Source organism: Salmo salar, chromosome 28 (assembly GCF_965601325.2).
Source record: "Salmo salar chromosome 28, fSalSal1, whole genome shotgun sequence".
In the NCBI taxonomy this organism is placed as follows: domain Eukaryota; kingdom Metazoa; phylum Chordata; class Actinopteri; order Salmoniformes; family Salmonidae; genus Salmo; species Salmo salar.
Window position 1 is genome coordinate 5,779,024 of NC_138318.1, and position 288,358 is coordinate 6,067,381.

General features: G+C 42.3%; 2 protein-coding genes, 1 non-coding gene and 2 pseudogenes across 3 annotated transcripts; all 5 read left to right on the top strand.

Moving 5' to 3' along the window:
* The first annotated feature begins 19,381 nt into the window (after positions 1-19,381).
* On the top strand, positions 19,382-124,858 carry LOC106589217 (ras-related protein Rab-26). The gene is made up of 9 exons (XM_014178937.3): positions 19,382-19,913; positions 30,688-30,798; positions 63,627-63,668; positions 73,847-73,913; positions 91,796-91,848; positions 123,619-123,684; positions 123,963-124,019; positions 124,447-124,523; positions 124,701-124,858. Exons 1-9 carry the CDS (start codon positions 19,728-19,730, stop codon positions 124,801-124,803), a joined length of 762 nt encoding a protein of 253 aa, XP_014034412.1. The 5' UTR covers positions 19,382-19,727; the 3' UTR covers positions 124,804-124,858.
* Positions 60,910-60,985, top strand: trnas-uga (transfer RNA serine (anticodon UGA)). The gene has a single exon. It is a non-coding gene; the product is annotated as a tRNA-Ser (tRNA).
* A 2,993-nt stretch (positions 124,859-127,851) lies between the features above and the next one.
* Positions 127,852-131,035, top strand: LOC145865465 (uncharacterized; annotated as a pseudogene).
* A 4,372-nt stretch (positions 131,036-135,407) lies between these two features.
* Positions 135,408-138,609, top strand: LOC106589182 (toll-like receptor 13; annotated as a pseudogene).
* A 9,873-nt stretch (positions 138,610-148,482) lies between these two features.
* LOC106589219 (toll-like receptor 12) lies at positions 148,483-151,739 on the top strand. The gene has a single exon (XM_014178938.1). It carries the CDS (start codon positions 148,704-148,706, stop codon positions 151,527-151,529), a length of 2,826 nt encoding a protein of 941 aa, XP_014034413.1. The 5' UTR covers positions 148,483-148,703; the 3' UTR covers positions 151,530-151,739.
* Positions 151,740-288,358: the final 136,619 nt, after the last annotated feature.

Sequence of the window (288,358 nt, forward strand, 5' to 3'; positions counted from 1 at the left end):
GCAATCAATGGGAGGTGAACAGCGCCTGGTGCTGAAAATATAGCTAACTTGTTATGCAAGTGTTGCACAGCAACAGATGGAGAAAACATACACCAGTCGAGCAAATCATTTCAACAATAATCTTCATTTTAATTTCACTTTACAAACAACAAGAGGGCTTAATTGGAGTCTATTTCTTCGGAGCCTAGACCTATATAAAAGAACTTAACTGGCTGAGGTAGGCTATGAGGCTTAACAGCCTGATAGAAGTAGGATTTTTTTAATTAGGCCTACTTACAATTGCAACTGGTCAAAAATGCATCCTACATAAAAGAATAATTTAAAGAAAAAAAGTCTGCACGCTCGAACTAAAACAATGTAACTAATAATTAAAAGCGCACATTTGTAAAACACAAACTAAAAGTAATTGGAAAGGTCGATACAAATTATGTGTGACACAATAAAGAATGTAAACAAGATGCTGTGTTTTTATTTACAGTAGTGATGGACAACTGGACGCACTTTGAAAACAGGTTTTCAAACACTTGTTTTTCACAACTGCAGGTGTAGCCTATCATGCAAATGTTTCATATTAGCAGGACAATAGACTTGTTATAACCCGGCTACTGTTGTGAAAATCCCTCAACTTGCAATGTATTCGATGCTTAAGTACTCTAAAGTGTTACATTTCTAACTCAAAACAGCAGTACAGTATTTCTTCAGCAACATATTTATGCTTTCGTTAATAAAATAAAATAGCGAGAAAATACATTCAAATGCAGATGTTTATATAAACTACATTTTAGTCGCACTTCCACCCAGCTCCACGACCACAGGGAAAACCTTGCTGAGATGATCAATGCATTTGTTGCATTGTTGTATCGTCAGTTTCTCTATCCAAAACATCTTGATGGCCTTGACCAGTTCATCTTCGCTTGTCGGCTTGGCAGAGTTACGGATTAATGTTTTCAGTTGATGCCAAACAAGTTTGATCGGGTTTAAATCAGGAGACCTACATGTATGTTTAGATATACCGAAAAAGTATGTTTAGATATACCGATATGCCTACCAAAGGTGTTGTAGGTCTTTTATTTATTTATTTTTATTTAACCTTTATTTTGCTACATAAAGGTCTACTTACTCTGCTGGCATCTTGACCCAGTTTATGCCCTCATTTGCAATGCAAAACCGAGCGGCAGTTCTGATAATTAAAAATATATATATATATTATATATATAACATTTCTTACCGAGCCTTTCCATAAGTCCACGCAAGTTTCGTCAACTGTCTTCTGACTGCAATTAGAGCGATGTTGATGTCGTGCCGTGATGCCAGCAGATTACAGATTGCCTTTGCCAATCACTCATCATCTTCATGAATATAAGCAAGATAATGAATTAAGGTTTCTCCAGAAATAAATAATTCTAAATAACAAACTGGCTTTATTTACAAATAAGTGAGAATGTCTCACCCTAATGTTCAAGAATTGCCTTTTTCTCGCTCACTCTAGGTTAAATGAAAACAATCTCCAAAATATTGTTACTTTTTAAACAAAGAAATTATTATTATTATTAATTCATTTAGAATTATAAAAAAGCCCCAGTGATATTCTCAGATATTCTCACAGATCCTAACGGAAAATGCCCCTTAGATATTAATTTAGTCGTCCAATTCTCTAAATGTAATTATTAGCGGAGAGTCAAGTCCTTGAAAAAAAATGTTTTATTAGATATTGTAGTGCCTACCATAGGCGAAATGAGTCTCACTAGTGTTGAGTAATGTGCTGTTAAAAATGGTGTAGGTCTTATTTATTTAAAGAGCATATTGAAGTTAGATGCAAAAGTACACAACTATTTTATCACCGTTTCGTGCTGCTCTGAGGCAAGCATGGGGGACTGGTCTCGATAAATCAATGATATTTTCATTTTCACTTAATCTCCATTTGGGTGTTGGTTAGACAAGAATGATAAAATTAGGGTGCATTAGTGTAACCATTATTAAACTAGGCAAATCAGTTAAGAACAAATTCTTATTTACAAGGACAGCCTACTCCTTCCTTGTGCCCTGCAGTGAATCTTCAGCATCTGATCCCGTTAGCGGGATCAAAATCCAGCGAAAAATCATATCGCCAATTAGCATTAAAAAAATATCATAATTTAAAAAAATATATATATATATATATATTTTTTTTTTATAGATACACCTCTCCTGAATCGACCCACGTCGTCCGATTTCAAAAAGGTTTTACAGGAAAAGCAAATCATTAGATTATATTAGATGTGTCCATCGTAAAAAGCAGCTTCATAGCCATTTTCCGACCAACCACTTGCATCACATATTATCAATAAACAGCTAAATGCAGCACTAACCTTTTACAAACTTCATCAGATGGCACCCCTAGGACATCATGTTATACAATGCATGCATTCTTTTGTTCAATAAAGGTCATATTTATATATAAAAACAGCATTTTACATCTCTGTCTGACGTTGACTACCTAATTTCCCCTCAAAAGCGTCCCGGTAAACAATGCTACATTTCAATAAATTGCTATACTATAACGATTTTTTAAATGTATATTGTCAATCTAACATTTATAGATGAATATCTCTTGAGAACACCCGTCATACCAGATTTTAAATTAACTTTACTGGGTAATCACACTTTGCGATAAAAGGAGATGCGATACTCAGAAAATGAGCTAATATACAGAGCTCGGCGCCATCTTGGAAGCAATAGAATGTACCATCTCATCTTGTATAATATTGTCAATAATCGCCTACCTTTAGTTGTCTTCATCAGAAAGCATCCCAGGTCCACAACAGATGTATTTTCGGTCAAAAAGTCCATACTTCACGTTCCATTAGCCTGATGTTGGTAGCGCGTCCTATGGCTCTCTCCAAGCGCAGCTCTGAAGTTCATAACAAAAGCAATCCTCGCGCATGTAGGTTCGTTCAAACATGTCAAACGTTGTATAAAATAAATCTTCAGGGCCTCTAACACCAAGAGAGCCAATAAGATTCGAGGGGGATGATGTCATGGCCTTTAAAACCGTTTCCAAAGGTGGGGGCAGACATGGCCGCCGGCGTCATAATGGTGATGGCCCATCCCCTGTGACCAATTTCAAACTCGTGTCATTCACTGAGTTTTGACTCTATAAGGCTCAAACCACTGTGAAAGGACTGGCGACATCTAGTGGAAGCAATAGGAAGTGCTCACTGAACCATGGTTAACGGTGTGATTAATAAGGAAAGATGAGAAGTCAAGTCCACAATTCAGAATTCCACTTCTTGTTTCAATCGGTCTCGGGGTTTTGACTGCCATTTGAGTTCTGTTATACTCACAGACACCATTCAAACAGTTTTAGAAACTTTAGAGTGTTTTCTATCCATATATAATAAGTATATGCATGCCCTATCTTCTGAGTTTGATTAGTAGGCCGTTGAAAATGGGAACGATTTTTTTTCAAAATGCGCTGTGGCGACCCCTATCCTAGGGTATCCTCAAGAGGCTAAATAGCCCAGTACTGTACTGCCGACCGTCACGTTGTACAGTGCCATATTTTCCATTCCATCCTTATGGAAACCCAGAGGGTTTTTCATTTTTCTTGGAATAGAAAAAACATAATATTAATCAAATTAATTAAGCCAGTACCAGTCAAAAGTTTGGACACACCTACTCATTCCAGGTTTTTTCATTATTTGTACTTTTTTCTACATTGTAGAATAATAGTGAAGACATCACAACTATGAAATAACACCGATCTCCCGTGTGCCCCTTAGGCACTTTCCCATGTTTACTACAGTATGTATTGTAGACTGCACAGTAGCCTAATAAACAAATAAACACATTTTGTTAATAAAATAATGATATAAAATACTCTTTCAAAATGCAGATGTTGATTTATTTATGGATCCATATCAAATTACTAAGGGAATAAATATCACTTATTTACAGAAATATTGGAACAAAGTTGTCTAATGAAGGCAAACAATTTAGAATCCTCCAATCCTGTAGCCTACTCCCGACCGTCACGTTGTACCTAACGGAAACCCTGAAGATTTCATTTTTAGTTTATCTCTGAATAGAAACACCATAATATTAATCAAATTAATTAAGCCAAACTTCCTAAAATAAATCCCATATACTATGTTATTACAAAAAAGGTTTTAAATTCTCTGGTAATGCAAATACGGAATACTATCAAATGATTCTCAAAGATGCCCTCTAGTGGTCAAACTAGCAATAACTTGCAGTAACAGAAAAAATGTCTGACAATTAAATTACGTGCCACAGAATGCTGCGGCAGCACACAAGGTGTGCCGCAGTATGACACAACTTTTAAAGGAGGAACCACTGTTGCCAATTTTTACATTGCAGCTGGCCCATCTAGGGGAAATCACTCAGTTCTACTTCCAGGGCAAGATTCATGACAATAAACATCAACCTGCATTTGTCACAAGGTGCCATTTGGGCAATCAATTGTAGCCTGTGGAAAAGCTGGTAGTGATAAGTTATACAACATGACTCAGATCTCACTGCCATCCAATCACGATGCATCACCATGCAGTCATTGGCGTGACACCAGGTAAATCCATGCAAATATATAGGTAATTCGCTGTTATCTGTGATGTTCTGTACTTTCGTCAGCAAAAACAAACACCTTAACACTCATATGTATGCTATGGTAATAGCCTTTCTTTCGTTTGCCTCTTTCTATTCCTCTGTCATTGCTCATATTTGAGTATCGATATGGAGGCAAATAGCTTTTTCCTTGAGCTGGATGTACTCATGTTGTAACCTCTGTGACCCCTGCGGTTGTGCAGTCCCTGGAATGTCAATCTGTGTTCCTCTTTGGCTCATCCCAGTTCTGTGGTTGAGGCTGGAAGGATGTGGTGGGTTACATAGCCCCTCTCTTCAGGCCCCAAAATGAGGAGTGATGTTACTGACTCCCCACTCCCCTCTCTGTCATCTCTAGAGATGTTCTGGAGAGTACTGTATCTAACCACACAGTGCCATTCTGTGGTGTGTGTTTGTGTGTGTGTGTGTGTGTGTGTGTGTGTGTGTGTGTGTGTGTGTGTGTGTGTGGGGGGGGGGGGGTATCATTCTGATTCTCTTTCTCCCTCCCTCCCTCCAAACTCAGCCGGTGCCAAACTCCATGTCGTACTATATTCACCAATCTCCATGGTGGTTCCATCGCTTTGAGGTTCTCATCGTCCTTCTCTTCACCTTCCTGGGGCGACGTATGGTCAACGGAACTCTGCAGATAGTGTTCCAGGTGAGTTGACAGTAAAACTGATTTCAGTTTTGTTTTTCCCTATCGTGGTTGAGACTAGGATTTTGAAAGGGTAACTTATCCTAGATCTGTGCCCAAGAATGTCTACCTCGAGTGGCTCTGACATCACATTGCCACCTAGTGGATCCATTGGGGCTCTACAGTGGTTTTATGGAAACTGCAGTCTTCAGTTTAATAAATCAGTAATCAGTTAAATACAGGAAATCAGGACTTTCCCTGCTGCTATGAACTAATTTATTACAAAGCAGATAATCCTCATCAATCATCATGCTATTTTTCTGCCAGTACCTTTTTGGAGGAATCTTATCACTCCTGCTTGTCCTTTCTCCCCATCTACCCTGTGTCTCCTCCTCGACCCTCTGTCTCACCTCATCTACCCTCTCTTCTAGGTGACTCTGGTAGTAAGTGGGAACCTAAGCCTTCTCATCTGGCTGACCATAGTTCCCAGTCTGTTTTGACGATGGATCTCTGGGGTTCCTGTTCTCGTCTGTCCGAGGGGCCAAGCAAGCTGTACCGGACCTCCAGGCTGAGGAGGCTGCAGGACAGACCCCCAAACCCACCAGAGGTACCTCCTCAACAGCCATGACATCTCCTAAATGAGCCTAACCTCTTACTCATCAGTGGTAGAGCCCACACCGTAGAAATATAATTCTCTTCTATTTATCTAATTCCCTCACAACCCATACCTCTGCCTCAGCCCAGACACATCTTTGCAAATAAAGAAATTGATACAGACAGGGTTAAGGTATTGTGGGGATTATCCTGGAATTCTGGGTATTTATTTTCAGACAGTAAGGATAGCAGGGCTGCTGTAACACTGTCTGGGTGTTTTATGATTGGGTCTAATGATGACAGTCAGAGAGAGGGAGAGGAGATATTAGAACAGCCTTCCACCTGGCTCCACTGAGTTGGCCTGACTGATGTCTCTACCAGCCGTGCTGTGTGTGTCTGCGTGCGTGCATGTTTGAATGTGTATGGACTCACCCTCCCCACATGCCTGGCTAAGATGTGTGTTTGAGTTTACAACCCCTAAGAGTGGGCAATGAGTGGGTCCACATGGGCACCCTACCCCTCTCCACCCGCTCCACTCCCGAGCCTCTCCACTCCCCATCTCCAACACCCACACCTGGGTTTATGCACATCTGGAGCAGGCTAGCAGGCTATTGGGCCTTGACAGATGGTAGACACTCAGCACCAGACATTACCAATGTGCCTGACAGTTGGCCCAGAAACATAAAGGAAGAAGTTAACGATTTGGACATGATGGGAGGAGTATGCATTAGTGCTGGGACAGCTGAGGAGAGGGAGGAGGGAATGGAATGAAAGAGTGAGAGAGAGACAGCTTTAGATGTCGTGGAAGAGAGCGTTGAGTGTACTTGTACAGGTAACTGCCAAAAGAAAGGAAACACCAACATAAAGTGTCTTAAAATGGCATTGGGCCACCATGAGCCACCAGAACAGCTTCAGTGGCATGCTGTACATTCTACAAGTGTCTGGATCTCTATTGGAGGGATGGGACATCATTAATCCACATTTATACATGACCCTAACACTTCAGCTCCACCATAACATTGAGTAGCTTTGCCATCAGGGTCACGTCAATGTGACGTTACACAGGGTTTGTTTTGCGAGCGGAGAGCTGCACAGGGGAGGAGCATATTTTAATTATATTTTCTCCAAATGTACTGGTCCATATTCATCGATTATGCATAAGTACAATAGCTTTGGTCCAGTTTTTCACAAGTACTCATTCAATTGTTGCTAGCGGTTGTACTAAATGATCCTCAAATGACACAAGTTGCTTTTGTTTACGTTGTGAACATAGTCAAAGCCAGCTACCTAGAGTTTCGGCTAGCTAGTAGCTTCTTGACTTCATACATCTTAGTACAATAACCAGTGGTGTATAGTTGAGGCCATATGCAACCAAAATCAACTTGAATTCAATTCACAAGATAGAATGAACGTGTGCGTCAGTCATCGAGAATTGAACCTCTGCGATTCTTGAGCTTGGATCTTGCCATTGGACGTGATGCAACACAAGCACAACACGAGCAGTATAGCAGCTTTCATTGATTTCAAAGGAAGCATTTCCTCAATGGCTGATAGCTGATTGCAATACTTTGTATCCCTCATTTACTCAAGTGTTTCCTTTATTTTGGCAGTTACCTGTATATATATTTTTTACATCAAAGTGCAGTGAATGCCCATGTTGTGTATAAAAGCAGGAATAGGTTCCAGCTAATTGGTCTCCCAAGACTCCAATGGCTTTAGTTTTATGTTGGGTAACATGTCATTTAAGTGGTCCAAACATTCTGTACTACAGCCACTGGGGCTGTTTTTTAATCCATTTTTAGGCATAAAAGTACATTTTTTAAGTCAAACAACAGGTATGGTTCTGATGGATGGTTTTAACATGGATGGGTTGACGGGTTGCCATCTCAATCCGAGACAGGTAATGGGGATTTGAGCTGTCTACTCCTCCAGTTGTCTGTGACTAAATGCCCCATGACCTCATAGGCTAAGCCCCTCTCTCTGGCTACTGCCAAAGGGATCTTGTGTTCCTAGACACACACACACACATACACACACACACACACAAACACACACACACACACACACACACACACACACACACACACACACACACACACACACACACACACACACACACACACACACACACATAAACTTAGCAAAAAAATAAACGTCCTCTCACTGTCAACTGCGTTTATTTTCAGCAAAATTAACATGTGTAAATATTTGTATGAACATAACAAGATTCAACAACTGAGACATAAACTGAACAAGTTCCACAGACATGTGACTAACAGAAATTGAATAATGTGTCCCTGAACAAAGTGAAAATCAAAGTAACAGTCAGTATCTGGTGTGGCCACCAGCTGCATTAAGTACTGCAGTGCATCTCCTCCTCATGGACTGCACCAGATTTGCCAGTTCTTGTTGTGAGTTGTTACCCCACTCTTCCACCAAGACACCTGCAAGTTCCCGGACATTTCTGGTGGGAAAATGCCCTCACCCTCCGATCCAACAGGTCCCAGACGTGCTCAATGGGATTGAGATCCGGGCTCTTCGCTGGCCATGGCAGAGCACTGACATTCCTGTCTTGCAGGAAATCCTGCACAGAACGAGCAGTATGGCTGCTGGTATTGTCATGCTGGAGGGTCATGTCAGGATGAGCCTGCAGGAAGGGTACCACATGAGGGAGGAGGACGTCTTCCCTGTAATGCACAGCGTTGAGATTGCCTGCAATGACAACAAGTTCAGTCTGATGATGCTGTGACACACCACCCCAGACCATGACGGACCCTCCACCTCCAAATCGATCCCGCTCCAGAGTACAGTCCTCGGTGTAACGCTCATTCCGACCTTCACCCCTGGTGAGACAAAACTGCAACTCGTCAGTGAAGAGCACTTTTTGCCAGTCCTGTCTGGTCCAGCAACGGTGGGTGTGTGCCCATAGGCGACGTTGTTGCCGGTGATGTCTGGTGAGGACCTGCCTTACAACAGGCCAACAAGCTCTCAGTCCAGCCTCTCTCAGCCTATTGCGGACAGTCTGAGCACTGATGAAGGGATTGTGCATTCCTGGTGTAACTCGGGCAGTTGTTGTTGCCATCCTGTACCTGTTCCGCAGGTGTGATGTTCGGATGTACCGATCCTGTGCAGGTGTTGTTACACGTGGTCTGCCACTGCGAGGACGATCAGCTGTCCGTCCTGTCTCCCTGTAGCGCTGTCTTAGGCGTCTCACAGTACGGACATTGCAATTTATTGCCCTGGCCACATTTGCAGTCTTCATGCCTCATTGCAGCATGCCTAAGGCACGTTCACCAAGATGAGCAGGGACCCTTCTTTTGGTGTTTTTCAGAGTCAGTAGAAAGGCCTCTTTAGTGTCCTAAGTTTTCATAACTGTGACCTTAATTGCCTGCCGTCTGTAAGATGTTAGTGTCTTAACGACCGTTCCACAGGTTCATTAACTTCTATGGGCTAGGCGGGACACGAGCGTCCCACCTGCGGGACACAGCCAGTGAAATATCAGGGCGGAAAATTCAAAAACAACAAAATGTCATAATTCAACTTTCTCAAACAAACAACTATTATACACCATTTTAAAGATAAACTTCTCGTTAATCTAACCATATTGTCCGATTTCAAAAAGGCTTTACAGCGAAAGCAAAACATTAGATTATGTTAGGAGTGTACATGGACAAAAATAATCACACAGCCATTTTCCAAGCAGGACATGTGTCAATAAAACCCAAAACACAGCTAAATGAAGCACTAACCTTTGACGATCTTCATCAGATGACACTCCTAGGACATTACGTTACACAATACATGTATGTTCTGTTCGATAAAGTTCATATTTATATCCAAAAACAGCATTTTACATTGGCGCGTGATGTTCAGAAAATGTATTCCCACCAAAACGCCACATCAATTTACAAAAATATTCATCATAAACGTTGACAAAATATATAACAATTATTTTAAGAATTATAGATAGACTACCTCTGGATGCAACCGCTGTGTCAGATTTTAAAATAGCTTTACAGAGAAAGCACATTTTTCAATATTCTAAGTACATAGCTCAGCCATCACGGTGAGCTATTCAGACACCCGCCAAGTTCGGGGCAAGCTAAACTTAGAATTAGTATTAGAAATATGCTCTTACCTTTGCTGATCTTCATCAGAATGCACTCCCAGGACTGCTACTTCCACAAGAAATGTTGTTTTTGTTCGAAATAATCCAGATTTATGTACAAAGCAAGCGTCCCACCTAGCCCAGGGAAGTTAAAATCAATCTTTATGGTATTTTTAACGTAAAATTGCGATAATATTCCAACCGGACAATAGCATATTCATTCAAGAAGAAAAAGAAGGAGGGGCGCGCTCGCGGGACCGAGCATATACAATCCCTTTGTTGCCAGGCAGACCACTCAGTAACTGAGCTCCTATACTCTGCCCAGTGACAGGAAAATGCTCAAACCACTTTCTGAAGGCTTTAGACAGCCAATGGAAGCCTTAGGAAGTGCAACGTCACCCCACAGACACTGGAGCTTCGATAGAGAATCAAAAGAAGAACTACAATTCTCAGACTTTTCACTTGGATTTTTCTCAGGTTTTTGTCTGCCATATTTACATTTAAGTAGATGCTCTTATCCAGAGTGACTTACAGTAGTGAATGCATACATTTTATACATTTCTTTTTTCATACTGGTCCCCCATGGGAATTGTACCCACAACCCTGGTGTTGCAAACACCATGCTCTACCAACTGAGCCACACGGGACTATGAGTTCTGTAATACTCACAGACACCATTCAAACAGTTTTAGAAACGTCAGAGTGTTTTCTATCCAAATCTACTAATAATATGCATATTCTAGTTTCTGGGCCAGAGTAGTAACCTGTTTAAATTGGGTACGTTTTTCATCCGGCTGTGAAAATACTGCCCCCTAGCCCAGACAGGTTAATTGTTTATGGTTCATTGAACACGCATGGGAAACAGTGTTTAAACCTTTTACAATGAAGATCTGTGAAGTTATTTGGATTTTTACGAACTATCTTTGAAGACAGGGTCCTGAAAAAAGTTTCCGTAAATGAGCACACACACACGCACACACACAATCACAGACAGACTCACACAACAAACACACTTCTTACTTTTACTATCTCCTCATATCTAGGGCTGGGAATTGCCAGGGACCTCATGATACAATATCATGGTACTTAGGTGCCGATACAATATTCATTGCGATTCTTACAATTGTATATGTATTTCTATTCGATACTGTGATTTTGTGTTTCGATGTTCCAAGTATATTGCTCCCCATATGTCTTCTGCAGAGGGACAAGAGAGAGCCATGAGAAAACAACTAGTTTTTATCAGCCATGGAAATAAAATAGTTGAAAACATATTGGCTCCCTATTTAAAAAGATGGTGTCACGCCCTGACCTGAGAGAGACGGTTTATTTCTCTATGTGGTTAGGTCAGGGTGTGGGGTGGGCATCCTATGGTTTATATTTCTATGTTTTGGCCAGGTATGGTTTCCAATCAGAGGCAGCTGCCTATCGTTGTCGCTGATTGGGAACCATACTTAGGCAGCCCTTTCCCTCCTTGTGTTGTGGGATCTTATTTTTGTACTGCTTGGTAAGCCTGCAAGACGTGCGGTCGTTTACTGTTGTTTATTATTTTATTTAAGTGTTCTGATTGAAATAAATTATCAAGATGAACACTTACCATGCTGCACCTTGGTCTACTCCTTTAGACGATCGTTACAGATGGAGAACAAGCTATTAAGGAAAAATACTGGAGTTTTGGTGCAGGTACGGCCAACTAACGCAAAAAAAATTGCGATATTGACAAAACGATCCCATATGATATATCGTCAAAAATAATTTCCCTATATGTAACTCTATCAATTGCCCCCCCTCATATGTCCTTTTAGGTATGCTCACCCGCATTGTCAACAACCTACTTCATCCTCCTCTTCCTTTCTCTCAACACTTTCCATTTCTTCTCGAGATGACCCTATATCACAAATTCTGTTCTAGAATTGTTCTCTGCAATTTTCACCCTCTTTGACCCTCCTCTTTTTTTCTCCCTCCCTCTGTGTGCAGTATCACTAAGGAGCGGACTGAAGTGATTCTGCAAAGTACTTTGAGCACGGACCAGAAGGACCCAGAGGCTGTGTGGAAGGACTACCGGCCCTGCTTTATCTTCCCCTACCACTACGGGCTCCACTGGCGCATGTGGCCCGCCACCTTCCAGGTGCAGTCAGTCTGGCACTTGGCAGACCTTTGGACTACACAGCTCTAACTTGACATGCAAGAATCAGGAATTTATTTGATTTTATTTACTGTTAGTTGGTTTTGTGCATGCCTTGGATTTGTTTCCCCATCCCTGTCCAAAATTCCACCACCCCACAAACAATTATCACAATGGCGAATGTCCATAAAAATGACAGAATTCAGATACAGTATGATGTCATTGTTCTAGCACTGAGTTTGTCAACTACGGCACGCAACATGGTTGAATTTGCCAATAAATCAGCACGATCTACCTTTTAGGTTTTTCAAACGGCTGGCGCCTTGCAGCTAAAATTGGAACCATGACGTATACTGTGCTAATGACCATACACAAAAAAATTGTAACGGGGAACAATGTACAATGCGCTGAACTTAGCAAAACAAGAAATGTTTGGTGGGGCCAGGGTGGTGCATGGGGGCCAGGGCCGGAAAATACTTATAGCCAATAGACAGTAGTCTCCCTCTAATTTGACTTCAGCCCATTCATGTACTGTATTTCCCTTATAAAATATGATTGAGTGCCTCATTGGCTAACTCTGATTCCCCATTGTCTCAGTCTGGACCCAGACCTACCTGCCCTAATTTATTTCCTCTGTCAGCAGCCCACACAATTCTCAATTTCCGCTGTTAAACCTGCTTTCTACTAGCAGTTATCTCATGTGAAGTTCTTCCCAGAGACTTGATCATGTGGCACCCTGTTTTTAATGTTCCCTTCTCAAGGCATAGGGTTTCCTGCTGGTTTACCTCCAATCCTAGAACCAAGAAAATCCCAGTCAGACATTTTGGCAAGAGGGGGAAGGTTGATGTCACACATTGGCGCAATATTCGCATAATAGTTTGGTGGAGTAGACTGCTTTGGATTGAGATATTTGTTTGAAGTAACAGTTGATCTTTCACTCACCTTTTCCACCCCTTTTCTCAAAATGTTCCTCCCTCTCTCTCTCTCAACCAGACCTATGAGCAGAGTCAGTGGGTGATCCACATAGAAGGCAGACTGTTGGCCAACGACACATCTATTCTCTCCCTGATGGAACACAACCCCTTCCAGGGCAGAGACAGTCCCAGTTACACTAACACCGGCAGTGGAGGGGAGAACCTCTGCCGTTATCCACAACAGAGTTGTCCATGATAAAGAGAAGAGGGTGAAAAGCAGTTTGATACGACGCGTGTGTTTCTGTAGTATGCACATTTCATAAAAAAATGGCCAGCTGTTGCCGTTGGCGACAGCTGCGTTGAAGGCCTAACTGATCTAACTGATCTCAGCTGTGTGCGTGAGTGAGTGTGTGTGTGTGTGTGACTGTTATACATTTTTTTCTGAATGCTTAAACACTAACAGGGATTCTTGAAGCACTTTCTCTGAAACCATTAACACTTGTAGCCAACGCATTTACCAAGGGTGCTAAACTGAATGCATGTGCTCTGCTTTACACTCAGTTTGCAATTTAATAACACACTTCTAGCAAAACTGTAAACATTGGTCTCTACATTGCTACACTATTTCGCCAATTGCCTTTCCACATTGACACGTGAAAACACTTTTGGATGAGTTCACGTACAAATCAGAGCTTGAGCACTATAAATAGGCCACAGGTAAACATTTGGTTTGGACAACATTGGAGGCCAATAAGACGGGGGTGAAGGAGAGGACGGGGAAGAGGAAGAGGAAGGGGAGTCAGGAACACAATAACTGATGAAATCAGAGTGACTGTGGTTGACCATGTTGTCAACCATGGGATGAGCATGAGGAAGGCTGGGCAATGGGTTCAACCAAATCTGAGCCGCTATAGTGTTGCAGGTATCATCCGGATATTTCGAAATGAGAACCGCTAAGTAACTATAAGTGCTGTAGTCTTACTGGTACAGTAATATGTACTGTACTTTCATAATGAGAAGGATCTATCACTAAAACCATTCAAATGTTTTTACAGAACTGCAAGAAAACCAGTATCTAGTGGAAGAGATCAACTGTTCACCCCAGAGCAGGAGACCCACATTGTAAATATAGTCAATGCACATAACTGCATCAGACTCCGAGAACTGCAGGACCACATAATGGTAGATAACACCATATTCCAAAACGTCAACAGAGTGAGTCTCTCTGCACTGTCTCGTCTACTGAAACGCAATAGAATTAGGACGAAGCAGCTGTACAGAGTCCCTTTCGAAAGAAACTCAGACCGTGTAAAACAACTGAGATATGAATACTGGATCTGGAAGTATATGGTGCTACATCATATTGACTGATCCCTGTCTTTTCGTACTGTGCAACATTGTTTTGTCTTGTCTCTTTCAGAGAGTCATGGAGCTAGAAGCAGATGCAGTGCATCATGAGCTAATATATGTGGACGAGGCAGGTTTCAACCTTGCAAAAACAAGGGGCCATGGCAGAAATATCATTGGACACCGTGCTATCATCAACGTCCCGGGGCAACGTGGTGGCAACATAACAATGTGTGCGACTATTAGTCAAAACGGCGTCCTTCACCATCATGCAATCCTAGCCCCATACAACACTGCACACATTATCACATTTCTGGACAACCGCCACAACAGACTAATCCCTAATGACCAGGGGCCAGAGCAGCCCAGGTACGTTATCATCTGGGACAATGTTAGTTTCCACCGGGCTGCTGTGGTCTGCAATTGGTTCACAGGTCACCCACTTTTCATTGCACTCAATCTCCCCCCATACTCTCCGTTCTTGAATCCTATTGAATAATTATTCTCTGCATGGCATTGGAAGGTGTATGATCGCCAGCCCCACCATCGCATACCCCTTCTACAGGCAATGGAGGAGGCTTGTGGAGACATCGATCAGGGGTCATGCCAGGGTTGGATACGGCACTCCAGGCGATACTTTCCACGCTGCCTAGCTCAAGAAAACATTGCATGTGATGTGGGTGAAGTCTTATGGCCAGACCCACAAAGAAGGCGAGATGTAGCCTAATTTTTTTCTGTTCTTTTTTTTCTCGCACAAATGTTTTTGTTTTCTTCTACTGCGCTTTTGTTTGAAGAGTGTTAGAACATTTTGAGATGTTTTTATTTTTTACTTTTCCCCCTTATTTGTATTGATAGTGTGTTATGTTCGGAATACACATCCATACTTTACACATTTGGATACTTTACTGCAAATTGCTATGCCCTGCACACATAAAAAGCAAAAGCCACAAGTGTTTTTCATTTATACTATCAGTGCGTAGTTGGTGCTTCGAGTGCTTATTCAAATGATGGTTTGTGTACTGTATTGATGCAGAAACACCATTTTTTAAGAGTTTGAAGAGTTTTCCAAGAATTTTTTGCTTTTGCAAGAGATGTATAATGTTTTGCTAGTTTGGTGTAAGGTTTTGTGGTTAGTGTGTAGAGCTTTGCAAAAATAGGCTATAGTTTCAAAGATAGTGCCTAAGCAATCAGAAAGAACTGTAATAAATGCAAGCCTCACATTCTCTTTGCAGAAACTCAAATGCCTTGTCCTCTAGCCCCCTCTAGTGGAAGGTTTCCTCTAGATATAAAACGTGTCCTTGTATTCTCTCTACCAGTTACACTAACCATTCTGGTCCCACCTTTTATCCGGCTCCCTGCTTCCCCAGGTGGGTCTGAGGAGAACACAAGTTCAGCCCTCCTGGCAATGAAATGTATCGGAGCATTCTTCCCCGCTGTGGACCTGGCCACTCTCGGGAGTTACTTTAAGTCCCGGAACTGGCCCCATCCTGACCTTTGACCTACTGTATGACTAATCACACTGACGTATTCAATGAGCGATGGGTGCATGAGACACTGAGGTATTGCTCCTTGCTTATAATTCTGGATCAAATACACTATGAAAACAAATATGTTGACACCCTGTAAAAATTAAATTTAATTGTATTTATCTGTTTTGCTTGTCTCCAGCATGTAATGTTGCCATCTACTGTATGCAATAAAGAATGATCAATCCTTCCCATGAATAGCGATATGTCACTGTGCCAAAGATGTTTCGTTACAATAGGAGAGTTGAGGGGATGACACACTGTCTATTTGGGCTCACATAGCAAGACAGTCCGACTGCACCACCATTGTGTGTCTTTTGATAATAAAAGGTACATTTTAGGACAAAAATAGACATTCCATGTATTATTGCCATTCCTTTTATACGCCTAGCGAATTGTCCATCACCTAACCTAGTGGTTTAAATCATCCAACGTGAGATGTCCTTCCCATTAAATAATCTTACTAGAGTGACATTGCAGTGTTGTACTACATACAAATTCCCCTAATTGTTGTGTGTCTTTGTGTTACAGGGATCTGATAGGATCCAATGCATAAAAAGGGAGAGCTAATCAGTGGAAGAGGTGTATCTTTCTTCTTGCAGTTGTGTGTGTGAACCGCTTACAGAGTAGTGATAGCAGTAACGGATGAGAACCCTGAGGGGACAGTGCTCCCTCCTGTCCTTGCATCCCACAATGCACATTTCTCCCAGCATGGCCAATTTTAATTGTGTTCAACTCATCACAAATACCTGAGCCACCTGCACTGCTTGATGAGATACACTATATATGATGGAAAACAGAATTGATGCCTACCTACAGTCAATTTATCTGATTAAATCTGCTGATTTTGCTACTTGTAGGTCAAAACAACATTTGGTGGCAGCGGCAGGATGTGACTGCACCTGTGTGCCAGAAGATGCACTGACCATTTATGACCACTTCTGTGATAAGTTACCACTTTGAACAATTTGATAAGTCGCCACTGTGAAAAATGCCCTTGTTTTTCTACGTAGTTGTGGAGGTGAGTGAGTGTGTTGTCTGTCTGTACAGGTAGAAGTGAGCCATCCAGATGGATGTAACGCTACATTGATGTGTGAAGGTCCAGACTGTGAGCATCTGCTGCCTCTAATGAGGACTAATAGCCATGCCAGCGGGACCGGACAGCCTCATGTCCCTCACAGTCCAAATAAGAAACACAAGGAAGTTACAAAACATTTTATACTGTCTCAGCATAAGACTATATTAGAACATGATTGTGCCAATGGGCAATTTTCATATAAGAAGAGATTCAAATACAATTCTAATTGTCACATGCTTGGTAAATACAACAGGTGTAGACTAACAGTGAAATGCTTACTTAACGGCCCTTCCCAACAATGCATAAACCAATAGAAAATTATTAGAATAATAGAAAAAAAAACATTTGTAACACAAGGAATAAACACATTCACAATGAGCAATGATAGCTTGGCTATATACATGGGGTACCAGTGCTGAGTCGATGTGCAGGGGTACAAAGTAATTGAGGTAGATATGTACATATAGGTAGGGGTAAAGTGACTAGGCAACAGGATAGATAATAGACAGTAGCAGCAGCATATATGGTGAGTGTGGAGGTGTTTAAGGTGTGTGTGTGTGTGGTGGTATGTGTGCCTGTGTGTACATGTTATGAGTGTGTGCGTGTATGTGTGTGTGTTTGTTTGTGTTGGAGTGTCAGTATAAGTATGTGTGTGTGTGTGTGTGTGTTTGTTTGTGTTGGAGTGTCAGTATAAGTATGTGTGTGTGTGCATAGAGTCCTGTGTGTGTGTGTGTTTGTTTGTGTTGGAGTGTCAGTATAAGTATGTGTGTGTGTGCGTGTGTGCGTGTGTGTGTTTGTTTGTGTTGGAGTGTCAGTATAAGTATGTGTGAGTGTGTGCATAGAGTCCTGTGTGTGTGTGTGTGTGTGTGTTTGTTTGTGTTGGAGTCAGTATAAGTATGTGTGAGTGTGTGCATAGAGTCCTGTGTCTGTGTGTGTGTGTGTGTGTGTGTGCGTGTGTTTGTGTTGGAGTGTCAGTATAAGTATGTGTGAGTGTGTGTGTGTGTGTGTGTGTGTGTGTGTGTGTGTGTGTGTGTGTGTGTGTGTGTGTGTGTGTTGGAGTGTCAGTATAAGTATGTGTGAGTGTGTGCATAGAGTCAAAAATAATTAGTGCACATGGACTCACTAGTCACATACAAATGAATAGGACAGGTGAATAGCCTATATGAAAACTAACAATGTTGTGACCATGATCCCATAATGTTTCACAGGCATTATGCTATTCATATGATGTTGACATGTTGACATAACCATAGTAGCCTTTGTTATGGTAGATTGTGTCCCATCTTACCCAAACCCCCCAGGACAAGCAATGCCTTTCTACCTGTATTATTGGAATAGAACCTTAAGCTATAGCAGGTTTAAATTAAAAGATGACTGTGGAATAAATTCTTATCTGTCGGTCTATGTGAATCACTCATGAAGTGGATAGGCCACTTGCGGTTATATAAAGGACTTGATATTCATCACTAGGGTTTAACGGTAAGGACAGAACATTACACTCTAAATGTAATGTCCACTTGAAATAAAGGGGGCCTAATGAATCATCTTTGACTTTACTGTAAGTGGCGTGGGTTGTGTGCGATTAACTACTTCATTTCGAACAAGTCTGACACAGTAAAGTGTGCGTTCAAGTAGGCAACTGGCTGGGAAATGCAACCATCCAGTTTTCCTTCACCTTTACATAACTGTCTATAGAAGATGTAGATATACACTTAGTATTCAAAACATTAAGAACACCTGCACTTGCCATGACATAGACTGACTAAGTGAATCCAGGTGAAAGCTATGATCCCTTATTGATGTCACTTGTTAAATCCATTTCAATCAGTGTAGATGAACAGGATGAGACAGGTTAAAGAAGGATTTTTAAGCCTTGAGACAATTGATTGTGTATGTGTGCCACTGAGAGAGTGAATTGACAAAACAAAATAATCAAGTGCCTTTGAACAGGGTAAGTGCCAGGCGCACTAGTTTGTGTCAAGAACTGCAACACTGCTGGGGTTTTTCCACGCTCAACAGTTTCCCAGTGTGTGGTCGAGAATGGTCCGACACCCAAAGGACATCCAGCCAACGTGACCTAACTATGGGAAGCATTGGAGTAAACATGCGCCAGCATCCCTGTGGAAGCTTTGAACACCTTGTAGTTGTAGATGCCGATGCCATATGCCCAGACGAATTGAGGCTGTTCTGAGGGCAAAATGGTGGGGTGCAACACAATATTCGGAAGGTATTCCCAATGTTTGATATGCTCAGTGTTTGTGGTCACCAAACATGTGCATTTTTGCATATGTGAATACTTTTTGCATCACTGACTACTGTACACCACAAAAACAACCAACTGTACCTTAAACGCACAAACGCTCCCACCAGTAGTAGCGATGCTTCCCTGCTCTGCAAGATGCGCGCACTAAACACCATATTGTGCTTACCTTCCGTTATTGGTGTGAACCGTGCGCCATATAGGGGAGGGTAGAGAGAGCGAGCGAGCGAGAGAGAGCTGTCAAGTCTGTTTAGATTTCTGCATAAGCACTGTTTGAACTGGCAGGAGATTTATTCACCAATGGTAATTGCGCTCAACGGACAAGGAAAGCTATACACTCGCATGTGCACTTATCATTTAAAACGACGCGGAAATGTCTACAGTCATGATTTTTACGCACTGGTGAAACGTATTTTTTTTTCATATCATAGATCATTCAAAAGAACAAAGGATATTATCAGATCAGTGAACACCACATTTATAGCCTAGTTATTGCACAAATAAGTATATACAACAGGCGGGAATTCCGTTAAAAGTGAAACATGTCCAGGAAAAAGACGGTGAAAGGCAAGGGGAGCTCAAAAACCCCGACTGCATTTCCGAACAAGAGCAAAGACAGCGGGAAAAGTGGTAAAGGGATCGGAGCCGGGGCTCCATCCAACGGATTGGTCTATCCGAGCCGCCCCTCACTCAGCAACAGTAGGGAGTTTTATGATATCACTTTTAAGGTAAGACTTTTTACGCACACATATTGTCAATATTCTCCAATCTCCAGTTGGCCATATCAGACACTCAAATAGGCTACTTCAATGTTGATGTGCCACTAAGGGAATAGTGACAGACAGTGTGACTCGAGCCTTTTGGCGTCCCTAAGCGATATTTGGTTCTGTCCAGTGTAGATAGCTAGGCCTTTAACGATGAAAGACACATGAGATACATTTATTTCATTATTTTATTTTATTATTTCCATCATTGACCGGCTGGTGTTTCAGCCCTAAATCTTTGATAGCAAATATTTTGTTTTAACATCCCACAAACCAGCTTGTAAAAAATAAAATTAAAGAAAATTAAACACATCAACACGGTTAAAAAGTGGCATGATGTAATTTGGGGTTCCATTCTGATGCACGCTCCAAAACATATATAAAAGCGCGGCATCGCAGATTGTCTTCATGGTGTTGAATTCGGAAGTTTACATATACTTAGGTTGGATTCATTAATTAAAACTTGTTTTTCAACCACTCCACAAATGTCTTGATAACAAACTATAGTATTGGCAAGTCGGTTAGGACATCTACTTTGTGCATGACACAAGTAATGTTTCCAACAATTGTTTACTGACAGATTATTTCACTTATAATTCACTGTATCACAATTCCAGTGGGTCAGAAGTTTACATACACTAAATTGACTGTACCTTTAAACAGCTTGGAAAATTCCAGAAAATAATGTCATGGCTTTAGAAGCTTCTGATAGGCTAACTGACATCATTTCAGTAAATCGGAGGTGTACCTGTGGATGTATTTCAAGGCCTACCTTCAAACTCAGTTCCTCTTTGCTTGACGTCATGGGAAAATCAAAAGAAATCAACCAATACTTCAGAAAAAAATGTGTAGACCTCCACAAGTCTGGTTAATCCTTGGGAGCAATTTCCAAATGCCTGAATGTACCACGTTAATCTGTACAAACAATAGTACGCAAGTATAAACACTATTGGACCACACAGCCGTCATACCGCTCAGGAAGGAGACGAGATGAACATACTTTGGTGCGAAAAGTGCAAATCAATTCCAGAAAACAGCAAAGGACCTTGTGAAGATGCTGGAGGAAACAGGTACAAAAGTATCTATATCCACAGTAAAATGAGTCCTATATCGACATAACCTGAAAGGCCGCTCAGAAAGGAAGAAGCCACTGCTCCAAACCGCCATAAAAAGCCAGACTACGGTTTGCAACTGCACATGGGGACAAAAATTGAACTGTTTGGCCATAATGACCATCGTTATGTTTGGAGGAAAAAGGGAGAGGCTTGCAAGCCGAAGAACACCATCTCAACCGTGAAGCATGAGGGTGGCAACATCATGTTGTGGGGGTGCTTTGCTGCAGGAGGGACTGGTGCACTTAACAAAATAGATGGCATCATGAGGTAGGAAAATTATGTGGATATATTGAAGCAACATCTCAAGACATCAGTCAGGAAGTTAAAGCTTGGTCGCAATGGGTCTTCCAAATGGACAATGACCCCAAGCATACTTCCAAAGTTGTTGCAAAATGGCTTAAGGACAACAAAGTCAAGGTATTGGAGTGTGCCATCACAAAGCCCTGACCTCAAACCTGTAGAAAATTTGTGGGCAGAACTGAAAAAGCGTGTGCGAGCAAGGAGGCCTACAACCTGACTCAGTTACACCAGCTCTGTCAGGAGGAATGGGCCAAAATTCACCCAACTTATTGTGGGAAGCTTGTGGACGGCTACCCGAAACGTTTGACCCAAGTTCAACAATTTAAAGGCAATGCTACCAAATAGTAATTGAGTGTATGTACATTTCTGACCCACTGGGAATGTGATGAAAGAAATAAAAGCTGAAATAAATCATTCTCTCAACTATTATTCTGACATTTCACATTCTTAAAATAAAGTGGTGATCCTAACTGACATAAGACAGGGAATTTCTACTAGGATTAAATGTAAAACTGAGTTTAAATGTATTTGGCTAATGTGTATGTAGGCAGCAGGTAGCCTAGTGGTTAGAGCATTGGGCCAGTAACTGAAAGGTTGCTAGTTCAAATCCCTGAGCTGACAAGGTAAAAATCTGTTGTTATGCTCCTGAACTAGGCAGTTAACCCACTATTTTTAGGCTGTCATTGTAAATAAGAATTTGTTTTTAACTGACTTGGCTAGTTAAAATGTAAATGTAAACTTCTGACTTCAACTGTAAATCCATCAGACATGGACAACTGCATCAACTTGTTTGACAAACTGCTACAGAAGGCTGAACAGGCTCCTTGATAAGGAGGCTGCCTGGCCCAAGAGAGCCCTGCTGATACCGTGGGGCTGTCTTGGAGAAGAAGAGGAGTAAGAGGAAGAAGAGCTCAGGACCTGTGGATTTCAGCTCTGAGTCCACTGCCGCCTGCACTGGACCCAGCATGTCTTCAGAGACCTCTAGGCCTGACTCCAGAGATCTGGCAGATGATTAAGGACCTGCTGGACTCCCTCCCAAGGTCCATGGGAAAAAGCTCACTCCAGAGACCCTCCTAAAGATTGAGACCCCTACAGGCAAATGACCTGCCAGTGAAAAAAACAGAGATCTATTAACACTTTTCATCAAGACTGAAGTTTTATTAAACTATATTTATTTATTTAAATTGTGTCTCTCAATCATATATATATATATATATATATATATATATATATATATATATATATATATATATATATATATATATATATATAGTATTCAGACCCCTTGACTTTTTCCACATTTTGTTATGTTACAGCCTGAACCTAAAACGGACTTAATAAAAAACATTGATCAGCAATCTACACACAATACCCCATAACGACAAAGCGAAGACAGGTGTTAAGAAATTTGTGTTTGCAAATTTATGAAAAATTTAAAACAGAAATACCTTATTTACATAAGTATTCAGACCCTTTGCATGACACTTGAAATTGAGGTCAAGTGCATCCTGTTTCCTTTCATCATCTGTGAGATGTTTCTACAACTTGGAGTCCACCTGTGGTAAATTCAATTGATTGGACATAATTTGGAAAGGCACACACCTGTCTATATAAGGTCCCACTGTTCACGTTGCATTTCAGAGCAAAAACCAAGTCATGAGGTCAAAGGGATTGTCCGTAGAGCTCCGAGACAGGATTGTGTCGAGGCACAGATCTGGGAAAGGGCACCAAATCATTTCTGCAGCATTGAAGGTCCCCAAGAACACAGTGGCCTCCATCATTCTTAAATGGAAGAAGTTTGGAACAATGAAGACTCTTCCTAGAGCTGGCCGCCCGGCAAACTGAGCAATCGGGGGAGAAGGGTCTTGGTCCGATGGTCACTCTGACAGAGCTCCAGAGTTCCTCTGTGGAGATGGGAGAACCTTCCAGAAGGACACACCTCTGCAGCACTCCACCAATCAGGCCTTTATGGTAGAGTGGTCAGACGGAAGCCACTCCTCAGTAAAAGGCACATAACAGCCCGCTTGTAGTTTGTCAAAAGGCACCTAAAGACTCTCAGACCATGAGAAACAAAATTCTCTGGTCTGATGAAACCAAGATTAAACTCTTTGGCCTGAATGCCAAGTGTCATGTCTGGAGGAAACGTGGCACTGGACTTGAACTCGATCAAACATCTCTGGAGAGACTTGAAAATAGCTGTGCAGCAACTCTCCCCATCCAACCTGATAGAGCTTGAGAGGATCTGCAGAGAAGAATGGGAGAAACTCCCAAAATACAGGTGTGCCAAGCTTGCCGCGTCATACCCAAGAAGACTAGAGGCTGTAATCTCTGCCAAAGGTGCTTCAACAAAGTACTGTGTAAAGGGTCTGAATACTTATGTAAATGTAATATTTCAGATAGTTTTATTTTTGATAAATTAGCAAACATTTTATTTTATTTATTTATTTCACCTTTATTTAACCAGGTAGGCAAGTTGAGTACAAGTTCTCATTTACAATTGCGACCTGGCCAAGATAAAGCATAGTTCGACGCATACAACAACACAGAGTTACACATGGAGTAAAACAAACATACAGTCAATAATACAGTAGAAAAATAAGTCTATATACAATGTGAGCAAATGAGGTGAGATAAGGGAGGTAAAGGCAAAAAAGGCCATGGTGGCAAAGTAAATACAATATAGCAAGTAAAACACTGGAATGGTAGATTTGTAGTGGAAGAAAGTGCAAAGTAGAAATAGAAATAATGGGGTGTAAAGGAGCAAAATAAATAAATACAGTAGGGGAAGCGGTAGTTGTTGGGGCTAAATTATAGATGGGCTATGTACAGGTGCAGTGATCTGTGAGCTGCTCTGACAGCTGGTGCTTAAAGCTAGTGAGGGAGATAAGTATTTCCAGTTTCAGAGATTTTTGAAGTTCGTTCCAGTCATTGGCAGCAGAGAACTGGAAGAAAAGGCTGCCAAAGGAGAAATTGGCTTTGGGGGTGACCAGTGAGATATACCTGCTAGAGCACGTGCTACAGGTGGGTGCTGCTATGGTGACCAGTGAACGGAGAAAAGGGGGGACTTTACCTAGCAGGGTCTTGTAGATGACCTGGAGCCAGTGGGTTTGGCGACGAGTATGAAGCGAGGGCCAGCCAACGAGAGCGTACAGGTTGCAGTGGTGGATAGTATATGGGGCTTTGGTGACAAAACGGATGACACTGTGATAGACTGCATCCAATATATTGAGTAGGGTAATGGAGGCTATTTTGTAAATGACATCACCGAAGTCGAGGATCGGTAGGATGGTGAGTTTTACGAGGGAATGTTTGGCAGCATGAGTGAAGGATACTTTGTTGCGAAATAGGAAGCCAATTCTATATTTAACTTTGGATTGGAGATGTTTGATGTGAGTCTGGAAGGAAAGCTTACAGTCTAACCAGACCTACAGTGAGGGAAAAAAGTATTTGATCCCCTGCTGATTTTGTACGTTTGCCCACTGACAAAGAAATGATCAGTCTATAATTTTAATGGTAGATTTATTTGAACAGTGAGAGACAGAATAACAACAAAAAATCCAGAAAAACGCATGTCAAAAATGTTATAAAATTATTTGCTTTTTAATGAGGGAAATAAGTATTTGAACCCTCTGCAAAACATGACTTAGTACTTGGTGGAAAAACCCTTGTTGGCAATCACAGAGGTCAGACGTTTCTTGTAGTTGGCCACCAGGTTTGCACACATCTCAGGAGGGATTGTGTCCCACTCCTCTTTGCAGATCTTCATTAAATCATTAAGGTTTCGAGGCTGACGTTTGGCAACTCGAACCTTCAGCTCCCTCCACAGATTTTCTATGGGATTAAGGTCTGGAGACTGGCTAGGCCACTCCAGGACCTTAATGTGCTTCTTCTTGAGCCACTCCTTTGTTGCCTTGGCCGTGTGTTTTGGGTCATTGTCATGCTGGAATACCCATCCACGACCCATTTTCAATGCCCTGGCTGAGGGAAGGAGGTTCTCACCCAAGATTTGACGATACATGGCCCCGTCCATCGTCCCTTTGATGCGGTGAAGTTGTCCTGTCCCCTTAGCAGAAAAACACCCCCAAAGCATAATGTTTCCACCTCCATGTTTGACGGTGGGGATGGTGTTCTTGGGGTCATAGGCAGCATTCCTCCTCCTCCAAACACGGTGAGTTGAGTTGATGCCAAAGAGCTCCATTTTTGTCTCATCTGACCACAACACTTTCACCCAGTTGTCCTCTGAATCATTCAGATGTTCATTGGCAAACTTCAGACGGGCATGTATATGTGCTTTCTTGAGCAGGGAGACCTTGCGGGCGCTGCAGGATTTCAGTCCTTCACGGCGTAGTGTGTTACCAATTGTTTTCTTGGTGACTATGATCCCAGCTGCCTTGAGATCATTGACAAGATCCTCCCATGTAGTTCTGGGCTGATTCCTCACCTTTCTCATGATCATTGCAACTCCACGAGGTGAGATCTTGCATGGAGCCCCAGGCCGAGGGAGATTGACAGTTCTTTTGTGTTTCTTCTATTTGCAAATTATCGCACCAACTGTTGTCACCTTCTCACCAAGCTGCTTGGCGATGGTCTTGTAGCCCATTCCAGCCTTGTGTAGGTCTACAATCGTGTCCCTGACATCCTTGGAGAGCTCTTTGGTCTTGGCCATGGTGGAGAGTTTGGAATCTGATTGATTGCTTCTGTGGACAGGTGTCTTTTATACATGTAACAAACTGAGATTAGGAACACTCCCTTTAAGAGTGTGCTCCTAATCTCAGTTTGTTGCCTGTATAAAAAACACCTGGGAGCCAGAAATCTTTCTGATTGAGAGGGGGTGAAATACTTATTTCCCTCATTAAAATGTTAATCAATTTATAACATCTTTGACATGCTTTTTTCTGGATTTTTTGTTGTTATTCTGTCTCTCACTGTTCAAATAAACCTACCATTAAAATTATAGACTGATCATTTCTTTGTCAGTGGGCAAACGTACAAAATCAGCAGGGGATCAAATACTTTTTTCCCACACTGTAGGTGTCACATAATTCGTCGTGGTGTTGCAGGGAAGACCAAAATGCAGCGGGTATATGGATACTCATTCTTTTAATGAAAAATGTGAAGCATCCACAGACCAAAAAAAACAAAACAATAAACAGTACTCACACCTCACAACAGTGTAGCAGGCTCAATAACGCAGTGCTCACAAACAATCTCCCACAAAAGACAAACACACCCTCATATATGGGACTCTCAATCAAAGGCAAATAGACAACACCTGCCTTCAATTGAGAGTCCCAACCCCAATGAACCCAAACATAGAAACAGACACACTAGACTCAACATAGAATACATGAAAATCAAACAGTGCCCAAAAACCCCGGAATACCTAAATCAACTACCCTACACCAAACACACCACCCCTAACCACATAAAACAAATACCCTCTGCCACGTCCTGACCAAACTACAATACCAATTAACCTACAATACCAGTGCAGAGTAGTGATGCTGGACGGGCGGGCAGGTGCAGGCAGCGATCGGTTGAAGAGCATTAGTTTTAATTGTATTTAAGAGCTGTTGGAGGCCACGGAAGGAGAGTTGTATGGCATTGAAGCTCGTCTGGAGGGTTGTTAACACAGTGTCCAAAGAAGGGCTAGAAGTATACAGAATGGTGTCGTCTGCGTAGAGGTGGATCAGAGACTCACCAGCAGCAAAAGCAGCAGCATTTCTTAAAACCTGTTTATTTATTCATACACACACATACATACACATATATATACATATACATATACATATACACAGTTGAAGTCAGAAGTTTACATACACGTTAGCCAAATACATTTAAACTCAGTTTTTCACAATTCCTGACATTTATTCCTAGTAAAGATTCCGTCTTAGGTCAGTTAGGATCACCACTTTATTTTAAGAATGTGAAATGTCAGAATAATAGTTGAGAGAAGGATTTATTTCAGCTTTTATTTCTTTCATCACATTCCAGTGGGTCAGAAGTTTACATACACTCAAATAGTATTTGGTAGCATTGCCTTTAAATTGTTTAACTTGGGTCAAACATTTCAGGTAGCCTTCCACAAGCTTCCCACAATAAGTTGGGTAAATTCTGGCCCATTCCTCCTGACAGAGCTGGTGTAACTGAGTCAGGTTGTAGGCCTCCTTGCTCGCACACACTTTTTCAGTTCTGCCCACAAATTTTCTACAGGATTGAGGTCAGGGCTTTATGATGGCCACTCCAATACCTTGACTTTGTTGTCCTTAAGCCATTTTGCAACAACTTTGGAAGTATGCTTGGGGTCATTGTCCATTTGGAAGACCCATTGCGACCAAGCTTTAACTTCCTGACTGATGTCTTGAGATGTTGCTTCAATATATCCACATAATTTTCCTACCTCATGATGCCATCTATTTTGTGAAGTGCACCAGTCCCTCCTGCAGCAAAGCACCCCCACAACATGATGTTGCACCCCCATGCTTCACGGTTGGGATGGTGTTCTTCAGCTTGCAAGCGTCCCCCTTTTTCCTCCAAACATAACAATGGTCATTATGGCCAAACAGTTCAATTTTTGTTTCATCAGGCCAGAGGACATTTCTCCAAAAAGTACGATTTTTGTCCCCATGTGCAGTTGCAAACTGTAGTCTGGCTTTTTTATGGCGGTTTTGGAAAAGTGGCTTCTTCCTTTCTGAGCGGCCTTTCAGGTTATTTCGATATAAGACTCGTTTTACTGTGGATATAGATACTTTTGTACCTGTTTCCTCCAGCATCTTCACATGGTCCTTTGTTGTTGTTCTGAGATTGATTGCACTTTTCGCACCAAAGTATGTTCATCTCTAGGAGACAGAACGCTTCTCCTTTCTGAGTGGTATGACGGCTGTGTCGTCCCATGGTGTTTATACTTGCGTACTATTGTTTGTACAGATTAACGTGGTACCTTCAGGCATTTGGAAATTACTCCCAAGAATGAACCAGACTTGTGGAGGTCTACAATCTTTTCTGAGGTCTTGGCTGATTTCTTTTGATTTTCCCATGATGTCAAGCAAAGAGGCACTGAGTTTGAAGGTAGGCCTTGAAATACATCCACAGGTACACCTCCAATTGACTCAAATTATGTATAGCCTATCAGAAGCTTCTAAAGCCATGACACCATTTTCTGGAATTTTCCAAGCTGTTTAAAGGCACAGTCAACTTAGTGTATGTAAACTTCTGACCCACTTGAATTATGATACAGTGAATTATAAGTGAAATAATCTGTCTGTAAACAATTGTTGGAAAGATTACTTGTGTCATGCACAAAGTAGATGTCCTAACTGACTTGCCAAAACTATAGTTTGTTATCAAATAATTTGTGGTTGAAAAATGAGTTTTAATGACTCCAACCTAAGTGTATTTAAACTTCTGACTTCAACTGTATATACAGTTGTTATGGTGTTATTTGAATATAAAAGCAAACATTCTGACCAGCATCAATATCATCAAAAGGTTAAAGTAAATCACAACATTTTAGGACCAAGGCACATGACATTTGCCTAATGATTGATATGGATGTTTGGTTACATTACACTGCATTATGAACCGACACTAACGACTGTATTGTCAACTCCTGGGCCACAGCTGTGTCAACAAGGATATGGGAGACAAGCGTGTGCCACTGCCAAAGCAGCACTCAAACATGCACAATGGGACAAGAACAAACACTGACATGCTACGCAGGGCACCACACCACAGTACAGTACATAAGGGATTCTGAGCCAGTCATCGGAAAGTGTGTACGACTCATCACTCATTTATTCATTCAGATGACTGTAGTAGCTGAACGTGAGTGTTGCCTAGTTGTATCATGCCTGCGTTGTGCTCATGCCATCTGGTTGTGTGTGTGTGTGTGTGTGTGTGTGTGTGGGGGGGTGTATGTGGAAAAGTGTCATTTCCAACGATGCATAGGATCTAGTGTGCATATCCAGGTCAAACCTTTATTTCTTATTATAAACTGGGTAGTTCGAGCAATGAATGCCAATTGGCTGACAGCCATGATATATCAGTATGCCATGGGTATACGGTCTGATATATTATTTTTACTGCTCTAATTACGTTGGTAACCAGTTTTTAATTGCAATAAGGTACCTCTGGGATTTGTGGTATTTGACCAATATACTATGGCTAAGGGCTGTGTACAGGCACACCGCTTTGCGTTGTGCATAAGAACAGCCCTTAGCCGTGGTATATTGGCCATATACCACACCTCCTTGGGCCTTATTGCTTAAACCTAAACTTACTCTATGTCTAAAATCAATTCTCAAGTCAAGTTCTATGGCTAACCTCCACAGCTAAACTGCCCTGCGATACTACAATGACCAACTTGAGAACACTGGAAAATTAGCCTATTATTGCCCCATGCCCCCTCTGTTCCGGTGCCCCCTGTTCTTCCCATCTCTTTCCCAGATCGCTCCCAAAGGATGTAGTCTTCAGTCTTTCTCTTTGATGTGAGAGTGAGTGCTTCGCTCAGATGCCAGCTTGTTTACTCTGTAGCTGTGTATTTTTATGTGAACTGAACTCCTGTGTTTTTGAAGATGTGAATTCATTTGTCCCTCCGAGCTGTTTGAGCACAGTCTGAGCTACACTTCCCACGCATATGCAAACAAGCAGGCAGGCGCACGCACGCACGCACGCACGCACGCACGCACACACACACACACACACACACACACACACACACACACACACACACACACACACACACACACACACACACACACACACACACACACACACCTCTGAGTCGCCCCTTTATCGTTGATCCACCTATTCTGGTCTCCCCTGGCCTTGACTTACGGTTTAGTAGAGTGAGTTGGCCACATTAAGTCTGAGGCACACCGTGTTACACTTAGTTATTCGTGTCGGAGATGGAGGTCTGAAGGCAGGTTAGGTGATTTCTCAGGCAGACACAGACTCATTACCCAGACTTATTACCCAGACTTAGATGAATCACCTCACTGTGTGTAGTAGGGCTACATTGTGTAGTGATCATTGACCTTCACTGCTGAGCGCAATACCATTGGGATTCAGAGGAGATGGAGCTGTATCTGCCGTTTTTTTCGGTCTGTCTTTCTTTTGTTCTCTTTGTGTCTTTGTCTCTCTCTCTGTCTGTCTCTCTCTTTCGTTGTCTCTCTGTCTCTGTCTGTCTCTATCTCTCTCTCGCTCACTCGCTCTCTCGCTCTCTCTCACTCTGGGTGTACAGGCTGTGTATAAGCCCGACAATGTGGATAATCTTCCAAGGGACCATGAGAACATAAAATAAAGTAATTTATGTCTCTCTATAGGTGATGCTGGTGGGAGACTCAGGTGTAGGGAAGACTTGCCTGCTGGTTCGCTTCAAGGATGGAGCTTTCCTGGCCGGTAGCTTTATTTCGACTGTGGGTATTGACTTCAGGGTGAGTAGACACCACAGTCACACTCGCACACGCACACATGCACACACCACACCACACATACACATTATTGATTATTTGAAGAATGTGGATATGTCCATTAAGAAATCTTGCAGGAACCAAGTAAAGTGGAAAGACTTCAAATTAATAAAATGATATTTTGGAATTGAAAAGTGGGTTTGCCTTTTTTAAGATTTCACGAGATCCAATAGAATTTCAGATATTGATTCAAGGTTTCAATATTCTTTAAGTTCAGCCCTCCATTGTCATACGTATTAAAGATATATTTCCTTTTGACCTTTTCTGGTTTACCATTCCATTTAAACTAAAATATCCTGGCTTGAAACTGCTTAAAGATGGAAGTGACAGGAAGAGATCGATCAACTGAGAGACAATTAAGGTGTTTATCATTGTCACTCTGCCAAATGAAGACAAAGTTTTACCTTTCCACGGCGATAGTGTTTTATCAATATTGGCTAGATTCAAATCAAAGTTCTCCTTTACAAGATCCTTCATTATTTCTAGAATGTGGATGCCGAGCATGTCCACTGGGAAGAAGATGTTAGTCAAGTTCTGATAACGGGGTTAGTGGTTCCTCAAAAGAAAAAAATCAACTAAAATATTGTACTTGCTCCTGTAATGTCTGGCTGGGTGATAATACATTAAGACCTTCAAAGGAATGCAGTTTGATGACACTTTTCTTATGATGATTCCTTTGGTTCAACTTAAGAAAGAATTCTTGTACACTTTTCCCATTTTCCCATCCAAGCTGCCTTTGATCTGTAAATAATACCATTAATCCTTTCTGCATAAAGGCTCTCAAGCTCATGTTGTCTACTCGGAGGGTCTACTACTGCATGTACATTTGTTTATTCAAGTCCTTTATCTTTCATTTAATACATTTTCCCTCCTAAAATTTCTTTTTTTCCCATGATGAGCACTTGGGGCTGTAACTACATGTGAGGACACCGAGATCCAGACCTCGGTAATGTTTAATAATAAAAAGTCTTCCCTGTGGCTCAGTTGGTAGAGCATGGTGTGTGCAACGCCAGGGTTGTGGGTTCGATTCCCACGGGGGGCCAGTACAAAAAAAAAGAAAAAAAAAAGAAATGAAATGTATGTATTCAATACTGTAAGTCGCTCTGGATATGAGCGTCTGCCAAATGACTAAAATTTAAATGTAAAAAAATAAAACATGAATAGATTTTGTACACAATAAAGAAACTAAATTATGGGTCAACATCTACATATTGCTCCCAGCGTTGATCAAAGATCAGAATGCTTAATATTCTTGATCTGACAGAGCTCCAATCGCACCTGCCTCTTTGCGAATGAGTGGAATTATGAACAGTGGTTTGTTCATTATGTTCACCTGCGTCCTCAGGATTTTTAGCAGCACATTCACCACTCTCTCAAACAGCTAACTCCGCCCTCTCGCGGCACGTGAAACAAACTACCCCAGCTCGGAGTCGACACAAAGTAGGCAACTAGAGACGATGCTGACAGTGTGTTTGCGAGATGCCGGACAAAAGGCAAATTTAAAACTGCCCCGCGACTCCTGCCATGTCTACAGACATCCCCCACACAAACAAAAACCGACTCTCGAAGAATGAGTGCACAATTGGTAAATAGTCGCTTATAGATATATCAGTCAGTCAGGTGGTTTGCTGCCGGCGAGACTTCTATTGCAGTAACATTGAAGGGCTCTGGCTAGTATTACTTAGCCAGCTAGAAGGATGAAGTAAGAAGCTAACGTTAAAAGGGATAGGCGTCCTGCTAGCGGAGGGCACGCAATTCAAATAAATAATCATACAAATTATGGATATTAAGCATTTAGGTACATATAAGTGTCTTATATCAGCTGAAAGCTTAAATTCTTGTTAATCGAACTGCATTGTCCAATTTACAGTAGCTATTACAGCGAAATCATGCCATGCGATTGTTTGAGGACGGCGCCCCACATCAAAATATTTTTCCACTGGCACAGGTTTTATAAATTCACAAATAACGATTAAATATTCACTTACTTTTTGAAAATCTTCCTCTGATTTGTCATCCAAAGGGTCCCAGCTATAACATGTAGTGTCGTTTTCTTAGATAAAATCCTTCTTTATATCCCAAAAAGTCAGTTTAGTTGGCGCGAGTAATCCACTCGTTCAACAAGGAGAGAGGAATCCAAAAATCTACCCCTAAACTTTGTTTCAACAAATCAAAATACATTTCTATTTACTACGCAAACTATAATATTTCTTATGGAAAGAAGTATGTTCAATAGGAAAGTGATTTTAGCAGGTGCGTACTGTCTTCATTGCGCACGCAAATACGAATTTCCAAGACTGTGTCCCTGTACTAAAACTTATTCGTTTTTGAAGTTACAAACCTGAAACCTTGAACATAGACTGCTGACACCCTGTGGAAGCCATAGGAATTGCATCCAGGGAGCTAATTTAAAATATGACCTTTAACTTGCCTTTCTAAAAGTATGGTCTCTTTAAAAAAATAAGATTCTGGTGGGTTTTTCTTTGGATTTTCTCCTACCATATCTATTGTGTTATATTCTCCTACATTATTTTAACATTTCTACAAACTTCAAAGTGTTTCCTTTCCAATGGTACCAATTATATACATATCCTGGCTTCAAGGCCTGAGCAACAGGCAGTTTACTTTGGGCACATCATTCAGGCGGAAATGGGTGGATCGGGTGGATCGATTATCTTGGCAAAGGAGAAATGCTCACTAACAGGGATGTAAACAAATTTGTGCACAAAACTTGAGAGAAATAAGCTTTTTGTGCATATGGAAAATATCTGCAATATTTTATTTCAGCTCATGAAACATGGGACCAACACTTTGCATGTTGCGTTTATATTTTTGTTCAGTATAGCTAAGACATCCTACCATACTAAAGCCCACTCGTACAGAAGCAGCACGGAACTGAACCTGTTTAAAGCCCGGACAGTTCAGTTCAGTTCAGTACTTACTACAAGTGGAAAAGAGGTCAAAGTGAGACAGAAGCACAAAGGATCAGTGGTGGAAAAGGTAGTCAAATATCATACTTGAGTAAAAGTAAAGATAATAGAAAATGACTCAAAGTGAAAGTCACCCAGTAAAATACTATTTGTTTTTAAATATACTTTAGTATCAAAAGTAAATATAATTGCAAAAATATACTTAAGTATACAAAAGTAAAAGTAAAAGTATAAATCATTTAAAATTCCATATATTAAGTAAACCAGACACCACAATTATCTTGTTTTCATTTTATTTATGGATAGCCAGGGGCATACCCCAACACAGACACTAATTTACAAACATAGCATTTGTGTTTACTGGGTCCGCCAGATCAGAGTCAGTAGGGACGACCAGGGATGTTCTCTTGACAAGCGTGTGAATTGGACCATTTTCCTGTCAAAATGTAATGAGTACTTTTGTGTGTCAAGGAAAATGTATGGAGGAAAAAGTACATTATTTTCGTTAGGAATGTAGTGAAGTAAAAGTAGTCAAAAAGATAAATAGTAAAGTACAGATACCCCAAAAGTATTTTTACTTAAGTTCTTTACACCACTGCAAATAATACACACACAGGGACAGAGAGAACAAAAACACTCAATCTCCTGCTATTCTCCTCAATATATCTGTAAATTAACATTCTCTCCTCCTCTTCCTCCTTCATTTGTTTGGCTTCTTGATGAAACATAATGAGTGAATGACTCACAGACAGTTTCAAGTGTGGATGCCCATGATAACACTCATACACTATATTTATTCTGTGTTTGCGCAGAGAGCACACTGATGCCATTAGGATATGAGGAAGGTGGCATGGGCGGCTGGTTGATTTGATTTATCTTTCCCTTCATTGGCAGAGGGAGTGCTGGGTTTATTTTTCATAACATTCGTTGTCGGTATGTCTCAGGAGTGTGCTTACTCATGTGTGGGAGCTATTAAACTGGAGTTTACCATTCAGTTTCCTTCCTTCTCCTCTGAAGGAAGGAGAGGTAGAGGGAGAGATCGATGTGTGTTTGTGTTGAGGGCTGAAATGTGTTTCAAACACTATGTTAGAGAGTGAAGAGAAAGAGGGAATGGGAGAAAGAGGGTGAGATAATGAAAGATTGGCATTAAAACGATTGCTAAAAGTGCTAAAAGGCAAAACAATGCACTTTATTAGGAGGTAGAGAGGGAGAGAGAGAGAGAGAGAGAGAGGCCAATGTAGCTCTAATGTGGGGTTTGGAGTGGCCCTCTTTCAGCTGCCCGTTCTGAGCAGATGGCTTCTCTCTCTCTCTCTCTCTCTCTCTCTCTCTCTCTCTCTCTCTCTCTCCTCTCCTCTCCTCTCTCCCAGCCCCCTAGCCTCTAGTGCTGTAATTCCCAGCAGCCCAGCAGCAGCAGCAGCAGTACACCAGCTAATCATTAAAGGAGCGGTGTGGTCAGTGAGGAGGCCAGTGGAGCCACAACACCTCTTCTGTGTGTTGTGTAGCGTGACAGGACTCACTGACCAGTGACCACACAGGGACATGGGTAATTGCAATGTGGCAATCTGAGGTGATGTGTGCACAATTAGACCAAGCTCTTAACTTGCTCTGCTTGGAGGAGAGGTGGAGATGGAGATGCGAAAAGGAATTGCTAATTTTGTTCTTTTCTCTGAAGAATAGGGTGCTGTTGAATCATTGAAGTCTCAATAAATATGAAATCACACTCCTAATGATACTGTAGAACTGAAAGATTTATTCAAAGATGCATTTAATGATTTATTCATGGTTTTAACATTAAACTCTCCTAGCCTGGAGGTTGGAATGATACATGGAGAGGTTTTTTTCAGGAAAAATGTGACTTTTATTGAGGCTATTACAGTTCCTCAAACATGTCCTGTCAGCAAAGACTTCAACATATAGGCTGTTATCTAAAGAAAAGGATGGTGGTTATTGGCAGTTCAAGGCTGTTGTTTATTTTGTGTTGCTATTTTCTAACGAAGCCTGTGCTATAATTAAGCAATAAGGCATGAGGAGGTAACGCGGAGTGCCTGGACACAGTCATTAGCCGTGGTATAGTGGTCATATATAAACAGACCTCCCTCCATCTTCTGCCAGCTTGCTACCTATGGCCCTGCTAGCTGTCTGAATCTCACTTGGACATTTATGATCACTCGGCTAAGCATGCCTCTCCTTAATGTCAATATGCCTTTTCCATTGCTGTTCTGGTTAGTGTTTATTAGCTTATTTCACTGTAGAGCCTCAAACCCTGCTCATTATACCTTATCCAACCTTTCAGTTCCACCACCCACACTTGCTATGACATCTTCTGGTTTCAATGATGTTTCTAGAGACAATATCTCTCTCATCATCACTCAATGCCTAGGTTTACCTCCACTCTACTCACATCCTACCATACCTTTGTCTGTACATTATACCTTGAAGCTATTTTATCTCCCCCAGAAACCTGCTCTTTTTACTCTCTATTCCAGACATCATAATCTACCAATTCTCATAGCTTTTAGCCGTACCCTTATCCTACTCCCCCTCTGTTCCTCTGGTGATATTGAGGTGAATCCAGGCCCTGCAGTGCCTAGCTCCACTCCTATTCCCAGGCGCTCTCTTTTGATGACTTTTTTAACCGTAATAGCCTTGGTTTCATGCATGTTAACATTAGAAGCCTCCTCCCTAAGTTTGTTTTATTCACTGCTTTAGCACACTCTGCCAACCCGGATGTCCTAGCCGTGTCTGAATCCTGCCTTAGGAAGTCCACCAAAAATTCTGAAATCTTCATCCCTAACTACAACATTTTCAGACAAGATAGAACGGCCAAAGCGGGCGGTGTTGCAATCTACTGCAGAGATAGCCTGCAGAGTTCTGTCCTACTATCCAGGTCTGTACCCAAACAATGTGAACTTCTACTTTTAAAAATCCATCTCCCTAAAAACAAGTCTCTCACCGTTGCCGCCTGCTATAGACCACCCTCTGCCCCCAGCTATGCTCTGGACACCATATGTGAACTGATTGCCCCCCATCCATCTTCAGAGCTCATGCTGCTAGGTGACCTAAACTGGGACATGCTTAACACCCCAGCCATCCTACAATCTTAGCTTGATGCCCTCAATCTCACACAAATTATCAATGAACCTACCAGGTACCACCCCAAAGCCGTAAACACCCTCATAGATATCATCCTAACCAACTTTCCCTCTAAATACACCTCTGCTGTTTTCAACCAAGATCTCAGTGATCACTGCCTCATTGCCTGCATCCGTAATGGGTCAGCGGTCAAACGACCTCCACTCATCACTGTCAAACGCTCCCTGAAACATTTCAGTGAGCAAGCCTTTCTAATCGACCTGGCCCGGGTATCCTGGAAGGATATTGACCTCATCCCATCAGTAGAGGATGCCTGGTTATTTTTTTAAACTGCCTTCCTCACCATCTTAAATAAGCATGCCCCATTCAAGAAATTTAGAACCAGGAACAGATATAGCTCTTGGTTCTCTCCAGACCTGACTGCCCTTAACCAACACAAAAACATCCTGTGGCGTTCTGCATTAGCATCGAATAGCCCCCGTGATACGCAACTTTTCAGGGAAGTTAGAAACCAATATACACAGGCAGTTAGAAAAGCCAAGGCTAGCTTTTTCAAGCAGAAATTTGCTTCCTGCAACACAAACTCAAAAAAGTTCTGGGACACTGTAAAGTCCATGGAGAATAAGAACACCTCCTCCCAGCTGCCCACTGCACTGAGGATAGGAAACTCTGTCACCTCTGATAAATCCACTATAATTGAGATTTTCAATAAGCATTTTTCTACGGCTGGCCATGCTTTCCACCTGTTTACCCATACTGTGGTCAACAGCACTGCACCCCCCACAGCTACTCGCCCAAGCCTTCCCCATTTCTCCTTCTCCCAAATCCAGTCAGCTGATGTTCTGAAAGAGCTGCAAAATCTGGACCTCTACAAATCAGCCGGGCTAGACAATCTGGACCCTTTCTTTCTAAAATTATCTGCCGAAATTATTGCAACCCCTATTACTAGCCTGTTCAACCTCTCTTTTGTGTCGTCTGAGATTCCAAAAGATTGGAAAGCAGCTGCTGTCATCCCCCTCTTCAAAGGAGGGGACACTCTTGACCCAAACTGCTACATACCTATATCTATCCTACCCTGCCTTTCTAAGGTCTTCGAAAGCCAAGTCAACAAACAGATTACCGACCATTTCGAATCCCGCCGCACCTTCTCCGCTATGCAATCTGGTTTCAGAGCTGGTCATGGGTGCACCTCAGCCACGCTCAAGGTCCTAAACAATATCGTAACCGCCATCGATAAGAAACAATACTGTGCTGCCGTATTCATTGACCTGGCCAAGGCTTTCGACTCTGTCAATCACCACATCCTCATCGGCAGACTCAATAGCCATGGTTTCTCAAATGATTGCCTCGCCTGGTTCACCAAGTACTTCTCTGATCGAGCTCAATGTGTCAAATTGGATGGCCTGTTGTCCGGGCCTCTGGTAGTCTCTATGGGGGTGCCACAGGGTTCAATTCTCGGGCCAACTCTTTTCTCTGTATACATCAATGATGTCGCTCTTGCTGCTAGTGAGTCTCTGATCCACCTCTACGCAGACGACACCATTCTGTATACTTCTGGCCCTTCTTTGGACACTGTGTTAAAAACCCTCCAGACGAGCTTCAATGCCATACAACTCTCCTTCCGTGGCCTCCAACTGCTCTTAAATACAAGTAAAACTAAATGCATGCTCTTCAACCGATCGCTGACTGCACCTGCCCGCCCGTACTCTGGACGGTTCTGACTTAGAATATGTGGACAACTACAAATACCTAGGTGTCTGGTTAGACTGTAAACTCTTCTTCCAGACTCACATCAAACATCTCCAATCCAAAGTTAAATATAGAGTTGGCTTCCTATTTCGCAACAAAGCATCCTTCACTCATGCTGCCAAACATACCCTTGTAAAACTGACCATACTACCGATCCTCGACTTCGGCGATGTCATTTACAAAATAGCCTCCAATACCCTACTCAATAAACTGGATGCAGTCTATCACAGTGTCATCCGTTTTGTCACCAAAGCCCCATATACTACCCACCACTGCGACCTGTACACTCTCGTTGGCTGGCCCTCGCTTCATACTCGTCGCCAAACCCACTGGCTCCAGGTCATCTACAAGACCCTGCTAGGTAAAGTCCCCCCTTATCTCCGCTCACTGGTCACCATAGCAGCACCCACCTGTAGCACGCGCTCCAGCAGGTATATCTCTCTGGTCACCCCCAAAGCCAATTTCTCCTTTGGCCGTCTCTCCTTCCAGTTCTCTGCTGCCAATGACTGGAACGAACTACAAAAATCTCTGAAACTGGAAACACTTATCTCCCTCACTAGCTTTAAGCACCAGCTGTCAGAGCAGCTCACAGATCACTGCACCTGTACATATCCCATCTATAATTTAACCCATACAACTACCTCTTCCCCTACTGTATTTTTTTATTTTTTTTTTTTGTACCTTTGCACACAGGTCAGTGCCTTTCAACAACAGCTCAGCCGTGTAGTGGTAGGCCACACAAGCTCACAGAATGGGACTGCCGAGTGCTGAAGCACCTAGTGTGTAAAAAAACGTCTGTCCTCGTTTGCAACACCCACTACAGAGTTCCAAACTGCCTCTGAAAGCAACATTAGCACAATAACTGTTCGTCGGGAGCTTCATGAAATGGGTTTCAAGGGACGAGCAGCCGCACACAAACCTAAGATCACCATACGCAATGCCAAGCTTTGGCTGGAGTGGTGTAAAGCTCACTGCCATTGGGCTCCTGAGTGGCGCAGTGGTCTAAGGCACTGCATCTCAGTGCTAGAGGCTTCACTACAGACCCTGGTTCGATTCCAGGCTGTATCACAACCGGCTGTGATTGGGAGTCCCATAGGGCGGCACACAATTGACCCAGCGTCGTCCAGGTTAGGGTTTGGCCGGAGTAGGCCGTCATTGTAAATAAGAATTTGTTCTTAACTGACTTGCCTAGTTAAATAAATAAAGGTCAAATAAAAATGTAAAATTAAAATTGGACTCTGGAGCAGTGGAAACGCATTTTCTGCATTGATGAATCACGCTTCACAATCTGGCAGTCCGACGGATGAATCTGGGTTTGGCGGATGCAAGGAGAACGCTACCTGCCCGAATGTATAGTGGCAACTGTAAAGTTTGGTGGAGGAGGAATAATTGTCTGGGGCTGTTTTTCATGGTTCGGGCTAGGCACCTTATTTCCAGTGAAGGGAATTCTTAATGCTACAGTATACAATGACATTCTAGATGATTCTGTGCTTCCAACTGTCGTTCTGCCCCTGAACAAGGCAGTTAACCCACGGTTCCTAGGCCGTCACTGAAAATAAGAATTTGTTCTTAACTGACTTGCCTAGTTAAATAAAGGTTAAATAAAATATGTAGTGAATGTCTATGTCTGGTCATCACAAAAACATATGCAAATGATCTGTAACCAATTCTCTAAAACGTGCCTAAAGGTGGAGATTTAATCTCACTCTCTTAAAAAATGTTGATTTCTGTAATCAATTCAGGTCTGATTTACATGAATTTATCCTCCTCAACAAAGAGTCTGTGAATTCTAATAGATTCCTGTGGGATGCCATTAAAAGGTTCATTAGAAACAATCAGTGGCGACCTGTCATTCAGGGAAGGTGGGGCAGAGCCCCATATTTCGCCTGTTTTGCATGTTATTATGGCATTAATACGTGTCACATATCAGTTTGCAAACAATGTAAAACTATTTTTTTTAAATCATTGAGTTAATAAAGCCACATACGAACATGGTCTTTTTTTGTTTTCTTGAGTAAGGCAACTCCAAAATGCAGGTGTTTAAGCCTAGCTCAGTGCTTTCTGTGGTGGTGGGGCAGCCAGCGGAAAATACAGAGTCTAGGGGTTGGTAATGTTCTCTAGTTGCGTCGTGATTGGCTAGGTGTTCTGTCACTCATGGGGACACTACAGCATCGCCAAATCTAAGGGTAGAGCTAAAAAATTCAAGCCCCTTGGGTGCTGCCATAGAGTTACATTAGAAGTGCCAATCCAAGAAGGCTCAAGGTCATTGGCCACAGATAACATTACCTCAAATCACATTATATCTACAGTAGCTTTGATTGGACTGATCATGTCAACATCATACTTTCAAAATCTTAGCTAGCAAGCTAGCAGTCATCATCATGAATCAAGCCGACAATCTATTGGCAAATGCTTTTTAGTCCTTGTCGTAAGAAGAGAAATAATGAATAGAAATTATAGATAAAATGTATCGGTTCTCATCGGCCATTGGACATAAACATTACACAACAAGTTGGAAATCGCAAATTCAACAATGAGTGGTTTGGAATGAATTACTGGCTAACTGCAAGCATGACAAAGCAATCACTAGCCTGCTATTCAGTGGAGTGGCTGTGTGGTTCCAAGTCTGGCTTTAAGGGTCTCTTTTCCAAGCTTAAAATGATAAAACTTCAACATTGGCCATGGTGTCAAAAAACTGTTAACAGGAACTGGGAAATCTGACTTCAGTGAGTTCAAGACAACTGGGAACTCGGGAAAAAACTAACTCCGATTGGGAAAATACGTTTTGGAAGTCGGAATTGTAAGTCAGGAACTCGGGCCTCTTTCTAGAGCTACGACCTGAAGATCACTGACGTCATCATGATTTTATCTTGTTTTTTTCCGAGTTCCCATTTGTCTTGAAAGCACCATAAATCCAGAGAATGCTAGACTTTGATGATAAAGTTTGATGACAAAATTTGGCCACGAAGGACAGCCGCGCCACCTTCCTGTTCAAGTGAGCATAGCACAACAAGGTGAGTCCAGAAATGTCTTGTATTCTGCTGCCTAAATGATGTAATATGCCAGAGAGATATGTATACTATAGCTAAGAAAGTAATACTTAGTGAATGTTGTGTAGTAAGCTGTTAGCAGCCCATGTGCCTCACCCTAATAATTTGGTCTATTTTCCCCTCTTAATTTTGCCTACTGTTCTGACTTGGTGGTGCACATGTAGCCTATAGCCTGTTTTAGAGAAATGTAATCATCGAATATTGTAGGAGCTTTCATTGTCTGCTTATATGCCCCCTTTACTTATCCTACGGTTCTGACTTGGTGTACTGGGAGAACACTGTAAGAACGGCCCATGTTCTGAGTTATGTCGCTGAACAAATAGGTATATTGACTACGTCCTAGCCCGCTAATGAATTTCTTAATTGACATTTCGGATTGCATCTTATCCGCTTGTCATCCCCTTATTCCATAATTTGTACATCACAATTGTCAGTAGACACCACATTTGTTTAAGCAAGTTGTAAGGTCTGTCATCAGGAATGGACCAAAATGCGGCGGAGTTAGGGTTCGTCATATTTAATCAAACGAACACTTTACAACTACACAAAACAAGGGAAAAACTGACAGCCAACACAGTCCTGTCAGGTGCAACCACAATGACAAGAACAGTTTTGCAGGCTAACAAACGCAGTGCAAAAACAACTACCCACAACCACAAAGAAAAACACACACTACTATATAGGACTCCCAATCAAAGGCAACTCAACACACCTGCCTTCAATTGGGAGTCCAACAACCCACGTAACTAACACATGACACAAAACTCTGCCACGTCCTGACCAAAACTAATACAATTACGCCCTCTGCTGGTCAGGACGTGACACAAGTCAGCCACACTACCGGTCAAAAGTTTTAGAAGACCTACTCATTCAATGGTTTTTATTTATTTTTACTATTTTCTACATTGTAGAATAATAGTGAAGACATCAAAACTATGAAATAACACATATGGAATCATGTAGAAGCCAAAAAAGTGTTAACAAATTATATTTTACATTTGAGATTCTTTAGTCAGTCTTGCAGTCTTGATGACAGCTTTGCACACTCTTGGCATTCTCTCAACCAGCTTCATGAGGTAGTCACCTGGAATGCATTTTAATTAACAGGTGTGCCTTCTTAAAAGATAATTTGTGGAATATCTTTCCTTCTTAATGTGTTTGAGCCAATCAGTTGTGTTGTGACAAGGTAGGGGTAGTATACAGAAGAGGGGTATGAGGTGGTAGGGGTGGTATACAGCCCTATTTGGTAATAGACCAAGTCCATATTATGGCAAGAACAGCTCAAATAAGCAAAGTGAAATGAAAATCCATCATTACTTTAAGACATGAAGGTCAGTTAATACGGAAAAAGTTTTTTCAGGTGCAGTCGCAAAAACCATCAAGCGCTATGATGAAGCTGACTCTCATGAGGACCACCACAGGAATGGAAGACCCAGAGTTACCTCTGCTGCAGAGGATAAGTTCATTAGAGTTACCAGCCTCAGAAATTGCAGGCCAAATAAATGCTTCACAGAGTTCAAGTAACAGACACATCTCAACATCAACTGTTCAGAGGAGACTATGTGAATCAGGCCTTCGTGGTCGAATTGCTGCAAAGAAACCACAACTAAAGGACACCTGTAAGAAGAAGAGACTTGCTTGGGCCAAGAAACACGAGCAATGGACATTTGACCGGTGGAAATTTGTCCTTTGGTCTGGAGTCCAAATGAGAAAGTTTTGGTTCCAACCGCCGTGTCTTTGTGAGACGCGGTGTGGGTGAGCGGATGATCTCCGCATGTGTATTTCCCACCGAAAAGCATGAAGGAGGTGTTATGGTATGGGGGTGCTTTGCTGGTGACACTGTTTGTGATTTTTTTTTAATTCAAGGCACACTTAACTAGCATGGCTACCACAGCATTCTGCAGTAATAAGCCATCCCATCTGGTTTGGGCTTAGTGGGACACCACCAGGCTGTGTAAGGACTATTTGACCAAGAAGGAGAGTGATGGAGTACTGTATCAGATGACCTGGCCTTCACAATCCCCCGACCTCAACCAAATTGAGACGGTTTGACCAAGAAGCAGAGCGATGGGGGTGCTGCATCAGATGACCTGGCCTCCACAATCACCAGACCTCAACCCAATTGAGATGGTTGGGATGAGTTGGACAGCAGAGTGAAAGAAAAGCAGCCACAAGTGCTCAGCATATGTGGGAACTTCTTCAAGACTGTTGGAAAAGCATTCCACGTGAAGCTCGTTTAAACATTTCAACAAAAAGTTATACCGTTCTGAAGTACAAAATACCTCAGGCAGCATGAGACCCTTTTTTGAGAGCTTGAATCTACTGCAAATCTCCTCCTATGATGCACAGGTGACCTATAACCTATAACACTCAATGAACTGCATGGTGATGCATTGGAAGATATGAACCGAGGTAAATCCCCTGGATGGGATGGCATCCCACGGGAATTCTATTTCTCTGTTACATAAAAAAGGTAAAGACTTGAACTCTCTGTTCAAGTCATTGACCTCTCAACCTCATTAACAGTGACATGAAATTGCCAAGGTTCTAGCCAAACATCTTGAAAACATTTTACCCAAACTAGTTCATCCTGATCAAACAGGTTTAGTCAAACATAGATTGGCTTCAGACAATCGGAGACGTCTCCTACATATCATACACATTACACCCATGTTGACACCAATGCTTCCCACAGTTGTGTCAAGTTGGCTGGATGACCTTTGGGTGGTGGAGCATTCTTGATACACACAGGAAACTGTTGAGCGTGAAAAACCCAACAGCGTTGCCGTTCTTGACACACTCAAACTGGTGCTCCTGGCACCTACTAGCATAAACCGTTCAAAGGCACATACATATTTTGTCTTGCCCATTCATCCTCTGAATGGCACACATACACAATCCATGTCTCAATTTTCTCAAGGCTTAAAAAGTATTCTTTAACCTGTCTCCTCTCCTTCATCTACACTGATTGAAATGGATTTAACAAGTGACATGAATAAGGAATCATAACTTTCACCAGGATTTACCTGGTCAGTCTTTGTCATGGAAAGATGGTAATGTTTTGTACACTCAGCGCAGTTGTCCTTGGCACTTGGTTTTTGCTTGGTTTTTCCTTGGTCAATATCTTCCTTTGAATCTAACATGAGACCAAATGTCCCTAGTTCATGTTGCATATGCCCTTTTTTCTTGACACGGTATTGAATTGTTCCTTCCCTGGTGGTGCAGCCTGTCAGCTTAGCCTTGTGTTAATGCTAACGCCAAACCAGTGTGGCCTTTTCCCTTATCGGCCAGACAAACAGAGAGTACACAATTAAAGATCCAGGAACAGAGGAGTGACCGTCCGTCCAGGGCTTATAGTCAGTCTTATCTTTATTAGACCTCTGCTACGGCAGTCTGTCTGTCTGTCCGTCCGTCCGCCCGTCCACCCGCCTAACTGCCTGTCCGTCCGTCCGCCCGCCTGCCTGCCTGCCTAACTGCCTGCCTGCCTGTCTGTCTGAGTTACCTCAGTGTGAAGACGGACGGACTGTTCATTCTGCAGATGCATTGTTCTGTAGCCTGGTCTCAGATCTGTGTGTGTTGTCTTGCCAACTCTTTTGAGAGAGTTGAGAGCTGTAAACAACATAATTGCAGACACATAGCTACAGACTAGACTTGATTATGCATTCTCAAACAAAGGCTACTCATTTTCTACACACGGAGGGTTTGTCAATGTTCATTTCACATAAAAATAGGTGAGTTGTTCTCAAGCTTCACACATGTGGGGGAGCTTTGGAAGCCTGAGATGTGTGAGTAAAACACACTCCCAGATCACAATAGGGAAAACGCCAGAACCTGCAGATTATCAAGACCAAGGTTTCACTATGTTTGCGTAAGCATTCATTACTATTCAACTTTCCCCCTTTCCATATTTATTATTCTTCTGATCTGCTCTGCTCCTGTTTAAAGGTGTGCTAATGTATTCCTGTAGCACACCCAGAACCGAGTTTGGGAAACCCTGCTACAGAACCACTTTGCCTGTACTTTACAGGTGATACTAAGTTAATTCTATACAGGAATAGTTTAACAAACCCTGTTATATAGGACTATAGGACAGGCCTGGGAGTGGTGACTCAATGGGCTGTGATGACACACACACCTGAAGCAGCGGAGACTGTTGTTATGGCTGCGTTACCTTGACAATGGCTCTACTTGTCCTAGCTGTTATGTGCTGTATGCACGTTAGGTGTACTACCATAGAAATAGAATCCATTGAATTATATTTCTATGTGTACTACACCTTGTTGCTTGGCTAGCTGGCTGGTCCTTCTGTGTGGTGAGATGCCAATTGTTATCTGTGATTGGAGCTACATTCGCCTGCATAAGAAACCTTTTCTTTTCCTCGTGTTTCTCCCAAGATGCTTGCAGCTTATGTTTCGGTGCAGCAGCTTGTGCTCTGTCAGAGCAAGGGAGAGATAACGATCGTTAAATCCAATTCCAATCCAAATCTCTTAAAATACCAGGTAAATACCAGACTGAAAGAGGGCTGTCATTTTAAGCCTTACCAATCTCTGTTAGGCAGGATGAGCCATCCTAAAGGGAATAATAGTTTAGAGGAGACATCTGGATGAGGAGCCTGGCGTTTAAAGCTTAGATCTGTGGGGTGAGGTGCGTCGCCCTTCCCTAGGGTCCAGGAATGCTCCGGCCGGGGTCTTTGTGGGGTGGTTAGTATGCAGGTTGGCACGATAGAAAGACATCGCCACCTGGCACATGCTCTGTTCAAAGGAAAGCTTTCGAAAAGCACATCAGGTCACAAGCCACTTCTCGCCATAAGGCAGGTGATGTGTCTCTGGGAGTACAATGTCCCCGGGGGAGGATGGTTGAACCGGAAGAGGATGGTCGAACCGGAGGAGGAAGGACATGTTTAAGACGTTTGTTTACCCATTTTGTTGCCAAAACAACAAAACTTTGTTTTAGAAGTTTATATACTTGTCATAATTGGCGTCAACAAGGCCAGTCAGTGAGTCCCAGTGACTCAAAGTGATCAGCCTAGCGTGTGGGTGAGGCAACATGACAGTTAAGAGTGTGTCAAGCCCTCTGAGTCACATGAAAATGTGACTCAGACACAGCCTGCCTGGCACAGCCTGGCATCAGGTCCCGGACACTTCCGGGAGAAGTGGCATTTCTATACCCCCATGTTGTTGCCCTGAAGTCATACAGCGTGTGTATGTTTGCCACCTCCTGCCACCGATGTGTCACACATTCAACGGTCTCAAACAAGCCCCCTTGCCACCTGAGGATGCCGCTAGGAGCGTTTGGTCACCAGCAGGTTGCCATAAGCACTAAAAACAACAACATACCCACTGAGCCTGTCTGTTTGTCTCGCCCCCAGTTACACAGATACACACACACACTCCCCTCTTATCTGACAGGACACTTTGTTTATGAACCCCCTCCATCTCCCATCTCTGTTTGTAGAGTCAGGTGAGTGTGTTGTCCTGGGTGGATATGATAAGCTGAGGCTAAACACTGGCCGTGTCCGAATATCCATACTTGTGTCCTAAATATTAGGCCATTTGAGTATGCGAAAATATGTTTTATAGTATGTGAATTTTCTCAAATCTAGTATGCTTTAAATGCCAGGATGTTATACTCATTTTTGTTATACATCTAGTAGAATTCGATGCGCACTTTCCCACAATGCATTGGAAGAGGTGGGATGTGAGTGATAGGCCCTAGTTCTCTTCAAGTAGCCAAACAACAAAACAAGGCTACTTATTTGGGAAGTTTTTAAAATTTATTTTTACCCAAAGTGGATTTCTGTTTTCTCATTGAAAAGTGTTTCTTGTTCACTTGGCCTTCGTCAGAGCTTTTAAGCTAAACACTAAGCCATCTTTTGATTTCTGAATGTGTCTGTCCCGGGGACTGGGATGTGGCTGCGTTATTGATGTCATGTTAATCAGGCCTTTTGATTTGAAGATATGGATTTATTTTTTATTTTTGTAGGCTAGGCTACCTATTTCATGATTTCATTTATGGATCAAGCCTTAGCAGTCAATCTTATCTCATTCCCAATGATCAGTGCTTTAGTTTATTATGTTGCTGTCCAGCTGTCACGTCCTGACCAGTATAAGGGGTCATTTGTCATTGTAGTATGGTCAGGGCGTGGCAGGGGGTGTTGTTTCTGTGTGTTTTGGGGTTGGTTTATTTCATGGGGATTTGTTCTAGTTTTCATTTTCTATGTTCATTTTCTATGTGTGGCCGAGTATGGTTTCCAATCAGAGGCAGGTGTCTTTCGTTGTCTCTGATTGGAAGCCATACTTAGGCAGCCCGTTTTTTCCTGTGGGTTGTGGGTGGTTGTTTTTCGTATAGTCTATGTTACCTCACGGAACTGTCGTTTGTTTATTTTGTTTAAGTGTTCTCTTTAAATAAAATAAAGAAGATGAGCACTCAACACGCTGCGCCTTGGTCTGTCCCTTTCGACGCTTGTGACACCAGCGGTTCTGAATTTGTTACGCAACCGACTGTCCACGTTTTTCTATCCATAGCATTTTGATTTGAATATTTGAAAAGTTTTGGTGTGTGTGCTAGGCAATTTTCAAAAATGTATATATGTTACAGCACTTTGGTTACACTAATAATTATGTTGAAATGGAACCAAATGATCTGTTCTTTTTTAAATAGGATAGATGGGCTATATGGTCTACTACGGTATAGGTCCAATGTGATAGTCTGCCTATAACCAGCCTGAGTAGGCCTATAACTCCATTCCTATTCTATTCAGAGTTTAGAGAAATTCATCGAATTGGAAATGAGCTATTATCAGTCTGTTGAATGTGGAAAAATCCACCAGCACTCGGCTCCACCCCCACCTACTATTTACCAAACAGTACGTGCTAAATAGTATGTCACGATGCTGAGTACATAGTATGCAGTTTAAGTATGTAGTACGCTGGTATGGGTATTCGGACACGGTCCACTGTGAATGCACATGAGGCTTCATTAGGCCTTTATTACCAATGAAGAGGGCTCAGGGGTAGGGACTGGCTGCCTCAGACAGGTGTACGAACTGCATGGAGGAAGAAGGTGTAAGAACTGTCCAAGAGTTGCTAAATCGGTCTGAATATCTGGTCTGAAATTCATGTTCATCTGAATGCGGCTAGGTCGAAATGACGAGGACAGCTCAGGCTGCCGTGGCCTGTGATGATTAGTTGATATTATAACGTGATCATGGCTGATTAATCGTGCCTTGGAGGAGGGGAGAGAGAGGGGTCGCTGCATCTTTTTCTCTGTGAGAGGAGCAGGCACTATGCAGCCAGCTCGTTAATCGATCGCCTAACAAATCTTACCTGCCAACTTCACCCCGATGAAATTGAGTAGAGCAAGTGTCACTGATCTACTACAGCACATGTAAGGTTCTCACTCACTCACTCACTCACTCACTCACTCACTCACTCACTCACTCACTCACTCACTCACTCACTCACTCACTCACTCACTCACTCACTCACTCACTCACTCACTCACTCACTCACCTCACTCACACACCACACACACACACACACACACACACACACACACACACACACACACACCACACACACACACACACACACACACACACACACACACACACACACACACACACTCCTTTTTTTCACACTTCTGATCTACTTTGGAAAAACTGAAAATCAGCGATTCTGTCTCGGACTAGACTAATACCATGGTAAAAGTCACGTCAATCAATGTTAGTGGTAATTGACACCAAAATCCAGCAAGCTGAATAGCCTACAGGACAGATGAGCCTCTTCTGTGTTTCCTAATCTGGAATTACATTTCTAACTGTAAACAGCTTGGATGGAGCTGTCTCTTGTGTTACTATAACTGTAGCGATGTCTGTTTTAGGAAGCCTTTTGCCTTTTGGTAGGCCATCATTGTAAATAAGATTTTTTTTTTTTTAACTGACTTGTCTAGTTAAATAAAGGTTAAATAAAATAAAATAAATAAATACAATCTGGATGATGGACTGTAAAGTCATTGAAATGGTTCATCTGGTAACTAAACCACCATTTTATTACGTTTCAATATTCCGATGCCTTTTTCTCTCTCCCTTCAATATTTGTATTCTCCCCCATCACTTTCACCTTTTCTTTTATGTGTCCTTTATTTATACAGGTTGTCTCCATGACAGAAAATCTATTCAGCAAGAGAGACCAGTTCTTCCAATCTCTTTCATTTTGATGAAGGTCCAAAGGGACAGTGACCCTTCTTGGTCATAAACAGTAATAGGTCTGCATATAATCACTGAGCCAGTGACCACTATCATCACCATGGTGACCTCAGAGGTCACCCCAGCACAGCCCCACTGACCTTTAACCTCTGACTTTTTGTCACTTCCTGGTTTTATTATCCTGTGAGGTTCGGCCTTAGGCCCCACTCTGATTAATGCATGAAGCAGGTGAAGAGGAAGAATGAGGGAAAGGATTTTCTGCTCTGGAGGGGCCCATCCATTACAGTATATAGGAGACTGGGGGAGCTATTGATCGGTGGTGGAATACTGTAATGTTATAGTAATATTTTCAAGGTTTTGTACTGGACAATGGTTATTATGGGGAGTCTATCTTCTTGTGATTATGGATGGTAATCTTGTGATGGCATGGATGCAGGTAGAACATGTTGCATTTTTTGAATGTGTGTAATTGTGTCTGCACATTTGTAGTACTCCCTCACATCCATTCCTTCTCTCCTCTCATTCCCTCCTCTCCTTCTCTTCTCGACTTATTCTCTCCAGTGCAGTCCACTTCCAGATGGCTTTTGTTGCTGGCCTGTTGGCCCTCCTTGTCCTGGGCTAACCTGGGCCTGGTCTGGTTCATCATGATCCTGTTGTTATGCTCCGCAGCACACAGTAGTACTTGGTGATTGTGCTTGAGTTTGATTTAGGATGTTGCTCTCTAGTCAGAGGTTAAATATGTGTTTATGCATTCTGCTAAGGTTTGTTAATGGAGCATGCAGCATCTGGGGCTGAGCGGCACTAAGAGAGAACGTCAGTCCTGCTGCCATGCTCCTTCATTTAACTCACCACTACGGCGAAAGCCGTCAGAGGCCAACTGCCGCTACTGCATCCAGCTAGCACATATACAGCGAGACAGAGAGAGCAATAGAAAGAAAGAGAGAAAGGGCAGGAGCAGATTAAAAGACAGAAGAGACAAATGGAGCATCACAGATAAAAGGGGCGGTCAGACCAGTGTGAAGCGAGCGAAGAAGAAGAGAGGCACAGAGGGAGACAAAGCCAGGATAAGTCGGGTCTTTACTGGACTCAGGGCTTATGGACCGTGTCCATAGTGGTGCAGGATGCATAGGAGAGATTTCAGATAGATATACTGTGCAGTTGCTGCATGGTGGATTAAACTTTATAGAATACAAATTGTGTTTGTGTGTATACTGTAGATGAGATGTCAGGAATGTCCTCAATATTTTACAACTTAATTTTCTCTCCCAGCTCAGCAACATTGAGTGCTAATACAATCAGCCCTGTCTGGCCAGTAGTAATTACCCAAAGTGTTCGTTATTTAATTATGTCTGGCTAATGCCTGCTTGAAGGCAATCTAGGTGATTTATGCAAATGACTGCACCCTATAATAGAGTTTTACAGTGTTGTAATTTCAGTGTCAGAACATTAGAGTTTTACTTGAACCTCACAGCATGGGGGTTGCTTCCATGGAAAAAGAATACTTAGAATTGGAAAAGCACCTTAGATCACAGCAATTTAACTACACCCTCATGGTTACACTAAATATTGTCTGCCGTCCACCCATCACAGACCCATTGACTTGAATAGGGATGTCCGTTCTACTGATTCTATTTCTATGGTTTCATATCTGTTGTTCTCCTTTGCACACCCTTTATTTTTCTTTATCTAAGGCAACCAGCTGCAATAGGAGTATGAGTTTGCACAAAAAAACTCTTTAAGAAAGTACATTACGTACTGTACTGTATATCATAAGGCCTTTCTTTGAGGGCCTAGTTGCACCCTAACACAGTGGTCTGAAACTACTGGTTTACAGGCCACATCAAGCCTGCAAGTCACATTATGCTGGCTTGCAAATTGATGTGTAATTATTTTTGGACTGCCAGGGCAGTGATGTAGTCGATTAAGGCAGCCCCCCCGCACCGCTCTGATTCAGAGGGGTTGGGTTAAATGTGGAAGACATATTTCGGTTGAATGCATTCAGTTGTGCAAATGACTGGGTAACCCATTTCCCTTTTCCCAACCACCTGCAATAGGATTGTGAGTTTGCTCAACATTTTGGTATATAGCTGGACCAACATACAGTGTTGCCTTCCAAAGTCAAACATGAATTTGTAATTCGACTCAACACATTTTTATCATTCAGCTCACTGTGAGCAAAGTTTGTTAAATGAACAAACATTCACACATTAGCAACATTTCTTGTCCTTCTGAAGTCTACCCAACTCACAGAATAACGCTGATTATGCTACAGTGGAAATGCTGGTATTCATCTATACCTCACATCATCCAAATCTGTAAGTATTCAATTGGTGAGGAGTTCTGGCAAAAGGTACTCCTCGGGGGTTCGTACATATTCATAGGAGTGTTGGTCTGGAGTGTGTATGGAGTTTGATTGACAGCTTGCTCTATGTAGCTGGCCTCATGATGAATATTAATTAGGACCCACCTGGCACTGTGTTGAGGGTTTGGTAGTTTATGCCAGTGCTTTGATGTTGGTTTTATGTATGTATGTATGTATGTATGTATGTATGTATGTATGTATGTATGTATGTATGTATGTATGTATGTATGTATGTATGTATGTAGTGTGTGTGTGTGTGTGTGTGTGTGTGTGTGTGTGTGTGTGTGTGTGTGTGTGTGTGTGTGTGTGTGTGTGTGTGTGTGTGTGTTTGCGTGTTTGCGTGTAATGATCAATTCACAGGCATCAATAAACACCCATAGTCCAAAAAAACTATAAAATCCCATCAGATTTTGGAGCCTATCCTGTAGGATTGTATCCTATAGGATAAGGATACAATCCTATGGGATACAATCATATAAGAGTCCATTGGGACTGGTTCCAAAATCTGATGGGATTTTCTTTTGGGTTCTAACATTGTAACGTTTTAGCATTTGTGGCACAAACCCACAAAGTCATGGGTCCAATATTTACATTTTTCCGGCATCATGTCCAAATCTTCCAGAAGTATCTAAAATTGATTGTAAAAGCTCAACGAATACACTTATAGATGTTTTGAACATTATATGCGAAAAATGGTAATATCGGTCCCATGACTTAAATGGGTTTTGTGCCACAAATACTAAAACGTTAGCATGTGAAAACAGTGCCAGGCAAATTAAACCAAAGCATGGATTGCAGTCATACCTTGTCCATAGACTGCTTACAGAGTAAGGAAACCAATATGTAATTTTGTAATTTGGTTGAACTATCCCTTTAATGGTGTTGTATTGTACTGGACCAAATGACACAAATTTAATGGGTTAATAAAAGAATAACGCTCTAAAAATCCTACAAAACCAACAGTGCATTCGAAATGTATTCAGACCTCCCTTGATAAGGTATTTCAGTTTTTTATTTTTAATAAATGTGCCAAAAATTTAAAAAAAAACTGTTTATGCTTTGTCATAATGGGGTATTGTGTGTAGATTGATGATGGAAAAAATGTATTTAATCAATTTTGAATCAGGCTGTAACTTAACAAAATGTGGAAAAAGTCAAGGGGTCTTCTGAATGCACTGTATAGGCTCCAATATGATTACTTTTGAAAAACGTAGTCCAAAAGGATTCCAATAGGATTCTGATACATTTTACACCAAATCCTATAGGGTTGCGAGAATCCTATAGGATCCAATAGGATTACTTTTGATATAAGGTAAAAAGTAGCCCAATAGCATTCCGATTGGATTCTGATAGAGGTGAAAAAAAATCCTATAGGATTCTATTGGAAAAATCACTAATCCTATCAGATGTTTTGACTAGGGACAACAGGTGCTCTCACACACTACTGAGGAATGCAGAGGCATCCGACTGTCAGGATACACATGCATTGTGGGATGCTGCCAGGGACAGAAGTCTCACTGAATTTGAGACAAATAACAGCGCAACAATCTCCATCACTAATACTAATGACAGATTGGAGAGAGAAAAAGAGGAGCGCGATAGAATGAGAGTGAGAGAATAAGAGATGAGAGAGAGAATGGCAGAGAGAGAGAGAACGAGAGAGAGAAAGAGAGAGAGAGCAAGAAAGAGTGGGAACGACACAGCGCGATAAGATTAAAGAAGATAGGTCCTGGCCTCCACATTACATCAAAATGAGAAAGAATGAGAAAGAGAGAGAGCGAGAGAGAGAGAGCGAGATCAAGGAGAGAGAATGCATGAGGAACGAGAGGAGTCTTGGTTCAGGTTTAATAATAAGAGCTTCTTCCTCCTCACAAGGAAGGAAAGAAATTGGTCTTCCACTTCTTAGAAGCTGTTCCTTAATTTCCTTCAGTTTGTGAGGGATGCCACCTGGTTTCATAATGTCACCAGGCTGATAAATATGCATTGGGTGGAAGAGGATGAATATGTAACAGGGTTGGGGTAGGGAGAGGTCCCCCTATCTGTGTCTCATCTGCCTAGAAGGCCATGTGTAACTAGGCTGGGTGTGACAGGTAGATTTTAGACCACACATGCTCATGTATACACGCACACACACACACACACACACACACACACACACACACACACACACGCACACGCACACACACGCGCGCGCCCACCCACCCACATTAAAAACACACATGCCACACACACACACACATTATTTTCTATCCCGCTGTGGTCTAGAATGACTATTGATTATCTGTGAATATACAGCGTGCTGTACGGCTTTATTAATATGGGACCCATGTTCAGTCCAGTGTGTGTGAGTCACCAGTATGACACACGCCTTCCCACTCACCCACTCTGTCTAAAGCCCTCTGTTACCCTCGGATGGTCTGAGTCCACGGCGCGGTCATTGTTCATCAGGCTTCAAGTCAGTGGCCCTCACAGGCAGCATTGCTAGGACTACTCTAATCTAGGGTAGTCATGTGCAATAACCAATATTATTGTGATACGTCGATATAAAGCGTGTAATATGAACTACACCGTCACGAGTGGCGTTTTCTGTCACGTCCTCCACGAACCAAACTTAAAAAGCGACTGGCTGTTACTGAAGAGGTCACTGCTACCTTCCGTGCTCTCCACAGCGTCAACAGAGAGGCAGCGTTAGTGCAGTCGTCATTCTGGTCTAGCTTCTTTGAAGCTTATAAAAAATATGTGCATTTCATTTCACTCGCAGATAGTGCGGAGCTTGATCTCCTGGGCGTGCCTATTTCGTGTCATCCCTTGGAAAAATACTGGAGCTTATGTTAATAGTTTTCTATTTATACGGGGCAAATGCACGTTGCATATGGCAAGTCTACTGCGTCAATGCACCCTGTTCCATGCAATATGTATGAAATGCATTGGCAATGAGGAGTGGTAGTTTTGGCAGGCTTTATGTATCTAATTGCGTGTGTTTGTAATGGCAAGAAGAGGGAGTGTGTAATGGCAAGAGAGGGAGTGTGTTTGTAATGGCAAGAAGAGGGAGTGTGATTGTTGTTTGACTTTAGAATGTTATGCTGACATAGCTATCTGCTGGCTCTGCTGGTCTCTCTCTCTCTCTCTCTCTCTCTCTCTCTTCCCCCTCTCTCTTTTCCCCCTCTCTCCCCTGGCTCTGGTTCGAATGATGCTTCGGTATAGTTCTCTCCTCTCTCTGCTCGGCCAGGCTTTAGTTTTTTGACAGAGGCTGCAAAGGAAGAAAAAAAAAAACGTTTATTTTTAACAGGAGCAACAACAACAAAAAGCCAAGACAGCAACAGGCCGACAACAAGCAAGACAACAACACCTCACACCTCAACATGTAGCAGCATCTTGCACCGACACCTTGTGAGCAGAAAGTCACAACCTTGTCTTGACTTTTCCCATCTTTTTGGTTCGGCTTGTCCTTAGAAAAGAAACTACTCTACAGTATATTTTACAGTTTGGACTTTCATTCAGACAGTTCTTGTTAGTTGACCAGACGTTACTCCTCTTCCGTGTTCTTCAACACTGTACTTGACCACAGAAGGACCACACAGAAGGGACCCAAGGTCACCCAGGAGGACTTATGTTCTAGCTAGTACACCGTTCTGACATAACCTCATCATAGTGTGCTGTATATTCTCCATCCGCTTTATTGTGTTTGCCCATCCCTGTCTCTCATCCCTTCCATCTCTCTCTTCTTCCCTCCATCACACTCCTCTCCTCACTCATGGTGCAGAAAACACAAGTTCTAATTGGTGGTGGCAACCCTGCTGTTGTTGGGTCCGGTATGCCATTGGCCAGCTCTCAGACTGCCTCTCTATATCTCGCTTTTTCCTACTTCTTCACTCCTCCGTCAAGGTCCTAACCGCATTGGATTCCAGAAGAATCCAGTCAGCTTTCTTTTCGCCGATGCACTCACTTTGTTTCCATGTTGTCAGTCGCACAAACAAAACAAAATTAGTAATAGCATTTCTCTGTCTCACGTTGTTTCTAATTGATTTACAGTTAACCTTCAAACTGCAAATTGACAGACTGGCTAATAATCATTCACAGCTAGCGTCAGCTAATACTCCAAAGAGTGTCATTAGCAGTAATACAGTCATATCCACATAGAGACAGTTTAACAGCAGAGCAGTAACATCAACACCAGGCCACTGAGGTGTAACTGTCTGTCTATCTGTCTTTCTGTCTGCTACACTCTAAACCATAAAGGTGCAAGTTGGGACCAAATAAGGTTCTCAAGAGTGATGCCATAGGACAGGAATCATCAACTAGATTCAGCCGCGGGCTGATTGTTTCTTTAGTGGATGGTCAGGGTGCCGGAACAATAATGACAAATCATTTGTAGACTGCAAATTGACCGCAAGAATCCCAAACAGACAGAATATTTTACTAAAAGTAATCATTTTCAAACCTTGCTTACATTTGTATATGAACACATCTCTCTATTATGTGTGGGAATACTTGGGAACAGATTTCCCAAATTAAAATAACTTTGAGCGGATTTCCTGGTGTTTTTAAAGTCTTTTATGTAAACCCCCACCATAGGGGAACCATTGTAGGGACACTGAAGAAACATAAATGACCTGCAAATCACATGATCTAACATTTAGAATTTTTTATTCACGCACATTCAGAATGACTGCCAGGGTTGCGAAGATTAAGATATGTGACTACCTTAAATATCTAAAGTGGAACAACCATTTCAGCAATGGGTGCAATAAGTCCAAGTAACAGATTGGAATAGTTTAGAAAAATGTATGTTATTTTAACTGAACAAAAATATGAACGCAACATGTAAAGTGTTGGTCCTGTGCTGAAAGAAAATATCAGAGAAATCTTCCATACGTACAGTGAGGGAAAAAAGTATTTGATCCCCCTGCTGATTTTGTACGTTTGCCCACTGACAAAGAAATGATCAGTCTATAATTTTAATGGTAGGTTTATTTGAACAGTGAGAGACAGAATAACAACAAAAAAATCCTGAAAAACGCATGTCAAAAATTTTATAAATTGATTTGCATTTTAATGAGGGAAATAAGTAGTTGACCCCCTCTCAATCAGAAAGATTTCTGGCTCCCAGGTGTCTTTCATACAGGTAATGAGCTGAGATTAGGAGCACACTCTTAAAGGGAGTGCTCCTAATCTCAGCTTGTTACCTGTATAAAAGACACCTGTCCACAGAAGCAATCAATCAATCAGATTCCAAACTCTCCACCATGGCCAAGACCAAAGAGCTCTCCAAGGATGTCAGGGACAAGATTGTAGACCTACACAAGGCTGGAATGGGCTACAAGACCATTGCCAAGCAGCTTGGTGAGAAGGTGACAACAGTTGGTGCGATTATTCGCAAATGGAAGAAACACAAAAGAACTGTCAATCTCCCTTGGCCTGGGTCTCCATGCAAGGTCTCACCTCGTGGAGTTGCAATGATCATGAGAACGTTGAGGAATCAGCCCAGAACTACACGGGAGGATCTTGTCAATGATCTCAAGGCAGCTGGGACCATAGTCACCAAGAAAACAATTGGTAACACACTACGCCGTGAAGTACTGAAATCCTGCAGCGCCCGCAAGGTCCCCCTGCTCAAGAAAGCACATATCCATGCCCGTCTGAAGTTTGCCAATGAACATCTGAATGATTCAGAGAACAACTGGGTGAAAGTGTTGTGGTCAGATGAGACCAAAATGGAGCTCTTTGGCATCAACTCAACTCGCCGTGTTTGGAGGAGGAGGAATGCTGCCTATGACCCCAAGAACACCATCCCCACCGTCAAACATGGAGGTGGAAACATTATGCTTTGGGGGTGTTTTTCTGCTAAGGGGACAAGACAACTTCACCGCATCAAAGGGACGATGGACGGGGCCATGTACCATCAAATCTTGGGTGAGAACCTCCTTCCCTCAGCCAGGGCATTGAGCTGAAGGTTTGGGGAGCTGAAGGTTTGAGTTGCCAAACGTCAGCCTCGAAACCTTAACCTCTATGGGCTAGGTGGGACGCAAGCGTCCCACCCGTGGTGCACTCCATCAACAGCAGGTGCATTTCAAGAGCGGCAAATTTGAATCCAAATAAATGTCAAAATTCAAATTTTTCAAACATACAACTATTTTACACCCTTTGAAAGATAAACATCTCCTTAATCTAACCACGTTTTACGATTTCAAAAAGGTTTTACGGCGAAAGCATAAATTTAGAGTATGTTAGGACAGTACATTTACAAGAGTTGTGTGTAATGTTTTGTCAATTCAAAGACAGGGTCACCAAAACCATAAAACCAGCTAAAATGATGCACTAACCTTTTACAATCTCCATCAGATGACACTCCTAGGACATTATGTTAGACAATGCATGCATTTTTAGTTCTATCAAGTTCATATTTATATCCAAAAACAGCATTTTACTATGGCATTGATGTTGAGGAAATCGTTTCCCTCCAATAACCGGCAGTCAAGTCAGCACCACAAATTAAATAATTAAAATTAGAAAACATTGGTAAAATATTATATTGTCATTTAAAGAATTATAGATTTACATCTCTTGAACGCAATCAACTTGCCAGATTTAAAAATAACCTTACTGGGAAATCACACTTTGCAATAATCTGAGCACTGCGCCCAGAAAAATACGCGTTGCGATACAGACCAGCCGTCATGTTGGGGAGATCTAAAATCGAAAATACTATGTAAATAATCCATTACCTTTGATTCTCTTCATCAGATGTCACTTCCAGGTATCACAGGTCCATAACGAATGTAGTTTGGTTCAAAAAAGCTCATCATTTATGTCCAAAAATCTCCGTCTTGTTAGCACATGATCTAAGCCCGCCGGACTTCACTTCATGAACGAGGGGAAAAAATATATTTACGTTCGTTCAAACATGTCAAACGTTGTATAGCATAAATCATTAGGGCCTTTTTTAACCAGAACATGAATAATATTCAAGGTGGACGAATGCATTCTCTTTTTTAACGTATTGGAACGAGGGTACCCAACATGAACTCGCGCGCCAGGTGTCTAATGGGCCATCATCTTCCATGGCTCTTGTTCGGTCAGATCTCCCTCCAGAAGACTCAAAACACTTTGTAAAGGCTGGTGACATCTAGTGGAAGCAATAGGAAGTGCCAAAATATTCCTCAGCCCCTGTGTTTTTCAATGGCATAGGTTTAAATGTAATACAACACATCAGGTATCCACTTCTTGTCAGAAAATGTCTCAGGGTTTTGCCTGCCAAATGAGTTCTGTTATACTCACAGACACCATTCAAACAGTTTTAGAAAATGTAGGGTGTTTTCTATCCATATATAATAAGTATATGCATATTCTAGTTACTGGGTAGGATTAGTAACCAGATTAAATCAGGTAAATTTTTTTATCCAGCCGTGCAAATACTGCCCCCTAGCCCCAACAGGTTAATGACTTGGAGAAGATCTGCAAAGAGGAGTGGGACAAAATCCCTCCTGAGATGTTGCAAACCTGGTGGCCAACTACAAGAAACGTCTGACCTCTGTAATTGCCAACAAGGGTTTTGCCACCAAGTAGTAAGTCATGTTTTGCAGAGGGGTCAAATACTTATTTCCCTCATAAAAATGCAAATCATTTTATAACATTTTTGACATGTGTTTTTCTGGATTTTTGTTGTTGTTATTCTGTCTCTCACTGTTCAAATAAACCTACCATTAAAATTATAGACTGATCATTTATTTGTCAGTGGGCAAATGTACAAAATCAGCAGGGGATCAAATACTTTTTCCCTCACTGTACAAAAAGTTTCTTTCTCTAAAATGTTGTCCACAAATTTGTTTACATCCCTGTTAGTGAGCATTTCTCCTTTACCAAGATAATCCATCCACCTAATAGGTGTGGCATATCAAGAAGCTGATTAAAGAGCATGATCATTATACAGGTGCACCTTGTGCTGGGGACAATAAAAGTCCACTCTAAAATATGCAGTTTTGTCACACAATACAATGACACAGATGTCTCAAGTTTTGAGGGAGCATGCAATTGGCATGCTGACTGCAGGAATGTGCACCAGAGCTTTTGCCAGAGAGTGAAAAGTTAATTTCTCTACCATAAGCCACCTCCAACTTCGTTTTAGAGAATTTGGCAGTACATCCAACCAGCTTCACAAACGCAGACCACGTGTAACCAAGCCAGCCTAGGACCTCCAAATCTGGCTTCTTCAGCTGCGGAATGGTCTGAGACCAGCCACCCGGACAGCTGATGAAACTGTGGGTTTTCGCAACCGAAGAATTCCTGCACAAATTGTCAGAAACCATCTCAGGGAAGCTCATCAGCTTGCTCGTCGTCCTCACCAGGGTCTTGACATGACTGGAGGTCCAGCATCGTAATTGACTTAAGTGGGCAAATGCTCACCTTTGATGGCAACAGGCATGCTGGAGAAGTGTGCTCTTCACGGTTGAATCCCGGTTTGAACTGTACTGGTCAGATGGCAGACAGCATGTATGGTGTCGTGTGGTTATGTGGATTGCTGATGTCAGAGTGCACCATGGTGGCGGTGGGGTTATGGTATGGGCAGGCATAAGCTATGGACAACAAACACAATTGCATTTTATCGATGGTAATTTGAATGCACAGAGATACTGTGGCAAGATGCCCATTGTCGTGCCATATACCTGCTGCCATTACTTCATGTTTGGTCCCGTGTGGCTTAGTTGGTAGAGCATGGTGTTTGAAATGCCAGGGTTGTGGGTTCGATTCCCACAGGGGACCAGTACAGAGAAAAAATGTATGAAATGTATGCATTTCCTTCTGTAAGTCGCTCTGGATAAGAGCATCTGCTAAATGACTTAAATGTATGTTTCAGCATGATAATGTACAGCCCCATGTTGCAAGTATGTATACAATTCCTGGAAGCTGAAAATGTCCCAGTTCTTCCATGGCCTGCATACTTACCAGACATGTCACCCATTGAGCATGTTTGGGATGCTCTGGATCAATGTGTGCGACAGCGTGTTCGAAATCCAGCAACTTCACCCAGCCATTGAAGAGGCCTGGGACAACATTCCACAGGCCACTATAAACAGCCTGTTCAACTCTATCTGTAGATGTGTTGTGCTCCATGAGGCAAATAGTGGCCACACCAGATAATGACTTGTTTTCTGATCCATCCCAAAAAATGTTTAAGTATCTGTGACAAACAGATGCATATCTGTATTTCCCGTCATGTGAAATCTATAGATTAGGGCCTATTGAATTTATTTCAATTGAATGATTTCCTTATATGACCTGGAACTCAGTTGCGTGTTGCATTTATATTTTTGTTCAGTGTATATTTGAGTAGCATAAGATTAATTAATAGTTGGTGCAACGTTAGACAGTCTTGTGTTCCAACTTTGTTTTAGTAGCATGACTCGTTCCTGTTCACACCGATTTGAAGAGCGGAATACAGTCATTGAAGGAATGAATCTGAGCCTAACGCTTATCACCTGTGGAATGCGGGGCTTCCAGCGAGGCACGGATTTCATTGGCCTTATGTAGGGTGATTGTAGATCCTTCAACTGTCGCGAGAGTGCAACTCCCCATAGTATGTTGTACCGAAGTTGACTAACTGAAAGGGAACCTTTATTTTTCTCCAGTGTATTGGACACTGTAACCTGCCCCATGCAGGGCTAACCAAGTTCTAAAGTCACAATGTGTTTGATAGTCTGGTAGCCTTGACTGTGACCATCAATGCCCTTGCATGCATATTACGTGTGTGCGTGCCCTTGCATGCATATGCTTGCAATTTACATTTGAGTCATTTAGCAGACACTCTTATCCAGAGCGACTTACAGGAGCAATTAGGGTTAAGTGCCTTGCTCAAGGGCATATCAACAGATTTTTCACCTAGTCAGCTCGGGGATTCAAACCTTTCGGTTACTGGGCCAACCTCTTAACCGCTAGGCTACCTGATGCATGCTGATGTATGTGCGTTTTAGCAGCTGTCTTGGCTGAAACGGCTTAGCCATGGGTGAGAGCTAAGTTGATGAAACACTGTAACAACCAGGCAGCAATGAGATGTAATTACCCAGCCAGTACAGTTATACACTACTGATAGCAGCAATCACAGTCAACCTAGTGGGGACACGCCTTACAAATCCTGAACATGTAAATCACGCTACATCAAGTGTACAGATTCTTCACTTCATAATGTATTGTCTCCAAGCAACCATCTTCATACTGTGCTATAACTTCTTATGGGCAGGTGGGACGGTAGCGTCCCACCTGGCCAACATCCGTTGAAATCGCAGAGCGCGAAATTCAAAAAGACCAAATTCAAATATTGAACATTCTTGAAAATATATGTGTTATACATCAAAATAAAGCTTAACTTCTTGTTAATCCAGCCGCTGTGTCAGATTTTAAAATGGCTTTACGGCGAAAGCAAACCATGCGATTATCTGAGGACAGCGCCCCGCATACAAACACATGAAAATCATATTTCAACCAGGCAGGTGCGCCACAAAAGTCAGAAATAGCGATATAATTCATGCCTTACCTTTGAAGATCTTCTTCTGTTGGCACTCCAAAATGTCCCAGAAACATCACAAATGGTCCTTTTGTTCGATAATGTCCTTCTTTATGTCCCAAAAATGTCAATTTATTTGGCGCGTTTGATTCAGAAATACACCGGTTTCAAATCGCCCAACATGCCTACAAAGTATCTAATAAGTTACCTGTAAACTTGGTCCAAACATTTCAAACAACGTTCCTAATCCAACCTCAGGTACCCTAAAACGTAAATAATCGATAAAATTTAAGACGGAATACACTGTTTCTAATACCGGATTAAAAACAACGTGACGCACGCTCCAGTTCACGCGCATCAAAACAGTAGTCCACCTGGAGTGACACTTACAATGAACAGCCCTACTTCTTCATTTCTCAAAAGAAAAACATCGAACAATTTCTAAAGACTGTTGACATGTACTGGAAGCCATAGGAACTGCAACCAGGTTCCTAATAAAAAGGGTATCCCATAAAAAAACGATTGGAAAATTCTATGACCTCAATTTATTTTGCCCTGGATGGTTTGTCCTCGGGGTTTCGGCTGCCATATCAGTTCTGTTATACTCACAGACATTATTTTAACAGTTGTAGAAACTTTAGAGTGTTTTCTATCCATATCTACCAATTATATGCATATCCTAGCTTCTGGGCTTGAGTAACAGGCAGTTTACTTTGGGCACGCTTTTCACCCGGGGGTGAAAATACTGCCCCCTACCCAAGAGAGGATAAGAACATCACTTTTGTTAAACAATAATTAAAATGTCTTCCATCTTTGTCATGTTTTGCCAATAGCACCACCTAAAAATCCAAAGACATTATTTTCTGTTTGAAAACAAATTATTTTTCTGTCCTTTGTCTTTCAGAATAAAGTGTTGAACATTGATGCGCTGAAGGTCAAGCTGCAGGTAAGACAAATTGCTTTTGGGATTTTATAGCTTTTTTATTGATTTTAATTTTAATGTAATTATTGAATAGTGTGTGTGTCTTTCTCTGTGTCTTTCTGGTTGTTTGTGTGTGTGTGTGTGTGTGTGTGTGTGTGTGTGTGTGTGTGTGTGTGTGTGTGTGCATACGTGCATACGTACATGCATGCGTTTGCCTGTCTGTCCGCACTGTAACGGAAAACTATAGTTTATATGGTAATTTTGGTTATTATCAACAGTAAGATACTCTGAAATGTTTTACTGTAAATTCTGGTACATTTTGGGAAACTGTTGAGGGTGGGGAAAGAAGAATTGCTGTATTTTGAATGGTACTGTAAATCAACCCCACAGAATACAGTACCATACTGTATCTTTGGAGCGCCAAAAACATTAAAAAATGTTTTACCTTTATTTAACTAGGCAAGTCAGTTAAGAACAAATTCTTATTTACAATGACGGCCTAGGAACAGTGGGTTAACTGCCTTGTTCAGGGGCAGAACGGCAGATTTTAAAATGTAAAATGTGTAGGGGTCAGATTGGAGTAACAGCAACTCTTAAACTTTAAATGGTTGAGCATTTAGCCTTGTCCTTTTGGTCTGTTTTACCCTGTAGTTGCTGCCAGTTTGGAAGCCTTTGTAGAATTCTTAGATGTTCTATGTTTGAGCTGCTTTTGAAGCAAAAGTCCAATTGAAAACATTACTGGCATTGTTGAATTCAATTTTCATAATAGCAAGCTAAGACTGATGGTTTGGTTAGCTAAACTAGCAAGTCTGTTTGTTTGGTTACCAAGGCAACTACCCAGTCAACACGGTGGGTTCGGGCCAATTCCGTTTGAGACTCGGGGGACTCGGCATCGACTCGGACTCGGAGGGGCTTCATACGGGCCGAGCTCTTCCCGAGTCTGGCATAATCATATTACTCTGGGTTCCGGCTAATGGTACTCGGGCCGTGTCCACTTCAACATATCTGTCCCGATTAACTTTTTCAGAAGCAGGGCCATATGAGGTTTTTATTCGTCAGGTGAAGAAGAAGAAAAAAAAACGAATTAATGTAGTAATTTCACCTAGAATTTGCTCGGTCACTTACAAGCTACATTTCGGCACATTAGGCTATTAGATGGAGAAGCACCCTAGAGAATCTATGCTTTAAATTAATGATTTTTTAAAAATCTCTACTCACACTAATTCTATTAATTTCAGTCCTTCGGCCAATCCTGGCATAATATAATGGCATTAGCGATTTTTAGGCATATGCTGTTGGCCACGTTAATTATAGGACGATTTGGGATACATGATCCACGACAGACAGCACATCTCAGTGTCATAGGCTATAGCCTATTTTTCTATGGTAGGCCTCTCTGTCAACGTCGATACATCCTGACAAAATATAACATATGTGTCGCCTAATGTAATTTTCTGGACCTTGTAAACTGTCGAGAATAAACCCATAACTGATCCAAATGGTTGTATAATCTGGGTTTTATTTGTCGGCATGAAACACAAAAGGATGTTGAGCGATTATACAAATTAGCCTACATAACTGCATTTTACAGCCTAGACAATATTTGTGTACTAACAATAAGACATTCATCATTGCACTGTGTTGTTGTAGCCTAGGAGGTAGATTAATTTTATTTTCTAATAATGTAGGCCTAATGATATCAATAGTGTAGCGTGCCAGGTGACCACGGAGCACAGCCTATATCTTCCATTTGATATAGGCCTATCTCTTCCATTTGATATAGGCCTATATCTTCCATTTGATAATCTGCTACTTAGGCTGAAGGAGTGATGCAGCCTACAACCATGCATGTTGAATTATTGCAATAGCCTATTCAACTGTTACAAATGTAATCTATATCCTATTAAAATAGCTAAATAAATAACGACCATGACAGTCAATGGAAAAAATAATGGCGCTCGAAATGTCATGATTGTGGGTTCAATTCAGGGGGTCACGAACTGAAAATGAATGCATGCATACTGTCGCTTTGGATAAAAGCGTCTGCTTAATGACACATTTATTATTTTTGCACACCTCATATTTGTGAGACATTGAACATTTTCCTGCATGGAACTTTTGACTGTATCTATGGTCTGTCTACGCATTCTGAGAAGACAGAAGAACATAACACAGCGTATCTAAAATGGGTAAGTTATGAATTTTATCATCAACTATGTTACTTTGTCATAGTGTTTCTGTCATAGTGTTTCATGACACATTTTGCTAAACCTGAACATAGACGAAGTTTAATTAAAGACCTCACATCACCAAGTCAACAATAGGCTACTATTTCCTGTCTTTTTTTAAATTTATTTTTTTACAAATCTCTGATTGGAATTTTCAACATAGTATATAGCAGCATACATGTATCGTCAATTGCCAATATCAATGCTTCCTGAAGTAACCTTAATAGGGAGCTAGCATTACCTCTAAAGGAACCAAAAACACACGATTCCTCAGTGGTGGCCTCTGCTGCTCGAGCTGTCTGCCTGACTTTCCAACGGTTGTTGTGAGAGTCAGTTAGTTGGTTAGCAGTCGAGGCCAGCCGGAGAAGATACCAGAAAAAATAGGTCATTGTAGCTATTTTATTTGTAGTACTGTATTGCGTCGCAGTCTCTAAATAGTTTGTGACATTGTAGCTAGCTTAATTTCTGGACTGGTCATGGTTGTTGTCAAAATTTCTCCATTAAAGTCAGCTAACGTTAATGTTAGCTAGCTATCTTAGCTAACTGTTAGAGCAGAGGTAGCTAGCTAAGTCAATATGTTTAGGGTCTAGCCTATGTGATATTAGGTAGCTAGCTAATAGCTAATTGAGGTAGCTAGTGATTTTGTTTGTAAAACATTGGTAGTCTAGCTAAGACTAGGCAAGAAAGCACCCAGCTAACATAGCTAGTTAGCTAAGAGTCACAGTTAGCTACGCTAGCTAGCTAACATTTGTTAGCTAGCTAGCTATGTCCAGTGAGTCACAAATTTCTAGCTTAGTGGTCGAACGCGGAACATTAACAGTTGACAGTCAATAGGTCAATCAGCTGCTGTCTTCTTTCATTGGAAAGCAAATCTATAAAAAAGAAGAAAATAAACTATAAGTAAAATGGAAAACAACATTCTATAGGTTGAATGATTTGTTTCCAGCTGACCCCATTCCTCACTTGAACCCCATGCGCCAAATACTCAAAATGTGAATCTGAAGGCTGACACCCTGAGCCTGAGCTGGTGTGGCTGGACAGTAAAGGAGTCAATCTCAAATGTGAAAACTGTTCAAAGGTGTGTAGACTTTCACTAGGCACTGTATACCCATTGATTCTTCAAGAAAAGAAGTTATACATTCATAGTTGAACTTTTCTTCCCTATCAGAACCAAACACAGGCCTGTTTAACCTCATAAGGATTGTATCCTTTTTTTCAATTTTCGCCTAAAATTACACCAAATCTAACTTCCTGTAGCTCAGGCCCTGAAGCAAGGATATGCATATTCTTGATAACATTTGAAAGGAAACACTTTGACGTTTGTGGAAATGTGAAGTTAACGTAGGAGAATATAACACATTAGATCTGGTCAAATGTAATACAAACCAAAAAACATTGTTCCATCATCTTTGAAATGCAAGAGAAAGGCCATAATGTTGCTGCGGGTGAATACCTGATCCACCTCTATGCAGACAACACCATTCTGTATACATCTGGCCGTTCTTTGGACACTGTGTTAACTAACCTCCAAACGAGCTTCAATGCCATACAACACTCCTTCCGTGGCCTCCAACTGCTCTTAAATGCTAGTAAAACCAAATGCATGCTTTTCAACTGTTCGCTGCCCGCACCCGCCTGCCCGACTAGCATCACTACTCTGGACGGTTCTGACTTAGAATATGTGGACAACTACAAATACCTAGGTGTCTGGCTAGACTGTAAACTCTCCTTCCAGACTTATATTAAAGATCTCCAATCCAAAATCGGCTGGAATCAGCTTCCTATTTTGCAACAAAGCCTCCTTTACTCACGCCGCCAAACATACCCTCGTAAAACTGACTATCCTACTGATCCTCGACTTCGGCGATGTCATTTACAAAATAGCTTCCAATACTCTACTCAGCAAACTGGATGCAGTCTATCACAGTGCCATCTGTTTTGTCACCAAAGCCCCTTATACCACCCACCACTGCGACCTGTACGCTCTAGTCGGCTGGCCCTCGCTACATATTCGTCGCCAGACCCACTGGCTCCAGGTCATCTATACGTCTATGCTAGGTAAAGCTCCGCCTTATCTCAGCTTACTGGTCACGATAACAACACCCACCCACAGCATGCGCTCCAGCAGGTATATCTCACTGGTCATCCCCAAAGCCAATACCTCCTTTGGCTGCCTTTCCTTCCAGTTCTTTGCTGCAAATGACTGGAACGAATTGCAAAAATCATTGAAGCTGGAGACTTATATTTCCCTCACTAACTTTAAACATCAGCTATCTGAGCAGCTAACCAATCGCTGCAGCTGTACATAGCCCATCTGTAAACAGCCCACCCAATCTACCTACCTCATCCCCATACTGTTTTTATTTACTTTTCTGCTCTTTTGCACACCAGTATTTCTACTTGCACATCTTTGTCTGCTCATCTATCACTCCAGTGTTAATTTGCTAAATTGTAGTTACTCCGCTACTATGGCCTATTTATTGCCTTACCTCCTCACGACATTGCACACACTGTATATAGACTTTCTTTTTTTTCTATTGTGTTATTGACTGTACGCTTGTTTATTCCATGTGTAACTCTGTGTTGTTTGTGTTGCACTGCTTTGCTTTATCTTGGCCAGGTCGCAGTTGTAAATGAGAATTTGTTCTCAACTAGCCTACCTGGTTAACCTCTACAGGATTGGTGGGACGGTTGAGCTAACATAGGCTAATGCAATTAGCATGAGGTTGTAAGTAAAAATAACATTTCCCAGGACATTTCCCATAGACATATCTGATATTGACAGAAGCTTACATTCTTGTTAATCTGACTGCACTGTCCAATTTACAGTAGCTATTACAGTGAAATAATACCATGCTATTGTTTGAGGAGAGTGCACAGTTATGAACTTGAAAAGTTATTAATAAACCAATAAGGCACATTTGGGCAGTCTTGATACAACATTTTGAACAGAAATGCGATGGTTCATCTGAAATGTTGCACATACACTGCTGCCATCTAGGGGCCAACATCTAAATTGCGCCTGGGCTGGAATAATACATTATGGCCTTTCTCTTGCATTTCAAAGATGATGGTACAAAAAAATACAAAAAAACGCATGTTTTTTTCTTTGTATTATCTTTTAACAGATCTAATGTTTTACATTTTCCTACATTCATTTCACATTTCCACAAACTTCAAAGTGTTTCCTTTCAAATGATATCAAGAATATGCATATTCTTGCTCCAGGTCCTGAGCAGTTAGATTTGGGTATGTCATTTTAGGTGAAAATTGAAAAAAAATGGTCCGATCCCTTAAAACAAACACGCTATAGCCTCAAAACATTTTTAAAACTATAATTTTTATATAATGGATGGCCAGTCCTTGCATCCATAGCTCCTATATGTTTTTGGTCATCCGGGATCTTTGGGCCGTCCCGTCCCGTCCCGTCCCTAACCCAAAACCCTAACCTTAACCATTACTCTAACCTTACACATAACCAAATCCCTTACCTAACCTTACCTTAAATGGGGTAGGGACATCCAAAGGATGCTGAATAGCAAGGACCATATGTTTATCATTGTAGAGCTGTATCCATTAATACTGGGCAGGGGACACAAGTTAAGAGAGACTGGTGTGAGAGACAGGCAGTGGCCTGACCATAGAATTAGGAATTAGAATACTATTATGACATAGATCACAGAAAATAGTTATTTTCCGAGGGAAATTGATCCGAGATCTTTACGGCCCGTGGCCCGCCAATTGCCCATCCCTGACCTAGAGTCCTGAAATTGTGTGCATTGGTCCCTCTTCTCACAAGGAGCAAATTTGCCTCAAGGACCCACAAGGTCTGTCAATATGGATTTTCCGCCATTTTGAATTTTTGAAAAGCCCTTAAATTACATCTCCTCCGGAAGCACAGGGCCGATTTGGATGAAAGTTGATATTTGGCATCTATGGACTAAGGTCTTTCAACGCAATATTTTCCAGACGAGTATGTCGAACAACTGACCTACCAACATTTATGTGAGTGTGGTCTGGCACATAAATGCATATAAATCAGACACGGATATTTGTATTGTAACCAATCTTGGCACACGTTCCAAACCCTGTCAAGACGCAACATATGCAAGCACATTCAGATAGACCACATGGTGGTCACTACAACAGGCACATATTTATATCTATTGATCTATTTGACTCAGTGTTGAAATTGAAAACCTCTGTGGTTATTGTGTTTATGTGCTTCCCATTTGAGGTCTGGATTGTGAATCCTAGGATTTTCTTGTGGTGTCAAAATTTGACTAATTGTTGTAACTATTTATTTTGCTCTTTTTTTCATTATTCAAATGTGCTGTTGGGAGAAACACTTTCTCTTCCAAGGCTACAGATGGAGAGATGGAGAAATTCGTCAGGAGTTGGCTGCAGCTTGCAAAGGAGAGGATCGAACACAGCAAGGAAAGGGTGGATAGACCCAGAGAGACATAGACACATTTACATACACTCATACATAAACGTTGTAAGTGATAAACACTGATGCTTTGTACATTATCTGGAAATAATGGACGACTTGGTTCTGCCCGAGTTTATTAGTTCCGGTTCATTTGCAGAGCGGACGCGTTTATCCCACTTATATACCACGGTTGCCAAAGAAAACAAGCACTGGTAAAAAATGACATGTTTTCAAGTAAATTCATACTATTTCATCCTTCCACTAATCCTGGTTGTTAGTTCTATCGGTTAGGTTGCTAGAGAAGCGGACTTGTTGTTCATTCTATTTGTTTGATTGCTGTGCAGGCAGGCAATGTTCTTATCCCTTGCTTGCTAGCTAGCCAACTATGGCTAACACAGTCGCGTCAACGCTGCAGATAGAATAACATCAAAGTACCTGCATTTGCATTTGTTTAAGCTGTTTTCTAGTGACATTTATTTGGATATATCCATGATACTGTACATACGTAGTGCCTGTTGAGGGATGACACCCACACAAAGTAAATTTCATCTATTTAAATAAAGTTTTAAAATCAGAAAATGTCATATTTTTTTCATGTTTATGTTGTTCGTAGTTTGGTTGATAGCTGCAATATTACTAGCGACATTTAATATCATATTACTACCTACATTTAATATAAATATATTTTTAGTGGTGGTGGGGGGTGTGGAATCGAGCGGATCTTGCCCTAAAATAGCAGCTTTGGTTTAGTTCGGGCTGACAGATCTGGGCCGAATGACTTGGGCCTGGTCTGCACCGTCATTCATTTCGGACTCGGGCCGGATTCGGCTGCCAGACCCCGGCCAGCAGTTTTTGATTTGTTATGCCGGAATCAGGCCAGGTTTGGGCCAGACGTTTGTGCTACCTGGGTACTGTCCTATCTAGTAAACTTGTTAGCTACTTCAGTGGATGTTGAACACATTTCTACCTGCAAATGAACACATTTCTAGCCAAGGTATAAAAGCGATAATCAACTCGGGGCTCTATGTGTTCTCTGGAAAAGAATGCAACTCTGTGGAAGGTGAGTTCCACTCCGCTAGCACGTCGTGGAACACATCTCCCACATTGTTCATTGTTTTCCTGAGAACGCATAGCCTCTTGTTGATTATCCCTTACCTGTTTGTCAGCCAAAGATTGATATCAGTATTGTGTAATCTGTGGTGGTAATGCGGCTATAGGAGCTGATAGTGTCCATTACTGAGTTCAGACAACAGTCACACTTGAATTACTTCTGTTCAGAGAGTTTGCGTAGTTCTTTGAAAGTAGAAAAAGTAATCATGATGGACTGGACATGACAGCAATTGCTCAATACTTTATGCGCTGGATGTGTTGGCTGTCTTTTATGTAACACGTTATCTATATGAAAATTGACAGAACCTTTGGCACAGCTTTCAGACGAGACAGGGATGGGTATCTATCTGTTATGTGTGTATGCGTGCGTGTATGTCTGCGCGCTTGTGTGTTCACTCGTGTGTGTGTGTGTGTGTGTGTGTGTGTGTGTGTGTGTGTGCGTGCATGTGTGTGTTCACTCCACAGGAGGTAGGTGGCACTTAAAAATTGGGGAGGATGGGCTCGTGGTAATGGTTCCCATGTGTTTGATACCATTCCATTTGCTCCGTTCAATACATTATTATGAGCTGTCCTCCCCTCAGCAGCCTCCACTGGTTCACTGTGTGTATATACTTGTGTGTGTGTGTATATATTGCGTGTTTGCATGTCTGTGTGTGTGTTTGTGTGTGCATGTGTGTGTCTACGCCTGTGTATCTACTGTACACTACATGACCAAAAGCATGTGGACACCTGCTCGTGGAACATCTCATTCCAAAATCACGGGCATTAATATGGAGTTGACCCCCTCTTTGCTGCTATAACAGCTGCCACTCTTCTGGGAAGGCTTTCCACTAGATGCTGAAACATTGCTGCTGGACTTACTTCCATTCAGCCACAAGAGCATTAGTGAGGTTGAGCACTGATGTTGGGTGATTAGGCCTGGCCCGCAGTTGGAGTTCCAATTCATCCCAAAGGTGTTCGATGGGGTTGAGGTCAGGGCTCTGTGCAGGCCAGTCATGTTCTTCCACACCGATCTTGACAAACCATTTCTGAATGGACCTTGCTTTGTGCACGAGGGCATTGTCATGCTGAAACAGGAAAGGGCCTTCCCCAAACCATTTCCATAAAGTTGGAAGCACAGAATTGTCTAGAATGTCATTGTATGCTGTAGCATTAAGATTTCCCTTCACTGGAACTAAGGGGCCTAGCACGAACCATGAATAACAGCCCCAGACCATTATTCCTCCTCCACCAAACTTTACAGTTGGCACTATGCATTGGGCCAATTAGCGTTCTCCTGGCATCCGTCAAACTCAGATTCGGCCGTTGGAATGCCAGATGGTGAAGTTTGATTTATCACTCCAGATAACACATTTACTCTGCTCCAAAATCCAATCAGGTTGAGCTTCACACCACTCCAGCTGAAGCTTGACATTGCGCATGGTGATCTTAGGCTTGTGTGCTGCTGCTCAGCCATGGAAACCCATTTCATGAAGCTCCCGACGAACAGTTATTTTGCTGACGTTGCTTTCAGAGGCAGTTTGGAAGTCGGTAGTGAGTGTTGCAACCGAGGACAGAAGATGTTTACGCGGTGCACGCTTCAGCACTCAGCGTTCCCGTTCTGTGAGCTTGTGTGGCCTACCTCTTCGCGGCTGAGCCATTGTTGCTTCTAGACGTTTCCACTTCACAATAACATCACTTACAGTTGACTGGGGCAGCTGTAGCAGGGCAGAAATGTACCAAACTGACATGTTGGAAAGGTGACATCCTATGACGGTGCCACCTTGAAAGTCACTGAGCTCTTCAGTAAGGTCATTCTACTGCCAATGTTTGGCTATGGAGATTGCATGGCTGTGTGCTCGATTTTATACACCTGTCAGCAACGGGTGTGAAATAGCTGAATCCACTAATTTGAAGGGGTGTCCACAAACTTTAGTATATATAATGTATGTGTGTTTGTCAGCTCCCTTGCCTCTCTTCCTCGTTACATTATTATTCATGCCCTCAGCCTGTCTCTCATCAGTCAGATAGATAGATGGATGATAGAGTGATGGTGTGTGAGAGAAAGAGCATGCCAAGGAAGGGGCAGAGGTTAACACTGATGAGGCCTGGGCCAGAGAGGAGGGTTAGGACACCAGCTCTACATTCACTGTCTGTCAGCCATCTCTCCATTTCTCACTCTACTGTAACTCAACCAGACAGGCAGAAGCCCTTTTCATGATGGGCAGTGTACATGGTGTTGCCATTGACTATAATCCAAAGTGGATTATAGTCATTGTGACTATGAATAGACTACATAAACATTTTCACAGAGAGGAAAATACATTTAATTCACATGATTCATATCCTCAGTTTTGACCAGTTCATTAATTGAGCTGCTATAGGCCCATTGATGAGTAAGAACAGTCTTTATAGAGTGGGATAATGATGATGTCATATGTCCTCCTCTTCAGATCTGGGACACTGCTGGGCAAGAAAGGTTCCGCAGCGTCACACACGCCTACTACCGTGACGCTCATGGTAAGCTGTGTGTGTGTGTGTGTGTGTGTGTGTGTGTGTGTGTGTGTGTGTGTGTGTGTGTGTGTGTGTGTATTTAAAAAGCACCATACAATATCCTGGCTGCCATTCATCCCCTCCTCCGTTGGAGGACATTGCCTGATGGTTGTTCATCAAGCTGTGTGTGTGTGACTCATATTTAAGTGTGTGTGTGTGTGTGTGTGTGTGTGTATGAGGATTTGTATTGCTCTGGTTCTCCTCTGCGTGCATCCTGGGCACCGCAGGATAGAAGCTAACCATTGGGTAGGCTGATTAGCCTGCCGCTCACACAGCGGGAGACATAAAACTAGTTGTCTGTGTGTGCATGCAGGCGTGCTATTTCGGGAGCAGGTCCGTCAGGCCCAGACAGATGTGATGCTGTAGGCCATTCTGATCAGGTGTGGGAGAATGCACACAAATAGGCAGATGCACAGTGATAGAGGAAATCACAGTAAATCACGCCACACCGGGCTAACACAGACAGACAGACACACACAAATAAATAAAGTACTAATCTATAAGCAGATTGCTGACAGTTTCTCCTCTGCCTGCTGTGAGGCCTGCTGATGTGGAGGTGGTGAGCTGGGCTCCACTCTGTTACACCACTGTAATGAGACTCACAGACAAGCCTTGTTTTCAGCTGGAGGGGAGAAGAGTTCAGTTTGGGAAATTGGTGCACTCATTAGTCATGTCAAGGATCAATGAAGTAAACATGCTACTACTTGAGAAGAGGCTTGATTGTGTGAGGATCAATGAAGTAAACATTCTCCTACTTGAGAAGAGGCTTGATTGTTGTGTCTATACAGTTATGCTGTGTTGTATTGGTAGTCAAGTGTACTGCAGATGTAGAGAAGAAGTAGATTGTAAAAAGCGTGTAGGTGTGTGTGTGTCAGTAATTCCCCTATAATCAGTTAGTAAAGGTGTGCCACTACTCCCCAAAAATATGATGGAATTGCTTTCTTTGTACTGTATATATTTCTTCCGAGACATCCATTAAAATGGATAGAGTGAGATGTTGACAACTAAGCGCTTCTTCTTCTTATTCATAGTCAGATGAACTCATGGATGCCATTTGTATGTCTCTGCATGCAGTTTGAAGGAAGTTGCTGACTGGCGTTAGTGCAGTTGCTAACTAGCGTTAGCGCAATGACTGGAAGTCTATAGGAATGCGAGTTTGCTCGCAAAACTCCCTTCAACTTCATTCAAACTGCACGCAGAGACATAAGCATGGAATCAGAAATGACCCTGTACTTGTTAGCCTATGGAGGGGGGGGGGGGGGGGGGCTTCCAACCAAGTGGCTTAACCATTGAAATTAATAGATTATTTTAAATGTGTTGATTTGGAATTCACCCCTTTACTAATATGGAAGTTATTATAGGCATATTCTGTCTAGACCTGATGGTCAGTTAATCAGCAACTCCAAGATTCTTTATGGACATCATAGACACACATTGGCATGTTTAATCTAACAGTACATTTTGTCTTGGCTCCTTAAAAACAGGTAGACAGCCTCTAAATACTTTTCTGTTTGTGATTTGAAAATTCTGTGTGAGCAAAGTGAGCAATGTTAAATATAAATATTTAAGAAAAGTCAGGGAAGGAGCAGGACGTGTGTCACGCCCTGGCCATAGAGAGGTTATTGTTCTCTATTTTGGTTAGGCCAGGGTGTGACTAGGGTGGGTATTCTATGTCCTTTTTTCTATGTTTTGTATTTCTTTGTTTTGGCAGGGTATGGTTCTCAATCAGGGACAGCTGTATATCGTTGTCTCTGATTGGGAGCCATACTTAGGCAGCCTGTTTTTGTTTGGGTTCGGTGGGTGGTTACTTTCTGTTTAGTTCATGTTCCTGACAGAACTGTTTGGCTGTCGTTCTTGTTTTGTTGAAAGTGTTCTATTAAAAGTTAATGATGAGCACTCACCACGCTGCGCCTTGGTCTACTCCTTGCAACAGCCGTTACAACGTGACAATTTATTTTGGCAGTTTCATTAGCCCTGCCTACTAGGAGACCTGCTGTTAGTCTCTCTGTTGGCCAGTGCTTGCTAAGGAATATAACTTTTATCATTGTACTCCAGAGTGGCACTGGAGGAATAGAGTGGTCTGTGAGCAAGGTGTGAATTACGGCTTACAGATTCCTGCTTGTGTCACTAATGTCAGCCAAACTGTGGCAGTGGGGCTTGATGTGGGGCTTGATGGAAGGCTTGGCACACAAAAAAAATAATAGGAAGAGAGGATTGTCATGTACAAAAATAGTTTAGCAATGTTGTTCATTTTATTCAGCCCATCATTAGAGTTGTTTTTCTTCTCAGACAAATGACTGATGTTTTCAATAAAATACAAATTAAGAATAAAGAACAAATGAGTGAGTGATTGATAGAGATAAAGAGATAAAATGGAATGGGCTGATTTGGAGTATCACAGTTTGGAGTGCTCTCAGCACTGTCGTTGCAGTTTGGAGTGCTCTCAGCACTGTCGGTGCAGTTTGGAGTGCTCTCAGCACTGTCGGTGCAGTTTGGAGTGCTCTCAGCACTGTCGGTGCAATTTTCAGCACTCTCAGCACTGTCAGTGCCCTCCTCCTAACCTCATCTGGCTTGATTTCTCATTCTCTCCATCTTTAGTTGCTCCACTCCTCTCCTCCCTAATGGCTGCCCATGCATCCTGCTCAACAGCAGCCCCGGGATAAATATCTCATATCTCAGGGGGACAGGGTGCAAGGGAGGAGGAGAGAGAGGCAGATTGAGGAGAGGGAAACAGTGGAAGCAGAGAGAAATGGAGTTGAGAGATGGAAGAAGGAGAGAGAAACAGAGGGAGGAGAAGGAAATAGAGAGAGGAGGAGTTGAGAGATGGAGGAGAGAGGAACAGCAGGAGGAGAGAGAAATTGAAGGGGGAATAGATAAAAACAGGAAGGACAGGGAAATACATGGAGGGAAAAGAAGAACGAGATTGAGATGGTAGGAGAGAAATTGAGGAAAATAAAAATCAAGCACTAAGGGAATTACTTAGTGGGTTACAGGTGGAACATGGAGAGTGTAATCCATCAAACTCATCTCTACAGGCTGAATATTAATTAAGTCTATTGATGCACCCGTGCCTCAATCTAAGTAACATAATAAAAAAATCCCCATAAAAATCGTCCAGTTTAAGCTAGAGAGATCAGCATCTGCTGTGGAAGGCGGCTGAGCTACAGCGATGTTTGTCAGACCATGCGACGTCCCAAAAATTGGTCTTCTCACGAAAATCTCTGTAGCATCCTACAAACTAATATGACCACTCTATGGAAAGATGAGACTCTCATGAACACGATGCTCTATGAACCCCACACTTGTCACGAAATTCATCTGAAGTCGGTACAGCTGATGTGCCAACTTCTGTCTGTAGCGTCTGAGCTGTTTTGGATACACACTAATATGACCCCACTTTGGAAAGGAGAGACTCTCACGAACACGATGATGTTTTGCTCTACGACCTCCACAAGTGTCACAGACTCATCTGATTGTAACCCATACAAATGAATGGAAGTATGGAGGTAGTTTTGAGCCAACAAAAATAAGGGATTAAATATGTGTTCATAAAAACAAAAATATTTCCCGAGCTAGATATAGGACAGACACTTCAAAACGTTATTCCTTATGATTTTTTGGGAGACTGTTTGTTGTTTTTGCCATTTATGAGTGTGTTATTCAATTCGTTTCTATGGGCTATAGTAGTAAAGGCCAAATTCAATATCTGATCAAATCATTTTTAAATACACTGCTCAAGAAAATAAAGGGAACACTAAAATAACACATCCTAGATCTGAATGAATGAAATAATCTTATTAAATTATTTTTTCTTTGCATAGTTGAATGTGCTGACAACAAAATCACACAAAAATAATCAATGGAAATCCAATTTATCAACCCATGGAGGTCTGGATTTGGAGTCACACTCAAAATTAAAGTGGAAAACCATACTACAGGCTGATCCAACTTTGATGTAATGTCCTTAAAACAAGTCAAAATGAGGCTCAGTAGTGTGTGTGGCCTCTACGTGCCTGTATGACCTCCCTACAATGCCTGGGCATGCTCCTGATGAGGTGGCGGATGGTCTCCTGAGGGATCTCCTCCCAGACCTGGACGAAAGCATCCGCCAATCCTGGACAGTCTGTGGTGCAACGTGGCGCTGGTGGATGGAGCGAGACATGATGTCCCAGATGTGCTCAATTGGATTCAGGTCTGGGGAACGGGCGGGCCAGTCCATAGCATCAATGCCTTCCTCTTGTAGGAACTGCTGACACACTCCAGCCACATGAGGTCTAGCATTGTCTTGCATTAGGAGGAACCCAGGGCCAACCGCACCAGTATATGGTCTCACAAGGGGTCTGAGGATCTCATCTCGGTACCTAATGGCAGTCAGGCTACCTCTGGCGAGCACATGGAGGGCTGTGCGGCCCCCCAAAGAAATGCCACCCCACACCATGACTGACCCACCGCCAAACCGGTCATGCTGGAGGATGTTGCAGGCAGCAGAACGTTCTCCACGGCGTCTCCAGACTGTCACGTCTGTCACATGTGCTCAGTGTGAACCTGCTTTCATCTGTGAAGAGCACAGGGCGCCAGTGGTGAATTTGCCAATCTTGGTGTTCTCTGGCAAATGCCAAACGTCCTGCACGGTGTTGGGTTGTAAGCACAACCCCCACCTGTGGACGTCAGGCCCTCATACCACCCTCATGGAGTCTGTTTCTGACCGTTTGAGCAGACACATGCACATTTGTGGCCTGCTGGAGGTCATTTTGCAGGGCTCTGGCAGTGCTCCTCCTGCTCCTCTTTGCACAAAGGCGGAGGTAGCGGTCCTGCTGCTGGGTTGTTGCCCTCCTACAGCCTCCTCCACATCTCCTGATGTACTGGCCTGTCTCCTGGTAGCGCCTCCATGCTCTGGACACTACGCTGACAGACACAGCAAACCTTCTTGCCACAGCTCGCATTGATGTGGCATCCTGAATGAGCTGCACTACCTGAGCCACTTGTGTGGGTTGTAGACTCCGTCTCATGCTACCACTAGAGTGAAAGCACCGTCAGCATTCAAAAGTGACCAAAACATCAGCCAGGAAGCATAGGAACTGAGAAGTGGTCTGTGGTTACCACCTGCAGAACCACTCCTTTATTGGGGGTGTCTTACTAATTGCCTATAATTTCCACCTGTTGTCTATTCCATTTGCACAACAAAATGTGAAATTTATTGTCAATCAGTGTTGCTTCCTAAGTGGACAGTTTGATTTCACAGAAGTGTGATTGACTTGGAGTTACATTGTGTTGTTTAAGTGTTCCCTTTATTTTTTTGAGCAGTACATGTATTTTGATACCTAAAGGGGTCCTACAATTCTAAATCAAATAGCTAAATGATTCATGGTATGACCATTTTGAAACAATTCCATATGTTAGCTTAGTAGAAGCCCCCCCCTCAACTGCTTAGACTTTTAGAGGTTAACCAGGATGTTCAGGTCGCTGGGTGAAGGAGCAGGGCTTTACTCTATTGCAAATGTGTGGAGGAGGTTCTCTCACATTTCTCAATCCTGTAGCAGAGTATCCTCATCTACTACCCTTCCTCTCACTTTCTCCATGACCCTTGTTTATTTCTTCCCCCCTCTGTCTCTCATTTTCACTCAGTTTCTCGCTCTCTCACTTTCTCTCTCTCTCCAATTGAGAATTTGTCACTAGCCTACAAACAATACCCCATAATATCAACGTGGAATTATGTTTGAAAAGCTGAAATGTCTTGAGTCAATAAGTATTCAACCCCTTTGTTATGTTTACATTTACATTACATTTGTCATTTAGCAGACGCTCTTATCCAGAGCGACTTACAGTAGTGAATGCATACATTTCATTTCATGCATTTTTTTGTATTTTTATAAAAAGCTTTCAAATGAAACAAGCAATTTTACACACGGTAAAAAGTAGTTATCTTGACAATACTGCGTTCCAAAAGAGTAGCAGATTTTAACATTAAACATGTCAAGCCTAAATAACTTTAGGAGTAAAAATGTGCTTAACACATTCAAACATGATTTTTGAATGGCTACCTCATCTCTGTACCCCACACATACAATTATCTGTAAGGTCCCTCAGTCGAGCAGTGAATTTCAAACACAGATTCAACCACAAAGACAAGGGAGGTTTTCCAATGCCTCACAAAGAAGGGCACCTATTGGTAGATTAAAAAAAGCAGACATTGAATATCCATTTGTGCATGGTGAAGTTGTTAATTACACATTGGATGGTTTATCAATACATCCAGTCACTACATGTAACGGGTGTCGTAAGGATTGGACCAAGGTGCAGCGGGAACGTGTATACTCATCCTCTTAATTAAATCAAAAGAAGGAAAAATAAACAAATCACGTATACAAAACAACGAACAACATTAAACAGTCCTGTCATGTGCACAGACACAAAACAGGACACAACTACCCACAAATCCCATTACAAAAACACCCCTATACATAGGACCTTCAATCAAAGGCAACGAGGATCAGCTGCCTGCAATTGAAGGTCAATCCAATGAACTAAACATAGAAATAGATAGACTAGACTGAACATAGAAGTACACTAACATAGAACATAGACCAAAAAACCCCGGAACACATAAAACAAACACCCCTCTTACATAAGTACATAGCCCAACAAACCCCGAACCACATAAAACAAACACCCCCTGCCACGTCCTGACCAAACTACAATAACAAATAACCCCTTTACTGGTCAGGATGTGACACTACAAAGATACAGGAGTCCTTCCTAACTCATTTGCCGAAGAAGAAGGAAACCGCTCAGGGATTTTACCATGAGGCCAATGGTCACTTTAAAACAGGAGAAAAGTGAGGATGGATCAACAACATTGTAGTTAATCCACAATACTAACCTAATTGACAGAGTGAAAAGAAGGTAACCTGTACAGAATAAAACTATGTTTGCAACAAGGCACTAAAGTAATATTGACAAAAATGTGGCAAAGCAATTCACTTTTTGTCCTGAATACAAAGTGTTATGTTTGGGTCAAATCCAATACAACACATTATTGAGTACCACTCTCCATATTTTCAAGCATGGTGGTGGCTGCATCATGTTATGGGTATGCTTGTAATTGTTAAGGACTTGGGAGTTTTTCAGAATAAAAAAATGTACGGAATGGAGCTAAGCACAGGCAAAATTCTAGAGGAAAACCTGGTTCGTCTGCTTTCCACCAGACACTGTGAGATAAAATCACCTTTCAGATGGACAATAACCTAAAACACAAGGCCAAATATACATTGGAGTTGCTTACCGAGAAGACAGTGAATAATCCTGAGTCTATGTCAAGACCTGAAAATAGTTGTCTAGCAATGATCAACAACCAATTTGACAGAGCTTGAAGAATTTAGAAAATAATAAATGGGAAAATGTTGCACAATCCAAGTGTGGAAAGCTCAGAGACTTATCCAGAAAAACTCACAGCTGTAATTACTTCCAAAGGTGCTTCTATAAAGTATTGACCCGGTGGTTGAATACTTATGTAAATTAAATATTTCTGTATTTTGTTTTCAATAAATATGAAAACAATTCTAAAAACATATTTTCACTTTGTCATTATGGGTTATTGTGTGTAGATGGGTGAGAAAGATCATCTATTAAATCCATTTTTAATTCAGGCTGTAACACAACAAACATTTTGTGGAATAAGTCAAGCGGTGTGAATACTTTCTGAAGGCACTGTACGTATTGAAGTGATGGGATATCCCATGTATTTTAAGGTGCACATTTCTAATGCACATTATTCTTTCTATGTAATTTCTTAGTCTGATTTGATTAATTTTCCAAAGAAGTGGTAACAGTTATCAGAATGGGAAAAAAATATTGTTATCTGATCAAAGGAGGATGTTTCCATTGTGAAATGATGATGATGAGGATTAACTGTTGATATACATGTGGGTGGTTGTGATTTAGCACTTTTCAGATATAGATCCAGACAGACAGACAGACAGACAGACAGACAGACAGACAGACAGACAGACAGACAGACAGACAGACAGACAGACAGACAGACAAGCACATAGGCTCAACACACAGATGCACACAAACACAGATACACAAATACACAGACAGTCAGAAGGCAGCATTCTCTGCCTGTTTCACTGTCTGTTTTCTGGATCCTGGCATCCACTCACACACCCTTTATCACTGTCACCTAGCCCTAGTCCCCCCTTAAGCAACAGACAAATGAGCAAACAGCTGTCACTGTCAAGCGCAATGCATCCGTCTATTCTCAATGGCTGGCAGCTGACGGGTGTTTCACACTGGGTTGATGCATTGGGCTACAGGATGTTTGTCTGATGTTTTTTTCCTTGGACGTTTTAATGGTTATACGGTGTTGTATGTGGGTATTTTAGATTAGCTGTGTGTTTTGTACAAAGGATAACCATTTGAACACCACCTGCCATTGTTGGCCATTTCCTTAATGCATCTTGAGTCACTCCCTTATAAATATTACCATTATTTAAATATATTGAGTTCCAAGTCTCACATGTCGGTGACTGGGAACCCCTGGGAGCAACAATTTAACTCAATCGCCACCAGGACCTTCATCTTTCACTGTTACAGGAGAGATCACTTGTTCGGACAGGGTGAAGGAGAGGAGAGGAAAGGAGGTATGTTTTTTCTTCTCTCACTCGTCTGTTAGAGGCTGTTCTGTTCTGTTCAAGGCTGTATATCACAGCTGCTGAACTCCAGTAGACAGAACATCTCTCTCTCTCTCTCTCTCTCTCTCTCTCTCTCTCTCTCTCTCTCTCTCTCTCTCTCTCTCTCTCAAAGTGTCACATCTGCTCCTGCCACGCCCTCTAGTGCTCATCGTAGATCGTAATCTCTGCCCAGTCAGTCCATGTTTCTAGCCGTATGTTGTGCTTGGTTTCCCTTGCTTGATGCTGTTTTCCTCTCCGCTACAGTTCTGCCTGCTCTGACTCTGGTCCCTGTCTCCAGTCCGACTTCTCATCAGTCTTGCTACTCTGTCCTGCATTCCCCATTCTACGCTCCCTTGGATTCCCCTCCGGACCTGCTTACCCTGTCCCCACACCTCTCACTCCAGCCTCAGCCTCCGTACTTGGTTTCCAGCAACCCCCCCGAGCTTCCCCTGGCCTGCACTCAATCTTCCCCCGTGTTTCAAAAAAGACCTTGGTTACCTCATCCCAGTCTCCTCGTCTGAGTCTGCTCTTGGGTTCACCTGTTCCGTGTGACAGTACGATCTGGCCAAAGACATGAACCCAGCAGACTCAGATCCTCTCCACCAAACCCTCACCGGCCAAGGCGCCCTGCTCGAGCAACATGACCAAGCCCTGAAAACCCTTCTGGAACCCATCAAGGAGTTTTCACAGAGCCTGTCTGACCTGCAGGGCTGAACCTTAGCCCGGAGCTCGCAACCAGCCCCTAGTTCGCCTCCTCTGCTTCGTGAGTAGTTCGTTCCGGCCCCCAAGCGTTACAAAGGCAACCTCGGAGCTTGCAGAGCCTTTTTGTTACAATGTTCGCTGGAATACGAGCAACAGCCCTACGCTGATGCTAGCAACTGGGCCAAGATTTCCTTCCTGATTGGCAGCCTCTGTGGAGCAGCTCTTTCTTGGGCCACAGCTGTGTGGGAGAAACAGTCCCCTGTCTTCTCCTCCTACTCCAGCTTCACGGAGGAGATGAGGAGAGACTTCGACCACCCTGTCTGTGGTGAGGATGCTGTCAAGCGACTTTTGTCCCTCCGTCAAGGCTCCCATAGTGTCGCTGAGATGGCGATCGAGTTTCGCACCTTCACCGTTGAGATTGGCTGGAATGAGGAGGCCCTTCAGGGAGCATTCCAGAGCGCTCTCACCGAAACCATCAAGGATGAGTTGGTGTCCAGGGATGAGCCTGATGGACTCGAGGAGCTCATCTTTCTCGCCATCCACATTGGCAACTGTCTCCGTGAGCGTCGGAGAGAGAGGGCAGAACCCGAACCCACACAGTTCGACCGGGCCCGTCTCTCTCCTGTGGAGAGGCAGCGGCGGGTCAGCATTAGGAGCTGCCTATACTGTGGCCAGGTTGGTCACTTCGTCTCCACTTGTTCACTGCGGCCAGTTAAAGGGGGTGGCTCGGCTGTTGTGGGGGATATACTGTTTAGTCAAAGCACCGATCCATCTTCCTCCAGACCCTTGCTAGACGGCACTCTTGTATGGCAAAGCCAGGATTTTTCTCTACCTGCACTCATCAACTTGGGTGCCGGGGAGAGTTTCCTGGACCGAGGTGTTGTTACCCAGTTGAGTCTGGACACTGTTCCCACCCGATTCACCCCTCGATGCCAATGCTCTCAATGGACAGCTCCTCGCCCGTGTCAGTGAGAGAGCCGTGATGGTCATCCTGCGTCTCTCTGGGAGTCACCAGGAAAGGATCAGTCTCCACATAAGCGACTGCCTTCGCTCTCCCCTGGTTCTTGGCCATCCTTGGTTATTTTTTTTAATTTCACCTTTATTTAACCAGGTAGGCTAGTTGAGAACAAGTTCTCATTTGCAACTGCGACCTGGCCAAGATAAAGCGAAGCAGTTTGACACATACAACAACATAAAGTTACACATGGAATAAACAAACATACAATCAATAATACAGTAGAAAAATCTATATACAGCATGTGCAAAGGAGGTAGGATAAGAGAGGTAAGGCATTAAATAGGCCATGGTGGCAAAGTAATTACAATATAGCAATTAAACACTGGAATGGTAGGATGTGCAGAAGATGAATGTGCAAGTTGAGATACTGGGGTGCAAAGGAGCAAGATAAATAAATAAATAAATAAATAAATACAGTATGGGGATGAGGTAGATTGGATGGGCTATTTACAGATGAGCTATGTACAGGTGCAGTGATCTTTGAGCTGCTCTGACAGATGGTGCTTAAAGCTAGTGAGGGAGGTAAGAGTCTCTAGCTTCAGAGATTTTTGCAGTTCGTTCCAGTCATTGGCAGCAGAGAACTGGAAGGAGAGGCAGCCAAAGGAAGAATTGGCTTTGGGGGTGACCAGTGAGATATACCTGCTGGAGCGCGTGCTACGGGTGGGTGCTGCTATGGTGACCAGTGAGCTGAGATAAGGCAGGGCTTTACCTAGCAGAGACTTGTAATGACCTGGAGCCAGTGGGTTTGGCGACGAGTATGAAGCGAGGGCCAGCCAACGAGATGGGTAGTATATGGGGCTTTGGTGACAAAACAGATGGCACTGTGATAGACTGCATCCAATTTGCTGAGTAGAGTGTTGGAGGCTATTTTGTAAATGACATTGCCGAAGTCAAGGATCGGTAGGATGGTCAGTTTTACAAGGGTATGTTTGGCAGCATGAGTGAAGGATGCTTTGTTGTGAAATAGGAAGTCGATTCTAGATTTAATTTTGGATTGGAGATGTTTAATGTGAGTCTGGAAGGAGAGTTTACAGTCTAACCAGACATCTAGGTATTTGTAGTTGTCCACATATTCTAAGTCAGAACCGTCCAGAGTAGTGATGCTGGACGGGCGGGCAGGTGCAGGCAGCGATCGGTTAGAAGAGCATGCATTTAGTTTTACTTGCATTTAAGAGCAGTTGGAGGCCACGGAAGGAGAGTTGTATGGCATTGAAGCTCATCTGGAGGTTAGTTAACACAGTGTCCAACCAAGGGCCAGAGGTATACATAATGGTGTCGTCGGCGTAGAGGTGTATCTGAGAATCACCAGCAGCAAGAGCAACATCATTGATATATACAGAGAAAAGAGTCGGCCCGAGATTTGAACCCTGTGGCACCCCCATAGAGACTGCCAGAGGCCCGGACAACAGGCCTTCCGATTTGACATACTGACCTCTGTTGGAGAAGTAGTTGGTGAACCAAGCGAGGCAATCATTTGAGAAACCAAGGCTGTTGAGTGTGGCAATAAGAATGTTGTGATTGACAGAGTCGAAAGCCTTAGCCAGGTCGATGAATATGGCTGCACAGTAATTTCTCTTTTCGATGGCGGTTATGATATCGTTTAGGACCTTGAGCGTGGCTGAGGTACACCCATGACCAGCTCTGAATCCAGATTGCATAGCGGAAAAGGTACGGTGATTTTCGAAATGGTCGGTAATCTGTTTGTTGACTTGGCTTTCAAAGACCTTAGAAAGGCAGGGTAGGATAGATATAGGTCTGTAACAGTTTGGGTCTAGAGTGTCTCCCCCTTTGAAGCGGGGGATGACTGCGGCAGCTTTACAATCTGTGGGAATCTCAAACAATATGAAAGAGAGGTTGAACAGGCTAGTAATACGGGTTGCAATTATTTCGGCAGATAATTTTAGAAAGAGAGGGTCCAGATTGTCTAGCCCGGCTGATTTGTAGGGGTCCCAATTTTGAAGGTCTTTCAGAACATCAGCTATCTGGATTTGGGTGAAGGAGAAGGAGAAGTGGGGGAGGTTTGGGCGAGTTGCTGTGGGGTGCGCAGGGCTGTTGACCGGGGTAGGGGTAGCCAGGTGGAAAGCATGGCCAGCCGTAAAAAAATGCTTATTGAAATTCTCATTTATTGTGGATTTATCGGTAGTGACAGTGTTTCCTAGCCTCAGTGCCGTGGGCAGCTGGGAGGAGGTGCTCTTATTCTCCATGGACTTTACAGTGTCCCAGAACTTTTTTGAGTTTGTACTACAGGATGCAATTTTCTGTTTGAAAAAGCTAGCCTTAGCTTTCCTAACTGCCTGTTTATATTGGTTCCTAACTTCCCTGAGAAGTTGCATATCGCGGGGGCTATTCGATGCTAATGCAGAACGCCACAGGATGTTTTTGTGCTGGTCAAGCGCAGTCAGGTCTGGAGTGAACCAAGGGCTATATCTATTCCTCGTTATACATTTTTTGAATGGAGCATGCTTATTTAAGATGGTGAGGAAGGCACTTTTAAAGAATAACCAGACATTCTCTACTGACGGGATGAGGTGAATGCATTTACATTTACATTTACGTCATTTAGCAGACGCTCTTATCCAGAGTGACTTACAAATTGGTGCATTCACCTTATGATATCCATTCCAGGATAACCCGGCCAGGTCAATTAGAAAGGCCTGTTCACAGAAGTGTTTTAGGGAGCGTTTGACAGAGATGAGGGGTGGTCGTTTGACCACAGACCCATTACGGATGCAGGCAATGAGGCAGTGATCGCTGAGATCTTGGTTGAAAACAGCAGAGGTGTATTTGGAGGGCAAGTTAGTTAGGATGATATCTATGAGGGTGTCCGTGTTTACAGATTTGGGGTTGTACCTGGTAGGTTCATTGATCATTTGTGTGAGATTAAGGGCATCAAGCTTAGATTGTAGGATGGCCGGGGTGTTAAGCATGTCCCAGTTTAGGTCACCTAGCAGCACGAGTTCAGAAGATAGATGGGGGGGCAGTCAATTCACATATGGTGTCCAGGGCACAGCTGGGGGCAGAGGGTGGTCTATAGCAAGCGGCAACGGTGAGAGACTTGTTTCTGGAAAGGTTCATTTTTAGAAGTAGAAGCTCAAATTGTTTGGGTGCAGACTTGGATAGTAATACAGAACTCTGCAGGCTATCTCTGCAGTAGATTGCAACACCGCCCCTTTTGGCAGTTCTATCTTGGCAGAAAATATTATAGTTAGGGATGGAAATTTCAGGGTTTTGGTGGTTTTCCTAAGCCAGGATTCAGACATGGCTAAGACATCCGGGTTGGCAGAATGTGCTAAAGCAGTGAATAAAGCAAACTTAGGGAGTAGGCTTCTAATGTTAACATGCATGAAACCAAGGCTTTTACGGTTACAGAAGTCAACAAATGAGAGCACCTGGGGAGTAGGAGTGGAGCTAGGCACTGCAGCTCCTGGATTAACCTCTACATCACCAGAGGAACAGAGAAGTAGGATAAGGGTACGGCTAAAGGCTATAAGAACTGGCCATCTAGCACATTCGGAACAGAGAGTAAAGGGAGCAGGTTTCTGGGCACGATAGCATAGATTCAAGGCATAGTGTACAGACAAAGGTATGGTAGGAAGAGAGTACATTGGAGGTAAACCTAGGCATTGAGTAATGAAGAGAGAGATATAGTCTCTAGAGACGTTTAAACCAGGTGATGTCATCGCATATGTGGGAGGTGGAACAACATGGTTGGTTAAGGCATATTGAGCAGGGTTAGAGGCTCTACAGTGAAATAAGACAGTAATCACTAACCAGGACAGCAATGGACAAGGCATATTGATATTAGGGAGAGGCATGCGTAGCCAAGTGATCGTATGGGTCCAGTGAGTGGTTGGGCTGGCTGGGGACCCAGCGATTCAGACAGTTAGCAGGCCGGGGCTAGCAAGCTAGCAGTTAGCAGGCCGTGGCTATCAAGCTAGCATAAGGGTCTTAGAGGGACGTCGCGATGGGGGAAAAGTCTGTTTTTGCCTCCTCGTGCGGTGACGTCGATAGACCAGTTGTGGAATTAGTAGGGTTCCAAGTAGCAGAGGGGTTCAAGTCCAATTGGCAAAATGGGTATAGTGGTCCAAGAAACTGGCCGGTGGATAAGCTAACAGTCCAATATGCTATAGATAGCTAGCAGGCCGCGGTTAGCAGAATGGGCCTTCAGGGCACGTCGCGCTTGAGGGGCCTGTTGGGATCCGCGGGCAGATTATGTCGGTATTCCAGTCGTGAAGGTTTGGCGGGGTTCTGTGCCCCGTACAGGCAGTAGAAGGGGTCCGGATATTGTAGCCGAGGAGTGGGCTTCAAGAGTAGCCCAGGAGCCCTAGCCGGGAGCTGGGTCTAGCATGGGCTAGCCCCAGGCTAGTTGGTGCTTGCTCCGGGACAGAAACGTTAGCCAGGAGTAGTCAACCTGGGTTGCGGTTAGCTAGCTGCCACGATCCAGATGAAAGGGTTCAGAGTTTGCGGTAGGAATCCGGGGATATGGAGAGAAAAATAGGTCCGGTATGCTCTGGTTTGAAACGCATTGTACGAACTGGTGAGAGCTTTCCGAGCTAAAGGTTAGCTGATGACCGCTAGCAGTGGTTAGCTGACTGATAGCTGATAGCTGGTAGCTAGTTAGCTAGCTAGCTTCAGTTTAGGTATTCCAGTTCGGAGGTAAATAGAAATACTTTAGAAAAAAAGAAATCCACACCACATTGGGTGAGGCGAGTTGCAGGAGAGTATTTTGAATTTGAGGTTTAGGAAAAATATTAAAAAGAATGCGATGAAAAAGATATCAAAAGCTAGTTGGGACGAGACAAGACAAATGGGACGAGACAAGACAAAGACATCTGACTGTTACACCATCTTGGACCACAGGAGTTAGATCGTGATACTCTGGAGGAACTGATGACAGGTCCGGGGTTCTGGAATGGACTGGGGCACAGACAAGGCAGGGGAAGGGCACAACCCACAGATCGACTCACCTGCTGGAAGGGTCACCACTTGGAGTACATTTTGTCACTGTCTATATTTACATTTACATTTACATTTACATTACATTTAAGTCATTTAGCAGACGCTCTTATCCAGAGCGACTTACAAATTGGTGCATTCACCTTATGATATCCAGTGGAACAACCACTTTACAATAGTGCATCTAAATCTTTTAAGGGGGGGGGGGGGATCTTTATCCTATCCTAGGTATTCCTTAAAGAGGTGGGGTTTCAGGTGTCTCCGGAAGGTGGTGATTGACTCCGCTGTCCTGGCGTCGTGAGGGAGCTTGTTCCACCATTGGGGTGCCAGAGCAGCGAACAGTTTTGACTGGGCTGAGCGGGAACTGTGCTTCCTCAGAGGTAGGGGGGCCAGCAGGCCAGAGGTGGATGAACGCAGGATATAAACATTGAGTTCTTATTTTACCTGAAATGCACAAGCTCCTCTACTCCGCCAATTAATCCACACATAAAACGGCCAACTGGATGTTTCTAGTCATCTCTCCTCCTTATATTCTGCCCTTCCCCTGCCTTGTCTGTGCCCCAGTCCATTCCAGAACCCCCGGACCTGTCACCAGTTCCTCTTGCCCTTGAAAGTGGCTTCCAGGAAACTTGCCCCCTGATTCACTGGTCCCTTTGAGATTGATCATGTCATTAACCTCTCTGTTGTGCACCTGAAACTCTCTTAAGATCCACCTAACCTTCCATGTGTCCATGATTTAAAACCTGTCTGCTCCAGTCCCGTCTCCTCCTGCAGCAACTCCTCCACCCCCTCGGCTCATCGATGACCATCCTGCCTATAGCGTCCGGTGGCTTTTGGATGTGGGGGGGGGGGGGGGTACTGTCACATCTGCGAACTGCCATGCCCTCTAGTGCTCATCCGGCGTTGCCTTGACCTGCCGCCACTCCCCCAGTGCTCGCTCCCTCTCCCTGTGTGTGTGGGCGGAGACAGGTGTGCTGGAGTCAGAGCAGATCCCCACCAGCTGCAACCTGTTCCATAATCAAGGCCTCTACAAATACTCAGTCCTGCCACTTCCACACTGTCAGATCATAATCTCTGCTCAGTCAGTCTTCTAGCCGTTTGTTCATGTTGTGCCTGGTTTCCCTTGCCTGACGCTGTTTTCCTCTCCGCTACAGTTCTGCCCGCTCTGACTCTGGTCCCTTTCTCCAGTCCGACTTCTCGTCAGTCCTGCTACACTGTCCTGGATTCTACGCTCCCTTGGATTCCCCTTCGGACCTGCTTACCCTGTCCCCACACCTCTCACTCCAGCCTCAGACTCCGCACCTGGTTTCCAGCAACCCACTCGAGCTTCCCCTGGCCTGCACTCAATCGTCCCCCTGTGTTTCAATAAATACCTTGGTTAACTCGTCTGAGTCTGCTCTTGGTCTCTTGGGTTCCGCTTCGCGAGACACAAAGACAAATAGTTTTGCATTGTTTATTTTATTCAGCCCTCCATTAGAGGTGTCCTTCTTCTCAGACAAATTAGGGATGTTTTGAATAAAATACAAATGAAGAATAAACACAAATAAAGTGAGTGATAGTTTACCTCAGTCGCCACTGGGACCTCCAAGCCTACAGTACATCTCACTGTTACAGGAGAGGTCAGAGAGAATGAAGGAGAGGAGAGGAAAGGAGGTGTGTTTTTCTCCTCTCACTTGTCTGTTAGAGACCGATAAAGACGGCTGCATTCAGACCTGTTCTGTTCTGTTCTGTTCAAGGCTGTATACACCAGTAGACAGAACATCTCTCTCTCTTTCTCTCCGCTCTACCGGTGGTGTGAAAATAATCATTGCTTTGTTATCCGTGAGAGAGAGAGAGCAGGCTACAGCTCCATTCTACCCAGCCATGTGGTAATTACAGCATATTATACACCCTTCAGAGACCCCCCTCCCCCCAAAAAAGTGTTAAATGACAAAGGGAAGTGCGGAGCGTGAGGTTGGAGAAGGGGTTTCGATCAAAAAGCTCATTCCCAAATGTTTTGAGGAGTCTAGCTAAGTCCCTGTGGAGTGATTTCCCGTACACCCTTATGTGAGGTATACTTTCTGGCACCAAATGTTATGTACAGGCTGTCATGTTACATGAGCTAAGAGGACAATAATATTTTTCTAAATTTGTAAGTACTGTATTGACTTCAAAAAGGTGGAAATGTCATGATTGTTATGTATTGATGAATATTGTTATATCACTGTGGTACAAGCTCTGCGTGGTCTAACCATGATCATTCTGTCTCGGCTGATTACGTGATTATATTCATAATTTCCAACCTCAGATGGAAGTTCTACACTATTCTATTTCCTGTTTTCATTTCATGACATCACACCAAATATTAAAGGTACATTTAAAAGGTTTTAAAGTCCACAAATACATGTTTCCATTTTTTTTTCTTCTCTCTTTACTTTCTATCAAGTCTTATCCTAGTGATTCTAGTGGAAGCCATCCATAGATAGCCTGTTGATATGCTCTATGTCTGTGTCCTCTCCACAGCTCTCCTCTTGCTCTACGACGTCACTAACAAGGCCTCCTTTGACAACATCAAGGTAAGACTCAGTCCTGTGTCAGTCCTGTCTGCGGGGCTCATCAACTTTTAACACTACGTAAAGGCTTTTCTTTTCTTCATCTTTCCATCTCCTTCCCCCCACCTCTATATAACTGGCATAGTCTAACCAGTGTCATCCCGCCATTCTCTTAACTTCCTTCATTTCTCTTTCATTGACATCTATGTCCACTTTCTCCCTCCGTTTCTCCATTACTGTCTAACCTACTCCATCCCTTCCTCCTCCCTCCAATTCTGCCTCATCTAACCGCCACTCTGTGCCTTTCTCCCTCTATTTCTTTCCATTTGTTTGATTTGAGGTGACTTGATAAGCTTTTGCACTAAGTTGTGTAGAATAACATTATAAAAGCTCTGTCTTGTTTTGTAATATACCATTTTGAAAAAGAGCTCATGGTGAGGTCAGAGATGGTTCTGATGATGATGATGATTATAATGGTGATGGTCATGGTCATGGTGATGGTGATGATGGTGGGAGTGTGTAGTTTTAAATCCCAGGTAGTTATTTTCCAAAATGGTGAAACAGATCAGCTGTGCAACAAAATGGTGACATCTCTCTGATTTTACAGGCTGCTCTCCAACGAGACTGTGAATTTGAGGCCATTTCGACTCCATTTGATGTAACCTCATCTTTTCATCCCTTCAGTCTTCTCCACAGACGTATTACAGTCTTTTGATAAACATTAAAGGACAAGAAGTCTTGGCGACAGGAGGTTTAAACGTGGGCTATTAAATGGCATGTAGTCATCAAGTAGAGAGGCTATGTCGCGTAGCTGCAGACCCACCTGTTTCCACTGCTGTAACTGCAGCTGGTTCTCCTATCATTAATACATGGTAAAACAGGAGGTACATACTGTAGAGGTCCCTAGGGAAGCAGAGACAGCGTGGATACTCTCACTTACTTTCACTTATTCTGACCAACAGCACAGTTGCTCTTACTCACGTTAGGGACAGTTAGACAATTACTGGGGGGGGGGGGGGGGGGTTAAAAATAGGGAAGGGTGGTGTGACTTCGTTTTTTGCTTTGGGGAGGGTTGTGTGGAGTTTTATTGGGCACAGGGGAGCGTAGTGCATTGTTCCCTGGATTACATTAGTTATTCTGCAGGTTTTCCTATATATACTGGATAAAAATATAAATGCAAAGTGTTCCATTTTCTATGTGCCTCCCATATCAAGAGGTTTTGATACTTTCTTTAAACACTAGACTATGCCACAGTACCCACATGGGTTGCTGTCGTCGGCTCCGGGCTCATATTCGTCACACTTGCACCTTTGATATTCCCTCTCCAAAGACCATGAAACAACATGTTTCGTTGCCCATGATGAGGCTTTTTATCAGCTATTGACCTCACAATAAGCCAGATTCGAGTAATTTCCATGACAGCTTTGTGGTGCTGTGACGTGTCAGCCGCGGCACAATCAATCGGGAGGTGGAAAACGCATGTTGTTGAAATTAGGCTAATTCGAGTAATTCATTTCAACAGTCTTCATTTTAATTTAAAATGAACTAATAACAAGGCTTTGTGTTGTAGCATATCTCTTCCTATCACCTCCTTCCAAAGATGGCGCCGACAGACATGGCAGCTCTGTTTCTAGCTCCTAAGCAACTTTGCAGTATTTTTTTGTGTGTGTTATTTCTAACATTATTAGCCCACAATGTAAAACAATTTAGAATACTAGTCACTTTAACTTGTTATGGATAGGGGGCAGTATTTTCACAGCCGGATAAAAAACGTACCCGATTTAATCTGATTATTACTCCTGCCCAGAAACTAGAATATGCATATAATTATTAGCTTTGCATAGCAAACACTCCAAAGTTTCTAAAACTGTTTGAATGGTGTCTGTGAGAATAACAGAACTCATTTGGCAGGCCAAAACCTGAGAGGATTCCAAACAGGAAGCGCCCTCTCTGACCATTTCTTGGCCTTCTTGATCATCTCTATCCAAAACAGGGGATCTCTGCTGTAACGTGACATTTTCTAACGCTCCCATAGGCTCTCAGAAGGCGCCAGAACGTTGAATGATGACTTTGCAGGCCATGGCTGAAAAACAGTAGCGCATTTGGTAAGTGGTCGATCAGAGAACAATGAGACTGGTGCGCGCGTGCACGAGAAGAGTCCATTTTAGATTTTTAGTCTTTGAACGAAAACGGAATATTATCGCTTTTTTACGAGAAAAATCGCATAAAAATTTATTTTAAACAGCGTTTGACATGCTTCGAAGTACGGTAATGGAATATTTTGAAATATTTTGTCACGAAACGCGCCGGGCGCATCACCCTTCGTTACCCTTCGGATAGTGTCTTGAACGTACAACAAAACGCCGCTATTTGGATATAACTATGGATTATTTGGAACCAAACCAACATTTGTTATTGAAGTAGAAGTCCTGGGAGTGCATTCTGACGAAGAACAGCAAAGGTAATCCAATTTTTCTTATAGTAAATCTGAGTTTGGTGAGTACCAAACTTGGTGGGTGTCAAAATAGCTAGCCCGTGATGGCGAGCTATCTACTCAGAATATTGCAACATGTGCTTTCACCGAAAAGCTATTTTAACCTCTATGGGCTAGGTGGGACGCTAGCGTGCCACCCGTGGTGCACTCCATCAACAGCAGGTGCATTTCAAGAGCGGCAAATTTGAATCCAAATAAATGTCAAAATTCCAATTTTTCAAACATACAACTATTTTACACCCTTTGAAAGATAAACATCTCCTTAATCTAACCACGTTTTACGATTTCAAAAAGGTTTTACGGCAAAAGCATAAATTTAGAGTATGTTAGGACAGTACATTTACAAGAGTTGTGTGTAATGTTTTGTCAAGTCAAAGACAGGGTCACCAAAACCATAAAACCAGCTAAAATGATGCACTAACCTTTTACAATCTCCATCAGATGACACTCCTAGGACATTATGTTAGACAATGCATGCATTTTTAGTTCTATCAAGTTCATATTTATATCCAAAAACAGCGTTTTACTATGGCATTGATGTTGAGGAAATCGTTTCCCTCCAATAACCGGCAGTCAAGTCAGCGTCACAAATTAAATAATTAAAATTAGAAAACATTGGTAAAATATTATATTGTCATTTAAAGAATTATAGATTTACATCTCTTGAACGCAATCAACTTGCCAGATTTAAAAATAACCTTACTGGGAAATCACACTTTGCAATAATCTGAGCACTGCGCCCAGAAAAATACGCGTTGCGATACAGACTAGACGTCATGTTGGGGAGATCTAAAATCGAAAATACTATGTAAATAATCCATTACCTTTGATTCTCTTCATCAGATGTCACTTCCAGGTATCACAGGTCCATAACGAATGTAGTTTTGTTCAAAAAAGCTCATCATTTATGTCCAAAAATCTCCGTCTTGTTAGCACATGATCTAAGCCAGCCGGACTTCTCGTCATGAACGAGGGGAAAAAATATATTTACGTTCGTTCAAACATGTCAAACGTTGTATAGCATAAATCATTAGGGCCTTTTTTAACCAGAACATGAATAATATTCAAGGTGGACGAATGCATACTCTTTTATAACGTATTGGAACGAGGGTACCCAACATGAACTCGCGCGCCAGGTGTCTAATGGGACATCATCGTTCCATGGCTCTTGTTCGGTCAGATCTCCCTCCAGAAGACTCAAAACACTTTGTAAAGGCTGGTGACATCTAGTGGAAGCAATAGGAAGTGCCAAAATATTCCTCAGCCCCTGTGTTTTTCAATGGGATAGGTTTAAAGGTAATACAACACATCAGGTATCCACTTCCTGTCAGAAAATGTCTCAGGGTTTTGCCTGCCAAATGAGTTCTGTTATACTCACAGACACCATTCAAACAGTTTTAGAAACTTTAGAGTGTTTTCTATCCATATATAATAAGTATATGCATATTCTAGTTACTGGGTAGGATTAGTAACCAGATTAAATCGGGTACATTTTTTTTATCCAGACGTGCAAATGCTGCCCCCTAGCCCTAACAGGTTAAAATCGGACACCGTGATTGCATAAAGGAGTTCTGTATCTATAATTCTTAAAATAATTGTTATGTTTTTTGTGAACGTTTATCGTGAGTAATTTAGTAAATTCACCGGAAGTGTTCGGTGGGAATGCTAGTTCTGAACGTCACATGCTAATGTAAAAAGCTGGTTTTTGATATAAATATGAACTTGATTGAACAAAACATGCATGTATTGTATAACATAATGTCCTAGGAGTGTCATCTGATGAAGATCATCAAAGGTTAGTGCTGCATTTAGCTGTGGTTTTGTTTTTTGTGACATTATATGCTAGCTTGAAAAATGGGTGTTTGATTATTTCTGGCTGGGTACTCTGCTGACATAATCTAATGTTTTGCTTTCGCTGTAAAGCCTTTTTGAAAATAGATTCTTCAAAGTAGCCACCCTTTGCTCTGATGACAGCTTTGCACACTCTTGGCATTCTCTCAACCAGCATCACCTGGAATTATTTTCCAACAGTCTTGAAGGAGTTCCCACATATGCTGAGCAGTTGTTGGCTGCTTTTCCTTCACTCTGCGGTCCAACTCATTCCAAACCATCTCAATTGGGTTGAGGTCGGCTGATTGTGGAGGCTAGGTCATCTGATTCCGCATTCCATCACTCTCCTTCTTGGTCAAATAGCCCTTACACAGCCTGGAGGTGTGTTGGGTTATTGTCCTGTTGAAAAACAAATTGATAGTCCGCAAACCAGATGGGAAGGCGCATCGCTATAGAATGCTGTGGTAGCCATGCTGGTTAAGTGTGCCTTGACTTCTAAATAAATCACTGACAGTGTCACCAGCAAAGTGCCACCACACCATAACACCTCTTCCTCCATGCTTCACGGTGGGAACCACACTTGTAGAGATTATCCATTCACCTTCTCTGTGTCTCACAAAGACATGGTGGTTGGAACCAAAAATCTCAAATTTGGAATCATCAGACCAAAAGACAGAAACCAACGGTCTAATGTCCATTGCTCGTGTTTCTTGGCCCAAGCAAGTCTCTTCTTATTATTGGTGACCTTTAGTAGTGGTTTCTTTGCAGCAATTCGACCATGAAAACCTGATTCACGCAGTCTCCTCTGAATTGATGTTGAGATGTGTCTGTTATTTTAACTCTTTGAAGCATTTATTTGGGCTGCAATTTCTGAGGCTGGTAAATCTAATGAACTTATCCTCTGCAGCAGAGTCAACTCTGGGTCTTCCTTTTCTGTGGCGGTCCTCATGAGAGCCAGTTTCATCATAGCGCTTGATGGTTCTTGCGACTGCACTTGAAAAGACTTTCAAAGTTCTTGAAATATTCCGCATTGACTGACCTTCATGTGTTAAAGTAATGATGGACTGTCATTATTTGAGCTGTTCTTGCCATAATATGGACTTGGTCTTTTACCAGATAGGGCTATCTTCTGTATACCACCCCTACCTTGTCAGAACACAACTGATTGGCTCAAACGCATTACGAAGGAAAGAAATTCTACAAATTTACTTTTAACATGGCATACCTGTTAATTGAAATGCATTCCAGTTTACTACCTTATGAAGGTGGTTGAGAGAATGCCAAGAGTGTGCAAAGCTTTGGCTACTTTGGATAATCTAAAATATATTTAGATTTGTTTAACACTTTTTTGTTTACTACAGGATTCCATATATGTTATTTCATAGATTTGATGCCTTCACTATTATTCTACAATGTAAAACATAAAGAAAAACCCTTGAATGAGTAGGTGTGTCTAAACTTTTGACTGGTACTGCATATTTTTTTAAAATCTTTTCACTGTAAGCTCCCTCCTCCTTCCCATTCATATACCGTATCTCAGTACCATATTTATGTTTATTACCTATGTGTTCGTGCAGATTACAGTATGATAAATCAACTATTCCCATTTGAGTTTGATGGATCCCTGCATGCATATGTTTCCCATGCATAATGCACGCATGACAGCCCTTCTACATCCACAACAAAGAGTTTCACCCCCATACTGGAGCATAGTGCATGACAGCATTAGCATTTTAAATAGGTGCTGTTTAGCTCTTCAGAGGCAGGTGCATCGAGAGAGACAAAGGGTGGGAGCAGGGGCGGACAAATTGATTTTAGGGCCCCAAGCAGATGCCAGTCTGTGTACTTGTGTATGGCCAAGTGTGTGGGAGTAAGAGAGGAACCAGCAGACATCCCATTGTGTCACATGCAAGGTGAAAACATTTCTGAGAGCACCACCGAATGCACTTAGTGAGGAACAAACCCCGTAGTTTATCACACTATAATTCTATTGCTTATATTACCTTACATCTGTGGGGGAACTATGACCAGGGCGATCACCGACCTGTTTTGAAGTCAACCTGGACTATTCAAATGAGTTTTCGCTTTGGACTTTAAACATTTTGTTCATCATGATTATGTATTATGAATCAAATTTAACTAAAACTATAAACTATTGGAGCTCTATTTTAACAAACCTAATGCAATGGAAATATAGGTTTGGGGTTGTGTCAGAAATATTTGTGCTATTTTCAAAACCGGAAATATGGGCGCAGTAGCTGGCGGTGGCGCGAAAGGTCTGGGTTGTAGGTGTGTCGAGGCTTCACCACTCACTGGCCAATTAGAACCTGCTCCATGGCTAAATATGCGGTTGCTTCAAGTTGTGCTTTTATAGTCTTTTATCCTCTCTAGGGTAGGTGGCACCAAATCGTCCCACCTACGTAACAGCCAGTGTAATCCCGTGGCGCGTTATTCAAAAAACCTAAAAAATGCGAAAACTTCAATTTTTAAAACATATGACTATTTTACACCATTTTAAAGACAAGACTCTCGTTAATCTAACCACACTGTCCAATTTCAAAAAGGCTTTACAACGAAAGCAAAACATTAGATTATGTCAGCAGAGTACCAAGCCAGAAATAATCAGACACCCATTTTTCAAGCTAGCATATAATGTCACATAAACCCAAACCACAGCTAAATGCAGCACTAACCTTTGATGATCTTCATCAGATGACAACCCTAGGACATTATGTTATACAATACATGCATGTTTTGTTCAATCAAGTTCATATTTATATCAAAAACCAGCTTTTTACATTAGCATGTGACTAGCATGTGACTAGCATTCCCACCGAACACTGCCGGTGAATTTACTAAATTACTCACGATAAACGTTCACAAAAAGCATAACAATTATTTTAAGAATTATAGATACAGAACTCCTCTATGCACTCGATATGTCCGATTTTAAAATAGCTTTTCGGTGAAAGCACATTTTGCAATATTCTCAGTAGATAGCCCGGCATCACAGGGCTAGCTATTTAGACACCCAGCAAGTTTAGCACTCACCAAAGTCAGATTTACTATAAGAAAAATGTTATTACCTTTGCTGTCTTCGTCAGAATGCACTCCCAGGACTTCTACTTCTATAACAAATGTTGGTTTGGTTCAAAATAATCCATAGTTATATCCAAACAGCGGCGTTTTGTTCGTGCGTTCAAGACACTATCCGAAAGGGTAAATAAGGGTGACGAGCATGGCGCAATTCGTGACCAAAAAATTCTAAATATTCCATTACCGTATTTCGAAGCATGTCAACCGCTGTTTAAAATCCATTTTTATGCCATTTTTCTCATAAAAAAGCGATAATATTCCGACCGGGAATCTGCGTTTAGGTAAACAGACGAAAGAAAATAAAGCATGGGGTCGACTCGGGCATGCGCCTAAGCCCATAGTACTCTGATCGGCCACTTGCCAAAAGCGATAATGTGTTTCAGCCAGAGGCTGCCTCGATATCGTTCAGCTTTTTCCCTGGCTCTGAGAGCCTATGGGAGCCGTAGGAAGTGTCACGTTAGAGCAAAGATCCTCAGTCTTCAATAAAAAGAGCCAAGATGAAACACAACTTGTCAGACAGGCCACTTCCTGCATGGAATCTTCTCAGGTTTTGGCCTGCCATTTGAGTTCTGTTATACTCACAGACACCATTCAAACAGTTTTAGAAACTTTAGGGTGTTTTCTATCCAAAGCCAATAATTATATGCATATTCTAGTTACTGGGCAGGAGTAGTAACCAGATTAAATCGGGTACGTTTTTTATCCGGCCGTGTCAATACTGCCCCCTAGCCCTAACAGGTTAAGTATTGCGTAGTCATCACCTCCAATTCGAATGTTAGTCCGTTATATCCCAGTTTGTTAAATTGCTTACAGAAACAAAAATAACAAAATATATTTAGGCCTATCCCATCTTTGCTAAATATCTTGAACATGTTTTCAGTCCACATTGTAAGAAGCCTAATGGCATGACTTCAATAGCCTTCGCACTGATATAGGGGGTAGGCCTACTGTAAATTGCATTATGTCTGCCATGTCTGCCATGTCTGAGTCATGGACATACCAAGCGTTGTCTGTAAGCAAGATTAAATTCACTACTGATAACCTCTAAAAGTCTAATTCTTGAATTTTAGGACCTCTTTAGGTATATCAAAATAACATTGAATTTGGCCTCTACTTCTATAGCCCATAGAAATATAAGAAAGCTCAAGACAGTTTTTTTTTTTTTGACACCTATTTAACCCCATATTTTTGTTGGCACAAAACTACCTCCATCCTTCCATTCGTTTGTATGGGTTACCTTCAGACGAGTCCCACTCTTGTGGGGGTTGTAGAGCAAATCGGAGAACCATAGAGTGGTCATAATAGTTTGGACGCTACAGATGTTTTAGTGAGAAGACAACATTTCGGGATGTCTCATGGTCTGACAAACCCCGTTGTAGCTTGGCCACCTTCCACTACAGATGCTGAAGGCCGACGTAGGCGGATGGGGTAGATAGAACAGATTTTTTGATTATGTTAGATTGATGCATGGGTGCGTCAATAGACTCTTAAGGTTAAGGCTTAAAAAAGAGTGAATAATTCCAATCAAATTCTAATAAAAACAAAACTTGGTTTAAATAGCCTTTGTCTAAATACAGTTACAGACACCATAATTGCTCCCCATGGGCATATAATATTTAGGCAACTTAGACTATGGAGGTTTTTGCGTAAATCCAACATTTTCACTGGAGCTGGGAATGTCCACTCACCATTAATACTGCTCCCTAATATAATGTTTTATAAATTGTATTGCATGCAAGCCATGGACATTGTCAAATCTCCCTAGGAGAGGTGGGTGTGAAGTCAGGCGCAGGAGAGAGAATAATGTAGAGAAGGCGTTTATTCAAGAGTCCATATTAGCACAGGCACAGGACCAAACAAGCGGCCCACCAAACGATCCGGAACACAGTCCAGGAAAAATACACCTTTCTAAATGAACAAAATAAACCCAAACCAAAACCCAAACCCAAACGACAGGTACACACAAACAATCCCGCACAAAACCACACAGGTAGGGCGAGATTAAATACCCCACTAACGAACCTAAACTCGACACAGGTGATAACACAAGACAGACAAATCCAACCAAAAAGGAAAAGGGATCGGTGGCAGCTAGTAGACCTGCGACGACGACCGCCGAGCGCCGCCAGAACAGGGAGAGGAGCCACCTTCGGTGGAAGTCGTGACAGACATGCTCACCATAAAGCCAAGGACGGTGAACCATTCTAATGAGTTTGGTTTTTAATCAAATTAAACGGAAAACAAGCAGTTGTTACAGGGAAATCATTTAAATGTTTCTAAATACGATGGTCATCTTATCTCTCGTTGGGCATATGGACACATGGATGGGGGTTTCACGCACGTCCAAAATAATAATGGGAGCTGGCTAAAAATAAGGATAAAGGGGGTGTTCTGTTCTTGCTGCTTCCAAACTTGATCATATAATAAAGCTTAATATTTACTTCAAAGCAGTCTCACGAGCTAGACCCTTTTTTGATATTTCAATACATTTAACAAGGCAAGTCAGTTGAGAACAAATTCTTATTTACAATGACGGCCTACCCCGGCCAAACCTGAACAATGCTGGGCCAATTGTGCGCCACCCTATGGGACTCCCAATCATGGCAGGTGATACAGCCTGGATTCAAACCAGGGACAGTAGTGACTCCACTTGCACTGAGATGCAGTGCCTTAGACCGCTGCGCCACTCGGGAGCCCCAAAAAAAGACTCACCTATGTGAAGCTGCTAAACCAGCCATGATTAGGGGGAGGGTAGGCTTGGTTTGAATAACACATTTTTGGGGGGAATCCAACATTTACAAAGTCTCAGATTTTGATGTTTCCCTTTGGGTCAATCAACAGAAAGGCCTTCTCAATCCTACACAAGCATTCACATACAGGTAAATGACAAAATAATTGAAACATGAGTAAATGAGGGATACAAAGTATATTGAAAGCAGGTGCTTCCAAACAGGTGTGGTTCCTGAGTTAATTAAGAAATTAACATCCCATCATACTTAGGGACATGTATAAAAATGCTCGGCACACCATTATTTTGGCAATTATTTTGGCTACCATGACTATGCCCCCATAGGATGACAATACCCCCATTCACAGAGCATTGGTGATCACTGAATGGTTTGATGGGCATGAAAACGATGTAATCCATATGCCATCTCAGTCACCAGATCTCAACCTAAATGAAGACATGGGAGATTCTGGAGTGGCGCCTGAGAAAGTGTTTTCCACCACCATTAACTAAACACCAAATTATGGAAAAATGGTGTCGCATCCCCTCAATAGAGTTTCAGACACTTTTAGAATCTATGCCAAGGTGCTTTGAAGCTATTCAAGTCCAAATCAAATTGTATTTGTCACATGCGCCGAATACAATGAGTGTCGACTTAACTGTGAAATGCTTGCTTAATAAAAAGAAAAATAGTAACAAAAAAGGAATAAAATACACAAGAGGGGAGTTATACAGTGCATTCGGAAAGTATTCAAACCCCTTGACTTTTTATACATTTTGTTACGTTACAGCCTTATTCTAAAATTGATGAAATCGTTTTTTTCCCTCAATCTACACACAATACCCCATAATGACAAAGCAAAAACAGTTTTAATATTTTTTTTTTGCTAATTTATAAAAAATGTAAACTGAAATATCACATTTACACAAGTATTCAGACCCTTTACTCAGTACTTTGCTGAAGCACCTTTGGCAGCGATTACATCTTGGGTATGAAGCTACAAGCTTGGCACATCTGTATTTGGGGAGTTTCTCCCATTCCTCTCTGCAGATCCTCTCAAGATCTGTGGGACCTTATATAGACAGTTGTGTGCCTTTCCAAATCATGTCCAATCAATTGAATTTACCACAGGTGGACTCCAATCAAGTTGTAGAATCATCTCAAGGATGATCAATGAAAACAGGATGTACCTGAGCTCAATATAGATTCTCATAGCAAAGGGCCTGATTTACTTATGTAAATAAGGTATTTATGTTTATCATTTTTAATACATTTGCCAAAATGTATAAAAACCTGTTTTCGCCTGGTCATTATGGGGTACTTTGTGTAGTTTGCAGATCATTTTTTTTGTATACATTTTTGAAAAGGGCTGTAACATAACAAAATGAGGATAAAGTCAAGGGGTATTAATACTTCCCGAAGGGACTGTATACAATATAGTCTGGTGAGTGTGCATAGAGTCAGTGCAAGATAGGGTCAGTGCATTAATCAACAGTCTTATGGCTTGGGAGTACAAGCTGTCTTGAACCCTGTTGGTCTGAGAGTTGATGGCTGGAGTCTTTGGCGATTTTTCAGGCCTTCCTCTGACACCGCCTGATATAGAGGTCATGGATGGCAGGGAGTTTTGCCCCAGTGATGTACTGGACTGTCCGTACCACCCTTTGTAGCGCTTTGTGGTGCATTTGCTGTACCAAGTGGTGATGCAGCCAGTCGAGATGCTCTCGATGGTGCAGCTGTGGAAATGTTTGAGGATCCGTGGGCCCATGCCAAATCTTTTCAGCCTCCTGAGGGAGAAGAGGCGCTATTGTGCCCTCATCACATCTGTGCGGGTTTGGGTGGACCAAGTTAAGTTCTTGGTGATGTGGATGCCAAGGAACGACCCGCTCCACTACAGCCCCTTCGATGTGGATGGGAGCATGCTCTCCCTTCTTTGTCCTGTAGTCCACGATCAGCTCTTTGGTCTTACTGACGCTGTGGAAGAGGTTATTGTCATGGCATCACGCTGCGAAGTCTCTGACCTCCTCCTTGTAGGCCGTTGGTGATCAGGCCTACCACCGTTGTGTCGTCAGCAAACTTGATTATGGGTGTGTTGGTGTCGTGTGCGGCAACGCAGTCGTGAGTAAACAGGGAGTACAGGAGGGGGACTAAGCACACACCCTTGAGGGGCCCCCGTGTTGAGGGTCCGCATGGCGGAGGTGTTGTTGCCTACCCTCACCACCTGGGGAGATGTTCAATCCCAATCCCAGGGTCCCCAGCTTGGTGATTAGCTTGGAAGGGACTATGGTGTTGAACACTGAGCTGTAGTCTCTGAACAGAATTCTCACATAGTTATTTCCCATCTTGTCCAGGTGGGAGATGACAGTGTGAAATGCAATTGTGATTGCGTCATCTGTGCGTCTGTTGGGGCAGTATGCGGTAATGGTCAAGCTTAGGTGGTTTGTTCGACAGCATCCATTCTGTTTCTCTTTTCAAGCACTCCACTCTGCAAGACCATCCCTCCATTCTTCCATCCCTCTCTCATTCTCTCTATCTCTGTTTTCCGTAGAGATGTGGAGGGCCTTGAGTGCTCTGTTAGTTTGAATGGAGAGGTTTGAAGAGAAACCTTGGAGAGATTGTCAGGAGATTGAAGACTAGCTTGAACTGGTTCCCACCCATGAAATTTCATGATAGGTTTATTAGAGCTACAGGTCGGTTCAATAGAGACACAAATATTATTTTACACTCAAAATGAAGAGGGGAAAGGAGAAAGACAGGGGTATAAGGAAGAGGAATAGAGAGAGAAAATGACAGAGAGAAAGAAACAGACTATTTGAAGACAAATTTAGAATTAGGTGTAAATCATTTCTGAGTTCATAGTTATTATTCAGATGTTAATGTGATACCTGTGCCCTGTGGTGTGTCTAGTCTGAGACTGAGACGGAGACTGAGACTGAGGGCAATAGTGCGGAAGCCTAGCCCATCAGACTGATTTGAGACCAATTCCCAGCAGAGCTTGTTATTGGCTGCTGGGTAATTTGTTGCCTCTGCTCTCTCTCTTTCAGGCTGATTGACGATTGTAACAGTGCACACACACACGCACGCACGCACGCACGCACGCACGCACGCACGCACACACACACACACACACACACACACACACACACACACACACACACACACACACACACACACACACACACACACACACACACCAGCTTGCTCCTATTCCAATCAAGGTTTCTGTATTTATTTCTGTCTAACAACAATAGTAGACAGAAATGGTCCACAGAGCAGCAGGATGAAAAGTTTATTGTTAAAATTTGATCATAACTGGCTGCACAGGTGGGAGTCATCCTGACAAAGGTACACATGTGATTAATCTCATAAAATACCATATGGGAGCATAATTTATTTTCACAAAATATTTTTCAATCTCCAGTTTGGCTGCTCTCTCCCTCAGTACAAATACCACAGATACAGTATACCAGTCTGATATGAATTGTCTCCCCTGTTGGACTTTTATGTAGTTCAGAGTTGAGGTTGAATCTTCTCCACTGGATCTCACCATTTTTCTCTCTCTCTCTCTCTCTCCCTTTTATTCTCTCTCAATCATTCTTTGCTTTTCTCTCCCTTCCACTCTCTCCACCCTATCTTTTTTTAACCCGTCTTCTGTCCATCCCTTTTCTACAACACGTATCAAGGTATGGCCAGAGTTAGAACACTGAACAAATGGTGCCTCACTCATAATCTGTGAATAACTATACACAGGGATCTATTGTTCATTTGAAATGAATACAGACATGAAAGCATCCGCAGCCACTAACATTACATGCTCACCAGTTACATAGTCACCATTCTCAGTTGAAAGCAATGTTAAACCAATGACACAGAGGTTGTAAAGTTGAGCGTGACACCTTTATAACTTTACTGTCTTGCCTCATATCATCAGCCCTGCAGCTGCTGCTCACTGTGCTGTGAGCTACACACACACACACACACACACACACACACACACACACACACACACACACACACACACACACACACACACACACACACACACACACACTGCTTACCAGGGTTGGTGAGTAACGGACTACATGAAACTGATTACAAAAGAACTGTAACTGTAATCCGTTATGTTACCAGCAAAAATATTGTAACTTCTAGGATTATTTTTAAATTCAGAAAGGATGTATGTGATTATTATTATTATAATTTTTTTACACCTTTCTGTTTTCTCAATGACATTCAATTCAGCATTGAAAAAAAATTTCACGCTTAAGTTTGTTCAGCCTGAGCCAGTCTGACCACAAGTCAGAGACCACTATGATGACACCAAATGCGTTTGATGGATCGTGGAAAGAGAGCAGGAATAAGCTTTTGTAGGCTACTGTCCAAGCTATGTCTTCCAATGGTGCGACTGATGTCGGCATCCAAAGATTATCCACTTTGAATAAACGCTTGGAGGTGAGGACGGCATAGCGTGTTGATGTGAAACACTACTGCTCTCTCATTTACCTATTTGCACCTTACAGGTAAAACATTATGCTAATCTATATTTCCAAGTCCTTTTATTAAAGATCAAGGGGTATTAAATGAACTAGAATGACTGTACATGTGACAGACTTCAGTTTTTAATGTAAAGATATAGCCTAAACGTATTATTATCTGTAGTAAAACGCAATGGGTTAGAAGAAGCCTACACAACCATCCCATAAAGTAAAATGCAACATCCATATATGGCCAGCTGTGTAAACTCTAACATTGATTTATCCTACAATGTATGTCTTTCAATTGGTAATACTCATTTTTGTCTTCTTGTAATGCCTCTTAAGGGGAAAGTAATCTAAAGGTAACTGAAAGTAATTAGACTACGTTACTGAGTTTGGGTAATCCAAAAGTTATGTTACTGATTAGAATTTTGGACTGGTAACTAGTAACTAACGGATTACATTTGGAAAGTAACCTACCTAACCCTGCTGCATACACATCATCATCATCATCATCATCATTCACATAGTTGTTATTAAAATGGAAGGCTGAACCAGGCACTGAAACTAAAGCAACACAACAGTGGCTGATAACAAGCTGGGTATCAAGGCGGCTTACCTGCTCTTAGACAGCGTGAGTAATGGAGAAACCCAGGGGGGGCAGTACCCAAAGGCATAGATAGGCTTTAGTGTGGTAGCCTATGTGGGATCATAGGTAGTGCTTAGTGTGGTATACACATGCTGCAAGGCTCTGTAAGGATACCTGTTACTTTACATTAGAAAATTGAAAAAGACACCAGCAACGCATGATCCCTAAAGTACCCTAAGTAGTAGGAAATGTTTAAGGTGATAAGCTATACAGTCTCAGCATGCATGTAGACTATGGCTGAATCTCAAACCGAACACTTGGCCCCTAAACCCTTTATTGAGTGGACACTTGCTGATGTCTGCAAATGTCTGCAAGTGTTTTGACCAAAATGAGCATTGAGACGATGCCCTCTCGACAGTTTGTTGTAGACTGCCTGCTGCTTCCCTGACAAACACGGGGATGGAATTTAAGCTAGCTAAGGATTTGAGGCACTTCACTGATAAACAGAGTTTAGCTTGTCACTTATTTATAATAGTTTGACAGCTGCTGATGAAGTTGTAGACGTTCTCCAGCAGTCCGTCCGTAGGCTAATTCAGCATGTTTCCAAAGCACCAATCGCTACATTGTAACATTGTGGTACATCTGAGCACACTGCAGCACTGACTCAGGGCAGAACATGCAGTTGCTACTTCATTAAAACTTGTTCATTGTGATAATTACTGTTACTACAGTAGCTAAGCTAACTAACGTTAGCTAGCTAGCTTATTGATGGAACATTGCATTTGACGTTCCACTAACTGGTTAGCTTCTCTTTTGTTTCATATGAACTGGCTGAGACGTAATAGCATAGCTCTCAGCATAGCTGAGAGCTATGTCCCATTGTGACATAGCCACTAGCCTCCTCGTAAAAACAAAATAGAAAAACCATCCGCAGGGGAAGAACAGCCCGAACGTGCACCTCACCATAATTCCCAACCAACGCGGCTCCGGTACATGTCCTCTATTCATTTGAATGTGTTGATAGTTGGAGAAATTGCTTGAGCTATGCTGAGAATTCGAAAAGTATGAAAGCCAATGGTCCAATATTCTAGAACACTGCTACACATACACATTTTTATGATAGACGCTTTAGAGCTCGCTACCAAACTAATGTAATCGACATGTTTTTGTGTACATTATCAAACGTCAGAAATACCGCTCCTTCAAGCACTAAACTCCTTAGCTAGAGGTAAAATTGTGCCACTAAGTCCTCCTCTGCAAAACTTCCACACTAATTACAGATTTCTTGATTTATGTTGACTTATTCAGAAACATTTTTGAGAACAAAGTGTTGTTGTTGGTACATTAGGTAACATGCTGAGATTCATGGGAAGAAGCTGCCAAGGGCACCGAGTTGGCACAGGATGCCCACTCGATAAAGAGGCTTTCGAAGGGCACAGTGGAGCCCTCAATGACTTGACAACTAGCGTTTGAGATTGACTCATGAAGGCGCATATCAAGTAATCGAGTGCTCGAAGTGCTCAAAGTGCTCGGTTTGAGATCTACTAGTTTGCATACCAATACTGAACCAATACACAGAGAACATAATGGGAGGCATTCATGTAGCTAAAGCAGAAGAGACAGAAAGAAGACAAGAAAAATGGAGCTCTGCTGGGATCATTGTTCTCTTTTCATTTCTTAAGTAGTCTGAGCATTGGTTATTGATACCGCTGTCATATAAGATGTCATATTTAAACCAGTGTAAATTATCACAGAATGGAGTTATTTATCAAGTACTGCTGTTGAGTCTAGTGCTAGGGTGTGTGTGTATGTGTGTTTGTGTGTGTGTGTGTGTTAGGCTCAGTGCAGCACGGCTCAGTGCAGCACAGCTCTGCACAGGTTGTGGTGTTGGTTGTTGATTGACAGACAGAGGTGGGGATTATATGCTCTCTATAGCCCTTTACAGAGGCAGAGGGAGTTATGACCTCCCTCTCTGCTCATCCTCCTCTGCCTCTAGTTTCATCATTCTATCTACAAGATGAAATGCCTCTTCCTCTGGAGGGAGTGGAGGGAGGCTGATGATCACTTAATTTTCCACATTTCCTGGCATGATTATATTCTCTGTATCAGGCACAGACTGAAATGTTTGATCCAACTTTGACTAAGAATCCTGAAAAGTAATTGGAAGGTATACGTCTCCTTTGACAGTCCCCTTGTGTTTGGCAGGTGGATTAAAGCAGAGGTTCCAAATCTTCTCCGTGTTGTTGCCCACTTAAAGCCATCTCAATCTTTTGTGAGCTACCAAATAGACAAAAAGCATGTGTCTGCACAGCAAACCAAAATTGGTTCTGTGAAAATTCACGGAACATTCATTAGGTCTCAGCAAATGTTCTCATAACACAAGAACTGTCCAGTCGTGTTGATGATTATATAAAGCATTTGCTTGATCTTGCAAGAATGTTCCTAGATCAGATTTAAACTGTTCTTTAAATATTTCCAGAATGTTTCATTAGGTTGTGGGAACAGTCTGGTGTGAACATTGTGTGGACATCACAAAAGATATGTTCCCAAAACACAAAAACTGTCCATTTGTGTGGATGATTCTACAATGTTTCTTTGAGGGACACATTTAGTCTGGTCTTTAACCCTGTCATGGGCGTCGTAAGGAGTGGACCAAAATGCAGCGGGTATATTGATCATCTTCTTTACTTTATTAAAGAGAAGACACTTAAACAAAATAAACAACGAAAACAGTCCCGTAAGGTGCACAGACTATACAGGAAACAACTACCCACAAACACAAGTGAAAATCGAACACACTTAAATATGGCCTCCAATTAGAGACAACGACAACCAGCTGACTCTAATTGGTGGTCATTGAAAAAACACAACATAGAAATAGAAAACTAGAATAAACATAGAAATTGAAAATATAGAACATAAATCAACAACCCCGAAACACACAAAGCAAACACCCCCTGCCACGCCCTGACCAAACTACAATAACAAATAACCCCTTTTACTGGTCAGGACGTGACAAACCCTTTGACACGTATGAGCACATGGTGTGATCATTTTAGAGTGGTCCTTGCAACGTACGCTCAAACCGGTGTGATTAATGATTAAAACACTTCATTAGAACGTCTTGTTGCGATTGACACAATAGTCAGCGTTTGAGCTGGCCATGCTGTTTTTTCACAGAAACATTTTTCACAAACACATTCTTTACAACTTTGTCCTCAAAGTAAGTAGTAAGCAGTTTATTTTTGGATGCAATGTTCAGACATTGACAGAAGTCTCATACAAATTGGAAAATGTAGGCTACAATAGTCCTAGTGCTAACTGAGGAAAGAGTGAGCTAACACAAGCGAACATATTTATCTCTCGGCTCACAGAATCCATAATATGAATTAGCTAATAGCAATTGTTATTTACAGTTCATCACATCACAGGTGTGCACACCAGTGATCTAAATAATTGAGTAAAACACTTTCTAAAAGTGGGTAGAGTTTTTGCGCACTGCCATGTTTGTTTTTCTGCATCAACCAAAGATAAGAAGAGGTGACAAGATGAGTTGGGTCTGTTTGCAGTATGTATGTTGAAGGGGGTGTGTCATCTACCATCATTCACTTCCCATCATTCACTTCCTGAGGTTTACTTGAAAGACGAGTGAACCTCCCTTTCACCTTGCTTTGTTATAACATATTTGTTCTGACAGACACCCAGAATGCATTGTATGATGTCAACAAACATGGATCCACACATTGCTGGCAATTAGCTTAGCGTTAGCTCATCATAATCAGTACAACCCCCCAAAAAATATTTTACGCACATTATATGTGTCCATTACAATATATGCAAGAATCGGAATGCATGATGTGTCAACAGTACTTGAAAACATGAATTAAACAGTAAATAAATAAATTATTATCACACAAACCATTTTCTGATAGTGATTTATTGTGCCAGTGTTAGGATACTCATGATTTGTCACAACAGATGGTGTGTTTACATTTCTACCATTGTGTCTAGATGGAGTAGGCCTATAACAGCTCTCTCTAGTGGTCGTGTCAGAGACAACAGTTGTTGACAACTGTAGCATTGTAGCTAAGCCTAACCCTTACCCGTTTCATAACCTTAACCTCATTCTCCTAACCTGCTGTATTAGTTCTCCTAACCTGCCACGTTAATTCACCTAACCTGCCACGTTAATTGTCCTAACCTGCCATGAGTCTTAGTATGAAAGTGAAGAATCAGATTCTGACAGTGACAGTGAGGAGCTGTCCCCCATCCATGTGGCCATTGCGAACCGTGAATCTGAGGACCCATTTCACCCCCTAGCCCTGCTGTTGGCTTTGATGCATGCCAGTCTGGACTGCAAAGCCCCTTGCCATCTCCATCTGAGGCAGAGTGCTTCAAGCTGTTTCTGACAAAGGAGCTGGTGAGAGACATAGTGGAGGAGACCAATCACTATGCCTTGGAGCTACAGGAGAAGAGAGAGCCAGGAGTGAGGGGGAAGATTGCTAAATGTGTGACCACATTTACCACAATTACTGAAATGTATACCTTCCTGGTGACAGTCTTTCTCATGGGAATAGTAAAAAAGAACCCCGTAAGGGGGAGGCAGGTAGCCTAGCGGTTAAGAGCATTGGGCCAGTAACCAAAAGGTTGCTGGTTTAAATCCCCAATTCAACTAGGTGAAAACTCTGTCAATGTACCCTTGTGCAAGGCACTTAACCCTAATTGCACTTGTAAGTCACTCTGGATAAGAGTGTCTGCTAAATGACAAAAAACTAAATGGGATACTGGAGCACGGATCCTATGTTTGCAATTCCCTTCTTTGCCTCGCTCTTTTCCTAGTTCTGTTGTGATGCTTGCATTTCATCAACAATGCTACTGCCAACCTAAATGACCCCTTACACAAAATAAGACAATTCTTACCAGCCTGACATCAGCATTCGGTCTGGTCTTTGTGCCATACAAGGACCTATGCATTGACGAGTCCCTGATTTTATGGAAAGGTAGGCTGGCGTTCCATCAATACGTTCCCTCCAAAAGGCACAGGTTTGGGGTCAAGTTCTTTGTTATGTGCGACGTAAAGACAGGATTTGTCCAGTACATTATAGTCTACACAGGGTCCACCACTGACATCCAACATTATGAGGGGCTTGGGGTGTCCGGGTCCGTGGTGATGACCATGCAGACTCCTCATTTCAAGAAGGGTCACACTTTGTACAGTGGTTCCTCAATGAAAGGTTTTGAGATTATGGCGCGGGACATTGAAGTAATTTGTGGTTTAGCACATTACCCTGCGTGACTGCTTCATTGCTCCAGACCACCGCAAGGGGGAGTTAGAGCGCTGATATCCTTTTGGGTACAGTGTAAAGTGTTGGTCCCAAGGCACTAATGTGTCTCTACCTGAATGAATGCTGTCAATGAATGTGCGATATAAACCAAATAGAAACTGATAATTGTGCATGACTTCGCAATTTAATTTGAATTAACTGAATGATGAGGATGAAGATGAAGAGGGTGATTGAATTTAGAACAATAGTGTAAGAATTGCTATTCCCCTGTCCACACATGAAAAACGACACTTATTTTTTTGTTTCTACTTCGTCCCGAAGAAGCTGTAACCTGACTGTAGCATATTACTTACTAAAACTGTTGTTACCCCAAGGTTTTTATTCTAAGTGAAACAAAAATGTTTCAGTTATGTTTCAGTTATATTCCATGATTTTCTTAAAATATATGAGTTGACTGAATATAAGCAGCAAGTGATGTCTGCTAAATAAACAAGTTGATGACCGCAACCCCCTCCCCCTTAAGCAACCAATGGACGATTTACAATGACATCTCAATAGGAAACCTCCCTAAAGGGGCCCCATGAAGAGAGGGGAAACTAAAAACAAATATTCTCTCAGCTCCAAAGTGACAAGACAGAGAGAAGCAAATTTGAAGAGCCACCGAATACGATTACGAGGGTAAGAAGACCGTAAACAAACAAAGTACAGTCTGCAAGCATTGCTTTGCCACTGTCGGCTACTCGAGTGGAAACACTTCTAACATGATGTGTCATTTACGTTGCAATCACCTGACCGTATCCTTTGCAGGTGGAGCTGGAGCAAGGAAAGTGTGATCACTCTACAGTGGTTCATGCAGCGTACGCTCAAACCGGTGTGATTAGAACGCTTATTTAGAACGTCCAGTTTTGATTGACGCAACAGTCAGCATTTGAACTGGCCACACTGGTTTTTCACAGAAACATTCTGCACAAACACAGTCCTTACAAAGTTATTACCTGAATGTGACCCGTTTATTTTTGGATGCAATGTTCAGACATTCACAGAAGTAGCGACAGCAGACACAATCATCCAAACCGGAAAACATAGGCTACATTAGTTCTAGCGCAAACTAAGGAAAGATTGATATAACACAAGCGGTCATATTTAGAGAACTCTCGGCTGACAGAAACCACAATATGAATGAGCTAATAGCAATTACTATTTATAATTCATCACATCAAGGGTGAGCTCAACATTGATTGAAATAATTGAGTAAAACACTAGAAATTGAAAGTAATCTGATGATGGGTAGTTTGTGCGCACCAACATGTTTGTTTTTTCGCATCAACCAAAGATATTAAGAGGAGACAAGATGAGTTTGGCATTTTTGCAGTATGTATGTTGAAAGGAGGGGTGTGTTATCTACGATCATTCACTTCTCTTCATTTACTTCTGGAAGTTTATTCGAAAGATGAGTGAACCATTCCTTCACCACATTATAACATCTTTGGTCTGACAGATTTACGTGACACCCAGAATGCATTGTATAATGTCAACAAACATGTCGCCACACATAGCTGGCAAATAGCTTAGCATTAGCTCATTATAATCAGTACAACATTTAAAGAAGTATTTTACACACATCATAGGTGTCCATTACAATCTATGCAATAATCAGAATGCTTTATTTGTCACCAGTACTTGAAAACATGTGAATAAAACTGTAAATACATTATGCTCCATACATACTGTATGCTACAGTAGAAATGACAACACGATACATACAGAAAATAAGGCACTTACTTTGACAGGAACGCACATTTGTCCAAAGTTATTATTTTTAAGGAAAACAACAATGCAACAATGCGAGCGCCAGCCAGAAAATGTGTCAGTTCATGCAAGACTGTGCAAATGTCTGCATACATGATGTGCGGAAAAAATGGGAAAGGGCTCTCCTTGAAGAGAGTAGTTTGTCCGGCTCAGTAAATCCTCAAACATGAATTGTCCATAACACTGAAATGAGCTACTTATATGAATTAATGAGGAAGCAGAGCCCACCTAAATTCAAACTGTTCTTGGAAAATACAAATTGTTAGAAAATATTTTGAAACTGACAAGATAAGCTTTGTTCGAAAACCCATCTTAACATACTACTGTTAGCAAACGGTATCTTTTCAGTTGAGCGTACTAGCGCTTCTCCTGTCTACCGGAAGTTAATTCTGTTGCTATGCAATCTCTTGCTAGCTTGTTAGCATAACAAATTACTAGTTAGACATTTTACGACTTTGGGTGTGTAAATTCAATCTGGAGTGCGCTCTGGGCGTTCGTAAATTCAGAGCGTTGTCAGATTGTCCGTGCGTAAATTCAGAGTGTTTTGCTCTCGGGGTAGGGTTGATCTGAGAGTTCTGACATCACAACGGCAGTCAAGCATCCAAGCTACCTGGTTAACGTTGGCAAGCTTGCTTACTACTTCCAAACACAAATGAGAGAACACCTCACTCTGACCATTTTACTCCTCCTAACAGAGCTGGTTAGGCTGTTTTCATGTTATCCAGAGCGTTGGTGACTGTAACTGTGCTGCTGGCAACAATTTAATTATGCTTTTTTGACTTTTTTTACTGACACCAGACATATTCAATGGGTGTTGAGTGTTCATAAATGTATCAGTTTTTCTGCACTCTGGCACACTCAGATGAGAGTGCTCTGAAAAAGGAGTACAGTAGATAGCCAGAGCGAATTAACCAGCTGTGCCCAATGAGAATGCACAACGACTATACCACTGAGCTAAGCTAAGAATGACATATAGTAATATACTGGCAAGTTCGACGTATTAGTAGCCAACTAACGTTAGGTAGCTAGCTAACATACCGGTACATACTGCTGTAATGATATGCTGTGGTTCATAAGGATAGCTTAGCTAACAAATTGTCAGCTAACGTAACTTATTTGAAAAGTCATTACTTTATTACATTGCTCAACATTTTCTTAACATTTGTCATAATTTGTTACAGCAATAAAATTGTATCCGCTCTCATCGGACTACGGCTGCATATTTATCGCCATTTTCTGGAAATCTGAAAATGTTGTTAAGCCACGCCCATTTTTGGAAGAATTGTATTATGGGCCCTACAAGCACGGAAATAGTGTGCACTGCTTGTATACTTCGTATTTTGGCGAATTTAGTACATCTTTTGGCATACTTTCAAAGTTCTTGAAATGTTCCGGATTGACTGACCTTCATGTCTTAAATGAATGCTTATTTGAGCTGTTCTTGCCATAATATGGACTTGGTCTATTACCAAATAGGGCTGTATACCACCCCATATCCCTCTTCTGTATACCACCCTAACTTGTAACAACACAACGGATTGGCTCAAACCCATTAAGAATGAAATTAATTCCACAAATGAACTTTTAACATGGCACACCTGTTAATTGAAATACATTCCAGTTGACTTCCTCATGAAGCTTATTGAGAGAATGCCAAGGGTGTGCAAAGCTGTCATCAAGGCAAAGGGTGGCTACTTTGAAGAATCTCAATATATAAAATATGTTCTGATTTGTTTAACACCTTTTTGGTTACTACATGATTACATATGTGTTAATTCGTAGTTTTGATGTCTTCACTATTATTCTACAACGTAGGAAATAGTAAACATAAAGAAAAACCCTTGAATGAGTAGGTGTGTCCAAACTTTTGACTGGTACTGTATATACTGTGCATTCAGAAAGTATTCAGACCCCTTGACTTTCCACGTTTATTTATGTTAATTTCTTTCCTTCTTAATGCGTTTGAGCCAATCAGTTGTGTTGTGACGGGGGGGGGGGGGGGGGGTAAAATACCAAGTCATATTATGGCAAGAACAGCTCAAATAAGCAAAGAGAAACGATAGTCCATCATTACTTTAAGCCATGAAGGTCAGTCAATACGGAAAATGTCAAGAACTTTGAAAGTTTCTTCAAGTGCAGTTGCAAAAACCATCAAGCGCTATGATGAAACTGGCTCTTATGAGGACCGCCACAGGAATGGAACACCCAAAGTTACCTCTGCTGCAGAGGATAAGTTCATTAGATTTACCAGCCTCAGAAATTGCAGCCCAAATAAATGCTTCACAAAGTTCAAGTAACAGAAACATCTCAACATCAACTGTTCAGAGGAGACTGCATGAATCAGGCCTTCATGGTCGAATTGCTGCAAAGAAACCACTACTAAAGGACACCGAAAATAGTTAAAATAAAGTAAAACCCTTGAATATGTTCTAAAACTTTTGACCAGTAGTGTATATATTTCTTATATATCTCAGACACAAATTTCCTTTAGATGTATTTTTGTATATCTGTTTTTCCATGTATAAATATGTTATTTATGCATTTCTATGGGCTAATAGAAGTAAGGCCAAATTCAATGTTTCATCAAATAATAATTATAATAATTTTTTATACCAAAAGGGTTCCTAAAATTCTAAATCCAATAGGTAAATAATCCTTGTTGTGACCATCTTAAAACAATTCTGTATATTAGCTTAATATGAAAAAGATTACAAAATTGTTATCAAAAACATTCTTTCAATCTTTTTATGATTTGAATGTCTTAATGTTCGATAAAAACCCTAACAATAACTTAACAGGAATCTTAGCTAATGTTCTGGGAATGTTCCTGGTTTGCTGGGTGGCCACAAACCAGTCCTAAGCCTTGGCACAGAAGGGACTGTTGTGACAACTCAACAATGGGCCCTGGCTAAACATTAGTTAACTGTAGTTTAAATGACCATGCTTGGTGGGCTTTTGCATGAGACAAAACATTTCAGAAATGTGTGTCTCTGGATCTAGTGCCTTAGGCCAGTTTGAAAAGAGGAAATAGAAACTTGTAGAGGAGAGTGACTCACATGGAGGCCTCAAGCTTGGAGGATAGTGCTGTGTGTGTGTGTCTGTGTGGGTGTTTGTGTGTATTTCTTTCTTACCATATGTGACCTGATTCTGGAAACTAGGTGTATGTCGCAAGTCACGACTTCACAGGAGAGCCGTTTGAACGTAAAAATATTTTTTTCATCAAAATGCGTTTTTTGGCAGAAATGCCTTCTCGAACATGTGAGCTGTCATGTGCCTTAATAACAAACTTGTATGCCATCTGTAAATATGAATACAATTGTTAAATTACGAGCATTAAATTACGAGCCTTAAGCCACAGAAAAAGTCAAGCAACCTTCCCACTAGCCATGATTGACTGAGATAATGAGTGGGCTGGACATGCCGAGAGAGGAGTTCGGATGAGCTCGTCAGTCTGTGTTGGCAATCCTGTCAAACGCAGCTTTTTTTTTAAAATGTATTGTGTAGTGGAGCTGCATAAGTGTTGCTCTCCACTTTCTGGAGGATCAAGTTTTGAAATCAGTGGAATTAGAGTATGATAGCTAAAGAGATGGAGAAAACACCTGTCTCCGGATTACATCTTCAAACTAAGGGCAACCGTGGTATGGCATTCCTGACAGGGAGACGCATCCATCATGCATGATGATGTATACAGGTAAGATAGTCTAGTGCTAGCTAGCTACATTTTCAGATATTACACGTTTCTAATTTTGACAAAAAGTGGTTTCAATTCAAGCTAAAGTGTACTGTTAGCTAGCTAGCTAACTTTAGCTGGCTGGCTCCATAGCTGACGGTATTATTTGTTTCCCAGAGTCGTTTGCTTTTCTAGTTAACCTCTTACATCTAGACGTTCCGCTAGCGCAACACCTGCTCCAATATCCAATGATAGGCGTGGCGCGAATTACAAATTCCTCAAAAATACAAAAACTTCAATTTTTCAAACATATGACTATTTTACACCATTTTAAAGATAAGACTCTCCTTTATCTAACCACACTGTCCGATTTCAAAAAGGCTTTACAGCGAAAGCAAAACATTAGATTATGTCAGCAGAGTACCCAGCCAGAAATAATCAGACACCCATTTTTCAAGCTAGCATATAATGTCACAAAAAACAAAACCACAGCTAAATGCAGCACTAACCTTTGATGATCTTCATCAGATGACACGCCTAGGACATTATGTTATACAATACATGCATGTTTTGTTCAATCAAGTTCATATTTATATCAAAAAACAGCTTTTTACATTAGCATGTGACGTTCAGAACTAGCATTCCCACCGAACACTTCCGGTGAATTTACTAAATTACTCACGATAAACGTTCACAAAAAACATAACTAATTTTAAGAATTATAGATACAGAACTCCTCTATGCACTCTCTATGTCCGATTTTAAAATAGCTTTTCGGTGAAAGCACATTTTGCAATATTCTAAGTAGATAGCCCGGCATCACAGGGCTAGCTATTTAGACACCCACCAAGTTTAGCCCTCACCAAAGTCAGATTTACTATAAGAAAAATGTTATTACCTTTGCTGTTCTTCATCAGAATGCACTCCGAGGACTTCTACTTCAATAACAAATGTTGGTTTGGTTCAAAATAATCCGTAGTTATATCCAAATAGCGGCGCTTTGTTCGTGCGTTCAAGACACTATCCAAGGGTGACGAAGGGTTTACGCGCCCGACGCGTTTCGTGACAAAAATATTCTAAATATTCCATTACCATACTTCGAGGCATGTCAACCGCTGTTTAAAATCAATTTTTATGCCATTTTTCGCGTAAAAAAGCGATAATATTCCGACCGGGAGTGGTTGTTTTCGTTCAAAGAGAGAGAAAGTAAACATGGAGTCGACTCGTGCACGCGCCTCAGTCTCATAGTACTCTGACCGACCACTATCCAAACGCGCTAATGTTTTTCAGCCTGGGCCTGCAAAGCCACCATTCAGCTTTTTGCCGCCTTCTGAGAGCCCATGGGAGCCGTAGGAAGTGTCATGTAACAGCAGAGATCCCCTGTTTTGGATAGAGATGATCAAGAAGGCCAAGAAATGGTCAGACAGGGTACTTCCTGTACAGAATCTTCTCAGGTTTTGGCCTGCCAAATGAGTTCTGTTATACTCACAGACACCATTCAAACAGTTTTATAAACCTTGGAGTGTTTTCTATCCAAAGCTAATAATTATATGCATATTCTAGTTTCTGGGCAGGAGTAATAATCAGATTAAATCGGGTACGTTTTTTATCCGGCCGTGAAAATACTGCCCCCTATCCATAACAGGTTAAAGCCTAATTGTAGCTAGCTAACGTTGAACCTGGTTGGTTAGCCCCCAGCACTGTGGCATTGTTGGCACTTAGGTTCATTGTGATTTAATTAGCTAACGTTAGCTGGCTGGCTCATTAGCTAACGTTACGTGACGTGTGTACAACACCCGTTGAATATGGCTGGTGTCTGTAAACGTCTGCAAAAAAGCTTAATGAAATTGTTGCCAGCAGAGCTGGTTACGCTGTTTTCATGTTATCCAGATTTAAACAAATCATCGGCCATAGCGTCAAGTGTTCGCTACGAGAGCGAAACGAGATGGGTGGGGCTAAAGCTTAAGAGGTTGTGAACGATGCTGAATGGGTGTAGACAAAAAAGAGCTCTTCACTAGATACCAAAACATTCAAAGGCCATTTTCTCAAAAGTGAGTTCACGAGTTGATCAACTTTCAAAGCAGAATTACTTTCCCATTATTCCTCAACTGTAGTGTATGATATACCATTTTGTAGCACTGAGTCTCTACTTTTATCCAATGTAAAAAAAAACAAGATTTCAAATTTTGCTACATAAGACCGAATCCAGGTGGTGAGTCACGTATGTGTAGCATGTGTTAGAGGTACTGTGTGGCATAATCCCTCTACTCCTGCCTACAGCACATATTCTAGCACCTGGTACATTCTCTCTCTCTAAAGGATCTTTGATCTATTAGTCTGGTTTGTCTGACACATCAGCATTCCTCTTCCTGGGGGAAGAAGCCTAGATTCAATTTTATTTTGCTTTTGACAAATTTGTTTTTTTTGTATCAGACTTGTACAGTACTCCTACAAAAAAATAAAACATTTGAATTTTAATTGTGTCTATGCTTATTCATACTTCTCTTCCATTATACTCTGCTCTCCTCAGAACTATCCTCTGCTATCCCCAGCTTTGAGCCTCTGTGTTCAGCTGGGGTTTTTGGAGAATCACCACCTCCATTCAGTTGATACAATGGGCCTGATTGCAGCTGCAGCCGCAGCCGGGTCCACTGGGCTATATGGAGAACCGGTCCTGACCGGAGAGAAAGAGAGAGAGGGGAGAGAGAGGGAGAAAGGGGGAGAGATCTTTCACATTGTCTACAGTTGAATTACTGAAAAATGTATAGTCGAGATCACATTGGTTCCTGGTGCCTTTCAGATTTCACCAGCATATCACTGCAGATGTTCTTTTTAATGCACTGTGCAAGGACATCAATGCAACCAACCAAGAGCCCTCGTTTTCAGTGGACTAATCTCGGTTAACTCAAAACTAAAGTCTTGCATAATTGGTCAGCTGTTCAATTATGTTCTGGGTCCATACATGTTAAGAGAAGGGATCAAGAGATGCTAGAACAAAGAGTGAAACCGGAACGAGGAGCTCCACCCTCTGTCTTTGCATGTTACGGCCGAATTTTCCCTCCCCTTCAGAAATTCGAAAGATGCTAACACCTGCGAAATCGTAGTTTGTCCAAATAACCACTGACGAAAAAACCCAAACAAACACCGGAACTACTGTTGCTCGTTATCCCACATATCCCATTCCTTCCTGACAGATTTTACGGTACCAGTTATGTTTTCAAAGATCTGTTCACAAGAGTTTATCACTCTTCAGTCCAAACCCCCATTGATTGAGCATTGAGGAGCTTTTAGTGCTTTCCAGTTTATTTACTACCCATAACATATCCATGCACTACACATAAAGCGTACAGTATATCAGTTGGATATGTGATGTCTCACACTCGTCCTCTCCCTTTAAACTTCTGACATTATTCCAGTCACCTTCCTCTCATTGAAATTCAGATCATAGTTTGGAGCTCTTGTGTTTTGTGTATTTACCTCCCTGAAGACATCTTCAGGGAAATGTGCACTATTTATCATTGCTGATGAGTTATTGAGTTTGCAAGAACATGCTAGTATGTGTACAGAAATTCTGCAGTTGCACATACACAGACTCTATCCAAATGCCTCAGTTATCATCAATGAAAGCACACGCGCACATACGTTCCATCACTTTTTGGCGATAAGTCAGGTGTTAACTGCAGAAATGTAAGGCTTTACAGGTAGGAGTCCTTTCTCATACAGCATACAGTATACACACAGTACAATAATAGCAACTTACCGGGATAGTTTCGCGGAATTATGTATTTAGATATTTGTTTCCTTACCTTGAACTCTTTCTATGGACATGAAGAAACTGCAATTTTAAACTTTGCTTTAGATAAACTGGCCACTAAATAAATCATATGGATATATCTAATGTCGGGGAACTATCCCTTTAAGCTTTGGTGTGTCAGTAGTAATTGAAATTCAGCAGTCCTACTTTAACAGTATCCAGGTTATGGTTGGATGGCTGTTTTCAGGGCAGTACTGTATCAGAAGTGGGTCTAATTGAAGAGGGCTTTGGGCGGTAATATATGTGCAGCTTGTTTAATATCATTTAGTGGTACCAGAACAAAGCGAGAGGCCAGGTGTTTAGAATAAGGCATTAAACTAACAGGGATAAGCATTTTCATATACATTATGTGTGCGTGTGTATACGTGCGTGCTTGTTATAACATCTCTGCGTGCACATGTGTGACTCCAGCTGAGAGAGAGGAGGAGCTGGCCTTCTCCATCCATTCTTGGTCTCCATTTCACAGTGATAGGACAGTGACTATCAAGGAGCAAGATGGAAGTCAAACAGACTTTCAAATCGATTTTTTGTTGATTTGTGTTTGTTACTTTCTGTTAATTGAAGCTGCATGCACACATGCACGCACACACACAGCCACACATACACACACACTTAGCTGACATACTACGATAGCTTTGGGCACAATCTCTAAACACACGCAGTCTAGCAACCCTCCCTCCCTGCACTGAATACTCTGCCGCAGCTCGACAGTTAGGCCTAATGGACAGGAATTACCATACTGACAATATGTCTCATTATTTTGTGGGTTAATGAAAAACACTAATGTAGGCCAGAACTCTGTCATTAAATAAGCAGAGACAGAGAGAAACTGCTATCATTAGCAGGAGTTTACACATGGAGCTCTGCTCTAACAGCCAGGGAAAGACACAGCACAGCAGGTCAAATGGCTAGCTCATGTGTTCACTCTTTTCTTTCCTCTTCTCTTCTCTTGTCATCTTATCTCCTCTCTCTTTCCTCTCCTCTCCCTTTCCTCTCCTCTCCCTCTCCTAACTCTCATTAGTGTTCTATTCAGCCTCCTGCCATCAAAACCAATTACGGGAACAATGTGCCAGTACGTGTCCCATGAGCTTCTGCTTTCAGGTGTAGCTGTGTCTCCCAATCAGATTGTAGGAAGACCAGGAGCTTTTAGTCCTGAGGAACAAGGGATGAGTGGAGCTGTTTAGAGAAGAGAGACAAAGTAGGAGAGAGCAAGAGTAAATAGAGAGAGGAGAGCGCAAGAGGGAGTAAATAGATATAGAGAGAAAGAAAGCAAGAGAGAGGAGATAGTGGACCATCCTAATGCACAGATAATGAAATGATGGAGAGGGAGGGGTGTGAACAGAGGGACTCATAGAAAGAGTAATGACAGTGTGTTTGGCTGGTTCCTTCATGAAATCTATCATGGTTCCCCAGAGACACTAACCTCTATTTAACCAGAAGATCTAACAGGGAGGCCAGGGACCACTAACCTGTATTAAAATAAGACAGATTGCGGGAGAGAACAAGGGAAGATGGAAGTAGTGCACTACTCAACCTTAGAACAGGGGTGACAACAAAGTGTTCTTTGTTTTGGGGTTCTGTGGATGTTGCATTGAAGCTCAGTACTGTTTGTCTGCTCATTAAAACTCTCTAGTCTTTTTTTCTGTTTCTTTGTGTTATTGATTCCCCTGAGATTCCAGGTGATGAACACCATCTAACAATACAATATGTTTCATTAGCATTGTCAGTAAGGGGTTGTACTCCACGCTCTTCTATCATTTCCGTCTTCCAACTTTGTGTGCTTCTTCGACTGATCATTGTTCATCTTCCTTTTCAACGCATTGTTTTGCATGGTTCCTTAGATTTTCTTCCACCAGGTTCACTTTCCCATTCTCAGGTCCTAACCTTTTTATTTGTATCCCTTTCTCCTCCCTCCCTCCCTCCCTCTCCCGCTCGCTCACTCTCTCTCTCGTTCTTGCTCTCTCTGCCCCCTCTCTCTCTCTCCATCTCTTCTTCCCTCTCTCCAGGCATGGCTGACAGAGATCCATGAGTATGCTCAGCAGGATGTGGTGCTAATGCTGCTGGGCAACAAGGTCAGCCCTCCCACTGGAAGTACAGATTTTTGGATGGATAATCATTGCATTACTATGAATTGAGAGAAAGAAAGAAAGAGGTAGATAGGGAAGGATGGATGGATGCATAGTGCATTACTATGAATTGAGAGAGGCAGAACGAAAGAAAGAGGCAGATATATTTGTGTCACTGCATGCAGAAAATAAAAGAGAGGACTGTGCTAGTGTAAGTAGATGATGAAAGAGAGAATAGATGAAAGAAGATAATGTTTTCAGGAGCTTTTTGTGATCTCTTAAAGGCTGATGTGGCACACGAGAGAGTGGTGAAGAGAGAGGAGGGAGAGAAACTGGCCAAGGTAAGCTGTTATTAACAAATAAATACACAAACTCAAAATCACACACACAGTATTGACCCTTTTGATGTCCAGGTTTACATCTATTTTAGTCCGCACAGACACATGAATCCCCCTAAAATAGTCCGGGTGTGTCTTGATCTCTCTCATTAGGTATTCATAGGAGCACCTTCTGCTATCATTGCTTGGAGTCTCTGAAGTGAGTTCGCTAACTCAATTTTCAACATCAGTCCGCTCTGATGAGTTCCCAGGCTTGAAACAGTAACTGACTGTACATGGTTGTAAGGGAGATGGACGTCCGATGCCCTTGTTATCATCAGGCTGTGTAATAATAACGATATACAAAACTCCTATATGTCTCTCACACACACACGCACACCAGGTACCTTGTACACTAAAACTTAGAGGACTCTCGCTCTCCACTGTGCAGGTGTTTGGGGTGCCCTTCATGGAGACCAGTGCTAAGTCTGGCCTGAATGTGGAGCTGGCATTCACTGCTGTGGCTAAGTGAGTAGGATGTTTACCAGTGCTGCGTTCCTTAGAGATGACATGTCAATCATTGCCTTTTTGTTTTGTCATGCATGCGATTACGAAGTAAAAACACAGAATCAAGATAGCCTATGCGGTAAATATGCTCTGTGAGATTTAATCTTCCTATGTCTCCGGCCTCTGTCTTTCTCTCAGAGAGCTGAAGCACAGGTCGATGAAGGAGCCTGACGAACCAAAGTTTCAGCTTCAGGATTATGTCAACAAGGAGATGAAAAGTGCTGGCTGCTGCCACTCATAAACCTGTCTTCTGTGTGTGTGTGTGTGTGTGTGTGTGTGTGTGTGTGTGTGTGTGTGTGTGTGTGTGTGTGTGTGTGTGTGTGGGGGGGGGGGGGGGGGTGTATCTGGTGTGTGTGTGTGTGTGTGTGTATGTCTACCAGTATGTCTTCTAACTTGTGTTTCTGTGTCATTTTCCTCATGCATGTTGATGCAAGTGCACTGTATTTATGAATAGTGATACATTTAAGTTTTAACAGTGGTGGGTGTGTATGTATGTTGTATGAGTGGATTCATTTTGCATTGTCTTCTGCCCCCTACTGTATGATAAAAGGGTGACACAAGTTCAGTGCATAAATACAGTAAGAATCACAGTCTGTCAGTCAATCATTTTTGTGAAACTCATTCAGTAAAGAGCACCAAGCAAAGTACATCAACTTATGAAAGTACACCCACTATATTAAGGTTACCGGTCGAGTATTTCAAGTTAGAGTACCTCTGCATCATCTTCCACCTTCTCAGATTATTTCTCTTCCTGGTGATATGTTGTGTTCTCATCAGGGCCGAGGACACAATGTCGCTTATGCCTGGAGCCGGCCCTGGTCTTCATCCAAGTCATCCCCCACCCAACTGCAGCTCCCTCCTCACACACCTCTTCTTGCATCTGTGAATGTATCCAAAATCCATTTGTAGCCTTCACTCTCTCCTCGTTGTAATTCCTCGTTTGGAATTCATCATTCATGATCCACTTGAGTCATTTTGTGCAATATTACTAAGAATGTATGTGGTGTATATATTTAAAATGAAATGTATAATCTGGAGCTTTATTGTTTGCATTACTTGTAAATGGTTGTCTCGAATTGAAAATGGCGTCAAGTGATGTAGAAAATCTAGAGATAGTAAAGTAGCCGAAATAGAAACTGTGGGCTGCTTATGCAATTCAAATGTGCATTGAAGCACTATAATATCAATATGGACTGCCGTAACACTTTACGAAAGGGTTTGTTCAAATGTTTGAATGTTGTTGTATGTGTTTCTGTTGTACAGGTTGTCTAACATCATGTTATATTGATATTCTAGAGGCAAAACCTCAGTCCTGTATTTTAATACGGTATTGTTCAGTATACCTACTTTATTTCAAAAATTCCATGATTTATCAATGTCTTTCTTGTCAGGACCGTTGTATTTTGAGAAGTTGCACTCTGCAAATCTGACCTTTGTATCAATTTACAACACTTTTTAGTTCAAAAGATTCATAATTCTGGGTGTATAAATAGAAATATATGTAATTGCCATAACGTAAGTGATATGGAGTTTCATACTGTTTTTGTTCATATTTAATTGAAATACTATATTGCTTGACGGAAGAATATTGATGCAATATTGAATTAGGATGTATCGATTTGACAGCAAATCATTAAATGTTTTGATTATAGATGAGTGTAAACCTACTGTACTTATGTAGTCCAATCAGATACAGTAAGTCATATTTTTTATGTAACTTCAATATTCACAATAAAGTTTAAGATGCACAGTAGTGAATGATATGTTCTTGGTTTCCTCAGACTCTAGATTCGAGTCCAGTAGAAGCATGACTCCACAGACTCACCCTATGGTCACGTCAGGTAAGTGGGAGTCAGTGTATGGCAGTGTTGCCCTCATCAAGCAAGAGTTAAAGATGCACAACAAAATTATTGACAAGGGGTATACGGAATAGTACACAGTAAATTTGTGGGGGTACAGGTTAGTTGAGGTAATTTAGGTAATATGTGAAGTGACTGTGCATGGATAATAAACAGCGAGTAGCAGCAGTGTAAAACAAGGGGGGGGGGGTAGCCATTTGATTAGTTGTTCAGTAGTCTTATGGCTTGGGGGTAGAAGCTGTTAAGAAGCCTTTTGGACCTAGACTTGGCGCTCCGGTACCGCTTGCCGTTCGGTAGCAGAGAGAACAGTCTATGACTAGGGTGGCTGGAGTCTTTGGCAATTTTTAGGGCTTTCCTCTGACACCGCCTGGTATAGCGGTCCTGGATGGCAGGAAGCTTGGCCCCTGGGATGTACTGGGCTGTACGCATTACCCTCTGTAGCAGTTGCCATACCAGGTGGTGATGCAACCAGTCAGGATACTCTCAGTAGCACTTTTTGAGGATCTGAGGAGCCATGCCAAATCTTTTTAGTCTCCCGAGGGGGAATAGGCCTTGTCGTGCCCTCTTCACGACTGTCTTGGTGTGTTTGGACCATGATAGTTCGTTGGTGATGTGGACACCAAGGGACATGAAGCTCTCAACCTGCTCCACTAGAGCCCCGTTGATGAGAATGGGGGCGTGCTCGGCCCTCCTTTTCCTGTAGTCCACAATCATCTCCTTTGTCTTGCTCATATTGAGGGAGAAGTTGTTATCCTGGCATACTGAAATGATTGACAAGGGGCATACCATAAACTTGGAAAATGAATAGTGAAAGTTGTATAGTATATATTACTCACAGAGTAATAGGGTGTGCAACTTTCATCAGACTTTTTCTTATCACTACAAAACATCGCAACACACCTCCTGTGTCTGAATGCTTTACTTTGAAAACAGGGTGGAATCCTTATGGAGTTGGATTATTGGGATACCTGGCCTGTGACCCAATATAGCAGTGTTGTCCACATGGGATGTAACTATTGGTACTGCAAGGCAAAGTGTTACCCAACTATATATTCTGCTCTATGTATTTCTGTCAAAAAAACTAACTGATTCACTGGAAAAACATAACAGAGAAAGAGGTATGTACAGAGGTTATCTATCAGCAGTCATATTTTCAGTCAGCAAAGACGCTTATTTAAGATAAGATTTAGAAGAAGTGAGAGTTGAGATTAACCCGAAATAAAACTTACTGTTGCATCCTTTTGTGTTGGTACAGTCAAAGTCTAACCAGTTCTCCTTTGTGTGTGTGTGTGTGTGTGTGTGTGTGTGTGTGTGTGTGTGTGTGTGTGTGTGTGTGTGTGATCAACTCCGCTATCATTGGGTCTTTTTGGATTTCCCCCAAAATGACCAACCTAACTGTATACATCAGATATTTGTAGTCCTCTGGAAGGATGAGGCTCATCAGTGTCACTATGTTTGGAGTTTTGGCTCATCTGGGTTTCTGGTTGGAAAAGTGAGAAATGCGTGATGAATTATGGAGGAAGGTTGCCTCTATTTTTTACCAGATATTGTTATGGTGGTAACGTTACAGTAAGCAGCTTGGATGTCGACAATATGACACTTCATCTCGCCATGTTACTCACTTCCACCCAGTCTCTGAGTCGATATGAGAGAAGACATGGTTCTGCATCACAATGACTTCTCCAAATTCCACAAACTGGTTGAGTGCAGCATCTCAGGTCAACCGGCAGAGATTCTTCCAGGTGCTTTCAGAGAGCTTTTAGAACTTCAGAAGATGTACCTTTTTTTGCTCAAATGATTTTTACAATGTATCCATTCACTCCAATACATTCAATGATTTACATAATCTTAAAACATAAACCATATTTTCCTGTTGGTTCTCTACAATATCTCTAGATGTAGTTGATGGGATGAACCAATTGACCACTCTTTTGATGATGCAGGGACAAAATTAGTTGTCAGACATAACGAGCTTGTCGGAGGTTTTATGTAGAGTAATAAATTACACAGCTTCACTGACATCATGAATTGATGTGATGTATTTTGGTGAGTGGACACCTGGGGTGATTGATTTGTGAGTTGCCTGGGTCCCTGATTGACCGATGAGTGGCAACCCTGATTAGAAGCACCCGCTGCTCATTTGTTGTTCTTTACAAATGCTGTTTTGAATTAAAGTAAAGTGTACCTACCCACTGAAGTAGGCTGTAAAGCCGAAACGTGTACGTACGTTATCCCTAATGCAGTAAAAAAAATAAAACATTGAATAATGAGGTAAGCATTATGCGACATACAGTACCAGTCAAAGTTTGGACACACCTACTCATTCAAGGGTTTTTCTTTATTTTTACTATTTTCTACAATGTAGAATAACAGTGAAGATGTCAAAACTATGAAAAAACACATATGGAATCATGAAGTAATAAAAGAGTGTTAAACAAATCAAAAATTATTTTATATTTGAGATTCTTCAAAGTAGCCAGCCTTTTGCCTTGATGACAGCTTTGCACACTCTTGGCATTCTCTCAACCAGCTTCATGAGGTAGTCATCTGGAATGTATTTCAATTAACAGGTGTGCCTTATTAAAAGTACATTTGTGGAATTTCTTTCCTTATTAATGAGCCAATCAGTTGTGTTGTGACAAGGTAGGGGTGGTATACAGCAGATACCCCTATTTGGTCAAATACCAAGTCCATATTATGGCAAGAACAGCTCAAATAATCAAAGAGAAATGACAGTCCATCAAGCCCTATGATGACACTGGCTCTCATGAGGACCGCCATAGGAAAGGATGTCCCAGAGTTACCTCTGCTGCAGACGATAAGTTCATTAGAGTTACCAGCCTCAGAAATTGCAGCCCAAATAAACAGATATCTCAACATCAACTGTTCATAGACTGCGTGAATCAGGCCCTCATGGTCAAATTGCTGCAAAGAAACCACCACTTAAGGACACCAATAAGAAGAAGAGACTTGCTTGGGGTAAGAAACACGAGCAATGGCCATTAGATGGGTAGAAATCTTTATTTTTGTCTGATGAGTCTAAATTTGAGATTTCTGGTTCCAACCACCGTGTCTTTGTGAGATGCAGAATAGGTAAACGGATGATCTCTGCATGTGTGGTTCCCACCGTGAAGCATGGAGGAGGAGGTGTGGGGGTGCTTTGCTGGTGACACTGTCAGCGATTTATTTAGAATTCAAGGCACACCTAACCAGCAAAGATGCTTAATTAAGATAAGATTTAGAAGAAGTGAGAGTTGAGAGTAACCTGAAATAAAACTTACTGTTGCATCCTTTTGTGTTGGTACAGTCAAAGTCTAACCAGTTCTCCTTTGTGTGTGTGTGATCAACTCCGTTATCATTGGGTCTTTTGGATTTCCCATAAAATGACCAACCTAACTGTATACATCAGATATTTGTAGTCCTCTGGAAGGATGAGGCTCATCAGTGTCACTATGTTTGTAGTTTTGGCTTTTCGGATCATCTGGTTTTCTGGTTGGACGAGTGAGAAATGCGTGATGACTTATGGAGGAAGGTTGCCTCCATTTTTTTTACCAGATATTGTTATGGTGGTAACGTTACAGTAAGCAGCTTGGATGTCGACAATATGACACTTCACCTATGAGAGAAGACACGGGTCTTCATCACAATGATTTCTCCAAATTCCACAAACTGGTTGAGTGCAGCATCTCAGGTCAACCGGCAGAGATTCTTCCAGGTGCTTTCAGAGAGCTTTTAGAACTTCAGAAGATGTACCTTTTTGGCTCAAATGATTTTTACAATGTATCCATTCACTCCAATACATTCAATGATTTACATAATCTTAAAACATAAACCATATTTTCCTGTTGGTTCTCTACAATATCTCTAGATGTAGTTGATGGGATGAACCAATTGAGCACTCAATTGATGATGCAGGGACAAAATTACTTGTCAGACATGACGAGCTTGTCGGAGGGTTTATGTACAGTAATAAATAACATATCTTCACTGACTATCTCATGAATTGATGTGATGTATTTAGGTGAGCGGACACCTGGGGTGATTGATTCCTGAGTTGCCCTTGGTGCCCGCTCCCATACCGTATATTTCTGTATCTTTTTGTGACTAATTTGTATACAGGTAGACCAGAGGGGCCACGTCCCTGATTGGCCGTTGATTGGCCACCCTGATTAAAAGCATTTGCTGCTCATCTGTTGTTATTTACAAATTCTGTTTTGAATGAAAGACTGAAAAAGGCTGTAAATCCAAAACATCTATGTACGCTATCCCTGATGCAGTAAAACAATTAAAATACTGAATAATGAAATAAGCGTTATGCTACATATTTTTGAGTGCCAACCCATTACACCTCTTTGTTTTTATCTGAATTTGCACCAGCCAAACTTCTGAGAGAGCGCAATGTTTTTTGGGGGATTGGCCCTGTGGGCTGAGATTGCCACTCTGAGTAGCCCAAACTGCACCGCTTCTAATGTAACTATATATGCAATCCCAAGTTTCTATTGACTGGAAAGTATTATCTTGACTTTCCCTCATCTAAAGACCACAGGTAAAGATGTGTTTACAGGTTTTAAAAACAATTCATTTCTTAGCATGCCTCTAAATGACTGCAGATGAGATGCAATCAGTGTTGCCAGGTTAGCCAAATTTGTGTGGCAAATGACTAATCAAAACCTGCCCACAAGGCCTTAAAACTAACAATTTTTTTCCAGCAACAAGAGAGAAGTTGAAACATTTTAACGTTATTGAGCGTTAACGGGATTGGTTGGACAACAACCAGTGAAATAGCACGGCGCGAAATTCAACAGCCATTTTCCAAGCACGGATAGCCGTCACAAAACCAGATATACAGCTAAAATTAAGCACTAACCCTTGACAATCTTTATCAGATGACACTCCTAGGACATCATGTTAGACAATACATGCATTTTTTGTTCGATCAAGTTCATATTTATATCCAAAAACCCCATTTTACATTGGCGCGTGACGTTCAGAAAATGTATTCTCCCCAGAACATCCGGTGAATGGGCACATCAATTTACAGAAATACTGTAAACGTTGACAAAATGTATAACAATTATTTAAAGAATTATAGATAATCTACTCCTTTAACCTGTTAGGGCTAGGGGGCAGTATTGACACGGCTGGATAAAAAACGTACCCGATTTAATCTGGTTACTACTCCTGCCCAGTAACTAGAATATGCATATAATTATTGGCTTTGGATAGAAAACACTCCAAAGTTTCTAAAACTGTTTGAATGGTGTCTGTGAGTATAACAGAACTCAAATGGCAGGGCAAAAACTGAGAGATTCCTTTACAGGAAGTGGCCTGTATGACCATTTCTTGAACTTCTTTGCCATCTCTATCTTTTACAAAGGATCTCTGCTCTAACGAGGTTAAGCAACCGCTTTGTCAGATTTCAAAATAACTTTACAGAGAAAGCACATTGTTCAATATTCTGAGTACAGAACTTAGCCTTCAATGCTAAGCTATACAGTTAGCCTACAACCACGGCGTCGACAAATCTCTAAAACACGTTCGAAATATTTTCTTACCTTTGCTGATCTTCGGTGGAATGCACTTGGAAGGACTCCCACTTCCACAAGAAATGTTCATTTGTTCTGCAAAGTCCATCATTTATGTCCAAATACCTCCGTTTTGTTGGCGCTTCCAGAACAATATTACAATGCCATGAGGCGTAGGCGCAAATCCATAGACGAAAAGTTCAAAAGTTCCATTACCGTTTGTAGAAACATGTCAAACGATGTTTAGAATCAATCTTTAGGGTATTTATTTATGTAAAATTGTGATAATTTTCAAACCGGACAATAGGTATTCATCCCAGAAGAAAAAGAACGAACAGCGCGCTTGTGGGCGAGACACCTGACCTCAGACAGGCCACTGATTGACTGAGCTACTATTTTCTGCCCAGTAACAGGAAAAGGATGAAACCAGTTTCTAAAGACTGTTGACAGCCAATGGAAGCCTTAGGAAGTGCAACGTGACCCCTATGTCACTGTAGTTTCTATAGGGATTCAAAAGAAGAACTACAATTCTCAGATCTCCCACTTCCTGGTTCAAATGTTCTGAGGTTTTTGCCTGCCATATGAGTTCTGTTATACTCACAGACATCATTCAAACAGTTTTAGAAACTTCAGAGTGTTTTCTATCCAGATCTACTAATAATATGCATATCCTAGCTTCTGAGTTTGAGTAGGAGGCAGTTTAATATGGGCACGTATTTCATCCGAACGTGAAAATACTGCCCCCTATCCCTAAGAGGTTTTAAGAAGGAATATCAACATTACTTGTAACTACGTAAGAAGCTAAATTCAGTTTTCCATAAAAATAATTATTATTGTGAGCTGACGTGACTAATAAAGGAATATGTCGCAAGAGAAAAGACAATTTGCCTTTATTAAATGGATGTTAATTTGTTTGACTGCTATGTTGTGTGTATGTACCGGCATGTATGTGTAACTGATAGATGCACACACACACACTACATGTTAATGTTTTTAAATGTATGTAAATTGTAAAGTCTTTTGTCTGTAATGTATTTTTTGTTATGTGTTGGACCCCAATAAGACTAGCTGTTGCCATTGGCGTCGGCTAATGGGATCCTGATCAATAAAAAAATGTAATTGTGAAAAATCCCTTATGCACATAACTATAAATAAATCCAACAGTAGACTTTGAGGGATGTATAGAGGATCTCGAAATCTCTGTGCAAGAAACACTTGGACAAACTACAAAAAAATTAATAGTAGGCTATTTTTTGGCAATTGTGCCGTTATAATGTGCCAGATGTTAAGACTACAAACCGATATAAATGGCCTATTTGTGAGATTGACTTCTAATTTCAACAGGCTAGGCCTACTGACTAACATCTGGGTTTATGATTGTAATTCAACTTTCCTATGGTTTGGTTTGCTAGATGTAGGTTGCCTATTGCCCGTGATAGCCTTCAGTAGCCTAGGATTTAGCAGCTTGCTTAGTTAAAATTGACAGACTAATTTATTTAACATGAATAGCGAGGCTATTTCGAGGTTAGAAGTGCTTCTGTTTGCCCAATAGCCTGCTGGAATCAGCTACTGAGGATGGGTCGTAATTTCAATCATAGAATCACATGTTAATAATATAGCTAGGAACTATAGGTCTATGCTTGTCAACATAAACCAGTTTTTTTTAACCTGTAGCCAAATCTGACTGACTTTTACCTTCAATCTAATTCATTCTAACAACAGCTGATCGGCAATTGTGATAGAACTGTGACCATTAACACAATTGAAAACTTCCAATTTTATTAACTATACATGGCCATTGATAATTGTATAATAACACAAGGCCACAAAACAATAAACTGAAGTTATATGCTATTTATTAAATCCGTTTTTTTGCTCCAAGAAGGCTACACAAGTGGCACAAATTGATTTGCAATGATTCCAGTGATATCGTCATTTCAACATATTACATTTTGTTGTATCAAACGGTAGGCTACAGTAGCTACTTAATGGCCAAAATATGTATCATTCTCCACATTTAATGTTAGTTTCATTAGGGACTTTTCCCTATAACAGAAGCACACGAGGGAGTTCCTTAACTTCCATAAAAAATGTCCACCAGCGCAGCGCTCGAGACCCAAGAACTGTGCATGCGTAAAACCTTTTACTTGATATGGTTTTCCATAAGCAAAGTTGACATTAGAATGCAGTTTAAACCACCTCCGATTTTATCTAATTGGCTCTAGAGCGGCTAAAGTCGTTTTCCTGTGCCTGCCTTATTTCTTGATGCGCATCAGTTCTAGAGTGTAATATGTTTTATGGAAAAATGGTTGGAAATAGGTGTCTCCATAATGACAACCTAAATAGCCTACCTACAACTGGTAAAACGTTGTCATGATGTGTGTGTGTGTGCTTCTCTGTCTCCTCTCACTCACGTGACTCAGCTGTCTGCTGCAGCGCTCAGTCAACACACACTCACCCCTCCACTTCCCCACCACTCACTCAGCAACAGGCTGTCTCACTCCCTGATCGTCAGCCACAGCAGGTCTATGTTTTTAAGAAAAATCCCATGGTGACCGTGGTGCAATTTGGAAGTAGCCCAAAAACCAGCAACCCGCAACCAATACATTTTCACGCTCTACATCGTTTTGAAAGTAGCCCAATTTCGCATGGAAATTGCGGACATCGCAACACTGAATGTCTGTTGTAAGCAAAGTGGAATATTATGAATTCTGGCAAGAGCATGCCCAGCTAGCACAGTGGATCTGGGCAGATTCCGGCTGAGAGTCGGGGCACTCGGTTGACAGTCAGACTCGGCTGACGTCATGTAGCCCGAGTCTGGGACGCCTTCGGCAGTATTACTTATGCCTAGGATTGAGCTCGGGCCGATTCCGGTGATAATTATACGACCCAAATGTAGTACTTGGCGTTCGGGCCGATTGGGGCTACTCTCTGGCAGGGCTGTTTTATCTAAATAACATTTCATTATTTATTTTTCCATATTTTCTCATTGTTTCTGTGATTAATACAACAAGCATTTAAATGAAATTCTTTAAGAGTCCTGTGACGTATTCTAGTATTTTGATACTTTGAGCAAGGCAATTGATAAGCATTAAAAACTTCGAGCCTCCCAAGTGGCGCAGCGGTCTAAGACACTGCATCGCAGTGCAAACTGCGTTGCTACAGATACTGGTTCAAGACCCGTGCTGCCTGCGACAGGGAGACCCATGAGGCGACTCACAATTAGGCCAGCGTCGTCTGAGATACGGGAGGGTTTGGCCGGCAGGGATGTCCTTGTCCCATCGCTCTGTGCATGCACGGTCACCAGGTGTACGGTGACATAATTTTTATTTGGGGTGGATGGGTATAATTTGTATGCATAAAATGTATAATAGTAATATTTAAAATTACTAAATCGGGTAATACATTGTATACATTCATTTAAATGAGCATTGGGCCGCTTCTGGGGGGATTCTGGTAAAATGCCGGCAAAGTCGGCTAAATTCCGGTAGACGTAAACAGACCGATGTACTTGGGTCGATTCTGGGCTGTCATTCATTTTGATTCCGGGCCGAGTCCGATACCCGATTCCGGACCGATTCAATCAGTTCCGGCCCCCTGGAAGACTGATGTGTGAAATTGTCAATAAACTCTCAACCTCTTATTTTGTGCTAACTACAGATCATATCAACTTCCTAATGTTTGCCATTAAAAATTGCATGACACTTCAAATAATGCACATTGAGAACAATCATTGGAACGGTTTTACGCATATTACATGCCTCGGACTGAGACATGGTCAGCTGATAATAAACCTGAATTAACAGGGTGAAATGATGAAAAGGAGAAACGTTAGTAGTGTTCAGTAGTAGGCATTCTCCAAGATTTATGAAAATATTGTTCTCTTTTGTTCAGTTTTTGTTGTCAAAATCAATTATACATTACTACTCTATTGTAGTATTAAATCTTCACATTCCATATTTCAGTATAAAAAACAAAAGATCTCATGTTAAAAAACCTAATCACCATAAATCTACACATTGACATTATATATAACTCACTGTACAGTACTATCAGTGTCAATTTCGAAAAGGTATAAATTACTGGAGGCCTGTGCTAAACAACGCTACAACCATTACATTTTAAACCATTAACATTAAAGCTAACATTAATTTAAACCAACTAGCCTAGAGCTAGCTAGTGCTTAGCCACGGTAAATTTGGTTAGCATAAAGCTAGCGAACTTTTAAGCGCTATTTTTGTACAAATATTAACACTTTAACACATTTTATCCCGACATCACATATGTACATGTATTACCTGAACTAAACTGAGCCTTCGTTCATAGAAAATAATACAAGTAGGATCAAAAACATTGTTGAAAAAAAAGTACAAAAAGTTTGGACACAATCTTAATCCCTTCTCTTACATGTAAACCATTAGCAACCTAGCCAACCTCCATTGCTTACAATGTGGAGAATACCAACAAGTTTTCACTCGAGTTAAAACTCCCTTCACTTGCCTTCAAACATCACCAAACTCATGGACTATGTAGTTAACCATGTTATCTCAATATTTTGAGAGTCATATTGCACTTTTGCACATTACATACCTAAATTAACAGGGTGAAATGATGAGACGGAGAAACGTTAGTAGTGTTCAGTAGTAAACATTCTCCAAGATTGAAGAAAAAACCTCCAAGACCTCATGATCCCATTAAAGCTCCCCATTGACGTCACAGCTCCCCATAACGGCAGTATTCATATACATTATTTTCAATGCAAATACCTGAATGATACAAGGGATGGCTCCATAAAATATTAAACAAAATAAAACATCAACATCAAAAATATGATTATATATGCCTCCCGAGTGGCGCCGCGGTCTAAGGCACTGCATCACAGTGCTGAGGTGCCACTACATCCTTGGGTTTGATCCCATGCTGTGTCACAGTCAGCTGTGACTGGGAGCCCCATGGGCCGGCGCACAAATGGCCCAGAGGGTTAGGGGAGGGTTTGGTCGGGGGATTGCCTTGGTTCATCGTGCTTTAGCAACTCATTGTGGCGGGCCGTGTCAGTTGGTTGGTGTTTCCTCCGACTCATTGGTGCCTTGAGCGGTGTGTCAAGAAGCAGTGCGGCTTGGCAAGGCATGTTTTGGAGGACGCATGGCTTTCGACCTTCGCCTCTGAAGATTGTAACTACCAATTGGATATATATTTTTTTATATGACCATGCATATTTGTGTTACACAAACATTTATTGATCTGTGCTTTAACCATGTCTTGAGAAAACTCCAATCTTTGTTGCATTAAAACCTGGAAGAACTGTTATTAAGTGATGATCGTATATCCACAATCGAAAAATTAAGTGATGATCGGATATCCAGAATCCACTACCTGGAAAACAACCTTAGTGAAGACTTACAGCCATTGAGAGACTTAAATTTGGATATTTAAAGTGAGCTTACAATAACGGAATAATTCACTGAGCCCCTAAAGAGCCTAAGGTATCTGTTTATACAATATCTACTTTTACAATGCAGTTGCGACAATGCTTGGTTTCATAAATGGGTGAAATGGAACTGACAAGTTCAGGTCATGTTTTGGTACTCTACTTTTGAGGGAATAAGTTGCAAAGATAAGCATGGCACTCAGAGCTTGCTCAAATACTCCCAAATCCATTGTTCAATAGAAATAGTGTTCATTTACAACCCCCCTGGGCCTCTTGCTCTTTACACTGGTGGTGCTACTACATCACCTGGCTGGCCAATATCTGATTGCTCTGTTCTACATCACTCAGAGCTGGCTGGAGGAGGTTGTGCTTCCAAACAACAAGGGAAGATACCAGTAAAACACCTTTGTGCCCTATAGCAGGAAAGATGAGCACTGGGTGGTGGAGGAGCTTCTGCCCAACCTGTAACAATGAGGTACACTTTTCCTGTGCATGCACAGCAGAGACTTCCAGCTGGGGAAGGACATTGTGAACAACATCAGACAGTTGACACAGCAGCCACCAGACCATCTGCTTGGTCAGCCACTACCACCACAGCAACTGGTGATCATTGGAGAATAAGCTAGCCACTGAATGGCTTTTTTATTTATTTATTTCATTTAACCCAGTAAGTTGACTGAGAACACATTCTCATTTACAGCAACAAGCAGGGGTATAGTTACAGGGAAGAGGATTGAGCCAATTGGAAGCTGGCCACACCAGGGTTAACACCCCTACTCTTACAATATGGGATCTTCAGTGTACTATACTATGGGATCTTCAGTGACCACACCATTTGACATCCCATCCAGAAGACAGCACCCTGTCACCAGCCTAGGGAAGTGGGATATTTATATTTTACAGAGGAAAGTGCCTCCTACTGGCCAAACAACACCACTTCCAGTAGCATCTGGTCTCCCATCCAGGGACCAACCCTGCTTAGCTTCAGAGAGAAGCCAGCAGTGGGAAGCACAGTGGTACACTGCTACACTGCTTTGCTCCTCTACCTGTGGGTTGAGCAAAGGGACATCCTGTTCGTCTTGGACGACATCCCTCCTTGCCAGCTGTCCACCCACCACAGGCTGGCCAGACTGGTGAAGATCAGGACCTACTTGGACTGGCCAAAGGAGCCAGAACAATACCCATCTTTTTGGGACCGATTCTGGGCTGCTCTGGCGCCAAAGCACGACCAATGACATGATTATATTTCAAAACTAAAAGTCCAACCTTTATGAATGGAGAGTAACTTAGCTAGGGAAATGTATCTGGTAATTCCTGTACAAAAAGCAGGCAAAGGGCCAAACATGAGTGTCAAACTTATAGAACATTTTAGAGAATGTTTTTAATCTTTATTCAAATCGTCCTTCTGTATGCCATTATCCTATGTTATTGTCTCCTTCAAATTAAATACTTAGAGATAAGTTTCGAATGATGATTAATTTTTGTTGGTGACACTTTGAACTTGCCCTTCTGGCGGCATACAGATCCATCATAATCTATCATGACACGTCTATTAGGGTGCATAAGATTGATAATGGCGCCGGAGGGGATGGCTGCCGTTTTACGGGCTCCTAACCAACTGTGCTATTTTAAAAAAAAAGTATTGTGTTGTTTGTAACAAATTTTGTACATCATGTTGCTGCTACCGTCTCTCATGGCCGAAAAGAGCTTCTGGGCACCAGAACAGCGATTACTCACCTAGAACTGGAGAAATATTTTTTCTTTAATGAGTCCGATGCGAAGGATATTCTGCTTTGTCAAGACAAGGCCCAAATCCCTGTCATCAGCATGAAGAAAAGATGGAAGAAAAGGGGAAGGAGGGTGGTTTGCATTGTAAGAATTCGCCGACGAGTAGTTAAACCACCCCTCCCTCCGTATTATTGGCCAATGTGCAATCATTGGAAAACAAACTGGACGATCTATGATTAACCTGTTTAGGATAGGGGGCAGTATTGACACGGCTGGATAAAAAACGTACCCGATTTAATCTGGTTACCACTCCTACCCAGTAACTAGAATATGCATATACTTATTACATATGGATAGAAAACACCCTAAAGTTTCTAAAACTGTTTGAATGGTGTCTGTGAGTATAACAGAACTCATTTGGCAGGCAAAAACCTGACAAGGTTTCAGGCAGGAAACCTGTCTGACAAGGTGTCGTTCTTCTTGTCTCTGTTTATTGAAGAGTGAGGATCTTAGCTGTCCCGTGACACTTCCTACGGCTGCCATAGGGTCTCAGAAGGCGGCAAAAAGCTGAATCGTGGCTTTGCAGGCTCTGGCTGAAACAAAGTAGCGCGTTTGGGTAGTGGCTGGTTACAGTACTGTGAGACTCAGGCGCGTGCCCGCGTCGACTGAAAGCTTTGTTTACTTTCCTCAGTTTAGCTAAATGGACATTCCCGGTCGGAATATTATCGCTTTTTTACGAGAAAAATGGCATAAAAATGGATTTTAAACAGCGGTTGACATGCCTCGAAGTACGGTAATGGAATATTTAGATTTTTTTTGTCACGAATTGCGCCATGCGCACGACCCTGATTTACCATTTCAGATAGTGTCTGGGACGCACGAACAAAACGCCGCTATTCGGATATAACGATGGATTATTTTGGACCAAACCAACATTTGTTATTGAAGTAGCAGTCCTGGGAGTGCATTCTGACGAAGACAACAAAAGGTAATCAAACTTTTATAATAGTAAATATGATTATGGTGAGTGCTAAACTTGCCGGGTGTCTAAATAGCTAGCCCGTGATGCCTGGGCTATGTACTTAGAATATTGCAAAATGTGCTTTCACCAAAAAGCTATTTTAAAATCGGACATATCGAGTGCATAGAGGAGGTCTGTATATATAATTCTTAAAATAATTGTTATGCTTTTTGTGAACGTTTATCGTGAGTAATTTAGTAAAATGTTAGCGAATTCCTCCGGAAGTTTGCGGGGGGTATGCTAGTTCTGAACGTCACATGCTAATGTAAAAAGCTGGTTTTTGATATAAATATGAACTTGATTGAACAAAACATGCATGTATTGTATAACATAATGTCCTAGGGTTGTCATCTGATGAAGATCATCAAAGGTTAGTACTGCATTTAGCTGTCTTCTGGGTTTATGTGACATTATATGCTAGCTTGAAAAATGGGTGTCTGATTATTTCTGGCTTGGTACTCTGCTGACATAATCTAATGTTTTGCTTTCGTTGTAAAGCCTTTTTGAAATCGGACAGTGTGGTTAGATTAACGAGAGTCTTGTCTTTAAATAGCTGTGAAATAGTCATATGTTTGAGAAATTGAAGTAATAGGATTTTTAAGGTTTTGAAAATCGCGCCACAGGCTTAAAGTGGCTGTTACGTAGGTGGGACGAATAGTTACTGGGCAGGAGTAGTAACCAGATTAAATCGGGTACGTTTTTTATCCGGCCGTGCAAATACTGCCCCCTACAGGTTAAAAACTGTAATATCTTATGTTTCACCGAGACGTGGCTGAACGACGACACGGATAATATAGAGCTGGCTGGCTTCTCAGTTCATCGTCAGGACAGAGCATCTACGTATGGTAAGACTTGGGGGGGGGGGTCTATTTGTCAATAACTGCTGGTGCGCGATGTCTAATATTAAAGAAGTCTCGTGGTGTTAATCACCTGAGGTAGAATACCTCATGATAAGCTGTAGACCACATATTCTACCAAGAGAGTTCTCGTCTATATTATTCGTAGCTGTCTATTTACCACCACAAACCGATGCTGGCACTAAGACCGCACTCAATGAGCAGTATAAGGCCATGAGCAAACAAGAAAATGCTCATCCAGAAGCAGCATTGAGGAGTATACCACCTCAGTCACTAGCTTCATCAATAAGTGCATCGACGATGTCGTCCCCACATTGCCAAGTGGAGTGGTTTCAAGTTACTTGTTGTCCACAAAAAACTATCATAGTCCAAACACACAAAGACAGTTGTGAAGAGGGCACGACAACACCTTTTCCCCCTCAGGAGACAAAGGATTTGGCATGTGTCACCAGATCCTCAAAATGTTCTACAGTTGCACCATCGGGAGCATCCTGACCGGTTGCATCACCACTTGGTTTGGCAACTGCTCACCATCTGACCGTAAGGCGCTACAGAGGGTAGTGTGTACGGCCCAGGACATCACTGGGGCTAAGCTTCCTGACATCCAGGACCTATATATTAGGCGGTGTCAGAGGAAGGCCCATAAATTTGTCAAAGATTCCAGTCACCCAAATCATAGACTGTTCACTCTGTACCGGAGCGCTAAGTCAAAATGCCAAAATGCTCCTTAACAGCTTCATCCAGTTTATTCTCCAATGATTGCACGTTGGCCAATAGGACGGATGGTAGAGGCGAGTTAACCACTCGTCAACAAATTCTCACAAGGCACCCAGACCTGGGTCCCCTGTATTGGTGTCTTCTCTTAATGCGAATGACGGGGATGTGGGCCTTGTCGGGTATCTGGAGTAAATCCTTTGCGTTCGACTCGTTAAAGAAAAAAAATCTTCAGTTTGAGGTAAGTAATCGCTGTTGTGATATCCATAAACTCTTTTTCAGTCATAAGAGATGGTGGCAGAAACATTATGTACAAAATAAGTTACAAACAAAAAAACACAAAATAGCACAATTGGTAAGGAGCCCGTAAAACGGCAGCCATCTCCTCCGGAGCCATTCGTAATGAATATAGAAAGACAAATCCCCTTTATATCGCACAGTGATTTCTAAAACATTGGTTCTGCAATAAATCACTGGGAGTAATATTTAGGGTGCAACTTCCTTTAGACTTTTTCTTTAGACTATTCTAAGGTAATGTGTTACCCAACTATTTGTGTGGTGGCCTAGGGAAACCCTTCACATAGCCAAATTTCGAATTTGAGATTTTTTGAATAGTTATGTAAACTACAAACTGTCCCAAATACAGATATTTTTAAATAGCTGAGATAACTTTACCAGAACCAAAGTTATGAGCTTTTAAAGTCGACTTCTGAAGAAAAGTTAAAGCTGAAAAAACTGATTTCAAAGATTCCATTACGTTTTTGAGAGAATAATACCAACAGTCAGTTTGATGATTTCAAAATCATGCTCAAAAAAATAAAGGGAACACTTAAATAACACATCTGAATGAATGAAATAATCTTATTAAATACTTTTTTCTTTACATAGTTGAATGTGCTGACAACAAAATCACACAAAACTAATCAATGGAAATCCAATTTATCAACCCATGGACGTCTGGATTTGGAGTCACACTCAAAATGAAAGTGGAAAACCACACTACAGGCTGATCCAACTTTGATGTAATGTCCTTAAAACAAGTCAAAATGAGGCTCAGTAGTGTGTGTGGCGTCCACGTGCCTGTATGACCTCCCTACAACGCCTGGGCATGCTCCTGATGAGGTGGCGGATGGTCTCCTGAGGGATCTCCTCCCAGACCTGGACTAAAGCATCCGCCAACTCCTGGACAGTCTGTGGTGCAACGTGGCGTTGGTGGATGGAGTGAGACATGATGTCCCAGATGTGCTCAATTGGATTCAGGTCTGGGGAGTGGGCGGGCCAGTCCATAGCATCAATGCCTTCCTCTTGCAGGAACTGCTGACACACTCCAGCCACATGAGGTCTAGCATTGTCTTGCATTAGGAGGAACCCAGGGCCAACCGCACCAGCAAATAGTCTCACAAGGGGTCTGAGGATCTCATCTCGGTACCTAATGGCAGTCAGGCTACCTCTGGAGAGCACATGGAGGGCTGTGCGGCCCCCCAAAGAACTGCCACCCCACACCATGTCTGACCCACCGCCAAACCGGTCATGCTGGAGGATGTTGCAGGCAGCAGAACGTTCTCCACGGCGTCTCCAGACTCTGTCACGTCTGTCACATGTGCTCAGTGTGAACCTGCTTTCATCTGTGAAGAGCACAGGGCGCCAGTGGTGAATTTGCCAATCTTGGTGTTCTCTGGCAAATGCCAAACGTCCTGCACAGTGTTGGGCTGTACGCACAACCCCCACCTGTGGACGTCGGGCCCTCATACCACCCTCATGGAGTCTGTTTCTGACCGTTTGAGCAGACACGTGCAAATTTGTGGCCTGCTGGAGGTCATTTTGCAGGGCTCTGGCAGTGCTCCACCTGCTCCTCCTTGCACAAAGGCGGAGGTAGCGGTTCTGCTGCTGGGTTGTTGCCCTCCTACGTCCTCCTCCACGTCTCCTGATGTACTGGCCTGTCTCCTGGTAGCGCCTCCATGCTCTGGACACTACGCTGACAAACACAGCAAACCTTCTTGCCACAGCTCGCATTGATGTGCCATCCTGGATGAGCTGCACTACCTGAGCCACTTGTGTGGGTTGTAGACTCCGTCTCATGCTACCACTAGAGTTAAAGCACCGCCAGCATTCAAAAGTGACCAAAACATCAGCCAGGAAGCATAGGAACTGAGAAGTGGTCTGTGGTCACCACCTGCAGAACCACTCCTTTATTGGTGGTGTCTTGCTAATTGCCTATGATATATATATATATATATATATATATATATATATATATATATTTATTTTTTCACGGCAACTGCTGGTATTGTTTGTGTTAAATGTGACGCACCACCTGGATTCGGTCTTATGTAGCAAAATATGAAATTGTGTTTTTTTTTACATTGGATAAAAGTAGAGACTCAGCTTCAAAATGGTATATCATACACTGCATTTGAGGAACAATGGGAAAGTAATTCTGCTTTGAAAGTTGATCAACTTGTAAACTCACTTTTGAGAAAATCACCTTGTAATGTTTTGGTATCTAGTGAAGAGCTCATCTTTGTCTATACCCATTCAGCATCGTTCACACCCTCTTAAGCTTTAGCCCCACCCATCTCGTTTCACTCTCGGAGCACACACTTTGATTTGTTTACCTCTGGATAACATGAAATCAGCCTAACCAGCTCTGCTGGCAACAATTTCATTACGCTTTTTTGCAAATGTTTACTGACACCGGCCATATTCAACAGGTGTTGTACACACGTTACGTAACGTTAGCTAACGAGCCAGCAAGCTAACGTTAGCTAGTTAAACAACAATGAACAAAGTGCCCACAATGAACAAAGTGCCAACAATGCCTAACATTAGGCTCTAACTAGAAAAGCAAACAGCTCTGGGAAACTAATAATAACGTCCACTAGGGACCCAGGCAGCTAATGTTAGCTAGCTAGCTAATAGTACACTTTAGCTTAAGACATATAGCTAGCTAGCTAGCTAGGTAAACAATGAAACTAGCTAGGTAAACAACGTTTAAGATCATACATGTCACGGAGCATTAGCTAATGAGCCAGCCCGTTAACTAGCCAGCTAGTTAAACAACAATGAACAAAGTGCCAACAATGCCACAGTGCGGGGAGCTAACCAACCAGGTCTAATGTTAGCTAGCTAATATAATTTCAAGAACTTTCATGTGCTCATAATTTAACAATTTTATTCGTATTTACAGATGACATACAAGTTTGTTATTAAAGCACACGAAAGTTCACATGTTTGAGAAGGCATTTCTGCCAAAAATCCCATTTTAATAAAAAAATATTTTTACGTTCTAACGGCTCTCCTGTGAAGTCGTGACATGCGACATACGCCAAGTTTCCTGAATCGGGTCACAAATAATCATTACTAGAATGAATTATTATACTGTACAATAGTAGATACAGTGCCTTGCAAAGGTATTCATCCCCCTTGGCGTTTCTCCTATTTTGTTGCATTACAACCTTTAATTTAAATATATTTTTATTTGGATTTCATGTAATGGACATACACAAAAGAGTCCACATTGGTGAAGTGAAATGAAAAAAATTACTTGTTTCAAAAAATTCAAAAGTGGTGCATGCATATGTATTCACCCCCTTTGCTATGAAGCCCCTAAATAAGATCTGTTACAACCAATTACCTTCAGTAGTCACATAATTACTTAAATAAAGTCCACCTGTGTGCAATCTAAGTGTCACATGATCTCAGTATATATACACCTGTTCTGAAAGGCCCCAGAGTCTGCAACACCACTAAGCAAGGGGCACCACCAAGAAAGCGGCACCATGAAGACCAAGAAGCTCTCCAAACAGGTCAGGGACATAGTGTTGGAAAAGTACAGATCACGGTTCGGTTATAAAAAAATATCTGAAACTTTGAACATCCCACGGAACACCATTAAATCCATTATTAAAAAATGTAAAGAATATGGCACCACAACAAACCTGCCAAGAGAGGGCCGCCCTCCAAAACTCACAGACCAGGCAAGGAGGGCATTAATCAGAGAGGCAACAAAGAGACCAAAGATAACCCTGAAGGAGCTGCAAAGCTCCACAGCGGAGATTTGAGTATCTGTCCATTGGACCACTTTAAGCCGTACGCTCCACAGAACGGAAGAGTGGCCATAAAAAAGCCATTGCTTAAAGAAAAAAATAAGCAAACACATTTGGTGTTCGCCAAAAGGCATGTGGGAGACTCCCCAAACATATGGAAGAAGGTACTCTGGTCAGATGAGACTAAAATGTAGCTTTTTGGCTATCAAAAAAACGCTATGTCTGGTGCAAACCCAACACCTCTCATCACCCTGAAAACACCATCCCCACAGTGAAGCATGTTGGTGGCAGCATCATGCTGTGGGGATGTTTTTCCATCGGCAGCAACTGGGAAACTGGTCAGAGTTGAAGGAATGATGGATGGCGCTAAATACACGGAAATTCTTGAGGGAAAGTGAGTGAGCTCGCCAGGCTCCCCTGTTTCCACCGGCTCGTCGGGCTTTCATGCCTCTGCTGGATCACCAGGCTCCCCTGCTTCCACCGGCTCATCAGGCTTTCATGCCTCAGCCAGATCGCCAGGCTCCCCTGCCTCAACCAATCTGTCAAGTTCCCGCGCCCCAGCTTACTCGACAGTTTTCCGTGCCTCAGCTGGCGTGACAGGTTCTCGCGCATCAGCAGGGGTGACCGGTCCGCTCCTGATCCCCTGGTTCGTCCCCTTTGGAAGCGTCCTGCAGCTGGAGCCGCGCGTCGGGGAGGGAGTACTCTCACGTATACTCCCTCTCCGGCCTTGAGGTCATCGGGCAGCTGATTATCCCGCACACCTGTCACCATCGTCTAGCGCACCTGCACCGCATGACACTCATCTTGACTCCATCACCTCCTTGATTATCTTCCCTATATCTGTCACTACTCTTGGTTCTTTCCTTAGGTGTTAATGACTCTGTTTTCATTTTGGTGCGTTGTTTGTGTTCATTGTTTCTTTTATTTATTAAAACACTCCCTGAACTTGCTTCGACTCTCAGCGCACTCGTTACAGGATGGTATTATTGCTGGCGTTTTTCTACAAGTAGGGTGAGTCATGCTTGTTTCTACTTGCAAGCAGGCACACACACAGAAATCAGCACCATGAACAGCCACATCACATTTAGTTTACGTTGATTGGACTAATTTGTTTTGGGTATCTTTTAGTTGTCACTGTATTAGACTAAAATATAGGTGATTAGATGATGAAGTTGAAATAATGCGGGATTAGTGGAGGCAGAGCCTGTTTTATTTGGTTCTAAACCAATATTTTAGTCGTCCGAAAATCTCTGAACCTTTCATTCGTTTGTTAGGAATTAATTCCTAGGTCATGTAACTGTTTGTTACATGCAATATGTTTTGTGGACTTCACAGGAGAGATGATGCTCTCCGGTTTTGTGATGAAAGAAAGGTGTGGTTGAATTTATTCTGCCACTGTCTTCTTATTGTCTCGGCCTTAGGCCTATATATCACAGTGTCAAGGCATATGAACTAACAGGTTATAGTGAAAACAACGCAAGTATCACAACACACACTAGGTTGTTGCAAAAAAAATCTGTCTTGGCTTCCCAGGTGATTTAACCGACTTGTTGCCTATCAACAAGTTTAGGATATCGATTGAGTTGCAATCTAAAATCTAAATAATTATGAACTGAAATTACTTGAATACTCTTGAATACAGACAGACACCTCACAAGTCCTCAACTGGCAGTTTCATTAAATAGTACCCGCAAAACAACAGTCTCAACGTTAACAGTGAAGAGGCAAAGAAGTTGCAAAGAAAAAACTATATCTGACTGGCCAATAAAAAGATTAAGATGGGCAAAAGAACACAGACACTGGACAGAGGAACTTGTTTCTCAAACAAGACACTTTAATGTACTTGTCCTCTTGCTCAGTTGTGCACCGGGGCCTCCCACTCCTCTTTCTATTCTGGTTAGAGCCTGTTTGCGCTGTTCTGTGAAGGAAGTAGTACACAGCATTGTACAAGATATTCAGTTTCTTAGTAATTTCTTGCATGGAATAGCCTTCCTTTCTCAGAACAAGAATAGACTAACGAGTTTCAGAAGAATGTTCTTTGTTTCTGGCCAATTTGAGCCTGTAATCGAACCCACAAATGCTGATGCTCCAGATACTCAACTAGTCTAAAGAAGGACAGTTTTATTGCTTTTTTAATCAGAACAACTGTTTTCAGTTGTGCTAACATAATTGCAAAATGGTTTTCTAATGATCAATTAGCCTTTTAAAATAATAAACTTGGATTAGCTAACACAACATGCCATTGGAACACAGGAGTGATGGTTGCTGATAATGGGCCTCTGTACGCCTATGTAGATATTCCATGAAAAATCAGCTACAATAGTAATTTACAACATTAACAATGTCTCCACTGTATTTCTGATCAATTTGATGTTATTTTAATGGACAACAAATGTGCATTTCTTTCAAAAACAAGATCATTTCTAAGTGACCCCAAACGGTAGTGTATTTCTGTCGAATTACATTTTGTTCACCTTTAAAAATAAACAGATTCACTTGAAAACCAAACCTGCTGTTCATGCCTCTTTCTCAGCAGTCACATTTTCACTCAGCAGAATAAAAAAAACATTTGAAGATTTAGAAGAAGTGAGAGTTGAGATTAATCTAAAATAAATCTTACTGTGGCATCCCTTTGTGTTGGTGCAGTCAAAGTCTAACCAGTTTTCCTGTGTGTGTGTGTGTGTGTGTGTGTGTGTGGGGGGGTGCAAGTGTGCGGTGAAGTTTCTAGTGAATTGTCTTTCCTCTCAAAATTGATATGGAGACATTTAAAGTCTGTGACGATTATCTCAGCTGTCAAACTGAGCTGCAACTCCCGTAGCAGTGTCTGTGGCTTAATCTTGGAAAACATTTGCTCGACCGTCAGACAGTCCAGAAACCAGCTCAACTATCATTGGATTTGTTGGACTTACCACACAATTAGCAGTCTAACTGGATACAGTGGATATTTGTAGTCCTCTGGAAGGATGACGCTCATCAGTGTCACTCAGTTTGGAGTTATGGCTCTTTGGATCATCTGTGTCTCCAGTTGGACTAGTGACAAATGTGTGATGACTGATGGTTTTACAAATCTGTGGAGGGGCGATGATTGTCACAATGGTAACCTTACAGTGAGCTGCATGGATGTCGACAATGTGCCACTTCACCTAGCCATTTTCCCCATTTCCATCCAGACCCTGTGTGTCGAGATGAGAAACAAATCCATTCTGCATCCCAACGATTTCTCCAGATTCAACAAACTGGTTGAGCTAGGCATCTCAGGTCAACCGGCAGAGATTCTTCCAGGTGCTTTCAGGGGGCTATTTGGACTTCAGACACTGAGTCTTACTTGCTCTTTAAACTTATCCATTCATTCAAATACATTCAAGGATTTACATAATCTTAAACAATTAAGAATATTTTCATGTTCGTTTTCTGTAATAGCTCTAGATGCATTTGATGGTATGAAACAATTGACCACTCTTATGATAATACAGCACGAAAATAATTTGTTGTCAGACATAAAGAGCCTGTCAGGGGTTTTATGTAGAATAGTTAATAACACATCTTCACTGACATCTCTGGTCCTGTGGGCTGAAATTGCCACTCTGAATAGCCCAAAGTGTATCGTGTCTAACGGGACTACTTATGAGACCCCAAGTTTCTATGGTCTTCAAGATATTTTCTTGAATTTCCCTGATCTAAAGATCGTAGGTAAAGGTGTGTTTGAAGGTTTTAAAAACATTTCATTTCTTTCCATGCCTCTAAATAATGTACTGCAGATGCAACTACTGCAGTCGGGTGTCAGCAAAGTGGAATCATTTCAATTCTGGCAGGAGTATAGTGACTTAGAGTCGATGTGTGAAATTGTCTATCAACTCTCAACTTCTTATGTTTCAATAACTACGGATCATATCAACTTCTCAATTTCTGCCATTCAAAATTGCATGACACTTCGAAAAATGAGCCTTGAGTCTTTTTCACAAAGATTTATTGATCTGAGCTTTATCCATGGCTTGAGGAATCTCCAGGTTTTGACTGTTTCTCAATTCTCCTTGAACAATACAAGATTTACATCCCTTTGCAAAACTCAACCTAGTCCTATCTTGTGGTTAAAAGTAATGTCATTGTATTTTAGTAGTATTTTTAGCATACATCGTAGACAGTTCTTTTGCATGAAAAACCTGGAAGAACTTAACTTGAAATATAATCGCATCTACACCATCGACAACTTTGCCTTTCTGGGATTGCAGAAGTTAAAGGTTTTAAATCTAGGTCATAACCAGTTATCTGAAATCAAATCATTTAATTTCTTTGATCTGCACTGCTTAGAGTACCTCAATCTGGAGGCAAATCCATTGGTGCACATTGAGGCATTATCTTTTGCTCACCTTAGTTCAATACAGAATGTGTCTCTGGGAGACCTGAACTTCCCTCCAGAATCCAAGATTGAGCTGAATCTGACATGTGTATTTGGCAGCATACCTCGGGGACTGACATACCTCTACATCAGCTCTGGCAGAAGGCCCATGACTCTTATTATTGGGGGTGATGGTTCCCCAAACCCAGGCTTGGGCCTGCATGTCCACGGCGAGACAGTGTCTTTTCAGGAATGTGAGAGGCCTTTCTTTAGGGCTGTCGTTGAGCTAACTGCAAGGACAGAGTGGATCCTGTGTGGGTCCATCTTTGCTGGGAGCTACTTCAAGTTCCTTCAACGCTTCAAGCTAGAATCAAAGCTCTCAACTTCATTTGTGGATCTAACCAGCCTGAATACACTTGTGCACTTGAGGGATTTGCAACTTACAGGAGTAGACCTCAATCGGCAGACTGGTCTTGCGATCATGTTTCACAATTTGACCAGACTGGAGACTCTGATGCTCCTTGGCTGCAGGATCGACTACCTGGAAAGGGACCTGAGCAAAGACTTACAGTCATTGAGAGAATTACGTTTGGTTATTAACAATGAGCTTACAATCATGGAAGAATTCCCTGAGCCCCTGAAAAGCCTAAAGTATCTGCATATACAAGATCTACTTTTACAATGCAGTTGCGACAATGCTTGGTTTGATAACTGGGCGAAACGGAATCGACAAGTTCAGGTCATTTTTTGGCAAACTACATTGGGAATGAAGGAAATAAATTGCATAGGTGAGCATGGCACTCAGAACTTCCTCAAATTCTCCCAAATCCATTGTTCAATGGACGTAGGATTCATTTTGTTTGTTTCTAACACCCTGGGTCTCCTGCTCTTCATGCTGGTGGTGCTGCTACATCACCTGGCTGGCCAGTATCTGCTGGCTCTATTTTACATCACTCGCGGCTGGTTGGAAGAGGCCGTGTTTCGGAACAACAAGAGACGCTACAGGTACGACGCCTTTGTCTCTTACAGTGGGAAAGATGAGCGCTGGGTGGTGGAGGAGCTTCTGCCCAACATGGAACAACGAGGTCCTCCTTTCCTGCGCCTGTGTCTGCACAGTAGAGACTTCCAGCTGGGGAAGGACATTGTGGACAACATCACAGATTGTCTCTACAGCAGCCGCCGGACTGTATGCTTGGTCAGCCGCCACTACCTCCGCAGCAACTGGTGCTCTTTGGAGATGAAGCTAGCCACTGACCGGCTGCGGTTGGAGCAAAGGGACATCCTCATCCTGGTCTTCTTGGAAGACATCTCTCCTCGCCAGCTGTCTGCCCACCACAGGCTGGCCAGACTGGTGAAGACCAGGACCTACCTGGACTGGCCAAAAGAGCCAGAACAATACCAAGATTTTTGGGACCGACTTTGGGCTACACTGGCGCCAAAACATGGCCAGTGACATGAATACATTTAAAAACTAAAGTCCAAGTTTTATGAATGGATTGTAACTTAGCTAGGGAAATATATAATGTATCTCCTGTACAAAAATCCAAAAAGAGCTAAACATGAGTGTCAAACTTTTTTCAAATCTTTGCTCGAATCATTATTCTGTATGTCGTTATCGTATGTTAATGTCTGCTTCAAATTACTCTAATTAAATACTTTGAGATGAGTTTCCAGTGGTTTTTGTTTTGTTGGTAACACTTTGAACCTGCCATTTTGACATATTAATGGCAGAGTAGAGATGCATCATAAACCATCATGACACATTTCTTAGGTGCATCTCAATTGTCCAAAGGAGCTTCCTCTACTCAGCTTCTCTCTTTAATCTGCTATGATCTGAAAACTATTTTGGTTAAGCGTGGGGATTCGAAGAGGAAATTACTTTAGAGAATTGAGATACACTTCTAAACCAGATAAGACTTCCTGTGTGTTCTTGTGCTACAGCGCCCCCTGAAGTTATGTCACTGCCATACACTTCCTCTAGACTGACAGAGATAATTCCACTGTGTTACTGCGAGCTGAGGGGTCTGTCTGGAGGGCTGAGACACATAGAGTTAAATTATGTTTGTGGGTCGTGTCCAACCTGCCCAATCAACCCAATTTACAACAGCAGCCCCTTGACCAGCCCCTTGATCCATGTCAATGGAGATACTGTAAGAGTGAGAGGAAGAGGGAAGTAGTGAGAGAGTGTCACCCTGTTATGAGTAGGTCACCTCGACACCATGCTAGCCTGGCTCAGAACTTTATCTATAGATGTAATTCCCATTGGGATTTTAACCACACACACAGCACACTTCAATATCTTTCCCCTTTACTTTGACATACCTTTCACGTACATGCCCTTTCCTTTAACATTTTGACAGTCTCACCTAGAAGACACTATTACCGACATAAACTTACAGTAAAATTGCCCAGAAAAAGTGTCAACTACATTTAGTTTTCAGCGTAAAAACACAGATGCATGCATAAACACGGACGCATGCAAGCGCACACACACACACACACCAAGGCCTGGCGGACTGAAGAAGCTGAGTGCCCTTTAGCTAAGAACTATATTCACTGAGCTTGTCTGATGCTTTAAGCACACAATTTGATTAAATAATTAAGACACACAAATGGCTAGAGGGAGTCCGACCAGCAATTGATTTGATTGTGCTGGGCCAGGCTCAGATTTCCTGCATTGTGTTTAAAAAAAAGACAGCAAGTGACTGTCACCTGTTCTCTCTCTCCTCCAAAGACCTGTTCTCACGGGACTAGTATTACTTGAGAATGTTGGTTATATAATTATTACTCCAGAATGTCCGTTATTCCAGAGGACGCCCCACAGCAAAACTAGAATAGTCCCAGTAAGCAAAATTACGTTGAAAATATACGTATATTCCAGACATTGAAGTTAGGATCAATTTAGGTTCTGAATGAAATGTGAAAAGGTATTTTCCGTATGTTTAAAATATATATTTTCCACAACGCTGAAAAAGCATCTTTTCCCGACTTTGATAAATATGCATTTTCCAGACCAGACCAAAAACCAATGTCTATGGATATGGAAATCAAGGCCAGTCCAGAACTGCACCAAAAAAAGACATCCAAAAAGCATCGGCCTTTGCTTACTGAGTTGTAGCCTACAGTGTTGCCTGTAATTGCATTTTATGAATGGACCTCTATGTGGTAAGACTACCGTTTCTAAAACACCAAAAAATGACTACCGGACCGGACCAAAAAAAGACGTCCAAAAGAAGTCTGCTCGTGCTTACTAGGGTGTAGGCTACTATATCGGTCCGCAATGGAATTTTATGAATGCCCATCCATGTAGCAGGCTCACGGTTTGTTAATCAGGCCAATGCATTGGCTTTATTAGTCCTGATTCCTTTGACTAATTAATTTGGCTATTTAAGCACTGAATATCAGCTACTCAACTTTATCAGGAGTTATTGCGACCCTATTTGCAATGTGTTTACACAGCGGGAAATGGGGAGGCATTTTCTTTTTCGTTATGATCAGTTTGTCAAAACATTTTACATATACAAACATGAAACCACTGATCATGACAATGGGTGAAACTACTAGACAACAGTTGTGATTGTCCATTCCATAATGTCCGTTTTATTTTGACCTGTCCTGTTTTTAGGATATGTTACTTTGTTAACATCGTTTTCTATTTGATTGAGCACCATTTAGGTTAGGCTATTTGATCGGAGAAACCTGCATGATGTAAAAAGTGTATCCTATATCTGCTACATGATTAATGTAAAAAAAAAAATGTGACGGAACGTTGGTGGAGCGCTGCAGAGATGCATCTCTCAAACATCACCTTGGAGAAGCTCGCTAGGAATGGACAAGCTAAATATTTTGCGCCCCTGCCTTTGACTAAGTGGGCACTGCTAATCAAACGGCGGCATCAGCGCTCACCTAAAAAGCCCATATGTACCTGGTTGAGAGAAATTGTAATTGTTTTTGGACAGAATTCTGTGAGGTTTTTATGTGTTGTTGGAGCTGTGTCTTGGCCAGTTTCCTCAGAAAATGCCGCCCTCGTCAATCATTATCACATCAATAAATTGGTTATAACACACCTCTGAACACCGTAACACTTGACAGCAAAATGGATGCAGAGGACGTGCTAAACTCGAAACGGGAATATTGACACGTTTCTCAGGAGGTAAAGGGAAAGTCAGATGTGTGGAAAAAATGTGACTAGTTGTGGAAAATACTGGAGATCAAGAAAAAGAAGTTAAGGAGCAAGCGCTGTGTGTGTCAAACAGGTGCTCCATAGATTACAATATATTTTTTCTGACTGTTTGGAACAATGTAAACAACACTAAAGTATAAGCTTACGAGAGAGTCTACTGTAACGTTTTTTTTTGTTAAGCCTTTATTACAGCAAAGACTAAACAGTCACATTCATTCCTGAATGCAATTTCCAAAATGGAATGGTTAATTTATCATTTAAGCTAATTACTCAAGGCAGGCTTTATTTTCTTTAAAAACTAAAATGCAAGATTGTATTTTAAATCAAATGTTTGTATTTTTTTAATTTAACTAGGCAAGTCAGTTAAGAACAAATTCTTATTTACAATGACGACCTATCAAAAGTCCTGCAGGGATGGGATTAAATATATATACACACACACACACACACACATTAAATAAAAATATAGGATAAAACACATCAAGACAAAAGAGACAACACAACACTACATGAAGAGAGACCTAAGACAACAACATAGCATAGCAGCAGCACATGACAACACAGCATGGTAGCAACACAACATGACAACATTGTAGCAACACAACATGGCAAATGACTTGTATGCTGTGGGATGACATGAACGAATGAATGATTGATTGATACAGTATCCTATAGAAGTATTGAAATGTAGGCCTAAGTAAGTTACGGTATTAAGACTAAACTAATCAAATCAAATTTTATTGGTCACATACACATGATTAGCAGATGTTATTGCGAGTGTAGCGAAATGCTTGTGCTTCTCGTTCCGACAGTAATATTTAACAACTACCTAATACACACAAATCTAAAGGGGTGAATGAGAATATGTACAGTACATATAAATATATGAATGAGCAATATATATATATATAACAATTTTCTTTGCTACTGCTCAACTAAAGAAATCTCGGTCGACCAACAGCCCATCAACTAAACAATCGACCAGTCGACTAAATGGGGTCATCCCTATTTTACCTAATCTATGTGTTGCTCTTTAATTAATAGGGGATGGCAGGAAATAGGAAAGTGGACAAGATGAATAGACAGTAAGCAGAACCAGATACATTTTCTCAAGATGACCCTGTCTGATGAACCTAAACATTAAAAAGCATGGGAAGGGAGCATCTTGACCCATCAGAGAGGTTAAGCTCGACTCCTAAAGCCCACAATGTATTTTGTCAGATGCTGCATGGGCCATTTTTGGTCCTCTTGACCGATTGTCTATCAGATGTCTTAGATGATATAGACTAACTTATATGCCCTGTGTTCACTGGAATATAGAGAGGAAGCACACAGGTCAGAAGTGTAATGACTGTTTAATACATTTGTAATAACTGATTATTACTTACCTCTAATGGAAGGCTTTCGGTTCTGAGACAATATCATTTTGAGTTGTATTTAAGCAATAACATGAATAATTTGATGTCATCATAGAGGCATATTATCTCTCTTTAGTGACCTTTGAATTGATATTGCATGTTGGGTGTAGTCTCTCAAATGAACAGTTGAGGGCAGGCTTGTACCATACAGTAGTTTGTCATGGGAAACCAATTCCACTTCAAATGGGGTGGAATGTCCCTTACAGAAATGTACCATGGTAGCTAGTACATTTATTTTTTTAAATCATGTTTTTTCTGTCACTACCATGGCAGGAAAATACCATGGTACTGGTGCAAATACCATGATATTTTCCTGCCATGGTAGTGACCAAAAAAACATGAGTGTACCATGGTAATGTAGTTATTTTCATTGTACTACCATGGCAGGAAAATACCATTGTATTTGCACCAGTACCATGGTATTTTCCTGCCATGTTAGTGACTGAAAAAACATAGCATTTTTTCCATTGTACTAGGTACCATGGTAGTACAGTGAAAAAAATACCATGGTTTTGTACTACCAACATGTAGTGAAACATGAAAGCATAGTAGTTGTTTACAAAGTATTATGATGGTCTGTGTCCCACCGTTTTTCAGGTGAAGTGACCAAAATCGTAGTAATTTATGATACCCACATTATGCAACATTGACTACTCGCTCTGCAATGGCGAAGTGTAGGCCTAGTACATTCTTAAACACCATTTAGGTTATAGCGAAAAACCACAACACATGGGGTAGTAGTGTAGTGTACCCTCTTAAACCTTGGGACCTGGATAGGCTAAATAGTCTGAGAAGAATGAATAGAGTCTGAAACCTTGAACATTTAAAATAGTTTGTTGAAGAGAGAAGCACCAGAAACTCAGTTTTCAATTGCCTCTTTCTCGCTCAACTGACGTGGCTACTCTTATACAATTCTAAATAGCTAACATACAACAACAAAAAAACACTTGTAAAAAGGTATTAATTATCATCTTATCTCAAAGATACATTTTCATAATGTAATTCTCAACATATTCCTAAAAACAGCAAGTTACAATGTTTCCCTTTGTTTACACCGTGTGAAGTTCGTTGGTCCCGTCGATGACTACAAAAGGCTAGCTTGACTGGAGCTAACTTTAGGTGACGTTAGGTTCTATGCTAACAGGCTTTTATACATTAATTAAAAACTATCAAAACATCATCAAAAATAACAACAATCATCTCATTATCAAATCAAAATGTATTAGTCACATGCACCGAATACAACAGGTGTAGACCTTACAGTGAAATGCTTACTTACGAGCCCCTAACCAACAATGCAGTTTAAAAAAATACGAATAAGAATAAGAAATAAAAGTAACAAGTAATTAAAGAGCAGCAGTAAAATAATAGCGAGACTATATACAGGGGGGTACCGGTACAGAGTCAATGTGTGGGGGCACCGGGTAGTTGAGGTAATATGTACATGTAGGTAGAGTTATTAAAGTGACTATGCATAGATGATGACAACAGAGAGTAGCAGCGGTGTAAAAGAGGGGGTGGGGGCAATGCAAATAGTCTGGGTGGCCATTTGAGTAGATGTTCAGGAGTCTTATAGCTTGGGGGTAGAAGCTGTTTAGAAGTCTCTTGGACCTAGACGTGGCGCTCCGGTACTGCTTGCCATGCGGTAGCAGAGAGAACAGTCTATGACTAGGGTGGCTGGAGACTTTGACAATTTTTAGGGCCTTCCTCTGACAAACTTCACAGTTGGCACTATGCATTCGGGCAGGTAGCGTTCTCTTGGCATCCGTCAAACCCAGATTAATCCATCAGACAGTGAAGCGTGATTCATCAACCCAGAAAACGCGTTTCCACTGCTCCAGAGTCCAATGGCGGCAAGCTTTACACCACTCCAGCAGATGCTCGGCATTGAAACTCATTTCATGAAACTCCAGACGAGCAGTTCTTGAGCTGACGTTACTTCAAGAGGTAGTTTGGAACTCGGTAATGTGTGTTCCAACCAAGGACAGACGATTTTTATGCGCTGTGCTTCAGCACTCGGCAGTCTCATTCTGTGTGCTTGTGTGGCCTACCACTTTGGGGCTGAGACGTTGTTGCTCCTAGATGTTTACATTTCACAATAACATCACTTACATACAGTGGGGCAAAAAAGTATTTAGTCAGCCACCAATTGTGCAAGTTCTCCCACTTAAAAAGATGAGGTCTGTAATTTTCATCATAGGTACATGTCAAATATGACAGACAAAATTAGGAAAAAAAAAATCCAGAAAATCACATTGTAGGATTTTTAATGAATTTATTAGCAAATTATGGTGGAAAATAAGTATTTGGTAATTAACAAAAGTTTCTCAATATTTTGTTATATACCCTTTGTTGGCAATGACACAGGTCAAACGTTTTCTGTAAGTCTTCACAATGTTTTCACACACTGTTGCTGTCACGTCCTGGCCAGTATAAGGTTAATTGGTATTGTAGTTTGGTCAGGACGTGGCAGAGGGTATTTGTTTTATGTGGTTCGGGGGTGGTGTTTTGGAAAATAGGGTGTTTGATTTAGTATTTCCGGGTTTTTGGTTTATGGTCTGTGTTTATGTATTTCTATGTGTTATCTAGTTAGTTGAATGTCTATGTTTGGTTAATTGGGGTGGACTTCCAATTGAAGGCAGCTGTGTGGTGTTGCCTTTGATTGGAAGTCCTATATTAGTTGGGTGTGTTTGTCTAATTGTGGGAGATTGTCTCTGGATTGCTGTGTTGCCTTCAAGGCTGTCATTTTGTCGTTTTGTTTATTTTTGTATACGTTTTTTTTTTTTTTTTCCTTCTTTTCCGTTAAATAAAGAAGATGAGTATACACATACCTGCTGCGTTTTGGTCCCCCTTCCCCGACGACGATACCTGTGACAGTTGCTGGTATTTTGGCCCATTTGTCCATGCAGATCTCCTCTAGAGCAGTGATGTTTTGGGGCTGTCGCTGGGCAACACGGACTTTCAACTCCCTCCAAAGATTTTCTATGGGGTTGAGATCTGGAGACTGGCTAGGCCACTCCAGGACCTTAATGCTTCTTACGAAGCCACTCCTTCGTTGCCCGGTCGGTGTGTTTGGGATCATTGTCATGCTGAAAGACCCAGCCACGTTTCATCTTCAATGCCCTTGCTGATGGAAGGAGGTTTTCACTCAAAATCTCACGATACATGGCCCCATTCATTCTTTCCTTTACACGGATCAGTCGTCCTGGTCCCTTTGCAGAAAAACAGCCCCAAAGCATGATGTTTCCACCCCCATGCTTCACAGTAGGTATGGTGTTCTTTGGATGCAACTCAGCATTCTTTGTCCTCCAAACACGACGAGTTGAGTTTTTACCAAAAAGTTATATTTTGGTTTCATCTGACCATATGACATTCTCCCAATCCTCTTCTGGATCATCCAAATGCTCTCTAGCAAACTTCAGACGGGCCTGGACATGTACTGGCTTAAGCAGGGGGACACGTCTGGCACTGCAGGATTTGAGTCCCTGGCGGCGTAGTGTGTTACTGATGGTAGGCTTTGTTACTTTGGTCCCAGCTCTCTGCAGGTCATTCACTAGGTCCCACCGTGTGGTTCTGGGATTTTTGCTCACCATTCTTGTGATCATTTTGACCCCACGGGGTGAGATCTCGCGTGGAGCCCCAGATCGAGGGAGATTATCAGTGGTCTTGTATGTCTTCCATTTCCTAATAATTGCTCCCACAGTTGATTTCTTCAAACCAAGCTGCTTACCTATTGCAGATTCAGTCTTCCCAGCCTGGTGCAGGTCTACAATTTTGTTTCTGGTGTCCTTTGACAGCTCTTTGGTCTTGGCCATAGTGGAGTTTGGAGTGTGACTGTTTGAGGTTGTGGACAGGTGTCTTTTATACTGATAACAAGTTCAAACAGGTGCCATTAATACAGGTAACGAGTGGAGGACAGAGGAGCCTCTTAAAGAAGAAGTTACAGGTCTGTGAGAGCCAGAAATCTTGCTTGTTTGTTGGTGACCAAATACTTATTTTCCACCATAATTTGCAAATAAATTCATAAAAAATCCTACAATGTGATTTTCTGGAATTTTCTCATTTAGTCTGTTATAGTTGACGTGCAACTATGATGAAAATGACAGGCCTCTCATCTTTTTAAGTGGGAGATCTTGCACAATTGGTGGCTGACTAAATACTTTTTTGCCCCACTGTGTGTGTATATATATATATATATATATATATATATATATATATATATATATATATATATATATATATATACTGCTCAAAAAAATAAAGGGAACACTTAAACAACAATGTAACTCCAAGTCAATCACACTTCTGTGAAATCAAACTGTCCACTTAGGAAGCAACACTGATTGACAATACATTTCACATGCTGTTGTGCAAATGGAATAGACAAATTATAGGCAATTAGCAAGACACCCCCAATAAAGGAGTGGTTCTGCAGGTGGGGACCACAGACCACTTCTCAGTTCCTATGCTTCCTGGCTGATGTTTTGGTCACTTTTGAATGCTGGCGGTGCTTTCACTCTAGTGGTAGCATGAGACGGAGTCTACAACCCACACAAGCGGCTCAGGTAGTGCAGCTCATCCAGGATGGCACATCAATGCGAGCTGTGGCAAGAAGGTTTGCTGTGTCTGTCAGCGTAGCGTCCAGAGCATGGAGGCGCTACCAGTAGACAGGCCAGTACATCAGGAGACGTGGAGGAGGCCGTAGGAGGGCAACAGCCCAGGAGCAGGACCGCTACCTCCGCCTTTGTGCAAGGAGGAGCAGGAGGAGCACTGCCAGAGCCCTGCAAAAGGACCTCCAGCAGGCCACAAATGTGCATGTGTCTGCTCAAACGGTCAGAAACAGACTCCATGAGGGTGGTATGAGGGCCCGACGTCCACAGGTGGGGGTTGGGCTTACAGCCCAACACCGTGCAGGACGTTTGGCATTTGCTAGAGAACACCAAGATTGGCAAATTCGCCACTGGCGCCCTGTGCTCTTCACAGATGTAAGCAGGTTCAAACTGAGCACGTGACAGACGTGACAGAGTCTGGAGACGCCGTGGAGAACGTTCTGCTGCCTGCAACATCCTCCAGCATGACCGGTTTGGCGGTGGGTCAGTCATGGTGTGGGGTGGCATTTCTTTGGGGGGCCACACAGCCCTCCATGTGCTCGCCAGAGGTAGCCTGACTGCCATTAGGTACCGAGATGAGATCCTCGGACCCCTTGTGAGACCATATGCTGGTGCGGTTGGCCCTGGGTTCCTCCTAATGCAAGACAATGCTAGACCTCATGTGGCTGGAGTGTGTCAGAAGTTCCTGCAAGAGGAAGGCATTGATGCTATGGACTGGCCCGCCCGTTCCCCAGACCTGAATCCAATTGAGCACATCTGGGACACCATTGTCTCGCTCCATCCACCAACGCCACGTTGCACCACAGACTGTCCAGGAGTTGGCGGATGCTTTAGTCCAGGTCTGGGAGGAGATCCCTCAGGAGACCATCTGCCACCTCATCAGGAGCATGCCCAGGCGTTGTAGGGAGGTCATACAGGCACGTGGAGGCCACACACACTACTGAGCCTCATTTTGACTTGTTTTAAGGACATTACATCAAAGTTGGATCAGCCTGTAGTGTGGTTTTCCACTTTAATTTTGAGTGTGACTCCAAATCCAAACCTCCATGGGTTGATAAATTTGATTTCCATTGATTATTTTTGTGTGATTTTGTCAGCACATTCAACTATGTAAAGAAAAAAGTATTTAATAAGATTATTTCTTTCATTCAGATCTAGGATGTGTTGTTTAAGTGTTCCCTTTATTTTGTTGAGCAGTATATATATATATATATATATATATATATATATATATATATATATATATATATATATATATATATATATATATATATATATATATATATAGTGGCAAACCTCTTCAAAGTTAGGAGCGTTTGTCACAAATTAAGTGGGAAACTGTCACCAAAGTCAGCCCAGAATGAAAGTTCTTTAGAACATGACAGTACCTGTGTGTTTGTTTCGCTGTCCTGGTCCACCCAGGCCGCAGGTAAGGTCAAGGATAGCAGGGTTCGGTACACAAATCTGGTTCTCGGTAGGTCCAGGTCTAAACGCCAACAGGTAAGTCCAAAACAGTCCAGCTCGTACACGGTAAATCCAGCCAATGTAGATTGTCTCTTTCTCTATGGTTCATAGATCCTTCCCGCCCTCTCTCTCTCTTCCTTGTTTTTCTTGACCTTTTATCTGTGGGTCGGCTCCACCTTCTGAGGGTTCCCCTTGCTTCTGGGAATTGTAGTTTTGGCAGTCGGCCATTTTGTGATCTGTAGTTCTGATCGGGGTGGCCATTTTAGTGATCGGGCAGAGCCCGTTTATTAGTTCTGCCCTCACATATCTGCCATTTATCACTCGACCCCCTTCTTTATATATCTCATACATATACACATGTACATACACACACAAACACATATATACACACACACATGTGCATACCTACATACACACACGCGCGTATACACACACACACATATACCCACATACGTACACACGTGCATGCACACACACACACACACATATACATACACACATACATTTACGCACATACACATCTACGTACACATACATACACATGTATACACACACATCCCAAAAAATATACTTATAAAAATAAATATTTTTTAATATATACAGATACATACATACATACATACACACACACACACACACACACACCCCAGAATAGTAATGTACACTAATTTAAAATATACACATACCTAATACTAAAATGCTAAGAGAAAATAATAATAAAGTACAAATAGTAATTATATGTACGCACACCTACACAGACACAAGCACCACGGAGGTCTGGTGGGAATCTAATCGTGAGAGCGGGCCCGGCTATAACAAAGGCAGAACAGCACAAAACATGAACTTGCTATCCAGGTGACTGCGTCTGCCCCTTCCCAGCCATCACCCCCGCAAGCAATAAATAACTGGTATGGTAATAGGAATAATGTAAGAATTGAAAAATAAATAACGAAACAAAACAAAAATGGGGGAATATAAGTATATCCATCTGAAAGTGTCAATGATCAGACCTGGAAGGCCTCCCAAACAGGCATCACCCCGAACCCAGTCGGAATTAAAGCGAAATTAACGTTAAATGAGAGCTCTGACCGCCCTCCATTGGTCAGCTCAGCGTGCTACACGTTCGGCAGCCCTTGCTGAGACCGTCCAGCACGGTCTCACCCGTTATGGTATAGTATGGGTTCGAGTCCATGAGCAGACCCTAACACACAATGACAAGGCACTCTAACCTGTACGGGGGATTGGCGTATATTCCCGGATAAACTTCTCTGCGTCCAAAACCGAGGAGAGCCAAATCTTCTCCCCGGAAGGCGGGGTAATTCTTAGTCTTGCAGGGAAGAGCAAGGCTGGGCGAAGATGGAGTTTGTAGAGTTTGGTCATGACATCTCTGTAGACGGCGGGCGCATAATCCTCATATACACGGAAGGGGTGCCCTTTATGTAACAGGTTGCCCCTCATTCGAGCCTCGTGCAGGATAAGATCCTTGGTCTTGAAACTGTGACAACAGATGATTACTGGGCGAGGACATTGGCCCGGTCGAGGCACTGGGACAAGGGCGCGATGTGCACGGTCCAGTTGGGGATCTGAAGCCAAAACATCCGATCCCATTGCATCCTTCAATAGCTTGGCAAAGAAGTCGGTGGGGCGAGAGCCAGCCTCCACCCCCTCTGCCAGACCAACAACGCGAAGGTTATGACGTCTGGATCGGCCCTCCAGGTCAACCACTTTCACAGAAAGCCTCTGCACACTATCCTGCAATGACGTGCATAGCTTCTCTAACTCGTCGATCCTACCAGCGTTGAATTCAGAAGCTTTCTCAAGGTCCACAATACTCTGGCCCTGCGAGGCGACCGTTCGAATGGTGCTCTCAATTTTAGTGTCCAGTTCAGCAATAGTAGCCTTAAGATCCTCAGCTATAGGAACATGTAGTTCTCCCAAAGCCCGGGTAAGTTCTGTAAGTGTCACGTTGTTACCTGTGCCTTCCGCCATGTCTGTCTCGTTGTTTGGCGGGGAGTAGGCCTCCGAAGTGGATTTATTGTCCTTTGGTCGCTTATTACTTGGCATTTTCACATAGAAAGTTACAATATTGTATTAGAAAGAAACGTTTGTTGTAAAAAGTGCTATAAAGTAGGTTAGGTTAGATTATTTCGCAAAAAAGTTGCAGGAGCCTCTCACACACAGCCGTTCACTCCAACATGCTAGCTCCGCCCCCCGTCATTCACCAAACTCAAACTGACAACTTCTTCATACTTCAATGTGCCTCAAGACTTCAACACCGCAAGTATCTCAAATATCCGCAAATGCAATATTTTTTTCTCTCCAGAGTACCTCAAGGCTGTGTTTGCCCTATCATAGGCAATACATTGTGATCCCTCTGTTGTACAGCTTTGCCAAGTAAGATCTATTGGAATAGTATGGTTTGCAATTATGGCTTATTGTCTAATAAGGTTTATTTTTCCAGGTTGTAATCTCAGGATGTGGGCTAGAACAGTGTGGATGGCAAATGAGAAGGAAGTAGGTATTACTCCAGAGCCTGGATCAAAGACCAAACTTTGTGGTGGCCCCCAAATAAATATGACAAAGCAATAAAATATTGGTCCACACCCTCTGAAGTAATTTCAGCTTCTGTGGCTGAAATTGACATCAGGTAAATAGTGCATTTAAGTGTAATTTATCTGTTAAGAAGAAACTGCTGGTTGTTAAAAAGGACTACATTCAAATAATGTATATGGTATGTTTAAATGCACATTGACAGTTTGTGTACATTCAGTTTACTTGGCATGGTTTTATTCTGTATATTTAGATTTGCATGAGGAATATAATCTCTCACTTCCAGCCACGAGTGCCTCCAAGTTATGTAAGTACGGTAGCCTGCAATGCTGATTACTAAATCGGTCCCTTGTCCCTAAACCCTAGCCACTGAACAACCACCTTGCATTTTGATATACTGGGAGGACCTTTTACTGTATTACTTTAGCTGATCCAAATCTACAAGCGTGTGGCTAGTGGCTAGTGGGAAGGTAGCCTCAACCCAGATGGAATCACTCCATGTTTCACCATTGTTAGTGTAGTGAGACAAACTTGAATCTGAGCTGAAATCCTTTTGGATTTCCAAGCTTGGGGTCGGGGCTTGGAAGGTTAACTTTGGCATGTTGTAGAATTTTGGTTTGAAGTTTGGTAATGTGTTTGTGGACTTTTTAAGTCTTCTTCCATTTCAATTCAACTTAAACGGATGACAAATGTGTGTAGAAAAAGTCTGGATGCTATTTTACCCTTGCATGTTTATTTTCAGGCAAAGGTCTACCCCCACCAAAATATGCCCTGAAGCACTAGAATCTGTGCCACTGCTACCAAGAAGCAAAAGGCTAAAACGCAGCACAAGCCACCAAGTAATGACCCTTCACAATGTAAGCCAACTACTTTTTCTTGATCATTGTATTTTAAAAAGGTATTGTAATAGCAAAACAATTTGCATGATGTTGTCAATCTTTCATTGAAGATAATCTTCTCTCACATGGCTTAACCCTGGCACATGAGGGCTAGAGGTCTCCTTCTGCCTTAATAGGGCTAGGCCCCTTTTTCAATTTCCGCCTGAATGACGTGCCCAATGTAAACTGCCTGTTACTCAAGCCCTAAAACCAGGATATGCATATAATTGGTATCATTGGAAAGAAAACACTGAAGTTTGTAGGAATGTTAAAGTAATGTAGGAGAGTATAACACAATAGATATGATAGGAGAAAATCCAAAGAAAAACCCACCAGAATTCATTTTTTGGAGAGACCATGATCTTCTAATGGCAAGTATAAGGACATACTCAATTCTAGCTCCCAGGATGCAATTCCTATGGCTTCCACTGGGTATCAGCAGTCTGTTCAAGGTTTTAGGCTTGTAACTTCCAAAACAAATAAGACATGAGTTTTAGTAGAATGACAGTCTTGGAAATTTCTGTTTGGGCGCACCTGCTAAAATCGGTTTCCTATTGAACATACTCCTTTCCGTAAGAAGTGTTATAGTTTGATTACATTGTAGGTTATCTGAGGAGTAAATACACTTATTTTGACTTGTTGAAACAAAGTTTAGGGGTAGATTTTCAGATTCCTTTCTCTGCTTGTTGAACGAGTGGATTACTCAAATCGATGGCGCCAACTAAACTGACTTTTTGGGATATAAAGAAGTATTTTATCTAACAAAACAACATGTTATAGCTGGGACCCTTTGGATGACAAAGCAGGAAGATTTTCAAAAAGTAAGTGAATATTTAATCGCTATTTATGAATTTATGAAACGTGTGCCGGTGGAAAAATATTTGGATGTGGGGCGCCGTCCTCAAACAATTGCATGGCATGCTTTCGCTGTAATGGCTAGTGTAAATTGGACAGTGTGGTCAAGAATTTAAGATTTAAACCGTTAGACACTTGTATGTACCTAAATGTTTAATATCCATAATTTTTATGATTATTGATTAGAATTGCGTGCCCTCCAGCCTAGCCCAAACAGGTTTTAATTAATTGAGGGATCCCCCTCACAAAATCACTGCAAAGGATCAGACCCTGTTCCTGTGACAGATGTAAGCATAACTCTCCATTTAGAATTTTGGTTGGGTAGAAATTAGATTAAGTTGCCTATTAAGTTTGTAGAAAAATGCTTGATGTTATTTTACAGAGTCTGGTTGAGGACTTTGACTACAACCTGAACAAGAGGGAGGAAGACTTACTGAAGACGGAAGAGCAGTTAATGGAGAATGATTTTCAGAAATACATGGTGAGAAATTAAATGTTTCATTGGCATGAGTTGAATGACATAATATAAAATCCTTACATTTTACATGGCATTTGAATGTCTCCTACGGCTAATATTTGTTTCCCCCCCTTTACAGCAGATGTGAGTCTTGGCGAATCAAAGGCTACTGAGGCAGAAATACTACAGGCGATGTCAACCTGCCTGAAATATGCACCTTAGCACAAAGGGGCAGTGGGAGGGCCAATGAGTAATGGGATAAGAGCCTGTTCTGACGATGCCTATTTTTTTTGGTTATCTAATTTGTGTTTCCAGAAGCCTGTGCCAGAAATACATTTGTCAAGCTTTTTTATAAAAAAATGTGGGCCTGTACATCTCTTTTGTGGTTCAATAAATACATTTAACCGGTTTACATAACGCTGTTCCAATATATTGCTCCAATTGTGTTGCACAGAATGACAATAGCCAACAGTAGTATAGACCTTAAGTCTGGAAGATACATTTTGCAACATGAGTATATTGGTATTATACATACATATCAGGGTGTTTTTCAAGTGTTTGCAACATCAGAAAAGTACTGGATGATACAGTTTGTTTTCTATTGGCTCACTGTCAAGTCTACTCCTGCTCTCCCTCTCCAACGTCACTGGTTTACTAACCACCGGTCCTGGCAACCATTATTACGCGCACCTGCTCCTCATGATGAGGCACACCTGGACTCCATTTCCTCACTCATTACCTCCCATATCTTGCACTCACTTAGGTTTATTCCCCAGGCAGTATTTATGTTTCATGCCCGTACGCGGCTCTTGTATTGTTTCGTTTATGATTAAACTCGCCACCTTCCCAGCGTCAATGTTACACTCAGGCTCTTGTTATTTAATGTTAAGAAGCCTACATCACAATGGCAACTACTTCTAAACAAAAATCAACCCACTTCATGGATTGGTTACAATCCCTGCTGAATTCATGGTGTGTTTTGGTCAGCTCACAATGTGTTCTCAACCTCACTCCAATATTCAAATGTAGTCGAGTATAGTTTTCAAACTCGATAGTACCAAAATATAACTGTTGGCTGTCTGAGTGGGCGAATAAAGGTTGAAATCTCATCAACGTCTCAACCAAATATGATCAACATTTCCACGTTAAAATGACGTGGTGTGTCCTGTGGGTAGGCACTTCCCTTAACTGTTCAGAATTAATCCCTAATCTCAACCTTTGATTATGATGCTCAAATACGGTATCAAAGAGTAAATGACCAAGTAACCTTCGATGCCTTTAGCAGTGGCCTTTATCGCAAGTATTAGACTTTTCAGTTGGCTTTGACTACTCATTTGTTAAGACTGGAGTTTAAGATTTTGTAGGTGCTGAGACTATCTCAAAAATGATGTTGGATGTTCCATGATCACTATGTTAATTTGATTTCCACTGTGTATATAAACTATCCCTCTTCAATCCAACCTCTGTATATTCACTCAGACTCAGTACGTCCTCCACAAATCGGTGGGAGCGTAAAATGGAAATATGTGTGTCTGGTTCTTTGTATGCCTGTAGAGAAGAATATGCCTACTGTATTTGGGTGTGGTACATTACTTGTGTGAGAGAAAGAGATACAGTATGGTGAGAGAACAGCAAGTCTGTCCCAGTTTTTTATGTACGTTGTCTGAAGGGGAGGCAGGACTTATCTTAATGGGCCTGTGGGCCATACTTCCCTTTCCCATCTCTGGCCGGTAAGAATGTTATAGAGCAGCCCCGAGCAGTGTTAATTTGGCACAAAACGAATGACAACAGACTAAAACAGGATGAGACAACCTCGACTTGTCCAATAAGAAACAGTCCTTTTTGTTTTCTGTTTTTAAGTGTTTTTCTACAGAGTGCCCTGAAGAACATATCCCAGCTAATGTGAAGAAGACTCGTGGATGTGAAGGTCTTCATGAAAGTAAACTATGGGTCAAAGAAACGTATTCCAAAGATATCATGAAGGGATCACATACTGTACTGTACGTATTTGGTAATCAGACACGGACAGATAAAATAGCATACCACTGAATTGTGATACCTTTGTATTTAATATTCTGTTTCACCTGACTGGTGTTTTATAGCACATAGTACATGCCTGTGAGTGGAGAGTCAGAAAAGGTCAGGGTCCCAGAGGGTGGGTCTCTCTTTTTACCTGACACTCTTTCCTATGTATCCCTCTCTCTGTTATAATGTGAAAATGTGATTGTATTATAAATTGTATTTTAGTGTTTAAGGACTCTTGGAAGATTTAATCCAAATGAGGACTAAAATAGATCATAATAAAATACACAAATCTGTCACCCTATTTCTCTCTCTCTCTCTTGTGTGTCCCCATTATTACGGCATTGTTTCCCTCCTCTCTGACCAATCCTGTTTTGTGCCCTCTGTTCTTTCTAAATAATATGACATTGTGAGTGTTAGTGAGTGTTAGAAAAAGTATGCACACATTCAATAGGGACTAGCAGCAGCTAGGAGGAAGGGTGAGTCAAAGGATGAGTGTCAGGCTGGAAAGCTAGAAAAAAAGGGAGGGCACATATACATCATTTATGCAAATTATTCCTCACCAAATGATTTATGTAAGCAGCTGATGGGGTCATGGGATACATTATTTAGGCCCATTTACCCTGTAATTGTGATTGCGTGTGTATGTGTGTGTGTGCGTTTGTGCATGCATGCCTTTGTAATCATGCATGTGCGTGCACGTGTGTGATTACTTTTATGCATGCAAGTGTGTGTGTGTGTGTGTGTGTGTGTGTGTGTGTGTGTGTGTGTGTGTGTGTGTGTGTGTGTGTGTGTGTGTGTGTGTGTGTGTGTGTGTGTGTGTGTGTGTGTTGGTCTCTTAAGGTAAGAAGGTCAGGATAGGTGATGGCTAGGCCAAGATAGATTTGTTTTCTGAAACAAAGGATGAGTCCCCGGCCAGTGAATTTCCACAGTAATGACACATTCATCCCAGTGAGCACAAGACGTTGAAAAGTTGTCAATGTCTTTTCAAATATTTTGCTGGTAGGGATTCATCATGAGGACAAAACCTCATCACAAACTCTCTATTGGGTTATGACTAGTGCTGGGAGCGACTAGAAATGAGTCTTTTCAAGGCAATGTTTCCGCATTTGTGGAGGTTTCCATTCACAGTAAATGCTGCATATGTTGGCTCAATCGGAAATTGCCTACAAAACACAATTGGATTGAAACCCGGCCCTAGACACTCAAAACACTGGAGTAGGTGACATATCACTAGAAATGTATTTCCTGAATAGATGGAAATGTATTTCGTGAATTGATTTATTTGAATATTCATCCAGCAGATCAGCCAGTGGATTGTTCATATCACTGAGTTCTCTTAATGTTTTAATGGCAGGATTGTGAATTCAGAGCATGATGTGCCATCAGGATAAATGTTTTATCCCCAGAGCTTACAAGTACTTCTGGTCAATGGTAGACCTTCTATTACTATGAGCCCTCCTCCCCTCAGCATCCTCCACTGCTGTCAACCGACTGTGGGATGCAACGACTAAGAAGGAACTTTGTTCCAGTGTCCTGATTTTCCGCCACTGATCATTTGGACAAATCACGATTTCACAGGCGCTCGCATCTTTCAGATTTCGGATGGTTTCAGCATCACTACTCTGTACGGTTCTGACTTAGAATATGTGGACAACTACAAATACCTAGGTGTCCGGTTAGACTGTAAACGCTCCTTCCAGACTCACATAAAACATCTCCAATCCAAAGTTAAATCTAGAATTGGCTTCCTATTTCGCAACAAAGCATCCTTCACTCATGCTGCCAAACATACCTTCGTAAAACTGACCATCTTACCAATCCTCGACTTTGGCGATGTCATTTAGAAAATAGCCTCCAACACCATTTTTCTACTGTATTATTGACTGTATGTTTGTTTTACTCCGTGTGTAACTCTGTGTTGTTATATGTGTCGAACTGCTTTGCTTTATCTTGGCCAGGAACTTGTTCTCACCTTGCCTACCTGGTTAAATAAAGGTGAAATAAAATTAAAAAAATTAAAAGGGAAGGGGACATGTGACTTGCCCGAAACTGGCAGAGAGATTCCGTTTAGGGGGGTGGAGACTTCGCTACTCCAAAGATTGTCTATTCAATTGACAAGATAGTCAAGTGACCACTCTAACAATGGAAATACAATTCCTCAAAGATGGAAGGCAGAGGGGAGGAGGCGAGATCAGGTTGGACCATTATAGCCAATGAGAGGGCAGATACACGTGTGAACAACAGGCCTTAGAGATAGATAGAGGTCTCATCTTTGTATCTGTGCTATTATAGTATCTGTGACAGCATGGACAAACCCCCATAGAGACTGCCAGAGGTCGGGACAACAGGCCCTCTGATTTGACACACTGAACTCTGCCTGAAAAGTAGTTGGTGAACCAGGCGAGGCAGTCGTTTGAGAAACCAAGGCTGTTGAGTCTGACGATAATAATGTGGTGATTGACAGAGTCGAAAGCCTTGGCCAGGGTCTATGAATACAGCTACACAGTATTGTCTCTTATTGATGGTGGTTATGATATCGTTTAGGACCTTGAGCGTGGCTGAGGTGCACCCATGACCAGCTCAGAAGCCAGATTGCATAGCGGAGAAGGTACGGTGGGAGGTCGGTGATCTGTTTGTTAACTTGGCTTTCAGAGACCTTAGAAAGGCGGGGTAGGATAGATATAGGTCTGTAGCAGTTTGGGTCTAGAGTGTCTCCCCCTGTGAAGAGGGGGATGACCGCGGCAGCTTTCCAATCTTTGGGGATCTCAGTTCCAACAATTTCGGCGGAGGCTATCTATCTCTATGATAACATGCACAACGCTGACGTGAAGTCATTTATTTCAAATGACACGTGTGTCCACTTACGTCAGTCCATTCATAACAACATAACCATTACAAAATGTATATTCTATCAAATAAGCCTCACATAGAAAATTTGCAATTATTTAGGTCCATCGTGGACTTCAGGAAACAGCAAAGGAAGCACCCCCTATCCACATCGACGGGACAGCAGTGGAGAAGGTGGAAAGTATTAAGTTCCTCTGTGTACATATCACCGACAAACTGAAATGGTCCACGCTCACAGACAGTGTTGGGAAGAAGGTGCAACAGCGCCTCTTCAACCTGAGGAGGCAGAAAAACGTTTAACTTTTACAGATGTCCAATTGAGAGCATCCTGTCGGGCTGTATCACCGCCTGGTACGGCAACTGCACCGCCCACAACTGCAGGGCTCTCCAGAGGGTGGTGTGGTCTGCACAACGCATCACCGGGGGCAAACTACCTGTCTACCAGGACACCTACAGCACCCGATGTCACAGGAAGGCAAAAAGATCATCAAGGACAACAACCACCCGAGCCACTACCTGTTCACCCCGCTTCCATCCAGAAGGCGAGGTCAGTCCAGGTGCATCAAAGCTGAGACAGAGAGATTGAAAAACAGCTTCTATCTCAAGGCCATCAGATTATTAAACAGCCACCACTAGCACAGAGATGTGGCTGCCTACCTACAGACTTGATATCATTGGCCACTTTAATAAATGGAACACTAGTCACTTTAATAATGCCACTTTAAGAATGTTTACATATCTCACATACATATACTGTATCCTTCACTATCTATTCTTTACTATCTATTGAATCTTAGCCGCTCTGTCACTGCTCATCCATATATTTTATACTTATATGTTCTCGTCCCATTCCTTTACTAGATTGTGTGTATTAAGTTTTGTTGTGGAATTTGTTAGATATTAGGTTTTGTTGTGGAATTGTTAGATATTACCTGTTAGATACTGCTGCACTGTCGGATCTAGAAGCAAAAGCAATTTGAGATAGTATGTACATGAATGTATAGTTAAAGTGACTATGCATATAAGATAAACAGAGAGTAGCGGGGGGGCAGGGGGGGCACACAATGCAAATAACATCTGCAATAACATCTGCTAACCATGTGTATGTGACCAATAAAATGTAATTTGATTACATTTTCTGATTACAATTCCTCACTTCCTGGGCTTATTTTTGTGGACAGATTTTGGGCCTAGTAAAACCTCTCGCTTCTGCTCTTGCTTTCTCGCTAGTCTCCCTCCAGAACTTAATGGAGAATCTGACGCAATAAAGCAAGATTTTAGTTTTGGTTGTCCCAGAAGTGATCTCAGCATGTTTTATGTTTGAATTGGCTGAATTGGCTGAGACATGCTGTAGAACAGATGTAAACAGTGATGGTGAGCTGTCCTTGATACGTCTGATTGGCATACTGGCATTTTTCCGGCATCACGTTGAAACCATCTATATGTGACTTTGTTGAGCTTTACAATCAATTGTAGATGCTTTCGGATGATTTGGACAGGATTTGTGCCTCAAATGCTGGAACGTTGGCGTTTGTGAACGGTGTGAACCAGGGCATGGATTGCCATCGTGCTTGATCTGTGCACTGCTTGCAGGGTAGGGAAACCAATGTGTAATTTTGTCATTTGGGTGAACTATCCTTTTAAATTGAAAAACGAATGTGTTTCCACAAAAAAAGTAATCTTAGAACTCTAACGCATAACTTTATAACGCCTTACCCCCCCAACACTGTTCTAGAGTAATCTAGGAGGCCTATATGTGATACATTGTATGATTGACTTAGTGATATATCACTCTGGAACAGGAAAAAGATCCTGCTGTACAGTAGTGCTTTAGGGATACATACATACAGTGAGCTCCAAAAGTATTGGGACAGTGACAAATGTTTTGTTGTTTTGGCTCGGTACTCCAGCACTTTGGATTTGAAATTATACAATTGCTGGGTTCAAAACAACTGGAAACTCTGAAAAATACAAGGTCAAATCACGACGTCTGTGATCTTCAGGTCGGAGCTCTAGAAAGAGGCCCGAGTTGGAATTTCAAGTTGGATGACTGTTCAAATCAACATTTTTCTGAGCTCCCAGTTGTTTTGAAGGTGGTGTTAATTTGCAAACTCTCAGCTTTAAATTGAGGGCATTTTCATCCATATTGGGTGAACTGTTTAGAAATTACAACACTTCTTAAGGGAAGCAAAACATTGGGACAATTTCACTTTGATGTGTACAGTGAGGGAAAAAAATATTTGATCCCCTGCTGATTTTGTACATTTGCCCACTACATAATGGTAGGTTTATTTGAACAGTGAGAGACAGAATAACAAAAATATTCAGAAAAACGCATGTCAAAAATGTTATTAATTGATTTGCATTTTAATGAGGGAAATAAGTATTTGAACCCGTCTCAATCAGAAAGATTTCTGGCTCCCAGGTATCCTTTATACAGGTAACAAGCTGAGATAAGGAGCACACTCTTAAAGGGAGTGCTCCTAATCTCAGCTTGTTACCTGTATAAAAGACGTAATCAATCAATCAGATTCCAACTCTCCACCATGGTCAAGACCAAAGAGCTCTCCAAGGATGTCAGAGACAAGATTGTAGACCTACACAAGTGTCACGTCCTGACCAGTAAAATTGATTATTTGTCATTTTAGTTTGGTCAGGGCGTGGCAGGGGGTGTTTGTTTTGTGTGTTTCGGTGTTTTTGGTTTATGTTCTATATTTTCTATTTCTATGTGTATATCTAGTTTTATATTTCTATGTTGAGTTTTTGGCAATGACCTCCAATTAGAGGCAGCTGGTTGTCGTTGTCTCTAATTGGAGGCCATATTTAGTTGGGTTTGTTTTCACTTGTGTTTTGTGGGTGGTTGTTTTCTGTATTTATTTTATTTTATTTCACCTTTATTTAACCAGGTAGGCAAGTTGAGAACAAGTTCTCATTTACAATTGCGACCTGGCCAAGATAAAGCAAAGCAGTTCGACAACATACAAAAACAGAGTTACACATGGAGTAAAACAACATACAATCAATGATACAGTAGACAAAAATAAGACTATATACAATGTGAGCAAATGATGTGAGATAAGGGAGGTAAAGGCAAAAAAAGGCCATGGTGGCAAAGTAAATAAAGTATAGCAAGTAAAACACTGGAATGGTAGATTTATAATTTGAAGAAAGTTCAAAGTTAAAATATAAATAATATGGTGCAAAGGAGCAAAATAATAAATTAAAGAAATAAATACAGTAGGGGAAGAGGTAGTAGTTTGGGCTAAATTATAGATGGGCTATGTACAGGTGCAGTGATCTGGGAGCTGCTCTGATAGCTGGTGCTTAAAGCTAGTGAGGGAGATAAGTGTTTCCAGTTTCAGAGATTTTTGTAGTTCGTTCCAGTCATTGGCAGCAGAGAACTGGAAGGAGAGACGACCAAAGGAGGAGTTGGCTTTAGGGGTGACCAGAGAGATATACCTGCTGGAGCGCATGCTACAGGTGGGTGCTGCTATGGTGACCAGTGAGCGGAGATAAGGGGGGACTTTACCTAGCAGGGTCTTGTAGATGACCTGGAGCCAATGTGTTTGGCGACGATTATGAAGTGAAGGCCAGCCAACGAGAGCGTACAGGTCGCAGTGGTGGGTAGTATATGGGGCTTTGGTGACAAAACGGATGGCACTGTGATAGACTGCATCCAGCTTGTTGAGTAGGGTATTGGAGGCTATTTTGTAAATGACATCGCCGAAGTCGAGGATTGGTAGGATGGTTAGTTTTACGAGGGTATGTTTGCCAGCATGAGTGAAGGATGCTTTGTTGCGAAATAGGAAGCCAATTCTAGATTTAACTTCGGATTGGAGATGATTGATGTGAGTCTGGAAGGAGAGTTTACAGTCTAACCAGACACCTAGGTATTTGTAGTTATCCACAAATTCTAAGTCAGAACCGTCCAGAGAAGTGATGCTGGACAGGCGGGCAGGTGCAGGCAGCGATTGGTTGAAGAGCATGCATTTAGTTTTACTTGTATTTAGGAGCAGTTGGAGACCACGGAAGGAGAGTTGTATGGCATTGAAGCTCGTCTGGAGGGTTGTTAACACAGTGTCCAAAGAAGGGCCAGAAGTATACAGAATGGTGTCGTCTGCGTAGAGGTGGATCAGAGATTCACCAGCAGCAAGAGCGACATCATTGATGTATACAGAGAAAAGAGTTGGCCCAAGAATTGAACCCTGTGGTACCCCCATAGAGACTGCCAGAGGTCCGGACAGCAGGCCCTCCGATTTCACACACTGAACTCTATCAGAGAAGTAGTTGGTGAACCAGGCGACGCAATCGTTTGAGAAACCAAGGCTACTGAGTCTGCCGATGAGGATGTGGTGATTAACAGAGTCAAAAGCTTTGGCCAGGTCAATGAATACGGCAGCACAGTATTGTTTCTTATCGATGGCGGTTATGATGTCGTTTAGGACCTTGAGCGTGGCTGAGGTGCACCCATGACCAGCTCTGAAACCAGATTGCATTGCGGAGAGGGTGCGGTGGGATTCGAAATGGTCGGTAATCTGTTTGTTGACTTGGCTTTCGAAGACCTTAGAAAGGCAGGGTAGGATGGATATAGGTGTGTTGCAATTTGGGTCAAGAGTGTCACCTCCTTTGAAGAGGGGGATGACAGCAGCTGCTTTCCAATCTATGGGAATCTCAGACGACACGAAAGAGAGGTTGAACAGGCTAGTAATAGGGGTTGCAATAATTTCGGCAGATCATTTTAGAAAGAAAGGGTCCAGATTGTCAAGCCCAGCTGATTTGTAGGGGTCCAGATTTTGCAGCTCTTTCAGAACATCAGCTGAATGGATTTTGGAGAAGGAGAAATGGGGGAGGCTTGGGCGAGTAGCTGTGGGGGGTGCAGTGCTGTTGAATGCAGTAGGGGTAGTTAGGTGGAAAGCATGGCCAGCCATAGAAAAATGCTTATTGAAATTCTCAATTATAGTGGGCTTATCGGTGGTCAGAGTTTCCTATCCTCAGTGCAGTGGGCAGTTGGGAGGAGGTGTTCTTATTCTCCATGGATTTTACAGTGTCCCAGAACTTTTTAGAGTTTGAGTTGCAGGAAGCAAATTTCTGTTTGAAAAAGCTAGCCTTGGCGTTTCTAACTGCCTGTGTGTATTGGTTTCTAACTTCTCTGAAAAGTTGCATATCGCGGGGGCAGTTCGATGCTAATGCAGAACGCCACAGGATATTTTTGTGTTGGTTAAGGGCAGTCAGGTCTGGGGAGAACCAAGGGCTATATCTGTTCCTGGTTCTAAATTTCTTGAAAGGGGCATGCTTATTTAAGATGGTGAGGAAGGCATTTAAAAAAAATAACCAGGCATCCTCTACTGACGGGATGAGGTCAATATCTTTCCAGGATACCAGGGCCAGGTCGATTAGAAAGGCTTGCTCGTTGAAATGTTTCAGGGAGCATTTGACAGTGATGAGTGGAGGTCGTTTGACCGCTGAACCATTACAGGTGCAGGCAATGAGGCAGTGATCACTGAGATCTTGGTTGAAAACAGCTGTGGTGTATTTAGAGGGCACGTTGGTTAGGATGATATCTATGAGGGTGCCAGTGTTTGTGGCTTTGGGGTTGTACCTGGTGGGTTCATTAATAATTTGTGTGAGATTGAGGGCATCAAGCTTGGATTGTAGGATGGCTGGGGTGTTAAGCATGTCCCAGTTTAGGTCACCTAGTAGCACGAGCTCTGAAGATAGATGGGGGGCAATCAGTTCACATATGGTGTCCAGAGCACAGCTAGGGGCCGAGGGGGGTCTATAGCAGGCGGCGACGGTGAGAGACTTGTTTTTGGAGAGGTGGATTTTTAAAAGTAGAAGTTCAAATTGTTTGGGTACAGACCTGGATAGCAGGACAGAGCTCTGCAGGCTCTCTGCAGTAGATTGCAACACCGCCCCCTTTGGTCGTTCTATCTTGTCTGAAAACGTTGTAGTTAGGGATGAAGATTTCAGAGTTTTTGGTGGACTTCCTAAGCCAAGATTCAGACACAGCTAGGACATCCGGGTTGGCAGAGTGTGCTAAAGCAGTGAATAAAACAAACTTAGGGAGGAGGCTTCTAATGTTAACGTGCATGAAACCAAGGCTATTACGGTTACAGAAGTCATCAAAAGAGAGCGCCTGGGGAGTAGGAGTGGAGCCAGGCACTGCAGGGCCTGGATTCACCTCTACATCCCCAGAGGAGCAGAGAAGAATGAGTATAAGGGTACGGCTAAAAGCTATAAGAATTGGTCGTCGGTGACGTCCAGAATAGAGAGAAAAAGGAGGAGGTTTCTGGGGGCGATAAAATAGCTTCAAGGTATAATGTACAGACAAAGGTATGGTGGGATGTGAATACAGAGGAGGTAAACCTAGGCATTTAGTGATGATGAGAGAGATATTGTCTCTAGAAACATCATTGAAACCAGAAGATGTCATAGCATGTGTGGGTGGAGGAACTGAGAGGTTGGATAAGGTATAATGAGCAGGGCTAGAGGCTCTACAGTGAAATAAGCCAATAAACACTAACCAGAACAGCAATGGACATTGCATATTGACATTGAGGAGAGGCATGCTTAGCCGAGTGATCAAAGGGTCCAGTGAGATTCAGACAGCTAGCCGGGCCATAGGTAGCAAGCTGGTGGAAGATGGAGGGAGGTCTGTTTTTAGCCACCTCGTGCGTTTCCGTCTGTGGGTTAGTGGGGTTCCGTGTGGAAGGGGGGACCAGTCCAAGTTGGCAAAATAGTTAGTTATTAGTTAGTTAATAGTTATAACTATTATGACCAATCTAGTACTCATTCAAGAAGGACATTTCTGCCGGGCTCAGCCTGAAAGATAAGGTAAGGTAAATGTAATACCTCTTAGAATTCTAACATTTCATGGACAATAAATATTACTGTAACAGGAAAACATTGATTCAAAGAATTACTACTCACATTTTCACTTCTAATTCTTTACGCACATTTCTTATGGCATCCTCCCCCTTCTCTTGTATGATACGTGTGATCCTCTCCACAGCCAGGTAAGTTGAGTTCCAATGTGTTTGATTTGGACGGATCAACTGCAGTTTGCACTCATTCTCTACAACTTCAGCAGCTAAGGTTGACCGCCCGTTTTATTCCACATGGCATTTGGCAAAAGACCACCTGGACAACCTTTTGTGGCCATCATTATTTGTTTCTGCCAACGAAGAATCTGTTGTTGCAATGAGGTTCAGCAGGTGACATGCACACCATTGATGCTGAGGGAGTTGATATTCTAGGCCACTAGGATGGAATAGGTGTCTTGGTATTCAACCTGCTCTGCTGGCTCTTCAGCATCTGAGTCTCGGTCTGCTGACTCGACTGCCTGGCTTTGCTCACCAAAAACATTGAATGCTTTTGATGACTTTTTATCCACTGTCTGTTGTGGTTCTTACCACTTTCTCTCTGATCCTGTATGCACAATGGATGTCATCGAGAGCACCTGCAAGCACATCATATGTGTGGGAACCTCTCAATCTCTTGCAAGCGAGTGCAGCAGAACGTCTCACCAGAGTTTCCTCATCTATCCAGTGACATTTTTTATTTTTTTATTTGATTTATTTCACCTTTATTTAACCAGGTAGGCCAAGGTCTGATTTACCACTGCAACCTGGCCAAGATAAAGCAAAGCAGTGCGACAAAAACAACAACACAGAGTTACACATGGGATAAACAAATGTATAGTCAATAACACAATAGAAAAATCTATATAGAGTGTGTGCAAATGTAGTAAGATTAGGGAGGTAAGGCAATAAATAAGCCACTGGAGTGATAGATGTGCAGATGATGATGTGCAAATAAGGATACTCATGTGGAAAAGAGCAAAAATAAATAACAATATGGGGGGAGGTAGTTGGGTGGGCTATTTACAGATGGGCTGTGTACAGGTGCAGTGATCAGTAAGCTGCTCTGGCAGCTGATGTTTAAAGTTAGTGAGGGAGATATGTCTCCACCTTCAGATATTTTTGCAATTTGTTCCAGTCATTGGCAGCAGAGAACTGGAAGGAAAGGCGGCCAAAGCAGGTGTTGGCTTTGGGGATGATCAGTGAAATATACCTGCTGGAGCGCGTTGCTATGGTGACCAGTGAGCTGAGGTAAGGCGGGGCTTTACCTAGCAAAGACTTATAGATGACCTGGAGCCAGTGGGTTTGGCGAATAATATGAAGCGAGGGACAGCCAACGAGGGCATACATGTCGCAGTGGTGGGTAGTATATGGTGTTTTGGTGACAAAACGGATGGCACTGTGATGGACTACATCCAATTTCCTGAGTAGAGTGTTGGAGGCTATTTTGTAAATGACATCGCCCGAAGTCAAGGATCAGTAGAATAGTCAGTTTTACAAGGGTATGTTTATTTAGATTTTTTTTTTGTTGACCCAATTTCGTGGTATCCAATTGGTAGTAGTTACAGTCTTGTCTCATCGCTGCAACTCCCGTACGGACTTGAGAGAGGTGAAGGTCGAGAGCCAAAACACAAAACAACCTAGCCGCACTGCTTCTTGACACAATGCACATCCAACCCAGAAGCCAGCTGCACCAATGTTGGAGGAAACACCGTACACCTGGCGACCTGGTCAGCGTGCACTGCGCCTGGCCCACCACAGGAGTCGCTAGTGCACAATGAGACAAGGATATCCCTGCCAGCCAAACCCTCCCTAAACTGGATGATGCTGGGCCAACTGTGCCCCGCCCCATGGGCCTCCCGGTCGCGGCCAGCTGCGACAGAGCCTGGGCTCGAACACAGAATTCTGGTGGCACAGCTAGCACTGCAATGCAGTGCCTTAGACCACTGCCCCACCCGGGAGGACCCTTATGAGGGTATGTTTAGCAGCATGAGTGAAGGAGGCTTTCTTGTGAAATAGGAAGCCGATTCTAGATGTAATTTTGGATTGGAGATGCTTAATGTGAGTCTGGAAGGAGAGTGTACAGTCTAACCAGACACCTAGGTATTTGTAGTTGTCCACATATTCTAAGTCAGAACCGTCCAGAGTAGCAATCAGTTGAAGAGCATGCATTTAGTTTTACTAGCATTTAAGTGCAGTTGGAGGCCAGTTGAAGCTCGTTTGGATGTTTTGTTAACACAGTGTCAAAAGAAGGGCCAGAAGAATACAGAATGGTGTCATCTGCGTAGAGGTGGTTCAGAGAATCACCAGCAGCAAGAGTGACATCATTGATATATTCAGAGAAAAGAGTCGGCCCGAGAATTGAACCCTGTGGCACCCCCATAGAGACTGCCAGAGGTCCGGACAACAGGCCCTCTGATTTGACACACTGTGACCCCGATTTGACATGTGACCTGGATGTAACTCCTTTGATGAGCTGTCCAACAATCAGTGGTGGTGGTAAGATAATTTACCCTGCCATGGTGTGCCATAACTGAGTTCTTCATGTAATTGGCAGCTTCATGTATTCTTGAACGAACAGTAGGTCTGGAGATGACTTTGCATTGAGGTTGCAGGGTGGTTACCAGCTCTTTAAAAGCTGGTTGTTCGACCACAGAGAATGGCTGTTGGCCCTCACAGATCAAATGAATGACAAGCTTGTCAACGGTTACCTGTGAGACACACCTGGCTCCTCCCACTGCCATCATTTCAGACATCTTTGCTTGCTTTCAAGTTGAAGAGGTGTTTGACAGTTCCTTGGTTCGTTTGTTTGTGCTTGCAGAGGTGAGCATATTGTAGTTTGTCATCTTTAATGGATGTTTCCTCTGTGGACAAAATGGTTGCATCAATCTGGGCAAAATGTATATAGCCTGACCAGTTTGGTTGTATACAAATTAACTTAAACCAGCACATAATCTGTAAGTATTTGGGCAATGACAACATTTTTGTTTTGGCTCTGTAGTCCAGCACATTGGATTTTGAAAGATACAATGACAATGGGGTTAAAGTGCAGACTGTCAGCTATAAGAAGGTGTTTTTATTCATATCAAATGAACCATTTAGAAATTACTGTCCAAATACATACGGTTGTTGGGGAATATTGTTCTTTCTTTTCCCAAGTTATAAGAGCTATAGTTTTACCAAATAGGATTTTGGGCTATTATTCAAAACTCAGTGATCCAACCAGATATAGCTAGGTAATAAGCAAGCAAAAAAAGATAATGCACATACCTAAAAATCCCAGGTCTCAAAATTATTTATTTATTTTATCATCACAAGTTCATTCATTTCACTTTTAGCTATTCCCAACAACTGACATTATGTGGATAGCTAGCTACTAGCCACCATAATGTCAATGCGGTAGTAGCCCACACTAGCTAGCAACAGGATGAGCTAGCTAACGTTAGCATTATGCTAAAAATTGAATGCAACTGGCTAGAAGCAACACTTTGTTTGCTACATTACATAGTCTACACAACACACGCCATTCATGGCCATAAAATATATTTATAACTTTACTTTTCGTACCATTACATGTTTCCTCAAGTTTGACGCAGATTTTTTGTAGGCAGCCACCTCCACCATCTTTGGTAAGCAGAGCTTACATTCCATAACTGGGTGATTCTGCAACTTCTGGCACTTAGGCCGTGCAAACTTTGAGAAATTGAAACTTATTCAAACACCATTTTACCAGTATTGTACTTGTCTTTGATTTGTCTAGAAACTATATCTGATAATGGCTGCGATCGTACTATTCAGGAATGTATATATTTTTGTCATTTTTCCCAGACAGCCATAGACAAATGTCAATGACAAATGTCATTTCAAATGTCACATCACGTCATTAAACATCCATTTTAGTTGAAAGTGAAATATCATACAATTGATTTACAACAGATTTCTTATACATTTGTACATGAACTTGTATTGAATATTATTTTAAGTGATTTTTAAGGTTTTCCTAATATCAATAAATCAACACAACGCCTGAATGTATAAACTTGCCTTGGTGACAGCTGAAAACATTTATTTAACATGAAAAATAAGATATTTCCACCCAACCTTTTTGTGAGATTATGATAACAACCATATGATTTCCATATCTAAAACAAATAAATGTATGTAAATTATACATAATATACTCATTTACCTCAAAAATATGGGTTGTGATGGAAATGACAAGGTGTGGTGGAAATGACATCTATGTAAAAAAAATGAATGAAAACAATATTTTATTGCAAACATTTTGAACAATAACCATTGTTAAACATTTCATTAATATAAGACAAAGTAAGATTCCAAAACACTGAAACTTGACTATACTTAGATGCTTCAAATAGAAATTCTAGCACATATATAGAGGGAAGAGTAAATTGAGAGCTACACATGTTATATTTAATGTATGATTTTATGCCCTGCTTTGTATGTACTGTATAGTGAGTTTCCAAGTGTATCTAAGGCTTAGAAAGTGAGCTAAGTTCCTCCCAGACCAAGGTATCCAGCTCCATGTGCCTTTTGGTCACTGGATGGGGCTCAGGGACAAGTCCAAGCACATGCTGTGGTCTGTTGCATATGAGGTTGTCTCTCATTGGCCATTTACACAGGTAGTTCTCTGCAAAGTCAATATGCACAATGATCTCCTCTTTCCCCAGATTCTCTTTTAATTCTCTCCGTTTGGAGTATTGGTGTCAAATGTTGTACACGTGTTTCCCCAACTTCTCTTTCAATCCTTTGGAGAAGTCCTCCAATAGAATCTGCAGTGTGCCACATACCTTTTCTTTTACTGTCAAATGTACAGTGAACTTCTCCAAGTTTCCCTCTTTGTTTTTCTTCTCTCTCTCTCTCCAGCTTTGTTTTTCCACTCAAACCACCATGTCTGCTCACCAGCATCAAAGTCAGATGTTTTAAGCTCTTTGTCTTGGCAAAGGGAGCACTCTCTATACATGCACTCTTTCTTCAGGTTCTCACAGCACAGACTCAATAAGTTTCTCAATGTTGCTGCAGCTGATCACTTTGTGATGCTGTAGTTTGTCCGCCATGAACTGGAGGTTGGCGTGGGTTTTGCAGAGACATGTGTCCCTACCCTGGACTGTTGGCTTGACAACCCAAAAGGGACGTCTTTTGCAGAATTCACAGTAGGAAATTTGAATTTCTGAATATTCCCTCTTAAACTTCTGATAAAGGTTCTGAATTGTGCCATTCAAGAAGCACTTCTGCTTTTTCTTCTTTTTCCTCGTTAGTGTGTCCTTTTTCCCTGTTGTCATCACGTTCATAGAATCGAGTGATTTTCTCTTCTGTGGCAGTGCTAATTCTGTTACACAGATTTTTTCTGGAGTATTGAAGACTTTGTTTTCATTTTCCCTCATTGCTTTTGCTGAAAATCCAAATTCTCTATTTTTAGCTTTGACCAGGCCATACTTTCTCACGATGTTGCCTCTGCGAATTTTTGAAGCCACTTGTTTGTCCTTGGCACTGAACATTTTTTTATACTTTTGTTTTAACTCTGCAATGATGGCATTTTGAAACAATAAAATCCTTCTCAAGTTCTTCGGAGTTCCCTTCATTTGCTGTTTTGTCTTTGTCTTTGGGGAATCTTGTCTCTCCATTTTGTTCATCAGTCGATCATACCTTTTTTTGTATTTCTCAGCTTTCCATAAAGCATGATCAAGTTTGACATTTGTCATACTAAGATCTCTGTACGCTTTTGAGCGACCTCTTCCAACCTTTTTCCTTACAGCAAGTATTCGACTTATCATTCCTGTTGCAGATGATGAGGAAGGGGTATCAGGGCGTGCATCAGGGGTAGGTAAGTTAGGGGCAGTTATGTTAACCTCATGTTCTGGCTGCAAGTCATCTGGTGACTGAGCTGGTGTGTTGCCTGATAGGTAGGTCTCCACTGTTCTCTTTAAAGTCTGTCTTCTATTCCGTTGGTTACATTTCCATTGCCTTCTCTTGTTTCGTTGTTCTCGCTTTGTAAGGTCAGAGATAGGTTTCACTCTCCCTTCTCTTTTTTCTTCCAGTATCTCTCCCTGTCTTTTTGCAGACATTCCTGGTATCATATAGGATACTTTTTTTTATTTTGTTTCTATATGTCAGACCTCTGTGCTGTTTTATGTGGCATCTTCTAAGAATAAAGACAAATACTACTGTGTTTTCAACTTGTGCACATCTTGGAGCATTTTCTAGATTACATTAATTTAAAACATGATTAAATAAGACTAAAGTTTAAAAAAAAAGTTAAGTAAAAACGAGTAAGATAATGGATTTGTGTCATTTCCACCACTTTCTGTCATTTCCACTACATTTAAGTTTGTGATGGAAATGACTGATGGAAATGACACTTTTACAGTTTCTGGAGAAAATTGACAGACTGCTTAGCATGCTTTGGTTAGTATTACAGCTAGCATATTGTTTACGCTAAATACATAAAATATAAAAAAAAATCAAAAGTTCTACCACAAATGAAAGAAATTATAGCGTGTTTGGAAATGACTGACGATTAAAATATTCTCTACACAAGCAAAATGTACCTACATTTTTCTTCAACTTCTGGACATCACATCTGGAACAACTGTACACTGCAGCCATATGCTTCAGTGTCACAATATGTGTCCATGGTAACTAAATTAACATTCTCTTGAAAAAAATCTTTATTAATAAGGAATTTGTCTTCAGTGGTGGAAATGACACCACTCCCAAAGGACAGGTATATTTTGTGTTAAAAACAATATAAAGGGCATACTCACAATAAATATTGATATAGATTTTATTTAATTTCTGTAGTACATAACATTATAAAATGTGTAATTACTAATGTTTTCTCATAGAAAAACATAGAAGCTTAAACGTCTGGGTCAGGGACAAGGGCAAAATAGTGAAATTGAAGTATAAAATGCATCTGAAAAGTATCTAAAATACTTGATAGAGAGATGTTTAAAAAAGCATGGGGTGATTCCAGTGTGAACTTAACTTACGAGTATTTGTAATTGTTTTCTTTTTTATAAAATCCCCAAAATTGACCCAAGGACATAGAAGTGCCCGTAGCTGCAGAATCACCCAATTACACTGTCTCCCCTTTCTGCTTGAAGCTGAAGTGTTCTTCGAGATGCGGCCAGGGATTTCCTTCCTCATGGTCTTCAGAAGACCTGGCCACTGGCTCTGTCTCTGTGTGTGTCTGTATTGTCTCCTGAACCTGATCAAACTCGTTAGGCTCCATTTCTTTTTCAAGTTAATTAGGAAACCTTTTTTTCATGGCATGTAGCTACCTTTCTTTCTGTTAGAAAATCCTGCTACCGATCATCATTTGGTTTGCATATGTAACCGATGTGAAATGGCTAGCTAGTTAGCGGTGGTGAGCCCTAATAGCGATTCAATCGGTGACATCACTCGCTCTGCGACCTTAAGTAGTTGTTCCCCTTGTGCTGCAAGGGCCACGGCTTTTGTGGCGCGATGGGTAACGATGCTTCGTGGGTGACTGTTGTTGATGTGCGCAGAGGGTCCCTGGTTCGAGCCCAGGTTGGGGCGAGGAGAGGGACGGAAGCAATACTGTTACATTGGTGCCGTGACCCGGATCATTGGTTGCTGCGGAAAAAGGAGGAGGTCAAAAGGGGGGTGAGTGTAACCGATGTGAAATGGCTAGCTAGTTAGCGGTGGTGCGCGCTAATAGCGTTTCAATCGGTGACGTCACTCACTCTGCGACCTTAAGTAGTTGTTCCCCTTGCGCTGCAAGGGCCGCGGCTTTTGTGGCGCGATGGGTAACGATGCTTCGTGGGTGACTGTTGTTGATGTGCGCAGAGGGTCCCTGGTTGGGGCGAGGAGAGGGACGGAAGCAAATGACTGCTAAATGACTTAAATGTAATGTAAATGGAAGCAATACTGTTACACATACACAGCTGTGATTGGGCTGTTTTGGCGCAATGCGTGAAATTGAATTGTATTGGTCCATCTGGTCATGTTACTTGTCACTGACAAACAAGTGAACAGTTCTAGCTGCTTCATTCAAAATGTACTTAAGTAAAAGTACAGCCTTTGAAAAATACTAAAAAAAGAACAAGTACACAGAAAAGCTACTCAATTACAGGAACGTGAGTAGTTGTAATTCATTACTTCCACCCCTGGATATAAGGTACGGAGATTAATATATGGCATGTTGTGAGATGTTTGGTAAGCTCCTTCTATATGTCATAATGGTACATCCTATCCATCATGTCCTGCTGTGACATAGGCTCAGAAACAGAGGAATAGAGTGACGTTTGTGTGTGTGTGTGTGTGTCCATGTTTTTGCGTGCATGCCTGCGTGTACAATATGTGTCCATCTATCCAGCACACTACAGCGAAGGTACAGTAACATTGTGATCCTCGTATCGTACGGTGAGTCTTTTGAAGCCTTCATCCTGCACAGCTGTGCTTTTTGCATAACGACTAACAAGGGTAAGCACAGAACGCTGTGTTCCCTCCCACACACACACACACACACACACACACACACACACACACACACACACACACACACACACACACACACACTCTCACTCTGGCAGAGTCAGAAGGGGGATCAGGACATACCCAACCCTACCTAGCTATCACTGATGGCTGACCTTTTTACACCGGGTGTGCGTTCGTCTAATTCCCCACACCCCATCCCTAGCTGGGAGAATGGTCTGGCTGGTTCTCTGTGTGCTGATCAGTGGTTGTACTCTGGTTGTACTATTCAGGGTTGTGATATTCGCCAGCTGGACAGTGTTTCCTACGACACATTGGTGCGGCTGGTTTCCTGGTTATTCTTAAGGATCGGCCCCTTTTTTTCAATTTTTGCCAAAAATAACATACCCAAATCTAACTGCCTGTAGCTCAGGCCCTGAAGCAAGGATATGCATATTCTTGGTACCATTTGAAAGGAAACACTTTGACGTTTGTGGAAATGTGAAATGAATGTAGGAGAATATAACACAATAGATCTGGTAAAAGATAATGCAAAGAAAAACCAACAGTTTTTTTGTATTTTTTTTACCATCATCTTTGAAATGCAAGAGAAAGGCCATAATTTATTATTCCAGCCAAGGTGCAACTTCAATTTTGGCCACTAGATGGCAGCAGTGTATGCGCAACGTTTCAGACTGATCCAATGAAATATTGCATTTCTGTTGAAAATGTTGTATCAAGACTGCCCAAATGTGCCTAATTTGTTTATTAATAACTTTTCATGTTCACAACTGTGCACTCTCCTCAAGCAATAGCATGGCATTATTTCACTGTAATAGCTACTGTAAATTGGACAGTACAGTTAGATTAACAAGAATTTAAGCTTTCTGCCAATATCAGATATGTCTATGTCCTGGGAAATGTTCTTACTTACAACCTCATGCTAATCACATTAGCCTACGTTAACTCAACCGTTCCGCAGGGGACCCACCAATCCTGAAGAAGTTTTAAGCGAGCAGTGTGTCAAGAAGCAGTGTGGCTTGGCAGGGTTCTGTTTCGGAGTACGCATGGACTCTCCTGAGTCCGTGGGGGAGTTGCAGCGATGGGACAACACTGTAACTACCAATTGGATATCACAAAATTGAGGAGAAAAAGGGGTAAAAGTACAAAGAAAAACGTATATTCTAAAATATGCAGAAAAACAATATGCACATTTTCCCACCAAAGATGTTTCCATCAAATTGACCTGTTTCGGATAAAAGTGTATTTTGTTTGAAAGGATCATCAAGCACATAACCTTGCACTTTCACCACCCTGTGAAGTTCATCTTAACTTATTTCATCTGTAGCCTAATAAACTGCATGCTTTCCTGAGTCGTAGTGGGAGGACCATCGAGTGACTCCAAGTTTACTTCGACATGATGGTATTTATGGCAATATTTTTGCATAAAATTGTTTTCACTGACATTTTTCACATAATTTATTTTACAGACACAAAAAGATACCACCTTGTCTAGCGTATTTTGTTTTGTTGACATTTGGAAACTTTATGGACAATCTGTTGTTTCCATCAGGCCTCCCATCAGACATTTTTTATCCAGTGTACTTTACTTGTATAAAAAGGTTGGATGGACACCTGGCTAGAGAGCTCCTGTGAATGGAGGTGATACCCCCCAGCCGCACCGCCGTAATAGGTGTGTGTGTGTGTGCGCGCGTGTGTGCGTGTGTGGTTGTGAATTTGTGTGTTTTAGCCTATGCGTGCAAATTAAGTGCTTTGTAACACCAAAACTAGTGGCAACTGAGCAGCCACCACAGCGAACGAAACAAAACCTTAATTTTACTGGAGTAATGAAACACATAATTGTGAGATGTTTTGTAACATTACATGGTCTGTTGTAACACCATTTAATCAAGAGTTGTGCAACACCTTGCCAGGGACTGGGAGCATTACCGGAAAAGGTTGAAAACACTAGTTTGGTGTTTAGAGTTCTTTTTAGTGCAGAACTAGATAGCTTCTGTTTTGGTGTTGTTTCCTCACTTTAAAGCTTCTAAGCACTAGTATGGTGTTTCAAATCCTGTCTAATGCGGAATTAGATCACTTCTTCTGGAGTATTTTGATGTTCAACATTGATCTATGAATATTATAATATGCCAGTTTAATCCACTATGGCAGGCATTGTTGAGCACAGTTCACAATCCACTAGCAGTAACTAGAGGTTTTACAGCAAACATTGCAGGATACTTTATTTGTTTCTGCCATAAAAAATTGGAAATGTGGGAATGGGACATTCATGATTGAACGTCATTTTGCCTGACGGTTTGGTATCCGGTCACCATGATTCATTACATCTGACAAACTGCTTCCTACTAATATATAAGTACAGTTGAAGTCGGAAGTTTACATACACCTTAGCCAAATACATTTCAACTCAGTTTTTCACAATTCCTGACATTTAATCAGAGTAAAAATTCCCTGTCTTAGGTCAGTTAGGATCACCACTTTATTTTAAGAATGTGAAATGTCAGAATAATAGTAGAGAGAATTATTTATTTCAACTTTTGATTTATTTCAACTTTTATTTATTTCAATCCAATCCCAGCGGGTCAGAAGTTTACATACACTCAATTAGTATTTCTTAGCATTGCCTTTAAATTGTTTATCTTGGGTCAAACATTTTGAGTAGCCTTCCACAAGCTTCCCACAATAAGTTGGGTGAATTTTGGCCCATTCCTCCTGACAGAGCTGGAGTAACTGAGTCAGGTTTGTAGGCCTCCTTGCTCACACACGCTTTTTCAGTTCTGCCCACAAATTGTCTATAGGATTGAGGTCAGGGCTTTGTGATGGCCACTCCAATACCTTGACTTTGTTGTCCTTAAGCCATTTTGCCACAACTTTGGAAGTATGCTTGCGGTCATTGTCCATTTGGAAGACCCATTTGCAACCAAGCTTTAACTTCCTGACTGATGTCTTGAGATGTTTCTTCAATATGTCCACATAATTTTCCTACCTCATGATGCCATCTATTTTGTGAAGTGCACCAGACCACCCCCCTGCAGCAAAGCACCCGCACAACTTGATGCTGCCACCCCCGTGTTTCACGGTTGGGATGGTGTTCTTCGGCTTGCAAGCGTCACCCTTTTTCCTCCAAACATAACGATGGTCATTATGGCCAAACCGTTCTATTTTTGTTTCATCCCAGAGGACATTTCTCCAAAAAGTACTATCTTTGTCCGAAAGTGCAGTTGCAAACCGTAGTCTGGCATTTTTTATGGCGGTTTTGGAGCAGTGGCTTCTTCCTCGCTGAGCAGCTTTTCGGGTTATGTCGATATAGGACTCGTTTTACTGTGGATATATACTTTTGTACCTGTCTCCTCCAGCATCTTCACAAGGTCCTTTGTTGTTCTGGGACTGATTTGCACTTTTCGCACCAAAGTACGTTCATCTCTAGGAGACAGAACACGTCTCCTTCCTGAGTGGTATGACGGCTGTGTGGTCCCATGGTGTTTATACTTGCGTACTATTGTTTGTACAGATGAACGTGGTACCTTCAGGCATTTGGAAAGGTTGAACCAGACTTGTGGAGGTCTACCATTGTTTTCTGAGGTCTTGGCTGATTTCTTTTTTTGGGATATCCATGCTGATTAGCCAGCTATAATTATTCAGCTCGCTGCTACCAAAACTTACCAAAGCTAGTAGCTACTAGCTAGCCTATTATTAGCTGTAGCTGTCTGGAAAAGTGCAAAATGTTGTTCCCTAACTGTGAGTAAAAAACAAGTCAATTTGACCCCACCCTGGGTGGGATACAATGAGCTTCAGAAAAAAGGCAATGAAGGCGGTACCTTATGGGCTAGGTGCCCAATCTGAATTTTTTTATTTGAACTACTAAATATTACATTATTACATCCCCCTCCTCCCTCCACTTCCTCAGATCATGAGCTCACACCCGGCATAGCCTCTGTCCCGGCCTGCGCTACTGACAGGCCCGACAACGCTTCATTGGCAAAACCGGTCATTGTAATTCATATACCATTTGTTATGTTTAAAACAAAACTGGGGGGGGCGATGCCGGGTTTTTCCACCCCGTTGAGTCGGCTCTTCTCTGATCTTATATATAATTGAGGGTTGGGAAAGTTTTTATGAATAATATAAAAAACAGGTTTGGAGAGACTTTACTCACCAAAAATATTGTTAAATAATGATTCCAATAGGTTACACGTTAGCCTAATATGATCCACTATTGCTAGCAATCCTCTGGAGAACAACCACATGAATGTGACAGAGGAAAGAATGGTAAACTAACAATGTAATGGAATGATGCAAAATGTAAGGAAACTAACATTAAAAGGACAGTTATGAATGTATACTGAACAAAAATATGAACACAACATGTACAGTTTTGGTCCCATGTTTCATGAGCTGAAATAAAAATCCCAGAAATGTTCCATCTGCACATATTTCTTTACATCCCTGTAAGTGAGCATTTCTCCTTTGCCAAGATAATACAGATGTAGCATATCAAGAAGATGATTAAACAGCATGATCATTACACAGGTTTAACTTGTACTGGGGACAATAAAAGGCCACTATAAAATGTGCAGTTTTGTCACACAGCACAATGGCACAGATGTGTCAAGTTTTGAGGGAGCGTGCAATTGGCCTGCTGACTACAGGGATGTCCACCAGAGCTGTTGCTAGAGAATTTAATGTAAAACAAATTCTACCATAAGCCGCCTCCAACGTCATTTTAGAGAATTGTGCAGTTCGTCCAACCGGCCTCACAACCGCAGACCACGTGTAACCACGCCAACCTAGGACCTTCACATCCAGCTTCTTCACCTGTGGGATCATCTGAGACCAGACATCTGGACAGCTGATGACACGGAGGAGTATTTCTGTCTGTAATAAAGTCTCATTTTGATTGGCTGGTGCCTGGCTCCCCAGTGGGTGGACCTGGCTCCCTTATGGGTAGGCCTATGCCACCCCAGGCCCACCCATGGCTGCGCCCCTGCCCAGTCATGTCAAATCCATAAATTAGGGCCTAATGGATTTATTTTAAGTGACTGATTTCCTTATATGAACTGTAACTCAGTAAAATCTTTTAAATTGTTGTATGTTGCATTCAACTACAGATAGTTGCTAACATTTAACACGATACAAATTGTTTGAAAAAAAACTGTGAAAACTCTATAGCTTGGCCTATAGCTTGGGTTTCCACATGTCATATCTGCAGGTTATAAGGCCAGCATTTCATCAACTTCACTGTGGAAAAGGTGACATGTTGATATGCTTCAGTTTGCTGCAATGTGACTGGTTTCATATTTGTCTCCAGTAATCCTAAGGTAAAATAGATATGAAACCATTGTAATTTGTATTTATAATCCCCTTTTCCAAACAGCTTACTCACTTACCTAGCTCTTATCGATAGTACTTATCAATTTGCAAATGACGGTGCATGGAGAATAGTGTTATTTCTATCGTAAAAAATGAAGTAGATGTTGTTCCACTGGAACAATTATGAGGTAATTAAGTTAAGGTCAGAACGCGGTGTATCTGTAGACACACCTCTGCCACACCTTCATTTCTTTGATCTTCACCCAAAACAAATAGCGAGTAAATAGCATGCTATTCTCATGCTTTAACTCAAAGTCAGAATACAGGTCGGAATTCCCCTCATGCTACCTACTGCTACTGCACTGCCCAACACCTCACTAACACTATCACATTAACACCCTCATGGAGGTGTTGACGTGACAGCTTTTCACTGAGGTGGATGAGGAAGCTTGATGCAAGGTGGTGGTAGCATTGGAGTTATCAGTGGGTGTTGCCGAAAAACGATGTTGACACAAAATTGCTGTCCAACCTCTCTCCCATTCACCTTACACACGCAATGCCACCACAGGTGCCTTACTCATATGCCAATCTTAAAAAGCAGCCTCTCAGACCCAGAGATGGAAATAGGCATGGGGGTAGAATGGGCGTCACTCCTGTCAGCCGATTAGCCAGTAGGGCCTAGTTACATTAGGACCCTTCCCCCCTTGGGTGTCTTATTGAGTGCCTGAGTAGGCCTGATAAGCCACAGCCCAGACCAATCAACCAGAGGATGAGTCAGCAAGAATGATAGGAGTTCAGGAGAACTAGCTGAAAAATGATAAAAAAAGAGGGGTAGGTTGAGAAACGAGGAGAAGCAGAATATGAGAAAATGCTAGCATGGAGATGGAAGTAAAATGAAGAACATTTAAGAAAAACATGATTGGTTTGACAGGGGGAATAGAAATAAAGTAAGTTGACTATTCACAATGTTGAGAAAGGAAATAGAGGGAGGAGAAGTGAGGAGAAGGGTGAGGGAGCACAACAGGAGAGGGAAGCAAACATTTTAAGTGAAGGGAAACATGATAGGGATTTAGATTGGAAGAAAGAAAGAGGGAAACAGAAAGTAGCAGAGTGGGAGAAAGAGAGAGTGGGAGAGAGAATATTTTTGTAAAATGTATACTGCTTGAAGCCTCAAATGTAATAGCCTTATCTTCAAGTTTCCACCTGTGCTCATCTGAATGTATTGTTAGAATTTAGAGTTTTCACAATTGTGCAAATCTTCATTTCAGATGGTAACTACTCCATGTCCTTTACTGACTGCCGATATAACAATATATTAGTTGTATTAGTCCCAAGGTTACTTTATAACTAATTCAGACTATCAAGTGGACCAGGGACATCAATTGTTGATAATTACACGATTTCTCATGGTTGAGATTATTGTTGAATATAAAGGGCAAATAGCTGAGGGATGGGACTGGATAAATATAACCACTCTCAAAATCCTAGACAGAGCTATGGATGCAAGGAATGACCATCCATGAGAACAAAATCCTAGTTTGAACAATGTTTTGAGTAAAACAGGCATATGTTGGTTGCTTATGGGGTACAACAATTGAACTAAGCTTACGAGGCATGTCTAAGTTGTATTCCGCCAGAATCAATTGGTGTAAATCATTAATTTAAAAGTAAAAAAATGGATGCAGGATATTCTAATGTGCTCACGCACTATGCAGCGCTTTCCATATAAGTGGGCCACCTTGATCTTGTTGTCTTACAGCTCAAAGCTAATTAGAGTTATATTTAGTGTAATTATCTGCGTTAAAGAGGGGGGGTTGTTTATTAGCTAGGATGTTAGCAGTCTTTTGAATACGGCATCTATGGTATGTGCGTGTGTGTACATGGTCACATCTTCAGCAGCTACCTCCGAATCCACCCATGCATGCACACACATACACACGTATAGTACACACATGTACACACACATGCACCATGCCAATCCTGAAGGACTCAGGGTGTCACGTCGGTACATGGTCAAATAGCTCATTGGCTACCAAGTGGACCTGGTCATCAGTAGTCTTCCTAAGTATGCAGGTTGCCTCCCATATTTGTCACGTCCTGACCAGTAAAGGGGTTATTTGTTATTGTAGTTTGGTCAGGACGTGGCAGGGGGTGTTTGTTTTATGTGTTGTTTTATGTGGTTCGGGGTTTGTTGGGCTATGTACTTATGTAAGAGGGGTGTTTGTTTTATGTGTTCTGTTTTTTTTTGGTCCATGTTCTATGTTAGTGTATTTCTATGTTCAGTCTAGTCTATCTATTTCTATGTTTAGTTAATTGGATTGACCTTCAATTGGAGGCAGCTGTTCCTCGTTGCCTCTGATTGAAGGTCATATGTATAGGGCTGTTTTTGTAATGGGATTTGTGGGTAGTTGTCTCCTGTTTTGTGTCTGTGCACCTGACAGGACTGTTTAGTGGCGCTCATTGTTTGTATACGTGCAGGCCAGGCAGCAGGCTGTTAGCCAGCCTGCCAGCTTAGTGGAGTCTGCCACTAGCACAGTCAGCGTAGTCAGCTCAGCTTTCCCCATTGAGACCGTGTCTGTGCCTCGATCTAGGTTGGGCAAAATTAAAAATGGCGGTGTTCGCTTTAGCAATCTCACTAGTATAAAGACCTCCTCCATTCCTGCCATTATTGAAAGAGATTGTGATACCTCACATCTCAAAATTGGGTTACTTAATGTTAGATCCCTCACTTCCAAGGCAGTTATAGTCAATGAACTAATCACTGATAATAATCTTGATGTGATTGGCCTGACTGAAACATGGCTTAAGCCTGATGAATTTACTGTGTTAAATGAGGCCTCACCCCCAGGTTACATTAGTGACCATACCCCCCGTGCATCCGGCAAAGGCGGAGGTGTTGCTAACATTTACGATAGCAAATTTCAATTTACAAAAAAAAAAACAACAATGACGTTTTCGTCTTTTGAGCTTCTAGTCATGAAATCTATGCAGCCTACTCACTCACTTTTTTATAGCTACTGTTTATAGGCCTCCTGGGCCATATGCAGTGTTCCTCACTGAGTTCCCTGAATTCCTATCGGATCTTGTAGTCATAGCAGATAATATTCTAATTTTTGGTGACTTTAACATTTACATGGAAAAGTCCACAGACCCACTCCAAAAGGCTTTCGGAGCCATCATCGACTCAGTGGGTTTTGTCCAACATGTCTCTGGACCTACTCACTGCCACAGTCATACTCTGGACCTAGTTTTGTCCCATGGAATAAATGTTGTGGATCTAAATGTTTTTCCTCATAATCCTGGACTATCGGACCACCATTTTATTACGTTTGCAATTGCAACAAATAATCTGCTCAGACCCCAACCAAGGAGCATTAAAAGTCGTGCTATAAATTCTCAGACAACCCAAAGATTCCTTGATGCCCTTCCAGACTGCCTCTGCCTACCCAAGGACGTCAGAGGACAAAAATCAGTTAACCACCTAACCGAGGAACTCAATTTAACCTTGCGAAATACCCTAGATGCAGTTGCACCCCTAAAAACTAAAAACATCTGTCATAAGAAACTAGCTCCCTGGTATACAGAAAATACACGAGCTCTGAAGCAAGCTTCCAGAAAATTGGAACGGAAATGGCGCCACACCAAACTGGAAGTCTTCCGACTAGCTTGGAAAGACAGTACCGTGCAGTATCGAAGAGCCCTTACTGCTGCTCGATCATCCTATTTTTCCAACTTAATTGAGGAAAATAAGAACAATCCGAAATTTCTTTTTGATACTGTCGCAAAGCTAACTAAAAAGCAGCCTTCGCAAATGGAGGATGGCTTTCACTTCAGCAGTAATAAATTTATGAACTTCTTTGAGGAAAAGATCATGATCATTAGAAAGCAAATTACAGACTCCTCTTTAAATCTGGGTATTCCTCCAAAGCTCCATTGTCCTGAGTCTGCACAACTCTGCCAGGACCTAGGATCAAGGGAGATACTAAAGTGTTTTAGTACTATATCTCTTGACGCAATGATGAAAATAATCATGGCCTCCAAACCCTCAAGCTGCATACTGGACCCTATTCCAACTAAACTACTGAAAGAGCTGCTTCCTGTGCTTGGCCCTCCTATGTTGAACATAATAAACGGCTCTCTATCCACCGGATGTGTACCAAGCTCACTAAAAGTGGCAGTAATAAAGCCTCTCTTGAAAAAGCCGAATCTTGATCCAGAAATTATAAAAAACTATCGGCCTATATCGAATCTTCCATTCCTCTCCAAAATTTTAGAAAAAGCTGTTGCACAGCAACTGACTGCCTTCCTGAAGACAAACAATGTATACGAAACGCTTCAGTCTGGTTTTAGACCCCATCATAGCACTGAGACTGCACTTGTGAAGGTGGTAAATGACCTTTTAATGACGTCAGACCGAGGCTCTGCATCTGTCCTCGTGCTCCTAGATCTTAGTGCCGCTTTTGATACCATCGATCACCACATTCTTTTGGAGAGATTGGAAACCCAAATTGGTCTACATGGACAAGTTCTGGCCTGGTTTAGATCTTATCTGTCGGAAAGATATCAGTTTGTCTCTGTGAATGGTTTGTCCTCTGACAAATCAATTGTAAATTTCGGTGTTCCTCAAGGTTCCGTTTTAGGACCGCTATTGTTTTCACTATATATTTTACCTCTTGGGGATGTCATTCGAAAACATAATGTTAAATTTCACTGCTATGCGGACGACACACAGCTGTACATTTCAATGAAACATGGTGATGCCCCAAAATTGCCCTCGCTAGAAGCCTGTGTTTCAGACATAAAGAAGTGGATGGCTGCAAACTTTCTACTTTTAAACTCGGACAAAACAGAGATGCTTGTTCTAGGTCCCAAGAAACAAAGAGATCTTCTGTTGAATCTGACAATTAATCTGGATGGTTGTACAGTCGTCTCAAATAAAACTGTGAAGGACCTCGGCGTTACTCTGGACCCTGATCTCTCTTTTGAAGAACATATCAAGACTGTTTCAAGGACAGCTTTTTTCCATCTACGTAACATTGCAAAAATCAGAAATTTTCTGTCCAAAAATGACGCAGAAAAATTAATCCATGCTTTTGTTACTTCTAGGCTGGACTACTGCAATGCTCTACTTTCCGGCTACCCGGATAAAGCACTAAATAAACTTCAGTTAGTGCTAAATACGGCTGCTAGAATCCTGACTAGAACCAAAAAATTTGATCATATTACTCCAGTGTTAGCCTCCCTACACTGGCTTCCTGTTAAGGCAAGGGCTGATTTCAAGGTTTTACTGCTAACCTACAAAGCATTACATGGGCTTGCTCCTCTTTCCGATTTGGTCCTGCCGTACATACCTACACGTACGCTACGGTCACAAGACGCAGGCCTCCTAATTGTCCCTAGAATTTCTAAGCAAACGGCTGGAGGTAGGGCTTTCTCCTATAGAGCTCCATTTTTATGGAATGGTCTGCCTACCAATGTGAGAGACGCAGACTCAGTCTCAACCTTTAAGTCTTTACTGAAGACTTATCTCTTCAGTAGGTCCTATGATTAAGTATAGTCTGGCCCAGGAGTGTGAAGGTGAACGGAAAGGCTGGAGCAACGAACCGCCCTTGCTGTCTCTGCCTTGCCGGTTCCCCTCTTTCCACTGGGATTCTCTGCCTCTAACCCTTTTACAGAGGATGAGTCACTGGCCTACTGGTGTTCTTCCATGCCGTCCATGGGAGGGGTGCGTCACTTGAGTGGGTTGAGTCACTGACGTGGTCTTCCTGTCTGGGTTGGCGCCCCCCCCCCCCCCCCCTTGGGTTGTGCCATGGCGGAGATCGTTGTGGGCTATACTCGGCCTTGTCTTAGGACGGTAAGTTGGTGGTTGGAGACATCCCTCTAGTGGTGTGGGGGCTGTGCTTTGGCAAAGTGGGTGGGGTTATATCCTGCCTGTTTGGCCCTGTCCGGGGGTATCATCGGATGGGGCCACAGTGTCTTCTGATCCCTCCTGTCTCAGCCTCCAGTATTTATGCTGCAGTAGTTTATGTGTCGGGGGGCTAGGGTCAGTCTGTTACATCTGGAGTATTTCTCTTGTCTTATCCGGTGTCCTGTGTGTATTTAAATATGCTCTCTCTAATTCTCTCTTTCTCTCTTTCTGTCTTTCTCTCGGAGGACCTGAGCCCTAGGACCATGCCTCAGGACTACCTGGTATGATGACTCCTTGCTGTCCCCAGTCCACCTGGCCGTGCTGCTGCTCCAGTTTCAACTGTTCTGCCTGCGGCTATGGAACCCTGACCTGTTCACCGGACGTGCTTGTTGCACCCTCGACAACTACTATGATTATTATTATTTGACCATGCTGGTCATTTATGAACATTTTAACATTTTAACATTTTGACCATGTTCTGTTATAATATCCACCCTGCACAGCCAGAAGAGGACTGGCCACCCCTCATAGCCTGGTTCCTCTCTAGGTTTCTTCCTAGGTTTTTGGCCTTTCTAGGGAGTTTTTCCTAGGGAGTTTTTCCTAGCCACCGTGCTTCTTTCACATGCTTTGCTTGCTGTTTGGGGTTTTAGGCTGGGTTTCTGTACAGCACTTTGAGAATATCAGCTGATGTACGAAGGGCTATATAAAAATACATTTGATTTGATTTGATGTTTGAAGCTAGCGAGCTAACGAAGAACAACAAAGAATATCTAGTTAACAGAAGAAAAGAAAGAGAAAATCAGGACAGAAGAAAAAGGATATCAAAGTGAAACAGTTCTCTAAAGACACAAGAGACAATAATACAAGAAACAACACTTCTGTAGCTTGTCAACTATGTGTCTGTCTATCCCTGTTCTCTCCCCTCTGCACAGGCCATACAAACGCTTCACACCGCGTGGCCGCTGCCACTCTAACCTGGTGGTCCCAGCGCGCACGACCCACGTGGAGTTCCAGGTCTCCGGCAGCCTCTGGAACTGCCGGTCTGCAGCCAACAAGGCTGAGTTCATCTCAGCCTATGCTACCCTCCAGTCCCTAGACTTCCTGGCGCTGACGGAAACATGGATTACCACAGATAACACTGCTACTCCTACTGCTCTCTCTTCGTCTGCCCACGTGTTCTCGCATACCCCTAGAGCATCGAGCCAGCGGGGTGGTGGCACTGGAATCCTCATCTCTCCCAAGTGGACATTCTCTCTTTCTCCCCTGACCCATCTGTCTATCTCCTCATTTGAATTCCATGCTGTCACAGTTACCAGCCCTTTCAAGCTTAACATCCTTATCATTTATCGCCCTCCAGGTTCCCTTGGAGAGTTCATCAATGAGCTTGACGCCTTGATAAGTTCCTTTCCTGAGGATGGCTCACCTCTCACAGTTCTGGGTGACTTTAACCTCCCCACGTCTACCTTTGACTCATTCCTCTCTGCCTCCTTCTTTCCACTCCTCTCCTCTTTTGACCTCACCCTCTCACCTTCCCCCCCTACTCACAAGGCAGGCAATACGCTTGACCTCATCTTTACTAGATGCTGTTCTTCCACTAATCTCATTGCAACTCCCCTCCAAATCTCCGACCACTACCTTGTATCCTTTTCCCTCTTGCTCTCATCCAACACTTCTCACTCTGCCCCTACTCGGATGGTATTGCGCCGTCCCAACCTTCGCTCTCTCTCTCACGCTACTCTCTCCTCTTCCATCCTATCATCTCTTCCCTCTGCTCAAACCTTCTCCAACCTATCTCCTGATTCTGCCCCCTCAACCCTCCTCTCCTCCCTTTCTGCATCCTTTGATTTTCTCTGTCCCCTATCCTCCAGGCCGGCTCGGTCCTCCCCTCCTGCTCCGTGGCTCGACGACTCACTACGAGCTCACTGAACAGGGCTCCGGGCAGCCGAGCGGAAATGGAGGAAAACTCGCCTCCCTGCGGACCTGGCATCCTTTCACTCCCTCCTCTCTACATTCTCCTCTTCTGTCTCTGCTGCTAAAGCCACTTTCTACCACTCTAAATTCCAAGCATCTGCCTCTAACCCTAGGAAGCTCTTTGCTACCTTCTCCTCCCTCCTGAATCCTCCTCCCCCTCCCCCCCCTCCTCCCTCTCTGCGGATGACTTCGTCAACCATTTTGAAAAGAAGGTTGACGATATCCGATCCTCGTTTGCTAAGTCAAACGACACCGCTGGTCCTGCTCACACTGCCCTACCCTGTGCTTTGACCTCTTTCTCCCCTCTCTCTCCAGATTAAATTTTGCGTCTTGTGATGGCCGGCTGCCCAACAACCTGCCCACTTGACCCTATCCCCTCCTCTCTTCTCCAGACCATTTCCGGAGACCTTCTCCCCTACCTCACCTCGCTGATCAACTTATCCTTGACCGCTGGCTACGTCCCTTCCGTCTTCAAGAGCGAGAGTTGCACCCCTTCTGAAAAAACCTACACTCGATCCCTCCGATGTCAACAACTACAGACCAGTATCCCTTCTTTCTTTTCTCTCAAACTCTTGAACGTGCCGTCCTTGGCCAGCTCTACTGCTATCTCTCTCAGAATGACCATCTTGATCCTAATCAGTCAGGTTTCAAGACTGGGCATTCAACTGAGACTGCTCTTCTCTGTGTCACGGAGGCTCTCCGCACTGCTAAAGCTAACTCTCTCTCCTCTGCTCTCATCCTTCTAGACCTATCTGCTGCCTTTGATACTGTGAACCATCAGATCCTCCTCTCCACCCTCTCTGAGTTGGGCATCTCCGGCGCGGCCCACGCTTGGATTGCGTCCTACCTGACAGGTCGCTCCTACCAGGTGGCGTGGCGAGAATCTGTCTCCGCACCATGCGCTCTCACCACTGGTGTCCCCCAGGGCTCTGTTCTAGGCCCTCTCTATTCTCGCTATACACCAAGTCACTTGGCTCTGTCATATCCTCACATGGTCTCTCCTATCATTGCTATGCAGACGACACACAGTTAATCTTCTCCTTTCCCCCTTCTGATAACCAGGCGGCGAATCGCATCTCTGCATGTCTGTCAGACATATCAGTGTGGATGACGGATCACCACCTCAAGCTGAACCTCGGCAAGACGGAGCTGCTCTTCCTCCCGGGGAAGGACTGCCCGTTCCATGATCTCGCCATCACGGTTGACAACTCCCTTGTGTCCTCCTCCCAGAGTGCTAAGAACCTTGGCGTGATCCTGGACAACACCCTGTCGTTCTCCACTAACATCAAGGCGGTGACCCGATCCTGTAGGTTCATGCTCTACAACATTCGCAGAGTACGACCCTGCCTCACACAGGAAGCGGCGCAGGTCCTAATCCAGGCACTTGTCATCTCCCGTCTGGATTACTGCAACTCGCTGTTGGCTGGGCTCCCTGCCTGTGCCATTAAACCCCTACAACTCATCCAGAATGCCGCAGCCCGTCTGGTGTTCAACCTTCCCAAGTTCTCTCACTTCACCCCGCTCCTCCGCTCTCTCCACTGGCTTCCAGTTGAAGCTCGCATCCGCTACAAGACCATGGTGATTGCCTACGGAGCTGTGAAGGGAACGGTACCTCCATACCTTCAGGCTCTGATCAGGCCCTACACCCAAACAAGGGCACTGTGTTCATCCACCTCTGGCCTGCTGGCCCCCCTACCTCTGAGGAAGCACAGTTCCCGCTCAGCCCAGTCAAAACTGTTCGCTGCTCTGGCACCCCAATGGTGGAACAAGCTCCCTCACGACGCCAGGACAGCGGAGTCAATCACCACCTTCCGGAGACACCTGAAACCCCACCTCTTTAAGGAATACCTAGGATAGGATAAAGTAATCTTTCTAACCCCCCCCCCCTTAAAAGATTTAGATGCACTATTGTAAAGTGGTTGTTCCACTGGATATCATAAGGTGAATGCACCAATTTGTAAGTCGCTCTGGATAAGAGCGTCTGCTAAATGACTTAAATGTAAATGTTTGTTTTTCCTTCTTTTGAGTTAATAAAGATGAGTATACACGTTCCCGCTGCACCTTGGTCCAATCCTTACGACGCCCGTTACAATATTAGCATGTTCTGACATACAAGTCTGCTGGTAATACAATCGTTGATTGGGCTTTTGGTTTTTTGCCCTGGTGTGAACTTCCAGAATTATTACCTACCTAGATGTTGCTTGCAGAGAATATGTTCAATGAGTTAATTTCGCAAGTGAGACGTATGCATGTGCCACTGACTCGCTGTGACTAAAATTAGCCTAGCTAATTAGCCACCATCTCTGTCATGTTTCTGAGGGGATTCTTTTTAACCTGCCCGCATTTTAAGCCTTGCCTACCAAAACTCAGGATTTGTTGGGAAAGTTGTCTCATTTTTCTCCCATTTTGAAGTGGCCAAGAAAATCTCACATGACCCCCAGAACTAGTGCCCTAGGTCTTGGATTCATCAACCTCTTCCTCTCATTAAGTGTCCTCATTAGTTGAGGTCACTGAGTTGGAGTTGAAATAGTTGTGGTCACAGAGTTGGAGTTGAAAGCGATAGATCTCAATGTATCTATCTAGGCTAACTGATGATCCTCTTACGATAAGTGCCATGGGATCTTTAGTGACCACAGAGAGTCAGGACACCTGTTTAACATCCCCTTACACAGGGCAATGTCCCCAATCACTGCCCTGGGGCAATGGGATATTATACTTTTTTAGACCAGAGGAAAGGGTGCCTGCTTCTGGCCCTCCAACACCACTTCCAGCAGCATCTGGTCTCCAATCCAGGGACTGACCTGGACCAACCCTGCTTAGTCTCAAAAGCAAGCCAGCAGTGGGATGCAGGGTGGTAAGCTTTGTTTTCTATTCACCCAAGTTCACTCATATTAATTCCTCCATGACCAACATTTCAAGCTTAGTCATAAAATGTTCCATCCATTACCTGCATATTTACATAACATTCATATGTCCTTCATTCAGCTGCAGAGAGGTGGGTTTACAGCTAAACCTGTTTTCAGGGTTTCCTATGAATTAGGAACTAAGGTCAGATACAGTATGTTAGCCTCAATGCCCATCCCCTCTGTTCAATAATTCAATAAGTAATTGGAGATTGTGAGAATGCATTACACATATGGGTCCCGATTCAGACATAAGAAATGTACGCCTTTCCTAGGCACACCTTTCCTATGCACTTCTCAGTAGTTGGTATTCAGACTTACCTTAAGCAGATGCATAACGGGATTTGCAGGCGTGGTTCCCTTGTGTGCACTGAATACATTTAATTCAGCTACTGAAAACCATCCCACTTGCTGGCCAACAGATTCTCATGGAGTTTTCATTCAATAGGGTTTTCAGTACATTTATCTAAAGCCATCCCTTTAAATGTGATGTACCTTTAATTTGAATTTTCTCAACAGACTCACTAGAAAAGAGAATGATTCAGAAAATGAAGGATCAATGAAAGAAACCCATGTACTTCTCAGCACCAGTTGGTAGATTTAAATGCCTACATTCAAGGTCAGAATACACATAGAAAGAAAAGTGCATGAAAAGGGAATTAAGTTTCATTTATGCGCGCGTAACTCGGGTCTGAATCGGCCCCATGGACAATTAAAGCGCTTTATATTCATGAGATATGATTTCACTCTTGATTAAAATGATTACCGATGGATTACCGATTGAGCGTCTCAATCCCCTGCACAAATTATACAGTCTTTGTATCCATAGCCGATTCGTTCTCACAATAACCAGTCAAGTCATATACTTACTGTAAGAGCACACACAGTGCTTTGCTTAGAAACCATTGCTGTTGTTTAAGGATGGGTTGAATTTCAAAAGGGTTTCAGTCTTCTGTCCTTCTGTCTCGTCGAAGGGGGATAAGGTCAATGCTGTGGAAACTGGACAGAATACACTTCTGAATATGTTTTAGTGACTACTTTGTCTCTCTCTACCTCTCTCTCACGCGCTCTCTCTCTCTGTTTACTTAAAAATATATATCAACTGTTCATTTATGCAAACTGTCATACACTGACATTTATGGTATAGTCTGTGTGTGATCGGATGAGATAGAACTATGATCTAATCAAATCTAATCAAAGATCTAAGATAGATGCACTAATTTCTATTGTGTGCATGACTGAAAGGGTTAAACAGTAAATTACATTGCCATAGGAAGGGGGGGTGGAGGTCTAATGTGTTGTCCGTTATGCATGTAATCAATGCATGTTCTATTCCCTCTGTTTCCCTGGGCTGGGGACAGGGACAGAGAGCGGCTGTGCATTAATACGGGTGATGAATCCCAGGTGGTGATTAGGCTGGTTCTAAGGCAATGTCAGAGAACCAGGCCCGGGGGACTGAGCCTGTACCCACTAAGACACTCAGTACCTCGGTAATAGCCAGGATCTTGTTGTCTGAAATACACCCGTGGTGAGAAGCTGGATGGAGTGGCCTGTCTAGGCTCTTACCTAAGCCTTGAATCTGTGAATAGGGCTGATACAGAACGCATTCACAGAGTGTGATAACTTTGATCTACCAGTGTATTTATAGGATGATAAATACATGTGCATTTATGGTGCCTTCCGTCATAGAGCACCTAAGGCATATGTTAGGCTCTGTGTTTTCTCAACCAAGTGATGTACCTAGCTTAACATACACTTATCCTCAAGGCATCACTGCGAGTTCTTCATGCTTTACAATTTTATAATATAATTCAAAACGTGTCTACTCTATTATCAAAAGCGTGCAAGGAGAAGCCATACGTACAGTATACTGTCAATGGTGTGCGTACTGGGAGCAGAGTCAGGTGCAGGAAAGCAGAGAGTTGTGAACAGGCGCACACTTTATTTAGGCAGGAGAAACCAACAGACGGACGCCAATGCGTTGAATCCTCCAGCCAACTGGCAAAAGTGCAAAACGCACAAACAGTCACAATAATTATGTTCAAACAAATAACCATACCTCGTGAATAAACACGGAACAATTTCACACAAAGACATGAGGGGGAACAGAGGAATAAATACATGTAGTGTGATTGGGTTATGAAAACCAGGTGTGCAGGGAACAAGAAAAAAACAAATGGATAAATGAAAAATGGAGCGGCGATGGCTAGAAAGCCGGTGACGTCAACCGCCGAACGTCGCCCGAACAAGGAGAGGAGCCGACTTCGGTGGAAGTCGTGACATATACAGTTAAAGGACGAAGGTGTCAAAATATGTATGTACAGTAACAGTCAAAAGTTTGGACACACCTACTCATTCAAGGGGTATCTTCATAATAGTGAATAATAGTGAAGACATCAAAACTATGAAATAACCCATATGGAATCATGTAGTAACCAAAAAAGTGTTAAACAAATCTAAATATACTTTATATTTGTCACGTTGGTATAAAGGGATCAGGAGACGAGGGCAGGAATGCGTAATAGGGGTTTTTATTTACCAAACAAACACGTATACAAAACACAGGGTTGAGACCCAAACAAAAGAGCGAGGAGTACCTCGAATAAATACACAAGGGCACAATGATACCACATGGGACGAGACCTGTAATCATCTGCACAATACAAGCGGCACGAAAGCCAAAACAACACAGCACAGGTACTCACACGACCAACGGACATTGGAACAATAATTGACAGCCCGATGGAAACCAAAGTGCACGTTTAAACAATTACAATCAGTAGGAATGTGGTCCAGGTGTGCGTAATGACAGAGTTCCAGACGGATCTGTGACAGTACCCCCCTGACGTGCTGCACCAGCAGTGCAATGACACCGGCCATGAGGACAATCACAGGAACGCAGTGCGGGTCGATCAGGACCCGATGCACCTGCCAAAGTTGCGTTGTCGTCAGACGGGCCAGTTGCCACTGCCGAAGTTGCGGCAGCGTCGGAAGGACCAGTTGCAGTGGCGTCGGAAGGGCCAGTTGCAGCTGCCGAAGTTGCGTCGTCGGTCGGATCAGTTGTGGCGACGTCGGACGGCCCAGTTGCAGCTGCTGAAGTTGCGGCAGTGCCGGATGGACCAGTCACAGCGTCGTCGGACGGGCCATTCCCGCTGTCTCCCTTAATGGTCAATTATTCTGTCACACTGGTATAAGGGATCGGGAGACGATGGCAGGAATGTGTAATAGGGGTTTTATTGACCCAAATTACAGCGTGCCATGTGAAGGCACGGGGACGAAGACCAACAAACACGTATACAAAACACAGGGTTTAAACCCAAACAAAAGAGCGAGGAGTACCTCAAATAAATACACGGGGCACACAATGATACCACACGGGACGAAGCCCATAATCATCTGCACAATACAAGTGGCACGAAAGCCAAAACCACACAGCACAGGTACTTACACGACCAACGGACATTGTAACAATAATCGACAGGACAATGGTGAACGAAGGGCACACATGCAATTACTAATCAATGGGAATAGGGACCAGGTGTGCATGTGTGCGTAATGACACAGGTCCGGAGGGATCCGTGACAATATTTTAGATTCCTCAAAGTAGCCACCCTTTGCCTTGATGACAGCTTTGCACACTTTTGGCATTCTCTTCAACTTCACCTGGAATGCTTTTCCAACAGTCTTGAAGGAGTTCCCACATATGCTCAGCACTTGTTGGCTGCTTTTCCTTCATTCTGCGTTTCAACTCATCCCAAACCATCTCAATTTGGTCAAGGTCAGGTGATTCTGGTGGCCAGGTCATCTGATGCAGCACTCCATCACTGTCCTTCTTAGTCAAATAGGCCTTACACAGCCTGGAGGTGTGTTGGGTCAATGTCCTGTTGAAAAACAAATGATAGTCCCACTAACCGCAAACCTGATGGGTTGGCGTATCGCTGCAGAATGCAGTGGTAACCATGCTGGTTAAGTGTGCCTTGAATTCTAAATCAATCACTGACAGTGTCACCAGCAAAGCACCCCCACACCATCACACATCTTCCTCCATGCTTCACGGTGGGAACCACACATGCAGAGATCCTCCATTAACCTAAAAACCAAAAATCGCAAATTTGGACTCATCAGACCAAAGGACAGATTTCCACCAGTCTAATGTCCATTGGTCATGTTTCTTGGCCCAAGCAAGTCTCTTCTTCTTATTGGTGTTCTTTAGTAGTGGTTTCTTTGCAGCAGTTCAACCACGAAGGCCTGATTCACACAGTGTCCTCTGAACAGTTGATGTTGACATGTGTCTCTTATTTGAACTCTGTGAAGCATTTATTTGGGCTGCAATTTCTGAGGCTGGTAAATCTAATGAACGTATCCTCTACAGCAGAGGTAACTCTGGTTCTTCCTTTTCTTCCTTCATAGTGCTTGATGGTTTTTGCAACTGCACTTGAAGAAACTTTAAATGTTCTTAAAATGTTCCATATTGACTGACCTTCATGTCTTAAAGTAATGATGGACTGTCATTTCTCTTTCCTTATTTGAGCTGTTCTTGCCATAATATGAACTTGGTCTTTTACCAAATAGGGCTATCTTCTGTATACCACCCTACCTTGTCACAACACAACTGATTGGCTCAAATGCATTATTAAGAAGGAAAGAAATTCAACAAATTCACTTTTAACTTTAAACAAGTGTCACGCCCTGACCTGAGAGAGACGGTTTATTTCTCTATTTTGTTAGGTCAGGGTGTGGGGTGTGCATTCTATGTTTTGTATTTCTTTGTTTTGGGCCGAGTATGGTTCCTAATCAGAGGCAACTGTCTATCATTGTCTCTGATTAGGAATCATACTTAGGCAGCCTTTTCCCACCTGTGTTTGTGGGTAGTTGTTTTCTGTTTTGTGCTTCTGTACCTGACAGAACTGTACGCTTTCGTTTCCCTTTGTTATTTCTGATCGAGTGTTTGTTTGATTAAAATAAGTAATCATGAACACGTGCCACGCTGCATCTTGGTCCCCTTTCTACGACGATCGTTATAGAACTACCCACCACAACTGGATCAAGTAGCGTGCCTGGGCGGAGATGGATTCCTGGTCTCTGGAGGAGTTGCGAGAGAGGATAGACTGGACTTGGGGGCAAGTATTGGAGAGAAGCCTGCCGGAGAAGCAGGTGAAGGCAGCGAGAGAGGAACTAGCACGGCAAGGACGGAAGCACGAGAGGCAGCCCCCCCAAAAATTGAGGGGGGGGGGGGGCACACAGGTAGATTGGCGGAGTCAGGGTTGAGACCTTAGCCAACTCCCCGTGCTTATCGTGGTGAGCACGTGACTGGTCAGGCACCGGGTGGTGCGGTGATGCGCAATGTATCTTCAGTGCGCATCTACAGCCCAGTACGTCCTGTGCCTGCTCCTCGCACTCTCCCTCCAGTGCGCCTCCACAGCCCAGTACGTCCTGTGCCTGCTCCTCGCACTCTCCCTCCAGTGCACCTCCACAGCCCAGTATAACCTGTGCCAGCTCTGCGCACCTGGTCTCCAGTGCGTCTCCCCAGTCTGGTAAGATCTGTTCCAGCTCCATGAAAGAAGCCTCCAGTGATGATCTATGGTCCGAAGCCTCCAGTGATGATCCATGGCACGAAGCCTCCAGTGATGATCCATGGCCCGGAGCCTGTAGTGATGATCCATGGCACAAAGCCTCCAGTGATGATCCATGGCCCGGAGCCTGTAGGGATGTTCCATGGCACGAAGCCTCCAGTGATGATCCATGGCGCGGAACCTGTAGTGATGATCCATGGCACGGAGCCTCCAGCGACACTCCCCAGTCCGGAGCCTCCAGCGACGCTCCCCAGTCCGGAGCCTCCAGCGACGCTCCCCAGTCCGGATCCTCCAGCGACGCTCCCCAGTCAGGAGCCCGGACCTCCTGAGACAGCCTGCAGCCCGGAACCTCCTGAGACGGTCTTCAGCGGCGGCCTGCAGTCCAGAGTCTTCAGCGGCGGTCGGCAGTTCAGAGCCTCCGGCGATGATCCACGGTCTGCTTCCTCCGGCGACACAGAAGCGGGGGTATCAGCGTGCGGAGTGGGGGCTATGCCCCGAACCAGAGCCGCCGCCAAGAATAGATGCCCACCCGGACCCTCCCCTATAGGTTCAGGTTTGCGGCCGGGAGTCCGCACCTTGGGGGGGGGGGGGGGGGGTACTGTCACGCCCTGACCTGAGAGAGACGGTTTATTTCTCTATTTTGTTAGGTCAGGGTGTGGGGTGGGCATTCTATGTTTTGTATTTTTTTGTTTTGGGCCGAGTAGCTCAGTTGGTAGAGCATGGTGTTTGCAACACCAGGATTGTGGGTTCGATTCCCACGGGGGGCCAGCACAGATAAAAAATGTATGAAATGTATGAAATTGTATGAAATGTATGCATTCACTACTGTAAGTCGCTCTGGATAAGAGCGTCTGCTAAATGACATAAATGAGTATGGTTCCTAATCAGAGGCAACTGTCTATCGTTCTTTCTGATTAGGACTCATACTTAGGCAGCCTTTTCCCACCTGTGTTTGTGGGTAGTTGTTTTCTGTTTTGTGTTTCTGTACCTGACAGAACTGTGCGCTTTCGTTTCCCTTTGTTATTTCTGTTCGAGTGTTTGTTTGATTAAAATAAGTAATCATGAACATGTGGCACGCTGCATCTTGGTCCCCTCTCTACGGTGATCGTTACAACAAGGCACACTTGTTAATTGAAATGCATTCTGTCATCAAGACAAAGGGTGGCTACTTTGAAGAATCTCAATTATCAAATTTATTTTCATTTGTTTAACATTCTTTTGGTTACTACATGATTCCATATGTGTTATTTCATGGTTTTGATGTCTTCATTATTATTCTACAATGAAGAAAAGTCTAAATAAAGAAAAACAATTGAATGAGTAGGTGTGTCCAAACTGTTGACTGGTACTGAATATGCAAATTCACAATAAACTATTGTAACTTATGGTATCATAGCAACTCATAACAACTCTGCAATGCATCAAATTAACATCTCGCTGTCACATGTCACCCCTGCACTTGGAGCCACACCTGAGGGATGAGATGAGTCTACTCCCACCCAAATTGGATCTAGAATTCAAAAACCACTTTGTCAAATGACAAATCTATGTATGGACAAATGACCACTCACTCTTCCGCTTGTAACTGTGATGGAGGTGTGGTGTACCCATGGAACAAAGAGTAATTGTTTATTTTTACTAGAAAACATGCACAAAAAATGCTTTTAGAGAAAGCGAAGTCCAAGAATAGTCACGCATTGACCAAGATAAACCCAATGACAATAATAAACACAATTACCATGCTCTCCCTGACCACCTCAACCTGACCATCATATGAGCCGTTCCACAAAATAAGTCACTGTTGCGTCCCTTTGATATGTTGAGTAGAAATTGTGCACCAATATTTAATTTTATAAGCCTGTTATATTAAATGAAGTGCCCTTTAATATATACTTAATGTACAATTCAACAAATAGGATGTTTAATCTGAATAAATACTTGCTAAAGTGGCAAAATTATGCATTTTGGCATGTCCCTCTGTGCACCCTCTGTCACACCCTCAGAGGTTGTTGTATTTGGCCCCCACCTTGCTTTAAATCAGATTGTAGATAACGTTGGTCATTTGTCCACAATTGTAACGCATACGACCAGAAACCTTGATATCTTCTTTGACCCTGACCTAAACCTCGAGTTGCATGTAAAAAAGGTTGTCCAGTCCTGCTTTTATCATCTAAGAAATATGCTAAAGACAAGTTTTATCTTAGTCATTGATCTGGAGAAACGCATACATGCTTTTACATCCTCATGCCTAGATCAAATCAAATGTTATTTGTCACATGCGGCGAATACAACAGATGTAGACTTTACTGTGAAATGCTTACTTACAAGCCCTTAACAGTTCAAGAAATAGAGTTAAGAAAATATTTACTAAATAACCTAAAGTAAAAAAAATCAAATCAAAAAGTAACACAAGAAAATGACACTAAAATAACGAGGCTATATACAGGGGGTACCGAGTTATTGTGCGAGGGTAAAGGTTAATCGAGGTAACTTGTAAAGTGACTCTGCATGGATAATAAACAGCGAGTAGCACCAGCGTTAAAACAAAAGAGGGGGGCAGTCTATGACTTGGTGACTGGAGTCTTTGACAATTTTTGGGGCCTTTTCTGACACCGCCTAGTATATAGGTCCTGGATGTAATCTCAGCTCGTTACCTGTATAAAAGACACCTGGGAGCCAGAAATCTTTCTGATTGAGAGGGCGTCAAATACTTATTTCCCTCATTAAAATGCAAATCAATTTATAACATTTTTGACATGCGTTTTTCTGGATTTTTTGTTGTTGTTATTCTGTCTCTCACTGTTCAAATAAACCTACCATTAAAATTATAGACTGATCATTTCTTTGTCAGTGGGCAAAAGTACGAAATCAGCAGGGGATCAAATACTTTTTTCCCTCACTGTACGTTCGGTTACTGTGGGGACGACGCCGTTGATGGACTAACTGATGAAGCCGGTGACTGAAGTGGTATACTCCTCAATGCCATTCATTGGATGAATCCTAGAACATATTCCAGTCTGTGCTAGCAAAACAGTCCTGTAGTGTATCATTCGCGTCATCTGACCACTTCCGTATTGAGCGAGTCACTGGTGCTTCCTACTTCAGTTTTTGCTTGTAAGCAGGAATCAGGAGGATATAATTATGGTCAGATTTGCCAAATGGAGGGCGAGGGAGAGCTTTGTCTGCGTCTCTGTGTGTGGAGTAAAGGTGGTCTAGAGTTTTTTTCCCCCTCTGGTTGCACAGGTGACATGCTGGTAGAAATGTGGTAAACTGGATTTAAGTTTGTCTGCATTGCAGTCACCGGCCACGAGGAGCGCGGCTTCTGGATGAGCATTTTCTTGTTTGCTTATGGCCTTATATAGCTGGTTGAGTGCGGTCTTAATGCCAGCATCGGTTTGTGGTGGTAAATAGACGGCTACAAATAATTGACATTGCGCACCAGCAGTTATTGACAAATAGACACACACCCCCGCCCCTCATCTTATCAGATGTAGCTGCTCTGTCCTGCCGATGCACGGCGAAGCCAGCCAGCTCTATACTATCCGTGTCATCGTTTAGCCACGTCTCGGTGAAACAGAAGATATTACAGTTTTTAATGTTGTGTTGGTAGGATGGTCTTAATTGTAGATCGCCCAGTTTGTTTTCTAATGATTGCACATTGGCCAATAATACGGAGGGTGGTGTTGGTTTGCCTACTCGTTGGTGAATTCTTACTGTAACTCTTTGTATACCTGTCTCAGTCATAATCATTTCATCACCTACAGTTTGTTCAAAATGCTATATCTCAGCTTTTAACAGGCACCACGAAATGTAACCATATCACACCAGAGAGAATAAAGTAGACGGCATCGGTCAAAATCGTGATGGGGGGGTTGTGTTTGAACATTTCAAAGAGGATGGCCCCACACCCCACCTATTTTATTGCTCTTAGGGTTGTTGTCTATGAAGCAGGAATGTCCGGGGGGGATTGTGTTGGCGGCAGACGCCTTATAAATAAGACCCAGAACAACACGTGGCCCCAGAACACTAAACAAGATTTTAAAAATAAACGTGGATTTTGTGATCAGTGGCAAAGCAGTGATGACCGTATCGTTGTGTGTCACGAACTGAGAGTTATCACAAAGGGGTATAGCTTGTTCACGGGCTACAAGACCCGTTGGGAAGGTACCCCAGACTCCTCAGGATACAGAGAAAGAATGGACTTCCTTGTGGATGCGTGGAGTTCTGTATCAGCAACGAGGAAACCCGCAACCAAAACATTTGTGATGGTGGCCTGACTGGGGATTTTAGGTTGCGCATGCTTATTCCTTTTAAAAGTTGGGATCTAATGCAATTGAAAATGTTAGAGTTGTTGGATGCTCTTTTTGTCCAGAGCCAACAGCGGCAGCGCATTGTTCGGCTAAGGAAGTGCATAATATATACGAGTCGTGAGGATTATGATTCAATGGAACCCCAAGAAGGGTCATCCTCAGAAGGGTCAGCCCCCAAAGAAAACTAAGTACGCGGCTACGTTAACCACGCCCTGACCCCCAAAGGACTGGTTCAACAATAAAAGGAGTGCCCTTAAAGCCTCCGGTTCTTCATTTCAGCATATACTGTTAGGTCGCGTCAATTTGAATCTGGTATCAGAACAAAATAATCAGCACATAGTAACTTCTGATTTCCTTGTACTTTAATTAATGCAAACACTTGAAAGGTAAATATGTGGCTCGTATATACGGGATCTCTGTATCACCACGCAGGGCAGACAGAGAACTGAGTTTCACATCCTTTGCTTTTCATTAAATACTCTGACAGAGATAGTTCCCACTCAATGCTGGCCTGTCAGAGGGAGGATGAGCGTGGTTTAAACTTACTCATCCTATCGTTGGCGTGCAGGTTGGTCCCAACCTCGAGACGCCTCCTGTTGCCGGGCGTAGTTATTATCTTTGGCAGTCGATTTATCTTGTGACTGCACAATGCACAGTTCTCTAAAACCCCGACACCCCTCCGCATATACATTTCACCCATATCCTGCCCTTATCTTTTAACAAGCACTTCCACATCCCTGATTCACAACATCTGCATTCTTTCCATATGACTCATCATCCTATGAGCCCCTTCCTCTCACACAGCAGTATGCTCTTATCATATAGAGTATAAACTTAATATTATAGCATAGCTTCTTTGTTATATTATATAGGTTATGCAAACAAATAGTTGGTCAAACCCTAACAATACCATGGATATGCATACAACATACCAGGACTCCGATACGTCATGGGGGCCAGACCCTAAGGACTCTATGCCTCGCAGCCAACCATTCTACTCCCCCCAGCCAAGACCCCCGACACCCCCTACATGTACACAGCCTGAGGATGTGTTTGATGAGGTGGTCAATACTATTTTTGTGGACACCATCAAGGCCTCTGTAGCCACACTTTTAAACGTGGTGATTGGAGAGTATATACAAGAAAAATGCATCGGTTGTGAGATCAATCACCCCAGCCAGCGCCGGCATCCGTGTTTATACGAGCCCCCAAGATACTACTACTTCAACCATTTTGAGGAGCTGGTGAAAAGACTGTTGTCCTGCAGGTTTATACCTTTGCTGGTCAGAGCCCTGGAGTCTATGGGTCTTGTGCCGTCTATTCCCAGAGTTTACGGGGTCACCGAGGCTTTCCTACGTGAACTGAAGGAGGCGATCTACATTCACGAGAAACTCAAAGAAATCCAACACACCCTGGTGGACGACAACAAATACAGGGAAGCTGTGGTGGATGATGTGATTACTTTCTGGCTCAACAAAACCCAAGAGAATGAGTGACAATACATATTTGTTATTTAGATGTAAAGCAATGGGGAACTATATACATACGATGTTGGAGAGAATAAATACATTTTTTCTTTTGAGAGAACTTACAAATGTTATGCATCAAATTATTGAAAATAAAGTGAACAATGTATCGTTCTACACAACCCATAATACATGGGCTAATGTAGAGCGTGTGCTAAAAATGGAGCAAATCATGAATCATGTTCGACATACGGGCGAGAGTCTACATTGGACACAACTGGTCTCCCGTCTTGTGGATGATTCTAAAGAACTAGTAACAACCTTGTCTAAGATTTTACTTTATTTGTTTGAAACACCGTTTAATTGTAAGATGTATTATATTTGTTGTTTATATACTTATATAGCGGATGTGTGTGTTTTAAAAATTCAGTGACACAAGCCTGTAAATCTAAACCAAATATGCAGGGTGTTGCATGCTTGGATCGTTGAGAAAATGGGGACAAGTATCCTTCAACGAATCCTGAATTGTCTGTATACGTAATACTTGATGTTTGCAAAAAAGTGGCTCATTAACGTTATTGTACCTCAGAGAGGCAAGAAGGATGGCTGAGCAGATGTTGAAAAACGTGTATTATACCCCCTCTAACCCTGGGTCTTATGGGGGTAAGGAGCATTTACAGAGAGCTATAGCCAAAGAAACAGGTAGCCGGTTAGGCGTTGCTCAAGTGAATGAGTGGTTAGCAGAGCAGGATGCTTATACTCTGCATAAACCTGTATGGAAACAGGTTGTCCCATCCCTTGTCCCAGTTTCAGGCGGATCTATGTGACATGCAGGCCCTTGCAGATAAAAATGATGGAAATCGATACATGCTAACGGTTATAGATATTTTCTCTAAAATGGCATTTGTAAGGGTTTAAAAAAATGAGGTGACCAGGGCTTTTGACGCTATCTTGAAGGAAGGAGGAGTCCCCAAGAAAGTGCAGACTGATGGCGGAAAATAATTTTTGAATAATACTTTTCAGAAACTCATGAAGAAGCACAATATAGTACATTTTGCTACAGGCTCGGATTTGAAAGCTTCAGTTGTTGAACACTTTAACAGAACTCTGAAGGAGCGGATGTGGAGATATTTTACTGCTCACAACACGCGTAGATATATTGATATAGTTCAAGATTTAGTAAAGGGTTACAACTACAGCTACCATAAGAGTATAAGGATGAAGCCCGCAGAGGTCTCTTCTGAAAACTCTTTTCAAGTCTTTAAAAATCTGTATGGTTTGTTCCCCCTTTGCCGTAAGAATTTTTTTTATTTTAAATTCATAGTGGGGGACTTGGTACGTATATCCAAGTTGAGGGGTGTTTTCGACAAAAAAATATGTGCAAGGTTACAGCGATGAGGTGTTCACCGTTACTGAATGTCTACCTCACATACCTCCTGTCTACAAGTTAAAAGATTATGACGGGGAGCTTATAGAGGGATCGTTTTATGAGAAGGAACTGCAGAAGGTACAGATGGGTTAAGACAAAGTCTTTCATGTGGAGGAGATTCTAGATCATAAGAGAGAAAAGGGTCAAAAATGGGTGTTGATCCGTTGGAAAAACTGGCCCCAAAAGTTCCACAGTTGGGTATTAGAGCACGCTGTGGTGGAGACATCGGGGGTTAACTTAAACCCTCATGCATGATAAATACAACATCATTCGCGTGTACACAGGAGTGCATCATGGAACACAGAGGCTTCTACCTGACCCTCCCCAGTAATGCATCAGCACATATATATCGCAATAACCAAAGGTCGAATTATACAACCAATTTTCCAAAGCCTATAGAGTGAGCCGAGGCCTGGGAAGTAAGTCTCAGCGAGATTACATACCCACATAGTTGGTATAATATCAAGGATAAGGACCGGGATTTTTATTGCAAAAGTATCGACCTGCGCATGTAAAAAAGGGTTCTATAGAACCGTCGACAGGATCGTCTCAGAGTTGAACGAACTCCTAACCCAGAACAATACGGAAATACTCTTGAGCTACAAGCCTATTCATAAACGTGTACAAATCTCAGGGGCTGCGGATAGGGGTATAAAGACCACCGGTAATTTAGCCTACATGTTGGGGCTGGTTCCCAATAAATGGACGTATGTGAAAGATAAATTAGCCCCATTCCCTGCGGATATACATGCAGGGTATTACAACATATTTGTGTATACCGACATCATATCCTATCAAAGGGTAGGAGACAGTTGTGTGCCCCTCCTGAGAACAGTTCATATAGAGGGAAAGGGTGGAGGGATTGTCACTGTCACCTACGACAAGCCACACTACGTACCTGTAAGCAAGAAATATATTGAGAACATTCTGGTTGCGCTTAAAACGGATCAGAACGAAAACATCGAATTTACTTATGGTAAAACGATTGTAAAACTCCACTTTAGGCCCTCCAAAGCCTCTCTACATATATAATCTATTATTAGTATTTTATATATATATATATTTATTATTATTTTTTATTTTATTTATTTTTTATATATCTTTTTATAAACATAATACAAATAAATTAAAATGGTTATGGAACACAACCACCATCTCGACCCTAACCGCTATGTCTCATACTATGTTGATCAAGTGGGTAATGGGTTACCCGGCTATCATGGATCCCCGACCATGTACGGTTCGGGGATGGGAGGTATATTTCGTAACCTCTTTAGGATGGTTTTACCGTTTATGAAGAGAGGCCTCAGCATAGCCAAACCCCATTTAAAATCAGAGGCTAAAAATATAGTAAGTGAGGTAGCCAATGCTATGACCCGAAGGGCGTCACCAGATGCCAAGCATCAAGAAGGCTCGGGGCTTATGATGTTGCCTCGAAGACCAAAAAAGAGACCTCCGGCTATAAGGCGCAGGCCTGCCCCTAAAAAGCGTAGGTTAACCGTTAAAAGAAACTCAGTAACTCAAAGACATGGTAAAGTGTTCATCCACCTCTGGCCTGCTGGCCCCCCTACCTCTGAGGAAGCACAGTTCCCGCTCAGCCCAGTCAAAACTGTTTGCTGCTCTGGCACCCCAATGGTGGAACATGCTCCCTCACGACGCCAGGACAGCGGAGTCAATCACCACCTTCCGGAGACACCTGAAACCCCACCTCTTTAAGGAATACCTAGGATAGGATAAAGTAATCCTTCTAACCCCCCCCCCCCTTAAAAGATTTAGATGCACTATTGTAAAGTGGTTGTTCCACTGGATATCATAAGGTGAATGCACCAATTTGTAAGTCGCTCTGGATAAGAGCGTCTGCTAAATGACTTAAATGTAAATGTAAATGTAAGTGAGGAGGTCTGGACCAAAAACGACAAGAAGAATACTCGGAAGTATTTTCTAAAAGAACAAGCAACATGTCTCTTTTACACCGCATGTCCTCTGAAGCTATAAAGACAGAGCTCGATCTTTTCACGGCCCCCGTAACCCAACATTCAATAGACAGGTCCAGTTATGTGGAGATAGCCCCACTGTCTGCCATTACCGACAACGGTCCTATAGAATTTTTTCATACCAGGCCACGGTGACAACTATCTGGACCTCAACAACACCTTGGTGCATTTACGTCTAAAAGTGACCAAAAGAGATGGTACTAATATTGCAAACGATGCCAAAGTGAGTTTCATTAATTACCCCTTGGCCACCATCTTCTTCCAAGTGGATGTGACTTTGGGTGAACGCCTAATCAGTCAAAGCAGTGCCACATACCCCTATAGGGCCATCATAGAGTGTTTACTCAACTACTCCGAAGACACTCTCAAGACACAATTCAGCGGCGGGCTGTTTAGCAAGGATACTGCAGGAGTCTCAATGGAATCGATAGACCCTTCCACCGGTGCAAACAAAGGACTGGAGGCACGCGCTGTGCCGAATCTCGAGAGTTTCATCTGCTAGGGCCTATACACTCTGACATTTTCTTTCAAGAACGTTTACTCTTAAATTCGGTTGATTTAAGACTAAAATTAACCAGGGCCAAGGATGAGTGTTGTCTGATATCTGCCCAAGACTGTGACTTTAGTTTAAAAGTGTTGGGGGCAACACTTTTTATTAAAAAAGTGTCTCTCCGGCAGTTCGTCTGGGTCACTCACAGGCTTTGATGAAAGGAAATGCCCTTTACCCTCTCCAAAGAATTACCATGAAATCCTTTAGCATACCTGTGGGCAGTAGAATCTGCAGTCAAGAAAACCTTTTTCTAGGCCCTTTACCTCGCTACATGGTTATAGGTTTGGTTGATCACGCCTCTAATATGGGCAGCTTACATAAAAACCCATTTAATTTTCAACACTTCAATGCAGAGTATGTAGCTCTCTGTCAGGATGGGCGTCAGGTCCCTGCTAAGGCTTTCCAACCGCAATTTAATAACAACATATCTGTGCGAGAATTTTACTATCTATTCCTGGCTACCGGGAGGCATCTAAAAGATCTCTCTTTACGTATTGACATAAATGATTTTGCACAGGGTTACACATTGTATGCTTTCAATTTATCCCCTGATGATGACACCTCAGGAAATCTGTCTGTGGTGTCCCAAGATAACCTCAGGCTGGAAATGCGTTTCCATACACCTTTAGCCTGTACAGTTAGCATGATTGTTTATGCATGCTCTGATTCAATCTTGGAAGTGAATGCCCGAAGACAAGTCTTCAAGGATTATTATTAAGGATCGTTGAGCAAAGACATGAATACCTGTAACGGGTGTCGTTGTAATGACACCAAGGTGGATGTGTGTTCACTTTACAAAAATAAACCAAAGACGACAGCAAAACAGTCCTGTCAGGAAAAACTCTCAACAGAAAACAATCACCCACAAACCCCAAAGGAAAAACAGGCTGCCTATGTATGACTCCCAATCAGCAACAACGAACTACAGCTGTTCCTGATTGGGAGCCACACACGGCCAACCAAAGAAACAAACCAACATAGAAAAATAAACATAGAACGCCCGCCCATGTAACACCCTGGCCTAACCAAAATAGATAACAAAAAACCCCTCTCTATGGCCAGGGCGTTACAGTACCCCCCCCCCCCCCAAAGGTGCGGACTCCGGCCGCAAAACCTGACTCTGAAGGGGAGGGTCTGGTTGGGCCCTCCTACGGCAGCGGCTCTGGTGCGGGACGTGGACCCCGCTCCACCCTTGGCTTAGCCCACTTAGGTGGCACCCCTAGCTGCGCCGGAGGACTGGCGGGCGACTCTGGCTGCGCCCGGCTGGTGGGCGACCCTGGCTGCGCCCTACAGGCGGGCGTCTCTGGCCCAGGATTCACCAGGCTGGGGAGACATGCAGGAGGCCTGGCTCTGGGCGCAGGCACAGGACTCACCAGGCTGGGGAGATCCACAGGAGGCCTGGTCTTGGGAGGAGGCACAGGATAGACCAGGCTGGGGAGACCCACAGGAGGCCTTGTCCTGGGAGGAGGCACAGGATAAACCAGGCTGGAGAGACCCCCTGGAGGCCTGGTCCTGGGAGGAGGCACAGGATAAACCAGGCTGGAGAGACCCCCTGGAGGCCTGGTCCTGGGAGGAGGCACAGGATAGACCAGGCCTGAGAGACCCACTGGAGGCCTGGTCCGAGGAGGAGGCACAGGATAAACCGGGCTGTGGGGGAGCACTGGAGTTCTGGTGCGTAGGCTTGCCACCCAAACTCCAGGCTGAATGCCCACTTTTGCCCGGCACGGGCGGAGCGCAGGCATTGGCCGAACTGAGCCCTGCCAGCGCCCCGGAGACACATTGCGCAGCGCCGGTGCAGGATAGCCTGGACCGAGACAGCGCACCGGAGATGTGCTGAGCTGGAACACTCCGACCTGGCTTGATGCCCACTCTCGCATGGCACTTGCGGGGGGCTGGCATGTAGCGCTCCGGGCTATCATCGCGTACTGGGGACACCGTGCGCTTTACCGCATAACACGGTGCCTGACCAGTACTGCGCTGCCTCCTGTAAGCACGGGGAGTTGGCTCAGGTCTCCCACCTGACTCTGCCACACTCCCCGTGTGCCCCCCCCCCACCCACATTGGGGGCTGCCTCTCGTGCCTGTTGCGCTCCCTTGCCTCATACCAGCGCCTCTCAGCTATCGCTGCCTCGATCTCCCACTGCGGGCGGCGATACTCCCCAGCTTGAGCCCATGGTCCTTTACCGTCCAGCAATTCCTCCCATTTCCACGACTCCCGATAGCTCCTCTCCTGGTGCTTCTCCTTCCTCCGCTGCTTGGTCCGTTTTTTGGTGGGTGATTCTGTAACGGGTGTCATCGTAATGAGACCAAGGTGCAGCGAAGGATGTGTGTTCATCTTAGAAATGTAATTTAAAAAAGAGAACACTTTACAAAAATAAACCAAAGACGACAGCAAAACAGTCCTGTCAGGAAAAACTCTCAACAGAAACAATCACCCACAAACCCCAAAGGAAAAACAGGCTGCCTATGTATGACTCCCAATCAGCAACAACGAACTACAGCTGTTCCTGATTGGGAGCCAACCAAAGAAACAAACCAACATAGAAAAATAAACATAGAACGCCCACCCATGTAACACCCTGGCCTAACCAAAATAGATAACAAAAAAAAAAAACTCTCTATGGCCAGGGCGGTACAATACCCAAGAGTTGGAAGGGCTCATGACCCGCTTGATTGGAAAACAATTTTGTGGAGTGTGGGCTTGTGATGAATTACCTATTGAGAAATGGCCTGAACGGCCGGCAATGTTTATTGTCAATACCCATCCTAAACACATTCCGGGTGAACATTGGATAGCTGTGACACTAGAAGATGAAGGAGGAAGAAAAATCAACTTTTTTTGATTCCTATGGCTTTCCCCCCGGTTTTTCACATTTTCCCAAATCTATTAAAGAATTTTTGACCAAAAACGGATCAAAGATCTACTACAGCATCAAACAAGTGCAAGATAACCTTTCCACTACAAGTGGTCAACACTGTGTATTCTACCTATGCCAAAGAGCCCGTGGAGTTTCTTTTGAAGATGTTATGTCTCTTTATAATGATGATTTAAGAAGTAATGATACCATTGTAGCTTGTTTTGTTAGAAAATATCAAAAGTGTTCAAATATGTGTCCTTTAAGACCGTGTAATCAAGGCGTATGCTCACGTCAAATGTTTCAAGAATGCCACAAATGTTAAATTGCTTAATTTTTCAAATAAAATTGATTGAATTTAATCATAGTCATTCAAAAGTCATTCAAAAGTTTAACCACCCCGAGAGATCAGGATTAGGAAAAGGTCCAGAGGCATTCATGGGGGTAAATGAGTTATCATCATCCCCTTCATAGGGGGGAGGGGTTGTTGGGACATCTTTATGGGTGCTGTAGCTCGTTGAAGGTTTTTGTTTTAAAGCTTGAATCTGTTGACGAAGCTTATAGTTGGGTACCCCCGAGAGGGGAATGTTGAGGATTGCCAGGGCCTTAAGAAACTGACGCCACCCTGGAGGTCTTCTGTCATCAGCAACCTTGTGGGCTGCCGTGGTACTTTTAAGCAAGTCAAGCATATGTGAACCCTTGACAACAGCGCCCTGAAGGATAAACTTTCCTTTGTCATTCCAAGTAGCGGTCCCCTTTGAGTCTTTTATCTTGTTCATAACGTATCTAACATTTTTTCCTGTTATGTGCCGGAACATGTGTCAACATGTCATGCATAACATTATCTTCAACATGCATTTGATCTTCAGCCGGTAAGATCGCAGGTACAGGCATTACAGGGGCTTGGCTCTCTCTAGGCACGTCATCTATTAAAGGTTCCGGTAGGGAAAGCGTTAAATGGTTGGTATCTCTCTCACCTTGTTTTACCAAGGCCAAATACCTTTGCAAGAGGTTTGTGTATTTTTGGACCTTATCATAGGGGTTCAATCCTTTTTGGTTCAAAATATCCTTCATGGCCATATCCAAATCATTTTCCGCTGTTTGTCTGATATTTTCAGGACCCTGCATTTGTTTTTTAAGTCTATCCAACTCTTGTTGATGCACCAAGTACATTTTATTTGCCATCACACTCTGTGTTCAACCCCCACATCTGGCAGCTACAAGGCTGGTGATGAAGGGCACAGCTATAGTTAGCAACGGCAGAAGAAAACCCACAGACTGTTGTAGGCTATGTCTTTTCTTTTGAAGACTGGCTCTTTTATTGGCAAAGAGATGGATCGCGGTCTTTTGTCTCTTGAATTGTTTTAATTGGGTCAGGGTGAGTGGAATGAGCCCTTTGAGAAGATTCAAAGCAATCTCACATAGGGATAATATGAAATCTGAAGAACAGTGACCAAAGATGGCCTTCCGTTCTTTAGCTGTAGCCCCAACTTAGGCTTCTCAAGAGGGGCAGGTTTCTTTTTAAACGCAGAGACATAGCGGTTACTTTTTAGAAATGTACGCAGCCGGCCACTCCCACGTGAACAGGCCAGTTCGGAGCCTCAGGTGTTCTGGAGTATTTGCTTTTAAATCCACAATTAAATAAGAAAATGGCGCTTTGGTAGCGTCCTCATAGCTCTCCATGAAGTAGGATTTCCTTCCCGGGTACATCTGCTGAGCTAGAGTGTTAATTTGTAGTTTGTCTCTAGGGTTTTTGAACAAAACCATGTAATTGGCGTTCAAACTAATGGTACAGCTATTTTTACCTTGGTGAAACACATTCTGCACCAAGTAAAGCACGGACAGGTTTCTATGATGAGTATATTGGGTAAAAGCTCGTGCAATTTCAGGATGTTCGCTACCTGCAAATAGCATATCGTCCAAAACCAGCAGATTGTTTTTATGAGGAGGTAAAAGTTCATCATCAGACAGGGATTCAGGTATTCCTTCAACAAACTTGATTTTAATTTTCTTCAACAGTTCATAATACAAAGGCTGATAACACGAATAACACCACACAATATTGTCAGGCTTCTGAGATAACACATGTTCAGAAGGGGGGGCCTGTGATTAAGGCCGAATAATGGTAGTTACAACCGGTGGGTCAAAACCTTCTTCAGCAGCCATTATATCTTAAGCTTTAAGACACACTGGGGCTTGTAGCATAAGTCATTAGCCAAAAGGCAATGTGGTCCCGTCAGGTAAAAGCAGTCTCTTGTCATAGACTACCCTGAATATTTTAGTAAGTAGGGCATTCCTTAGCTTGTTATGGATAGGGGGCAGTATTTTCACGGCCGGATAAAAAACGTACCCGATTTAATCTGATTATCACTCCTGCCCAGAAACTAGAATATGCATATAATTATTAGCTTTGGATAGAAAACACTCCAAAGTTTCTAAAACTGTTTGAATGGTGTCTGTGAGTATAACAGAACTCATTTGGCAGGCCAAAACCTGAGAAGATTCCAAACAGGAAGCGCCCTCTCTGACCATTTCTTGGCCTTCTTGATCATCTCTATCCAAAACAGGGGATCTCTGCTGTAACGTGACACTTCCTACGGCTCCCATAGGCTCTCAGAAGGCGGCAAAAAGCTGAATGTCTTTGCAGGCCCTGGCTGAAAAACAGTAGCGCATTTAGATAGTGGTCGATCAGAGAACAGAGACTGGAGGCGCGTGCACGAGGCGACACCATGTTTTTATTATTTCGTCTTTGAACGAAAACAACGACTCCCGGTCGGAATATTATCGCTTTTTTACGAGAAAAATAGCATAAAAATTGATTTTAAACAGCGGTTGACATGCTTCGAAGTACGGTAATGGAATATTTAGAATTTTTTTGTCACGAAACGCGTCAGGCGCGTAACCCTTCGTCACCCTTGGATAGTGTCTTGAACGCATGAACAAAATGCCACTATTTGGATATAACTATGGATTATTTTGAACCAAACCAACATTTGTTATTGAAGTATAAGTCCTGGGGGTGCATTCTGACAAAGAACAGCAAAGGTAATCCAATTGTTCTTATAGTAAATCTGAGTTTGGTGAGGGTCAAACTTGGTGGGTGTCAAAATAGCTAGCCTGTGATGGTGAGCTATCTACTCAGAATATTGCAAAATGTGCTTTCACCGAAAAGCTATTTTAAAATCGGACAACTCGATTGCATAAAGGAGTTCTGTATCTATAATTCTTAAAATAATTGTTATGTTTTTTGTAAACGTTTATCGTGAGTAATTTAGTAAATTCACCGGAAGTGTTCGGTGGGAATGCTAGTTCTGAACGTCACATGCTAATGTAAAAAGCTGGTTTTTGATATAAATATGAACTTGATTGAACAAAACATGCATGTATTGTATAACATAATGTCCTAGGCGTGCCATCTGATGAAGATCATCAAAGGTTAGTGCTGCATTTAGCTGTGGTTTTGTTTTTTGTGACATTATATGCTAGCTTGAAAAATGGGTGTCTGATTATTTCTGGCTGGGTACTCTGCTGACATAATCTAATGTTTTGCTTTCGCTGTAAAGCCTTTTTGAAATCGGACAGTGTGGTTAGATAAAGGAGAGTCTTGTCTTTAAAATGGTGTAAAATAGTCATATGTTTGAAAAATGGAAGTTTTGGAATTTTTGAGGAATTTGTAATTCGCGCCACGCCTATCATTGGATATTGGAGCAGGTGTTCTGCTAGCGGAACGTCTAGATGTAAGAGGTTAAATGGAAGTCCTTTTTATCCCTAACAATTTTTTTGTAGGAGCTCAAAATCTCCAAGTCACTATTCCGGTCGTTTATGAACCCCTCGACCAAGTGTGTGATTGATTCCAAGTTTACCCGCGGGGCATTTTCGTAGTTTTGAGTCACACCTTTGGCTTTCAACACCACGTGATTGTCTTTAGTCCTAAAAGCATAGCTTTTGGGCCCACAGGAGGACCATTCTGTGATATGGTCACCATCTTTGAGTTCACTCGTTAAACCACCCAGATAGTTGCTAAGTGGGGGTCTCCAGTCACCCTGTTTGCTTACATTGACCACAGAGTCTGTGTCATGGTAAAGAACCCTTCTCTGAAGCTGCTCCATGAGGGCGTACATTTCAAGTCGGCCATAGGCCGTGGTAAATGCTACATTACCCGGGGGTAGAACCCACTTCTTGTTACGTCTCCATTGCACCAGGGCAATGTCTTGACTCAAGAATGAAAAATGTGAAATTTCGTATTGGTCCGAAAAAACTAATTCCAAAAATTCTTTGGTGTCTTTAATGATCAACGTTGTTAGCATATTGCATCTCTGCGAAAGCTTCCCCCAAAGAAAGTTTAAGTACAATTTCGACACATTTCTTTTGGTTTTGTTGACCTCTATTCTGTCAGGGTCAAGAAGTATGCCTTCTCTGTCGTGATAGTCTTGAATGTACTTGTCTTTACTCTCTTGATCTGTGACCGAGGCAGGATAGCCTGAAGCCATTTGCTTGCATCTCAAGAAGGTCTTGATGTACTCTTTAAAAAGAGTGTCTGATTTCCTGGAAAAGTTCCACACTTCAAAGATTTTGGCCACACGATACCCCATCTCTAGAGCCTTAGAGAATTAAACTGTGACCCATACACCTGTCAGGGCTCTTTCTTGATCTGAGTGATCACAAGGCTTTTCCTGGTTGTTGTTTTCACTGCAGGTGCAACATAGGGGAAAGAAAAGTTTTCCTTGAGGTCCCTTGTAAGGCAACACTGGCATAAACAAAACCCTAGGAGGGTAGACAGTTGCTTTGATCAGACCAAAATAGTTTTGGGGTAAGTCAAAGTCGCGGTGAATAATTTCAGGATGCCCCATAGGATAGCATGAGGAACTCATTACATGAGGATAAAGGGATGTAAAATCTACATAACATATTGTCTCGTCGGGTTGCGCTACACACCGCAATGTCAAAGCATTGGTACGGCCTCCATACAAGCCCTGTCGCGGTTCCAAGGGTTCTGGTGTGTCAAAGCTGGAAAGGAAGGCTCGAACATGAGAATCAGACTTTTTGAGTGCGGTCCACTCATGCTCCCACAGCACATTCACTTTCAAACCGTAAGTATACTGTAAAGATTCCAATTTGTCTTGAAACTCTTGGTACATTTCCCCAAAAGTCTTTTGGGTTAGGACACACATGGCCTGTGGCTCAAAGCAAGATTTACAACCGTAGAAGAAACAACCGTTGTACTCAAACACGGTCTCAACACCGTCAATCTGTGTGTATCCATCTACATGATAAGGCCCAAACACCTTCTCACCCCTATTCAAAGCATGTTGAATAAAAATGTCTTTATCCTGGGTCAAGTACTCCAACCACTGAATGGAACCACTAGAGTATGACTTGAATTGGTGTCAGTAGTTATCAGGCGAGGCTATAGATGCTGTATGTAGAAAGTGTTTACAATAGGTTTTCATGCATGTCGATGCAATAGTTGTACAACTCCAGGGGTCAATGCCTGCATCTTTGATTACCTCTTCTCTTAATCTGAGGCATCTTTCACGAAGTATAACTACATCGTTGTCACAGTATGACTCCATCTCTTTGTGGAAATCAAAAGTGCTGTGACATACTGTCTCGTACCATGTCATGAATCTCTCTCGCTCTTTGGGAGACATTTGATCACACCCGTACATTTCGGGTCTCGGATAAGATCTAATGTAGATTCTCCTCAGATGTGAAAAAAATGGGGGAACCAGCCTTTCACAGAGTTCTCAAAATCCAAGGCCTCCATTTGAGCCAATCTCATGGGTATGAAGCTTAAACTGTCAATGTATCTCTGGTTGAAAGCGGTGTCTACAAAACACAAGATTTTACTACCTTGAGCTATGACACTGGGTGCAACGCCTTGCTGTATCAGAGGGTTCAGAAGAAGGTATGAATCATATGCTGTAGAATTGTGCGCTATAAACATGAAGTTTCTGTACTGGGGTTTTCTGAAGTGTTTTAGAAAGAGGAGTGCACAATTGGGCCCCTCTGCTGACCACTTATCACCCTTGAAAGTCAGGGTAGATACAAAAATAGGCAAATAAACCCCTGATAGCTGATTAGTCTCAAAATCATAAATGTATTTCTCTGAATGTTCATCTTCAGCCAAGGGTTGAATATAACACTCGTGTGGCACTTCTTGAACCACTTCAGAGTCTCTGCTTTTCAAAGGCCCTTTACAGATTGGGCAATGTATGATTACACACACATGAGGTTTAGGGCTGTCTATTTTAAGGTTGTAATTGCAATGGCATTTTGGACATGTCTCGTGTGGCTCAGTTGGTAGAGCATGGTGTTTGCAATGCCAGGGTTGTGGGTTCGTTTCCCACTGGGGACCAGTATGGACATAATGTATGAAATGTATGCATTCACTACTGTAAGTCGCTCTGGATAAGAGTGTCTGCTAAATGACTAAAATGTAATGTAAATGTAACTGCTTACAGATTTACAGGCCTTGGGGTGCAATGTTTCAATTTTGTGTTTTTCGTAACAGTAGGCCGAACGACATGTCCTGTGACAATCCTCACAGGGTGTCAGGTTTAAGGGCTGCATCGGACAATTTTCATCCAGACATACGGAACAGTTATAACGGCACAAGTGCCCCCCCTTTCGGGTGTAGCCTGTATGACAGGCTGGACACACATACGGTGCGCCTACAAACGCGCCGATGTTGGTAACAGCATAATAATGGTCGTTTTGCACATAAAAGAACAGAATCTGAGGATGAGGTTGTGGGTTGTTTTGGAATTTCAAGAGAGCTGCATTAGCTCTACTGTGGTACAAAACCACAATCTTGATGTTCAGAAAGTTTTCAAATTTGACTATGTCAGAGAATGCCACAGCATCCTGTAAGCCCAGACCGACAGCATTTTGAAGCGCTCTAGCCTTTTGTAACGCCTCTACATCCGTACATCCAGGGTTGAGTAAATGTGCTAGGCCTATTGCAAAGCATAGCTTATTACCGGGATTGTGAACGTTTATGAGGCATGCCCTTTTATTGTTTATGATTTCTGATTGCATTAGGCTATCTAGCTTCCTTCTCTGCCCCCCACCACCTAGGGGTTGCCGTATTATTTGCACTACAAGCTCTAGGGACCTATCGGCTATGACGGATAAATTTGATTGAACAAGTTGTTCCAGCAGGGCTATAAATTGTTCAAGATCTGCTACACCATTGGGTAAAATAAGAGATACAGTGTTTTGCATGCTATCTCCCCAAATTTCCAACTGTAAGACATCACGAGGTTCGCCATAATCTCTTGCCCTGTCTAACAGTTCGTTCAGAGTATCCAAAATCATCACAGAAAAAACTGCATAGTCGAGATTCTGATTCATCCATGTGAAATTGAAAAACTGTCGAATCTCTGTATTGCTGAATTTATTTCTGTACACAACCCGAACACTTCTATCAAGACCATCTCCCTCCTGATTTGTTAGACAATTTTCCAATTCCTCAAAAACATCGCATTGCGTTTCAGACTCTTCGGACATGGGCGTTAATGGCGGGGTCTGTGTGGGGTCCGGTGTAGAAGATCTTATTCTCTCATTCATCTGGTTAATTAAACATTTGAGGGCGTCCGGGATCTGGGATAACTGGTTTTCATCGGTCGTCCCGGACTCGTTCATATGTTTAATTATTTCGATGAGGTCGGCGGGAATATGGGATTACAGCGTTTCGTCTATCGGAATTATGTCCGTTACCCCATCCTCGTTCATCCATTCAATTAAAGCTTGGAGTTCGGGCGGTATTTGGGCCAACAGGCTTTCAACTGTCTCAATTATGTCTGTTGGCTCGTCCATTTGGGTAACTAATGATGTGTGTTCTTGTGGTATTCTGGAAGGATCCATGTTACATATAGGTTTTTTAAGCGCCTGTATTTGCGTTTTTTATATGGTTTGTTGCTTAACAAACAGGGCATTGTTCTACGCCAGAAGGATAGATCCTGACTGTATTGCCACTCGAGTAAAGCCCCCATTCGTTTGTGTAGCAAGACATTTCTGGATTTTAGAGCCCTGGAAAAGGCAGTAATAAACCTAGCTTGTTCTATTTCAGGTTTGGGTGTTTCTACATAAGAATTGGAGGAATCAAGAAGGTTGGCCACTTCGCAGAGGAGCAAGTCGTCTACCTCGGGAATGTCATTTAAAACGGTAAAATCATCCGGTTTCGTTGTTTTATTGGGAATGTCCGGCGCGCCGAAATCCTCCGCGTGCTCTCGGTGTGTATGGTCTTCTGCGCTGTTATACGGTGGGGAGGAGTCTGAAAGAAAATAATATATACAAAATAGATTATTAAACATAAAAATATATTAGGTAAAAAATGTCAAATACATTTTACTGTATATTAACAATATATAATTAAAATACCTCAGCTTTTTTTACGTGGGCTGTTCTGACGAAATCGCAGAAACCGTGGGCTCTAGACTTTTTTTACCAGGCCTTCCAGATTCTGCCAGGCATGTCTCGTTGTTTTAACATATTCAATCATAAAAATGTATAAATTATAATAAAATATGTATAACTAATAACATATATAATGGCTTCATACCTTGTCCATGTAGCACCGTTTCTTGAAGCAGTAAGTTTCCGACCCAGTAACACTTTTCGGGCTGGAGTGATTCTGCGCAATGCACTTGTGCACATGGTGTGCGTTGCTTGTTTGGGTCGGGAGTATGGAGCGTGCGGGTGGTGGTTCCCGGGGAAGTTGATGTGACGATTTTCGTGCATTTGAAAAAACGTTCGTACAGAACGGGAGAATAGCATCTATGTCATCGTTCAGAGTACATAATGCAGCAGTGATCCTTCTTTGTGGTCTGTCAGCTGTAAACACAAAAAATTGCTTTTAATATAGGGTTCACACTTTTTGTTTTTAAATGTATAAATATTCTTATGGATTTTATTATTGGACTTACGTCGACAATAGTGTGATGGGGACTGGCTGAACGCGTTTTGCTCCACTGAAACCCCCTCTAACGAAGGCTGTTCCAAATCATCTATTTCCCGGAACAACTGTGTAAAGAATTGAGATCCTACAAACGTTAACCTCTATGGGCTAGGTGGGACGCTTGCGTCCCACCTACTCCACAGCCAGTGTAATCCCGTGGCGCGTTATTCAAATTCCTCAAAAATGCAAAAACTTCAATTTTTCAAACATATGACTATTTTACACCATTTTAAAGACAAGACTCTCGTTAATCTAACCACACTGTCCGATTTCAAAAAGGCTTTACAACGAAAGCAAAACATTAGATTATGTCAGCAGAGTACCCAGCCAGAAATAATCAGACACCCATTATTCAAGCTAGCATATAATGTCACATAAACCCAAACCACAGCTAAATGTTGCACTAACCTTTGATGATCTTCATCAGATGACAACCCTAGGACATTATGTTATACAATACATGCATGTTTTGTTCAATCAAGTTCATATTTATATCAAAAAACAGCTTTTTACATTAGCATGTGACTAGCATGTGACTAGCATTCCCACCGAACACTGCCGGTGAATTTACTAAATTACTCACGATAAACGTTCACAAAAAACATAACAATTATTTTAAGAATTATAGATACAGAAGTCCTCTATGCACTCGATATGTCCGATTTTCAAATAGCTTTTCGGTGAAGGCACATTTTGCAATATTCTCAGTAGATAGCCCGGCATCACAGGGCTAGCTATTTAGACACCCAGCAAGTTTAGCACTCACCAAAGTCAGATTTACTATAAGAAAAATGTTATTACCTTTGCTGTCTTCGTCAGAATGCACTCCCAGGACTTCTACTTCAATAACAAATGTTGGTTTGGTTCAAAATAATCCATAGTTATATCCAAATAGCGGCGTTTTGTTCGTGCGTTCAAGACACTATCCGAAAGGGTAAATAAGGGTGACGAGCATGGCGCAATTCGTGACAAAAAAAATCTAAATATTCCATTACCGTACTTCGAAGCATGTCAACCGCTGTTTAAAATCAATTTTTATCATAAAAAAGCGATAATATTCCGACCGGGAATCTGCGTTTAGGTAAACAGACGAAAGAAAATAAAGCATGGGGTCGACTCGGGCACGCGCCTAAGCCCATAGTACTCTGAGCGGCCACTTGCCAAAAGCGATAAAGTGTTTCAGCCAGAGGCTGCCTCGATATCGTTCAGCTTTTTCCCGGGCTCTGAGAGCCTATGGGAGCCGTATGAAGTGTCACGTTATAGCAAAGATCCTCAGTCTTCAATAAAAAGAGCCAAGATGAAACACAACTTGTCAGACAGGCCACTTCCTGCATGGAATCTTCTCAGGTTTTGGCCTGCCATATGAGTTCTGTTATACTCACAGACACCATTCAAACAGTTTTAGAAACTTTGGGGTGTTTTCCATCCAAAGCCAATAATTATATGCATATTCTAGTTACTGGGCAGGAGTAGTAACCAGATTAAATCGGGTACGTTTTTTTCTCCGGCCGTGTCAATACTGCCCCCTAGCCCTAACAGGTTAAACTAATATTAACATATATTTATACTATATATACATTTTTAAAACATAAGAATACGTGTATTTGACATATTACCTAAAAATTGTTTTAGAATATCGATATCAAATTTCAATATCCTTACAATTCCCTGAAAATACCTCTCCAAATCTAATATATTATTTTCACTAACTCACCTTCAGATAGCTCCATTATGACGGTTTCACAGCTGATCTTTTAGCTGTCCGGGGTTGATACCTCTTCGGGGCTGTTGGCCTGGTGTCTGGAGTTGCGCTTTAGCCGGTCGTACAGAATGGCTAGTATCGGTTTCCCTAGCCTCGCTCCGCGGTCGTGTCTCTAACGAGAAATATTCTGTAATGCGCTTACAGAGCGGGGGTGCTGTTTTTTCGGGCGACATCCTGTATGCAAAAAGGGTCATATAAAGTACCCACGAATGTCTAGAGCCCCAAAAACCACAGGCGGGTGTCTCGACATATATTCTGTCTGCCGGTATTGCATTCATGCTTGATAGCACCGCTTGGGGGTGTCCGTTGTAAATTTATATCCCGGGCTGCGGGATCATTAGTATATGTGCAGATTAGAAATAACATATGTTTTAAACCGTAGGAGGTTGTCTAGACAAGATATATTCTGCCTGGGCTGTTTGACTTTTTAGCCCCCACATCCTTGGGGGTGAGATAAATACGCATTTGAAAGGCTTGTGTGGTAATAAAATCGAAAGTGCCAAGCCCAATTGAAGAGACGCACACAATCCTAAACAGCCACACACACACTTTTTCTGGTTTCAAAAGCCACCCATGCAGAGACACACACCCCCACCCCCTTTTTGTTTTGAAACACACACACCTACACTCCCCCCCCCCCCCCCGCGCATGCACACATCTTTCCGGAATCCTTTTTTCTCCGGGACAGGCATGGGGATAGCTCGAAAGGGCAGAGTCCCTTCGTTAAAGGTGAGATACAGCTTTAAAACCATTTATTTAATTCATAATATTTAGTACAGACCTTTTTAAAACAGCTTATAAGCACTTAAACATTTTTACTGTGCAATATTGAAACATGCAATAATGTTTTTTATGTATAAACTAGGTTTGTACAGCAGGTCACCATTACCTGGCACAGTACTACACTTTTTAATAACCTTTAATGTTTCTAACATGTTGTTGTAGGAAAGACTATTCGTATAACATAAGACATTGCATTTCTCCGCGACAAACCGGGGTAAGAGAGAAATGACAGATTCCTGTTTGTTAAGGGGTGAGATATAACATTAATACCCTTTATTTAATTCTAAATCTTTAGTACAGATCTTTTTAAAACATCTTACAATTAATACAAAAAATGTTACTGTTCCTTTCTTACAGATAAAGGGCCCCGGTTATAGGGTTGTCCCTGACCCCCCCGTCAGATTCCAATTCCCCCTCGTCAAGACTCCGTAAGTTTTCACTCCATGGATAGATCAAACGTCTTGCATGTAGGCTCTGTGTACGTAATTGTTCATGATTTTGGAAAAGACTGTCCAGCTTATTTATCAGGGTTATGAATATAGGGTAATCCCTCCATTTAAAGCACACAGGCATAAAAAAGTTCACATCCTTGCAGGCTTTGGAAAATACATATGAACTGACAGACTTTGTCGCATTTGTACTATCAAAATGTTCACATGCTAAAATTGTCACTTTGGAGTCGGAGACAACAACTTCATTGACAACAACCCTAAGAGCAATAAAATAGGTGGGGTGTGGGGCCATCCTCTTTGAAATGTTCAAACACAACCCCCCTCCCCAGTTCAACGAGGTCCCTACACATCAATCATCATGACAACTTCAAAGGAATAGATGCAATATAGATATAAAATAACACACACTCTTAACACATGACAGAATAGGATGCAACTATATGGCCCTAACCACGTGACACCTTCCCGCCAGGATGTCCTGACCGGATGCCCTTATTTGGGCATGTACGCGTCATCCGGACATAGGGTCATAAATCACGATTTTGACTGATGCCGTCTACTTGATTCTCTCTCACACCTATTTTAGCTTCTCTTCACTGGCTACCAGTTACTTTGAGAATAGATGTATTAAACACGTTTAAGGCTTGGTTTAGCCCCATCCAATGTTCAGATCTTTTATCTCCCTACGAGCCAGGACACAGCCTGAGATCCTCTGGCTGTTGACCATTTCAAAGTCTAGGTTGAAAACTAAAGGAGACCGGGCATATGCCATTAGGGCTCTTTGGAATGGTCTGCTACGGTAGATGAGATCAGGCTTGCAGATTCAGTACCTCTTTTTTTATCAATGCTTAACACACTTTTATAAAGATACTTTTAATGTACAGTATGCTTTCAATGTATGATTTACATTTTAGTAATTTAGCAGACGCTCTTATCCAGAGCGACTTACAGTTAGTGCATTCATCTTAAGATTTCTAGGTGGGACATCCATATATCACAGGCATAGAAAGTACATTTTACTTCAATAACGTCGTTTAAAGATAGTGTTTGAAGAGGTAGGGTTTCAGATGTTTTCCCCCTGAAGCTAGGACAGCAGGGACTCTGCTGTCCTAGCTTCAGGGGGAAGCTGTTTCCACCATTGGGATGCCAGGACAGCACTTTGTTACTTGTATTGAAAAGCGCTATACAAATGAAATTATTATTAGTATTACTTCTAGGAAGATTTTAACCCACTTCAACACACAATTCAAAATAATTGTAATGCCCTAGTTATTTTGTTGCTTTGACAAAGTCATTTCTGGAGATTCTTATTTATTTAATGTGATTAATGTTTCATTTTAAGGTAAAGAAAAACAACCTGTCCCTCATTATAAGGTCAACCCTGTTAAGTAAACTGTACTCTCGTTTTAATATGGTGAAACTATTCCTTTTTAAATTATTTTGTAAAAAGAAACATTAAACATCTATTAGTAAAATCGTAGCTGGTTGTCACGTCCTGACCATAGTAAGCTGTTATTTTCTATGGTAGAGTAGGTCAAGGCGTGACAGGGGGGTTTTCTATGTTGGGTTGTTCTAGTTTTGTATTTCTATGTTGGGCTGTGTTTGGGATGATCTCCAATTAGAGGCAGCTGGTCATCGTTGTCTCTAATTGGAGGTCATATTTAAGTTGGTGTTTGTCCCACCTGGGTTTGTGGAGATTCATTTTGAGTTGTGTATGTTTCACCTCTGCGTCACGGGTTGTTGTTCTGTTTATTCAGTTTATTTATGTATTGCATAGTTTCACAGAGTAAATAAAATGTGGAACGACACCCACGCTGCACTTTGGTCCGCTTCTTCTTTTGACAACCGTGACAGAATCTCCCACCACCAAAGGACCAAGCAGTGTGGTCAGCAGGACGAATGGACTTGGGAGGAGATATTGGACGGGAAAGGACCCTGGAGGCAGGCTGGGGAATATTGCCATCCTAAAGAGGAAATTGAGGCAGCAAGAGCGGAGCGGTGATACTACGAGGCAAGTGCGAGAGGCAGGCCCCAAAATATTTTTTGGGGGGGCACAAGGAGAGATTGGCAGAGTCAGGTTGGAGACCTGAGCCAACTCCCCATGCTTACCGTGGGGAGCGAGTGAAGAAGCAAGCACCGTGTTATGCGGTGATGCGCACTGTGACGCCAGTGCGCATTCACAGTCCGGTGCGATCTGTGCCCGTGTCCCGCATTTGCCGAGCTAGGTTGAGCATTCAGCCAGGAAGGGTGGTGCCAGCTCAGCGCTCCTGGTCTCCAGTTCGCCTTCTCGGTCCAGGATATCCTGCGCCGGCGCTACGCACTGTGTCACCAGTGCGTATTCACAGCTCCCCGTGTTTGCCGGGCGAAAGTAAGCATCCAGCCAGGACGGGTTGTGCCAGCTATACGCTCGAGACCTCCGGTGCGCCTCCACGGCCCAGTATATCCTGTGCCTGCCCCACGTACCCAGCCTCCAGTGAGTCTATCCAGCCTGGTACGCCCTGTGCCTGCTCCTCGCACTTGCCCTGAGGTGCGTGTTACTTGTCTGGCACCACCTGTGCCAGCCCCACGCATCAGGCCTCCAGTGCGCATTCCCAGTCCAGAGCTTCCGGCGACAGTTCCCAGTCCAGAGCTTCCGGCGACAGTTCCCAGTCCAGAGCTTCCGGCGACAGTTCCCAGTCCAGAGCTTCCGGCGACAGTTCCCAGTCAAGAGCTTCCGGCGACAGTTCCCAGTCAAGAGCTTCCGGCGACAGTTCCCAGTCCAGAGATCCCGGCGACAGTTCCCAGTCCAGAACCTCCTGAGATGGCCTGCAGTCCGGAACCTCCTGAGAGACCTGCAGCCCGGAGCCTCGTGAGGCGGCCTGCAGCACGGAGCCTCCTGAGGCGGCCTGCAGCACGGAGCCTTCTGAAGCGGCCTGCAGCACGGAGCCTCCTGAGGCGGCCTGCAGCACGGAGCCTCCTGAGGCGGCCTGCAGCACGGAGCCTCCGGCGATGATCTACAGTCTGGTTCCTCCGACGATGATCCACGATCCGGTGGCACAGAAGCGGAGGGATCAGCGGGCGGAGCGGGGGTTACGCCCCGAACCGGAGCCGCCTCTTCTGCTGGAGGATCCGCTGGATGATAAGGTTCGGTGTACTGCACCAGAGCCACCATAGACACTTGTCACCCTCCCTACCCTCCCTTTTCTTTTCTTTTGGTTGTTGTTGTTCAGATGCATTCGTAGTCTGCACCTTTGGGGGGGGGGGTACTGTCACATCCTGACCATAGTAAGCTGTTATTTTCAGTGCGTGACAGGGGGGGTTTCTAGTTTAGTTTTTCTATGTTGGGTTGTTCTAGTTTTGTATTTCTATGTTGGGCTGATCTCCAATTGGAGGTCATATTTAAGTTGGTGGTTGTCCCACCTGGGTTTGTGGGAGATTCATTTTGAGTTGTGTATGCTTGTTGTTTTGTTTATTCAGTTTATTTATGTATTGCATAGTTTCACAGAGTAAATCAAATGTGAAACGACACACCGTGCTCCTACAGAGAGAGAAAGAGAATTAGAAAGAACAAAAGAAGTACAGTTGAAGTTGGAAGTTTACATACATTTAGATCGGAGTCATTAAAACTCTTTTCATCCACTCAACAAATTTCTTGTTAACAAACTATAGTTTTGGCAAGTCAGTTAGGACATCTACTTTGTGCAAGACACAAGTAATTTTTCCAACTATTTTTTACAGACAGATTATTTCACTTATAATTCACTGTATCACAATTCCAGTGGGTCAGAAGTTTACATACACTAAGTTGACTGTGCCTTTAAACAGCTTGGACAATTCCAGAAAATTATATCATGGCTTTAGAAGCTTCTGATAGGCTAATTGACATCATTTGGGTCAATTGGAGGTGTACCTGTGGATGTATTTCAAGGCCTACCTTCAAACTCAGTGCCTCTTTGCTTGACATCCTGGGAAAATCAAAAGAAATCAGCCAAGACCTCAGAAAAAAAATTGTAGACCTCCACAAGTCTGGTTCATCCTTGGGAGCAATTTCCAAATGCCTGACGTTACCACGTTCATCTGTACAAACAATAGTACGCAAGTATAAACACCATGGGACCACGCAGCCGTCATACCGGTCAGGAAGGAGACACGTTCTGTCTCCTAGAGATAAACGTACTTTGGTGCGAAAAGTGCAAATCAATCCCAGAACAACAGCAAAGGAGACAGGTACAAAAGTATCTATATCCACAGTAAAACGAGTCCTATATCGACATAACCTGAAAGGCTGCTCAGCAAGGAAGAAGCCACTGCTCCAAAACCGCCATAAAAAGACAGAATACGGTTTGCAACTGCACATGGGGACAAAGATCATACTGTTTGGAGAAATGTCCTCTGGTCTGATGAAACAAAAATAGGAATGGGCCAAAATTCACCCAACTTATTGTGGGAAGCTTGTGGAAGGCTACCTGAAACGTTTGACGCAAGTTAATCAATTTAAAGGCAATGCTACCAAATACTAATTGAGTGTCTGTAAACTTCTGACCCACTGGGAATGTGATGAAAGAAATAAAAGCTGAAATAAATCATTCTCTCTACTATTATTCTGACATTTCACATTCTTAAAATAAAGTGGTGATCCTAACTGACCTAAGACAGGGAATTATTACTAGGATGAAATGTCAGGAATTGTGAAAAACTGAGTTTAAATGTATTTGGCTAAGGTGTATGTAAAATTCCGACTTCAACTGTATGTGTGTGTGAGAGAAAGTAGAGATTGAGAAGAGAGTAATAAAGAGAGGGAAAGGAGGAGGCTGAACTGAGCTGAACCTGACTCTCCGTGCAGCCCCCTTAACCTGCATACTTGTAATCCAATTTGTAATATCTTAATTGTCCAGACACAGGGATATTTGGAGAAAAGGAAAGAAAAAAAACAGTTGGAGGCAGAGAAAGATTAACACTGACCACGTTGTTGTGGTCCATCCAGGAGTGGAACCTACTGTAAGCTCTCATTACTGCTCAAAGAACGCAGGTGATTAGTTTAGCCTTTTCTCCAGCTTCTCCATCTCACCACGGCCCTCTGATAGATAGAGTAATGTTACAGAAAATTGATGAATACTGCATGAAAAAGGTTAGAGAGAGCTAGTATAGAGTGTATATTGATAAAGAAATAGAGAGCAAGGTTATAGAAGAAGGATAGAGAAAAGAGAGAGAGAGATCTACACCCATTTCTGAGCCCTAAAAGCGCAAGCGAGGATGAGGTTGTCTTTGTACTGTACAAGCACTATGGAGAGAGTACTCTCAACTTTCTAGAGGGTTGCTCTTTAACTGTAAAGAAATGAAAGAAAGGATTATAAACCAAAGTGGAGGAACGAAGCGAATGTATGTGGAAAATTGGAGCAGAACATCTTACTAATGACATAAAAGGTTTGTAACTGGTGAATGTATGACAGCTGATGACGAAGAAAGAAGAAGACTTCAACAAGTGTTCAACAGATGGAACCATTCACATGATAATGGGGCGAGAGATAATGGCCCTTGACACATGTCCCATCTGAAAGAATGGGTAGAAGAAGCAATAATGGTGAAAACTCAATAACCTACCAGAGGGATGGGTTGAGCTATTACTATATTGTAAAATACATGTGATCCTGGTTACCTTTTGTTATTGACTGTGTCGAGCAGTCCATAGTGTACAGAAAAGTAGTATACTCGAGTGAATAAGGTTCATAGTGTAGTAATAGCATAGTGACAGCTCTGTGTCGTGGTTTGTTCCATGAACAATAGAGTGCCTTTAATGTCCTTGTGACATTGTGTGTGTACATTTTAATAAAACACTCAATTTAACAGTTGTGTCACATACTGTGCATCTACGATCAAACAAAAATAAATCAATGTAAAGATTCCAATAGCGGTGTGTTTTCAATCAAATAAATTAGTTGTTTTCTCAGAAAATTCAAATTTTGGCATGTCCCACGTCATGTTCTAGGAAGATTAGAGGATGTAGCATTCTACACTTTTCTTCTTAAAAGTGATATATCTTGAAAACTTAACTGCTGACATGGAAATAAATGTGTGACTGTATCAACAGTGGATTCATGAAAAAAATACCAAAAGATAGTTTTTGAGTGCATTATTCCTTTATGTCACGCCCTGACCTTAGATTGCCGTTTATTTTATCTTTTTGGGGTTAGGTCGGGTGTGATGTGGGGTGGGCATTCTATGCCTTTCTATGTTTTCTATTTCTTTGTGTTGAGCCGAGTATGGTTCCTAATCAGAGGCAGCTGTCTATCGTTGTCTCTGATTAGGAATCATACTCAGCCCTTTTTTCCACCTTTAGTTGTGGGATCTTGTTTTTGTATTGCTCAGTGAAGCCTGCAGAACGTGACGTTCGTGTTTCTTTGTTTATTGTTTTTGTATAGTGTTCTGAGTATAATAATACATATTTATCATGAGCACTCAACACGCTGCACCTTGGTCTACTCCTTACGACGAACGCCACACTTTAAGGCAAAAATGTCCTCAAGTTTTCACCATGATTGTAAAGTCCTAGTTATTTTGTTGCTTTGACAAAGTCATTTCTGAAGATGATAATTTATTCATGTAATTCGTGTGGTGGTTAATTTCTTTACTATCAAATGAGGAGAGACAAACTTATCCCACAAGTCAGAGTTATACTTAAACCAAATCTTTATTCACTTATTAACCTCTTGGGGCTAGGTGGGACGCTAGCGTGCCACCTGTGGTGCACTCCATCAACAGCAGGTGCATTTCAAGAGCGGCAAATTTGAATCCAAATAAATGTCAAAATTCAAATTTTTCAAAAATACAACTATGTTACACCATTTGAAAGATAAACATCTCCTTAATCTAACCACGTTTTACGATTTCAAAAAGGTTTTACGGCGAAAGCATAAATTTAGAGTATGTTAGGACAGTACATTTACAAGAGTTGTGTGTAATGTTTTGTCAAGTCAAAGACAGGGTCACCAAAACCATAAAACCAGCTAAAATGATACACTAACCTTTTACAATCTCCATCAGATGACACTCCTAGGACATTATGTTAGACAATGCATGCATTTTTAGTTCTATCAAGTTCATATTTATATACAAAAACAGCGTTTTACTATGGCATTGATGTTGAGGAAATCGTTTCCCTCCAATAACCGGCAGTCAAGTCAGCGTCACAAATTAAATAATTAAAATTAGAAAACATTGGTAAAATATTATATTGTCATTTAAAGAATTATAGATTTACATCTTTTGAACGCAATCAACTTGCCAGATTTAAAAATAACCTTACTGGGAAATCACACTTTGCAATAATCTGAGCACTGTGCCCAGAAAAATACGCGTTGCGATACAGACTAGACGTCATGTTGGGGAGATCTAAAATCGAAAATACTATGTAAATAATCCATTACCTTTGATTCTCTTCATCAGATGTCACTTCCAGGTATCACAGGTCCATAACGAATGTAGTTTTGTTCAAAAAAGCTCATCATTTATGTCCAAAAATCTCCGTCTCGTTAGCACATGATGTAAGCCAGCCGGACTTCTCGTCATGAACGAGGGGAAAAAATATATTTCCGTTCGTTCAAACATGTCAAACGTTGTATAGCATAAATCATTAGGGCCTTTTTTAACCAGAACATGAATAATATTCAAGGTGGACGAATGCATAGCCTTTTATAACGTATTGGAACGAGGGTACCCAACATGAAGTAGCGCGCCAGGTGTCTAATGGGACATCACCGTTCCATGGCTCTTGTTCGGTCAGATCTCCCTCCAGAAGACTCAAAACACTTTGTAAAGGCTGGTGACATCTAGTGGAAGCAATAGGAAGTGCCAAAATATTCCTAAACCCCTGTGTTTTTCAATGGGAGAGGTTTAAAGTCAATACAACACATCAGGTATCCACTTCCTGTCAGAAAATGTCTCAGGGTTTTGCCTGCCAAATGAGTTCTGTTATACTCACAGACACCATTCAAACAGTTTTGGAAACTTTAGAGTGTTTTCTATCCATATATAATAAGTATATGCATATTCTAGTTACTGGGTAGGATTAGTAACCAGATTAAATCGGGTACATTTTTTTTATCCAGACGTGCAAATGCTGCCCCCTAGACCCAACAGGTTAATAAGGTCAATACAACACACACATATAAAGTGAATCAATTGAGTGCTCTACGATAATGATGGCTGGTCAATGAATCACCATGAGAGCCCCGAGATAAAAATACAAAGGTCTTTTATAGCCAAGATAAACCACTTTTAGTCTACATGACGAACAACAGATGTATGGAATGGGTCACAAGGTTAAGATTTGTATGAAAGATAGTTATAATTCACAGCAGACAGTATCTGCTGTAAAAACTGTTTTCTTTGTGTAGAGACCAAGATCTGGCCCTGGGGTCATCTCTCCCTGGAACCATGTAGAACAGAAACATTAACTCATGCTCTGGAATGCGGTCTCTTTAGGTTTGATCACCCAAAAGACACCGTAAATCTCCTGTCAGTGTTATCTCCCAAAGGCCCACTTTCAGTTCACACAGACACAATGGTTATAGAACCCTCTATTCTGTTGCATAAAACAACCATTAGATGCAATAAAAGTATTATAACATAATCTTGCAATTTTGCGCTCACATTCGTGATATTTTTACATTGTCCCTAATGTTTAATGTCAACCCTGTTACGTGAACTGAACTCTCGTTTTAATATAGTAAAACTATTATTATTTTGTATTCTTTTTTCAAAAGAAACATTGAACATCTAATAGTCAAATCATAGTGTAAAAGCAAGTGAGCTGGTCCTACACTTTCTTGCAATTTTCTGGTGTTTTGTGATAGAAAACTGAAAGCATCAAGCATAACGTAAACCCTGTTTCCCATATATAGATACATTAGATAGATAGGCTAGAAATGTTTTAACTAGGCCAAGGTTTACAGAACACAACTGATCAATCAACAGATCAATGAGATCAAAGTACATGTTCGTCGATTTAACAGCATGTGATCTGATAGTCTGCACGTTTCTTCATATAGTAAATATGTAATTCCAATGACAAATGATACAATCTGATTATGTACACTACCGGTCAAAAGTTTTAGAACACCTACTCATTCAAGGGTTTTTCTTTATTTTAACTATTTTCTACATTGTAGAATGGTAGTGAAGACATCAAAACCATGAAATAACACATATGGAATCATGTAGTAATCAAAAAAGTGTTAAACAAATCAAAATATAATTTATATTTGAGATTCTTCAAATAGCCACCCTTTGTCTTGATGACAGCTTTGCACACTCATGACATTCTCTCAACTAGCTTCAATTGGAATGCTTTTCCAACAGTCTTGAAGGAGTTACGAAATGGTTAGAAACTCTGAAACTCTCTCTCTCGAAGAAGAAGAAGACGACACAGGAACATTCAGTCTGCAGTTGTTGAAGTACTTTAGTCTAGTAAACTCGACCGAAGACGAGAAGACAAAGAACAGCTTACTCTCACCACTATAGATACCTCTACTCTAACGAACAGAGCCTGTTGAACAATGCGGGGTAGACCTATGGATGATCCATTCTCACAGACACTCCGAAACTAAGAAGCTACGACTACAAAGGACATGCTGACAACCAGAGACTTACACAACCAGAGACTTTGTTGAATTACTCCCCGTAGATGGGATCGAGGTTTTTCAACAGATAGACAGCAAAGACATACAAACGTAAATATGTACATTGCAATTATTTTGAATGAGCGGCTGTTCATGTGCAAAGTATTCGCATTTCCATGAGCATAGTTATCAGCTGTCTGTACGATAGTGGAATTCCTTTGTCGCTCCCTTTCCCTCTCTTTTGAATCCGCCATTTTGTGTAACAAGCCGTCATATCGGTTTAGTCCACTAGGGACATTTCATTGCATTGTGTAGTAATCAATGTGTAAGCTATCCTGTTTGTGTGTATGTAATTCTGTGTGATTATTTAGTTAGTAAATAAATAATTAAGACAATTTGTATATTGCTGATTCATCATTTAGGCTAGGGTTCGTGCAGAAGAATTTTGCGACATTCAGAATGAGACCGAAGGTAAATAAGAATTAATTTATTGACTGACTGATGTAAGAGATATTTGTATCTTTAGAGTTTAGTCGGGAGATAGTAACTCGTTAAATAACTTTTCCAGTGGTGCCCCAGATTACTGTATGATTAATTTAATCGCGTAATAATTGGACGTGGTATGTAATTATTTTCTAAAATAACAGTCAAGACACTACACCACTTATAACCATCAGTTTTGTGTATTAATGGATGCCAAATGAAGCGAGGCTTCCCCAAATATTTGACCAATAAAACAATTACAATTATAAAATAATGTATCTTTTATCTGTCTCTGTCTTTTCAGAATTTCTCATCAAATCGGAACTGGCTGAATCTCACCGGAGAAATCATCAGAGCGAGGGACACAGCGACCCTCAATATCAGTATTTGTAGCCCATATATCTGATGGTGTCTGGACCAAAAGAGTATAAGTAGCATTTGATTGATTGATGCTAGCAAGCATTTGGCCTCCCTTGATAAAAAAATTATAAAATAATTAGCCAATCAGCGTTGAGCTGAGCTCAACTGTGGTTTGTCCGGGAGCAGCAAAAGGCCCCCAAAGGGAGGCCAGTTTGGATTTGGCTTCACACCATGCCAGGAAGTTAGGCTAGCAAGTGTTTTAGCTAGGTAGCCTATCACAACAAAAACTAAAAGTGTACTGTATGACAGAGCCATAGACAGTTTTGCCAACATGAAAGAGAGGAGGATGGTGATGGCTTTCAACTAGTCTACAAGTAGAGTGAGTCAACCTTTTTTGTTATACTTGCACACGCGCACACACACACACACACAGAGAAATCAGGACCACGGGCAGCCACATGATATTTAGCAACATTGATTGGACTAAATTGTTTTTGGTATCTTTAAGTTTGTTTTCAGTGTATTAAACTACGCATATACTGTATAGCCTTGTTGATTTGATGATGTTTAAATGCTTAAGTTGAAATTGTGCTGGAATAGCGGAGGCAGTGCTCCTGTTGTTTTTGTGTTGACTTGTGGTCACCCCGGGATTCTAAATCAGCAGTTGTTTAGTAATCTGTCGAAAACATGAACTTGCTTGACCATGCTGCAGGTGATATATTTGTTACATGCAATATTTTCTTTGTGGACTTCACCGGACAGATGTTGCTCTCCGGTTTTGTGATGAAACAAACATACAGTGCCTTCAGAAAGTATTCACACCCCTTGACTTTTTCCAAATTTTGTTGTGTTACAGCCTGAATGGATTCAATTGAGATGTTGTGTCACTGGCCTACACACAATACCCCATAATGTCAAAGTGGAATTTGCTATCGCAACAGCTAATGGGGATCCTAATAAAATACAAAAAATATATAACAATAGAGTCCGTGCAAGATGGGGTCAATGCAGATAGTCCGGGTAACCATTTAATTAACTATTTAGCAGTCTTAAGGCGATGGAGGTAGAAGCTGTCTCGGAGCCTGTTGGTCCGAGAGCTGATGGTCCGGTACCACTTGCCAGATGGTAACAGAATGAACCATCTATGGCTTGGGAAGCTGAAGTCTTTGGGCCTTCCTCTGACACTGCCTAACATCTAAGTCCCGGATGGCAGGAGCTTGACCCCAGTGATGTACCGGGCTGTCAGCACCATCCTTTGCAGTGATTTGAGGTTAAGGGCTGTGTATTTGCCATACCAACCGGTGATACAGCCAGTCAAAATGCACTCGATGATGCAGCTGTAGGACTTTTTGAGGATCCGAGGGCCCCTGCCAAATCTTTTCATCCTCCTGAGGGGGAAGAGACGCTGTTGTACCCTTCACAACTGTGCAGGTGTGAGTGGACCATGTAAAGTCCTAAGTGAGGTGGACGCCAAGGAACTTGAAGCTCTCGATTCGCTCCACTACAGCCCTGCCGATGGGGGCATGCTCTCCCTACATTTTCCTGTAGTCCGCGATCATGTCTTCCTGACATTGAGGGAAAGGCTGTTGGCCTGGCACCACACTGCCACGTTTCAGTGACCATCGGTGATCAGGCCTACCACCGTTATGTCGTCAGCAAACTGGATTATGGTTTTGGAGTCGTACGTGGCCAGTCGTGAGTGAACAACACCCCCGTGTTGAGGGTCAGCATGGCGGATGTGTTGTTGCCTACCTTCACCACCTGGGAATAGCACGTCAAGAAGTCCAGGATCAAGTTGTAGAGGGAGGTGTTCAGTCCAAGGGTCCCAAGCTTGGTGATGAGCTCAGTGGGGGTCATGGTGTTGAATACTGAGCTGTAATCTACGAACAGCATTCTCACATGGTTTTTCTCCCTCTTGCATCATCTGTTGGGGATATGCGAATTGGAGTGTGTCCAGGATGTCTGGGATGATGGTGTTGATGTTTGTCATGACCATCTTTTCAAAGCACTTCATAATTACAGGTGTGAGTGCTACGGAACAATAGTTATTTAGCAAGGTTACCTTGGAGTTCTTGGGAACAGGGACAATGGTGCTCAGCTTGAAACATGTTTAGGGTGAGTCACTGGCTTGCTCGCGCTCTCCCATGCCGTTATTTGTAATTATGTTCCGGCCCCGACCATCCGCTCATGAAAAAATTGGCCCACGGTTGAATCTAGTTGGTGATCCCTGGCCTATATCCTAATCTGATTTTGGTGCAGGTCATGTTGTTCTTCACATTATGGTCCCTTGTTAACACACACTATATCAAATAAAATGTACGTGTATTTGTCACATGCACAGGATACAGAAGGTATAAACAATACAGTGAAATGGTTACTTGTATACTTAGCACTATCAAAAATAGAAAGTGTACAGATAAAAATATTGTATGAATATTTTATAATTCTTATCCTGACACACTTGCCTAAATTGATGGGACATGTCAAATAAATACTATAACCACACCCCAGCCACATCTAGCAAAGTGGATGGGTCACTATTGTCAAGACACTATTGTCAAGACACATGCTCATGAAATACAATGGCCTGTAACGCCCTGGCCATAGAGAGTTTTTTTTTGTTCTTTATTTTGGTTAGGCCAGGGTGTTACATTGGGTGGGCGTTCCATGTTCCTTTTTCTATGTTTTTGTATTTCTTTGTTTTGGGCCAAGTAAGGTTCCTAATCAGAGGCAGCTGTCTATCGTTGTCTCTGATTAGGAATCATACTTAGGCAGCCTGTTTTCCTTTGGGGTTTTGTGGGTAGTTGTTTTCTGTCTTGTGTGTGTTCACCTGGCAGAACTGTTGGCTTTCGTTTTCCCTGTTTGTTTTTGAAGTGTCTCATTAAAAATCATTATGACCACTTACCACGCTGCATCTTGGTCCCCTCTTCCAGACGATCGTTACATGGCCGTAATCACCTCCAGACACACCTGTAATCAGGCTATAATCACCCCATAGCAACGTCTAGCTAAGTGGATGGGTACAGTGAAATGGTTACTTGCATATTTGTATAGTAGCAATATCAAAAATAGAAAGTGTCAATATAAATATAAAATATAAGTGTCAATGCTAGTAAAGAAAGAACAAAATAATATATATTTATAATCATTACAATCGCATCATGCAGCCTTACAATGTATTCAAAATCAAAATACTGTATATAGCCCAAAGTTTGTAGAACAACTAAAGTTACATTAATAATTCTAAATTAAGCGTATAGGAATACCTATTTCTTTGTTAACCGCTCAACACAGAATAGAAATTTGCGCGCTCCCTCAAATCGTTTGGAGAAAATATCCTTTCTATTTTATTCAGCTTTGTCCAATTGTATTCTTCATACTATAAAATAATGCCACTGAATTCTAAGCAAATCTTGTTTGTTAAATGAACTAGTGTAGCCCACAGCCATTTGGCATAGCCAGATCAGGACCTAACATAAGGACAACTTAAAGCATGCTATACTACATTTTCTTCATATCATGCTTCTTTAGACCTGCCTAAAGTAAATCATGGATTTATTGTTAAGGTGTAGTTGCTTGACAATAACCGAATGATGAAATCTCGCAACCGCCACAGCCCTAGGCACTGCAGATAGTCCAGATGACTGGGAACTTGCACCCAGTGATGAGCTGGTCCATCCGCACCACGCATGAACAAGGGAACCTATATTCGGAGAGCCTGTTTCTGTCCTGCCCTTGACTTTGGTGTAGGGCATATGATGTCCATGTCCTCTTCGTTGCAAAACTCCCTGATCTTTAAAAAATATATGTTTATCTAGTTGTGTCCAGTCCAGGTGGTGCTCGTACAGGCAGACCACCTATAGGAGGAAAGACGTCAGCGTTCCGCAGCAGGTACCGACTGAGTCCGAACGCTCCTTGGTGACAACAACACCAGGCTCCAGAGCATTAAAGCTGTAAAACAAAAACATCTAGAAGATATTATAACCTTGCATAACATCAATTCATCTCCCAAGTTTAGATAATATGAATAACCTCATACAATGCAATGAAAATGATATTCACCTGAAGTGCTGGTATTGCTTGATCTGTGGCAGTGGTCTGAAGTACAGGTCAGGTGTGGTTGCTAGCCATAGGTTTTTTCCAGCACCGTAACATCCTTCAGTCCAACCAGCTGTGGGATTTTAACCCCTGTCACAGTGCTGTCCTTCACCATACCAGCCATCTCTGACACAGTGTTCACTCAGGTCTTTCTGAAGTGCTGCTTGATGAGGCCGAACAACCAGTCAGGGGAAGACTTTGTGTGGCCTGTGATCAGGAAGTGAAGGTCCAGACTGTGGTGGAGCTTGTGTATGGTCTGCCAGGAACAATAACCAGAGCACAAACTTGTTCTTGTTAAAAAGTAGATGGACCCTGGCTGCATAGGGTCAAAAGGAGAGTGCACCTGCAAACAACAACAACAAAAGAACATTAGAGAAGTGAAAATGTATTGTCACATCCCTGTCAGTTTGTCTTTACACAGGCCAGTGAAAGACACATGCCTGCTTTCAATTTATAAAACAAAATGATAAACTTTATTTTATCAGGGAGTCATACTGAGACCAATGTCTCTTTCGCATCTCTGAATTACATAAATTACAGAAAATACACACATCAGAATAAATGCAAGCAGAAAGAAAAACACTGTCATAAAAAAACGAACATGTTCATCAGTAATAAGGTCCTCAATCAGTATAAAGGAGGACATGTTGCTTACCTGTTGAGGAAAATCAAATCTGTAATACAACCTGATGTCTTTGCTTGCTGCTTCAGTAGGGCTCCCCAGAGACAACTGCAGGTCTTGACAGGTGGTCTCGCAGTCAGAAACCATCTTCTGGTAGATAGACCACTCAATCTGAACAAGCAGGAGATGCTGCTCTTGCTTCTTCAGCTTGGCTGATTTAACAGCTTCTGGCAGAGTGGCAGATCTTAAGACCTGATTGTTGGTCCTCTGGCACTGCCAGCACAGGTATGTCCTGGGCTAAGTGCTTGAGATGTGGGGCAGCAATTTTCTCCACAGATTACTGAAGGAAGACAGCCCGACTGCACTTACCTCTGGAAAATAAACAAATAATGTAAGATCAATAAAAGTAGTTCCAATCATGTTGGAGGCAAATTAAACAATGAAAACGTGTTGTTTATGCTTTACATATCAAGTGTTGTCATCAATTCCTTGTAGAGATTCCACACCACTGTTTTTGTCAAATGAGATGGCAGTAGCTTTCAACCTAAATGTTTGTGTCCTGGGTGGCATCCTGGTAATACTATTGCATTATCCTCTGCGTAGTTGTTGATGAAGTTCACAACTCGCTGCAAGTCCTCATGCTTCAGGTGGGACCTGTGCTTGCTTGGGCCAGCCCTCTTTTTGATGGGAGGAATTACACCATCCTTCTATGACTGGTGGAGGAGAGTCAGGCGTGTTCTACTGATGGTTCATGTGAAAGAGAGGCTATATCCACCCCCCAGCCACATCAAGCTAGAAGATGGGTCTCTATTGTATAGACCTGTTCACATGTTCATGAAATACAATAGATGGCTGTAATCACCTCCAGACACACCTGGCTAACTTGATGGGTCATTTAATCATCTGGCAAAGTGTAGTCTTTTTTTTAGCTAACATTAGGCTATAACTAGCAATGCAAATGTATTTCTGAGATTCAAATAATATTACTACACAGATCATGTAATAATTTTGTGTATTTTGTTGAGACATATAAGTTAGCTAGCTAGCTAAACAATGAATCCCAACCCATACAGTACAAGCATTACAAACCGATTGTCATGGTAGCCACTAGAGGTCGACCGATTATGATTTTTCGACGCCGATACCGATTATTGGAGGGCTAAAAAGCCGATACCGATTAATCACCCGATTTTTTTGGGGGGGTGTTTTATTTATTTGTAATAATGACAATTACAACAATACTGAATGAACACTTATTTTAAAAGAGGTTAACTTAATATAATACATCAATAAAATCAATTTAGCCTCTAGTGGAAGCCGTAGGAAGTGCGAAATGAATCCTTTGTCACTGTGTGATCTATTAGCAATGACTTGAAAATAGTACAGCCACAAAATTCTCATTTCCTGCTTGTATTTTTCTCAGGCTTTTGCCTGCCATATGAGTTTTGTTATACTTACAGACACCATTCAAACAGTTTTTGAAAATTCAGAGTGTTTTCTATCCAAATCTGTTAATAATATGCATATCCTAGCTTCTGAGTTTGTGTAGGAGGCAGTTAAAAATGGGCACATATTTTTTTTTAAATTCTCAATACTGCCCCCTAGCCCCAACAGGTTTTAAGTTCCTTGCTCAGAACATGAGAACATATGAAAGCTGGTGGTTCCTTTTAACATGAGTCTTCAATATTCCCAGGTAAGAAGTTTTAGGTTGTAGTTATTATAGGAATTATAGGACTATTTCTCTCTATACAATTTGTATTTCAATATTGACTATTGGATGTTCTTATAGGCACTTTAGTATTGCCAGTGTAACAGTATAGCTTCCGTCCCTCTCCTCGCTCCTACCTGGGCTCAAACCAGGAACACACCGACAACAGCCACCCTCGAAGCAGCATTACCCATGTAGAGCAAGGGGAAACAACTACTCCAAGTCTCAGAGCGAGTGACGTTTGAAACGCTATTAGCGAGCACCCGCTAACTAGCTAGCCAATTCACATCGGTTACACCAGCCTAATCTTGGGAGTTGATAGGCTTGAAGTCATAAACAGCGCAATGCATTGTGAAGAGCTGCTGGCAAAACACAGTAAAGTGCTGTTTGAATGAATGCTTACGAGCCTGCTGCTGCCAACCATCGCTCAGTCAGACTGCTCTATCAAATCATAGACTTAATTGTAACATAATAACACACAGAAATACGAGCCTTAGGTCATTAATATGGTTGAATCCGGAAACTATCACGTTTATTCTTTCAGTGAAATACGGAACCGTTCCGTATTTTATCTAACGGGTGGCATCCCTAAGTATAAATATTCCTGTTACATCGCACAACCTACAATGTTATTTCATAGTTACGTAAAATTCTGGCAAATTAGTTCGCAACGAGCCAGGCGGCCCAAACTATTCTGCGTGCAAGGAACGCAAGAGAACGGACACAATTTCACCTGGTTAACTTGGGGATAGAATCCCACTGACGGGATTGCTTGACAAGCTAGCATGGCGCGAAATTCAAAACAGCAAAAATCGAATAATTAAAATTTCTCAAACAATCAACTATTTTACACCATTTGAAAGATAAACATCTCCTAAATCCAACCACATTGTCCGATTTCAAAGAGGCTTTATGGTGAAAGCATAAAGTTAGATTATGTTAGGAGAGTACATAGACAAAAAATTACACACAGCCATTTTCAATGCAAGGACAGGCGTCACCAAAAGCAGAAAACCAGCTAAAATTATGCACTAACCTTTGACAATCTTCATCAGATGACACTCCTAGGACATTATGTTAGACAGTACATGCATTTTTTGTTCTATCGAGTTCATATTTATATCCAAAAACAGCATTTTACATCGGCGCGTGACGTTCAGAAAATGTATCTCCCCCAAAACTGCCGGTGAATTTACAAAAATACTCATAATCGTTGATAAAATATTAAACTGTTATTCAAAGAATTATAGATTAACATTTCCTGAACGCAACCGCATTGACAGATTTCAAAATACACTTGGAAAGCACACTTTGCAATAATCTAAGTACTGCGCTCAGAAAAATACACTAGGCAATACAGATAGCCGCCATTTTGGAGTCATCTAAATGCATAAATAACATTAGAAATATTCACTTACCTTTAATAATCTTCATCAGAAGGCACTTTCAGGAATCCCAGGTCCACAACAAATGTTGTTTTGTTCGATAAAGTTCATAATTTATGACCAAATAACTCCATGTTGTTAGCGCGTTCAGTAAGCTACTCAAAATGTAGGACGCGCGAGGAAAATGTCACGACGAAAAGTCAAAAGAAAAATCTATTTACGTTCGTTCAAACATGTCAAACGTTGTATAGCATCAATCTTTAGGGCCATTTTAACATGAAACTTCAGTAATATTTCAACCGGACCATTCCTGTGTCTTGAAAAACGTTTTGGAACACAGGTCCCATCTCACATGAATGCGCGCCAATGAAGTGATGTCATTCCCTGGGTTACCAACTTCCCAGCCTTCTCATTCGGTCTCTGTTCATCATAGACGCCTCAAACAACTTTCTAAAGACATGTTTACATCTAGTGGAAGCCTTAGGAAGTGCAAAATGAATCCTTTGTCACTGTGTGTTCCATTGGCAATGACTTGAAAATAGTACAGCCACAATATTTTCATTTCCTGCTTGTATTTTTCTCAGGTTTTTGCCTGCCATATGAGTTCTGTTGTACTTACATACACCATTCAAACAGTTTTAGAAACTTCAGAGTGTTTTCTATCCAAAGCTAATAATCAAATGTACTAATAATATGCATATTCTAGTTTCTGGGCCAGAGTAGTAACCTGTTCAAATTGGGTACGTTTTTCATCCGGCCGTGAAATCGTCCCACCTACGCAACAGCCAGTGTAATCCCGTGGCGCGATTTTCAAATACCTTAGAAATGCTATTACTTCAATTTCTCAAACATATGACTATTTTACACCATTTTAAAGACAAGACTCTCGTTAATCTAACCATACTGTCCGATTTCAAAAAGGCTTTACAACGAAAGAAAAACATTAGATTATGTCAGCAGAGTACCCAGCCAGAAATAATCAGACACCCATTTTTCAAGTTAGCATATAATGTCACAAAAACCCAGAAGACAGCTAAATGCAGCACTAACCTTTGATGATCTTCATCAGATGACACACCTAGGACATTATGTTATACAATACATACATGTTTTGTTCAATCAAGTTCATATTTATATCAAAAACCAGCTTTTTACATTAGCATGTGACGTTCAGAACTAGCATACCCCCCGCAAACCTCCGGTGAATTTACTAAATTACTCACGATAAACGTTCACAAAAAACATAACAATTATTTTAAGAATTATAGATACAGAACTCCTTTGTGCAATCGAGGTGTCCGATTTTAAAATAGCTTTTCGGTGAAAGCACATTTTGCAATATTCTCAGTAGATAGCCCAGCCATCACGGCTAGCTATTTAGACACCCACCAAGTTTAGCCCTGACCAAAGTCAGATTTACTATAAGAAAGATTGATTACCTTTGATGTTCTTCGTCAGAATGCACTCCCAGGACTGCTACTTCAATAACAAATGTTGGTTTGGTCCAAAATAATCCATCGTTATATCCAAATAGCGGCGTTTTGTTCGTGCGTTCAAGACACTATCCGAAGTGTAAATAAGGGTCACAAGCATGGCGCAATTCGTGACAAAAAAAATCTAAATATTCCATTACCGTACTTCGAAGCATGTCAAACGCTGTTTAAAATCAATTTTTATGCCATTTTTCTCGTAAAAAGCGATAACATTCCGACCGGGAATCTGCGTTTAGGTAAACAGAGGAAAGAAAACAAAGCATTCGGTCGACGCGAGTCTCACAGTACTGTAACCAGCCACTACCCAAACGCGCTACTTTTTTTCAGCCAGAGCCTGCAAAGCCACGATTCAGCTTTTTGCCGCCTTCTGAGAGCCTATGGGAGCCGTAGGAAGTGTCACGTTATAGCAGAGATCCTCAGTCTTCAATAAACAGAGGCAAGAAGAACGACACTTTGTCAGACAGGCCACTTCCTGCATGAAATCTTCTCAGGTTTTTGCCTGCCATATGAGTTCTGTTATACTCACAGACACCATTCAAACAGTTTTAGAAACTTTAGGGTGTTTTCTATCCAAAGCCAACAATTATATGTATATTCTAGTTACTGGGCAGGAGTAGTAACCAGATTAAATCGGGTACGTTTTTTATCCAACCGTGTCAATACTGCCCCCTAGCCCTAACAGGTTAAAAGAAATTCATGTTAGCATGCAATATTAACTAAATATGCAGGTTTAAAAATATATACTTGTGTATTGATTTTAAGAAAGACATTGATGGTTATGGTTAGGTACACGTCAGAGCAAAGGCAGTCCTTTTTCGCGAATGCGCACCACATCGATTATATGCAACGCAGGACAGGCTAGATAAACTAGTAATATCATCAACCATGTGTAGTTAACTAGTGATTATGATTGATTGATTATTTTTTATAAGATAAGTTTAATGCTAGCTAGCAACTTACTTTGGCTTCTTACTGCATTCGCGTAACATGCAGGCTCCTCGTGGAGTGCAACGTAAAGCAGGTGGTTAGAGCGTTGGATTAGTTATCGTAAGGTTGCATCCCCAAGCTGACAAGGTAAAAATCTGTCCTTCTGCCCCAGTTAACAGTTAACCCACCGTTCCTAGGCCATCATTTAAAATAAGAATGTGTTCTTAACTGACTTGCCTAGTTAAATAAAGGCCTAAAAAAATATATAAAAATAAAGAAATAAAAAGAAATCGGAAAATCGGTGCCCAAAAATACCGATTACCGATTGTTATGAAAACTTGAAATCGGCCATAATTAATCGGCCATTCCGATTAATCGGTCGACCTCAAGTAGCCACCATGCATGAAATGCTGTAGTATGAATCTACAAGTAGCTAAAGCTACCCAACTAGGTTCAACGTTAACTAGCTAGCTAGCATTAGGCTTAACTAGCAATGCAAATGGATTTTCTGAGATACGAATAATATTACCTCAGAGATCATATTAATCAATCAATCAAATGTATTTATAAAGCCCTTTTTACATCAGCTGATGTCACAAAGTGCTATACAGAAACACAGCCTAAAACCCCAAACAGCAAGCAATGCAGGTGTAGAAGCACGGTGGCTAGGAAAAACTCCCTAGAAAGGCCGGAACCTGGGAAGAAACCGAGAGAGGAACCAGGCTATGAGGAGTGGCCAGTCCTCTTCTGGCTGTGCCGGGTGGAGATTATAACAGAACATGACCAAGATGTTCAAATATTCATAGATGACCAGCAGGGTCCGATAATAATAATCACAGTGGTTATAGAGGGTGCAACAGGTCAGCACCTCAGGAGTAAATGTCAGTTGGCTTTTCATAGCCGACCATTCAGAGTATCTCTGCCACACCTGCTGTCTCTAGAGAGTTGAAACAGCACGTCTGGGACAAAGTAGCACGTCCGGTGAACAGGTCAGGGTTCCATAGTTGCAGGCAGAACAGTTGAAACTGGAGCAGCAGCATGACCAGGTGGACCGGGGACAGCAAGGAGTCATTAGGCTAGGTAGTCCTGAGGCATGGTCCTAGGGCCCAGGTCCTCCGAGGGAGAGAGAGAAGGAAAGAGAGAGAAAAGAGAGCGATAATTAGAGAGAGCATACTTAAATTCACACAGGACACCGGATAAGAAATACTCCAGATATAAAAGACTGACCCTAGCCCCCCGACACAAACTATTACAGCATAAATACTGGAGGCTGAGACAGGAGGGGTCGGGAGACACTGTGGCCCCATCCGACGATACCCCCGGACAGGGTCAACCAGGCAGGCTATAACCCCACCCACTTTGAAAAAGCACAGCCCCCACACCATTAGAGGGATATCTTCAACCACCAACCTACTATACTGAGACAAGGCCGAGTATAGCCCACGAAGATCTCACTCACGGCATGAACCCGAGAGGGGGCACAAACCCGGACAGGAAGATCACATCAGTGACTCAACCCACTCAAGTGACGCACCCCTCCTAGGGACGGCATGGAATAAGCCAGTGACTTAGCCCTTGTAATAGGGTTTGAGGCAGAGAATCCCAGTGGAGAGAGGGGAACCGGCCAGGAAGGGACAGCAAGGGTGGTTCATTGCTCCAGTGCCTTTCTGTTCACCTTCACACCCCTGGGCCAGACTACACTCAATCATAGGACCTACTGAAGAGATGAGTCTTCAATAAAGACTTAAAGGTCGAGACCGAATCTGCGTCTCTCACTTGGATAGGCAGATCATTCCATAAAAATTGAGCTCTATAGGAGAAAGCCCTGCCTCCAGCTGTTTGCTTAGAAATTCTAGGGACAGTAAGGAGGCCAGCGTCTTGTGATCGTGGTGTACTTGTAGGTATGTACGGCAGGACCAAATTGGAAAGATAGCCCATGTAATACACATAACGTTAGCGAGCCAGCCAGCTAATGTTAGCTAGCTAGCTAACAGTACGCAATGAAAATTACTTTCTGACAAAATTAGAAACGCATAATATCTGAAAATGTAGCTAGCTAGACTTTTCTCCCTCCCTGTCACTGATGCCATCGTTGCCCTCGAGGTTAGTACCTGTCGATCTTATGTCCCAAAGTTGCTCGCGGGTTATATGTTATTACGGTTTACCAGTAAGCTACAATAATTTTGGTAACTTTAAAGGTTTATTTTGAGTTTTAGTGGCCTTTTTGGAAACTTCAGATTATCCCAGGTGTCTGTAATTATTTCTGGCCCTCTGTGTGGCCTAATCACATTTAAAATATATTAAATAAATAAACAAGATGATTTTTTAATAAAAACTAGAGCTGTAAAGCATTGTCTTAAATATAAACCATCAACTTAGTGAATACCATTGGTGTTTCAGCATGTAATGTCCTTCATATATTTTTTACACACTTTTATTTGTATTTACTTTACTATGTCAATATGGCTGCATTTACACAAGCAGCACAATTTATAACCCAGGAGTTCCCAAGCGTATTTACTCAGGGGCCCCTTTACAGCATTGGGAAACATCCCGCAACCCCTCTGAGCACATGTGCACGTGCCATGTCTATTTCTATGGGCACAAGCACTAGCATATTCTTTTGCAGTTCTACACATTTTGACATGTCTAATGTGTATTCATGGGTTATTTCAGTTTTTCAGGTACCGTTGATAGGATAGTCTAGAACGGAGCTCATCCAGTTTGTTCTCCAGTGATTGCACATTTGTCAATAGAACAGATGGCAATGGAGGTCTATTTGCTTGCCGACATATTCTCGTCAGGGTGCCGGCTCGCCTGCATCTCGCCGCCCTTGCGCTTTTGAGTCCCGGGATCAGGGCCTGTAAGCAGAATGGCCAGAGCATCCGACTTGTTGAAGTAGATACTTTATTCCAAATCAAGGTTAGTGATCGCTGTTCTGATGTCCGGAAGCTGTTTTTGGTCATAGGAAATGACCAAAACAGTAGAATTGGTCAGGAGCCTGTAAGAAGGCTGCTATTGCCACCGACGCAGCCCGCTACCAAGGACTGCGTGCCCCCCATCTCCTTCTCCGTGGCCGAAGTAAGATAAGACATATAAACGTGTTAACCCTCGCCCAGACGGCAACCCTAGCCGCGTCCTCAGAGCATGCGCAGACCAGCTGGTTGGTGTGTTTACGGACATATTCAATCTCTCCCTATTCCAGTCTGCTGTCTCCACATGCTTAAAGATGGCCACCATTGTTCCTGTACCCAAGAAGGAAAAGGTAACTGAACTAAATGACTATCGCCCCGTAGCGCTCACTTCTGTCATCATGAAGTGCTTTGAGAGACTAGTCAAGTATCATATTGCCTCCACCTTACCTGCCACCCTAGGCCCACTTCAATTTGCATACCGCCCCAATTGGTCCACAGACGATGCAATCGCCATCACACTGCACACTGCCTTATCCCATCTGGACAAGAGGAATACCTATGGAAGAATGCTGTTCATTGACTACAGCTCAGCATTCAACACCATAGTACCCTCCAAGCTCATCATTAAGCTTGAGGCCCTGGGTCTCAACCCCGCCCTCTGCAATTGGTTCCTGGACTTTCTGACAGGCCGCCCCCTCCTGTACTCCCTATTCACCCATGACTGCGTGGCCATGCACGCCTCCAACTCAATCATCAAGTTTGCAGACGACACAACAGTAGTGGGCTTGATTACCAACAACGACGAGAAAGCCTACAGGGAGGAGGTGAGGGCACTAGTAAAATATTGTGACGTTCTTATTATCTAGTGACAATTACAAAAGTCTGGATATCAGGGGAATTTGGGAAGGTTGTGGCTGCTTTTACATTATGATAACCTGCTAATGTTGCAGCAAGTAACCTAGTGGTTAGAGCTTTGGGCCAGTAAACGAAAGGTTGCTAGATCGAATCCCCAGGCTGACGAGGTAAAAATGTTGTTCTGCCCCTGAACAAGGAAGTTAACCCACTGTTCCTAGGCTGTCATTGTAAATAAGAACTTGTTCTTAACTGACTTGCCTAGTTAAGATGCTGCAGAATTTCATACAGTATATCCAAAAACAGAGATTCAGCACCATAGTTGATCAATTCCCTGCAAATCTGACTAACAAAAGTGAGAGAACAGGCTTGACTAGTGTAACATCATGGAACAATGTTGCAAATGTCTATTTCCTTGAGCGCTTTTGTGGACACAATGTACAGATGTAGGATCTTAATTTGATCACTCTATTGTTGCAGACAATTTTCCTGAAATTCAGGAAATGCAAAATGGTAGTGTATTTTAGTTTTAAAAAGGATTCTAAAGGTAATTTCCACTTTGAAATTTGACAAGATTTGCCTTTAATTAAAATGATTTGCCCCTACAAAATGTACTGTTGCTGCAGAATTATTTTCCTGTATCAGCCATTTTGTTAACAGTGATTATAGAAGCCATGCAAGTAAGTTTGGGATTTTTATGTTGCGTAAATATGGTAGGCTGCGAGTCTTGCAATGACTGGTCTAATGTATGAATGAAGCCAGAGAGTTGATATGTCTGTGTCACGCAGCTAGTTGCTTGTGCATATTTTGTATTTTTGCATTAGTGCGGCATAGAAATAGTAAATTAGTCCTAAGTTCCCATATTTTTTTCCTCAGGAATCGGGAAGGAGCTTGGTCAGGAAATCTCAGGATCTCGGTTACCAGTGTTAAACCCTACTCAAAATGGAGTTTAGACATGTGCAGCGTGTCAAGACTGCATCATAAAAACTGATCACGCAAGCACTTGCGCACACACTATGTATAAAACAGACATACCCCCCCACAGTGGAGTCATCTCAAACTGAACAGCAGAAAGTAGGTCAATGAGATTCAGGTGAGGGGAGAGGTTGTTTGGCTGGGTGACTCATGCTCTGTTCAACACAGCTCCATTCTGTTCAATATGGCTTCATCTGCCATGCAGGAAGGGCAGTCAGGGAGGAAGGCCACAGTCAAGGACAGCCGGCTAAGATAGCAGCGTCAGGGTCCCAGGCAGAGAGAGGATCAGATAGGAGGAGAAGACGGTCACAGAGGGATTAAGGTGTGAGTAAGGGTTACATGGGGCATTTCAGACAAAAATAAAACCTTAGGGATACGCTAGGGGATTTGGGGAAAGGAAATAAAAAAATTAGGAAATAGAACTGTAACAGAGTCTGAGTCCACAGTGTAAACAAATTAATTGAGCAGACATGATTGGCCCAGTGAATGTTAACAGTGCAAGGCATTCTTACAGTGCCTTCGGAAAGTTTTCAGACCCCTTGACTTTTTCCACATTTTGTTGTTACAGCCTTATTCTAAAATGGATTCAATAGTTTTTTTTCCCCTCCTCACCAATCTACAAACAATACCTCATAATGACAAAGCAAAAATAGGTTTAGAAATGTTTGCTAATTTATTACAAATGAAAAACAGATATCACATTTACATAGGCATTCAGACCCTTTCCTCAGTACTTCGTTGAAGCACCTTTGGCAGTGATTACAGCATCGAGTCTTATTGGGTATGACACTACAAGCTTAGCACACCTGTATTCTTCCCCCATTCTTCTCTGCAGATCCTCTCAAGCTATGTCAGGTTGGATGGGGAGCATTGCTGCACCTGGAGCAGGTTTCAGGTTTCTCCAGAGGTGTTCGATCAGGTTTAAGTCTGGGTTCTGGTTGGGTCACTCAAGGACATTCAGAGACTTGTCCCGAAGTGTTTGCCTTGGCTGTGTGCTTCGGGTTGTTGTGCTGTTGGAAGGTGAACCTTCGCTCCAGTCTGATGTCCTGAGCACCCTGGAGGTTTTCATCAAGGATCACTCTATACTTTGCTCCGTTCATCTTTCCCTTGATCCTGACTAGTCTCCCAGTCCCTGCCACTGAAAAACATCCCCACAGCATGATGCTGCCAACACCATGCTCCACTGTAGGGATGGTGCCAGGTTTCCTCCAGACGTGACGTTTGGCATTCAGACCAAAGAGTATCTGCACTGATGAAACCAAGATTGAACTCTTGTTTCTCATGGTCTGAGAGTCTTAAGGTGCCTTTTCGCAAACTCCAAGCGGGCTGTCACGTGCCTTTTACTGAGGAGTGGCTTCCGTTTGGCCACTCTACCATAATGGCCTGATTGGTGGAGTGCTGCAGAGATGGTTGTCCTTCTGGAAGGTTCCCCCATCTCCACAGGAACTAGAGCATTGTTAGAGTGACCATCAGGTTGTTGGTGACCTCCCTGACCTTCTCCTTCGATTGCTCAGTTTGGCCCGGCGGCAGCTCTAGGAAGTCTTGGTGGTTCCAAACACCTTCTATTTAAGAATGATGGAGGCCACTGTGTTCTTGGGGACCTTCAATGCTGTAGAAATGTGTTGGTACCCTTCCCCAGATCTGTGCCTCGACACAATCCTGTCTCTGAGCTCTAAGGACAATTCCTTCGTTCTCATGGTTTGGTTTTTGCTCTGACATGCACTGTCAATTGTGAGACCTTATATAGACAGGTGTGTTCCTTTCCAAATGATGTTCAATCAACAGAATTGACCACAGGTGGACTCCACAATCAAGTTGTAGAAACATCTCAAGGATGATCAATAGAAACAGGATCCACCTGAGCACAATTTGAAGTCTCATAGCAAAGGGGCTGAATACTTATAAGGTATTTCTAAAAACCTGTTTTCGCTTTGTCATTGTGGTATTCTGTGTAACTGTCACGTTCTGACCAGTCAAGGGGTTATCTGTTATTGTAGTTTGGTCAGGACGTGGCAGGGGGGTATTTGTTTTATATGGTTTGGGGTGTGTGTTTATATAGAGGGGTGTTTGATTTATGTATTCCGGGGTTTTGGTCTATGTTCTATGTTAGTGTATTTCTATGTTCCGTCTAGTCATTCTATTTCTATGTTTAGGTAATTGGGATTGGGGCCTTCAATTGGAGGCAGCTGTTTATCGTTGCCTATGATTGAAGGTCCTATAATTAGGAGAGTGTTTGTTATGGGAATTGTGGGAGGTTGTTTGTGCATAGCTGTGTATAGCATGCATTACTGTTTGTCGTGTTCTTGTTTTGAATTGCCAGTGTTCTTTATTAAAAGTTAAAATGAGCACTCAACCCGCTGCGCCTTGGTCCACTTCCTACGACGACCGTTACAGTAACACTTATTTTTCTGAAAACTGCATTGTTGGTTAAGGGCTTGTAAGTAAGCATTTCACTGTAAGGTCTACACCTGTTGTATTTGGCGCAGGTGACAAATTTGATTTGATTGCTGAGGATTTTTATTTATTTAATCCATTTTAGAATAAGGCTGTTATCAGAGTTTGACTAACTTTGCACAACTGTGTCACATGTTAGTTATATGCAGAGTAAGGAAGGAGAGTAGGAGTGGGAGGGAAAAGCAGGGAGAGGTGGATGTGTGAATGATGTGATACGGTGATAATGACGAGAGTGTATCAGGGGTAGACAAACACAGGTGGATGGTCTCCAGGTGCTGGTAAAAGAGGGAGATTCATTGTGAGTGTGCGTGCTGTTGGAGCCTATCGTAGTTAGGCCATTTAGGCCTACAAAGTCGTGTCATAAATTATAAGCGCACGCATTGTTTATGCTGAAATGTAGTAGGACTACGGTAACAAAATCGACTCCAACAGAGCTTCACTAAAAATGAATGCCACCTTGGCAGAATTCAAAATCTGCAAGCGCAGAATAAAATGTGCAGGCGGTTCAAGAAGTGGATTGATCTGACATGCAGGCCTACACCCCCAAGTAACACTTGCGTAGCAGCAAAACCTCCTAAAATGATGCTGTCTTACCTCAAGCTGATGCAAGCACTGGATTCACATCTAATTGATGTCTTTATTTATACAGATTTCCTCACGGTTTTGCATCCCTTTTTTGTTTCCTGCAGGTAGAGTTGTTTGTGTCATGCACGAACACTCTGAAATAGCTAACATCCTAATGACAGAAGAACAAATTGTTTATACCATCACCAAACCAATTACATTTAATATGAGTACAGGACAGTGTGAGGGAATGAATGACAGCAGAAAGAGAAACAGCGAACACTGTGTTGTATTTTAGGCTGAGAGTGCAGACTGCGCTACCAACCTCCTGCACACTGAGACCTCCATTAGGGGTAATTGTGTCTTTCCTGCTCTGGCTTTTGAGTAGAGAAGTGAAGTGCCGTCATTATGACTGGCCATTTGGACTGAGGGTCAGTAGGTGTGTGACACAGTATAGACATACTGAGACAGGAGATTCATGGTTGTTCAGCTAGCCACAAACACACACACACACAAATACATACATACATACATACACACACACAGGGAGACTCGCACTAGAGTGCGAGTCCCAGGTAGTTGGCAGTGCTGCCCCGATACATAGGGTTCTATCATTATGTCCAAGAGACGTGATCATTCATACAGGTACGTACATACAGTATATTATATTAACATAACAGTACAGAATATGTAGAATTTTGTATCAAGGTGCTAATTGCTTAAGATTTTGGTTATGCGGATAGTAGTAGATGGACGCTGGTGGGGAGAATGGAGCCAGGTAGCTGGCAATGTTCCCTCTAAGCTGTGCATGTGCGCAGGCGTGCAGCTCCCCCAGGACTGCCATTCAGAAGAAATACCAGCCCGCGCAGAGAAGCACGATGTTCAACTTCACTTAACTTTCTAGCGTTTTCCCCCTTAGTTAACACTATCGTTTCCCTTTACTGTGGGAATTGTGATCGAATCAACACAATATTAGCCACTTTCAATGCAACATACCGAAACAAAATGAGCTATGCAAGACTTAGTGTAACAGATGTAAATCGTACTCTCCTTGCGTTGTGTTTTGTCCAAATAAATCACCCCAGCCAGTGGTCCCAGTTGAGCATTATTTATTTCTGTTGTTAAATAGGAAACAGCACGTTAGTTGTGCAGGGCTTAACGATGTTGATGGCTGTCGATGGTAAAATCTGTAGCATGAAAACAACTGTCTTAGCAGTGGGCTTATGTGACCATTACATCGGTGTATGCTAGCTAACACACTTATCTACAGCAATCATATGCCAAAGCACATCCCAGAAAGACCCTCAATCCCTAACAGGTACCATATACCCACACATGTATAAATCAGTAATGTATAGCAAACTTGTACACATTGTAAAATACAAAATAGAAAACAGTATTCAGAACGTGACCTACCCCTTGTATCACATTTTCATTCAGGGGAGACCTGACGTTCGCAATCTCCCCCTATCTGCATGCGGGGCCAATCACAACACGCCTTATTGTCATCAGAGTTGAACCAACCAATAAGAATGCTTGAACATTGAATTCACCTTTCTTTAGAGGCAAGTGGAAACATAACCAACCCTGTTACATTAGCATGCAAAATTAACTATGCAATAGATTTTGTTGTAGACAGAACGCATCAGAGTATGATTCTATTGCATTGACATGCACGACTCAGCCAGTACTCTACACAGACTTGTGCGGCATAGCCAATCAGAGCTGAAGTAGGCCTACAGTGGGGGAAAAAAGTATTTGATCCCCTGCTGATTTTGTACGTTTTGCCGACTGACAAAGAAAGGATCAGTCTATAATTTTAATGGTAGGATTATTTGAACAGTGAGAGACAGAATAACAACAAAAATATCCAGAAAAACGCATGTCAAAAATGTTATAAATTGATTTGTATTTTAATGAGGGAAATAAGTATTTGACCCCCTCTCAATCAGAAAGATTTCTGGCTCCCAGGTGTCTTTTATACAGGTAACGAGCTGAGATTAGGAGCACACTCTTAAAGGGAGTGCTCCTAACCACAGCTTGTTACCTGTAAAAAAGACACCTGTCCACAGAAGCAATCAATCAATCAGATTCCAAACTCTCCACCATGGCCAAGACCAAAGAGCTCTCCAAGGATGTCAGGGACAAGATTGTAGACCTACACAAGGCTGGAATGGGCTACAAGACCATCGCCAAGCAGCATGGTGAGAAGGTGACAACATTTGATGCAATTTTTCACAAATGGAAGAAATACAAAAGAACTGTCAATATCCCTCGACCTGGGGCTCCATGCAAGATCTCACCTCGTGGAGTTGCAACGATTATAAGAACAGTGAGGAATCAGCCCAGAACTACACGGGAGGATCTTGTCAATGATTTCAAGGCAGCTGGGACCATAGTCACCAAGAAAACAATTGGTAACACACTACGCCGTGAAGGACTGAAATCCTGCAGCGCCCGCAAGGTCCCCCTGCTCAAGAATACATATACAGGCCCGTCTGAAGTCTGCCAATGAACATCTGAATGACTCAGAGGACAACTGGTGAAAGTGTTGCAGTCAGATGAGACCAAAATGGAGCTCTTTGACATCAACTCAACTTGCTGTGTTTGGAGGAGGAGGAATGCTGCCTATGACCCCAAGAACATCATCTCCACCGTCAAACATGGAGGTGGAAACATTATGCTTTGGGGGTGTTTTTCTGCTAAGGGGACAGGTCAACTTCACCGCATCAAAGGGACGATGGACGGGGCCATGTACCGTCAAATCTTGGGTGAAAACCTCCTTCCCTCAGCCAGGGCATTGAAAATGGGTCGTGGATGGGTATTCCAGCATGACAATGACCCAAAACACACGATCAAGGCAACAAAAGAAATGGCTCATGAAGAAGTACATTAAGGTCCTGGAGTGGTTTAGCCAGTCTCCAGACCTTAACCCAATGTCAGCCTCGAAACCTTAATGACTTGGAGAAGATCTGCAAAGAGGAGTGGGACAAAATCCCTCCTGAGATGTGTGCAAACCTGGTGGCCAACTACAAGAAACGTCTGACCTCTGTGATTGCCAACAAGGGTTTTGCCACCAAGTACTAAGTCATGTTTTGCAGAGGGGTCAAATACTTATTTCCTCATTAAAATGCAAATGCAAGAACACAATTGTTCATATCCGTTGCTAATTAGTGAGTTATTAGCCCAGTTATAGATAATTTGTAGTCGGCAATGGGGGAGTGATTCCTTCCTACAAGAGCACAAAACGTTTACATTTCTAGACATCTTTGAAAAGTGAGTCGGGTAAAGGGCCATGTTGTATTCTGAGACGGTCTTGAATAAGCTAAGTAGCCAATAGGCAGAGGGTATCATAATTTATTTGATTCTCTATAATAATGCTATGGGAACAATAGTGCATTTTATTTTGTAAAGTGGTTTCTTGCATCAAACAGCACATCATTTTTAGTCACCTCGTCTGAAGGACAATGGATAAACAGGTTAATGTCAAGCCCTGCATGTTTTTTTCAAAAGTCTCATGGAATGTAGGCCTACATTGAACACCACACATTGGCTGCTACTGTAGGCTGAATGATAGAACAGCTGTTTCCATGTTAAAATGTTATGGGATGCATTTTCTCCATTGTGGTATGGGATGCATTTTCTCCACTCTGGTAGGCCTACATAATGATCAAATAACCACAGTATCGTACTTGACCACTATATCGTACTTGAAACTGTAACTTAAAGCGGGTACAGACTCAGTATTCACAGTAAACGCGCGCTGGAAGTTGCACAGAATTTTCACAACGTTCAAGTTTGCCCTCAGTATATCTGAAATTTGCTCAATGCCCAAAAATGTTTTGGGGGAACATTGGTGGCAGGAATCTCTGATCTGGGGCACAGCTCAGTATAATGGCAGCACCTGCAGGGCCCCCATACACACAGTACAGACAACTACACACAAATGCGCTTTTGTGGTTGGTTTTGGCAACATCTCTGGATTTTCACATCATGGTGCTGATGTGTGCAGAGGGGTATACTACGACACTAGCTAGATCTAGTCATGATTTTCCTAAGCTAGCCAGCACGTAGATAGTCCAACGAGTTGAACGCCAAGCTCTTCATTGAGACAATGTTGAAGCAACAATCCATGGGCGAGTTAGTGCCACATTTAAATATTTGACGAAATCTAAATTAAACAGTTTATCCTGGAAATTCAGGCTATGGTGGTTAATAGGCTATTAGAAGTGCCATCTTACTTTTATTACGTGTATCGTTAATGCCATCTTTGGTGTGCTTTGGCGTGCTTATCAATATACAAGCACCCTTTTTTTCCACTCCTATCAATCAAATAATTGTATATAGTCCTACAAAAGTTAAACCATCCGTGAAGTTCCTTCACTAAATGTGTAGTTTGATAGGTATTTTAATATGACTATTTTTAAAACAAAATAACATTTGATTAATAAAATATTTCATCAGTCGTCTTCCTCAAATGAAGGGGATGTTGATTTAATTTTTGCGAGAGATTTTATTGGTCCTCAATTCATGTCTCAGGTTAGAGCTGAAGGATACGTTGCCATAGAAATTGACCTGGCTAAAAGGTGAGCTACCTGGCCAAAAGGTGAGCTACCTTCATGTCAACGGCTATCCCAAGTTGATCAAAGTTAGTTCGCTTACTCCTCTATCCTGTTTTGGAGTATACCCCTCTGCTGTTTGGTAGATGGAAGATGGAGAATGTTAAGATGTAGGGTTGGAGGGAGGTTGAGCTAGAAGGAGGGTGTAGGCTGGGGACAGAAGTCCCTGATCTGGGGGACAGCTCAGTGTAACTGGAGCACCTGCAGAGCTTTGACTGCATAACCTGCCAGTTCTCTTCCACATACAAACAGTACAGACACACACACACACACTCACTTTCTCTCTCTCTCTGTCTCTCTCGCTGACTGAGCCACACACAAATTGACCTTTTCTAATTCACACAGATGGTTTTCATTATTTTATTTGTAAATGCCAAATGTAAGAGGAGGCAGGTAAATATGTTTGGTTATATAATGGGTTGCATTATGGAGTCTTTTAAATGACAAAGTGCGATAGACATACATAAATATTCGCTAAATAGAAAACCTGGTTTTAGGGTGTCATAACAAAACCATGGTAACCTGATTTCTGTATCGAAAAGGGAGCTTTTTAAGTGAAATTTACTGTACCTGCATCACTTTAGAAGATGATTATCTTATTAAATTTGGTGACAAGACTTCAAACCCAGATTTTTTGATAAATGACCAAAGCCACTGAAGGAGGGTGTACAGTAGGGGCGACCGAGGTTAGTTGTCACACTTTTTACCCAGCTAGCAATGGGTGCCCTTCTTTGCAAGGCACTAGAAAACCTCCCTGGTCTTTGTTGTTGAATCTGTTTGAAATGCACTGCTCAATTGAGGGACCTTACATATACTTGTATGTGTGGGCTAAAGAGATGAGGTAGTCATTAAAAAAATCTTCTTAAACACGATTATTCCAAATCAAATCAAATGTTATTAGTCACATGCACCGAATACAACAGGTGTAGACCTTACAGTGAAATGCTTACTTACGAGCCCTTAACCAACAATACACTTAAAAAAAATATGAGTAAGAAAAGGAAATAAAAGTAACAAGTCATTTAAGAGCAGGAGAATAATAACAATAGCTAGACTATACACAGGGGGGTACTGGTACAGAGTCAATGTGCGGGGGCACCGTTTAGTTGAGGTAATATGTACATGTAGGTAGAGTTATTAAAGTGACTATGCATAGATGACTACAACAGAGAGTAGCAGTGGTGTAAAAGAGGGGGGGGGGGCAATGCAAATAGTCTGGGTAGCCATTTGACTAGATGTTCAGAAGTCTTATGGCTTGGGGGTAGAAGCTGTTTACAAGCCTCATGGACCTAGACTTGACGGTCGGAGGCCGAGCACTTGCCATACCAGGTAGTGATGCAACCAGTCAGGATGCTCTCGATGGTGCAGCTGTAGAACCTTTTGAGGATCGGAGAACCCATGCCAACTTTTCTCAGTCTCCTGAGGGGGAATAGGTTTTGTTGTGCCCTCTTCACGACTGTCTTGGTGTGTTTGGACCATGTTAGTTTGTTGGTGATGTGGACACCAAGGAACTTGAAGCTCTCAACTTGCTCCTCTACAGCTCCGTCGATGAGAATGGGGGCGTGCTCGGTCCTCTTTTTCCTGTAGTCCACAATCATCTCCTTTGTCTTGATCACATTGACGGAGAGGTTGTTGTCCTGGCACCACACGGCCAGGTCTCTGACCTCCTCCCAATAGGCTGTCTCGTTGTTGTCGGTGATCAGGCCTACCACTGTTGTGTCATTGGCAAACTTAATAATGGTGTTGGAGTCATGCCTGGCTGTGCTGTCATGAGTAAACAGGGAGTACAAGAGGGGACTGAGCACACACCCCTGAGGGGCCCCTGTGTTGAGGATCAGCATGGTGGATGTGTTGTTAGCTACCCTTACCACCTGGGGGTGGCCCGTCAGGAAGTCCAGGATCCAATTGCAGAGGGAAATGTTTAGTCCCAGGATCCTTAGCTTATTGATGAGCTTTGAGGGCACTATGGTGTTGAATGCTGAGCTGTAGTCAATGAATAGCATTCTCACGTGGTGTTCCTTTTGTCCAGGTGTGAATGAGCAGTGTGGAGTGCAATAGAGATTGCATCATCTGTGGATCTGTTAGGGTGGTATGCAAAATGTAGTGGGTCTAGGGTTTCTGGGATAATGGTGTTGATGTGAGACATGACCAAAGCACTTCATGGCTACAGACGTGAGTGCTACGGGTCGGTAGTCATTTAAACAGGTTACCTTAGTGTTCTTGGGCACAGGAACTATGGTGGTCTGCTTAAAACATGTTGGTATTACAGATTCGGACAGGGAGAAGTTGAAAATGTCAGTGAAGACACTTGCCTTTGGTCAGCGCATGCTCGCAGTACACGTCCTGGTAATCTGGCCTTATGAATGTTGACCCGTTTAAAGGTCTTACTTACATCGGCTGTGGAGAACGTGATCACACAATCTTCCGGAACAGCTGGTGCTCTCATGCATGTTTCAGTGTTATTTGCCTCGAATGTATGGTCACTGTGGGGATGATGTCATCGATGCACTTATTGATGAAGCCAATGACTGATGTGGTGTACTCCTCAATGCCATTGGAGGAATCCCGGAACATATTCCAGTCTTTGCTAGCAAAACAGTCCTGTAGCTTAGCATCTGCTTCATCTGACCTTTTGTTATTGATCGAGTCACTGGTGCTTCCTGCTTTAATTTTTGTTTGTAAGCAGGAATCAGGAGGATAGAATTATGGTCAGAATTGCCAAATGGAGGGTGAGGGAGAGCTTAGTATGCATCTCTGTGTGTGGAGTAAAGGTGGTCCAGAGTTTTTCTCCCTCTGGTTGCACGTTTATCATGCTGATAGAAATTTGGTAAGACAGATTTAAGTTTCCCTACATTAAAGTCCCTGGCTTCTAGGAGCGCCGCCTCTGGGTGAGTGTTTTCCTGTTTGCTTATGGCGGAATACAGCTCATTCAGTAAGGTCTTAGTGCCAGCATCAGTCTGTGGTGGTATGTAGACAGCTACGAAAAATACAGATGAAATCTCTCTAGGTAGATAGTGTGTTCTACAGCTTATCATGAGATACTCTACCTCAGGCGTGCAAAACCTCGAAACTTCCTTAGATATCATGCACCAGCTGTTATTTACAAAAATACATAGTCCGCCTCCCCTGTCTTACCAGACGCCGCTGTTCTGTCCTGCCGATACAGTGTATAACCAGCCAGCTGTATGTTGATAATGTCGTCGTTCATCCACAACTCTGTGAAGCATAAGATATTACAGTTGTGTCCCGTTGGTAGTTTAATCTTCCATGAAGGTCATACATTTTATTTTCCAAAGATTGCACATTTGCTAGCAGGATGGAAGGAAGTGGGGATTTATTCGAACACCTACGAATTCTCAGAAGGCATCCCGCCCTCTGGCCCCCTTTCGCCGCCTTCTCTTCACGCAAATGACGGGGATCTGGTCCTGTTCCTGGAGAAGCAGTATATCATTCACATCGGGCTTGTTGGACTCGTTAAAGGAAAAAAAGGATTCTGCCAGTCCGTGGTGATTAATCGCAGTTCTGATGCCCAGAAGTTATTTTTGGTCATAAGAGATAGCAACATTATGTTCAAAATAAGTTTTTTTTAAATATTACAAAGAAACAAACAGAAAAACACAATTGGTTAGGAATATGTATAATGTCAGCCTTGTTCTCCGGTGCTATCTTGTCAATTATTATTGCACACAGAGTCCATGCAATGTATTATGCAACTTGTTAAGCAAATTTGTATTCCTGAACTTATTTAGGATTGCCATAACAAAGGGGTTGAACTGACTCAAGACATTGCAGCATTTCATTTTGTAAAAATAATAAACTGGCCGGCCACTGAGTGTATATTTTGACACTATGAGGTTAAAATAATATTGTGAAAATGAAGATAATGCCGTTTTAGTGTAAGAGCTGTTTTAAATGACCGCCTGAAATTTCATTCTGTTTTGGTGCGATGTACACTGAACAAAAATATAAATGCAACATGCAACAAATGTCATAGATTTTACTGAGTTATAGTTCATATAAGGAAATCAGTCAACTGAAAAGAGTAAATCTGCCCAAATCTATGGATTTCACATGACTAGGAATACAGATACCTTTAAAAAATTATTATGGGCCTGGATCAGAAAACCAGTCAGTATCTGGTGTGACCATCATTTGCCTCATGCAGCTCGACACATCTCCTTCGCATAGAGTTGATCAGGCTGTTGATCAGGCTGTTGATTGAGTGGAATGTTGTCCACTCCTCTTCAATGGCTGTGTGAAGTTTCTGGATATTGGCGAGAACTGGAACACGCTGTTGTACACATCAATCCAGAGCATCCCAAATGTGCTCAATGGGTGACATGTCTGGTGAATATGCAGGCCATGGAAGAACTGAGAAATGTTCAGCTTCCAGGAATTGTGTACAGATCCTTGCAACATGGGGCCATGCATTCTCATGCTGAAACATGAGGTGATGGCGTTGGATGAATGGCACGACAATGGGCCTCAGTATCTAGTCACAGTATCTCTGTTCATTCAAATTGCCATTCATAAAATGCAATTGTGTTCGTTGTCTGTAGCTTATTCGTGCCCATACCATAACCCCATGGGGCACTCTGTTCACAACGTTGACATCAACAAACCGCTCGCCCACCTGACGCCATACACGTGGTCTGCTGTTGTAAGGCCGGCTTAGAGTACAGAAATGAACATTCTCTGGCAACAGCATGCCAATTGCACACTCCCTCAAAACTTAAGACAGCTGTGGCATTGTATTGTGTTACAAAACTGCACATTTTAGAGTGACCTTATATTGTCCCCAGCACAAGGTGCACCTGTGTAATGATCATGCTGTTTAATCAGCTTCTTGATGTGCCACACCTGTCAGGTGGATGGATTATCTTGGGAATGGTGAAATGCTCACTCACAGGGATGTAAATAAATTTGTGCACAAAATATGAGAGAAATACATTTTTTGTGCATATGGAAAATATCTGGGATCTTTTATTTCAGCTCGTGAAACATGGGACCAACACTTCACATGTTGAGCTTATATTTTGTGATATAATTCACCAATACATTTCTTGGTAGTCCACAAAATATTGCTATAAGGTTGTAAATCACAGCTGGTTTGGTACATTGTTTGCTGCCTCCACCCATTCAGGATGCTCAGTTTCAGTTTCAATGACTCAAAAACTAAGGCTGGGAATATCAATACAATCAAACTAGCAAGGGCAATGATCACAAGTCAGTCATAACGATACTAATAGGCTAGTGTATCTATTTATGTAGCATTTTATTTTGCAAGTTCAAAACACGGAGCCTGATGTTATCTAGCTATCTGCTGGGAGAATGTCATGTCATTGGGGGAGTGACTGACTTTTTCCCCCTCATAACGTTTTTCAGTGGCTACAGCTACTAGATGCAGGTGTCATTTGGTTAGCTAACAAAAAATGTCATTGCTTTGCTAGCTAGCTAGCTATGCTGATCTTGAACGACTGTCATCCAGTTCTCATATCTCTTGCGTTAGTAAATTCACTCTGGCTATCTACTCCAATTTCAAAGCACTCTCAGCCCCTATTACAGGGGCTGAGTCACTGGCTTACTGGTGTTCTTCCATGTCGTCCCTGGGAGGGGTGCGTCACTTGAGTGGGTATTAGTCATTGACAAGGTTCTTCCTGTTTGGTTTTGGCGCCCCCCCCCCACCCTTGGGTTGTGCCGTGGCGGAGATCTTTGTGGGCTATACTCGGCCTTGTCTCGGGATGGTAGGTTGGTGGTTGGAGATATCCCTTCAGTGGTGTGGGGGCTGTGCTTTGGCAAAGTGGGTGGGGTTATATCCTACCTGTTTGGCCCTGTCCGGGGGTTTCATCGGATGGGGCCACAGTGTCTCCTGACCCCTCCTGTCTCAGCCTCCAGTATTTATGCTGCAGTAGTTTGTGTCAGGGGGCTAGTGTCAGTCACATCTGGAGTATTTCTCTTGTCTTTTCCGGTGTCCTTTGTGAATTTAAATATGCTCTCTCTAATTCTCTCTTTCTCTCTTTCTTTCTTTCTTTCTCTCTCTCGGAGGACCCGAGCCCTAGGACCATGCCTCAGGACTACCTGGCTTGATGACTCCTTGCTGTCCCCAGTCCACCTGGCCGTGCTGCTACTCCAGTTCCAACTGTTCTGCCTGCGGCTATGGAACCCTGACCTGTTCACCGGACATGCTACCTGTCCCAGACCTGCTGTCCCAGACCTGCTGGAACCCTGACCTGTTCACCGGACGTGCTACCTGTCCCAGACCTGCTGTTTTCAACTCTCTAGAGTCAGCAGGAGCGGTAGAGATACTCTCAAAGATCGGCTATGAAAAAGCCAACTGACACTTACTCTTGTGTTACTGACTTGTTGCACCCTCGACAACTACTATGATTATTATTATTTGACCATGCTGGTCATTTATGAACATTTTAACATCTTGGCCATGTGCTGTTATAATCTCTACCCGGCACAGCCAGAAGAGGACTGGCCACCCCTCATAGCCTGGTTCCTCTCTAGGTTTCTTCCTAGGTTTTGGCCTTTCTAGGGAGTTTTTCCTAGCCACCGTGCTTCTACACCTGCATTGCTTGCTGTTTGGGGTTTTAGGCTGGGTTTCTGTACAGCACTTTGAGATATCAGCTGATGTAAGAAGGGCTATATAAATACATTTGATTTGATTTAAGTGTGCCAGTATGTAGAATAACTGATGCATTTATAAACGCGCAACACCAGCTGAATATGACCAGTGTCAGTAAACTAGGGATATCCCCAACTAAAAAAAAAACCTGGGTCAACCGCGAGAAGTCGTTTCTTTCAACCAATCAATTGGTCAAATTTTTAAACATATATTTTCACATTTATAGACACACCATTTTAATAAAATCAGCTATATGTACTGAACTTGTCTAATGCTTTAACTATATGTTTCTGAACTTGTCTGATGATTTAAACATGCCGTTTGATTAAATAAGACACACAAATTACTCAAGCGGGAGCCACAGATCAAGATAGCCAAACCAGAAGGAAAAAAACTGTTCCCGACCGTCCTCCTCCTGCTGGCCTTTGTGGATTTTGCCGGTAATATGATACACCAGTGATCGGCAACCTTTTCCATTTGGAGTGCCAATTTATATGACCATTTCTACCAATCTGCCATGCCAATTATGATTTTCATATGCACATTTTCATGGAACAGTTTCATTTAATTTATAATAGTCTTTGTATCTCAAAATCAATGTCTGTGGTTAATCTAAATGAACTTTTATTGCCAACTATGTAAAATTGCCAACATAAAGCCAACAAATAAAAACATTGCAGCCTTTAGGTAGAAAATATCCTGATAAAAATAAATATCCTATAAAGTACATTGGCTATGCATGGCCTGTCTGCAACGAACTTGAAACATTGTATCAACTATCAACTGGGTAGGCCCAAAACTCACGCTAGCAAACTTGCAACATTATATAAAGTATTCAGAGTTTCCTGCGCCAATGAACTCAGGACATACTATTCAAATCAAATCCAATTTTATTTGTCACATACACATGGTTAGCAGATGTTAATGCGAGTGTAGCAAAATGCTTGTGTTTCTAGTTCCGACCATGCAGTAATATCTAACAAGTAATCTAACCTAACAATTTCACAACAACTACCTTATACACACAAGTGTAAAGGAATTAATAAGAATATGTACATAAAAATGTATGAATGATTGATGGCATAGGCAAGATGCAGTAGATGGTATAGAGATGGGTAATGTAGGGTATGTAAACACTATATAAAGTGGCATTGTTTAAAGTGGCTAGTGATACATTTATTACATCAAGATGGCAAGATCCAGTAGATGGTATAGAATACAGTATATACATAAATACACAAAACTCGCAAATGGAATGAAATAAACAAAAACCTCTTTCTTACAAGTGTAGCATAGGTTATGAGTTCTGCAAATGTGTCCACTTCGACAATGAGAACGGTAAACAACTGTAATAATAATATATTGAATGTATTAACAGAAATTACCATAACCAAACAAACATTGCAGATTAGAAATTATGGGAATTAACTGGGCTACTACTAGTGATGTATGTAAAGGGGAATTGATAGACAAAGCAAACAACGCACGCAATTAAGTTAGGAAACAATGAATATGCAGGAAATAGCCAGAGAGAACGCATTCTGAAGAGAGACTTGCCTTGTGCAGCTGAGCCACACTCCCCTTTTTCGATGTAAAAAAAATTAAAACATTGCAGACTTTAGGTAGCAAATATCATGATAAAAATAAATATCCTACAAAGCACATTGGCGATGCATGGCCTGTCTGCAACGAACTTGAATCATTGTATCAACTGTGTCAACCCGAAACTCATGCTACCAACATTATATAAAGTATTCAGAGTGTCCTGGCCAATGAGCTCGGGACAGACACAACTGTAGGCTGAGACATGCGCAAATCAGACAGGTGTCTGGTGTTCCGTAAAACAATATATCTATTTACCACTGCTCGACTAAAAAAAATCTTGGTCGACCAACAGCCTATCGACCAAACAATCGACCAGTCGACTATGGGGTCAGCCCAGTAAACATAGGCAAAAAAGTCAAAGTTAGGCTGCATTCTAAACACTTAAATATACACCCTCTCCCCTCAGCCCTCAAATTTAGTGGACAATTCTAATTCATTTGAAATGGTCCGCTCTTGCCCGGAAATGTGTCACTTGTTCATCCCACGGTTGTGTTTTCAGTCATCATGGAACCACCGGTAGCTGATGTGTGTGCGTTATATGCGCTACAGTCAATTATGATTGTGTTTCATATCTTGGCTAGAAGACAACGCATCTGCAGACATTTTAGCCTGGTAGCCTAGGACAACAAACATAAAAATGTGTACTGTATGACAGAGTCATAGACAGTTTCATCAACATGAAAGAGAGGAGGATGGCATTGGTCGTAGTAAGTAGGGCGAGTAAACCTGTTTTTTTTCTACTTGCACAAACATGCGCACACACACACACACACACACACACAGAGAGAGATAAATCAGATCCATGGACAGCCACATCGTATTTAGCTTAAGTTGATTGGCCTAATTTGTTTTGGTATGTTTTAGTTGTCACAGTATTAGACTAAGCATAAGTCATTTTATGATGTTGAAATGTTTCAGTTGAAATGGTGCTGGAGTAGTGGAGGCAGCTCCTGTTTTCTTTGTGACTTGCAGTAACTCTCCATGGTTCTAAATCAATAGTTGTTTAGTAGTACGAAAATGTCGGAAACATTAACTTGCATGCCAATGCTGTGGATCAGCTGTTTATTAAATGCAATATGCTTTGTGGACTTCACTGGACAGATGATTATCTCCGGTTTTGTGATGAAACAAAGGTGTGGTTGAATTTATTCTGCGATGGTCGCAAAGCATATGAACTAACAGGTGATAGAGCAAACAACGCAATTATCACAACACATAGGTTGTAATATGGCATTTTTTCCTGCCTTGGTTTCCTCAGTGATTTTATCCATGCACTGGTTCTGGTAGCTAGCAAGCTAGCCAACTTTAGCCAGTTAGCTTGGGTGCTTGACTGCCATTGAGAGGAAAGCTAGGACCAACCCTACTCCACCGCCAGAGCATCGAGTGTCAATAGCGCTCTGTACCCTCGGAGAGCGAAGCGCTCTGAATTTACAAACATAGAATCTAACAATGCTCTGAATTTACGAACGACCCAGAGCGCACTCTGAGACACTGGAGGCAAGTTATGAAGTACCCTTAGCTAGTTGTCAATCAATGTACTGTATTAGCATTGATCAATTGGACGGGCAGGCAGGCAAGTTCCCATTCTGTTGTCAAAACGTGAGTTGGGACAAGCATGCATTGGCAGGCAAGCTGCAGAAAGAAGAGCAGGCTACTATTCCCAATCGTTTATTATTGCAATTTTGATGACCAACTACCTGAAAAAGTTTGAGAGGGTTTATCTAATGTTCTCTCGTTAGATTTTAGCTCATCTCACTCTGGCTAGCATTAGTTGTTGATCTTGTTGTTGTTGATGTGCTTAATTTAGTGAGTGACAGCCTACCTTTTCATGGTTGTTTGATCAATAGGACTGTAAAGTTCCCAAATGTAAGAGGACTCCTGTGGTATTTACATAGCCTATTTGCAGAAATCCATTCAGGTGTATTTTGTGGCTTTTGACAAATGCGTTCTAATGATCCCGAGTGGCGCAGCAGTCTAAGGCACTGCATCACAGTGCTAGAGACATCACTACAGACCCTGGTTCGATCCCAGGCTGTATCACAACCGGCCGTGATCGGGAGTTCCATAGGGCGGCGCACAATTGGCCCAGCGACATCCGGGTTAGGGGAAGGTTTGGCCGGGGTAGGCCGTCATTGTAAATAAGAATTTGTTCTTAACTGACTTGCCTAGTTAAATAAAATAAATAAAAAAATCTAAAGTCGTGCTGTTGCTACTACCTGTAAACACATAGTCCAGTTCAAAGAGTATGATGGCAGGCCCGTGTGGCTTATTTGCATAAAGGACTACTGTAGCTCTGATTGGCTATTGCGCATTGGTCTGCATACGGAGCAAATGGAATGGCATCATTGTGTTCGATTCCGCTCCAGTCATTACCGCGAGCCCGTCCTCCCAAATTAAGGTGCCACCAAACTCATGTGGTTTTTATTAAGTTGTGTTTACTGCATTGTCAAATAATTGTCCAAACGCACGGCAGCTTTCCCGGTCTATTATGCTATAGAATTTTCACAAATGCCTTACTATACGTCATTCCCAGACATTCTAAGAATTTCTGAAAATTTGAAAATGACAACATCTAATTGCTCGCATGTCAGAAAATAAAAAGTGTCCTATTCATCCTAGGGGTGTATATCAACATATTTTAATACAATTTCAGTTTCCTAAAACTCTGTCAGTTCCACTTTAAGAGACTTATAGTGCTATTCATAGGTATTTATGAGTTTTTTTAAAGATCTAATCTATTCCTATCTCGTCTCTCAATCATACACAAACTTTCTCATTCAAAATGCACATTTATGAAGTTCCCTAAGGCTTTGTTAATGTTGTTATTATTCTTATTAATTCACCAATATTGCTTGTTTTACCCATTCTTTCAGATAGGACATGTGTCAAGGGCCATTATCACTTATGCCATTATCATGTCAATGTGTGATTGGTTCCATCTGTTGAACACCTGTTCTTTCCTCGTCATCAGCTGTCAAACATTCACCCATTACAAACCTTTTATGCCATGAGAAATTCCACTCCAATTTTCCTACATGCATTCACATTATTCCTCGACTATAATTTAAAATCCTTTTTTAATTTCTTTACGGTAATAGACCAACCTTCTAGACACTTGAGAGCACCCTCGCCATAGTGCTTGTACTGTACAAAGGCTACCTCATCCGCACTTGCACTTTTAGGGCTCAGAAACGGGTGTAGATCTACCCATCCTTTCTCTATCCCTCTTCACAAGTCATAATAATCCAGACACTTTGAATCATCATCAAGGGAGCCTAAAGCTAAAACACTTAAAGAATACTGCTATTCATAGGCACTGATTCGTTTTTTATTCTTCGTATCTGAAGGTTAGAGGGAACAATCATTCACAAACTTCTTAATTAAAAATGCTAATGTATGATGTTCCCAAAGGCTCAGTTAGCATTGCTATTCTTGATTTGTGCCCACAGGGAGGAAGTGAGAAAATAACTGTGACGTTGTGGGCAAGAGGGACTGGTATGGCATTTGCAAAATTGCCATGGCATTCACACAATTATTCGCAATCTTGTTGTGTGTGTGTGCGTGCGTGTGCGCGTGTGCGTGTGTGCTGTGCGTGCTTGGCAGGGTGTGTGTGCGTGCTTGCCTGCATGCGTGCACACGTGTTTTCTGTTTATATAAGTTGTGCTTGTCCGTGGTGCTTGTGTGTGTGTGTACTCAAACTAACTGTCGAACTCTTTAGGATACTCAGAGCTCAGATGCACTATGCAGTGAAATAAGGGTTATGACTTAGAAGAGAAGGTCCCGCTACTCTAACTAGGATTTAACTAGCACACTGGTCCTGAATGCACTACACAGTGTCACACCCTGATCGGTTTCACCTGTCTTTGTGATTGTCTCCACCCCCCTCCAGGTGTTGCCCATCTACCCCATTATCCCCTGTGTATTTATACCTGTGTTCTCTGTTTGTCTGTCGCCCCGGTTACCTCCAACGGAACGCTTCAATGGAGAGCCAAGCACCTGTTGGGCCTTTCTAGCGCAGTGTGCCCTCATTTTCGATCTTCAGCCGTCCTCCTTCCCCTCAGATCGCTCCAAAATAGTCTACCTCATCACGCTGATGTCTGGAAGGGCTCTCACCTGGGCCACCGCCATATGGGAACAGCAGCCGTCTATATGCGCGAGCCTGGAGGGGTTCGTGGGAGAGGTGAGGAAGGTCTTTGACACCCACCTCCAGGTGTCGCACATCTTCCCCATTATCCGCTGTGTATTTAGACCTGTGTCCTCTTTTTGACTGTTGCCAGTTGTCTCAGCTCCTGCTTTTTCCAGTCTCTTTTCTCGCCATCCTGGTTTTGACCCTTGCCTGTCCTGACTTCAAGCACGCCTGCCTGAACACTCTGCCTGACCCTGAGCCTGCCTGCCGACCTGTAACTGTTCCCCCCCTCTGGATTACCGACCTCTGCCTTACCCTGACCCTGAGTCTGCCTGCCGCCCTGTACCGTTGCCGGTTTATTGACCCCTGCCTGCCTTGACCTGTCTATTGCCTGCCCCTGTTGGGATATTAAACTATTGTTTATTCGACATGGTCTGCATCTGGGTCTTACCTTCATACCTGATACAGTCTGTCTTGCTCTATTCATTCAGTATGTCAGAGACGACGGCAGATTATAAATACATGCAAAATAGCTGTGCTTTTCTTCCTTTCTATTCCCCACGACTATGAGAGCTGACATTATGTCTAAATGGGCTGCCACTCAGGGAGAGATGGAGGCTGGAAATTTAACCTACCAGAATCTTGGTTACTTGCTAAAAATGTCTTTCCCAACCAGCTCTGCCTAAGAGGAACAGCCCATCCATCATCCCTACCCCTACTCACACCTTGCCCTTCAGGACCAAGTGAGTGCCAGGCCAATCTTGGCTGGGAAAAAAGCCATCCATTCCAGGAAACTATTAGTAACATATGCGACATTTACTTCCATTAAGATGTGAGATAAAAATTGTCGAGAAGGCCTATTTGTCTAAACTGATGAAGTCAGACAAGTACTGTAGCCTTCTATGAATGGAAAGTGGTGCATTACGCCCCAACAAACATGTAAACAGGAAAATACCAACCATACTGTTAAAATATAGAGAGTAGGTGAAAGGTCGATTCCCTTCAATGAAAGGTGTGCTTTCCAAATAGTTGGCCATGGAGATTGAAAATGCTAAGAAAATTAATTGGAAAAAGACAACGGTTAAAGTCACTTCTTGGGGAAATTCCTATAAGCTTATGCACATTAAGCCAGGGGTACTCAAGTACTAAGTACTTGTCACGAATGTCGTAGGGATTGGACCAAAACACAGCGGGAACGTGTAAACTCATCTTCTTATTTTATTAGAGAAGGAAAACAAAAGAAACACGTATACAAAAACAACAAACGACACTAAACAGTCCCGTCAGGTACACGAACATAAAACAGGAAATAACTACCCACAAAACCCATGGATAAACACCCCTACTAAATAGGACCTTCAATTAGAGGCAACGAGGAACAGCTGCCTCCAATTGAAGGTCAAAACAATAAACTAGACATAGAAATAGAAAAAATTGAAAATAGAACATAGAAATACAAAACATAGAACACAACCCAAAAACCCTGACAACACAAAACAAACACACCCCTGCCACGTCCTGACCAAACTACAATAACAAATAACCCTTTATACGGGTCAGGACGTGACAGTACTACTAGCTGCATAGTGTGGATCCAAGCCTATGGAATAAAAGTGGGGTTTTTATTGCTCAAAATAATTCATGGTGATAAAATAAATAAATCCATAGGCCTAATGGACACATGCTCAAACTCGTACACTTTTGATAGACTTAAATGGGCCATCTGTAGTTGCTAAATCCATTTTTGGATTTATAAATGACATATAGATATCCATTGATGCTTGAAGAATATAACTTATGCCTCATGAGTTTAGTTCAACTGTCACACTCCATGCGAAACCAAAATATAAGTGTCACGGCTGTTTAAAGGATCAGACCAAGGCGCAGCGTGTTTGTAGTTCCACATCTTTATTAATCCGTGAAACGTAATGCAATACACAAAATACTTGAAATAACAAAACAACAAACCTTGACGCAGAGAGAAAACACACTACTCAAAATAACAACTCAAATCAAATCAAATGTATTTATATAGCCCTTCTTACATCAGCTGATATCTCAAAGTGCTGTACAGAAACCCAGCCTAAAACCCCAAACAGCAAGCAATGCAGGTGTAGAAGCACGGTGGCTAGGAAAAACTCCCTAGAAAGGCCAAAACCTAGGAAGAAACCTAGAGAGGAACCAGGCTATGAGGGGTGGCCAGTCCTCTTCTGGCTGTGCCGGGTGGAGATTATAACAGCACATGGCCTAGATGTTCAAATGTTCATAAATGACCAGCATGGTCAAATAATAATAATCATAGTAGTTGTCGAGGGTGCAACAAGTCAGTAACACAAGAGTAAGTGTCAGTTGGCTTTTTCATAGCCGATCTTTGAGAGTATCTCTACCGCTCCTGCTGTCTCTAGAGAGTTGAAAACAGCAGGTCTGGGACAGGTAGCACGTCCGGTGAATAGGTCAGGGTTCCAGCAGGTCTGGGACAACAGGTCTGGGACAGGTAGCACGTCCGGTGAACAGGTCAGGGTTCCATAGCTGCAGGCAGAACAGTTGGAACTGGAGCAGCAGCACGGCCAGGTGAACTAGGGACAGCAAGGAGTCATCAAGCCAGGTAGTCCTGAGGCATGGTCCTAGGGCTCAGGTCCTCCGAGAGAGAGAGAAAGAAAGAAAGAGAGAATTAGAGAGAGCATATTTAAATTCACACAGGACACCAGAAAAGACAAGAGAAATACTCCAGATGTGACAGACTGACCCTAGCCCCCTGACACATAAACTACTGCAGCATAAATACTGGAGGCTGAGACAGAAGGGGTCAGGAGATACTGTGGCCCCATCCGATGAAACCCCCGGACAGGGCCAAACAGGTAGGATGGAACCCCACCCACTTTGCCAAAGCACAGCCTCCACACCACTGGAGGGATCTCTCCAACCACCAACATACCATCCCGGGACAATGCCGAGTATAGCCCACAAAGATCTCCGCCACAGCACAGCCCAAGGGGGAGCGCCAACCCAGACAGGAAGACCACGTCAGTGACTCAACCCACTCAAGTGACGCACCCCTCCCAGGGACGGCATGGAAGAACACCAGTAAGCCAGTGACTCAGCCCCCGTAATAGGGGTAGAGGCAGAGAATCCCAGTGGAAAGAGGGGAAACCGGCCAGGCAGAGACAGCAAGGGCGGTTCGTTGCTCCAGCCTTTCCGTTCACCTTCACACCCCTGGGCCAGACTACACTTAATCATAGGACCTACTGAAGAGATGTGTCTTCGGTAAAGACTTAAAGGTTGAGACTGAGTCTGCGTCTCTCACATGGGTAGAGAGACTATTCCATAAAAAATGGAGCTCAATAGGAGAAAGCCCTGCCTCCAGCTGTTTGCTTAGAAATTCTAGGAACAATTAGGAGGCCCGCGTCTTGTGACCGTGGCGTACGTGTAGGTATGTACGGCAGGACCAAATCGGAAAGATAGGTAGGAGCAAGCCCATGTAATGCTTTGTAGGTTAGCAGTAAAACCTTGAAATCAGCCCTTGCCTTAACAGGAAGCCAGTGTAGGGAGGCTAGCACTGGAGTAATATGATCACATTTTTTGGTTCTAGTCAGGATTCTAGCAGCCGTATTTAGCACTAACTGAAGTTTATTTAGTGCTTTATCCGGGTAGCCGGAAAGTAGAGCATTGCAGTAGTCCAACCTAGAAGTAACAAAGGCATGGATACATTTTTCTGCGTCATTTTTGGACAGAAAGTTTCTGATTTTTGCAATGTTACGTAGATGGAAAAAAGCTGTCCTTGAAACAGTCTTGATATGTTCTTCAAAAGAGAGATCAGGGTCCAGAGTAATGCCGAGGTCCTTCACAGTTTTATTTGAGACGACTGTACAACCATCCAGATTAATTGTCAGATTCAATAGAAGATCTCTTTGTTTCTTGGGACCTAGAACAAGCATCTCTGTTTTGTCCGAGTTTAAGAGTAGAAAGTTTGCAGCCATCCACTTCCTTATGTCTGAGACACAGGCTTCTAGCGAGAGCAATTTTGGGGCTTCACCATGTTTCATTGAAATGTACAGCTGTGTGTCATCTGCATAGCAGTGAAATTTAACATTATGTTTTCGAATGACATCCCCAAGAGGTAAAATATATAGTGAAAACAATAGTGGTCCTAAAACGGAACCTTGAGGAACACCGAAATTTACAGTTGATTTGTCAGAGGACAAACCATTCACAGAGACAAACTGATATCTTTCCGACAGATAAGACCTAAACCAGGCCAGAACTTGTCCATGTAGACCAATTTGGGTTTCCAATCTCTCCAAAAGAATGTGGTGATCGATGGTATCAAAAGCAGCACTAAGATCTAGGAGCATGAGGACAGATGCAGAACCTCAGTCTGACGTCATTAAAAGGTCATTTACCACCTTCACAAGTGCAGTCTCAGTGCTATGATGGGGTCTAAAACCAGACTGAAGCGTTTCGTGTACATTGTTTGTCTTCAGGAAGGCAGTGAGTTGCTGCGCAACAGCTTTTTCTAAAGATTTTGAGAGGAATGGAAGATTCGATATAGGCCGATAGTTTATAATTTCTGGGTCAAGATTTGGCTTTTTCAAGAGAGACTTTATTACTGCCACTTTTAGTGAGTTTGGTACACATCCGGTGGATAGAGAGCCATTTATTATGTTCAACATAGGAGGGCCAAGCACAGAAAGCAGCTCTTTCAGTAGTTTAGTTGGAATAGGGTCCAGTATGCAGCTTGAAGGTTTAGAGGCCATGATTATTTTCATCATTGTGTCAAGAGATATAGTACTAAAACACTTTAGTGTCACCCTTGATCCTAGGTCCTGGCAGGGTTGTGCAGACTCAGGACAACGGAGCTTTGGAGGAATACGCAGATTTAAAGAGGAGTCCGTAATTTGCTTTCTAATGATCATGATCTTTTCCTCAAAGAAGTTCATGAATTCATCACTGCTGAAGTGAGAGCCATCCTCTCTTGGGGAATGCTGCTTTTTAGTTAACTTTGCGACAGTATCAAAAATAAATGTAGGATTGTTCTTATTTTCCTCAATTAAGTTGGAAAAATAGGATGATCGAGCAGCAGTGAGGGCTCTTCGATACTGCACGGTACTGTCTTTCCAAGCTAGTCGGAAGACTTCCAGTTTCCGTTCCAATTATCTGGAAGCTTGCTTCAGAGCTCGTGTATTTTCTGTATACCAGGGAGCTAGTTTCTTATGACAAATGTTTTTAGTTTTTAGGGGTGCAACTGCATCTAGGGTATTGCGCAAGGTTAAATTGAGTTCCTCGGTTAGGTGGTTAACTGAATTTTGTCCTCTGACTTCCTTGAGTAGGCAGAGGGAGTCTGGAAGGGCAACAAGGAATCTTTGGGTTGTCTGAGAATTTATAGCACGACTTTTAATGCTTCTTGGTTGGGGTCTGAGCAGATTATTTGTTGCGATTGCGAACGTAATAAAATGGTGGTCCGATAGTCCAGGATTATGAGGAAAAACATTAAGATCCACAACATTTATTCCATGGGACAAAACTAGGTCCAGAGTATGACTGTGGCAGTGAGTAGGTCCAGAGACATGTTGGACAAAACCCACTGAGTCGATGATGGCTCCGAAAGCCTTTTGGAGTGGGTCTGTGGACTTTTCCATGTGAATATTAAAGTCACCAAAAATTTGAATATTATCTGCGATGACTACAATGTCCGATAGGAATTCAGGGAACTCAGTGAGGAACGCTGCATATGGCCCAGGAGGCCTGTAAACAGTAGCTATAAAAAGTGATTGAGTAGGCTGCATAGATTTCATGACTAGAAGCTCAAAAGACGAAAACGTCGTTGTTGGTTTTTTTGGGGTAAATTTAAATTTGCTATCTTAAATGTTAGCAACACCTCCGCCTTTGCGGGATGCGTGGGGGATATGGTCACTAGTGTAACCAGGGGGTGAGGCCTCATTTAACACAGTAAATTCATCATGCTTAAGCCATATTTCAGTCAGGCCAATCACATCAAGATTATGATCAGTGATTAGTTCATTGACTATAACTGCCTTTGAAGTGAGGGATCTAACATTAAGTAGTCCTATTTTGAGATGTGAGGTATCACAATCTCTTTCAATAATGGCAGGGATGGAGGAGGTCTTTATACTAGTGAGATTGCTAAAGCGAACACAGCCATCTTTAATTTTGCCCAACCTAGATTGAGGCACAGACACGGTCTCAATGGGGATAGCTGAGCTGACTACACTGACTGTGCTAGTGGCAGACTCCACTAAGCTGGCAGGCTGGCTAACAGCCTGCTGCCTGGCCTGCACCCTATTTCATTGTGGAGCTAGAGGAGTTAGAGCCCTGTCTATGTTCGTAGATAAGATGAGAGCACCCCTCCAGCTAGGATGGAGTCCGTCACTCCTCAACAGGCCAGGCTTGGTCCTGTTTGTGGGTGAGTCCCAGAAAGAGGGCCAATTATCTACAAATTCTATATTTTGGGAGGGGCAGAAAACAGTTTTCAACCAGCGATTGAGTTGTGAGACTCTGCTGTAGAGCTCATCACTCCCCCTAACTGGGAGGGGGCCAGAGACAATCGATGCCGACACATCTTTCTAGCTGATTTACACGCTGAAGCTATGTTGCGCTTGGTGACCTCTGACTGTTTCATCCTAACATCGTTGGTGCCGACGTGGATAACAATATCTCTATACTCTCTACACTCGCCAGTTTTAGTTTTAGCCAGCACCGTCTTTAGATTAGCCTTAACGTCAGTAGCCCTGCCCCCTGGTAAACAGTGTATGATCGCTGGATGATTAGTTTTTAGTCTAATACTGCGGGTAATGGAGTCGCCAATGACTAGGGTTTTCAATTTGTCAGAGCTAATGGTGAGAGGCTTCGGCGTCTCAGACCCCACAACGGGAGGAGCAGAGACCAGAGAAGTTTTGGCCTCCGACTCCGACTCGCTTAATGGGGAGAACCGGTTGAAAGTTTATGTCGGCTGAATAAGCGACACCGGTTGAGCATTCCTACAGCGTTTCCCTCCAGAAGCCATGAGAAAGTTGTCCGGCTGCGGGGACTGTGCGAGGGGGTTTATACTAACGTTACTATCTGTACTGACTGGTGGCACAGACGCTGTTTCATCCTTTCCTACACTGAAATTGCCCTTGCCTAACGATTGCGTCTGAAGCTGGGCTTGCAGCACAGCTATCCTCGCAAAATCAAAAACCCACAAAATCAAACGGCAAAACCCCCTACATAAATATGATCTCCAATTAGAGACAACGAGAACCGGCTGCCTCTAATTGGAGATCATCCCAACAACCCCAACATAGAAATAGAAACCTAGAAAAACAACATAGAAACAGAAAACAAGAAACACCCCCTGTCACGCCCTGACCACTCTACTATAGAAAATGACATCTTACAAGGGTCAGGACGTGACAATAAGCTTGTTTTTATCCAATATTTGTAAATATTGTAAATGTAAACAAACACTGTATAGCCTCATAACATGGTTAAAACAATCATTTTGATATCATGGATGGTCAGTCCTTGCATCAATAGCTCTGTCTATTAATCTGACAGTGGTTACATTTCTCCAGGCCGATCCCTCAGTTTTTTACCAAAACAGAGGTGGGGCAAACATTTTGTTATTGTTTCATCTGTGGATTTGCTCTTTAAACAGCTGCATATTATCAAGATATCAAAGTGTCACCAACAAAAAGATAACCGCGGAACGGTTGAGCTAACATAGGCTAATGCGATTAGCATGAGGTTGTAGGTAACAAGAGAATTTCCCAGGACATAGACATATCTGATATTGGCAGAAAACTTAAATTGTTGTTAATCTAACTGCACTGTCCAATTTACAGTGAAATAATACCATGCTATTTTTTGAGGAGAGTGCACAGTTATGAACTTGAAAATGTATTAATAAACCAATTAAGCACATTTAAGCAGTCTTGATACAACATTTTGAACAGAAATGCAATGGTTCATTGGAGCAGTCAAAAACTTTGCACACACACTGCTGCCATCTAGTGGCCAAAATCTAAATTGTGCCTGGGCTGGAATAATACATTATGGGCTTTCTCTTGCATTTCAAAGATTGTACAAATCGAATGTGTTGTATTCTCCTACATTCATTTCATTTCACATTTCCACAAACTTCAAAGTGTTTCCTTTCAAATGGTTTCAAGAATATTCATATCGTTGCTTCAGGTCCTGAGCGACAGGCAGTTAGATTTGGGTATGTCATTTTAGGCGATAATTGAAAAAAAGGGGTGGATCCTTAAGAGTTTTTTTTAAGGGGAAAGTAATCTAAAAGTAACTGAATGTAATCAGACTACATTACTGAGTTTGGGTAATCAGTAATTGAATTTTTGGATTATAATTTTGGACAGGCAACTAGTAACTGTAACAGAGTGCATTTAGATTGTAACCTACCCAACCCTGGTCTCATATGCAGGGGAGCACACATTCTGAAATTGTATTTTTGTCCCCCCCAGTTTTATAATTGAAATGAGATACAAAACAAGGCAACGGTGTGCTTTTGGACCATGCGGACGCCTCCAATTGGTCGGGTAGGCTGTTTGGAGTGTTTATCCGACTTGATTTAGGACCGCATGGACACCACATAGCAGGTTGACAGGCTGTGTGAAGGCAAAGCTTCTGGAAGGCTGGCTGGACTAGCATGGGAGAGTTGAGCACAGTTCAGTGCGTACGTGTTGCGCTCTTTCACCTAGTTGTAAAAGGAAGCAGAAACGAAACTGGCTACTCTTTAGTTGACTGATGTAGCTGGCAAGGTAACTGTTGTTGAACTTAACAGAAAAAAAACGAAGCTAGTGTTTATTCCCAGTGCTGAGCTAGTATTGTAACTGACATGTAACGTTAATGTTTCATCCCCTCTCGACTGAGGTGAATGAATAAGCTACGCTAGTGAGTAGCTACCACACCCAGGTCCGCTCTAGCCTCTAGTTATCTGTCAGATAGCAATATGAGGTGGCTATTATTACTATCAAACAGCAGTTGTTTGTATGGAAAGGTTTTGTTTTGTCCCGTTTCAGAAGTAAATGAACTTGGAATGCTTTCGCCAGTTTTTTCACCGTTAGAGAGACAGCTGGCCAAAAGTTGGCTTACAGTAGCTATTATTTTTTGTCTCAAACTAGAACTGAATCAAATGATGAAACCATTGGCCAAAAGATTGAACATTAATATTCTGACGTTTTTTCAGTGCAATGTGAGTTGAATTAGTCAGTATGACAATGTAACGTTATTGATCTGTCAGTTTCCCTAGCTAATTCCCTACTTTTCACACTGACACAGTAATAAACATCTCTAACATTACAGGCTTCACTGTCATGGTGCACAGTAGAGGTCTGCGCAGGACCGATTTCTTCATCCCGCTCCCGCCTGTACCCTCTGGCTTTCTGTCCAACTCCCACCTGCTACCCTTCTCTCTGTTTTTTGTTTGCTTGGAAATGTTGATACTGGAGACTGTTATCATAAGAAATTGTGAAACCTAGCATTTTAAAGTGGCTAATAAATGCATTGCCATTACATGGAAGGTTGGATAATCTCCCACAATGTATGGAAGAAATGTCAAGTTATGTACAGTATTACTAGATTTGTTTTAAGATTAAGGGTATACTGTGCAACTTCTATAAGCTGTGGACGCCTTATACGGAATACTGTACGACAAAAGGAGTCTGTATTGAAAACATGCCCATGTCAGGGGAGATTCCTAGCTGCTGGGCTGCTCATTCCTGGCCCTGCTGTACTCTTATCACTCTGGCCTTGGCCTAACACACCTGAAACCAATAATGAATGTTGCACTAAGATCCTAAAGCTGAGTGGGGTGTGTTGGGTTGGGGTGATACAGGGCCGTGGACCCCTAGGGGCAGGACGGGGTGACCCAGCTATATTGTGTGCAAGGAAAAATATCTCTAATGTACTATTAGGCCTATGATATGAATTATATGGAGGGTGTACTGTTTCTGTGTGTTAATGTGTAGGTGTATGTGTTTTCATTCAACCTTTCCCTTG

Excerpts from the sequence above, each read along its gene's own strand:
- LOC106589217 (XM_014178937.3), top strand. The coding sequence starts at position 19,728 with ATGTCCAGGAAAAAGACGGTGAAAGGCAAGGGGAGCTCAAAAACCCCG. Across the intron at positions 19,914-30,687 it reads TTTATGATATCACTTTTAAG|GTGATGCTGGTGGGAGACTC; the intron begins GTAAGACTTTTT and ends GTCTCTCTATAG. Across the intron at positions 123,685-123,962 it reads TAATGCTGCTGGGCAACAAG|GCTGATGTGGCACACGAGAG; the intron begins GTCAGCCCTCCC and ends GATCTCTTAAAG.
- LOC106589219 (XM_014178938.1), top strand. The coding sequence starts at position 148,704 with ATGACGCTCATCAGTGTCACTCAGTTTGGAGTTATGGCTCTTTGGATC.